The 239,586-nt window shown below is 48.2% G+C and overlaps 1 protein-coding gene and 1 long non-coding RNA gene across 7 annotated transcripts; one reads left to right on the forward strand and one right to left on the reverse strand.

Annotated features, from left to right (window-relative positions):
* Positions 1-18,341: 18,341 nt before the first annotated feature.
* LOC112206532 (uncharacterized) lies at positions 18,342-48,895 on the forward strand. The gene is made up of 3 exons (XR_002940938.2): positions 18,342-18,544; positions 20,485-20,740; positions 48,627-48,895. It is a non-coding gene; the product is annotated as an uncharacterized LOC112206532 (long non-coding RNA).
* Positions 37,971-216,556, reverse strand: NFATC2 (nuclear factor of activated T cells 2). 6 transcript variants are annotated; one of them, XM_063802591.1, is made up of 11 exons: positions 215,679-216,556; positions 176,399-177,428; positions 170,073-170,244; positions 128,153-128,355; positions 126,650-126,822; positions 107,178-107,318; positions 88,305-88,360; positions 87,787-87,913; positions 84,727-85,416; positions 50,474-50,561; positions 37,971-43,339 (listed from the first exon to the last, which is right to left on the reverse strand). In XM_063802591.1, the coding sequence occupies exons 1-10, from the start codon at positions 215,746-215,748 to the stop codon at positions 50,518-50,520; spliced, it is 2,706 nt and encodes a 901-aa protein (XP_063658661.1). In that variant the 5' UTR covers positions 215,749-216,556; the 3' UTR covers positions 37,971-43,339; positions 50,474-50,517. The 6 variants fall into 6 exon arrangements, with proteins under 6 accessions (XP_063658661.1, XP_063658662.1, XP_063658660.1 ...); XM_063802592.1 differs by having other exon boundaries at positions 176,399-176,914; positions 215,679-216,542; XM_063802590.1 differs by lacking the exon at positions 215,679-216,556 and adding an exon at positions 195,661-196,016.
* Between the last annotated feature and the right edge of the window lie 23,030 nt (positions 216,557-239,586).

Raw genomic sequence — 239,586 nt, forward strand, 5'->3', positions numbered from 1 at the left:
CAGCCTTAGGGCCCAGAACCCAGTCAGTGATGGAATTTGAGATGTAATGAGAGAATGGGGACTAGCAGACCATCCCAAAGGTCCCTGCCAAGTTGGAGAATACGAAGCTATCTCCTTAGCCTGACCACTTCTCCCAAAGACAGAAGCCTCTGCCAGGATCAGGAATGGACAAATGTGGCCATTCTTCTATGGCCTCATGAGTAAGCCATGGCCCTGGGGGTGAGGATAACAGTTGGATTCAGAGGTCAGCATGTTGGAAGGTTCATGAGCTGATGAGAGCTGCCCCTTGATAGTTTTGCATCTTGGAGAAGCGGGTACCTATCATCTCACCTCCCCAAATCTGTGTCCTTTCCCATAAATGGTAGCTGTTGCTATTTTGGGAAGGCAAAATAGCATCATTGTGAAGAGTGTTGGTCTCAGATAATCTTGAGTTGAATCTTGCTAACTGTGTGAACTTGGGCAACTTACTTAACCTCTCTGTGCCTGATTTTCTTCATCTGCAGCATGGAGTTACTAATGACTACCTCTCAGGATTAAACTAAACCATGCATGGGAAGTGATCAGCCAAGGATTAGGGAGTAATCAAGAAATAAATATCAATTGTTTTGATATTGTTAATATTAGGCTGAGTGGGGGCCAGGCACAGTGGCTCACGCCTGTTATCCCAGCACTTTGGGAGGCCGAAGTGGGCAGACTGCCTGAGCTCAGGAGTTCAAGACCAACCTGGGCAACATGACAAAACCCTGTTGTCTCTACTAAAATACTGAAAATTAGCTGGGCATAGTGGTGGGCGCCTGTAGTCCCAGCTACTTGGGAGGCTGAGGCAGGAGAATTGCTTGAACCTGGGAGATGGAGGTTGCAGTGAGCCGATATCCCAGCACTGCGTTCCAGCCTTGGCAAGACTCTGTCTCCACCAAAAAAAAAAAAAAAATTAGGCTGAGTAAGGACTGCTGCCTTCATGGGGTGGTGGCTAGTCATGGTGGAAGACGATGGTATTTGTGGTTGCAATTTGAAACGCGCTATCCTTCAAGCTTTGAACCTGGTGAGATATAGACACAAAAAACAGCTGGTGAACAAAAAACCAGCCTCATCCTGATAAAGCAGCCTAGAAGAAAAGCATGTCCCTGCCCACTGCAAGCTATAGTCAGGAAATGGGGAGTGGCCCTTCAAGGCACAGGGAGATGCCAGAATTAGACACATGACCACACCGGACAGCAAGGGTACATGAGAAAAGCATTTAGTATAATAGTTACATGTTTTTATGGGTGCCTTCTTTATTTGAAAAATGGTGCTAATTTATTATTTTTATTTATTTATTTTTAGATGGAGTCTAGCTCTGTCACCCAGGCTGGAGTGCAGTGGCGTGATCTCAGCTCACTGTAAACTCCGCTTCCTAGGTTCAAGCAATTCTTCTGCCTCAGCCTCCCCAAGTAGCGCGGTGACTCATGCCTGTAATCCCAGCACTCTGGGAAGCCGAGGCAGGTGGATTAACTTATTACTGATGGTAATGATTTTTAAGTTTCCTTTAAAGGACGTTTATGTAAGTGAAAAGAAATAAGTCATAGTAAAGCTGATACCCGGATGTAGACTAAACTCTGAAGGCAGCCTGGATGACTTTCATTTGGCAAGCTCCGTAGGCAAGGCTGGGTCCCCAGCACAGCCCTGTAGATCCTGTGGGGAGTACCACCAAATTTTTAAAGTGGATTTGTAAGGAGGAGAAACTGAGGCAGCAGTTGAAGTGGCTTTGCCAGGGCCACTCATTAAAGAGTCTCCGGCCAGCAGGGGATAGATGGAGAAAGAACTCATCAGAGGCCTATAGACTGCGCTGGGGAGAGGGGATCGTGAGTCTTTGGGACCTGGCTGTCTCTGTCCCACCCCAGTGCCTTTGGGCTCTCCCCAGTTCCTTCCCTCTGCTGCCTTTCTGGGGCAGCCTTTAGGAGAACAGCTCTGACCTGTCCTTTGTATCTTAGCAGGAATGAGTTTGATTTGAGAAGCGGATTCCTTCTCCCCGGGAAAGGCACAAAGTTTTCTTTCCAAGTGCAGGTTGAAACTAACTCCTGGTGAAGAAGCTCACGGCACCATCCAGCATGTACGTGAGGAGTTTTGTGTTCGGAATGTTTTTAACCCTCTAAAATTATCCCAGAAGCTCCCAGACAATCCAGCAATGCAACAGTGTCCCTCCCCCACAGCCCAGGATGAATGACAGTGTGGGGAAGTGCACGTTGGATTCTATGCCCTGCTCTGCCACTGGCTGGCTATGTGACCTAGGGCAAATGACTGGATATCTCTGAGCCTCCATTTCCTTGGTGCAAAAGTGCAGCAATAAAGCTAGCCTTTCAAGTGTGAGATGGAGCTGCCACAGCCAACACAATGGCCCTTCCATGAATGTCAGGCTTCCTTGCAGCCTGTCCCCCCATAGCATCTCAACAGGCACCCTAGCACTCATCTTGAAAAATAAGGCAAGACTTCATCTCCCCACCCACCCTGGAAAATGATGGGAGGTCAGTGCTGTGGAGGAATAGCTCAGGCCCCCAAGTAAAAAAAGAAAAAAAAATTGGGTGGGGCCTAAGGAAATGGCCAGTTCCAGAGATGCGTGCATAAGATGTACATTACAGGAGTGCCGTCATCTCTTGGTATCCAAGGCAGATTGGTTCCAGGACTCCCATGGATACCAAATCTGAGGATGCTCAATTTCCTGATATAAAGTTTACATATAACCTATGCACATCCTCCTGAATAGTTTAAATCATCTCTAGATTACTTATAATACCTAATATAATGTAAATGCTATGTACATAGTTATACTGTATTGGTTTTTATTTGTATTATTTTTTATTTCTGTTTTTTTTTTCTATTTTCAAATGTTAGTTGAAACCAACCAAATATTGGTTGGTTGAATCTGTGGTTGTAGAACCTGTGGATACGAAGGGCCAACTGTATTTACAATGGCAAACATTTAGAAGCAATCTAGATGTTAAATCTTATGGGATTTGCTAAGTAAGTCGTAGCACTGCCTTAAAGTGGAGCTGGCTTTATGTTGATTGTACACTTGTGTTTACTGTGACTGTTGGTTGACTGGTCAGCATTCACTCCCTCTTCCTCCTTCCTCAGGACACTCAGTTTTCTTTGGATTTCTGCCCCTTTCTGAGGCAGCCATGAGACTCAAGAGAAGCTGACCCCATCCTTTGCTCTGAGAGTAGGCTCTAGCTAGTCTAAGCAACGAGTCAGCACACTTTTTTTTTTCTTTTTGAGATGGGTGTCTCACTTTGTCGTCCAGGCTGGAGTGATGCAATCTCAGCTCACTGCAACTTCTGCCTCCTGAGTTCAAGTGATCCTTCCACCTCAGCCTCCTGAGGACCACAGGCATGAGCCACCACGCTGGGCTAATTTTTTGTATTTTTGGTATAGATGGGGTTTTTCCCTGTTGCCCAGGCTGGTCTCCAACTCCTGAGCTCAAGCAATCCACGCACCTCGGCCTCCCAAAGTGCTCAGATTACAGGCATGAGCCACCGCACCCAGCCAGCACGCTTCTTATATAAAAGGCCAGATAGTAAATATTTTAGGCTTTGCAGGCCATGCAGTATCTCTCACAATGAATCATCTGCTATTGAGGCAGACAAGCAGCCATTGGTTATATACAAAAATGATTCCAATAAAACTTTACTTACAAAACCAGGCCATGGGCCACATTTGGCCAGCAGGCAGGAGTTTGCCCACTCCATTATAAGCCATTCATGATAGCCCAATCCCCCATCAATAATTGCTTCAGAAACTCAGTCTGAAGCCCACAGGCAGCAGGCACAGCCCTGGGGAGAGTTATTGGTCCCGCAGATGAAGAAGAATAACAGGGAGGCAATGATAGGTCAGAAAAGGCTCCTAGAGTTGGTGACATTTGAGCTGGGGCCTGCAGCTGAAGAGGCAGTTACAGGAAGAGCTTGTGGATGAGGATCCCAGGCATGGGGAACTGCAGATACAAAGACGGAATCAGGAGCCAGATGCAGTGGCTCCCACCTATAATCCCAGCACTTTGGGAGAGAGGCTGGTGGATCACCTGAGGTCAGGAGTTTGAGACAAGCCTGGCCAACACGTTGAAGCCCCATCTCTACTAAAAATACAAAAATTACATGGGCGTGGTGGTGCACCCCTATAATTCCAGCTACTTGGGAGGCTGAGGCAGGAGAATTGCCTGAACCTGGGAGCTGGAGTTTGCAGTGAGCTGAGATCACGCCACTGCACTCCAGCCTGGGCGACAGAATGAGACTATGTCTCAAAAACAAAACAAAACAAAACAAAACAAAACAAAACCAGAGATGGAATCAGGAAAAGCCTGGTGCCTAGGGCAGGGTGAACAAGAGGTGGGGACGGAGGGTGGCATGGATGGGAGGGGGATCACCAGGGCCTGTTCCCCCAGTAAGGAGCGTTTGAAGAAGCCACTGGAGAATTCAATCAAGGATTTTGAGAAGTGATCTTGTGACAGAGGCCTCAAGAACCATCGCAAAAGTTACACAGCCGATGTTTTTCTTTTTTTCTTTACTTTTTTTTTTTTTTTTTGAGACAGAGTCTCACTCTGTCATCTAGGCTGGAGTGCAGTGGCAGGATCTTGGCTCACCACAACCTCTGCCTCCCTGGTTCAAGCCATTCTCATGCCTCAGCCTCCTGAGTAGCTGGGATTACAGGCACCCACCACCACCACGCCTGGCTAATTTTTTGTATTTTTTTGTAGAGATGGGGTTTTGCCATATTGGCCAGGCTGGTTTCGAACTCCTGGGCTCAAGTGATTTACCTGCCTCAGCCTCCCAGAGTGCTGGATTACAGGCATGAGCCACTGCACCCATCCAAGAGCCAATGTTAATGATAGTCATGGCTTGGTGGTAACTGTCACTTTTATGCATCCTAATTTTTCTATAATATACATACATTATTTGAGTAAGAAAAATAAACATGTTTGTATCAGGATCAGATTTACGGGTGTGCAACTTGTGCAATTGCACAGGGCCTCGTGCTCAGAAGGACTTTGAACTTAGCTTCATACCCTGCTTTTGCTATCCTAAAATTCTTAATGATTTTATCTTTGAACTTAGGTTTTATGAGTGGAGTCTGACAGGACAAGGGAGCGTGTGCCTGAGCAGAGAAGACAGGCACAGGACATTGTTTTTTTGTGTGTTTTTTTGTTTTTGTTTTTGTTTTTAATTTTTCTTTTGAGACAGAGTCTCGCTCTGTCTCTAGGCTGGAGGGCAGTGGGTTGATCTCGGCTCACTGCAATCTCCGCCTCCCGGCTTCAAGCAATTCTCCTGCCTCAGCCTCTCAAGTAGCTGGGACTATAGGAACACGCCACCCCGCCCAGATAATTTTTATATTTTTAGTAGAGACAGGGCTTCGCCATGTTGGGCAGGATGGTCTCGATCTCTTGACCTCGTGATTCGCCCACCTCAGCCTCCCAAAGTGCTGGGATTACAGGCATGAGCCACCACGCCCAGCCCAGGACACTGTTTTCACTGTGCCCCATGATTTCAGAGTTCTGTGTGAGTTCAGTGAGACTTAGAGCAAATACAAGGTGAACGTCCCATGTGTGACTGAGTAGGAAGAGACGCTGGCAGCTCTGAAAGCCATGTTCTCTCTCAGAACCATTCACTTGCTGTCAAGGCAGAAAAAAACACGCATGGCCCAGGAACCCTTTCTTACATGTGGGACTTCCCTGTAGTGGTCAACCATTTATTGCTACACACGATGACTTTTCCAGAAGGGGAAAGACAGGGTGACCAGGGTTCCTTCTCCTTTCAACCCTTCGTTATTCATCAGTAAGCCAGAGGCAATGCAGGTATAAATGTGCATGTCTCAAGGAGTGAAATAGAAACAATTGAGAGAGTTTTGTGCAACGTTTCCACTACCCTGGTAAGAACAACATATATACCCATATGCAAGCTCCAAAACACGAATGTTAAAGTTTCAGTGATGCTGCCGATGGGCTCCATGCTCATAGGCTTCTATTTGAAATTGGGATTGCATAATATAAAAATTCATGCTAGTAATTTAAAATATTAAAAAATTTTTTTTTTGCTTCAAACAATAATAAATAGCAAATTTTTAAAAGCACAAAAACACCATCTCAAGAGAGGGCCCACAGAAGAAAGCAAAAAGAAAAATGTTTACGTTAGTATCTTTAGTAACGCTTTTTGTCCTGCTTTGCAAACAGGGGCCCTGCATTTTCCTTTCACAGTGGGCCACGCAAGTTCCGGAGCGAGTCCTGTGTGCTCTACAGAAAGAAACGAGACGCAATGAGCAGGGACACGGAGCTGTGCTTGGTGGGACTCTGAGCCCAGGCCCTGCCTCCCACACCCACATTTGCAGAGAGGAAGGAGCTGTGAGATTTGTTTGCACTCAGTTCAGTGAATCAAGTCGCCAGGCGGGCATCAGCAGTACCTTAGACTCTATCACAATATTTCCTTTGGCTCCCGTCTTCACCTTAAAGGTGAAGTTGACGGGGGTTTGCATGGGGCTGCTCTGAGCTCACTCCCTTGGGTCACTCTGGAGGCGTGCAAGCACGAAGAAAGCTCATTTTTCTGCTCTCAAAAACAATCATGCCCTTTCCTTCTCTCATTTTTTTTTTTATTTTGAGTCCAATTTAGAAAGGGCTGGGGGCCGTGACTCAGTCCTTCCTCATGCTCCTTAAAGAGGCCGAGTTCAGGAGCATGGAGCTCAGCTAATCTCCAGGGGTGACATTTATGAGCCACAGGGGTGGAACGCATGGCTAGTTTTCCTGTTGGAACATTCAGGAGCTGTGGCGTGGGGCACCCTGTACCAGGTGGCCCTGGGGTGATCCACCACCCCCCTGCAGGGACAGCCCCAAAGACTCCTCAGCTGTGGAGCTGGAGATGCAGGGTAGGGAGCTAGGGCAAGGGGTAGCCGGTGGCCTTTCCAGGGCCTGGGTGAGGGCTGGTGCTAACAGAACCTTCTAGCACCTTCTAGTGCCCACGTCTGAGGACAAGGTGGGAGGACCATGCCCTGGAGGGCAGCCTGGTGCCTGGTGGCCTTCAGTGATCAGGAAGGAAATGGGAGAGGTAACCTTGCCACCTCCCTAGACCCATAGTAGGATGATGTCACCCTCTGGTGACAGATGGAGTGGGGCTTGTGGAATTTACTGTCTTTAGTGTGATCATTCAGCAAATGAGCAGGATGTGTTGGGGGAGGAGCTTGGCTTTGGCACCACTTGGATATGAGTTTAAACACCAGCTCTGCCAGTGACCGTGGGTGACACATAGTGCCTCCCAGAGCCTCAGTTTTCTCTCTGTAAAATGGACATAAATACTCTGAACAAGCAAATAGATAGAAGGCGCACACTGGCCACCAGCATGGGAGCTGTGATGGAGGTGGTGATGTTGATGGTGACCCACTTGGGGCCAGGTATGTGCTTAGCATTGGAGATGCAAAAAGAAAGAAGCCTGGTCTGTGTCTTCTTGTTACTCAGGTCTCGTCTTCAAATGTCCCCTCCCCAGAGGGGCTTCCTGGGTGGAACGATCTCGATGAGCCACTGTCTCACCTTACATGTTCCCTTCATAGCCTGCATGGTCTCCATGTGCCCAGTCGTCTTTTTGCCCAGCAGGCCCTCCATGGGGTTAGAAGCTAGGTTCAATTCATTCATCTCCGCATCCACACTGTCTGGCAGAGTTCCTAGGAAAGAGTAGGCATTTGATCAGTATTAAATGTCATTTATTGGTTTACTGATTAGGGGCCATAAAAAGGTCATGGTCCCTGTCCTGGAGGGTTCGCTGTCTTGTGTTCACATCACAGCCTTGTCTGGGGAGCTGCATGTCAGGAAGCTGACACTGACATCCGATTGAGGAAGCCCTCTTCGAAATTAAGGGTCCATCCCAGCCTTTCCCATCAGTGGAAATGTACCGTGTGCTTCCCTCAGCCAAACTTAAGTAGGAAGTAAAATGCATGTGAAATATAAAGCCACAGAGAGCAAATCTTGCACCGGAGTAGATCATGAGCTCTGAGACCCCATGGGGGTGCAAGTGCTGGGGCTGCCACCAGCCAGCTAGGTGATGTTGAGCAAGTTCTTTTAGCCTCTCAGGATCTCAGTTTCCTCATCTGTAAAGTGGGAATGATGGTAGCTCACCTACCTCATGGGCTTGTAGTAAGGATCAAGTGAGATGGCTTGCAGGGGTGAGCACTGTGTTGGATCCAGCCGGTGTTCAATGGTGGGGAGTGATTGGGGGTGATTCCACTTCCGTTGCCTTGGTGAGAGCCTTGGTCACGTAGCTGCCATCCCTGCTTGCAAATCCCACCTTCATCACTTCCACAGCTGGTGTTGGGCATGATACCTCACCAGCTAAACCTCAAGCCTCAGTTTCCCCACCTGTAAAATGGAGATGACACTGGAGCTTTCTGCAAGGTTTGTTGTGAGAATTAAAGGAGATGTTGAGCCTTATCTCTGCCCCCTCCCCACCCCTAGTCCTGAGGGCATCCCTAGTCTCAGTCTTAGAAGGGAAGGGGTGGGAAGCGGGACAGGGACCTTCAGGCGAGGGATGGAATCCCCTTCTGACTTACCTTCCTGGTTGCAAGTGAAAACCACTGTGAGTCCTCTGCTAACATGGTTGAGTCACCTTGGGCACACAGACAGCCTGCGACTGGGTTTGGTTTTGTGGGGGGTTTTTTGGTTTTGGGTTTTTTTTTGAGACAGGGTCTCACTCTCTTGCTCTGTCACGCAGGCTGGTGTGTAGTGGCGTGATCATGGCTCACTGCAACCTCCACCTCCCGAGCTCAAGCAAACCTCCAGCTCAGCCTCCTGAGTAGCTGGGACTACAGGCATGTGCCGCCATGCCTGGCTAATTTTTTTGATTTCTTTAAATAGAGATGAGATCTTGCTATGTTGCCCAGGCTGGTCTTGAACTCCTGAGCTAAAGTGATCCTTCTGCCTCAGCCTCCCAAAGTACTTGGATTCCAGGCATGAGCCATCGTGCCCGGCCTGCAACTGGGCTTGTATTAGAGAATCACAGCTGCCCTGGCAGCCCGCAACGGTGAGTGAGGCTCTTGTTCCCCCATCAGCCAGTGGCATCCCTCCCAGAGCCTGAGCAGCCAGGGAGGAAAACTCCCCATCCAGCTGCCTGGCTTTGCTCGGCAGGGGAAAGGGTGAAAGGTGGGGTGATGGGGACACTGCCTGAGCTCCAAGGGGAGGGTGGCATATTAAAGGGACAGTTGGGATGTCAAAACCCTCCATGGCTCCTTACCAGCTTGGAGAAATACCCAGAAAAATGCCACATGGTCACAAGCCCAGCAGGATCCTGCTCTGTGGCCTGCCTGACCTCATCCCCTCCTGCTCTCTGCCTCCCTCAGCAAACCTCAAGCAAACCTGACACATTCGCACCTGGGTCTTGGTGCTTACTGGTACCTCTGCCCAGAATAGTTATCCTAGGTGTGCACATGGCTCCTTCCTTTCTCTCGTTCAGGGTCTGCTCACTGAGACCCCACTTCACTAACCCCTGCTCTTTCCCTAAAGTGCTTTATCCTTCTTCGCACCCATCATGACCTAACATATTTATTTGTGTCTCCCTCTAGAAAGTCGGCTCCAGCAGATCAGGGATTTTTGTCTGTCTTGTTTGCTGTTGTCTCCCCTGCTCCTAGAATGTTACCTGGCACATAAATATTTACTGAATGGATGGATGGATGGATAGGTAGATGATAGATAGATAGATAGATAGATAGATAGATAGATAGATAGATAATGGGTGGGTGGATAGATGGGTGGATGAACTGGTGGATAAATGGATGGATGGATGGATGGATGGATGGATGGGTGGGTGGGTGGATGAATAGACAGGTGGGTGAATGAGTGATGAGTGGCTGGGTGGGTGGGTAGGTGGGTGGATGGATGGATGAATGGATGGGTGGATGGATGGATGGGTTGATGAGTAGATGGATGGGTGGATGGTGGATGGGTTGATGGGTGGATGAATGGGTGGATGGATGGATGGATGGGTTGATGGGTGGATGGGTAGGTAGATGGATGAATAGGTAGGCAGATGGATGGGTGGGTGGGTGGATGGATGGGTAGACGGGTAGATGGGTGGACAGGTGGAATGGTGGATGGATGGGTGGGTGGGTAGGTGGATGGATGAATAGGTAGGTGGATGGATGGGTGGGTGGGTAGGTGGATGGATGAATAGGTAGGTGGATGGATGGGTGGGTAGATGGATGGGTGGACGGGTGGACAGGTGGACTGGTGGGTGAGTGGATGAATGGGTGAGTGGATGGATAAATAGATGGATGACATGTGATGGGGTGACTAAACAAGTTGAGACCCACTGATAGCAGTTGACATTTGAAAGGAGAATTTCAGCTGGCTCTATGCTCTTTGGAGCAGCTGTGTAACACTGCATGCTGATTACTTGGCCCTAAGAACCTCAGTTTCTTCATCTGTGAAATGGGAATAATGAGCTTGGTAGAGTAGTATGACCATGTGATAGCATTCATTGACTTCTCGGCATAGTTAGTGCCTGGACCTCAGTGACACTCAGGAAATGTTTGTTGCTATGATTTTACTTCTGGAGTGTGTCTAGAAAGGAAGATGTGGAGGAAAGGGCCATGGCAGTTCACATTCAGCTTCTTGGGAAATACAGGAGCCCAACCTGCCAAATATGTAGAATGAGCACAGAGATGAAAAGACAGGCTTTGGAGTCAGGCCTGGGGCAGAACCAACTCTTCCACTTTCTAGCTGTGGTTTGGGGCATGTCGCAGGACTCTGCTAAACCTCTGTTTCCTCATGTGTGGCTGGGGATGATACAGAACTTCCTGCATATGGCTGATTCCAGGATTAAACGAGGAAACTCCATGTGGGCCTGGCACATAGAGGCACTCAGCACTTAGCATCCTCCGTGTGCACCAGGATCCCAACACACACCTAAAATCTCCTGCTTTTTAAATGTCAGTGTGTCAGAGACCACTCTGTCTCCCCCAGATTGATTAGCTCCTTTTTCCTTGGCAATGGTACCTTTGGGTTTGAGCTGGGCTGCAGCCACCCTGAATAAGCTACATCTCCAGCAGCTACATGTGGCCAAGTGATCAGCTTGGGCCAATAAGCTGTGAGCAGATGTGGGCAACAGCCAGGCTGGGCCCTGAGAAGGAGGGTCACACCCTCCCCTCCGCTCTTCCTGCCAGTTGAATCCAGACCTGGCTGACCTGATGGTGAGGCACACTGTGGACCTTCTGGTAGGGAACATTCTGGAAGGAAGAAGAGCAACAAGAGGAAGGGAGCCTGGGTCCCTGCCCACAGAGCCACATATCCACATATCCACCTGCTTATCCTGAAACTGCTCTGGGGGAGAACTACAAACATCTCTTTGCTGTTATTTGGGGTCTCCAGGTCAGCAGCTGAAACTCTACCCTACATACCTGTGGCAACTACTTCAAGTTGTGAAATAATTGTGCAGAATAACACCTTGTAAACACATCCATGGGCTGGGCATGACTTGTGGAACCACTTGTTTGCAATCTCTGCTTAGATTCAGAAACCTGACCCGGGAGGAGAGGGCAGGAAATAAACCTGTTTTGTTAGGAGAGCATCACTCTATAACAGTAATAATAATGAAAAGGGGCTGGGCGCAGTGGCTCCCCACACTCTGGGTGGCTGAGGCGGGCAGATTGCTTGAGCTCAGGAGTTAGAGACCAGCCTGGCCAACATGGCAAAACCCCACCTCTACTAAAATACAAAAAATTAGCTGGGGATGGTGGCGGGCACCTGTAATCCCAGCTACTTGGGAGGCTGAGACACAAGAATCGCTTGAACCCAGGAGGCAGAGGTTGCAGTGAGCCGAGATTACACCACTGCACTCCAGCCTGGGCGAGAGAGTGAGACTCTGTCTCAAAAATTTAAAAATAAAAAATAATAATGAAAAGGCTCAGTAATCTATGGTGAGCTGACTCTATCAAGACTATGCCCTTCCCTTTCCCTGCATTATCTGGTTGAATCCTCAAACCATCCTACACGAGAGGTCCTTTCAGAGGTACAAGGGTTTAAGACATTAAGTACAGACCAAGACAGGCTCCACCCAGGACCAGCAGGTGGTCACAAGAACCTCTGACATGAGATATTCCAATCCCTTCACCCAAGTTATAGATGAGGCTGGGGCCAGAAGAGAGAAGGACAGCTCCTGCCCCTGGACAGCCAGCCAGGTAGTAGCAGCCTGGGGTCTCAGGAGAGGCATCACTGCAGGTAGAGAAGCAGAAAGAACAAATTTGCAAGGGAGCAGGGGATTCCCTGGCTCGTGGGGTGGGGGTCAGAACTTGCTCCAACTCCTTTTAAAGTGGCCTCTAGAAAGCAGATGCCCAAAGGGTCCCCAGCGTGTGATGAGATGGGATGGGGCGCCTTGCAGAGTTGGCTGCAATGCCCGCCCCAGAGGTGTCCTGAGCTTGGCCGCTCTCAGGAATCGCCCTCTCTCCCTCACCCTGCCGTCAGCAGCCCTGACTCAGGCTTCTGTCATCACAGGAAAGCTGTTTTCCCAAAGCAAGGAGGTCTGTGGTGTGCTTATGGGCAGCCACAAATGAGGGGTCACTGAGCTGCCAAACTGCAATAGAGCAAAGGCTATTTTTAACCAAGAGAGGGAGAGTTAGGGGGTTAGAAGGATATCCTGACAAGTCAGAAAAAATAAGGCATCACTTCCCGGGTTGACTCAGAGGGCCAGGCTTGCACCTCTCAGTCTCCTCTTGAACCCCGTACATTTTTTGCAGAAGAGTAATATGTAGGAACATCTCCTGGCTCTGCCACTTACTCGCTGTGTGACCTTGGATGATTTATGTAACCTCTCTGAGCCTCAACTTTCTCATGTGTTAAATGGAAATAATAGGAGTAATGCCCTGGCAGGACTGTAAGGACTGAGATCATAGCAGTCAAGCCCCCAGCGTGAATGGAACGCTCTGTTGATGAGCACGTCTTTAACCAGTGTCTGAGCTTCCTACTGCTGCTGTAATGAATCACCTCAAAATGAATGGCCTAAAACAATGCAGATTCAGGATCTTACAGCTGTAGAGGTCAGAAGTCCTAGAGTCAAGGTGTGGCAGGCCTGATCCTCCTGGAGGCTCCAGGGCACAATCTGTTTCCTGCTTTTCTAGCTTCCAGAGGCTGGCCACATTTCTTGGATCCTAGCCCCTTCCTCCATCTACCAAGCCAGCCAGCAGCACATCATCTTCTAATCTCTCTCTCTCTGTCTCTCTCTGTCTCTCTCTGTCTCTCTCTCTCTCAAACACACACATACACACACAAACACACACGCTAGTCTCTCTGTCTCTCTCTCTTCCACACACACACACACCTCTGTCTCTCTGTCTCTTCCACACACACACTAATCTCTCTGTCTCTCTCCTACACACACACACACACACTTCTGCTTCCATGATCACATCTCCTGTCTCCTTCTCTGACACTGATACTCCTGTCTCCCTCTTCTAAGAACCCTTGTGATTCCATTGAACTCACCCAGATAATCCAGGATAATCTCCCTCTCTCAGAATCCATCACTTAGCCACATCTGCAAAGTCCTTTTGTCCTTTTGTCATATAGAGAACCATATTCACAAGCTCTGGGGATCTGAATATGGACATCTTTGGGAGCCATTATACCACCTTTCCACTGGTGTTGTGGAAGATGGAATAATGATTTTTAAAAATGGGCTGGATGGGTGCAGTGGCTCATGCCTGTAATCCCAGCACTTTGGAAGGCCGAGGTGGGCAGATCACTTGAGGTCAGGGGTTCAAGACCAGCCTGGCCAACATGGTGAAACCCCATCTCTACTAAACATACAAAAATTAGCCAGAAGTGGTGGTGCATGCCTGTAATCCCAGCTACTTGGGAGGCTGAGGCAGGAGAATCACTTGAACCCGGGAGGTGGAGGTTGCAATGAGCTGAGATCGCACCACTGCACTCCAGCCTGGGTGACGGAGTGAGACTCTGTCTGAAAAAAAAAGGGGGGGGGGCCTTAGAAGACATCTTAGGGTGTCTGTTTGGGTCTTCTTTGTTTTAAGATATATGCAACAAAGGCCCAAATAACAGTGGCTAAAACAAGATTCAATCTCAATCTCGATCTCTCTCAATCTCTCTCTCTCTTTCAAGACTGGGCTGAGGTGGCTGCTCTGCTCCACACAGTCTGGAGGCCTGAGGAGGTGTCCATCACGTAGGTTCCTACCCGCTCTACTCTGATGCTCCACCATCCGCAGGGTGTTCAGAGCACGTCCTCCACCTCTGCAGCCTGGCCAAGGGAAAGGTGACAGGCATAGCGCACTCCCTTCCCTCTACAGTCACACCCAAGTGACCTTCACTTCTGCCACCACCACATTGGCCAGAACTTGGTCACATGGGCACAACCCAGAGGCCAGGGAGGCTGGGAAATGTGGCTATTCCAGGTGGCCACATGCCCAGGAGCAATGGGAGTTCTGCTACTGAAAGGGAGGGAGAGAATTTGTGTTGGGGACAAATAGCAATCTCTGCCACAGGGCTGCTAGAAAGAGAACCAAGATCTCCACCATAGACATGGGGCTAGTGGGGGAGAATAAGCAGCTCCTCCCAAGGATGGATATTCCAGGGTAAAAATGCCCATCACACATATAGTTGGTGGCTTACCCAAGATCTATCTTTCTTCTTCCTTTCTAAGAGAAACCCTAGCTTGTTCAAGGTCACAGAACGCTTGGCCAAAAAGCTCCATCTCCCAGTCTCCTATGACATCATGAGATATAAGAAGTCTGCTGGGGGTTTAGCCGTTGAATTCCTGGTGTGTGCCTTCACCCCACCCCATTTGCTTCCTCTCCCCACCAGAAGCTCAGGAGTGAGACCGCAGGGGCAGCAGCCATCTTTCAAGCCCTACCAGGGGGCAACTAGGAAGAGCTCAAGTGCTTAATGCTATCTCTGAGCCACTCTACCATTGGTGATTGTCTACCCTTAGACATCTTTCTACCCAAGAAAAAGTAACCTCTTGTTTGTTTAATCCCCTTTGCTTTGACAATTTGGTGTCTCCCTGGCCTGCCTATATGCTCTCTGCCCTTGTTCCCTATAGCAGCAGTCCCCAGTATTTTTGGCACTAGGGACTGGTTTCATGGAAGACAGCATGTCTATGAACCGGGGTGGAACAGGGATAGTTTCAGGATGAAACTGTTCCACCTCAGATCATCAGGCATTAGATTCTCATAAGGAGCACACAGCCTAGATCCCTCAAATGCACAGTTCACAATAGGGTTTGCTCTCCTATGAGAATCTAATGCAGCTGCTGATCTGACAGGAGGCAGAGCTCAGGTGGTAATGCTTGCTCACCTGCCACACACCTCCTGCTGTGCGGCCTGGTTCCTAACAGGCCACAGACCAGTACCAGTCCATGTCCCAGGGGGTGGGGACCACTGTCCTATAGGGAAACTTGCTAGGCAGTGTTCGTGTCCATGTATACACAGCCCATGGTGTGTCTTGCCATTTCAGGGAGAGTCCCACTGGGGAGCAAGACCATATAGGGTTGTCCAGGAAGCCCATGTCACTTACAGAAACTAACCAACTTGGTCCTTTATTTGTAAATGTGAAACCACATTCAGGGCATCGAAAGACATCTGCAGAAAACAAATGTCACAAAAAGGGAAGAATCAAAGTAAATAAACTGAATACTTCATACTGGAATGATATGAGATATTTCCAGGGAAAGATTTTTTTTAAGTTTTCATTCTAGTTTGTGTCTTGAGGAATATTTGAGAGACTGTCACATCAACAAAACTTGAGTAGATTATTGTGCAAACTGAGCAGTTGGAGAACAAGAAATGTTCTTGACAATGAAAAATATAATTACATTTGAAAATTCCAGTGAATGAAAAATGAAATAGACATGGCTGATGATAAAGTTAGTAATATGGAAGACAGAATTGAAGAAATCTCCTAGAATGTAGGATGACTAGACAAAACTAGAAATTCGAAAAGTTGAGATAGAAGAGGATAAATCTAGGAGGTCCAGCCTCTGTAAATGAGCATTTCAAAAGAAGAGAAAGATTGGAGGAGGAAGAAACAGTAAAAGGAAGGACAACATTTTATTGCACATCTTGACTTGAGTCTTCAGTTTACATAGTTCTATCTGGTGCCAATTGCAATGCATACTTACAAACATCAGAGAGAATTTTGAAACTTTATGAATAAAGACTACAGGCCTTTGGAAATAATAATTTTTAAAGTGGTCAATTACAAAAGATTGAAAATCATATTAACACCAGATTTGTTGTCTATTTGGATGCCAGAAGATGATAAAGATACGTCTTCTATGTTCTGAGGGTAAAGTACTTTCACCTAGGAATATTTATATAGCTAAGCAAAGATGCTCTTAGATATTTAAGATTTTGAAAATTTACAAATAATATACTCTATATGAAAAAATTACCCAAAGATATATGGCCATCTCTCCAAAAGAAATCTAAGAAAGAGGATGGCATAAAGATTTTTTTTTTTTTTGAGGCGGAGTCTTACTGTGTCGCCCAGGCTGGAGTGCCGTGGCGCCATTTCAGCTCACTGCAAGCTCCGCCTCCCAGGTTTATGCCATTCTCCTGCCTCAGCCTCCCCAGTAGCTGGAACCACAGGCACCCGCCACCATGCCCGGCTAATTTTTTGTATTTTTAGTAGAGACGGGGTTTCACCGTGTTAGCCAGGATGGTCTTGATCTCCTGGCCTCATGATCTGCCCGCCTCAGCCTCCCAAAGTGCTAGGATTACAGGCGTGAGCCACTGCGCCCGGCAGCATAAAGATTTTTAAAAGTGGCAGTTGACAATTATACAGAAGAGGCAAAGGCACTTAAAGAGTTATCTATGAAATCTGACACTTGGAAAAATTCTCCTTTGTGCTGTAACGGTTCTGTGACTCCAGATCACCTTTTCTTCTCCATGAGTCTATTCACACTTAGTTCCTTGGTGAATACTGTTCTAAACTTTAGAACAGAATAATGAGAAATAGTAGCTAACAGTTATTGATACCACATATCAGGTACTGTTCCAAGCACTCAACATGAATTAACATTAAATGTTTTAATTCTTCATCTTCATGACAAATTTATGAAGCAGTTAGTATCATTATCCGCATTTTTACTCATGAGAAAATTGGAACACAGAGAGGTTAAGTAACTTGCCCGAAGTTATACAGCCAGTAAGTGGCAGAGGTGGGAATTGAATTCAGACTAACCTCAGGGTCCATGATTTAAAATTTTATAACTAACATGGATGGGAGAGGAGGAAGAACACACAAAGGTCAGAATAATAGCAGTAATTTCCTTATCTTTCAATGCAAAGAATCATTCAATACCATATAAAATTGATAAATCAAGAAGTAGAAGTAGATATATTATTAAAGGTAGACTTTACCATCAGAAAACTAGAATAGCCAAAACCAAGAATTAATACCACTGAAAAATGGGCTTAGGAGTAGTCTGGCAGAAGAAAACTTTGTTATGCTTCTCTTTATTATTGAAAAAAAAGTTTCACCCTGTGTATACATTATTGCTATCACTTTAGAAACCAGTTCAATTTTCAAAAAAGATTTGATCCTGTAAGTTTAGTGAGTCACCTTGACAATCCTGAGTGGAAGGTGAGAACATTGGCGTAAGAGTTGTGGTGAAGTATGGAGCCCACCTACAATTTCCCACTCGGCCTGCCCATCTCTGTCCAGCCAAGTCTCCCTCCATCCCCAGGAAAAGTCTGTCTGGCAAAGAGACTTCCAAGTTCAGAGCCTGGGGAGACACAGCCTTCCAAAATGAAGCCCTAAGATTCCTGGGCCATGACTGTGTCTGCCCTTCTCCTCCCAGAGGGCGAGGATGACAGATTCTGGGGCCCTGGGAATACTGGGAGGAAGGATTCCAGACACTGGAAATAGAGTTGCCAACAGAGGCACTCTGGGCACTAAAAAGCCCAAGTCTAGGCCTGGCAATGTCCCCCAGGTCCCCAGAAGACATCGTGGGGGTCACATTGCTCCAGCTTTGGGGTCTTTTTCAAGCTCACTCATCGACTATTCCCAAGGCCTGCAATCCTTCAGCCTCCTGCCACCCCTCCCCACCCACCAGTGTTGGTTTTCGCCTTGGCTGCAGGTCCCTGGGGTTCCAGGCCCCTGGATTCCATCCCTGTGGTTCTCACCGTGAGTCATGGTGTCTCTGCTGTGCCATCCTCGCTATCTCGGGGAACCGGAGATCCCCCTTAATTCCCTCCAGCTGTGTCTCTACAGGGCTGAGGTCATCCATTCTGGCTCAAGAGGAAAGCAGAGAGTTTGTTGTGTCTTTGTTTCATTCAAATGGTTTGGACGGTGACTCACTCCATTTCTTCTCTCTTTTCTTTTTAAACCAGGGCACCGTCTGGGAGTCGTTTTTGATTAGAAGTTGACCTCAGAAATATGCTCACATCATTTTGAAAGCATCTTCCAGCACCACAGAAATCGACTCAGATGGAGAAAGGACACTGAGTGGACAGGGGCCAGGATGGGGCGTGGACGCTCTGCCTCTGCCGGGGACAAGGCCTTCCCACAGACTCCCTGGGGTGTTGCCAGCCTGAGTCAGAGGTAGGAGGCCAGGCCTGTCGAGCCCCCATACACTTATGTATTGACCTGGGGCCAGCGCTGCGGATGGCAATGACCATCATCATCACCATCGTCATCATCGTCAATGCTAGCTACTATTATCAAGTGCTTATTCCAACCCACGTGGTTTCTAAGGGAGTCACATGAAGTGACCTCACATCATTCTCACAGCATCCTGCCAGGCAGGTACCATTGGCATTTGCCATCTGAGTAGTGTCACCATCTGAGGTCCCACTCAGGAGCTGAGCATGTCGGTGCGTAAGGTCATGCCCTTGACCCACTGGGTGCAGGACCCTCCAGTGGGTGGAATCACGGGTCTCATTATGAATGTGAAGCTCCCAAGGCAAGGTCTGCGTGGCCCTGAGGCAGCAGGTATGACCCTGGTGGGGTGGGAAAGGGAGGTCAGAGGTTGTGAGCTGGACCTGAGTCAGGTCAGAGGCTCAGTGGTATCTGGGAAGTGGCTCCAGGAGGTGGGCTGTTGGCTGCACAAGGATGGAGGGCGGCAGAAAGCTGTGCTTTACCGAGGGTTTTGCTGTCTTTTTTTTTTTTTCTACTGTGTGCCTGGAAGTGTGCAGACAGGCACGGCATGTCCATTTCCCCTGCAGGCTACTGGAAGAGATAAGGCTGGGAGGCAGATCACACTTTCCACCTTGAGATAGACACAGAAACCGAGCAGAAGAATCCAACCGGGGATTAGGGAAAGCTCCCTGGGGGTACTGGCTTTGGAGCTGGGGGAGGTGGGATAGACCTCTACACAGAGAGGACCGGGCACCTGTGTGCAGGGGAAGAAGCTGCTCCACTTGGCAAGTGCGCAGCTGTGGGAAGGGGACTCCAGGAAACAAAATCCAAACTGCAGGCTGAGAAGTCTGTGAAGTTCTAATCACAGGAGTGGCATGGTGAAGAGAGATGTGGTGTCTCATGGCTCTGAATGGGTGTCGGGCAGATGCTCCGCAAGGCAGGAAGAGCCAAGCTGGCTGCTGCTCCAGCAAAAGCAGCTCATCGGCCAGGTGTGGTGGCTCACACCTGTAATTCCAGTGCTTTGGGAGGCTGGGGCAGGTGGATCACTTGAGGTCAGGAGTTCAAGATCAGCCTGGCCAACATGGTGAAACCCTGTCTCTACTGAAAATACAAAAACTAGCTGGGCATGGTTGCACACCCCTGTAGTCCCAGCTATTCAGGTGGCTGGGAGGCAGAGGTTGCAATGAGCCAAGATCACACCACTACACTCCAGCCCGGGCTACAGAGTATGACTCTGTCTCAAAAAAAACGATAGCAGCTCATCGAATGGAGACTTGCAGCCCTGGCATCTTGAAAGCCCCTTTGCAGGTTGCACGAATGTCTAGGCATCTGTGCTTGGTCAATGTATTCATTTTCTGGGGGTGCCATGACAGATTACCACACACCGGATGGCCCAAAACCATCCTTTTGCAGTTCTGGAAGCCAAAAGTCCAAATCCGTGTGTCAGCAGGGCTGTGCTCCCTCTGAAAGCTCCACAGGGGCATCTTGGCCAGCTTCTTCCAGCTTCTGATGGCTCCAGGGATTCTTAGCTTGTGATAGTAGAATTCCAGCCTCTGTCTCCATCTTCTCCTGAACGTCTCCTCCATGTCTGTGATCTCTTTTCTTCTTTAAAGACACTTGTTGTTAGGTTTAGGGCCCACCCAGATCATCCAGGATGATCTCATCTTGAGATCATTAACTTAATTCCATCCACAAAGACCCTTTTTCCAAATAAGGTTACATTCACAGGTTTTTTACTGGATTTGTCTTTTGTGGGGCGGGGGTTGGAGGGAGTCATCACCATTCAACACCCTCTAGTCTATAAGGTCTATTCCCTGCCCTGCTACTAAGTGGGAGTTCCTGGAGAATAGCAATTGTGTGTTCCTTCCTTCCTTCCTTCATTCCTTCATTCTTGTGTCCCACAGATATTGATGTAACGCCTACCGTGTTCCAGACACGCTGCGAGGCCCTGGGGATGCAGCCGCAATCCCAACAGATCTGATGCCTGCTCTCACGGAACTGACTTTGCACTGGGGGGAGGCCAACTCCACGAAAACAGAAACTGGATGATACATTGGAGGGAGAGCTGTAAAGGAGCAAGCAGAGAGCAAGAACAACAGTGTTGCCATGGGGCGGGTGGACCCGCTGTAGCCAGGGAGGGCCTCTCCGAAGTTATAACAGGTAAGCTGAGCCCTGGATGCTGAGAAGGACCAGCCTCAGGAGCAGGGCTCCTCTGCAGCAATGCCTAGTACAGAGGCTTAGAGAAGACATGGGCACGTGTACCAGGTATCCCATGGGCAGGGCTACCTGAGTTCCACGTGTGTGTGGAGAGGTCCTGCAGGGCCTGGGTGCGTGACGAGGATGAATAAAAGTGGGTGGAGGGTAATGCCACAGTGAGGGGCGGACGGTGGCCAGTTGACAACACGTGCCCCCATCAAAGAGGTGGTTGCTACTCAGCTCTGACACATGGTCACCAAAAAGGATGTGGGGTGAGTGTGGCCAGATCATCTAGTTCTTCAAAAGAAAGTAGAAATCTAAACATTTTTTTTTTGGTAAAGACATCTGAATTTCAAGTGCTTTTTTTAAAAGAAGCAAAAAGATGCCGGGCACGGTGGCTCATGTCTGTAATCCCAGCACTTTGAGAGACTGAGATGGGCAGAACACTTGAGGTTGGGAGTTCGAGACCAGCCTGGCCAACATGGAGAAACCCCGTCTCTACTGAAAATACAAAAAAAATTAGCTGGGCATGGTGGCAGGTGCCTGCAATCCCAGCTACTCGGGAGGCTGAGGAGCGAGAATCACTTGAACCCGGGAGGCAGAGGTTGCAGTGAGCTGAGATCACGCTACTGCACTCCAGCCTGGGTGACACAGCAAGACCCTGCCTTAAAAAAAGAAAAGAAAAAAAACACTGGGTGGATGAAACAAAAAACATCCCCAAGCCAGGTCCAGCCTGCAGGTCACCATTTTGCAGCCTTTGGGTAGAAAGCCGGATTGGACTGCAGCAGCCTAGTACTCAAGGAGAGGGCACGGCAGGGAGAGGAGACAGCAGCGGAAAGGCCTGAGCTGGGACAGTTGAAGAGCTGTGAGCGGCTTGCTATGGCTGAAACGTAGTTTGAGTGTGACCACAAAACATGGCAGACTGTGACCACATTGCAAAGATCTCGGAGCCTTGGTAAAAAGGTTCTCTTCCCCAGAGATGTGGCACAGTGTCCGATCCCCGTGCCTTTCCTCATACAGTGCCCTCCCCCTTTTCTCCGCATGTCTACGTTCTGACTCTAGTGCCACTTTTTCCACAGTCTCCCTGGTCTCCCTCCCACCCACCATCAAGATGGGATCTCTCCCTCCTGGGAGCACCTACTGCACTTTGCTTTCATTCATTCATTTTTTAAAATTAATTAATTAATTGGTTTATTTATTTTGAGATGGAGTCTCACTCTGTTGCTCAGGCTGGAGTGCAACGTCACGATCTTGGCTCACTGCAAACTCCGCCTCCCGGGTTCAAGTGATTCTCCTGCCTCAGCCTCCCAAGTACGTGGGATTATAGGCATGTGTCACCACGCCCAGCTCATTTTTGTATTTTTAATAGAGACTGGGTTTTGCCATGTTGGCCAGGCTGGTCTCAAACTCCTGACCTCAGGTGATCTGCCTGCCTCGGCCTCCCAAAGTTCTGGGATGATAGGCGTGAGCCACCATGCCCAGCCTCATTCATTCATTTATGTGTTCATTTACTCAGCAAATATTAGAGTGCCTGCTCTCTGTCATAGGGGTTGGAGGTGGAGGACTGAGGACACAGAAGTCAGCCCAAGGGACACAGTGGGAGCCCACGCAGAGTCCTCATCTTCAGGGGACTCAGAGTCCAGCAGGGGGGAGATGGGTTACATGATCACACACCACATGTTAAGTTACAACTTCAGTGGGTTCTGGAAGGAGAAGTGCTGGGGGGGAGATGAGTAAGGCCAGAAGGGCTTCCCAGAGGAAGGGGCAAGGGCTAAGCTCTGAGGGTGCATCTGAGTTATCCTAAAGGCATTGGAAGCACTGGACAACTCAGCTTTACTCCGGGAAGCAACATGCTAATGTGTGCCCTTGGAAAGCATCACTGTCTCAAAGGGGCTGGAGGGGGCTGTTGTGGCCATCTGGTGAGAGAGGACAGTGTCTGGACCACAGGACGGGATTGGAGTGTGACCCATAGATGTAGAGAGACATGGGGAGAGTCCAGAGACTCAGAGGAGGCATGGAAACCATGGCGTGTCCTTGCTTCAACTCCCCTCTGAGATGAAAGCCCTGGATGCCAGAGATGGTTTCCTTGCTGGGTGACCCAATTCAGCAAAAAAGAAGGGTGACCTAACGGTCAGAATCAGACTGCCCCAAATCGAGCCTCCAAGACTTCACTTCTCAGCTGTGCGATCTGTAAAATGATGACAGCAACAGCAGTACCACTTCATAGGCTTGTCCTGAGGTCTCGGTGAATGATCTCTGAGCTGCAGAGCACATGGTACCCACTCACTAAGCAAGAGCCAAACTTCACGAAAGAGTATTTACATGTTAACAATGTCATTCACATGTCAGCATGTAACCGCCAGTGGGTTCATTTTGCCACTGCCCAGATAGAGCCAATGTATCAAGACGGGAATTGCAATAGAGAAAAGAGTTTAATTCACGCAGAGCCGGCTGAATGGGAGACCGGAGTTTCATTATTACTCAAATCAGTCTCCCTGAAAAATTCAGAGACTGGGGTTTTTAAAGGATAATTTGGTGGGCAGGGGGCCAGGGAGTGGGGAGTGCTGACTGGTTGGGTTGGAGATGAAATCATAGGGGGTCGAAGCTGTCCTTTTGCACTGAGTTGGTTCCTACATGCAGGCCACAGGACCAGATGAGCCAGTTGATCAATCTGGGTGATCCCAGCTGACTGCAGGGTCTGCAAAGTCCCTCAAACAGCAATCTTAGATTTTATAATACCAGTGTTATAGGAGAAATTGGGAAGTTTAGGGATATTTTGGCCTCTGGCTGCATGACTCCTGAGCGGTTAACTTCTGATCTTGTGGCTCACTTGTTAGTTGTACAAAGGCAGTCTGGTCCCCAGGCAAGAAGGAGGTTTGTTTCGGGAATGGGCTGTTATCATCTTTGTTTCAAAGTTAAACTATAAACTAAGTTCCTCCCAAAGTTACCTATGCCCAGGAATGAACAAGGGCAGCTTGGAGGTGAGAAGCAAGATGGAGTCGGTTAGGTCAGATGTCTTTCACTGTCACAATTTCTCATTGTCACAATTTTTGCAAGAGTGATTTCTATCAGAGCAGTGCCCCAAACATTTTTTTGTTAATAATTTGAAGGATGTTTATTTTAGAAAACAAAAAGGACATCAAGGTAGCCATCACGCAAAACTCCGAAGTGTCTTAGACTTCCTTACTCTTACTGCACAGCATTATGTTGGGTTTGAATTAATTAGGGGGCATGGGGCATCCTGATCGCCTCAGGATTTGTGGCTTTAAAAGTCTCCGGAGAGGGCTGGCAGCAGTTCCCAGGGATGTGTGCCATTGTCTGGGACAGAGCAAGCCGAGTTCGTTGAGCTACGGCCTACGGTCCAGGGACCCGACTTGGCTGGAGGCTGGACATGTCCTACTTCTCTTAACTCAGCAAATGGACGGAGGTCAGGGAAAGGTTGACTCGGGTAGGGGCTGGAGGAGGTTGCAGGGAAGCCTGTGGAAGCCACTCTTGCCGCGGGTCCCGGGAGAGCCCCAGGCCCTGGATCTGAGCGTCCTCAGTGGGGCTTGGGGATCCGTACCTCTAGAGGGCAGTGGGGCTCCACCAAGAGTCCCTTCCAGTGTCTTCCCAGTGGCCAGGAAATGCTTCTCACCTTAGAATGGGCCTCCCTACTCAGCCTAAAGGGAAATTTCTACCCACAGGTTGCCTTGGCTGGGTACAGAGGATGGATCTTTCCACATCCAGTTGTTTGTGCGGGGGAAAGCTCATTAGGAAGCAAAGTATTTAGTGTCAGTAGCATGTGAACGTTTCCAAGCACAGAAGCCCGACAGCTGTACCTACTTAGGGGGTACCTGGGGACTCCGGGCCACACAGAGGCCATCTCCCACCAGCCTGGCCAGGGGGAAGTCAGATTTCTGGGGCTCATAATGTTCACATGGAGAAAACGTGCATTTCTACTGGAGTGTTCTTGGCCAGACTCAGACTTTTAGATTCCCCAAAATAAATCTCCTCGACGGTTCGCCCCTGCCTGCTCCTACCCCTCGTTCTTGCTTGGCAAACAGGGAAGTCCCTGGATGCATTTTGGTCCAGAGATCAGAGCCCCCAGGGATCAGAGCCTCATGGGCTGCACCCTCTAAGGGCCACAGAGTCCCTGTCGGGGGCAAGGTTAGGGGGTGCAAGCATATCCACTTTGGGTGCACACAGACCTGGGTTCAAATCGTCACTCTGCCACTGCACAGCTGCAGGGTCACCAGCTTGCGCCCACTCTGAGCCTCCAGCTCATCTGAGAAATGAGGAAAGCCCCACCTTACAGGGTGGCTGCAGGGCTCGGGGACAGAAATCCTGGAACCAGTATATATAGCACAACAGCAGGCACATCACAGCCCCTGCCAGAAGCACCACCAGCCGCACCCTCCCTGCTGCTAATTTTTCCCGCGGCACCCATTGCTGAACTCTTCTGTTCTTATGGTTTATACAGTCTATCCTTCCTGCTGGGACACAAGCTCCACTGCCGTGTCCAAAACACTCTGTTCTAGGCACAAGGTCGGCATCAAAAAATACCTGTTGGGTGCATAAATGAATGCTTTGGAGCTCGTATTACAGTTCTCTGGGCCTCAGTTTCCCCAGCTGTGCAATGCGGATGATGGCATTAGAAGTGTCAAAGGTGGCTTCAGATAGATTGAGCAAATGTGCAAGAGCACCCAGCCCAGGCAGGCAACAGATGCAAATCCACTCTCCCAATCAGATTTCGAGGTTGTCTTGGGCTTTACAATGGAGTCAGGAGAATCGCCACCCTCTGGCCTCCAAGTGCAGCTCAGAGGGATGGGTCACTGGCCAGCCATTGATACAGACTCACCCAACAAGGCCTGCAAGTTCTCTGAACAGGCGCCCTCATGTTGGATCCTCCCAGGGGCCAGGCAGGGAAGACTGAGGCCAGGAAACACCCCAAGGCTCAGAGAGGTGGGGTCACTGGGCGAGGCTGTCTTGGCCGTTTCTCTGCATAAAGCAGCCAGGGGCTGTGAAACTCCAAGGTGAGAGGTGGCCCATGGGTGACAAACGGGAAATGGAAGGCCAAAGAAGTGTGAGTGCACCGGGGAAGCAGGGTGTCTTAGTGGGAGGAATGTGGGCTCTGGGATCAAGGAGACCTGCCTTCCAGCCTGCCTCAGCCACTCACCATGCAACCCCGGGGAAGCCATATCACCTCTCATTTCCTAATCAGTGAAATGGAGATAACAAGAGCCCTTGCTCTGCAGAGTGCTGGGAATGGCTCCTGCAGCGGCTGGCACACACTTGATAAGCAGTTAGGAAAGAGCAGATATTACTCTTTGTATGAGTTCTCTCTTGTTGCCATAACAAATTACCACAAACTTAATGGCTTAAAGCAACACAAATTTAACATCTTACAGTTCCGGAGGGCAGAGGTCCTAAAATCAAAATATTGGCAGGGCTGCCTTCCTTCTGGAGGCTCTAGGGGAGATTCTGTTTCCTGCCTTTTCCAGCTCCTGGGGCCATCCGTCTTCCTTGGATCATATCACTCCGATCTCTCTGTCCATCATTACATCTTCTCTGACCGTCCTGCCTCCATTCCATAGGGATCCTTGTGATTCCACTGGGTCTACCTGGATAATCCAGGATAATCTCCCTGTCTCAGAGTTCTTAACATCATCACGTCTGCAAAATCCCTCTTGCCTTATGAGGTAACATATTCACAGGTTCTGGGGATTAGGACGGGGACCTCTTTGGGGCCATAATTCAGCCGACCACACTGTTCTTATGATGCCTCCCATCCTGGCCCTGCTCCACTGCTCCTCCAGCAGGCACTGTCTATCTCTGTCTCTCTCTTGCTCTAGCCTTGACACCAAAGGAGTTATTTAGTTCTAATTTGGGGTTCTGGTTGGATGAATTGCAGGAGAAAGCTTGTGTCTCCTCAAACATCCCCCCCATTGTCCCCGGACCATACAGGTTGTAGTCAAGGGACTTGTTAGAAGGCAGGCGGCAGCCAAGAATTCCAGAGAAAGCTGCATGGGAAATGTCCCCATTCATTCATCAAATATCAGAGCACCTACCACATGCCTGGCACTTCTGGTCACTGTGGGCACAACTGTGGACTGGGCAGACTTGACTCTGCCCTCGAGGAACTGACCTTCTCGGGGGAAGACAGGTGGGAGAGTGATCCTATCATAGGCACTCAACCCAAACAAGACCCCAGGTATTGCGAGGGAGGGTGGTGGAGCAGATACATTAGCTAGGGTGGCCACAGATGGCCTCTTTGAGGAGGTGGAACATGACCCAAAGAGCCATGCAGGGGATGGGGGAAGTGCGTTCCAGGCAGAGGGCTTGGCAAGTGCAAAGGCCCCGAGGCAGGAATGTGTTTGGCTTCTTCAAGAAACAGCAAGATGGCAGCGTGGCTGGAGGGATGAGGTGGTCTCAGAGTAGCTGGGGGCCAGATCATAGCAGGACCCTGGCTTTTATTCTGAGTGAGGTCAGGGCCTTTGGCAGGCTTTAGCAAAAGGTGCTATCATCTGGCTCATATTGAAAAGGATCTCTCTGGCTTCTGTGAAGGGAACAGACGATAGCAGGCCAGAAACCAGGAACCCAGAAGGAGGCTACACAGGCAAAGGAGTAAATTGAGGAGAGTTTTAATGGATTATTCACAAAGGCACAGGAGAGAGGGGAAACGTAATGCAAGATGAATCCCCCAGAGCTGTCAGCACTGGGGCACCTCTGCCGCCCCAAGGCCCGAAGAGGTTAAGGAGGAGAGCAGTTTCTGGGACCGGGAGGGATGGCACCCCATGGAGAGGGCCACTTGGAGAGACAGTGGCCTTTGTTGAGGGACATATCCAGGCCACGGCATGAACACCCAACCTTCCATCTCTTGCTGGCACCTCCTATTGAAGGAACCCTCTGAAAGCCAGAGGTGCCCCGGAGAGGCTGGTCATATGGTCCGCCTCCCAGGCCCAGAGAGCTGAGGGTGAACCTGAAGGGCAAATGGAAGACACTGGAACAAGCTCCCTGCCCAGCTCCCTGAACGCAGGGCAGCTGACACTGTAGCCTCTGTGCCTGTAGTCACCGTTGCTGTCTAGCTTTAGAACTTGGATCCTTGAAAAAAATATTAGGGCTGCTGCTCCATGGCAGCCCTGTGCAGAACACACCAGGAGGGAGAGGGAGAGACACGGAAGATGTAGCACGCCCCCCGCCTCCTTAGGCTGTTCTCCCATTGCTATAAAGAAATACCTGAACCTGGGTAATTTACAAAGAAAAGAAGTTTAATTGGCTGATAGTTCCACAGGCTGTGCAGGAAGCATAGTGGCTTCTGCTTCTGGGGAGGCCTCAGGAAACTTACAATCGTGGTGGAAGGCTAGGGGGAAGCCAGCACATCACATGGGTGGAGCAGCAGGAGCAAGAGAAGGGTGGGGAAGTGCTACACGCTTTTCCATGACCAGATCTCATGAGAACTCCCTATCACGAGAACAGCACCAGTGGATCCACCCCCATGATCCAATCGCCTCCCACCAGGCCCCACCTCCAACACTGGGGATTACACTTTAACGTGAGATCTGGGCAAGGACATGTATCCAAACCATATTATTCCCCCAGCTCCATCTTTACAGAGGGTAGAGGGGCAGGAGGCATCAGGGGAGGGGCCGGGGAGGGACTGAGAGGGGCAGGAGCGGCACTGAGCGGCTTGCAGCAGATGAGGGGGTCACACCTGTAGTGGCTTTGTTCCGGGTGTAGGTAATGATGTGTTGTTACTTTAAGACTTTTTCTTGGTAGTAGATTGTGTGGTTACAGATTTCAAGCAGTACAAATGGATATGGAGCGAAAAGCCCCTTTCGCCCCCTCCCCCATGCCCCTGGACTCCCAGGACCATTAGTAATTCTGAAATGTCTTTCAGAAAAAGCACGTGTGTGTGTGTGTGTATACAGTGTGCAGGTATGCAGTACGTATGTGTATTCAGATGTGTGTGTATACAGTGTGCATGTATGCAGTATGTATGTGTATACAGGTGTGTGTGTATACAGTGTGCGTGTATGCAGTATGTATGTATATGCAGATGTGTATACAACATGTGTATATGCAGTATATGTGTTTGCATTGTGGATGTGTGTGTTTGTATACAGTGTGTGTATGCAGTATGTGTGTATGCAGTGTGAATTTATGTCATTGTGTGTGTATGAGTTTATGTCATTGTGTGTGTGTGTGTGTGTGTGTGTACGTGTGTGTGGTCATCCCATGAATGAGACGCACAGGTCTGCACTTTGCATTTTCCCTTGCCGGCCACTGTTCCAGGCATTGGGGTGAAACACAGCAGTGAGCAAGACAAACTGTCCTTTTTTGTTTTGTTTTTGTACTTTTTGTAAAGATGAGGTCTCACTATGTTGCCCAGACTGGTCTCAAACTCCTGGGCTCAAGCGATCCACCTGCCTCAGTCTCTCAAAGTGCTGGGATTGCAGGCATGAGCCACAGCGCCCGGCCAAGACAAACCATGTAGATAACAGGTTAGACAGAGGGAAGGCCCATGAGGAAGGATGAGGCCAGGAGACACAACAGAGCAACAAAGGAGCTGACTCTAAACACAACCCGAGGAAACAGGGTGTTTTCCTCACTGTACTGGGTTGAATCGTGGCCCCCTCAAAAGATGTGTTCTTGTGGTGGACGCTGGTACCTGTGAGTGTGGTTCAACTTGGAAGAAAGGCCTCTGCAGATGTCACCACATGAAGGGTCTTGGCATGAAACCATCCTGGATTAACCAGGTGGGTCCTAAATCCAAAACCAAGTATCCTTATAAGAAGAGGAGCCCATGTGAAGATGGAGGCAGAGATTGGAGTGATGCAGCCACAGCCAGGGAACACCAGGAACCCCCAGAAGCTGGGAGGGGCCAGGAAGGGTCCTCCCTACAGCCTTCAGAGGCATCACGGCCCTGCAGCACTTCGTTTCAGAATTCTGGCCTCGAGAATTATGTAAAGATAAATTTCTGTTGTTCAAAGTCTCCCAGTTGATGGCAATTTGTAGGCGGCCCTAGGAAATGAATGCACACACCTATTCTGTTCCAAAGCTGCGTTGGATCCCCCTACGGGCGTCCGCCAGGCGTCAGGTCACCAGGGCTGTGAGGATGGGTGTTCTGATTGTTTATATTTTTCTGCCACTTCAGTAGACCAGCCTGAGTATCTGTGTGTGTCTCTGGGTGCGTCGGGGGTGTTTCTAGAGGAAGACTCGCAGGTGTTCCACTGCTGAATCATAGGGTCATTCATTGTTGATCAGGATCTTGGGTGGAGTCTGGGCGCCGCGATTTTAGCATCGAGGAAGAGGGACCATTGGCTGAAGCCGGGGAAAGTAGGTAGCATGGGTGACCTGAAAACCAAGAGCAAGGGGACAGTTTGAAGAAGTGGAGAGAACACCTCAGAGCCAAACGCCACTGGAAAGTCCAGGAAGAGAAGAAATGAGAAGAGTCCATTTGATTCGCTGACAAGGGAGGGCGCTGGTGGTTTGGCAGTGAGGTGGGTGCAGAAGTCCCAGCACAATGGCTGGGGAGTGAGTGAGCAGGAGCAGGGGATGAGAGGCAGCAGCAACTCCTTCTAGACCCTTGGCTGGGAGGCGTGGGGAAAGCCAGGCTGGTGGCTGGAGGCAGATGCGGGTTCGATGGATGATTTTTTTTTTATTTTTATTTCTGGTTGATTTAGACAAGGGACACCTAGCATGTTTGAACCTTGATGGTTGGGAGCTGGGAGAGAGGGAGGGTGAAGATAAAAGAAAGGGATTAACCAGGGTGTCCACGTGGGCAGGGACGGCTCCTCTTGAATCCTCGGGGGGACGGGGGTGGTGGAGGTGGGATGGAGGGTGGGGCAGCTCTTCCTCACCGGATGAAGGGTCCAGCTGCGGAGACTCTGTGATGTGGAACCCTCTGATGGGGCCTGTGTGCGGCAGATGTGTGAGCACCAGCTCTGGGTGGCCCAGGGGTAGGCCAGGCCAGGTCACTGGTGGCTCTAAAAGCTACATGAAAGGGGTCATTACAGAGCTTTAAACCTAACTGTGATGGCGACCCACTGGAGCCTCAGAACCATCATCTGGCAGCTGCGTGGAGAATGGGCTGGGGAGGTATGGAAACCAGTTAGGGGGCGGACATGCTGGTCCATGTGGCCCAGTGGCTGCCACATGCCTGTTACGTGTGGAGTTTACCAGGCGCCCATCTGCTTTGTGGCGATGCTGGTGGAAATGCCTATTATAACACAGATACAGAAAATTCTGTGGTGTGTTTTGAGATAAAAATCACAAGCAGCCGGGCGCAGTGGCTTACGCCTGTAATTCTAACACTTTGGGAGGCTGAGGTGGGCGGATCGCCTAAGACCAAGAGCTTGAGACCAGCCTGGACAACATAAGACCTCCATCTCTATGAAAAATTAAAAAATTAGCCAGGTGCACTGATGTGTGCCTGTGGTCCCAACTGCTCGGGAGGCTGAGGCAGGAGGATCGCTTGAGCCCAGGAGGTCAAGGCTGTAGTGAGCCTTCATCGTCCCACTGGACTCCAGCCTGGGTGACAGAGTGAGGCCCTGTCTCAAAAAAACTCACAAGCTCTAGGAGACAAATTGGACTTGAATCTTGACCCTCCCCCAACCCCCGACAGACTATGTGGCCTCAGCCTGGTTACATGACCTCTCTGTATATGTTAGTTCTTCATTGCTCTGTAACAAATGACCTCAAAATATAGCAGCTTAAAACAACACATTTTCATTATCTGACAGCTCCCATGGGCCCGGAATCTGGGTTCAGCTTATCTGGGCCCCCAGGCTCAGGGTCTCTCTCAGGCTGCAGTCAGGAGTCAGCGGGGGCCATGGTCATCCCAAGGCTCCGCTGGGGCAGGATCCACTTCCAAGCAAGATCAGCAGTTGTGGGCAGGATTCAGTTCCTCATGGGCTGGGACCAAAGGCCTCAGTTCCCCACTGTCTGTGACCAGGAGCTGCCCTGGGTTCTTTCCACGTAGGCAGTGCCGCTGGCTTCATCAGAGGGAGCAAATGAGAAGACTCAGATAAAGAGAGCGCCAGCAAGATGGAAGTCATTACCTCTTGTAATCTAAGAAGCGAGTCACTAGGTCCAGCCCACAATCAAGGGTAGGGGATCACACAAGGGTGTGGCTACCAGGAGTCCAAGCTACTTGGAAGGCTGAGGTGGGAGGATTGCTTGAGCCCAAAATACAGAGGTCACAGTGAGCTGTCATTGTTCCACTGCCCTCCAGCCTGGAAGACAGAGTGAGACCCTGTCTCAAAAAAAAAAAAAGAAAAAGAAAAAAAGCCAGTACCTAGTGATAATAAAAATCAGAGCAATTGTTGAAATACTGTTTTAAAATTCTCTGTAGATAGTGCAACCCCTGAGTGCCAGCACCAGGTGGATCATTCCTACCACCCCCTCCCCTCATCGGGATGCCACCAAGATGCAGCTGAAGGACTTTTACCAACAGATGCACTCAGGCCTTCAGAGATTGTGTTAGACATCTTAGTCCATTTGTCTTGCTACACAGGAATACTTCAGGCTGGCAATTTAGAAAGAGAAGAGGTTGATTTGGCTCATGGTTCTGATGGTTGGAAAATTCAAGATGGGGCATCTGCCTCTGGTGAGGGCCTCAAGCTGCTTCCGCTCTTGGTGGAAGAGGCAGGGGACCTCATGTGTGCAGGTCACCTGGCGAGAGAGGAAGCGAGAGAGGGGAGGTGCTGGGCTCCTTTTAACAGCCAGCTCTCATGGGAACAAATGAAGTGAAAAATCACTTACCCCCACCCCCCACCAGGGAGGGCATTCACCTACTCATGAGGGATCCACCCCATAACCCAAACGCCTCTGTTAAGCCCCACCTCCAACACTGGGGATGGAATTTCAACATGAGATATGGCGGCGGTTGTGAGGGGAGGGCGATCAGATAAACCAAACTATAGCAGCATCTGTTTGGGTCCAAGTAGCCATGGAGAATACAGTGGGCCTGATTTTAGGATGGGAGCTTAGGCAGTGTCTCTGCTGACATCTGGAGCTATTACGTCTAATGGAAGAGATGCCAGGTGGAAGCAACAGCTGGACAAAGGCCCTGAGATGCAGGCAGTGTGGCATGTTTGAGAGTGAGAGATCAGGGGGCTGGAGCAGAGGGCAAGATGGGAGAGTACTGGGAGGTGAGGTACGAAGGGAGGTGGGCAGTGGAAAGCTTTGGTGGCCATTTAAGGTCTTTGTCTTTCACACTGAGGATCTTGAGCAGAGGAAGGACCTGATCTAAGATTAGCAGGAACACTCTGTGATGAGGACAGGCAGAAGGGGAAAGGCAGGGAGACCAGCTGAGAGATTACCACATCAGTCCTAGCAGGAGGTGGTGCTGAAACAAACACCAGACTCAGAAGAGTGCCAGGCTGAGATGGGGTCAGTTTCGGGATAAAATTGAAAGAGGGAACTGATGGGATTTCCTGACAGATCGGAGATGGGTGTCAGAGAAGGAAGAGGGCCAAGCATGGTGCTGGACTTCTAGCCTGAGTGACCGGGGTGACGGTGTCCCATGAAATGAAATACACGCTGGGGTGGGACGGTGCTAGGAAGGAGAAATGCAAGAGTTCAGGTTGAAACATGATCAGCTCCAGGTCTCTTTGAGGCCTTTCTCCCTCCCTCTACACCCTGCTGGGATGTCCACTTCACGCGGATGGAGACTTTGCTTAGTCTGTGTTCTTCACTGATGTGGTCCGTGAGCCTTGAACAACGTATTCATCCGTTTTCTGTTGCTTATAACAGAATACCTGAAACTGGGCATTTTGAAAGGGAATTTCTTTCTAGTTGTAGAGACTGAGAAGTCCCAGGCCGAGGGCCACATCTGATGAGCGCCTTCTTGCTCACGGGGACTCTGCAGCATCCCCTGGTGGCACAGGACATCGCATGGGGAGGGGCTGAGTGTGCTAATGTGCTGTGCTCAGGTCTTTCTTCCTCTTCTTGTAAAGCCGCCAGTTTCCTTCCCATGATAACCCATTCACCCATTAATCCATGAATGGATTCATCCATTCACGAGGGTAGAGCCCTCAGGATCCAGAGTCACCACTTAAAGGCATCACCTCTGAACACTGCCACATTGGCATGGCAGGCAGGATAAGGGCCCCGTAATGATGTCCATGTTCTAATGCCCATCATCTGTGGATGTGTTACCTTCTACAGCAAAAGGGACTTTGCAGGTGCGATTGCTAATCACCAGTGATTAGAAAGGAAGAGTACCCTGGGTTACCCAGGTTTGCCCCATGTAATCACAGGAGTCTTTAGAGGCAAAAGAAAGAGATGTGAGAGTTTGTTAGAGAAAGAGGCGTGAGGCTGGAAGTGGAATCAGAGTGATGGGATGGCTGGCCCAGCAGATGAGGGCTGAGTGCTAAGGAATGCGGGAAGCGGTGTTTATTTCCAAAGAAGCTGGAAAGGATGAGGAAACCTTCTCCCCCAGAGCCCCCAGAAGGAGCACAGCCCTCCTGACACCAGGATGCTAGCCCCACGGGACCTACTTTGGACCTTGGACCTCCAGCACTGTGAGGTGATGAATTTGTGTTGCTTTATGCCACTAAGTTTGTGCTAATTGTCGCAGAGGCCTGCAAGGAGACAGGGCTCAGGAGCGGTGGGTTTCAGCTAGGATGAAAACACGCAGGCCCTGGGGGGAGGGAAGACTGAGGATGTGGGGGTTTGTTTATGGGGGGCAGTGAGGTGCAGAGGGATGGGCAGCACCATTTCATGGGGCTGTGGGGCAGAAAGTGGGGTCTGAGCCTCATGGGGGTCAGAGTGAGACCCAGGGGATGAGATGAGAGTGACATAAACAGGGATAAATGGCAAAAGAGACTCGTCCCAGAGGGGAGGCCGTGAGCCCTGGGAGATGGAAGTCACGGGACCTGGGACCCCCACTGTCCGACTCTCCGAGGAGCCCTGGACCTACTCTGGGCAGTGCTGGTCTAGGGAACTGGAGGGGGGTGGGGGTGTCCACAGGGCAGATTTTAGGAGAGCCTGCCCTTGCACCTTCAGATCCTGGAGCCCAGCTCAGGGGCCAAGGTCTGTGTCGAAGACCCCAGCAGCACACAGAGGGTGCCCTGGCTTATTTGCACCACGGGGAGGATAAATGAGAACATGGGCTCCTGAACTGCACGGCTGCAGGTGTATCTGGGGAGGACCAGATGGAGAGGCGCCCAGCCGGAGCGCGTTAGCACCATCTAACATAGCAAGCTACAGGCGCTGGCCGCACCTCGCTCCACTGCAAACAATCCGTTATTCACCTTGTCAAACAGACTCCCCCGAGAAGCCGGTTTCAGATTGGGCTTGTAAACGGCAGCTGGCTGGCTGGCCCTTCTCTTACCTGTCCCCAAGGAGCTGTTGAGCTACAGCAGTGAGCATTTTACAAGCAGGAGGGCCACAGGTGACTGCAGGCTGCCAGAAAGCAGATAACTGGCCTGGCAGGCTCCAGGATTCTAGGGAATTATGGTCTTTATGGCTTTCTGTAGCAAAGGGAACTGGCTCTGTCTAGAAGACAGGCTGGAATACACCGCTGTGTAATTAGAGATGAATAAACCGAGGCATGTGGGGCAGGAGGAAAGTCTCCCTTGAGTCAGTTGTTTGGTTTATAAAATGTGTTAAATATTAGGAAATGATTAGTTTTCCATACATGCCAGATGAGCCCATTGTTCTCCATGCACAGGAAAAGGCATGTTTGCTCATTTAACACCCGGTTCCTGGGGGCCTACCATACCGCATGCCAGGGTGGTAGAGAGATGGCATTGAGCAAATCAAGACAATCGTCGCCGCCATGGAATTTACAGGGGCAAGAGACAGGCAGCAAACATGCACACGGCCATCCAAACAGCGTTTTTGACACGCCAGGCTGAGTGCATGTGTGGGCGGGGCATGGGGTAGGTCCCACATGACAGCGGTCACTGAAGTCCTCTGAGGACAAGAATTTGATTGGAAAATTGAAGAATGAGGAAGAGCCAGTCCATGAAACTCGGGGGTCAAAGCGTTTCAAGTTTTAGGAGGAGAGAGAGAGAGAGGTGGGGAATGGTGTGGTCTGGGCAAGGAACAGAAAAGAGACCTGGAGGCTGGAGAACTTGGGGCCGAGGAAGATGGCTGAGCCTCTTGCCTGGAATTCGGATCATCCTGAACGCAAAGGGAAGCCGTGGAGGGCTTTAAACAGGGCTGTGATGGGATCTGAGGCTGCTTTAACCTCGATCTGGCTGCTGTGTGGACGGGGAGGTCGGGAGTACACCAGCGAAGGGCTGTTGTGTCATCCAGGTAGGAGATGAGGGTGTTCTGGTGAGCATGAGGCATAGAGGTGGGATGATTTCAGAAGGGACCCAGCAGGACTTGCTGATGTGTGGGCAGTGGGGACAGTGAAGGATCCGGGGTTATTCCCAGGGTTTTGACTAAGCGACTGTGTAGATGGTGTTGCCATAAACTGATGAGTAAGATGGGCGTGTGTTGGGAGAAGGGAAGAAGAGGAGATTGGGAATCAGGAAATTTAGGGGCATGTTGAACTCAAAATGCCTCCTGGCTACCAAAGAGAAGAAGGCACATAGAGGGGGAGGTCACACAGGAGTCTGGCACGTGTGTATGTGAAGGCATAAATACAACCCTCTCCGTGGTTGTCCTGTGAATGCTTTTTTCTCATGGTATTAAGGACAGAGGGTTCTGAATCAAATATCCTCTGACACTTTGCACAGCAGCAGAAACTGTTGGCAATGTGTTTTCAAGGAGTTTTGTCAGTATTTCATAGAAGGATGAAGTGTCCCCATTTCAACAAAAAATTTAGGGATCACTGATGTAAAAAGTATAGCCCCTGGAAATCAGAGTGAATTGTCACTGTACTTCCTGTCTCGAGTCCAGCGCAGTGTTTCAGAGCTTGAAGTTTTTAGTAAATCAGGGATTCCTAGAGGGCCTGGGACACGGCAGATATACAGCAGGGGGTTTTGTTTCTTTGATAACTCCTCATCGGGCCATTTACAAAGCTCAACTTCTGAATTTTACCAGGAGGGCAGGGCAAGAGGTGGTTTAGAGTGAGAAGCCCTTTTTGGAGAAAGTTTGGTCCGACCTTGTCCATCTTTGTACCACAAAATGTCATGAGGTTTATAGCAAGTGTGTCCCCTATACCCCATCACAGCTACTGGGGATCCACAGACAAAAGAAATGACTTCACTTTCATTTCTTAAAGGTCCTTGTGGTTCTGTGCCTCTGTCCTCAGCGTTATTTTATACTCAACCTGGTCCTACCAGGAACCCAGTTTCCTCCCAATGTATGAACATGAAGAGGCTGAGTAGGAGTCAGCATTTGTTTTCTCCTGTCAATCTTACCACTTCTTAAATTCCAACTTGGCACGAAACCACTGTTCTGTTTCTGCTCCTTTGTACGAAACTACCCCATGCTGTTGGATACAGCAAGGAACAATGTTCAGATTTGCAAACTCCTGGCAAAGTGACCCCAAGATGCTCCAATACGAACTTCCTTGTTATCTCAGGTTTTGAAAATTGGATAAACTCAAGTTTCTGGCTTTAATGATCTATTTAGAAAAATTTAAATCCCATAGTCGGAGCTCTAAATGTTTTCTTCCAGATATTAGTCAAATGAGGTCTCAAGATGAGCTCAAGGCTCCATGATATGCCTTAGGTGAATCTGAAATCTGTTTGTTAAATGACAGGACGGTGGATCGATAGGTAATATTGATTAAGCATGCAGCACCTGTGAGGTGGGGACTAGAGTCCTCATTTTATATCTGGGGAAACTGAGGCACAGGCCAAATTTGTGTTTATTAAGTGTGGCTTAAATATAAATGTAGAACACAGACTTGTTTTTTGTTTTTTTTTTCTTTTTAAAAAATGACTGTATAGTTTTAGCCTTGTCCTCTGCTTAAGTGATTTTGACTTTCGATTCAGGAGAAGTGGTGTAAGGTTTTCAGAAAGTGAGTTAAAGCAAAACAGTTGGCCGCAGCGGCAGCAATCATCTTAGTGGGACACAGTTGCCTCTTAGGTGTAGCCCTGGGCAGATATTTTTTGTGGGGCTCCTGTCTGCATGTGCAATTTGAGCCATTCCTAAATCAGCACCATTCTGGTGATCCAGTCTCACACCATCCCACAAAAATCACAATGAAAATACTGCACCAGCCATCAGGAGCAATCTGCTCACCAGGGTGCTCTTCTGGAAGCTGGCCTGGACCCTGTAGGTGCAGGTTCTAGAGCTCTTTGGGGCATCTGAAGGGGAGAAATGGGAGCCAGCTAGTCCCAGCCACCAGAGGGAGACTAAGGCTATTTCAAGATAGACACTTCCAGCAGCCAGGACCCACGCAGGTCCCTGTCTGAGCTTGGGACCCCTGCCCATTTGGTAGTGCTGGTTACACGCACTGGAATAGGGGGGCTAGAAAATTCCCAGGAAGACATTCCAAGTGCAGGGCTATGGTGGGGTGAAGTGGGTCCCTAAAACACAGGGCCGGGGGCAGGTATCCCATTTCCCTGGGGTTAAAGGGTGGGAGGAGGTTCGAACCATATTAAGACATTAAAAATAGCAGCTACTTCCAAACCTCTTAGGTGCTTTAGCTATAGGAGGGCAAAAGCTGTTTTAAGGAGGAACTTGGCTAGAAGGTTCTAGTACTTATGTTTGTGGGTTTGAAGTTATAAGGTGCATTTTTTTTCTTTAGCCTTGATATTTTGCAAGATGCTCAAATAAAAATGATGGCTTTTGCCTTCCAAGTGGCTGGCTTAGCCCAGTTGACCATGAATGCTTTGGGACCCTTGGAAAGCTGGTCTAAGTTGGGCGTCATAAATCTCTTTTATGAATGCTACCTCAAAAGTAGTCTAAAGGCACAGATTACAGCAGAGCTGTGCTGGAGAGAATCAGACAAATTCAGGTTGACCATGTGGCTTTGTCACCTCCGACAAGTGGCTTCTGAGCCTGAGTCACAAGCACGGTGGGACTGTACCTACCTCCTAGGGCTGAGACGAGGAGTAAATGCACACACTTATGTGCACCCAAAATGTTCCTTGCTGAGGGAGCCCGAAATGTAAAGAGGATATTTGAGTAGCCTCTCTGGAAAAGAAAGATACACCAAAGTAGATGTTGCTTCCAACTGTTTTATTGCTAAACTATCATGATACAAGCCGTATAAAAATACTTTACATATAGGAAAAATAAACTACATTAAACTGGAGATTAAAAACATTTGCATAGGAATGTGATGTATTCAAACGCCTTTAACAGTCAGGATTTTCTAAACCTAAGCCTGCCAGCACCACCATGTTGGAGAGACCTGTTTGTTGGAGAATTGTACTGGTTTTCTCTCCTCTGAGGGCTGTAGAGGCCATAGGGGTGAGTGAGGTTCTTTGACAAGATGTCCAGGATGCTAAGCTTGTCCCAACAGCCATAGCCTCGGTCTGCTCAGGCCAATCAGAATGCTGTGAGCACCTGCTCTAATGGAAACAACATCATTTGCATCCATTCCATTCAAAGCTTGAACTCAGCAGGGAGTTTATTCTGGTCAGCCAACAGCTGCATAAAGGTAGAATGTTGATAACCCTTTCACTTCCAGCTCCCAGGACCCTGATGGCTCAGGGAGCAACTCTCTGTTATCAACCACCAGAAAAGTTTGTTTTTAAACAGACTGAGTTAAACAGTGATGTTGGCTGTAAGTCAAGGCACTCACAAAAGCTGAGGGAAATGGATGTTTATGATCACAATTTTATAGGATGCTGCTCTTTCTTAAGCATTTAATTGGAATGCAGGAAAATACTTGCTATGCAATTGGCTGCTTTGGTTCCATGAAACGTAATGCCCTAGCCTCGAGCCTAGGGGACCCAAGGTTAAGATGCGCTGGGTCACCGAGCACCTTGCCTCCGGGAAACAAGTTCGGGAAAGGTTAGCCCAGCTTGTCAAGAACGTCACAACTCCATCCATGCCTCTTGTAAACTTGAAATGAAAACATTCTTTCAATTCTGAGCAATAGAAAGCACTTGGAAAGGTCTTTTTTTTTTTTTTTTTTTTTGACATGATAAATTCAGCCTCACTGTAGTCCAGAGTGAGAATTAGAACATACATACCAACTTCCAATCTGCCTAAATGTGACAGCCTCTGCCCAAGACTGGCTCACTGAGGCGTCTTGGCTACTGGATGTAAACAAAAAATGCAATATCCGTGCCTCCCAGTTCTTTGAAGGAATCAATTCATCCTTGGTTATATCTATGCTGGAAAACTGTGGGTGTCCTTTGGATAAAGCATACAGGAGTTATCTACCAGGATTTAGATTTGGTCCCTTCTGTAAATATTAGCCTGAACGTTGAGTTCTGTGAACATGAATTCTTTTCGAATTCCATTACAACGCAGGCAGGGTTTTGGTGTCAATTTTTTAAAATCAAAATCACCTACTAAATTAGTTATTTTGGGGGAAGGATCTAGACACTTGATGATTCTCAGTGACCAGATCCAGGCTCAGGGCTGAAGTCAGCATAATTCTTGAGCAAGAAAAAGGTGATTCCTTCTTCCACAAAGCCATTCCTTCTCCTGAGATGCCATCTTCTAGAGAGGTGACTAACAGGCTCTGAGTGGGGGTTTTATTATATGGGTTTTTGTTTCCTGGAATGAGTAACAAATGTTTCAAGAATACATCATTTCTTTTAAGAAAAAAAAAAATCAACCTATGTGTAAAAAGAGACACTTAAAAAGATTTCTGACCATTTATAAATATAAATCTAATTCCAACAGGGGTGTAATATTTTGAGGACAGGTAAAAAGCATAAAAATACAGGTAAGAAAATAAAATTTAATAACATACTAATCTGGATTGCTATACATATTATCAAGCAGCAGCATCTTTGTACAATACAGGAAGACTTGCAAACTTTGGAAATATACTACATTCAGCAACATGGTAGACCTGTCAGAGTGCTACATATTTACATTAACTTAGATGTAGCAGTGCAAACCTTCACTCAACTGAGATCCTTCTAACACACGTGCAACACACCCATCTTTACCATTTAGACACCCCTACTTTCTCATTCTCTTAGAGGATCTTATTGCCTCTTCCCATACTGGAAATATTTCCTGAGCCATCCTTCTTGGCAAAATTTCCTCCTAGCATTTGTAACTGACAAAACTTCCTTGATAGCTGTCAGTTCCTAATACACTTTCTCTTGCCTGTTTATGTCTCAAATCTAATGCTTTTGTTTCTCTTTCCTTTGCGATTTGTTACAGTTGTTTATGAAAGTGCTTCCTATAATATCCAGCTAAGATGTCTTAGAAAAACAGAGGGGTTTATTTGTGTGTGTATCACACACACACACGCGTACAGGAGGTTGAGCTACCAGGAGGCCCTTTTTGCTAACATAGTTAGAAAACTGATGGAAAATGCATTCGTCCTTTTTCACCCTGTGGACAAGGAAGCTGAGCTACTTTGCTACAATAGCAGGAAGGCACTTGGGTAAAACATTCAGATAACTGAGGAAAGCCCAAATTCCCTCATGTACAAAAAACGGCTCCTAGCCAGTCCTAGCCAGGTCGAGTGAGAACAAATCACTCACCACACACTCTTGGCTTTTCCCCAGTGAAGTCAATATTGCTGGAGAGAAAATTCTTTAGGTGAAGCTGCTAGTATAAGGAACTTATAATAAGGAACTTATTTTGTTCATGAGGAAGTATTTAGCATCCCAGAAGTTCCGTGGTAGGGGTCAACCTCTTACTGGCATTCTGTTTGTTTAAAAGAGAATTTTGCTAAACTCGTTGAGCTTAGGGTGGGTGAGGGAAAGGTCGTTCATTGTCAGGGAAAAATAAATGCTAGGTATTGACCGACAGGTTGCATACAAGTGCACAGGCCCGAATCTGAGCATTTTGCCTTCTATCTGGAGTGCCAAACACACCTGGCCCCACTCCCAGGAAGCTTTTACCTCTGGGTAACCTTGACGGGAGAGCCAGGACTTACAAAGCCCACAGTGGGCACTGAGTGGCCATGACTTTCTTCTGAGGCCTTCTGCCTACAGACTGTACAGACTGGACTGAGAAAACACTCTAAGTACAGTCTGAGTGCTAAGAATATTTTCACTTTGCTGCGGATTATTGAGGAAACAACTGAATGGCTGAAAAATGAATCCCCCTGCTTCTCCTGGGGTATCTGCAGTACATGCAAACAGAAACAAACACATCTGCCAAGAACTTCAAGGGTTTTGTTTGTAAAAATCACAAAAATCACACCCACAGAGGAAGACTAGGGGAGACTGTGGGTGCGCTCAGTGGAAACAGTTGGGAGGAAGGAAATCACATATAACATGCAACCGAATAGAGCTCATTCAAAGTAAAGGATGCATTCGAGTAGATTTCTTCATGTTAGAATTCGAGTGCGGATAGGTCTTCAGGGGCAGAAGGGATCTCTAAATAGGTTCAGGTCAAATTAACCAGTGAAGCTGGGAAGCGCATCCTGAGCTCGGCTGTCCCACTTAGAGGGAATTCAGCCCTTTTCCTCTATCTTGGTAGAAACCCACCTCCAGAAGCACTTGGGCTGTTTTACTTAACAAAAATACCCACACTTCTTTTCTTGGTTGCTTTAGCCCTTCTGCTATTCCTCAATTAAATGCACCTGCTTGAGATTCTCCACCGCTTTACGGAAAAGCACTCTGGCTGCTAGGAAGAAAGCAAGCCGGAACCTTGCAAAGCATCCAGGTTGTACAGCTGCAGCAGACAGGTGCTTGCTCTCTGCAGCCTGGGTCAGCCCCCCAAGTCTATGGAAATTGTGTTAGCAGGACTGCGTGCTGCAGGGGTTAAAGAACAGCTCGCCAAGACAGCTCCAGGGCTAGGTGCCCTGGCCAGCCTTTTAAAGCAGAAAAAAAAAATAATAACAAACGCGTATACATGTCATAACTTAACGCCAAGAAGTCTTAACAGGTGATCTTGTCTGGGCAAGACAGTTTGGTTTTGGAATGAGAATTCAAAAATAAAGCTTTAGCTGTGGCCCAGTTGTGGCATGGACTGGGCGAGCTCTAAGGACTGACAGTTCAGTTTCTGTCTCTATCGAGGGTTTTGGGTTTCTTCAGCCTGTAAGCTGGGCTCTTGGGTCACGTTCCTTTGGTTGCTCTGAGAACTCCTTGCCTTCAAAAGGTACAGGAGCTGTATCTGTGACCTGGAAAAACGAACGCAAGGGCTGGGGTTTAATCACAGCGCCCACATCTTCTGTCCCCCGTCCATCCCCCCAAGCTCCAGTCACTCTGTTCTCAGGAGAGTTCCAGTGTCCTGTCTCATGCAGAATGTGCTTTTGGTCAGCAGGTGCTTAATATTTGGACGGAACACCATTAAGATCAACCAGGATGCTCTCTGGGATTTAAAACATAAACCGAAAAGAAGAGTTCTCTCTGGTGTTTAGAGGGAGGTGGCAAGCTCCTTAAGTGAGAGTCTGCTTAGTGCCCATACATTGATCCGCGTGTGGACTCCAGGCTGGGAGATGAACATGAAAGGAGACAGAAGGTGAGGGGCTGTGGAGGGCTCCGAGGGGTCAGATACAGAAGGTGTCTTGCTATAATGGCTTCTTTTACGTCTGATTTCTGGCAGGAGGTCCTGAAAACTCCTTCCTGATAATTTCATTAACTACAAAAGAAAAGAGGAGGGGGGGAGAGAGAGAATGGGGCGAGTGAGAGGGCACCGAAAACATGCATCAGGTTCACTTTCTAGAACCTCTATTGGGCTATTGATTTTTGAGACAAGGTCTTGCTCTGTCACCCAGGCTGGAGTGCAATGGCACGATCATGGCTCCTTGCAGCCTCAGCCTCCCGAGTAGCTGGGACTACAGGTGCACGCCACCACACCTGACTACATTTTAAAATTTTTAGTAGGGACAGGGTCTCACTCTGTTGCCCAGGCTGGTCTCAAACTCCTGAGCTCAGGCGATCCTCCCACCTGAGCCTCCCAAAGTGTTGGGATTACAGGCATGAACCATTCTGCCCATCTCTATTTTTTTTAAATACTTTTTTTGTTGTTGTTCCTTGTGCTTGTATATTTGACAATTTTTAATATAAGGAATGCTTTCCTATATCATATTTTCTTCAGGCAATATTTTGTGCTAAAGATCTGTTAGTGAAAATTGCTCAAATGGTAACTTTTTCAAATCTTTGTGGCAGAAATGGAAATCTTTGTGGGAAAAATGGATTTGAGCCATAGGGCATGTCTGAAGTAACTTTCTCCTCTTCTGCATTTGATGTCATGCTTGAGGCTGTTGTGTACCAAACTACTTCCACTATTTCCACATCTAGAAAATGCCTATTACATGATTAAGTCTGATAAAACATGGTTCTTTCTTGATCCATAAAACTTACGGTTCTCAAAAGAGGAGCCCTTACAAAGAGAGCAAGTGAGGGCCCCCCAAAGACTGACTAGCCATCAACATAAACATAGTTTCCATTTCAGCACAACCAGTTGAAGGATCATGTGCCAGCTCAGGAAAGTTTGGTCACCCCTCTCCCCAGAAGTATGTGTGGAGTTCCTAGCAGGGAACCAAGAGCAGTAACAGTCACTGGCATCAGGAAGCAAGCTACCTTCTCCCACTTTGCCCACTGGGTAAGGTACTAATTACTAGAATTAGGGCACTGAGATCTTAGGATAGTGGATCCTGCAAAAAGGTTCCCCCTAAAACATTCTTGGAAAGAAGAAGGTGCTATTGGTGACAGCCCATCCGTGAGGCATGCTCCCTAAGGTATGTCTACACCTTCAGTTTTACAGGTAGACCATACTGACTAGTCGTGGGGTGGAAGGCATGAGGATGTAGACCCCTTTGGGAGTCCCATCAAAGGTAGGTTCATTTCCCATTTCCTGGTTCTGACACTGAATTCTTCCCACACCACCTCATACTTCCTTTTCTCACCTTAGCCTTAAGTTACATTGGCAGTGAGGGTTAAATGTTCAGAGTTGCCCGAAGTTTCTCCATGGTCAAAGCTGGGCCCTTCTAGGTTCAGGGTGCTTTTCGCTGGAAAACCCCTGCCCAGATGGTTTGCAACCTCCCTAACAGAGTCGGGGAATGCAAAGAGCTGAATGACCGGGTTTGATTCTCAGCTCGTTCTCTGACTGTATGATGTTACCTCTCCATGCCTCAATTTTCTCATCTGTAAAGTGGGAATCATAGCACATACCTTTTCAGGCTGTTGTGAGGATGCTAAGCATTCACATAGGTAACAGTGCCCAGCACAGTGCCTGGTGTTCAATAGCTGGTGGTTATGATGGTTAGTAAAATCCCCATGCTTCATGTTGGACTCTGAATTCCGTGCTTTGCAAACATTGGCTATGTTTTGTGCCAGAACATCAGGCATGCCACAAGCATGTACATGAGAGGTCGGGTTCTGGAGCCAGCCGGGGTTAGATTTCCACCTCTGCCACTTCCTTGCTTGGTGAACCTTGCCTTGGTGACATAACCACTCTGTGCCTCAGTTTCCTCATCTGTAAATTGCATCTAAAAATATTACCTCCCAGGTTGCTGAGGTGCTTGGATGAGATAATGCAAGTAAAGATCACAGTGCCCAGCGTTCAGCCAGTATTGGTTTGTAGACCAGTATATATGTATTAGATATGTATTATATATGTATTAGATATACATACATTATGTATAACTTTTCCAACATGTGGAAACGGATTCATTAATAGGAATGTAGAGGACAAATTCATATATTTAGCTAACCAGCACTAGTTGGGCATCTACTGTGTACTGGGTAACAGCTGACTCCCAGGGGCCCTAAACCAGAAGCTGAATAAGGACTGTCAGCCCAGACCCTCAGTGCTCCCTGCAGGGGTGATAAGCTGACCATGCTGTGTAGGACTTATGTAGCGAAAGCCAAATGCCTGGGGCAGGTGGGGTCGGGGCAGCTTCATGTGAAGCTTTTCAAAGCCCGGATTCCAAAGGGCTTCCTGTTTTCTCAACCTAGGAAGTGAGAGGAGTGGATCCTTAATGAAAACTTTCCACAGCCTCAGCTTTCTAAAATTAGCTGGTAGGCAGAGACGCTGGCACCAAGGCCCTCTCGAAGGGCTGTTTCCCTTCTCAGAACACAGGGCTGGGGCAGGGGATGGGAAGTAGGGAAACTTTTCAAACAGGCAGAAGCATGTTTCCCTCTTCTTGGATGGAAATGGTCCTGCTTTCTGGGAGTTACTTTCAGATAGAAGTGAAGAGTTGCATCTGGAAAATTCAGTGACCCTATGCACTTAGACCTTCTTGCTATTGGGGGTGGTGAAGTGGCCCTGAGTTCAACTCCCGCCCAAACCTCTCTGGGTAGGAACCTCCTCTTTCTGAAATGTCGGCACTTGTTCCCCTGACTGCCAACAAGGAGAAAATTCTAGAACAGAAATGCCTGCTAGGTGGTGGTGACAGAGTAGAGCCACATTGGGCTTTAAGTTCTGAGGGGGGGGCGGTCTCTGCTCAACCACTTCATGCAGGGTCCACAGGTCCCACATTTGCAGACTCGAGTACCAGGGTGCAGGGGAACCCCAGTGCCCTTTCACCATGCCATTTCTCCTGGTCTCTGTCTGTCCCCCCTCAGCACTGTTCCCTCCTCTTGTCTCACCTTCCTCACGCTGCTCCTCTGGGTAGCATCATGTTTTCCCCAGTCTAACAAACACTTTTCCTTTTCGCTCATGTTACCCAAGGCTCAAACAGCCTCCTTGGCAAAGCCCCCCTTGGTGGCCACCCCCAGCCCAGTCGCACTCCTGTCTCCTCACTATCCCCTGCTGCGCTGATGCTCTCCTTCCCCCCATATCCCTTAGATGATGCCTTGGTGCATGGGAAGTTCTCAATAACATTTATTTATGAACAGAACACAGAAGCTTAGAAAGGGATTGGGAAACTTCAGGTCACAGCCAGGATTGTCCTCCCCAAGTCGGCCTCTGAGGTTTGGGTGCTGAACCACTCTCCTGTATTATTGCCATCAACATTTTATTCCTCCAATAATCTACCCTAGGCCAGCAACTGTACCTCTCCTCCTACCTGTTCCTAAATGGGGCCACGTGCAGTGCTCTGCCTCTTCCTGGAAGCCGCCCCACATTCCTGCCATGGTGCCCTCACTCGCTCCAAAAGCAAGTACTGAATTTTCAAGTAGCCCCACTCATGCATGGCACCATGCACACAGCAGGTGCTTAATGCCTGCATTAGCCCACCCCAAAGACCCTGCACCATCAGTCTAGGTCCTCTTGGTTTAAGGAAGCTGATTTTCATGCGATTGGGTTGCTGATCTGTTACTTGTTTGGAGTCTTTCTCTCTATGAAAGAATACGAGCTGTGTGCCGGTTGCTGATCTGTTACTTGTTTGGAGTCTTTCTCTCTATGAAAGAATACGAGCTGTGTGCCAGGCCCTATACAGTGCCAGGGACTATTATTTAATTCTCACACTGCTCCTGAGAGCTGTGTGCCAGGCCCTATACAGTGCCAGGGACTATTATTTAATTCTCACACTGCTCCTAGGTAACATCATCATCCCCATTTTATAGATGGGGAAATAGAGACAGGCAGACCAATACTCTCCCTAGCAGGTGACAGGGGATTGGGATTTGAACTCAGGGCCTATTTAATTAACTTGTACAGTGTTGATCCTCTTTCTTTTGGGGATCCCAGAATCCTCTGTGTCATTTGCGTGAAGTCAGGGGACGGCTATGGCAGACTCTGCTTAGCCAGCAGAGAGAGGCCGTGTGACGAAGGCAAGTGCTCTGCTGGAGAAAGTGTCCCTTTCTCAGAACACAATTGAGGCCAGCAGTTGTGAGTCTGCCATGGTGCTCTTGGCCTGTGCTCATCCTTAGACAGAGGTGCCCTAAAAGACTGATGGAGAATGATCTCAGGGTGACTACTAAGCCTGCAACTGGAAAGGAAAAAGTGAACCGATCTTAAGTATGTAAAAATTACGCACAAAACATGCTGTAACATTTTCAGTATATATGACAAAGTCATTTATATACAAAGAGGTGTTTCAACTCAGTAAGAAGGATATTAGTATTCTAATAAAAATGGCTATAGACACAAAATGATGATACACCAGGGGTCAACAAACTTCTCCTGGAAAGGGCCAGATAATATTTTCAGCTTTGTGGGCTCTTTCTCACTAAGCACTGCCAGTGTAGCATAAAAGCTGCCATAGACAGTACGCAAATGGGCATAGATGTGTTCCAATAAAACTTCATTTGCCAAAACAGGCTGGGGGCCAGGATTGACCCAAGAGCTGTAGTTTGTCAACTCCTAGTATATATATATATATATATATATATAAGCTGATGGCAAAGAAGAAAAAGCAGGGTGTTCTCTTTGCCTACGTTTTGAGGGTGGCAATCTGGGGAAGCCAGTGCCTCTTACTGGATTTCTAAAAGCTAAAACTGACTTCTGTTAGTATCCCATTCTGCACTAGGAATTTTCTGTTTTGCTAAAAGGCCCAGACACAAGGCCCAGACACCTGCTTGTACTTTCTCCTCCTTCCTTTATCAGAGCTCAGAGGTTCCCAAACTTCAGTTTGCAGCAGGATGGCTGCTCAGGATTACATGGGGAAAACAACCCAGATGTATTAATACTTCAGGTGCAATTTAAAGGACTTTCAAGGGTGAATTTCACTCACTCTAGGCCCTTTCCCTTTGACTGCTGACTTTGGAACTGAATCCCCTGAGAAAGCAGCAACAGGAAGGAACGGATAGGCTGGGTCCTGCTTCTCGCTCAAACCTCAAGCATGTTTTCCAAAATCTGGTGAGACCACGTGAGTACCCACGAGAGCCTGGGCCCAGCCATGGCCAGAAAGACACTCCTCAAGCTTGGATGGGAATCAAGAGGGCTGCATTCTCCAGGCCAAATCAAAGAATCTGAGAGCCAAGAGGGGGCCCAAGGCACCACCCCCCAGTCACTACTGACTATTTCCTCTGCCTTGCAGTGCCTTGCTGAATTCACTCCCACGACCCCTACATGCTTGGGTCAGGATGCATGAACCTGAAAGCACATGAAGTCCTCTCTGGGATCTTCTGCCTTTGGTCCTAACTGTTCTCAGGGGGAAGCAACTCTGAAGGCCGAGGTAAGTTTCCTAAGCAACCGGGCCTGCTGGTCTTGAGCCCTCCCCTGTGCCTTTTTTTTGAGTCTCCCTCTGTCACACAGGCTGGAGTGCAGTGGCGCCATCTCGCCTCCAGGTTCAAGCGATTCTCCTGCCTCAACCTCCTAAGTAGCGTAGCTGGGATTACAGGAACCTGCCACCATGCCCGGCTAATTTTTGTATTTTTAGTAGTGACGGGGTTTCACCATGTTGGCCAGGCTGGTCTCGAACTCCTGACCTTGCCTCGGCCTCCCAAAGTGCTGGGATTACAGGCGTGAGCCACCATGCCCAGCCCTTCCCCTCTGACTTCTGTCTCAAAACTGAAAAGGCCTGTTACTTGAAACAGAGCTCTCCCAGACCTCTGCTTTACACTTACTAAGTAACTTCCCAGTGTTCATCTTCTCCAGGGAAACCTGGCCATACTTGAGTGAGGCTCAGTGAAAAGAACATAAAACCCTCAATAGGACTGTAGCCCAAAGCTGTGGGTGGGGTCTGAAGAGTGATGCAACAGCAGTAAATCCCCTCCCAGGCCACGCTGGTCAGAGTCAGCCACAGGCCTGAGCCGCTGGCTTGCCAAAGTCCCCAAGCCCAAGACACACATTAAAAAGGCACCGCCCTTCGACAAGTTCCCTGGGGGGGCTTACAACCTCAGCACTGATATTTTACTTGCATTTTTATCCTCGGATGCAAAGTCCTGAGGACACTCCTGAGGACTCCCCAGGAGCGGATTCCTCAGATGCAAAAAGTCCTGAGGAGGGACAGTGGCAGATGGCTGGAGAATGTGCTCCTCCCCCCAGGGCTTCCTTCTGCCATAGGGAAGTAGGGGTTCATCTCCGCAGGCCCCATCCTCTGGCAATCATGCTTCTCAAGCGTCAGCTCCCCTGGGTGTGCTAATAGAAACTCTAAGATGGGCTGGGCACTGTGTGTGCTGGTTTATTCCAATTAGAATATGGAGAAGATTAAATAACAGCAACAGCATCTAAGAAGCTGAGGCACAGAGAGGTAATGCAACCTTCCTCAATGTCTCATCTGGACTTCACACCCCAGGGCCTCCTGAAACCTGCACGATAAGGTCTTCTTAGCGGCCAGGCTCTTCTGTGGAGGCCCATCGAGGTGGATCTGCTGGGTGAGGGGCTCAGCCGAGCACCCTGGGAAACTCAGTTCAAGGGGCTGATTTCAAATCCAGAAACCAAGTCGCAGAATCCTGCGACTTCAAAAGCCACAACAAGGAAGCCCCCCAGGAGGAGCTGAAACCTTGAGTGGAGGGAATCAGGATTGGAAATGACCTAAGCGCAGGGCGGGGCTTCCTCAGTGGCTTCTTAGGTAGGTTTTCTGACCTCCCTGCCCACTCTGCTGTTCCCCAGTGCCGGACACCCCCAACAAAGTGTGCAAAACCAAAAAGGAGCAGGCTCCAAAGACGTTGCTGCATTTTTCCACGCAGGCCAGCCCTGGAATCGGGGAGCATGCAAGTTAATGGGGCCTCATCCCCCCTTCTCCCGCCCAACCCTGAGATTCTCAGGGAGGTCCCCAGGAGTGTCCACTTCAGGAGTGGAGGGGTCTAGCCCTTAAGAGCAGGAGAATGAGAAGAGAGGGCCTTCAGCCTGTCAAGTTTTCTTATACTTAAAAAAAAAAAAATTCAAGTTAAGGAAACACACAGCTGGAAAACAAAAGGAGAAGCAGAAGATATCGATTACCTTTAACTTTGATTTCTCGGATCAAAGATCACAGTCATTCTGTTTCATAATATGTTTTGTATCCAGCTAAGGTGTGTGTCTATCAGCTCTGAAAAAGATTTGCAAAATCATTTTTGAGAAGAAAAAAAAAAATCACCTTTGATCTCTCTTACGCTTCCAACTCATGCCAATATCATCCAAGCCCAGGAGGGAACTTAACCCTTTGGCTCTAGTTTAAGCCAAAATTCTGCAACATCTTAGCATTTGTGCCAGAATTAACCCAACACTAGGGTAATAATCATGGAGATGAGGGACTCTGTGCAAAGTGCATTCCATTATGTGGGGTGTGGGATCAGGGGAGCGTGTTCAGGGTGGACAAAAGGGCTGCTGTGGGTGGGTATGTGATGGGGTTTCAAATCATGGCCAACTACAAAGAGAAAATTAAGCTGGTTTCTGCTGCAGTCAAAGGAAAATCAGAATTTCATTAAAGATCTACTCAACTGTTATCTTCCTTCAGGCATCTACAGATACTAAACTGGGCCCCAGTTTCCTTCTTACTAGTGATATCACCTCAGTGGTCAGGGAAATTCATAAAACTGCACATTTTCTTCCTGTTTTTTGTCAACAATGGAAAAAAAAGCTCCTGCCCTATCAGAACAACGAAGGCACTTGAATGAGACCTGGGGAGCTTATTGTAAATAATACTCCTCTCTACATCTGTACAATGCCTGTGGCTTTCAAAACACCTGTCTTCCCAATCCCCTTTGGCCGAATTGGAATACCCAAGTCCATTCCAAATGCCTGATTTAGAAATGTTTTCTGAGTCCAATTTCTTACAGGGAATAATGCAGCGTTATTAGAAATGCCAAGTAAACTAGGATGCTTTTTCAAATAGAGGCATAAGCTCCCTGAAATCTCTTCTTCAAGGGAGACAGAATGCTCAATAAATGAGATCCTTTCAGCGCTTATGCAGTTAGAGGCCTGGATTTCCCAATGTTGGGCTCCAACAGGAATTGGCTAGTTGGGGTTGGCTACTGCTGCCCTGGGGCAAAAGAAGCACTTCATTTCTCCTCCTTTTCTGACCATGCATCTCAGGCCATCTCCCAAAGCAAACATTTCCAGGTGGATGTGGCCCTAAGGCAGTTCCCACACTAAACTGCCCAGTCTCCACTTGAAACTGACTTCTTCCAAGTCCAAGAGCAGACAGTACTGTCGGATAATTCACTCAGGGCCTTAAAATACCACCTCTATCCTGACGATGGCCACATTAATGTTTTTAACCCAGACCATCACTCCTGAACTTCAGATTGCAATATCTACCTGCCCAAACTTCACAGGGCCAAAACCAATCTCTGGATCCTCACCCCTCCTCCCCGTGTCTCACCTGTTCCCATGATGGGAAACACACGTTCTCTCTTGCCAGTTGTTCAGGCCAACCTGTGTGTTCCCTGACTCCTTGTTCACAGCCCACATCCCACCCACCCATACATGCTTCTGGATTTACCCCAGGTAGCCAGAAACCAACAATCTCCACTGCTACCCCGGCCCTACAGCAAGGTGATCCTGTTGGAACTGATGTTAGAGCACACCACTCCCTGTTTTGCTCAGCTGACAGCTCTAAAGTTCTGTAATGACCAACACGTTGTCACTTTATCCATATCTACTCATTTAAGGAGCACTTCAGTGGATCTCAGGCATCAGGCACAGGTCTGAAGTCACACCCTTGGAGGAGTCGTTCGAATCTAGTTGGAACCCCAGGGACCAGGCTCTTAAGACCATCCAGCCAGAACACGAGTTCTCTCTCCAAACCACATGGTGCCCAGTGTTAATATGGGGGGTGGGGGGCACAATGGCGCTATCTCAGGGGACTCGAGAAACCAAGCCCTGTTCTGTCACCTTCTCAGAGAAATAGAAAGCATCACATGATGGCTCCGTCTGCAGCATTCGGAGGTGCAGCTTCCTGTTTAGTCATAGAGTTTCACTCTTTGTCAGCTTCTTTGTGGAAGACAGAGACAGGGCCTGTCTTCAGTCAACTGAGGCCTGAAATCAACTCGGGACCAGACCACCGCCAAACACCCTCCTCCGCAGGTGGCTACTCGCTCTGCCTTCCTTCATCCTCACAGACATCTCCGGGGGTGGTGGTGAGAGTTCCATTTCTCAGGTCAAGTTAGTAAGGCAGAGAAAGATGGGGCGACTTGTCCAGGAACAGCCTCCTAGCATTGGGTAGAGACCAGATGTGGCCCCAGCTCTATGGGTACTAGTCCTGGGCTAGGGTTTCCCCAATTTGAAAGATCTTCTGGCTGCCCTGGGGCCTCTGATAAAATGTAGACTCACATCAGAAGCTGTTGGAACATAAGCACTTCAACAGTGCCTCTGCCTCAGTCTCCCTGAGCCTCAGTTTCCTCAGCCACGAGATGGGGATGAGAACACTTCCTTGGCAAAGTCACTGAGGATTAAATGAGATGCTATAGGCCAGGCACGGTGGCTCACGCCTGTAATCCCAGAACTTTGGGAGGCCGAAGTGGGTGGATCACTTGAGGTCAGGAGTTTAAGACCAGCCCGGCCAATATGGTGAAACCCCGTCTCTACTAAAAATACAAAAATTAGCTGGGTGTGACGGCAGGTGCCTGTAACCTCAGCTACCTGGGAGGCGGAGGTTGCAGTGAGCTGAGATGGTGCCACTGTACCCCAACCTAGGCAACAGAGCGAGACTGTCTCAAAAAAATAAAAATAAATGAGATGCTATAGCTGGCTCATTGGCATGTGTTTATTAAGCCCACAATATGGTCCCCTAAAGAAGATGGAAGAGACAAAGACCAGTCTAAAAGAGGCCACTCCAATAACCAAGGATACCATTCTGTTTCCCTACATGTTTAAATGGGAGGTAAGTCCATTGATCCATGTGAATGTGCTGGTCAGTTGTCAGTAATATGGAGATGGGACGTCAAGAGAAAAGGCAGTATTTAGACTTACTACATGGTCCCTAAGTGTCATCTACAAATCCTCCCAAAGACACAGGGGTACCTCAAAAACCACAATTACTTTTGTGCCAACCTAATACAAGGTTACAGCCTAAGACCTATACAGTGGCCTTGCATTTTTACCCCCCAGGCATAAACTGGTGAGTCATCCCACTGGTCCTGTGGACTAGATGATAATTTAGGATGTAAATTAGAAGTGGTTCACTGATGAGCTTAATCAATGGTGATAATTTTCATAAAAACACAAGGTGTCAACAAATAGCCATTACAGACAAAAGTACAGACCCAAGAATCTGTCTCCTTGACAAATATACAACTAGCTTCCCAGACTTCTGAGCTCACAGGCATGCACGTTTGAATGGGATGGAATTTAAGGGAAACCCTGCGTGCATCTCCGTGGTGGAGCCAATGGGAATCAGGCACTGGTCTAAGGGACGTCCAGTTTTGTGTTTCTACAATGCAAGTCAGATGTCCCCTCCTAGCCAGTGTAGAATATGCTACCATCATCTCCATTGTCTGCTTTTTTGCAATGATTGCACATCAACTTACAATCTACGGAGAAACAATTGGTGACTTTCTCAACTAAGCTGCCCGACAAGGAAGGACTAACCAACTGTGTAAACTCAGACCTGAACTGCCCATTTCTATTCTCCAATTCAGCAGAATTTCTTCTGATTACATGCAACTAAGCTGCACCTCTCCTATCAAGCAACCACACGGCTTCTAAAGTAGCAACCACAGGCAGGAAAGCATTCTAAACAAACCACAGTTTACTTCCTTGTCCTTCAGCCAGTTCATCACCACCTCGGCCCCAACCCTCTGCTAAGAAACATCAGCCAACAGCACAAGCCCTGCAAAATAACTTGCTGCCTTTGGGAAAAAAAAAAAAAAAGGCAAAAGAAAAGCACTTGTTACTATATTGAATTGAGACACAGGAAACAAACAGTAATTCAAACCCACAAATCAGCCTGTGATCACAAATGAGATAATAAAATAAATACCCGAGTTTTGGGGAAGACATATACCATAAACCCCCTCTGGGCGTTAGAGGAATTAACCAAACATTTCTTTTAAGACATTTGAGTATATGCCTCTTTGCTTATCCAAGAGAGATGGAATTGTAAGCAGGTCAGACACTCCCAGGTGGATTAGCAGGTGGGAGCAGTAAGAAAGATTTCCACCCTAACTTGCTTTGCTCATGTCACAGAATCATGCAAAACTTCCCCCTCTTCTGGGAGAAGGTGCAAAACCCCTGGCCTGGCTTCATAAAGATATTTCTTCAAATACCAACATGGCCCCTGATTCTTAGAAAGAATTCACTGGATATTTATTGAATTTCCAGTCCAGTCTCCATCTTGCCCTCCCATAAGTTCACCTTCCAGATCATTCTATGTTTACCCACATATGCCAGGACCAGCTCACAGCACAGGCCCAACATGGGACACACCTCCCCCCAACACATCCACATTCTCCCGAAGCCCAACTCAAGCGCACGTCCTGGAAGCAGAGGCATCCCTGGCCATGTCACAGTTTCTTCCACAAACCTTTGGATCTATCTTTTGTATTTTAAGTCTTGGATTTCCCATAAGAGATGTCAACCATACTCCCTCCATACTTTCCAGATTCACAGGCAAGAGAAGCCACTAGGCTGCCTGCAAAGAAATTTCTCAAGATCTGAGTAGGGACCAGGCTCTGTCTTAAATTTCTCCAAGTGAGATCCACATGCGTGGCCCTTGCACATACTGCTATCAACTCAAAGGCCACCTGGAGTGACCAGCAAGGACTGTATTCATGGGTGACACTGCACCAGGTGTTCCTAAAAGACAGTAGTTCCCAGGACAGGCAGACAGAACCTTCACTCCTGATTCACCCCTTGATCAAATCTTTCACCTATACAGTCCCTGCTACACACTAAGTTATGCCCCCACCACACCAGCCAAATTCCTATATTGAAGCCCTAAACCCCTCTGTGATGGTATTTGGAGATGGGGCCTTTGGGAGATAATTAGGACTTGGTGCAGTCATGAAGGTGGGGCCCTCGTGATGGAATTAGTGGCCTAAGAAGAAGGGCCACCAGAGGTCAGTCTCATTGTCTCACAGGAGAACGCAATGGGAGAAAAGGTGACTGTCTGCAAGCCAGGACCTAAGCAGGTCCTCTCCAGAACCTGATCTTGACAGGATTCTCCAGAATCCTGGTCTTGGATTGCTAGCCTCTAGAATTGTGAGAAGATAAATTTCTGTTGTTTAAGCCACTAAGTCTATGGTATTTTGTTATGTGGCCCGAGCTGACTGACACAGTCCCCAAAGTACATTCCTCTCCAAAGTCTCGGTCTATGCTCATGAGGTAGGCATCTGGCCAGTGAAGTCATTGAAGTTCAGGTAAGCAGACATCCCTCTATTTTAGGTCCAGCATCCCATGGCTGGTCCGTGGCAGGGGTTGAACAAGGAGCAGACCCTGATATCCCCACCGCCACACCTTTGTGTCGCTTGGCTGATGCCTAGGAGGCCCTCTTTTTCCTCTGCATCTGAATCCTGCTTGTCTGCCCATGATCAGGCCCAAATCTCTGTTTCTTGCAGCCAACAGCTCCTCCCTTTCTCAGCTGTCCTGGCGAGGGGCTCACACCCTGGGGTCAGAGTCCCAGGGACACACAGACAGCTGGGGTCCAAATCCCAGCTCTGCCACATCCTTTCATAGAACTTGAGGCAAACCCTAACCCTTTCTGTGCCTCCTCTGTTAAAGGTGGGCAAAAACTGTTCCCAGCTTCTAAGGCTTTTAGAGAGAATCTGAGTCAATGCATGCAAAGTTCTTCAAACAAGCAAGGCACATCATAAGAACTCTGCATCACATTACTTGTTTTGGGAATCAGAGCCAATCTTTTAAGTCCTCGAGTCTCAGTTTTTCTCATCTGTAATATGGGAATGCATATACATGGCACTATGCCAAGCTAAGAAATAACCAAAAGTAGCAGCTCTTTCTATTAGCAGCAGCAGTGTGTCTCAGCCCTCACACAGAGGATGCTTGTTAACAGACTGAATTGATGATGGCCAGTCCACCCTCTTCCACCAAAGCACTTTCACCTTTGAAGCTATTTCTGCATTTTCAGAATGGGCAGGGCGGAGATCAGCCATGCTCTCAAAGATGCATTTTCACATCCTGCTGAGAGGGGCCCCTCCCAGGCCTCACTGCGCCCTAGTGTGCGCAGACAGCTTTGGGCCGGCGACCTGCAGAGCAGCGTGAGTCACTGACGCTCTCTGCAAACCAGAGGCCTCCGGAAACCAGCCCAGACAGCAGACTCACAAGCACCCTGCCACCAGCCATTTTATGAGCAAGACCTTGGGGCTTACGAGAAAGATGCCACACCACGTGCCAAACTGTCCCCAGCTCTTGGGATGAGTAGACATGGTGATTCTGAGACTCTGGTTTCTAGTAAAAGGGGCTCACTGGGAGGAGAGCGTGTCACTGGCAGATCAGTTTGTGGCCAGGAAGGCACCAAGCCCCAAGATGGCAAGAGGAGCCACCTGCTTCGAGTTGAGCTCCTGGAAGAGAAAGGCATCAGACGCCAGCCAAGCAACACCAGACAGGACATGCCCCCCAAATTAGCTTCCAGGGACCGTAAGACATCCTCCTTGTCCTCCCCCAACCCACCCTCCACCACTAGACTTCAATGATGCCTTTCAAACCCCAGATCCACATGCAACGCGAGGCCAACAGAGCAGTACCAGAGGCTGCTCTTCGGGACTGGAGACACCACTCAGGAAGATGTGAGGCAGGCAAACACATTCACCTCGAGTTCCCAAGGAACTGTGGGTGTGCAGGCGCCATGACCTCACACGTGTCATCTCACCGTGCCTCACCAGCAGGTCTGTTTGCATGTGCCATGTTCGTAGAAGCTTGGCATCAGATAGGTCACAGCCTCACAGGCAAGCTTTTATAGGCACTGCCTTTCAGCTGTGCATGGCTCCTGTGGCCCTGGTGTTTTGGGAGGGAGTAGCATGAATCAGATCACAGAACCCCGTATCTTGAAACCTGTGACATTTTAACACCAACCCCTCACTGGTTGGTAATACCCTCATTAAGGCACAGACCTCATCTCTCTCATCTACTGCTGTATCCCCAGCACCTAGGACAGAGCCCAGCACATAGTAGGTGCTCAGTAAAAATCTCAAGGAGGAATGATTGGGCGAAAGAATAACTACCACCTCCTAATTGATAGGACTTGCCCAGAATTTTTCCGATCAGGTCTGGCTTTCAACTGTCTCCCAGAGCACAGCAACCTCCGCCTCCTAGGTTCAAGCGATTCTCCTGCCTCAGCCTCCTGAGTAGTTGGGATTACAGGTGTCCGCCACCATGCCCGGCTAAACTTTGTATTTTTAGTAGAGACAGGATTTCACCATGTTGGCCAGGCTGGTCTCAAACTCCTGACCTCAGGTGATCCGCTGGCCTTGGCCTCCCAAAGTGCTGGGATGACAGGTGTGAGCCACCACACCCAGCCTACATATATATGTTGTTAATCCTCATGGTCATCCCATGAAGTAGGTATTGACTGCCCCCATTACACAGCTGAAGAAACCAAGTCTCCGAAAGAGTAACAAACCCAGGCTCTGCAGCTATTACGTAGCAGAGCAGTGTGGCTCAGGCTACTTGTAGACAGAAATTCGTTTTCACTTACCACCTGGCAACAAGAATACGCTTCTCTGAATGCAGCTCAGTACAAACACTGGTCCTTGGGAGACCCTAGCTTTTATCAGGGTTGGGCAGTAGAAATCACCCACATGGTACACAAAGAAAACTGGGGGTGACAGTGTTGGCATCGTTGTTAGCTTTGGGTAACCTGTGGCGGGGAGCAGATACTGAGATTTAAGAAGCAAAGAGCGGCTTGGCCCCCTCGGGACCACTATGCCAAGCCCGGTACACATCTAAAAGGTGAAATGGTGCTGGTGTATTACAAGAGTTAAAGCCAAGGCCTGGGCTGCGCAGAGGAATGACTGGAGGCGCCCCGGCTTGCTTCCATTGGCAATGTTCTCCAGCAGAAGGGGAAAACGGAGGCTCAATTCCCACAAACCCACCAGCAACCGGGGTTTCTAGACCTCACAGAGCCCAGGCCTTCCTGTGGTATCAGTCTGACTCTGGCTTTGGGCCTGGGGGCATCTGCAGCCCACGTAAGCCATCCTCTCTAGAGAGGGTGTGACATCTTAGCTCCATAGCGGCGCCTGTCTGAAAGGGAAATTCAGGTCACCTCCAAGGGTGACAGGAGTCAGTGGCTTCCACAGCAGAAGCCTGGGTGTTATGACCACTTGCTGGCCGCCTCGTCGGAATTCCATCTTGATTGACTCTCCCTAGCTGCCTGCCAGCACCCACCCACTGTCAGGACCCAGGGATCCCACTTGGCCTTTAAGACTGAAGATGATCTGCTTCTCTCCCTCACTCTCCCCTAGTCCACAGTCTTCCTTAGTATACGCTATTCACGTCAAGCCTGCTCACGCCCCAGGGCCTTTGCACCTGCTGTTCGCTCTACCTGGACTCCTGCTCTTGCCTTAGACACCTGCTGTTCTCTCTACTTGGACTGCTGCTCTTGCCTTAGACGTTTGGAGGGCTCTCTTGATAAGACCTCTTCTCAAATGCCACCTCCCCTGAGGTGCTCCCCTTACTGGAACGGCAAGCAGGCCTCCGTGCCACGCCATCATGCCCTGTCCCCCAGCCTGCTTTTCTCTTCCAACAGAACACTTGGCACCCCCAGTTTTATCATTTATATTTTCAAACTGCAAGCTGTAGGAGGGCCGGGACTTTGAGCCTCTTCACTGTGTTAGCCCCAGCAGTGAGCAATAAACGGCTGTTGGATGAATGAATGCCTTAGCGAAAGAATGGACAAATAAATGAACCGACTATGGCTTCCGGGTATTGGCAACCCAGTGCTGACTTCATCTTGCGGACGTCGGGTGCTGTAGTCCTCAGCTCTGTAGAGCAGATTCCAAGGAAACTGGGAATCACGCTTCGTGGTCACAAAGGAGGAGACAGTGCCTCTGAGCTCTTGCTCATGCTGCACTCCTGCCTGGCACCCCATCTCCCCTGCTAACTAGTGAAATCCTGATCCCAAAGTTGCAGAGGCCCACAGCCCCTAGGGCACCCAGCTGCGTGCCTGGCATTTGGAAGGCTTATTCAACTGCTGAGCAGACGGGGTCAGGACGAGAACCGTGGAGTCTGGAACCCTAAGCCTTCACTTTCCACTCGGTCCAACTTAAAGAAGGAGAAATTGTTTCTCCGTTTGTGAATATCTCCATCCTGAGCTTATTTCATACGCCAACTGGGACATGGCTAGAAATTGCCCATGAAAAGACTGTAGCAGGAAGCAGGTTTTAAGAGCAGCAGATCCTCAGGAAACCTGAGCTGTTTAGAGACAGGAGGGCCAGCCTTCCAACCAAAGTCCTCTGTGGCCCAACCCTGGGCATCCATCCGCTCAGGCCACTGAGTGTCCAGGGGAGGGAGAGGTGGACCACAAGGCCAAAGCCAGTTTCTCAAGCATTTCCCACCCATGTGGCAGGGTCGGTGGCTGGGAAGGACAGTGAGCCTCGTGAGAAGTGGCTCTTTATTTCTAGTATGAAAGATAACTTTTAGCAGCCTTTGAAAAAACACCATAAAAATTCAATACTGGCCAGGTGTGGTGGCTCACGCCTGTAATCCCAGTACTTTGGGAGGCTGAGGCGGGCAGATCACTTGAGGTCAGGAGTTCGAGACCAGCCTGGCCAACATAGGGAAACCCCATCTCTACTAAAAATACAAAAATTAGCCGGGTGTGGTAGTGTGTGCCTGTAATCCCAGCTACTCGGGAGGCTAAGGCAGGAGAATCCCATGAACCCAGGAGGCGTAGGTTGCAGTGAGCCAAGATCATGCCATTGCACTTCAGCCCAGGCAACAGTGTAAGACTGTCTCCAGGGGGAAAAAAAAAAATTAGCTGGGCATGGTGGCATGCACCCGTAGTCCTAGCTACTCAGGAGGCTGAGACAGGAGAATCACTTGAACCCAGGAGGTGGAGGTCAAAGTGAGCTGAGATCACGCCACTGCACTCCAGCCTGTGTGACAGAGTGAGACTCCGTCTCATAAAAGTAAAAAAAAAAATCAATACTGTACAATGTCTATTTTCCCCTCATGGAGCTACAGATTCAAGAATATAAAGAAGATTTAAAATTCAACGTGACTCTGTGGCACCCGACAAGCTGGCTCCAACGTGGACATGGAAAACGCAAAGGCCCCAAACAGCCAAGACGCTTCTGAGGGACAACAAGCTGGGACTAGACCTGCCAGAAATTAAGCATTTCTACAGAGCTGTTGCAATAAAGACAGTGTGTATCATACCCCTACAGATATAGCCAATTATTGTCAATTAAAAAAAAAAAGAGCGTGTTATTGGCTAGACACAGACAAAAGCTGACTTACGCAACAAAGCCAGAGTCCAGGCCAGGAGTGGTGGCTCACGCCTGTAATCCCAGCACTTTGGGAGGCCGAGGCTGGTGGATCACGAGGTCAGGAGATCGAGACCATCCTGGCTAACATGGTGAAACCCCATCTCTACTAAAAATACAAAAAAATTTTAGCCGGGCGTGGTAGTGGGCGCCTGTAGTCCCAGCTACACGGGAGGCTGAGGCAGGAGAATGGCGTGAACCTGGGAGGCAGAGCTTGCAGTGAGCCGAGATCGCGCCACTGCACTCCAGCCTGGGGGACTGAGCAAGACTCTTTTTTTAATAAAAAAAAAAAAAAAAAAAAAAAAAAAGCCAGAGCCCAGAAAGAGGCCCACACTTACATGGGAAAGATATTTACAACACCAACAGATTACATCTTCTGAATAGATGGTTGGTGATAACTAGTTATCCATACAAAAAAACAGTGAAGTTAGAACCTTCCCTCATACTGGACATAAAAATCAACTCCAGGTGGATTACAGACCCAAGGGTACAAGGTAAGACTGCAAGAAGTTTGGAAGACACTATAGGAGAATCTCTTTGTGACATCAAGGTAGAGAAAGATTTTCTGACCCACTGCTTTAAACTGGTGGGAACCTCTGAATCAGTTGGAAAGCTTGTAAAAGCACAGACTGTGGGTCTCGCTGGCAGAGTTTCTAATTCAGCAGGACTGGGGTGGAGGTGGGAATTTGCATTTCTAACAAGCTCCTGAGTGACCTGACAACACATCATCCTAAACTACACCCAGAAAACTCACACCTTTCAGAAAAGAAATTTAACTACATGAAAATTTTCTGTTCACCGAAAGACATCATTTTACATGTACCAGCTAAGTGAAAAAATTTAACTGTCTGACAGTATCAAACTTTGTGAGGTTGTAGAGCAATGAATTACATATGTGTTGCTCATGGGAGTGTAAACTGGTATAACTGCTTCAGAAGACAATTTGGTATTGTCTACTAAAGTTGGAAGTGTGTACACCCTGTGACCATGCAACTCTGCTTGTCAGTATAACCCTACAGAAAGTCCTCTGTGTGCAAGCACCAGGAGACAGCGAAAGAACATTCCAGACAGCACTGCCTGTAACCAGAAAGAGGAAAAATCTGGAAACAATCAAATGCCCACCATCAGCAGAATGGATAAATAGGCTTTACAATGGAATATTATGCAGCAGAGAAAAGGAAAGAATTACAGCGAAAGCAAAGACAATGAGTGAAATCTACAAAGAAAATGAAAAGGAAGGGGCAAACACAAAATTCAGGGTAGCAATTATGCTAAGGTGTGAATGAAGAGGATGTGTTTGAAATTGTATCCAGAATCACTGAGCATCATGGCTGTGAACCTCAGAGATGAGCCCACCAGACCCACCTGCCTCCTGATGGAGGAACACGCCACACTGATGGGACAGTCTTGCCAAAAGCATCGAAGCTGAATTGGATCAAGCCTCCAGATCTGACTGACAACTTACAGGAAATACCGAGGACAGAGCCACGTGTCAGACGACAGTATGGGACTGCAACCTGCAAAACCCAGACTACAGAAAATTCTACAGGACGAACTGGTTTCTTCAGTACAAAGATGGCAAAGAGAACAGATGAATGTGGGGTATGAGCAGACAAAAGAAACTGAAAAGACATTTCAAACAAGCACAATATCTGGTCCCTCCTTGAGTCCAGAGTCAAACAAACTTTAACAAAAAGAAATATGGCCGGGCACAGTGGCTCACGCCTGTAATCCCAGCACTTTGGGAAGCTGAGGTGGGCGGATCACGAGGTCAGGAGATCGAGACCATCCTGGCTAACACGGTGAAACCCCGTCTCTACTAAAAATACAAAAAATTAGCCAGGCATGGTGGCGGGCGCCTGTAGTCCCACCTACCTGGGAGGCTGAGGCAGGAGAATGGCGTGAACTCGGGAGGCGGAGCTGGCAGTGAGCCGAGATCATGCCACTGCACTCCAGCCTGGGCGACAGAGCGAGACTCTGTCTCAAAAAAAAAAAAAAAAAAAAAAAAAGCGAAATATTAGGACATTTATGAGACAATTGAGAATTTGAACACTGAGTTTGGTAATATTAAAGAATTCTTCATTTTTAGGTGTGATAACAATATCAGGGGAAAACTGTTTTTTTAAAGTCATCTTTTAGAAAAATGTAACTGAAAGATTTGCCAGAAAACATTTTCTACGCAGAAGAGCTCAGAGGAAATGACTATCCTATTGTTCTTTAAGCTTAGGGGGAGGGGTAAGTACACAGTATGTTTGTGTACTCACATATATTTTAAACATATTTATATGCATTTAATAAAAGCAATTTATTATTTAAAGGAAAGGAAGAGAGGGAGAGAGAGGGAGGGAGAGAGAAGAAAGAAGGTAATGAAGGAGGGAGGAAGAGAGGGAAGGAAGGCGGTGGGGACGGGATTATTTGGAGAGAAGGAAGACAAAAGGAGACAGGTCTCCTTTGCACCCACCATACAAGAGCTGGTATTTTTGCACATCCTGGCACATCTAGAGAGCATTCTAACACACTTAGGGCAGGAGAGTGTCACCTCTGAGAGAGGCCTTCCTTGATGACCCTGTCTAAAGTCTTCTCTCCCCCAGCACCCTGTTTCTTTTCTTCATGGCATGTGTCACCAGCTGAAATCTATTTCTTTCTGGCGTTTTTTTCTTCCTTACTAGACTGTAAGAACCACAGAGCAGGAATCTCACTTCATTGACCCAGCACCTACCAATTTACCTGGCTGGAAGCAGGTGTTGATAGATGACAGTGGTGATGGTGATCATGATAGTGGTGGCAGTGGTGGTATTTGGTATCTACTGGGTATTTACTCTGTGCCAGGCCTTGTTCTAAGCAATCTACATGTACTAACCCACCCAATGTTCACAGTGACCCATGAGGTAAGTGTTATAATGATTACTCCCATTTTGCAGTTCAGTAAATCAAGGCTCAGTGAGGCAAAGGGCCTCGATCAGAGTTACGCAGGTAGCACGTGGCCGAGCAATGATTTGCATCCAGAAGTTCTGGTTCCAGGGCCTACCCTGGATTCCTGCCTTGCTGATAACATTTCATTTAATAGTAAAGACAGAAGCTTTTTTTCAGGCCTAAAGTGACCCTGAGTTAACCACTGAAGTTCAAGGAGGACCTGATTAAACCTAATTATTTCTCCTGCCCATACTAGCCCCAGTGTTCTTTATCCATGCACACACACATACACACACCCATATACACACACACAGTATAACTACACCTGGCCACACTACAAACCATAGTGCAAGGTCCTGAAGCAATGCAATTGTCTTTTTTTTTGTTTTTTTGAGACAGTCTTGCTCTTTCTCCCAGGCTCATGTGCAGTAGCACAGTCTCAGCTCACTGCAACCTCTGCCTCCCAGGTTCATGCGATTCTCCTGCCCCAGCCTCTTGAGTAGCTGGGATTACAGGCGTGTGCCACCACGCACAGCTAGTTTTTGTATTTTTAGTAGAGACAAGGTTTCAACATGTTGGCCAGCCTGGTCTTGCACTCCTGACCTCAAGTGATCCACCTGCCTTGGCCTCCCAAAGTACCGAAATTCCAGGTGTGAGCCACCGCGCCTGGCCTGAAGCAATGCTCTTTGACTTGTTTTCTGCCTGGCACACAGTAGGCACTCTGCAGATGTGTTGAGTAGAACTGACCAAAGTGCAAGAAATTTGGGTCAGGATGCCAAACTTTCCAAAGCAGAAGTCCCAACCTCAGTGAGAAAACATCACTATTAAGAGCCCCATTAGGGTGAGCGAGCCCCTCTTTGAAATTCAAGGCCCCCACAGGAGGGGGCCCTAACCCCATTATCACACCCACCCAGCAGGAATTTACTTGACTGCTTTCCTTCCAGCTCCCCTTCCAGCCTTACAGAGGGGACCCCGAACAGCTAAGAACTCTGATAATAAGAAACCAAGGGCTGTAAGATCTGGAGTTTGAATTTAGGGAATTCTTTCCAGGATAGGCCTGGCCAGAGCCTGTTTTGGGGTGAGCCCCCACGACTGGCACACTCTGGCATCACACAGCTGGGGGTGATTGGACTGGGGAAGGGGTCTGCGACCAAAAGGCGTGGCCCTCTTAGATGGAGCCAAGGCGTCTGCATTCTGAGTCACAAGGCCATCCTGAGAACCTTCTCCCTAATCGGAACAGAACAGGAAACTAGCATGCTGAGAGCTGCTGCCCCCTTCTCCAAACAGGCCAGGGGGTGGGCAGGAGCACGGAGTTCCAGTTCCTGGGCTGAGGCATGAATTTCTCAGAACCCTGGCAGCCTGGAAAACACAGAGCTGGTTTCTGTTTTCCACCCCCAGAAACAGCCTGTAACCACAGCAGGAGGGAGGCCCCGCTGGCCCGGTCGGGAGCACCCTGGCCAGGCCAGGATGCAAACACTGCTGCTGTTTAGAGAGGGAAACCCTGGCCGGCTCACATGCCCGATTCCTGGGCGTCCCCGGCCACCTCATACTCTCTGCCAGCTGGGTCCACGGGGATGCTATCTTCGGGAGGAGCAGGGAGTTGGAACGCAGCCCTCAGAACAGGGGTGCATGCCAGCTGGGCTAGACATTTGGCATGCAAAGGGGGTGCAATCTCATGGGTCTCCCTGCAAAAGGAGTACTTCTGTGTCCAAAACAAGCTGGTGCCAAGCACAACAGAACAACAAGGAGCACAGGAGAAGGAGAAGGAGAAGCACAGGATGAGGCCGCCGACCCCACCCCCGCCCCACCGACCCCGGCCCCCCCATCCCCTCTGGCCGCCCCCCCGCCCCCGCCCCCCGCCCCGCCAAACACATGGAGCCGAGTGCAGTGTCCTGCTCTCCAGGCAGCCAGCTCCCGGGTTTCACAATCCTTTCCATGGCACTCGGGTTTGCTGTCACAACAACTGCAGGATGACCCGGTGCTGGGCAGCACTGCTGGCTGGAGGTGAGAAATCGATTTTCTCACGGGCCCAGTGGCCAGCACATTTTTGAGGTCATGCCCCGGCCTGGCCTGTGGAGTCCCCCAAGCATCTGCCTCTGTCGATCCACTGTGCCCTCTGAGGCTGGACTGCATGGCACTAAGAGGGCCCTGGGTTCCAAAGCCATCCTGCTGAGAAGAGATAACAGCCTGATTCTAGGACCAGGACACAGTCTGTCTCCTCAGGGTTTATTCACTGGCAAATCTTGTTAGCAGATGCTAGAGGTTTTTATTTGCACTCCTGAACTCCCAAAGAAACATATAGCATCTTTTTTCAAAAAAACCTAAAGAGGCGGGGTGTGGCAGCTCATACTGTAATCCTAGCACTTTGGGAGGCTGAGCTGGGAGGACTGCTTCAGGCCAGGAGTTCAAGACCAGCCTGGACAACATAGTGAAACCCTGTCTTTACAAAATTAAGAAAAAACAGCCAGGAGTGGTGGCGCACGCCTATAGTCCAGCTACCCAGGAGGCTGAGGTGGGAGGATCGCTTGAGCCTAGGAGTTCAAGGCTGCAGTGAGCCATGGTGGCACCAGTGCACTCCAGCCTCGGTGACAGAGCAAGACCCTGTCCCCTCCAAAAATATTAAATAAAATTTTTAAAATTAAAAACAAAACTAAAGAACATGTACAAATGTACTCACTTGCTGTGGGACCTTGGACCAGTTACTTAACCTCCCTGGGCTACAGTTTCCTCATCTATAAAATGCCTCTGCGGGCTGCCATGAGGGTTAAATGAGCTAATGCAGCAAAGTCTTAGAAGAATGTCTGGTAAACAGTAAACATCTAAGCATGAGCTGCTATTATCATTATTGTTCTTTTGTGACAAATAGTTTTAAATCATTTTAAACCCAGGCAGTCTCGGTTCTCAGTTTCATGCCTGGTTATTCATTCAATACCACAAATATTGGGTGAGCACCTTTTATGCAGGAAGCTGAGCCAGGTCTTTGAGCAAAGGGTGGACGTCAGCAAATGTTGTCAAGGGCTTCCCATGTGCAAAGCCAGCCCAGGGGCAGTCAGCAGTGCAGACAAGTCACAGCATTTGTCCTCACTACCCAGAGACTCGAGCAAGGGAGAAAAAATAAATAAATAAATGGAAACACCTGAAAGAGACCATGTTCATTTCCAGGACTTCAAGGCAAGAGAGAAACCCTCCAGGTGCAGAGCAGAGACATTGTCAGAGCCTTGGAACGCTGGCCAGATTTCAAAAGTCACAGCAGAGAGCCAGGCATGGTGGCTCACGCCTGTAATCCCAGCACTTTGGGAGGCCGAGGTGGGCGGATCACCTGAGGTCAGGAGTTCGAGACCAGCCTGGCCAACATGGCAAAACTCCATCTCTACTAAAAATACAAAAATTAGCCAGGTGTGGTGGCACACACCTATAATCCCAGCTACTTGGGAGGCTGAGGCAGGAGAATCAATTGAACCCAGGAGGCAGAGGTTGCAGTGAGCAGAGATTGTGCCACTGCACTCCAGCCTGGGCAACAAAACAAGACTCTGTTAAAAAAAGAAAAAAAAAGAAAAAAAAAAAAGTCACAGGAGAGCAGGATTTCCAGGCGGTGGTTAAGGCACGGGCAAAGGTTTGGAGGCAAGAAAGCCTCCACACAGCCGCAGTCAACCTCCCCTCACAGCTGAGGGGTGGGCGAGGCTGATCATGCATACACACAGCCGGAAACACAGCCCCAACCAGAACAGAAAGGTTTCTGTTTCTAAATCCTCATTTTCACTCCAGCCTCTGGGGTCATTTCTAGGACCTGAAATCTGCCCCTTTCTTTTTAAAAATTCTCTCCTAGGGGCTGGGCATGGTTGCTAATGCCTGTAATCCCAGCACTTTGGGAGGCCAAAGTTGGTGGATTCCTTGAGCTCAGGAGTTTTGAGACCAGCCTGGGCAACATAGTGAGACCCCATCTCTACAAAAAATAACTAGCCAGGTGTGGTGGCATATGCTGGTAATCCCAGCTACTTGGGGAGCTGAGGTGGGAGGATCACTTGGGCCTGGGAGTTTGAGGCTGCAGTGAGCCATGATCCTACCATGGCACTCCAGCCTGAGTGACAGAGTAAGACCCTGTATCAAAAAAAAAAAAAAAAAAATCTAAAAACACAATCAGGAGAAAGTCTCCCTTCTACTCTTGCTCAGTATTTCCTTGTGTGTCTGCATCTTATTAACAGACATTTAGCCTGTTTCTAGTCTCCTGCTACTATAGACAAGGCTGGAGTCAACATCCCACACACCACATGCAGCAGGTATCCGGATGGACCCAGCTTCCTGAAGACAGATGAGGCTTATTGTGGTCCCTGAGTAGTTGGCCACCACCTGTCTCTGGGGATCCAGGAAAACCAAGAGCTCCTGAAGTCACCAAGCTTCATGCCAGAGAACACTGTGCAGGGCTAGGGACCAGTGACATGGAATCAACAGCCAGCCTGGCTCACAGCTGGGCCAGCACACCTCTAAAGATACATTTCTAGAAGTGGGATATTCTGGATTAAAAGATGTGTGCATTCTAAATTTGGGTTCATTTCACCAAATTGCCCTTCAAAAGAGGTTCTACCCATGCAGATGCCCACCAATAATGACTGAGAGGACATGTTTCACACCTCTCACCAATACCACACTTTATCAGCCTCCCTTCCTTCCATTCCTCCTCCTTCTTTCCCTTGCTTTCTTGCCAATGTTGTCAGTCTCACAGGAGGAAAAACTGACCCTGGTCTGGAACAATCCTGCACCAAATACAGATAATGATGTTCAGATAATAGGAAGTCCAGGGAAAAAGAAAACAGTAGGAGTTTAAAAATCCCAGAGATAGCTGCCAGGTGTGGTGACTCGTGCCTGTAATCCCAGCACTTTGGGAGGCCGAGGTGGGTGGATCACTTGAGGTCAGGAGTTCAAGACCAGCCTGGCCAACAAAGCGAGACCCCGTCTCTACTAAAAATACAAAAATTATCCGGACATGGTGGCACACTCCTGTAATCCCAGCTACTCTGGAGGCTGAGGCAGGAGAATCACTTGAACCCTGAAGGCAGAGGTTGCAGTGAACCGAGATCACACCACTGCACTCCAGTCTGAGAGAGAGAGAGTGAGACTCTGTCTCAAAATAAAAAAAATCCCAGAGATAGTTGAGGGAATTGGTTCTGAAATGGTCCAGAGAGAAAACAGAGGAACCAGACCAGGACCCTCAGGACTCAGAGGACCTGGGTAGGGCACAGCACCCACCTGGGATTCCCAGGGTGCCAGCTCCTGGCTTCTCACTCTGTCTGGCTGAAGGGGCTGCTCCCTCAAACAGGAAGCCGTGATGAAGGGGTTTCACATCTGTCTGGAATAAAGGGCCCGTTCAAATCTGGGAGAGGCTATGTGGGGGCCAAAAACTGGTGAGAAGATATTAAAGGAGGGTTAGCACATCCCAAGTGCAGAGATGAAGACATTTCTGCAGCCCTGGACAGATAAAGATGAGGCTAAGAAGATGATGAAGCTGATAGCTGCTCTCTATGGAGGGCTGTGTGGCTGACCTGGTTATACTCACTTCCCATACATCATTTCCTTTAAACCTCAAGCACTGCTAATATCCCCATTTTGCAGATGGGGAAATTGAGGTCACAGACATTCAGTAACTCACCTAAGGCCACACCCCCAAGTTCCTTAGGCAACAGATGGGAGCTGAGCATGGGGGCCAGAGGGAAAGTAGGGGCAGTAGCAGGAATTCACTTTAGCGCTGGTTGAATGTGAGGTTCCTGCAGGGAATCCACATGGAGGGCCCAGGAGGAGGTCAGATCAGTGGGTCTGGGGCAAAAGCCAGTTTTCTGGAGTCTCATCAGATGAAGGAGTGAAAAGGCAGGGGGAGCAGCCCAGGATAAATGCCCTATTCTCTTTATAGGTGGACTCAGAATCACTTCTCACACACGTGCCTCTAACCACCCATTGCCTGTGCCTCTGGCTTTGTAACCTCAGACAAATCCCTCCCTTTTCTCAGCCTGCTTTCACGTCTAAGATGCAGAGATGACCGTCCCTGCCTTCCACGGCGCCCGGTAAGGGGGAGGGATCATTAGCATTGTTACAATATTTCCTGTACTTGTCAGTCTGGCAAACACACTCCCTCCAAAACTTCAACCTTCCACCTGCCAGTAGCTTCCCCTTCCTCCCAAAATAAAATCCATAGCTCTCAACCCGCGAGGCCTGTCCCCTCCATGCTCCCTTTCCATGACGGCGCCGTCATTACTCTCAACCACACCAGACCTCTCTCTGTCCTCCACACAAACCACGTTTCCTCCCAGCTCTGCCCTGCGTGCTTGCTCTTCCCTCTGCCTGGAATTCCTTCCCCTCACTCTCTTCCTCCCGGTCTCAAATCCAAAGTCACTTCCTCAAAGAGGTTGGTCCTGACCACCCCGTTTGAAGTTATGCCCGTCCCCATCGTCACTTTATTGAACTCCGCACTTAGTCTCCACCCCCAACATCTGAAATTCTCATCATTTTCTGGTTGACATTTGATGAACAGCCTTCCCCTTGCAGAGCAAGCTCTGCCAGCAGGGAGGCCCCATCCATTTGGTTCACTTCTGTGTCCCAGCACCTAGCACCAAGCCCAGCTCACTTTACATACTCAGTGGATATCTGTTTAAAGAAGGAAAGAACACCAGTTGATAAGAAACAAACCAAAAAAGCAAATGCTCAAGCAACACGCCCCCTGAGCAGTTCCCGAGGCAGCCAGCCCGCCAGCTGAATGCTAAAGGAGGCGGCATCCACATCACAGCATCAGCCCTCCTTGGTACCCGCGGGGCACTGGGCAGTCCGTAAGTCAATTTTCACACATGCCTCGCCCAAGGCCACAAGCAAGGAAGAATGAAGGCTCAGAATCAAGCTTCCTTTGACACTAACTACTCAGCAACATCTTCTGACCCTGGGGCCCCTGGCCTGGGTGCTGTACTAGGGAATAGGCGGTGCCATGGGGAGACACTAGTTCCCGGTGGCTTCCCACACTCAGAGAGTGCTAGGAATGCTCCAGTCCACCAGTAACAATCTTTTTGTAGAGTGGACACTCCTTCCCCGAAACACACATGGTGTGGTCAGCACTCAATATTATAAAGCTGTTACTTCTACCAGAGCTGGACACTAAATCCTTCAGATGGTGGTTCTTAACCAGGGGCAAGTCTGCCCCCCAGGGGATACTTGGCAGTATCTGCAGACATTTCTGATGGCCACATCTGGGGTGCTACTGGCATCCGGTGCATTGAGGCTAGGAACACTGGTACACATCCTTTCATGCACAGGATAGCCCCTCACAACAGAGAATAATCCAGCCCGAAATGTCAGTAGTGCTGAAGCTGAAAGACTTGCTTCAAGAGAAAAGGTAATAAGAAAATGTTTTGAGATTCCTGGACTGACCGTTAGGAGAGGAGTTTCCTGAATTTGGGGAAAATTGGCAATAACTGGACATTTAAGGCCTCACCCTCATTCTGTTTTGGGTTTTCTTTTGTTGTTTGTTTCGGTTTTTTTTTTTTTGAGACAGAGTCTCGCTCTGTCCCCCAGGCTGGAGTGCAGTGGTACGATTGCGGCTCACTGCAACCTCTGCCTCCCAGGTTCAAGGGATTTTCCTGCCTCAGCTTCCCTAGTAGCTGGGATTACAGGCGCATGCCACCACACCCAGCTAATTTTTGTATTTTAAGTACAAATGGGGTTTCACCATGTTGGCCAGACTGGTCTTGCACTACTGACCTTAAGTGATCTGCCTGCCTCGGCTTCCCAAAGTGCTGGGATTATAGGCGTGAGCCACCCCCCCGCCCTAGGTTTTCTTTATAGTACGTATTTACCACCTGACATTATAATATATATTTATTTCACTGTTTGTCTCACCAACTAAGAAGTACGCTCCCTGAAGGCAGAGACTCTGTTTCACATGCTGCTGTGTCCTCACTGGCACACAGTAGGGATTCAATAAATATTTGTGGAATAAAGAAACTCCTAAGAATATCAAGTCATACAAAATATCCAACCTCCTTTTGCAGCTGTTTTCTCATTATGATCATACCTATCCTGCACAAAGACCCCAAATCCATTCTCCTGTCTTCCACAGTAGCAGGTTTCAGCTGTGCACATGACTGGGTAATATAAATATAAAAACTATACTTCCCAGCCTCCTCTGTGGCTCAGTGTGGTTACATGACAAGACTCTGGCCAATACAGTATTAGCTGAAGGGATAAATGTGATTTCTGGGTTACGCCCTTAAAGGAAAGGGCGTGCCCTCCTTCCTCTTTTTTCCCCATCCAGGAGCCATCTTGGATGACGCAGATGAGGGTACCACCCTGAGAATGGAGAGTGATAAGACAGAAAAAGCCTGGCTTCCTGGTACGATGGGGCCAGCATACCAGCCATGGACTGCTTATCCCTGTGCTGTTACAAGAGGAAGAAATCATCTATCTTGTTAAAGTCACTGTTACTTTGGGTTTGGTTACAGCAGCCTCTACATCCTAATCAATACCCTCTAATAATCCTCCCAATAACCTCCCCTGCCTTGCAAGCTCTAACTGCTTTGGAATCACGCTCAAAGACTCCATAACACCGCAAGGAGTATCTCAGCAGCTGGCATTCGAGAGCGATTTCATGATTTCCCCTTCTCACGTGCAGGAGATGTGATCCTCAGTTCACATGTAGGATTATTTCCTCCCTCAGGCTTCAGAATATCTGAGGACATTGCTAAGCCAGAGAAAGAAAGGACAGGAAGTCATATTATTTCAGTCCTTCAAATGATAAGGACAAAAGGAACTACCAAAAAAAAGCCCATTAAAATCTTAAAACACCAATTATGCTTAAATTCATGAGTTCATAATGGTACCAAAAAAAAAAAGCAACTACACACAAACAACCGTAATGGATCATCACTGTAAGATATTAATGAACCAACCCATTATTTTAAAAACTGGTAAATAAAGGGAAAGAATCAAGCATTCATCCTGCTTTTCCTATATGAATTCTATCATTGTTGATGAAGGGAAGTTTCTCTTTATAGAAGTTTTCCAGCTAACAGTAGAGGAAGGGATGGCAGAATTAGAATAGAATATCACCATTTTATAATTCATGCACCACTGAATTAATGGAGCAAGGCACTGACTATCAATCACCAAAAGACAGGCAACCCAACTCCACGTACCTCCTGTCAGAAGGATGTGTCATCACCCATGAAGCAATCTTGCCAAAAACAATTGAATCTGAATGAATGAAGCCTCTCAGTTTTACTGCTAACTTACAGGACATACAGAGGAGACAGGAACACACTAAAAACCTCATCATGGAGATGTAACTGGCAAAAGCCAGACTGAAAAATTTCACAGGATAAACAACCTCATTTTTTCAACAAATAAATTGCAATATAATACTAATGATGAAACCAAAAAAGGATCTTATTATTTAATCTAGAGGAAGAACCTCTAGATTTAATCTAGGGGAAGAACCTCTCCATCAAACCAGACTTCAAACAAAGGCATCTGCTTGCAATGCTTGGTCTGACTCCCGACGCAAATGAACTATAATAAAAACAAAGAAGAAAACACTTTTATGATATTTATATAAGACAACCGGAAGTTTAAACACTAGGTATTTCATGATATTAAGGAAGTATTATTAATTTCCATGTGTGCTAGTGGTCTTGTACTTTCAGAGTCCTTTTTTCAGAGATACATGCTATTTCTACATGAAATTATAGGATGTCTAGGATTTGCTTCAAAATATTGCTGTGTAGCTAGGCACCATGGCAGGCACCTACAGTCCCAGTTATGCTGGAGGCTGAGGCAGGAAGATTGTTTGAGCCCAGGAGATCAACGCTGCAGTGCACCATGATTACACCTGTGAATAGCCACTATGCTCCAGCCTGGGCAACATAGCAAGATCCTATGTCTTTAAAAAAAACAAACAAAAAAAAAAAACTAATAACAACAAACCCCCAAAACAAAATTACCAGGTAATGAATATAACAGGATGAAGGTGTAGAAGAAATCAGATTGGCCATGCATTGATAACAGCTGAAGCTTCATGGTGGGTAGGTAGGGGTACCTTGTACTATGCTATAGTTACATATGTTCAAAATATTTAATTAAAAGTTTTAAAATCTTACCCCCATTTAAAAATCTTCCCCAGCCACAAGGAGGGGAAGGAAGGAAGATAGAGGGAGGGAAGACTTTTGAAGGCCCCGGCCGGACGCAGGTCCTGGATTAGTGAGCCTTGGATATGTGTGGCACTTCCGTAATGGGGGCACAATTCAAACGCCTAATGGGTCCAGATAGGAACCCTGAATGAGTGAAATCGGTGAAGTCTAAGAGGAACAACAAAACAAGTGTGAAGATAAATAACAATGGACAATCCACCTATCGTCGGAAGACAAAAGGGAATGGCGGGGGCTGTGGACAGAGCAAGTGGATGTTCCAACTAAAGGAAGTAGCCTCTGCTCAGGGCCAGCCTTGGTTTTGACTCCCAGTAGCTGCCATGCAGGAGGTGGGGCCCAAGGTGGCTAGATCCTTGGATTTTCTAAGCAAAGTCAGAAATCCCTATTTTTATGTGCAATCCCCGGTTTTTCAACACTGGCATCTAATCAAAATATTTTTTCAAATACCGTGTGGGCCAAACAAAATATCTGCGGGCGAAATGCAGCCCATGGAGCACCAGTTGGCTGCTCCTTTTCCAAGTGCTGAAGCAGACCACAACTCAATCCATCTGTAAGAAGGGGAGAGGGTGCTTTCATCAATTTTGGGTCAATTCTTTTTTGGGCATTTAATAAAGCTGAGAATTCAAAAGACACCATCAACTTCCAGAAATCTATAAGAACCGGCTGCGGAACATTTCAAAGGCGTCCTCCACGTCATCAGCTTATGCAACAGAACCTCTACTTTGCCCAGAGTTTTGGAAATAAACAACCAGGGAGTGTCCTTTCAGCTTTCCTGGGATAGTGGAACTAACAGGCTTCAGATGAAACCTATTTGTTGGTTTGCAGACAGCCTGGGACTTAAGTCCAAACTACTCGCAACAGACAGTCCTGCCATAAAACCAAGTTGGGGTGCTCAAGGCTCATCATAAAATGACCAGAGAATCCACTTCGGCTGCCTTGCCAGAGATCTGATTTTATGACTGTTTAAAGGGATGAGACAGATGTCATCCCCAAACCTGAGAGCAGCAGAATTTGTTGCTGAGGACCAGAACGGACTCCTTCAAATTCAGCCCTCAGTTTGTCTTTGACTTCATCTAGAGAAAGATTCTTGACACCCTGGATGGGCAAAACAGGCCCCAGCCCTGCGTCTATTCACAGGCACAACTTGACCAGATCCCTGGATCCATAAAAAATTAAAGAGGTGTCAAAAATGCAGCAGAGAAGAGCCAAATAAATGGTTTCATCATTCCCCAGGAAGAAAACCCCTCTTTTTTTTTTTTTTTTTTTTTCTGAAAGGGTGGAAAGTAAAAGAAAATTGGTGCTAAAACAAAGTTGAACTGGTTCAGAGCAAAAAGAGAGTCCAGAATGTTACTTGAAGGCAGCACACACCAAAACACACCCAAATCTCAAGTCTAGGAATGACTGGCAACCACAGCTACTTCAGGGCAGGGGGCTTTCGTTTGTTCTTTGTGGGTTTTCCCCTGGGAAAACAAAGCTTTGCCCTTGATCCAAAATGGGTTTATCAAGGGTGGGAAGGGAGGGAGCACAGAGAATAATCTAGTGTATGAAATGAGTTGAGTAACTGCCACCCAATTCATAGACTAAAGTAACCAAATTCTTTTTCAAGTTCTACACTTCTAGAGAGAAACAGACTACAGCTAGCGCTGATATTAGAAAGTTATGTAGATTTTTTAACATTATAATATTCTGGCTGGGCACAGTGGCTCACACTTATAATCCCAGCTTTTTGGGAGGCTGAGGCGAGAGGATCACTTGAGCCCAGGAGTTCGAGACCAGACTGGGCAACATAGCAAGACCCTGTGTCTCTATAAAAAATAAAAAGTTGAGCCAGGCATGGTGGCATGTGCCTATAGTCCCAGCTACTGAGAAGACTGAGGCAGGCAGATTGCTTGAGCCTGGGAGGTTAAGGCTGCAGTGAGCTATGAGGGCACCACTGCACTGCAGCCTGGGTGACAGAGTGGGAGACCCTCTCTCAAAAAAAAAAAAAAAAAAAAAAAAAGGGATTATCTTGGGTTGTGGCTGGAATCAGGGAAAATCCATTGCAGTTTCCAGCCCCACAAGTTATGCTGCTGAAAACCATCACCTGAGTGGCGGCATCATCCTGAAATGAGTGAGGTAGCTGGTATGGTACATCCAGCATAGCACACCCACAGAGCAGGGAAGTGAGTCTTAGCCCTTCTGCCCTGTGTTCTAGTAAGAATGAAACTACAAAGGAGGGCCTTTAAAATTGGTTATGATGCTGACCTACCCATAAATCTTGCTTAAAGGAGCACCTCACTCTTTCACAAGGATATTCACCTGTTACCACAAGAGAATAGCCTCATTTGGAAATTAAATATAGCATAAACAATTCAGAACAATTAAAAGTGCTGGTTCCAGCAGATGACTGGGAGCCCACGAATGACACTGGATGCTGCCTCTCACTTGGTCCTCTTTTTTAGGAGCTGTCTGCTTTTGGTAGGAAAGATGCTGCTCTGGAATGAGGGCTGCGTGGACAGCAAGTCTGGGAAGGGACTTTCTTGTGGTTTGGTGGCTTCTGACCTCCAAATGCAAGTGCACATTCCTTTGGAAACACTTGCTTTGCAGAATTTCAAAAAGATCACTGAGCGTTTCTGGGTCTGGAGTCGGCTGGAACGTAGCTCTCTTACATAAGCCAGAAATACAGAGTCCACATCATTCGAGATGAAAGGACAGCTAAGTGGCACAGCTTGAAATCTGACATTCTTAGAAAGGGAGGGGAAACAAGAGAGGGAAACAAGAGATGCCCCAGGGACAGATACCTGCATACCGTTTAGGCACCCAGGAGAGGGACAGAGAATGGCTACCAGCTCAATTCAATGATCTTCCAACAGCAACTCTTGCAGATTCTGTGGGCTCCTCTGTAGGCAACCACAGTTTTCTGGACTTTGACATTTTCAAGGCTCGAACTATCCTTTGCTGAACCTTTGCTGAATTTACAGAGGTAGCCTGACAACATACTTGAGAATTCAGGCCAAGAGTCAGCCTCCTGGCTCTTCGTCAGAGCCTAGCTCTGCCCCTGCCCCTATAGCTCACAACTGACAAGGAAGAGGAGGAGGAGGAAAATGTCACTGCGGTTAGGGGAAGAAGAGTGATCAGCAACTACTGAACCCTCACCGTGCGCGTCAGGTACTGGGCAAAGAGCTTTACAGGACGCCCCCATTTTCATTCTTACAGTAACCCAGAGAGTCGGGCACCATTATAAGTGACTTGGCCAAAGTTACAAAAGAGGGCAGTGATGAGGCCAGACTGAGAGCCAGGCAGGACAACCACAGCAACTCTTAGCCAGACAAATCCTAGAACTGAGGCTGGGCCTTCAGACCAACCATCCAATTCCTGAGAACGGGTCCCCATTGACCAAATGACAGGTACAGGACAAATCGTCAGCACTGTGGGTAACAGCAAGTGATATGGAAGTTTCCACCCATGGGGGACCTATGTGTACGTTTTACCACCTTTTGTAGAAAAGGGGAAAATAAGAATACATGTGTATTTGCATATGCTCGGGATTACATTAAAAAAAAAAAAAACCCTAAAGCATTCATCCTCAAGGTGGATGACGTTGCTTCCACGGGGGTAAAAATTGGTTCTCTGCGGGAGGGGTGTTGAAAAAAATCTTCCATATGACAATGCTTTGTGGCCCTGCAAAGGGCTATGGTACATGAACAGACACATTGTGTGTCTATAGCACTGACATTTCATGGCATGGAGATTAGGAAAAAAATTGTCTTAAAAGGCTCCTGGCTGGGGGTGGGGGGTTGGTAATAATGAAACAAAGGTTGTGAAATAATGTTCTAGGAGGCTAGAGAAAAACCAGTATTAGAGAGCAGACCAGAAGGGGGAAGACATTTTCTGCTGGATGTCTTTTTTATATATTTTTCCTAAACGTAGGAACATATTGCCTTTATAAAGATACATTTTTAAATGAAGGCAAAAAAAGGACGCTGGCAAAAGCCCTCCCAACGGGGGCCTGGCCTTTTATTGGTGTCGGCTCCAGGTGGCCATGTGAGTTAAACCTGGTGCTGGCGGTTTCTGGTGGTTACTGGTGTACCAGCAAGGCCTACGCTGAGATACTCAGACCGGGCTCTCCAGGTGCCCACAGCCTCTGGGCCACTTGGCTGGGCAACTGCCTGGCCCAGTTCTCATCAGCACAGAGACTCCCTGTGTCTCACCCTCTGTCGGCACCAGGAGGCCCAGCCCTGCCAGGGTCATCGTGGCTGCCGGGCTCACGGCAGGGCTCTGCGGTGACCAGGCTCCGCGTGGGCTTTGCACGCCTCCCCACACAGGAGCCGCTTTGTCCCAGGCTTGCCGTGGGCACTGAGGGGCCCTAGTGAAAGATCCCTGAACTGCGGAACAAAGCAGGCCAGTTACAAAACACTTTTCCATCACTGGGTTCCTTTCCCTGCTTCCTGAGCTTTGGAGGGTGGGTCTCTCTGTTCATTCCTCCCCCGCCTGTTTCTCACGCATTGGTGCACCCAGCTTCTGCGTAGAGCCTTTTCAAAGCACACCCATGGCCCCTCTGCCAGAGGCACAACTGGCAAAACCTGGGCCACTGGTCCACACTCCTCCAGGGAGCCATGGCAGGGGATACACTCACTGGAGTTCTCAGCAGCCCCCGGCGAGGACATCATCTCCCTCATGCAGATACACATCCTGAGGTCCCCTGGAGGAAGCGGGGGGAGGGAGCCTTGGGCGGTGCTCTGGGGCTATGTCCACTCATCTATCCCATGGAAGAAGCAGGGCATGAGGGTGAGGAAGCCCATCTCCAAAGATCAGAGTAGCCCATTTTTTTCTCCTACACAAATAGATTTTTAAAATTTGAACCATGTCCTACAAGAAATCAAGGCAATTAAATTCATAAACAAGGCTGGGCATGGTGGGTCACAGCTGTAATCCCAGCACTTTGGGAGGCCGAGGGGAATGGATCACCTGAGGTCAGGAGTTCAAGACCAGCTGGCCAATATGGCGAAACCATGTCTCTACTGAAAATACAAAAATTAGCCAGGCGTGCTGGCAGGCACCTGTAGTCCCAGCTACTTGGGAGGCTGAGGCAGAAGAATCACTTGAACCCAGGAGGCAGAGGTTGCAGCGAGCCAAGATCATGCCACTGCACTCCAGCCTGGGCAACAGAGCAAGACTTTGTCTCAAAAAAAAAAAAAATCATAAACAAATAAAACAGCAGGTCACATTTATGGAAGATCCCTTTTATTGACATGCACTAACTCATCATCCTCAGCACAGCCTTTGAAGGGAGGAACTGTGACTGTCTCATTCTATAGATGGGGACATGAAGGCACAAGGCAGCAAGTAACTTGCCTGAGGTCAGAGTCAGTGATGGAGCTGACACTCAAGACACAAAAGAGTCATGAAATCTGACTTTTGTTTGTATAAAAAGGCAACATGAATCTCTGGAGTTAGAAGGCAGGATGGTGGTCACTTTTGTAGAAGGGAAAGGGACATCTGGGGGCTTCTGGGGTGCCAACAAGACTGTCATAATCCAGGTGGCAATTCTGTGGGTGGCCCGCTTGTGAAATATACAGAATGCACTACTGATTTCTGAATGTGCACATAATTAAGCACTTTACATGAAGAACAGGGCAGAAGTAGATTTAAGAATAAGCAGACTGATTTGTGCCCTTCCTGCACACATCAATATACTCTCTCTCACACACACAAGCTGCTATCCTCACAAGTCACTGCAGGGGCTGCAGCCATCACCGAGACCACATCCTTTCTTTTCTGGACGTTTCCAGAACGGGGTAAAACATCTCCTTTGAGTCCCAGGCCACACCCCTGCCCCCATGTTCTCTCATCTGTGGCTGAGTCTCTGGGCAGCTGTAGTAAGCTCTCTACTTCAAAACCTGTGGTGGGTTTGGTGGTGAGATGGCCCGATGACCTCTGCACCCCCAGTTCAGCTGTGGAGTCAGCACAGCTCCTAGAATGCACCACAGAGCGCTAGTAAAAGTCACCTCTGAGTCCACTTTCCCCAGCGCCTCTCCCGCTTGCTTGCGTCCTGAGTGGTAAAAAGTGCAGCCACCCCTCATTTTATGCAAGGGAAGCTGAGAATTACCTGTGTATTGATCACATTTGGGCAATTCCAGTTGCATTTTAAGTAACCGCGCTCATGACAGGGCCTGCGGGGCACACCCCCTGTGAAATGCACCGCCTTCCATCACGCTCCTGTCACGGGATTCGTTTTCAATTTCACACATCCCCCTTTTTTCAACCCTTGCCTCCCTATAGTCCATTTTGCAAAGGCAGCCAGAGTGATCTTTTCAAACAGTAAATCAAACCACGCTGCACTGCTGCTGAAAGCCTGCGGGAGCAAGCCCACCTCTCCAAGTTCATGGCCTCCGCCACCTGCGTTCCCTCTCCCTGAAACACTCTTCCCTCAGACCTCCCCAGGTCTGCGTCCATCCCCAAAGGCCGCCTCTTCAGAGTGGCCTTTCTGTACACTCATCTGCAGGGGCCAACCTCACCCCCAAACCAGGCAGCCACCCTCTCGCTCCTAACCCTGTGGAATTTCCCCTGTGGCTTTCATTGCTGTCTGAATTTCGCTTGCTTACTTACTGCCTTCCATGCTAATGTCTATCTCGCTTACCTACCAAACAATCACCGTGAGAGCAAAGATTTCATTTCATTTGTTCACTAGTGGATCCCTAAGTCCCAGAACAGTGTCCAGCACAGAGTAGACAGCCAGAAAATACTAGTGGGTGAGAGGGAAGGAGGGTCAAGGACAGAGAAGTCAAGGGTCAAGGACACAGAGGAAGGGAGAGAGGGAAGAAGGAAGGGTTAAGGACAGGGAGGGTTGGGGAGGAGAGAGGAATAGGGGAGAAAGGTAGGGAAGAATTAGGTCCCAGAAGCAGCTACTGCTAGGCCCCAGGTACAATTTGGGGCCTTAGAACAAGGGACTAGTCACGGAAGGGGGATGACAGCAGAGAGAACGCAAGTGATGGTGTATGAACCATATGTTTCTGAAGAGCTGTAAGAAAGTGCCTGAATTGGGGTGGGTGGAGAAACACGGGGCTCAGGGGAGTGCATGCCTTGGGCCCTGGAATATTACTTATTTTGCTTTTCCAAAGAGACTTCTTGAAAACGTCTCAAGTACTCGGAGTGGAGAAAGCAGAAGGAGCGCCTTGGTGTTCCAAGAACAAACGGGGCCAAGCCAGCCGGCGTCTGTGTGCAGGAATGCAGGCTGGAAGGGCTGAGATAAAGCACAGATGCCCCATGAGGGAGCGGGGTGGAATGCCCAGACGCGACGCTGGGATCACTGGCCAAGGTGCAGGAAACGATAACTCAGAGCTGGGGGCTTCCCTGGACCCCAGGGCAGGGGCGGGATCAGCTTCAAAGATGGTTTGTTTGCACTTGTGCGGGGGAGGGAGGACCTGTGTGTCCACTGGTGACTGCTTCCTTTTCCAGCCACAGAACCTTCCCTCAACCCTCAAAACGCATAAGTCCAGCTCTTACAAAGTTTCCAAGGAAAGCCCACTTTGGCAAAATCCCAAGGGAAATAAATGACAAACCAGAAATGCCCACGCACAGGCAGCACAGCACGCTGGGGTTTAACATGGGCCCCGTGCAGCCAAATATGTGCCGTGTGCGACAGACTCCCTTGAAATCATAAACGAAAGGGACAGAAAAGGACCTAAAGACCAAGGAAGTTGCCCCACCAGACACCAAAGGAATGACCCAGGGGATTTTCCAGTTTACTTGTCAGAAATAACACAACACAGCAAACCAAGACGTCCAAATCTCATATCCATAGAGCTGATGGTGGCATATCTGGAATGTTCCACGGATGCACGGGCTACACAGACTAGCTAGGAGACGGGCTAGGAGAATTTGAAATTGCAGCAGTTCAGAGACAAAACTGCACCCACATCTTGGTGGCTACAGTGGAGATGCAGTCTGGGGCTTGCCACTGGGCATGAGCCACCAGGGGACCTGCCCATTGGAGGGTCCTGGGGTGGGCAGAGCCTTGGAGACAAGGCTGGTGGAGCACTGAACATAACTAGTGGCACTTGCTGCCTTTTGGAGGCCACGTGGGTGGAAACCATTCCACTGCCCCATCCAGCTCTGGCCTCAGGAATGTGCAGCCCCCAAATTGAGAAGCCGGACTATGGCACAGGGGACAGGGCAGTGCTGCGCTTCAGAGCTCTTGAGCTTCCTTTATGTTATTTCTGCCAAGTGTTAGGAAAAGAGCTTCTAGGCCAGCTGTGTAGCATGACTCCCGGGCCTCCATTCTTGCAGAACACAGTACAATCCAGTGTGGACATCACCACCTGGAGTGTGCAATGCGCTCTCCTTTGTGCTACACCCCCGCGTTTTAGAGACTTATAATGTCCGCTAGCATGATAAAGACTCTCAGAAGTCCCGCAACAAATAATTAAACAAAAACAAAAACAAAAAACTTGGTTTAACCTAGTTTTTTCATCTTTTAAAGCCATGGAACCCTCCTTCAGAAAATAGCTCCTAACATCCCATGGGCTGGGGTCATACAGCATGTATCTAAATTTCACCTTGCTCGGTTCTCTGAGACATCCTTAGAGCTGGCTCAGGTTTGGACCTAGCGGGACTCCCCCTCACCACGACTTTGAACCTGCCTGTGTTCAGAAAGGGCCTCAGGAGGCCCAAAAGGGTCTCGGTGCTCAGCTGCTTTCTCTGTAACATAAGCTTCTTTGGAAACGGCAAGGACATCTATGGATCTGGGGCTGCCATAGCCAGTCATGACCACCTCGGGCCACTTGGACACGGGTGCCCCAATATCCAAGGCACTTACCATTTGCCTTTAACAAGGGATGGACAGGGTAGGAGAGGCCAGTGTGTTTCTCGCTCTGGAGACCAGACCAGCCCTAGGTGCAGAGTCAGCTGGGGAAAATTATCCAGCCCTGCACAGACACTCATTTATTTATAAAGCACCTCTTCTCCAATACAATCGATCCCCCAGGGCCTCACGTGGAGAGGGATCTGGTTACGACCATGCTTCATTGATCCACCACGTTCTGCCTTAGTTAATTCTCTACATGATTGCCCCCTTGAAAATAAGCACCAAAACCTTATCTTCACCACTGTGAATGTAAATTGTTCAAGGATGGATTGTATGCAGATGTCCGTTTCAAAACAGAGCACCATGACTTTAACTCAACCTGTGCTTGATTATTCAGGATCAAACGGATCAATTATTAACAGAGCAATACCTAGAGGTCAGCCTTGTAAGGCACGTGGGGGCAGGATGACCCCACAAGAAGTGGCCCCAGAGGTCTTTGCTTGGTGAATTCAGGGGACGTTTTTGATCGACTGTCTCCCTAGGGATTGGGTATGGAGAATACCAGAAGTCACAGAGCCCCCAGATAACCTGGCTTGTCAAGACGTTTTGTAGAGTAAAGGTCAACAGCCTCTGACTATGCAGCAGAGGATATTTCTGGCACTGCGGTATATGAAATTCAGTACCCAGTCTTGATGGTAACTATTGTGGCTGTTTCAAAGCTTTCGCTTTACTTCCTACCCCTTGGCTGGGCTCCTGAGAGTTAATTTTCTGAAATAATTGAGGTTTCAGGGTATATCAGATGCTACTGCCTATAAAATACAGGACTGGAACTGGGAATGACAGCCAGCAATTTAGGTTTTTCCTTCTTCTATTAAGAAAAAACTCCAGTCGCTTAACTGTACATTTTTAAATAACGTAAACAGTGTCATGGGCTTTGCAACTCGATGGATAAACGCTTGAGGGGATGGATACCCCATTCTCTATATGTGCTTATTTCACTTTGCATGCCTGTCTCCAAACATCTCATGTACCCCACAAATATATATACCTGCTCTATATCCACAAAAAATTTTTAAAAGAAAAATGAAGGTAAAGAAAGTCCAACAGCCTATTTTTCTGTCTGGAGCCCCCAAGGCAAGGCTGCTCTGCTCATCCCACCCTCTCCGACCTCCCAATGCACCTTGCGGCTCCCAGGTGAGTCTTAGCAATGCAGTTTGTCCTTCCTCCCTGAGATCCTGGACCAACATCTCATCACAGCTTCTCCACAAGACTACCCTCTGGGCAGACCCCTTGCCCACAAACGGGCACCTACAGACTCACACAAAGCCTCCTCTGCATCTTTTCCTTGGCCCAAACCACCCATCAGCTGGGCTCACCACAGCGGAAGCCCACTGCTTCCTTCCCATCAATGCGCATCTCTGTTCCACGAGCACAGGGTAGAGAAGTGCCCGCAGCCTGCCTGCAAGCTGTTCTGATAAAGCCACTTTTCAATGAGCTTTCTTCTTCCTTTTCCTCCCTCTCCCTCCCTCAAATATACAAAAGAGGGCTATAAAATGGGATTTTTTTTCTGTACAGGAATGAAAGGAGGTTAGCTTTCCTTCCTATTTTCTTGGCCTCAGTCTAAATCTGGCAATTGGAAAGAGTGTGGAAGCAGTTAAATGGACCCAGTTCATGACCCAGGGGATGCCAGGTTGCCCTCATTTGCTTTTTCTATGGGGGCGATTCTGGAGGGGGGCATCTGAAATTGTTACTGCTTCCCCTCTGCAACTACTGCTGGGAGGTAATTCTTGCACAGAGCTAGGGGTGGCTTTCAGGGTCATATTATTCAACCTCCTTAAATTAAAATGGGGACACTGAGGCCCAAAGAGATTACGGAATCCGTAGGCCATGCAGTGAACTTCCTGGTCAGAGATGCTTCAGGGCACCATCCTTACAGGCAGTGACAAAACTCAAGCGTCTTACCATCATCCAAGTAGGTCTGGTCCAAGTTCTGCTCCTGTTTAATGGTCACCCCCGCAGGTAATACTTCCTTTTGGTCACTGACCGGGGGTCCGTTTTTGGCGGCTCTTTGGCTCGTGGCATTCTGCTGCTGAATGACTGTGGGGTAGGAACCCGGGCTCAGCCTCTGACCTTGACTGACCGGGGGCGGGCCAGGCCTGGTGGTGCCTGGTGCGAAATTCTCGCAGTACATGATGTGCTGGAACTCCTGGTGGCTTCCGCAGCGCAGCTGCTGGTTGGTGGGTGAGTAGTGGATCACAGGCGAGGCCTGCTGGTTGGTCGGAGAGGGGTGGAGCAGGGCTGAGCTCTGGCCCTGGGAGCCGGCGTGCACCAGCACAGAGCGGTGAGCGTCCGCAAGGGACAGCGGGGCGGCCATGAGGGCCGGCTGCTGATAGCCCAGCAGGCTGGGGCTCAGGCTCTTGCTCCGCTGGTAGAGTACGGCCGCTGGGTTCTGTTGCTGGTAGCGGGCGTCAGGGGATGAGAGCCCCGTGCGGAACTGCTGGCAGGGAGCCATGGTGGCCACGAGGCAGGAGGGGGACTCGGCCACCATCGGGTGCTGGGGGTAGTAAGACTGGCTCCCCAGGCCTCCATGGGTGGGGCTGCAGATCAGAGTGGGGTCATATTCATCCGTGGGCTCCGTCTTGATGGCTGGGACTGGGAGGAGAAAAGAGCACATAGGGGCACCCATGGCAGTGAGCCACGGATGTGCACGGAGGATTCGTGGACGGTGCTTGGGAACATGGCCTTGGGAGTCCATACGGGTGGGACAAACAGCTGGTCCCTGTCACTTATCAGCCTTGGGCAAAAGGCTCCCCATGCAATTGTCTTAGGTAGGAAATTTTACCCTGGCCATGAACATCTTGAATTATAGATTTTTCCAATATTGGAAAGGTGGCTGGTAGGTCTGACTCAGCCCTGGGATGTTTACAGCCTATCTCTCCAGGTGACAGCTCAGAGGAGAATGCTTGATTTCAGATGATGCCTCCCCCTCTTTCTATCCCAGCAGCTCCTGTCTCCGCTTGCTTTCCCTTCTACTGCTTATCCCCGTCAGAAATGTCATAGATGCTTTACATGCTGATTTATTACCTAAATACGCCCTGCCTCCAAATGTCAGCTCCTCAAAGAGAGGACTTTTGTCTGGTTTTTGATCCTCATGACCCAAAACAGCACCTGGTGCTTAATGGGCACTCAGATATTTTCTAGACAAAGGAATCAGCAAAGTGACTGTTTCCTTCCTCCATTCTGTAGTGCTTTGGGGGAATAAGCACTACTGTCTCAAGCCTCAGTTTCCCCATCTGTTACCTGGCAGGAACAATCATACCTACCCCCACAAGATCACTGGGAGGATTAAATGTGTGTGCAAAGCACTGAGCACAGTGGCTGGCGTACAGTAAGTGCTCAATGCTTGCTGTCGCTGCTATTCTCTTACTATGATCATCCGTCATGACTACCACTTGTGTTGTCGCTGTGGCCATTCCTTTCTCCCTGCCCAGCACCAGTCACTGAAATCACTCCTTCCCCAACATCCATACTAAAGCATTACCAATCCCAGGAGTTGAGGAATCAGTTTTCTTTTTACTGGAGTGAGTCAATGACAGGACTGTGACCAAGTGTGTGTGCATGTGTGTGTGCGCATGCACGTGTGTTCATGCATGCGTGTGTGTGTGTGTGTGTGTGTGTGTGTGTGTGTGTGGTGGGGGACCTCCAAGTATTGGGGTTTGGAGGAGATAAGGAGACTAGGCAAGGCTGTCTCTAACCACAGAAATTGTCCCTCGAGGTGCCATTCAAAGGCCATCACCTCACTCCCTGGCCCAACTGGGAGACTGAGAGCTCACTCCAGCCACGCTCAACCAGACAAGAGCCAAGGCCGGGCCACAAATGAGAAGCAAGAGCACCATGAAACATATCTGAGAGCATGTCTGCTCAAAGGGATTCCTGAGCTGCAGTCTAGAGCCCCCCCAGCAATCTCCCACAGTTTTGGGTCCTGGTGACCTGAACCCTGCCCTGATAGAGTGTCATGTCTGTCCCAAGACAGCAGTGTCCTCACAAGGGTCAACACAAAACTGTGGGCACAAGTCAAGCTCACCAAGGCAAGGCTGCCAGGGCACCCCTCAGTTTAATGCTTCTAGAAGCCCAGAGGCTCCCTGAGAAACTGTCATAGGATGCAAATTATACCCTGGGTGATTGTCTCGAATTATAGGTTTCCAATCTTGGAAGGTAGCTAGCAGGTGTTTCTCAGCCTGGGAAGCCTATAGCCTATTTCCCAAGGGAGAGCTCAGAGAAGCATTTTTAAAATTTAAAATTATGCTTCCCCTGGCTGTTCCTGTCCACCTTTTCTACAGCCCCAATCGTAATCCAACATATCAATAATATCAACATTATCTATGACCTAATCCCCTCTGTTAGAATGGCAGTTCCACATGGACAGGGATTCTTACCCTGTAGTGTTCACAGCTGTGCCCACAAGCCAAGAACAGTGCCTGACACTCAGATATTTTCTGGACAAATGAATGCATGAAAAAATGGTACTCATCACCTTTCTTGGGGCTGTACTTTGTGGGAATGAGACCTCCTGACCCGGTTATCCACCAGTCACTCCATTAGGCCATGGGGTGATGACTCACATGGGGGGGTCACATAAAGATTCTGCACGTTTTAGGGCACAGCCCCTCTATCATGATCAAATCCAAGCCAGGGACAGGAGTCATCCACTTACCACCCTTCTGCTGAACATGCGTACACACACCCTTCTTCTATTCCCCCTTCCCCTAAAGGAAGGTACTAAGGCAATAAGAGCTAATATCACTGACATCAGCTTACTTTGCACTGTGCTAAGGATTTATGTGCATTTAATTTCCAGAACCCTTATAAGGAAGATGCTGTCTCACAGATGATGCAACTGAGGCTCAGAGAGGTTGAGTCATCTGTCCAAAGTTACCTGGCTAGGAGCAGACTTCAGGAGTCCTGAGCCCTGTGCCTGTACTGCCTCTCAATACCAAAGGGGTCGTCAGAGACACTCCTTACCTGGGTGGTAGGTAAAGTGCTGAGGCTGACTTCGTTTTCTCTTCCCATTGATGACGTAGAAGTTCACTTTTACAGGTGTGCGGATATGCTTGTTCCGATATTCAGGGATCTCAACAAAAAGCATGTTCTATAAGGAAGGAGTTGTCATGAACTTAACTGCAATCATGTCTCAGTTCTTACCCAGACCCTAAGCGCATCCAGGCAGCCCAGTGCCTAATGGGTGTTTTGATGTGCCTTTCATCGGTTTACAGGGGAAGTTCAATTTCAGGGGAATTTAACTTGTCAGCGGCAGCAGAAAATAATACTCCATCAAAATATAATAAGGTGTCACAGTTACAAATCAGAGAGTGTGGTGCCCAATAAATGTTGAATTCACTCATTAATATGCACATATTGAGTACCTGTTAGGTCCAAAGCTCTGGGGGACACTGATGAAGGAAGGAGGGAAAGAAGGAAAGAGCATGAAAGAGGGAAACGTGAGGGGGATTGAGAGACACTCGGGTGCGTCACGTGCTTACGGGCTGGCTCTTGTCCTTATCCACCGTGGCTTCCATCTCCCAAATTTGCTGTCCATCTAGAAAAATTCAAAAATGACAGACTTTGAAGGAACTATTAGAAACCAAAGATTTAAGACAAAAACTCACCAACTTCTGTTTATCTTAGCTTGTATATTATGTCATTTCAGTAAGGTGTGTATGTGTCAATATGTGCACGTGTGTGTACACATGTATTTATACATATAAATATTTCCTTTTTCCAAAAGGAAGACATGGTGTCAATAGAAAACAAGGCAACATTGTCCTAAGCAAATTAAGGCAGGAACAGAAAACTCAACACCACATGTTCTCATTTATAAGTGGGAGCTAAGCATGGGGTACACACGGACATGAAGATGGGAACAGCAGATACTGAGGACTAATGGAGGTGGGAGACAGGGACCAGGGATCTACCAATTGGGTACTATGCTCACTGCCTGAGTGACAGGCTCATTCATACCCGAACCTCAGTGTCATGTAATATACCCATGTAACAAACCACATGTACTTCCCAAATCTAAAAGTTGAAGTTATATTTTAAAAAATTAAAAAATAAAATAATGTTGACAGCCAGAAGAAAGAAAACAGGGCAACAACAGAAAATAAGAAAAAAAAATAGAAACTGTCCAGAATCCTACCATCATTTTTTCCCTGTATCTGAATGTCTATCTTTTTTTTTTTTTTTTTTTTTTTTTTAAAAAAAGGCATTATTAAGGGCTGGGCATGGTGGCTTATGCCTGTAATCCAAGCCCTTTGGGAGGCCAAGGCAGATGGATCACTTGAGGCTAGGAGTTCGAGACCAGCCTGGCCAGCATGGTGAAACCCCGTCTCTACTAAAAATAAAAATACAAAAATTAGCCAGGTGTGGTTGCAGGTGCCTGTAATCCCAGCTACTTGGGAGGCTGAGGCATGAGAATTGCCTGAACCCAGGAGGCGGACGTTACAGCAAACCAAGATTACACCACTGCACTCCAGACTGGGCGACAGAGTGAGACTTTGTCTCAAAACAAACAAACAAATAAATAAATAAATAAGTAAATAATTTTAAAAAGCATTGTTATATGTTACACTTTATTCTACGCCAAAGCTGTTAGAGAAGCGCCATGACAGGTCCCTGACTGTCCCAGACATGCCTCCTTGGTGGTCTGAGAACACAGGCTTAAAGATGCGGCCCCAAGTCATGAGGGAAGCCAGTGACTTCAGTGGTGTCCTGGCTCACAAGTCACTGAAGAGCAGAAAGACAGGGGCTCACCCTCCACCTTTCCTCAGCAGACAGCCTGGATCTCATGTCACTCATAACTACTGATGAAGAGGTTTTGCTCAGTAAACTCTCCTGTCCAGAAGCAGAACACTACTCCCCCAGTTTGGGGCCAAGAAGTTGGGCCAAAAAAAAAAAAAAACCCTGCATTTGCAAATAATTGATTTCTCTTGCTGACCACCTATACTGGTCATTGGTAGTTTTCAGCTGAAACAAATAATTTCAACAAGTATTTCCAGGGTGTTTTGTGGAACACTGGTTCTGAAGGATATTAAATAGTTTTATGAGAAGGGGGAAAAAATCTACATGCTAATAAGCATTTGGAAACTGCTGAGTCAAAGTCAAATGGCTTTCTTCACTGCAGGACTTCTCAGAAGCTTTAACATGCTGCTGTGCAGAGTAACTCTGCGAGGTGGGCTGGAGTACATAGCACTTCCCAAGGTTTGACCAATGAACCCCTCCCTACTTTTAAGCACAGCTATTCCCATCTTCTGTGATTGCTTAGGTTTGAACCCATATAGTCTTGGCTCTTAAGATTCACCCAGTGAAATCTGGACTTCAAGCGTTCTTAAACATACTCCCACCCACCTCCCCCATGAAAAATTAATATAAAGTATTGTGATTGCTCTCTAGATGATCTTAACAAGGAACAAGCAATGAACATGCTAGATCCCTTTGTAACAATTAAGTCTGTAAGTCCTGACCTTACAGCGCAATTCCTGAAATGACTCAGCAAGACATGGGCTATGTTAAAAGGGAAAAGAACAGGCAGTTTGTTTACTGACTCTCACTCTAGTGTCCCTTGGTCCCTGCTGAAGGGACCAAGTCATATTTATCACCATCTCCCCAACACGCACAAATGCCTAATCAACATCTCATGACTGGACAGACAGAAGTGTCAGCAGCTCCAAAGGCTGCTGGTGAGGCCAAGAAAAGGCCAAAGGCTAACATCACACATGCCCCCTTGATGAGGGCAGAATACTTCGGCCCCCTGTTTTCTCAGACAACTGAGCAGGCATGTCTGATGCTCAAAAGGAAGCAAGCGAAGATCACTGGATGGACATCGAGGAATTGGAAGTGAAGTCATCAAGACCTGAGTCCTTTGAGTGTGCAAAGTCCTGTACAGAACTAGTCAGGGACAATCCTCATTTCTTTGTCAAAGACAAGTCAAAGACCACCCAACAGAGACACATGTCCCCTTTTCAGGTAGAGGTCACCACCAGGAGCGTGACTGTACAGGCCAAGCTAGGGTCTTCATCAAAAAGTGGATCCTCATCCACACCTGCAAAGTGAGCTTGAAGCCTGAAGACTGAGTAAGAAATGAACAGCGGAAATGGCAACATGTTGATGTTTGGTTTGTCACCCTCCCCCATAGCCTCTCCTTGCCTGAATTGAATTCTTGAATTCTGCTACCAACAGCATCATTTCTTTTTCCACTTATATGAGCTTGCTTTGAAAAAAAAAAAAAAAAAAAAGGATCATTTTCAGAAGTTCATAATAGGGAAGAAAGGGAGAAAATAGTAGCTGGAAATGTGATCAGGAAGTATTAAGTAGGATCCATAAAGCTTCCATTCCCAGTTGTCTTCCAGGCTCACACCAATAAGTGGCAGATGAAACAGAAAATACAAAATGGCGGTCCAACAAAAAGGGTGTCACCAAGAGGAGAGTTCTCATGGACTGTCCTCTCCGGGTCAAGGGACCCAACACGAAGAAGGAGACCTTTTCCCACCTCTGGTGGGTGTGCATGGCAGACAAAACTCTACCCACTGACAGCCATAGAATTCCAGCACACAGGTTCTTGAGAGTACCCTTAGAAACTAGCCAGCCCTGCACTGGCAGACAAGGAAACTGAGGCCCAGAGAAGCAAGGCGGCTGTGCAAAGACCCACAGTAGTTATTAAATCACAGCCTTTAAGCAACAACTGACATAATCTAATAACGAAGGAGATGGCTTCAAAGACAGGTCAAGGTTGTTACACGAGAGAAACTTACCAGATCACTGTGAGGCTAGAAGGTTCCTGGGAGGCTGGAGAAAGATCTCATGTGGGTGGGACCCTTGTAGGGTCACTCACCACAAAGATTCATGCAGATGCAGATTTCAAGCCCTTCCCTGCTTTGCTGTGCCCTCAAGATACCGTGGAAGCTTCACTGTGGCCCTCAAGGCCCTGCACAACCTGGCTCCTACCCTCATTCCTGCCTCTCCAGGCACTGTTCTTACCCCTGAGTCTTATGAGCGCTCACTACATGCCTGGCATCACTCTAAGCACCTCGTATACATGGGCTTGCCTCATCTGTACAGCACCCATAGGAGGCAGGTCTCCTCACCCCATCCTACAGGGGAGGACACCAGGCACAGAGAGGCAAGAGCACAGGCCAAGGTCACACAGCCAGACCCTGTGGGGAAGCCGGATTGGAACCCAGGCAGCCTGGCCTCAGCATCAGCACTCCTTACGCAGTTTCAGATCCCTGTGCCTTGCAGCTCCTCCATCTAGTTCCTCTCCTCTGAGTTCCAGCCACAGCAACCAGCCCTTCCTCGGGACGCCCCAAAGTGAGGCGGTGGGCCGCCACATCCCACAGCCTCCCCAGAGCCCGGTAAGTGTGGGTCACAGGGAAAGACGCCCATGGGGGGCAGGGGGAAAGTCCTGCCCTCTCCAGTGTTCTCTGCCAGGCCTTCCACAACACGCTGACTGGAACCCTGAGCCTTCCTGGCCATGTCCTGCGGCCACAACCAACTTCTGTCACCCCAGTGCTCTGCCATTTTACTCCCATGTACCCCAAATTTCGGAGCAGACACACCCAGCTTCAAATCCCTGACTACCCCCAATGATTTGTGAGACCTTAGATATGGCACGATCTCTCTCCCTGCCTCTTATCCAACATATGGAGATAATCATAGTACCCACACCTTATGGGGTCGTTCTGAAGATTAAATATGGTAACAGACCCGAGCAGGGTATTATATAAATGTTCAGGGCCGGGTGCGGTGGCTCATGCCTGTGATCCCAGCACTTTGGGAGGCCAAGGCGGGCAGATCACCTGAGGTCAAGAGTTTGGGACTAGCCAGGCCAACATGGTAAAACCCCGTCTCTACTAAAAATACAAAAAATTAGTCAGCATGGTGGCATGCACCTGTAATCCCAGCTACTTGGGGAGCTGAGGCAGGAGGATCTCTTGAACCCAGAGATGGAGGTTGCAGTGAGCTGAGAGCATGCCATTGCACTCCAGCCTGGGCAACAAGAGCAAAACTCCATCTCAAAAAAAAAAAAAAAAAAAGTTCAACAGATACCTGTTACGATTATGGCTAGTGGCAACAGATTATTTCAACACTGTCTTCTTTATCATTTGTTGCATATATTCCACAATGTGTCAATACTGAGAAAAACACAAGCATTTTAAAATCAGAAAATAATAAACATTTTCCAAGTGCATTTTATGATTGCAATACTTCTGCCTACAGGTTTGGGCTGGAGGGAATTTATGAAGTGGCAAAGTCTGTTATGGGAGACTGCAGCATGGTGCCTGATTTTCCTTTGCTTTCCAAAGTGGGTCTTTTCACCATTAACCTTAAAAACACACACAGAGAAAAAGACCTCAGAGGAATAAGAAATCAAAACTTAAACTATGAGCCAAGGGTCCATCTTCTTTCTTTTGCACCCTTTTGGTACCAGAAGCTCCAAGGGCAGCCAAGGAATCTGGCCTGACCTGTACTTTCTCATGGAAGGTCTGCACTCGGTCCTGGACAAACAAGTCCCCAACAGGAAGTGAAAGCCCACATCCGTTGTCTTTCTTGATTTTATGCAGCACGTGCAAGACACACTCCAGGAGGCTGGTCTCTAAGGGAAGTGTGCGGTTTGCAAGGTACCTTGGGGTCATTTTCCCAGGCTCCTCCTCCCCACTCCACCCCGCATCCACGGGTGCACAAGTCCTGGGCTTTCGCCTGGAGAACCCAATAATCCCAACCTCTGAATTGCACTCCCATGGGGCAGTAGAATTCAAAACAAATGCTGATGGGGCCAGGTGTGGTGGTTCACACCTGTAATCCCAGCACTTTGGGAGGCCGAGGCTAGTGGATCACTTGAGGTCAGGAGTTCAAGACCAGCCTGGCCAACATGGCGAAACCCCATCTCTACTACAAATACAAAAATTAGCGAGGCATGGTGGCGGGCACTTGCAATCCCAGCTACTCGGGAGGCTGAGGCAGGAGAATCGCTTGAACCTGGGAGGTGGAGGTTGCAGTGAGCCGAGATCGCACCACTGCACTCCAGCCTGGGTGACAGAGCAAGACTTCATCTCAAAAATAAAAAATAAATGCTGATGGAGTTTTCTCAGCCTGATGTCACTCTGCCCAGGTTCAAGTTCTGTCCCCAAAGTTTACTCGCTGTGTGGCCTTCGAGTGGCAGCTCTCTGTGCCTCAGTTTCCTCATAAGCAAAAATGATAAAGTTTGGCCAGGTTCGGTGGCTCATGCCTGTAATCCCAGCACTTTGGGAGGCCGAGGTAGGTGGACCACCTGAGGTCAGGAGTTCGAGACCCACCTGACCAACATGGTGAAACCCTGTCTCTACTAAAAATACAAAAAATTAGCTGGGCGTCGTAGTGGGCGCCTGTAATCCCAGCTACTTGGGAGGCTGAGGCAGGAGAATCGCTTGAACCCAGGAGGCGGAGGTTGCAGTGAACCGAGATCACACCACTGCACTCCAGCCTGGACAACAAGAGCAAAACTCCATCTCAAAAAAAAAAAAAAAAAAAGATAAAGTTAATATTACTGAACTTAAGAAGATGTGGCGAGAATTAAAATAGACAGTGTATGTGAAATGCTTAGTAAAATTCCCAGCGCATAGTTAATGCTGCTGTCATTACTATGATTTTAGAATTTGGAGTCTTGCATTGTTCTGATTCCAGTAAAAAAGAATTGAAGGGCCATCCTGACCCAAGTGCTTTGGTGGGTATTGAAGTTTTTTGCTTCATTTCATTGCACTGAATTCCTCATTGCAAATAAATAAAATGGTCATAAAAAGTATTTATTGGTAGGGGACTGGTTGAATTAATTATGGGCCACCTGTAATTAGTATGGAAAATCAGTAGAAGAGCACTGGGCAGCCCTTAGGTAGATTTGTGTTTTCTAACCTGAAAACATGACCCTGTTATATTAAAAAGCAGATTTTGCTGGGCACGGTGGCTCACGCCTGTAATCCCAGCACTTTGGGAAGCTGAGGTGGGTGGATCACTTGAGGTCCGGAGTTTGAGACCAGCCTGGTCAACATGCTGAAATCCCGTCTCTACTAAAAATACAAAAATTAGCTGGGTGTGGTGGCACGTGCCTGTAATCCCAGCTACTCAGGAGGCTGAGGCATGAGAATCACTTGAATCCGGGAGGTAGAGGTTGCAGTAAGCTGAGATCGCACCACTGCAGTCCAGCCTGGGCGACAAAGTGAGCCTCTGCCTCAAAAAAATAAAGTAAAATAAAATAAAATAAAATAAAAAGCAGATTTTAAAAAAATGCTGCAGACCAGTATGTACCGCATGATGCCGCTTTGTAAGTCTATTCTTAAGTCTGCTTAAACTTAGAAAGCCTGTGCCCCAAGCTACTCATATAGTTGTACCTCCAGGGCTGGGCCTGAATGCGTGAGGTGAGACCTTCATGCCTTTCTTCACTGATTCAAGAAACATGTAACATCACAGTGACTTTAATTTGTTTATATTTTTATTATTTTTAAATAAAGTTTTTTTTTTTTCTTAAGAAAAAGGCACATTGCAACTGCCTGTTGACTTTCCTGTCTCTTGGGAGCCCTCCGGGGCCACAGCCTGAGAGGGAGGCTGGGCATGGACCATCAGCTCTGACTCAGCTCCGGCACAGCTGTACCCCAGGCCGAGAGATGGACCACGTATGCCTTCCAGCCCTCCGGGGCCCCCAGACAGGGAGGCAGGGCCGAACATTCCACCCAGGCTCAAGAGAGACATGGACTCAGGGTTGCTTATGTCTACTGAGGTGGGGACCCAGCCTCTCTACCCAGCTTTCCTCCCCTGATTCCATTAGACACACTGGCCTTCTCTCTCCCTCCAACAGCCACACCTGCCTATCTCCAGGCCTTGGAACTTGCTGTTGCCACCTCTCAAGATGCTTTTCTTCAGCTCTTCTGTGACCATCCCCTTCCCATCCTTCAGGTGCAGCTCAAGGAGACCCCCCCTTCATCCCACACCATCGCCTTATAACTTTCTACTCCTCCCTTCCAGCCTGAAATCATTTTAGCTACCTATTGGTTTGCTATCTCCACCCAGCCTCAGGCTGTGAGTTACCCCAGAGCAGGGCTATAGCTATCTCATTCTCTGCTTTATCCTTAGCTCTACAGCATCTGGCACATAATAGTTGCTCAATTAATACTGGCTGACTAAACAAACAAATTGACCTCAGGATCCTCCAGTGTGCACCCTACAGCCAGGGTCCAGGAAACGTCTGACCACTGACCTCTCCAGCCGCAGGACCCTGCAAGGAGGAATCACCAAGCCCTTATTACGGGATCCTTTGTGGGAATCAGCTGATGAGGAAGGAGCTGGGAATATGGGTGCAGACAAGGAATCAAACACAATCAGAGCAACACAGCCCAGACAGCATTCCCAGTGCCATTGACCAGAAGTTCCGTATAATCCACCTCCCAACCCACACCTTGGGTCTGGGACTCTGGGCAGACCTACCCCCATGGAACAGGACTGAGAAGACCAAGTATGCGTCTACCGCTCTGGGCTGAGATGAAATAAAGGACTTCGGTCTCTTGAGCAGATGTTCAGGCAAAATTACCCCATCCAAAATTAACAAGGACTGGCAGCCGGTGTGAAAACAGCCCTTCCAAGTCTTAGTCAGAGGGGAAGAGAAAGGAGCCAACCACTTTGGGCAAAAGGGTTAGGTCTAGAGAAGACTTAGCACGACTCTGCAAGTTAAAAAAAAAAAAACAAAAAAAATAGGGTGGGGGGATGGCTAAAGTAACATCATAGCCTTTGTTTTGTGTTTGTTTGTTTTTGAAACAGGGTCTCACTTCATTGCCCAGGCAGGAGTCCATGGCGCGATCTCAGCTCACTGCAACCTCCACCTCCCAGGTTCAAGAGATTCTCCTGCCTCAGCCTCCCAAGTAGCTGGGATTACAGGCACATGCCACCACGGCCGGCTAATTTTTGCATTTCAAGTAGAGATGGAGTTTCACCATGTTGGCCAGGCTGGTCTTGAACTCCTGACCTCAGGTGATCCGCCCGCCTTGGCCTCCCAAAGTGCTGGGATTACAGGCATGAGCCACCACGCCCACCTGACATTATAGCCTCTGCTTTATCTTCACTGCAGAGTCAACTCCAGAAGAAAACCCCTACTAGATGCAAGAAGAATGGGCATCGCTAACCAGCCCATTTGCTGATGTATGGCCCCTATACTTTCGTTGGTTTCCTGGTTTCTCTTTGCAGGCAATTATTTAACCCTGTGATGGAACAAAGCAGCCAGGAAGCAGTAGGGTTGGCCGTGGGTTGGGGCTGGAGTCTTAGCAGTCAGCCTGGAGGAGCTGCGGGCTCATGTCAGCACTCCGGGAGAAATGAGCAAGCTTTTGGGAGGAGGAAGGCAAATCCGTCCTCACCCGGGCTGTGAGCATGCCACTGGGCTCGAGGCGAATGGGGAGGAAATCAAAGTGTCAGCTCGTGTTAGGAAACCGCACGTGATGCTTCCCAGTCCTGGCCGTGCTTTTAAAAATTAGCCAAATAAAAATGGTTGAAGTCATTTCAGTCTGCTCTTTATGACTGCTAACTAGCAGAAAAACATGTCCTCCCTGGAAGCATGGGCTTAATGAGCCCAGCAGACAGGGGTGGGGTGGGGGAGATTCAGGAATGGCCCCGCCAGCTTAGGATTTCAGCCGCCCGACAGGGTAACACTGCTCAAATGGATTTACTGAGATCTAGAAAGGAAGTCCCTTGATTCCCGAGTCTCCTGCCCCACTACTTCCTTGGTGGGCTTGCCCCAACCATCCCCCACCGGGACAACTGGTCCAGCTGCTCACTCACCTCCCAGCTTCTCCGAGTGCTGCCCCCCACCAAGTCCACTGTTCATACAGGTGGCCAGAGCACTCTTAAACATCAACCAGACCATGCCACTCCCCTGCTCAAAAACCTCCAACAACTACCTGTTGCTTTGGGAATTCAATCCAAACTCCTTGCCATGTCTGCAGGGCCCAGCTGGGCCTGCCCCCCGCAGCACCTCTCCAGGCTGGGCTCTCACTCTCACGACGCACCAGCCGCCCGGGCCTGCTTCCCATTCCTCAAATGCCCTAAGCTCATCTCCACGCTGGGGCCTTGGCACTGGGCAGCTCCTTTTGCCTGGGACACTCTCCCAGCAGTCCTTGTGGCTCTCTCTTTCCCACCTTCAGGGGTCTGCTCAAAGCCATCTCCTCCAGCAAGACCTCCCTGACTCCTCCATCCAGAGTTACCAGATTTAACCAATAAAAATACAGGATGTTCAGTTAAACTTGGACTGCAGAAAACAACGAATACCTTTTTACTGCAAGTATGTCCCAAACTCCTTGCCATTGTATAGAACATACTTTTACTAAAGAAATTCACTGTTTGGGATTCAAATTTAACTGCACATCCTATATTTTCCCCCCTAACTCCACGCCCTTTTCTCTCTTGGGCCTGTGACCTGGCTTCCCTGGCTTCATAGCATTTTCCCCATCTGAAAGTGTCCTGCTTATAAACAAGTTTCAGACCGTCCACTCCCAAGGGCAGGGACCTCACCTGCCATGTGTCCCCTGTGCCTGGCATGGCACTGCACATAGTAGGTGCTCAATAAACACCCGGGAAATGAACATGGAAGCACCGGGGGCTGAGTGAGTGGAGCAAGCCTGAAAGGGCACGCTTGGATGCTCAGTCAAGGTCAATCTTACACAGAGGCCGGATTTCAGCTCCTCCCCTGTCCCACCCTAGATGTGACTCTTCTCGGCCCTAAGCGGTCATCTGTGGATGATCCCCACACATTTCAGACAGCCAGCTACTCTGGGAACCAGGAAGTTGGGGTTTCAGGCCCAGCCCTCCACTGATGAACTCTGTCACCTCAAAGAAGTCTAGTGACCACACTGTGTGACTCGACTTCCCCATCCGTAAAATGGGAAGGGGAGGAAGCAGACCATGAGTTACCCTCCCTCCAGCTGCCAGGCTATGACTCCAGGAGTCTGATGGGTCTAGGGTAAGGACAGGAGAGGAATTCACCTCGCCAAGAAGGACTCTTCTCCCAGACAAGAAACCAACATGGCTCTGCCCTCTGAACCCTGTGTGAAGTCAACCAGGCTCCCAGAGTGCAGGTAGAAGGGCAGCTGATGTTTTCTGAGCACCTACTATGTGCCTGATACTTCCAGTTCCTTGATCTCCTTCTATTGCTAATACACCACCAACCCCATCTCAGAGATGGGAAAACTGAGTCCCAAGGTACATAGTGTGAGGCCAATCCAGGCTTCAGGCCAAGTCTGCTGGGTGATTCAAAATCCAGCCTTTGAAGTGGGAATTACACAAAGGCCTTTGGTACCAGGAACAATTTCTGATGGTGGAAGTGCTTAGACACAACGAGTGTTCTAACTAAAAACTCATTTCTCTGTGGCCTCCTTCAAATGGATGCAAACGGAATGAACTGCAGGATTCTTGGACTTAAAAGCCTGTTCTTCAATGCAGGGGACCAAGTTTAGGCAAATATTTAGATCCCTGAAAACGAGACCATTTTCTCTATCTCCACGGCAGCTTCGGAGTTGCAATCTGGATCGCATCTTTGGAGAGCAGCTTCGTGTCCCAGCAAAGCTGTGGGTAAGTGATGGGCTCCAGCCCGGGGGGCCACTGACACCAGGGACATGAGTCACAGAGGGCAAAGGTCCGGAGAGCCTTAGTCATGCCCCAGCCCTGTCTGGAGTCTGACATTTCCCAGAGGGAAGCCCCATCTAGAGACTCCCATACCAGGTCTATTGTTTCAGAGAACATCACGCCGGGTACAACCAAACCCAGGGAGAGAAACAGGTGGGAAGAGCAGGTGTCTGCTCTAAGATGGTTCCGATTGTTCCAGGGCACAAATTCATGGAAAAATACTTAATTTAGCAAAAAAAAAAAAATTATTTTAAGCACATGCATTTATATTTATTAAACAAAGCTCAAAATACAACCTTTGGGGACCTCCAAGTAATAAAATGACTCATGTCAGGATATGATGACTCAGTGGGAAAGAGGGAATTCCACCACCCACGCGTCCTTTCTAAAAAATCAATTTGTCCTCTGGACAGGTGATGGGAGCCTCTGCCATCAGACCGTTCCAAGAAAATCGTCCAGCAAAACAAAACAAAAAATTCTCTTCAAACAATTTAAGTTTCAAAGCTGAGTAATCTGATGCAGGCCAGTTTCCAACCTACGCCCCCGCGGGACACACAGAGCCAGGGAGCTAGTTGGCCAAGCCTGGGGGCCTGAATTAAGAAGGATTTACCAGCCGAAAAATTCCAAAACTCTGTGTCATGTGAAGGAACCTTCCAAAACATTGGATCCCACCCAGGCGCAGCGAGTCGCTCAAAGCCATGGCAACCCCTTTCCCGCTGCCACATCACTTTTATTTTTGTGTCCTTAGATTTTTTCCTGTTTTGCAATGTTTTGCTGGGACCCCCGACTCCGCCTGAGGCCCTGTGGCCAAGGGCCAGGGTTCCCACTGAAGTCAGGAACAGCCTGGACTTCCCAGCGTGAACTTTGCCTGAAGGGTTACACATTTTTTAAATTTCAGAGAACATCCAAATGGCTTTTCAGCAATTACTGAGAATGATAAATAGGAAAGACCCTGATTGTTCTGTTTGGTTTCTCTGTCCTCTCTGACATGACTAGAAAAAATTACTCGAGTTGATGACAAATGCTGCCTTGGGATTCCACCTCTGTCACCAGTTGTGGGCTGACTTGGGGTGCATGACTTGACATCTGTGAGCCTCAGTTACCTCATCTGTAAAATGGGGATAATGCTGCCCGCTTCTCAGGGCTGGAGTGACAACTAAAAGAGATGCATTCATTCAACAACACAAATGAGCACCTGCTATGTGCCGGGGACCACTCTGGATGCTGAGGATACAGCAGCAAACGCTGAGACTCTGCTGTCAAGGAACTAAGAGTCCAGCATGAGAGACCAGGTGATAAATGAACAGACAGACAAGGTGATTTCAACAGCGCTAAGTGCCCCCAAGAAAACAGAGCCGGGCAGTGGCACAGAAGGTGACAAGGTGTCTGGGAAGCGGGACAACTTCAGAATGACGGTCAAGGAGGACCCCGTGGAGGAAGTGACCTTTGAGCTGAGACTGGGAGGAATAGGAGGCGGCAGGCTTGAAAAGAAATGGTGGAGGAGGCCAGACGCAGTGGCTCGCGCCTGTAATCCCAACACTTTGGGAGGCCGAGGCAGGCAGATTATGAGGTCAGGAGATTGAGACCATCCTGGCTAACATGGTGAAACCCCGTCTCTACTAAACAAACTACAAAAAATTAGCCAGGCGTCGTGGCAGGTGCCTATAGTCCCAGCTACTCAGGAGGCTGGGGCAGGAGAATGGCGTGAACCTGGGAGGCGGAGCTTGCAGTGAGCCGAGATCGCGCACTCGCGCCACGCCACTCCAGCCTGGGCGACAGAGCAAAACTCCGTCTCAAAAAAAAAGAAAAGAAAAGAAAAGAAAAGAAAAGAAAAGAAATGGTGGAGGAACATTCTAAGAGCAAACGGAGAAAGCCAAGGTCCTGAGACAGAAATGGGCTTGGGGTGTTTGAGGACAGAGTGAAGCCAGGTGTTGCTATGGCCAAGTGGCAGGGAGAGAGTCAAAAAAGCTGAGGTCAGAGAAATGGGCAGAGCCAGATCACACAGGCTCTTGAAAGTCACAAAAATAATCAAAAATAGTAATACAAATAATATAATAATCATTATTATTATTGCTGCTATAAATAAGATGCCATTTTCCAAAACACCAAGCTTTTCTAACTTAAGAAACACCACGCTGCCCCTCTCCTACTGTTTTTCCACTGCTCTCCAATTTGTCATCTTGCTGGAGTGGAAACTGCCAATTCCATTTTAGTCGACAGCTATAAAAAGAACATTGGAGCTGGTGGTGCCGATGACCAAACTCGGGGCTAAGATTAGCCCAGGAGGCTGTCACCTTTCCTTAATGTGAGAAACAGCTGGGATTCCCCTTCCTTGGAAAACTTCAACTGTTCCGCCCCGCCCCGCAGAGCCCTTGCTGGCCAAATGTCCATGGAGATGGGAACGGGGATGAGTTTTGGAAAAAAGAAGTTGAGCAACAGGGATTCCCCCTGCAGAAGGCGTCCCGGGCTGGGAGGTGAGCTCTTGGGGTCAAAAGAGCAGGACCAGCAAATGCAAGGCGAGCCCCCTCTCTGCAGAGCCCTCAGAGCCAGACATCCCCTGCAGAGAAGCCCTCCGTGTCCCTAACACCCCCGATTGTCTCTTGTCGTTAATCCAGGAACTACATTCACCTGGGATTCTTCGGTTAGGCATGGAAGGGTCAGAAATGTATCCTCTTGATGCCAGAAACACACTAGAGAATTCAAACTGCTGCTCAGAGCGGTGAAGTGGTTAATTCAAGGATCTCTATCACCACAAAATGGGTAAGCCTGTGGCTCAGAGCAGCTGAAGGGTCTTCATGCAAAATTAACCTGGTTCTAAGCTTTTTAAGCATAGAACAGCAGAGTCCAAGGTGTGGGGTCTAGAGCCAGGCTGCCTGAGGTCATCCCACCACTGCCCTTTATCAGCTGTGTGATCTTCACTAAGTTACTTAACTTCTCTGTGCTCAGTTTCTCACCAGTAAAATTGAGAAAACAGTAGTCTATCTTGTAGGGCTCTTATGAGGGATCAGATTAGTTAGCACATACAAAGTGCTTAGAATAAGGCCTGGCACGTAGTTCATTATTAATGAACTACTAATTACTAATTACTAAATTACTAATAACGTTCATTATTAGTACTTACTACTGTTTTTTAATGTCTCTTGGTTCCATGAGATAAAGTCTTACTTGTCTTTGTTTTTCTACAGCCAAAATATAATGATGATAATAAAAAAGCTAACATCTAATGAGCATGTTCAATGTTCTGAGCCCTATGCAAAGCACCCAACCTGTATAATCGCATTTAATCTTGCCTCCCAAGAGAAGTAAATCATCATCTGTATCTTACAAAAGAGGAAATGTCAGCCCAGATAGGTGAAGTAACTTACTCAGAACGACACAGCTACTAAATGCAGATCAGGGATTTGAACCCAGGCCATCTGACCTCAGAGCTGTGCTGGTGACCGCTGTGGGTTACAGCCCCCCAAATCTCTCCCAGCCTAGGCCAGCACCTGGGGCAGCATGTATCAACTGAATGATGACTATGTCCTGAGTAATGAATATCACAAGACCATAAAAATAATAACAAAAGCACACGCCTGTAATCCCAAATAGGAGGCTGAGGCAGGAAGGTCACTGGAGTTCACTATGTTGAACTCACTATGTTGCCCAAGAGTTCAAGGCCAGCCTGGGCAACATAGTTAGACCCCACTTCAAAAAATAACGATGAACATCCCATGAGCACTAAGTGCATGCTGCTTATTTACATATTTAACTCCAGGAAAGAAAGACTGTCACTATCTCATTTTACAGACAGGGAAGCTGAGGCCCAAAGAGGTTGAATGACAGGTCAATGCTGAATATCACCTGTGGACGAGTCCCCTGGATTCTCCAAGCTAAACTGTCTGCCTCCCATGGGTGCCAGCTTAGATGAGACCACACACGGAAAGTGGCAGGCACAGGGCTGCCTGCAGACAGTGGCCAATAATAGGAGCTGTGATTATTACTCTTGTTCTTAACAGCCAACTTTTCACAGCTGAAACAGGCTCTGTGTTTTCCTGCCTTCAAGAGGTAAATATGAAATTTCTTCTGAAACCAAGAGAATAGAAGCTAGAGAATAAATGCCATTCACTCATTCCACAAATGCTTAATTGATGCCCTTGGATAGCTTCAGAATAATTAAACTCCCAGAGTGCTTAAAAGCTGGCTGGCTCCTAACTCCGTAAGGAACTTGGTAGGATCCAGCCTCCAACTCTTTCCTGCACAGTTCCATCAGCAACAAAAAGGTTTCAGTGTAAATAGAAACCACTCAGCCAACAGAGCCCTGTGTGGCTGGATCAGCCCCTCAAGGCAAAGCAGGCAGAGGCCAGGCCTCCTCCCTGCACCCCACTTTGCAGGACAGCTCGGGGGAGCTGTGCAGGCATTCCGCCAAGCAGATGCTGGGCCTGAACTGCTGAGACGCACAGGGGAAGGCTTAAGGTGACCCTGATTCTGATTTTTCCTCATGCTCTTTTCCTTTCCTTGTCTTTCCTGAAAATTTCTAAGCTGTAGACCAGCAGTTGTTGACCAGTGGCAATATTGCCCCCCAGGGCAAATTTGGCAAGGTCTGGAGACATTTTTGGTTGTCACAACTTGGGCCGCACTACTGGTGTCACGTGGGTGGAGGTCAGGGATGCTGTTGAACATCCTGCAGTGCCCAGGACAGCGCCCCTGCCAAGTCATTATCTGGGCCAAACTGTCAATAATGCTGAGGCTAAAAATGTGGTATAGACCAGGGGTGTTCAATCCCGGACCACAGACCGGTACTAGGCGCACAGCAGTAAGTGGGTGGCGGGCGAGAGAGCAAAGCTTCCTCTGTATTGACAGCCACTCCCCATCACTTGCATTACCGCCTGAGCGCTGCCTCCTGTCAGATGAGCCTGCCATTACATTCTCACAGGAGCATGAACCCTACTGTAAACTGCGCTTGCGAGGGATCTAGGTTGTGCCCGCCTTAGGAGAGTCTAATGCCTGATCATCCGTTACTGTCTCCTGTCACCCCCAGATGGGACTAACTAGTTGCAGGAAAACAAGCTCAGGCCTCCCAGTGATTCTACATGATGGTGAGTTGTATAATTATTTTATTGTATATTACAATGTAATAATCATAAAAATAAGGTACACAATAAATGTAATGTGCTTGAATCATCCTGAAACCATCAGCCCATCTCCCCAACCCTTGAAAAGAACTGTCTTCCATGCAACTGGTCCCTGGTGCCAAAAAGGTTGGGGACTGCTGGTGCAGAGTCTTCTTGCCTGGAGCAGACTTTACCTTCATCATCTCCGATCCCTCAAGCAACGCTACTCCTCAGCTCACTCCTCAACTCACCGCCACCTGGGTGCGTGTGATTCAAATCACCAGAGGCCCCCCATTCACTGGACTCTCAGGCTGACCTCGGGCTCTGTGACCTTCATAGCACTGCCTCTGCTGACCCTTCCCAAGTCTCCTTCCCTTGGTCTCCAGGGCACCAGACTCCCCTGGTTCTCCTCCTCCTGCTGTGACAGCTCCTCCTCTGCCACATTTAAAGGATGTGGCTCTCAGTTCTCTAAGCCTCCCCTTCTCCCACTGGAGGCCATCCTGGGAGGTCAGAGCCAATTCCCAGGACTTCACCTCAGATCTCATTGCTGACAGCTCCCATGACAACATCTGCAGCCAGGATCTGGTTTCTTAGTCTAGACCACGCGGCCACGTACCCACCAATCTCTTGCCTTTCCGCAGAGGTGAGATCATGGTTCATCCAAGAAGGCCCATGGGTACATGAGACTCAACGCTTCCACTTCCAAAATGAAACCTGTCCTCCCTGCCCAACCTCATCCCCACACAGACCTCCTCTCCTGTGTGCTAAATCTCAGCTGGCCAAGTGCACCACGTGAACAAAACAATCTCGACACTCAACCTCTTCCCCTTCCCCATCCACAGCAGCTCCAGAAAAACAGCAGCAGCCCCTGCCCCTTACCGAGCACTTCCGGTGCTAAGCCCACTTGCTCTAATTCATTCAGACCTTACCTTTGTGGGTAGGCACTGTCACTGTCCCTGCTTTTCAGGGGATAGATGATGGAGAGTTTCCGCAGGTGACACTGCCGGTAAGCAGCAGAGCTGCCCGGGTGGCAAGCAGCCCTCCTGGTGGCTGGCCCTGCCACCTGCGTTCTTAATGCCTCTCTACACCACTACGTCCCATCAAACCTCAGTGACATCTGCCTTCTAAACCACTCCCGACCCATCCCTGCATCTCCCTTCCCCACTGCCACAGCCTTACTTAATACCTTTTTTGTTATTTTTCGCAAAGGCGTCATCAAACCCTTTTAAAATAAATTCTGCCTCTTGTTATGCTTCCAACTGTGAGAATGCAGTTGTCACACCCCGGTCACATGTCCAGCCCATCCCAGAAGGATGATTTGTGCGAGACTGGAAGAAGCACTCTTTGCCTAAGACAGTCTGCTTCCCCCTGCCAGAAGCTGTCTTACTAATGTGTAAACTGGTGATGTACCCAATTTGAATGGCAGCCCTCAGAGGAGGTGCCCTTGTACAGTGCACAACCCCTCCAACTGGACAACTCACCTGTTATATTCTCAGATTGTTCTAAGGACAATAAACAAATAGACAAACATCAACACCCCTTTGAAGTAACCTACTGAAATCATGTCTGTTAAGGAAAAAGAAAATTGGTTCTAGTATCCAAAATAAGTGTCCCAAGTTATTTGAGCTAATTCCCTTCTAACAACACATTTGTTTCATTAATTATTGCTTAATCTGATATTTTCCTACTTCAGATCAGCATCTTTTCTACCACATACCCACTGAAAATGACACCGATAGTACACCAAAGGAAGAATACACGTGGTGAATAAACAAAACATTATGCCTCTCAGAGCAAGGAAATGCAAAGTAGAAAGAAGTACCAATTCCACAATGATTCCTTTTTAATTAAAAAAAATGGCATTTCTGGGATGGGGGTGAAACTATGACTGACATGATGGCAACTTCAATTTGTAGATTTCTGGAAGGTAATTTAGCAATATGTATTTAAAGTCCTCAGAATGACTATCCAAAATTCCACTGCTGGGAATAAACCCTAAATAAACTAAAAAGATATACGTATAGATTCATGTACAAGATTAATTAATCCTAGAAGTATAAGCTGATTCACTGCAGAACTACTTATAATAAAAATACAAGTAGCCAATATTAATTGGCTTATGCTGTACTTGGCGCTATTACAATTACGTGACATGTATTAGCTCATTTAACCTCCATGACAACTTTATGGGGTAAGAAATTTTAAAGGTTAGGTAATATGCCTCGGATCACCAAGCAAGCAGATAACAAACCCAGAATTTGAACCCAAGATATCCAGGGCCAGAGTATGCATGCTTTATCACTGTGCTGTTTGGCCTCCCTTCTTGATAACAGCAAAAAGTTTTAAAAATTTCCTTCCTTATGTAAAAAAGTAATTTTAAAAAAAGGATTGAGGGTGGGAGATAATCTCATTTTCCATCAAAATGACCTAGAAGAGTTAAAATGTAGAATGGCACATTCATGCAATGGTGAATGGTATGGCCATCACAATCCCTGAAGACACGCTGAGTAAAAAGAGCAGGGTATAAAACTGCACGGTGGGATCTACCCCCAAAACCAAAGTTGTATATAATAAAGAGATGGTCAGTTTTGCATGATTCTGGGGGACAGAGAAAGAGCTCAAAAATCCACTGACCTGTGGTCTTCTCAGTAAACACAACTTTGGACTCGGATGTAAAGTTCTGCCCCGTGAGGATCATTTGCTGGCCGCCATAGACCAGGCAGCTGTCTGTGTCTTGTCTTTCAACCATGGGCAGCTCGTGAGCAGATCGCTGGGCTGCAGGCAAAAGAGAGAGAAGTCACTGTGATGAGGGGAGATGTCTGCTCAAAAGAGGAGGTCTGATTTCATGGTACTGAGATATGACATGCTCTGCCCACCTGTGTCACCTGTTGTTATCTAAAATGTGGAACCATCACCCCTGACAATCAATGACTGTACAAATGTTATGCCTTGTGAAAGTGCTCTAAGTCATTTGAGCTAATTTCCCTCTAACAACACATTTCGTTTTCATGAATCAAGGGACAGAGGCCTGTTCTCCTTACAGGAAGCCAGAGGCTGCCTGTTGTCCTTATAAGGAGAACAGGTACATGAGAATTGGTTTTCTGTATCCTTTTATAAAGGGATGGGCAAATAAACTTCTTTATAAGAGGTTTCCTTTGTTAAAGTATATCCTTTCTTTGTACATTTGATGTCAGCCAAAACATGAAGGCATCATGTATGCTAAGCTTAGGATATAGTACCTGAAGGGTTTAGACATATTGACTTTGGAATTCATTTATGATCTTTAACATAGTCTTTAAGACATCCATGATCTACCCATGGGGTCCTTTTCTAGAACTCTCCTTCATTCACTCTGTTCCAGCCACACTTCTAGAACATTCTGTCTCTCAGATATACTCAGCACACTCCTACCTTTGAGCATCTGCACTTCCTAGTGTCTGTCCTCCCCAGTTACCTGCATGTCTCCCTTCTCCACTTCTTGCAGGTCTCTACTCAGCTGTCACGTCCTCTGGGAGGCTTCTTTAACCCACCCCATCCCCTCCCGAGAGTTAAAACAGCAGTACCCAGCCCGGTCCCTCTCTCTCATTCTCTGTCACCTTTGCTTTCTCTGTCCTACTTTGCTTTTCTCCATAGAGCTTTTCACTTTCAGATACACTATATGTAGCTTGTATTGGTTTATCTTCTTTCATCTTTAACCTACTAGCATATAAGCCCAGGAAGGAGGGGCTTCGCTTTGTGTACTGCTGTAAGCCTAGACCAGGAATAGTGCCAAGAACCTAGGAGGAGAACGTACTAGTTGGTGGGTGGGTGGGTGGGTGGGTGGGTGGATGGGTGGGTGGGTGGGTGGATGGATGGATAGATGGGTGGATGGATGGATGGATGGATGAGTGGATGGGTGGGTGGGTGGATGGATGAATGGATGGGTGGGTGGGTAGATAGATGGGTGGATGGATGGATGAGTGGATGGGTCGGTGGGTGGATGGATGGGTGGGTGGGTGGATGGGTGGGTGGGTAGATGGATGGATGAGTGGATGGGTGGGTGGGTAGATGGATGAATGGATGGGTGGATGGGTGGATGGGTGGATGGATGGGTGGGTGGGTGGATGGATGGGTGGAAGGGTGGGTGTGTGGATGGGTGGGTGGGTGGACAGATGGGTGGGTGAGTGGGTGGATGGGTGGGTGGATGAATGGATATGAATATGTCTGTATCTCCCAGTATGTATTCTCAATACATCTGTTTACATCTATGTCCTCATCTATATTTTAATAAATGAAAAATGGAGGAACAGGACAGGCCTGTGCTGAGCACTAAACCAGAATGCTATAGTTGAATGCTCATAGCAACCCTCTGAGGAAGGAAGTATTAAAATGATTCGCATTTGACTGGGGAGAAAACCAAAGCTAAGAGGAGTAAAGTCACCGCTTGGCCAAGGATCCATGGTGAAGCTTAGATTTGAACCCTCAAAAGCAGGTTTCTCCAGCTCCAGAGCCCAATCTCTTAGGTTAACTAGCCAGCCACCTATTCCAGAAGCCAGGCTGCAGAAAAGAATGAAAACCTGCTCCAGCCACCTTCCCAGGGCAGGCAAGAAACAGATCCCAGCCACAGCCAGGGCCCCACCTCCTCAGGCCTCTCTCCTTCCAGCGTGGGCCAAGAGGCCAGGCCCGCCCCCTGGGGTGAGTCACTCTGAGCTCTTGGCATTCCTCCCCAAGCCCAGAGAACTGGGCAGAGGGCCAGCCCCTTCCATGGCAGGAGCCTGCGGACCTCCCCATCCGCGAGCCTGGGCAGCAACCGCGTGAGGCCCACGGCCCAATTCTAACCCTTCCCTCCTGCCTTGCCTGGGCCTCCGGGCCACTGGCATCCCCCTGCATCTGCTGGGGCCACTCAATGGAGCAACGATGCACCTGGCAACATTTCAGGAGTCGCCGTGCACCAGCCAGAGGCTTCCAGACACTCCACCTTGAGAGTGCCACCCAGCAGTGACTCAAACCAATCCCCTGATGGCTTTTCTCAACCCCAGCTCAGCCCAGGCACCCTCTGTTCCCAGAGACCCGCCTGCCAGCGCTGCCCCAGGGGCTGCCGGCTACAAGGATAGATTACAAAGACCTCTCCGCAGAAGCTGCTAATCTCTCCCACATGGGCTGGGTTATTAATCCTTTCTTTCAATATCAAAGTTTTGTGATGACTTCCTAATTGAGCTGCCACAAATGAGATTTATTAGCAGCAAGAACAGCAGCTGCAGGTTCAGGCTTTGAAGATCTGCCTTTGATGAAACTGGGGAGCAGCTGGGGGCTTTTGGCCCCGGGGATGGGTGGTGCAGTGGCGAGAGCATCCCACCCATTTTACAGGTGGAAAGCCTGAGTCATCGCTACTGGGCAAGCCAGCCCAAGGCTTGCAGCCAGGAGGCCTGGGGACTGGAAGGGGCTGCAAGCTCTCAGTGCTGGGCGGGAGGCTGGCGCGGACAGTTGGGCTGTGAATCACTGCACGCTGCTGTGAACACAGCTCCTCTCTTTCCTGCGGCAGCCTCGTTGCTTCCCCCTTCAAAGCCTCATAGTCTCAGCAACCAACAGATTCAACCTTTGCCAAGTCTGCATTTCCTACCTCCCTACCTGAAGGAAAACTTTTTCTTTTAATGAAAATTTAAAGAGACAGAAAAAAGAGAAAACAGTGAGAGTCCAGTCCAGCTGCCTGGACGCCTTTAGCTATATTCTAGTACTACTACAACTCCAAGTGCGGGCCAGGGGCGTTGGCATCACTGGAGAGCTTGTTAGACATGCAGTACACCTCAGGCCCCACCCCAGACCTGCCCAGCCCAGATCTGCAGTTTTACAAGGAGTCCATGTGATTCTTGTGCACTATCAAGTTTGAGAAGCTCTGTTTAGCCCTGGCCAATTAGAATGGGAATGGGAGGTTAAAAATACTGACACCCAGGCCCTCCTCGTCCTTTTTTTTTTTGAGACATGGTCTCGCTCTGTCACCCAGGCAGGAGTACAGTGGTGGCATCATGGCTCACTGCAGCCTCTGCCTCCTGGGCTCAAGTGATCCTCCCACCTCAGCCTCCCGAGTAGCTGGCATTACAGGTGTGTGCCACCACATCGTGCTTATTTTTGTAGAGGCAGGGTTTTGCCATGTTACTCAGGCTTGTCTTGAACTCCTGGGCTCAAGCGATCTGCCTGCCTCGGCCTCCCGAAGTGTTGGGATTATAGGCATTAGCCACTGTGTCTAGCCCAGGGCCCAATTCTAAAGCAAGGTTTCTCAACCTTGACACTATTGCCATTTGGAGCTGGATAATTCCTTGTTGTCAGCAGGCAGGGGGTGTCCTGGGCATTGTACAATGTTTAGCAGCATCCCTGGGTTCTACCTATCAGATGCCAGGAGCACCCTACCCCCCAGTTGTGACAACCAAGATTGTCTCCAGACAAGGCTGGATATCCCCTGGGGAAGAGGGGTGCAAAATCATCCCTGGTTGAGAACAGCTGTTCTAGAGATTCTGACTTAAATGGTCTGAGGGTCAGGACCCCAGCATTGTTTTTATCTTAAAAAAAAAAAATCTTCAAGCCAGGTGCGGTGGCTCACGCCTGTAATCCTAGCACTTTGGGAGGCCGAGGCAGGTGGATCACAAGGTCAGGAAATCAAGATCATCCTGGCCAACATGGTGAAACCCCGTCTCTACTAAAACTCCAAAAAAAAAAAAAAAAAAAAAGAAATTATCTGGGCGTGGTGGTGGCATGTGTCTGTAGTCCCAGCTACTCGGGAGGCTGAGGCAGGAGAATTGCTTGAACCGGGGAGGCGGAGGTTACAGTGAGCAGAGATCACGCCACTGCACTCCAGCCTGGCGACAGAGCGAGACTCCTCTCAAAAACAAAAAAAAAATCTTCAAATGATTCCAAGAGGCCACAGCCAGGTTTTATCTGTGGTACCATCACTGCAGGGTAATACAGGGCCCTGGGAGCTGCAAGAGAATACATCATTAACTGCTGCTTGGGCTCCGGGGTCAGAAAGCCATGGTTTTGAGTCCTGCATCTGCCATCCCTGCTCTGTGACCCTGGGCAAGTCACTTCACCTAAGTCACAGATGCCTCCTCTGTAAGGTCATAACAGTACCTGCCCTCATGGGTCTGCTTCAAGCAGTACAAGACCCTGCATATGACTATATGGACGCAGTCAGTACATAGATGGTAAAATATCAAATATCAACCCAAATGGTCATGCATGGATACACAGATAAACGAAGCGTGGTCTATCCATGCAGAATATTACTCAGTCATGAAAAGGAATGAAGTGCTGGTGCCACGCCATGACATGGGTGGACCTTGAAACCATTAAGTGAAGTGAAAGGAGCCAGACACAAAAGGACAAATGGCACAGGATCCCGTTTATGTCAATCGGCCAGAACAGGCAAACGCAGAGAGACGGAGAGCAGATCAGGGCTCACTGGGGGTGGAAATTGGGCAGTGGCTGCTAATATGTGAGGCGTTTCTTTTTCTGGTGATAAAAAAATGTTCTGCAGGCCAGATGGGGTTTTCTCAGCCTGATGTCACTCTGTCCAGGTTCAAGTTCTGTCTTCATAGTTTACTAGCTGTGTGACCTTCGAGTGGCAGCTCTCTGTGCCTCAGTTTCCTCAGCAAAAATGATAAAGTTTGGCTGGGTGCAGTGGCTCAGGCCTGTAATCCCAGCACTTTGGGAGGCCGAGGCAGGTGGATCACCTGAGGTCAGAAGTTCGAGACCAGCCTGACCAATATGGTTAAACCCCATCTCTACTAAAAAATACAAAAATTGGCTGGGCCTGGTAGCATGTACCTGTAATCCCGGCTACTTGGGTGGCTGAGGTGGGAGAATCGCTTGAACCCAGGAGGCAGAGGTTGCAGTGAGCCGAGATCACGCTACTACACTCCAGGCTGGGCAACAAAGCAAGACTTCATCTCAAAAAAACAAACAAAAAAAACAAAACAAACAAAAAAAAGTTCTGCAACTACAGAGTAGTGGTAGTTGCACAATATTGTGAATGTACTTCATGCGCTGAATTGTATACTTTAAAATAGCTAAAATGGTAAATTTTATGTGTATTTTACCACAATAGGAGAAAATATCCTATATAAGACAAAACAGCCCATGCTTAGCACACAGTAACAACTCAAGACATGATGGTCTTTGCGATCGTTGACTTTCAAAAATGCCCCTCTTTTTCTTGCTAAGTTATTTTCAAAACACTTTATTTGTTTAAACCCTTAAATCGTAGCCCTACAGCAAGGAAGACACTATTAATCCCATCTAGAGAGGAGAGGACAGATGCTCAGAGCTCAGCTTCAGTGAAGGGCAGCACGTAGTCTTGGTTAAGGCTATAGTGTTGGACACCCCCTTGGGTGATCCTTGTAGGGGTTTTCACAGCTCTGAGCCTCAGTCTCCCCATCTGTAAAATGGGGCTGTTAACAGTCCCACTTCACAGGTCATTACAAGGATTAAACAAGTTCATCAAAAGCGTGTCTGGCTTAATAAACATGGGTCAGCAAGGTTAGCAACACTAAAAGCTGTAGCTTCTGAGAGGCTGTATGTGCCAGCCATAGACATTGTTGTCTTATATATTTTAGCATATATGTACCAAACATATGCATGTGTGTACACAGGTCACCTCTGTGGTCACTGCTGTTCTCGGTGAATCCTGAGCCATAACCCAGGTTTCTTCTTTTTTTTTTTTTTTTAATAGAGACTGGATGTTGCCATGTTGCCTAGGCTGATCTCAAACACCTGAGCTCAGGCGATCCACACGCCTCACCCTCCCAAAGTGCTTGGATCATAGGCATGAGCCACTACGCCTGGCCCAGGTTTCTTGACCCCAGTTGCCAGTGTTTCTCAAAGTGTGGCTCTCAGGTCACCTGTAGCAGAATCTTCCCCCAGCAGGGTCAGAAGGTGCTAGATAAAAATGCAGATACCCAGGCCATATCCCTCACCCTCTGTGCCCCAACCTCTCGGGCAGAGGCCAGACATTTGCATTTTAACAATCTTTCCGGGTGACTTGTCACGCACGTTTGCTTAAGAGCCAAGTTCCACACTTAAGAGGCCACCTGAGGACGGGGAACTCCTCCAGGGCAGGCCCCAGTCCTCAGAGAACCCAGAGGCAAAGCAATTAGCTTTTGAAAGAGGAACTGAAGCCAGCGCACAGCAGCCCAAATTACCCTCCTGAGCTCTACTTCTCTATTGCTCTCTGATGCAACCTCCATCACCTATGGCTGCTAATTGGGGTGACAGGTCCAGGGTGGGTGGGAGGCTCTAAGGAAGCCCAGTGGGCCTCCCAGGCTTGCACCCACCCTCCTCATCAGCCCCCCTTTCTCCCATTCATTTCTGAGACTGCAGACAATCCAAACCGCACAGCCTGCAGTTTTCCAACCAAACCAGGCACCTTGCTTTTAAAGTCATCTTTGAGGGCCTGGCTCAGGCCTGCGGGTGAAGTCTTGACCTCTGCTCCCGCTTAAGCTTCAAGGTGGCCCCTGCAAAGTGACTTCCCCAGGCTTCCCTCCTGCCCCTGGATTCTGGCACGTCATAAAGTGGCTTGGGGGGGCTCTTGTATTTTACGAGCTCTGAATCAACAGGACGCTGTTGGTTTAACCAGTTTGGGTGTTGACTTTGTCTTGCAACTGTGCCCACCTGCAGCACAGCAGCAGCCACCGCAAAGGTTCAGCGAAGAAAACTGACACCGGCACAGGGTTCCCCCACATCACCCAAGTAGGCCTGGAAATGGGAAGTTATTGCCTGACTATGTGAAATTCGCCGTCAAGCCGGGTGGCCAAGAATTACGATCTATCCAAGAACCTCAGGAGAGACTGGTTAGAGAAATTCACTCCTACAGAGAGGGCAGTTTCTGTTAATAACAGCAGACAGACTGGGTGTGGTGGCTCACCCCTGTAATCCCAGCACTTTGGGAGGCCAAGGTGGGCAGATCACTTGAGGTCAGAAGTTCGAGACCAGCCTGGCCAACGTGGTGAAACCCCATCTCCACTAAAACTACAAAAAAAGTTAGCTGGGCGTGGTGGTGCGTGCCTGGAATCCCAGCTACTTGGGAGGCTGAGGCAAGAGAATTGCTTGACCTGGGAGGTGGCGGTTGCAGTGAGTTGAGATTGCACCACTGCCCTCAAGCCTGGGTGACACAGCAAGACTCTGTTTCAACAATAAAAATAAATTTAAATTTAAAAAATAACAGGCCGGGCAGGGTGACTTATGCCTGTAATCCCAGCACTTTGGGAGGCTGAGGCTGGCAGATCACCTGAGGTCAGGAGTTTGAGACCAGCCTGGCCAACATGATGAAACCCCATCTCTGCTAATAATACAAAAAAAAAAAAAAAAAATAGCTGGGCATGATGGCACGCACCTGTAATCCCAGCTACTCAGGAGGCTGAGGCAGGAGAACTGCTTGAACCCAGGAGGCAGAGGTTGCAGTGAGTCAAGATCACGCCACTGCACTCCAGCGTGGATGACAGAGCGAGACTCTGTCTCAAAAAACTAAAAATAAATAGCAGACAATTACAAATGCTATAAAGACTACAGATTGCAGGCACAACATATACACATTTTTAAAAACATTATAAAACACCCACACCAAGAAGCAATTTAGGGTTCACACGTAAAAGTAACATTCTAATTTTGGGACTTTGAGCAAGACACTTAATTTCTTTGCCTCTGTTTTTCAACTATAAAATGGGAATATCACAGCACTAACCTCACTGGGCTGCCTGCAGATTAAATGAGCTAATCCACGGGCCTGCGTGGCATCTCATCAGGACTCAGTGAATGTTAGTTGTGTTTATTTTTATTGCTAAACTTCATGAGACCACAAAGCAGGAATCACTCCCGTTTTAGAGTAGAAGACATTGATCCTCCCAGAGGAGAAGGAATAAGCTTGGGAGCTCACAGCGAATGGACAGGCAGAATTTGGACCTACACTGTGGGATTCCACTACCCCATGGGACCCTCTGCAGTGAAACGGAGGACTTCGTGGGAAAGACACCGGCCAGCCCAGGCAAGAAGGTTCCTCCCATTGGTCATCGTTCTGGCCCGAGCACTGAGCAACCCTGGCCTCGGCGCTCCAGCTGCTGTCAGCCCTTCTTGTCTCTGTATCAGGCCCCATCCTTGGCCGTGAGCCTGGTCTGGCTGGGCCTGGCTTGGCCCAGAATGTGCTGCCGACTCAGGCATCTCCCGGGAGAGGCTGTGAGCAGGGCCAGCAGACAGGCCCCTCAGCCTCCACTCTGGCTGTTCCCTGGGTCTTCCCTGGGAAGTGGGAGAGTGGAGGGGAACCAAAATCTCCCTTAGTGTGGGGCTCACCTCTTTGAGGGAGCCACTAAGGTCCACAGCAAGGGAGTAGGGTATGATGTGTGCAAATGCATGAGACACACAGTCAGTGACAAAGTTCTAGCTGTGGGCCTCAGTGCGGGGGGGCCTCAGCTTCAGCTTTCTCATATGGAGAAATGCAGCAGCACGGCCCCTCCTGTGAGACTTTCCTATCTCATCCACTCCACAGGACATCAGGGAGAGTAGGAGCTGCTGTCTCTCCTCCCATCAGATCATTACTCTACCATTCCAATGTACTAACAGGCACCCTCTTCAGAATATTCCCAGATCCAGTGGGAATATTCTCAGTGATCCAGAGCTCATCAGTCCAAAACCTGATGAGCTCTGGATCACTGAGGAACCCAGGCAGCCTGGACAGAGAAAAGAAGATGGCTTTAATCCCAGCTCTGCCCCTGCCTTGCCAGCCGTGGGACTGCAGCAAGTCACTCATCCTTCGGAGCCTCAGCCTGCAGGCGCCCACACCCTGCAAGGGTGCTTTTCTGTGCCTCCATCACTGGCATATTATCAAATGCTTCGAACAAATGAACTGAGCAAACGTTTAAGATGGGCCTTCTGAGGTTATGATGAGGATGGAAATGAGTTAACCTCAGTGCATCTGTGGGTACATCGTAGGTGTTCAGAAGGGCACTCTGCCTTCCCAGCTCCCTCATAACTAGCCCAGTAAAGGGCCGGGTAGGTAACTATTTCAATCAGCACAGAAGCCACCCCAATCCTGGGCTCTCCAAAAAAAACAACTTTCCTCCACTCACTCATCAGCTGGCCCACCCCACTGGGCCAGATAACTATTGGGGTTCCTTCCCAGCAGCAGGGTATGTTGCAGGCTGTCTGCTCGACTCTCACACCGGCCTACTGCTGCCTGCGTTTCAGACTCCTGCAGTGACAGGGTGGCAGCCAGAGGTATGTAAAGCCTGCTTTACAGAACTACGGGAGGGCTGCAGGCAAGACAATGAGATCCGTCCACACTGGGCCACCACAAAGGAGGCACTTGAGTTACCCTGTGGGATCACATCTGGCACTTACTGTGTGAGACACACACGCATTTAACCGCCACCCTGAGGGAGGTACTATTATTCTCCCCATTTTACAGATAGGGAAAGCGAGGCACAGAGTGTTTAAGTAATCTCCCCAGGACTAAGCAGCCAGTAAGTGGCAGAGGCAGGATTTGAACCCAAGCTACCTGCTCCAAAGCCCACATTCCTAACCGCCACTCTAAACTGCTTCTCCCCATCATGCAGCTTTCTGGCACTTCTGAAATAGGGCTTCTTGGTCACTTGCCTTCGAGAGCAGAGGCTGACAAAGGCCTGGCCAACCTGCTCTCTGCCCAGTGCTCCGGTTTCATCCAAGATTTACCACTACAGGATCTTGAAGGTGACAATCTAGTGCCGGGGGGTGGGGGGATGAGGAGTGGGGTGGACAGGTGCCCACAGCCCCCTGGAGGCCCTTGAGCTGGTCTCTGATTTATAATGAGATGATGCCACCCTTTGTGTTTCTGGCCCAAATTAATCTATCACTCAATATGTAGTTAAGCCTTGATGCCCCGAGGCTCAGTGGGATGCAATGTTACCACTGGCTTGCCCCTCACTAGCTGGATGGCCGCAGGCAAGCTCACTTCTCCATGCTACAGTTTTTCCAGCCTCTTCGCATACTGATTCAGTCACAATACAGAACGTACTTGACACACAGCAGGTGATTAATAACTTCATTTCTCTACACCTCTTCCCTGTCCTGTCCCTCTCATCTTCTTTCTTCCTTCATTCTGCCTTAAAGTATTGATTAGCACCTACTATGTGCTAGGCTGTGTGCTAAATGAATATTAAAATAGAAATCACAGCTGGGCGTGGTGGCTCAGGCCTGTAATCCCAGCACTTTGGGAGGCCAAGGCAGGTGGATCACCTGAGGTCAGGAGTTTGAGACCAGCCTGGCCAACATGGTGAAACCCCGTCTCTACTAAAAATAAAAAAAATTAGCCAGGCTTGGTGGTGGCCTCCTGTAGTCCCAGCTACTCAGGAGGTTGAGGAACGAGAATCACTTGAACCTGGGAGACAGAGGCTGCAGCGAGCCAAGATTGCACCACTGCACTCCAGCCTGGGTGACAGAGTGAGAATCCATCTCAAAAAACTATATATATAGAAATCACATCATGTCAACCTCCTACTTGGAACCCATGGCTTCCCATCCTAATTAGAATAAAATCCGAATCCCCCAGCTTGGGCTCAGACCTCACCTCCGACCCCTCACCCCACCTATAACACTCCACACAGTCTCCCTGGGTACCTTTCTCCTCCCTGGAGACCCTGAGCTTATCCCTGCCTCAGGGCCTTTGTACTGGCTATAATTCCCCATGGACCAATCACTCAGGTCCTGGTGAATAAGCTCCATCCTCACAGGGGCCTTCCCTGATCGGCATGACAGACACATATTTAACCAGCCTAGCCAAGATGGTGATGTTGCTGTTCCCGCACTCCCAAGCCACCAACCCGTGGTCCTTGTTATTTTCATCATGACATTTGGCTCTCAAATGCTGTCTTTGCTTGTTTACTGTCTGTCTTCCCCACTAGAATGTAACCTTTGTGAGGGCAGGGACTTTGTTTTGTTCAGTGTTGTATCCCTAGTGCCCAGAACAGTATATATCACATGCCAAATGTATTTTAAGTTGAAAGAATAAATATTGGGAAGCCCACGATAATGATGTGAGTCATTTCAGCTTCCGGCAGGAGCAGCTGAACAAGATGAGCATTTCTGATTCACAAAGCGAAGCACAGTCAACATGCCATTCAGGCCTCCCTAATTCTTTTGTTTGTTTTGAGATGGAGTCTCACTCTGTCGCCCAGGCTGAAGTGCAGTGGTGCGATCTCGGCTCACTGCAACCTCCGCCTCCCGGGTTCAAGTGATTCTCCTGCCTCAGCCTCCAGAGTAGCTGGGGTTACAGGTGTGCACCACCACACCTGGCTAACTTTTGTATTTTTAGTAGAGACGGGGTTTCGCCATGTTGGCCAGGCTGGTCTCGAACTCCTGACCTCAAGTGATCCGCCCACTTCAGCCTCCCAAGGTGCTGAGATTCCAGGCATGAGCCACCACACCTGGCCCGGGCCTCCCTCCCTAATTCTAAGGGTTTCCTGAAGCAATGCTGCATTAGCACCCAACCGCCAGCTAGACCCAGGAGAGTAAAGTGAGGGATAAAACGGAAGGTGTGCAAGAAGCATCGGGGTCGTAGGTTGTCTAATCTTTTGCTTTCAGAAAAAAAAAGGCATCAGAAATAGCTGAATTTCCATAGGGAAAACAATGGAGCTGGACCCTACCCCACACGATACACAAAAACCAACCTGCACGGATCAGAGCCCCAAACATGAAACCAGAACCGAAAAGCTTCCAGAAGAAAATGTGACAGAATGTCTTTGCTACCTTCAGATAGGCAGAGATTTCCTGGAGGAATGCAAAAAGCACTAATCCCAGAAGAAAAGAAAATGACAAATTTGGCTTCATCAAAATAAAATATGAATGTTCATAAAAAGACACTCCCTGGGCTGGGCGCAGTGGCTCACGTCTGTAATCCCAGCAGTTTGGGAGACCGAGGCGGGCGGATCGCCTGAGGTCAGGAGTTCAAGACCAGCCTGGTCAACATGGTGAAACCCCATCTCTACTAAAAATACAAGAATTAGCTGGGCATGGTGGCAGTCGCCTGTAATCCCAGCTACTCGGGAGGCTCAGGCAGGAGAATCGCTTCAACCCGGGAGGCAGAGGTCACAGTGAGCCAAGATTGCACCATTGCACTCCAGCCTGAGCAACAAGAGCGAGACTTAGTCTCAAAAAAAAAAAAAAGACACAAGACATTACCTGAAAATAAACAGGTAAGCCACAGATAGGGAAAAATATACACAAATCTGACAAAGGACTTATGTCCAGAATATATAAAGAACTGATGCATATTAACAATAAAAATATGAATAACCCAGTTAAAAATGGGCAAATATTTGAACAGACAATTGACCAAAGAAGATACATAGGCCAGACACGGTGGCTCACGCCTGTAATCCCAACAGTTTGGGAGGTGGAGGCAGGTGGATCACCTGAGGTCAGGAGTTCGACACCAGCCTGGCCAACATGGTGAAACCCCGTCTCAAATAAAAATACAAAGATTAGCCGGGCATGGTGGTGGGTGCCTGTAATCCCAGCTACTCCAGAGGCTGAGGCAGGAGAATCACTTGAAGCTGGGAGGCAGAGGTTGCAGTGAGCCAAGATCATGCCATTGCACTCCAGCCTGGGGGACAAGAGTGAGACTCCGTCTCAAAAAAATAAAAAAATAGAAGATACATAGATAGCCAACAAGCACCTGAATCATTAGTCATTAGGGAAATGCACATTAAAACCACAATGAGATCCCATTTTACTCTCATTAGAAGGGTTAAAATTTAAAAGACTGACAATACCAAATATTGGTGAGGATGTAGAGTAACTGGAACTCTCATACATCCTTGTTCAGAGTGGAATATGATGTTGAAAATACATAAATAAAAACATACACAACCAAGTCCCTTCCTAGGTCATTTACCCAAGAGAAATGAAAGCATTTGCTCACAGAAGGACTTGAGTAGGAATGTTCATAGCAGCCTTATCCATAAACCTAAGCCCCGGGAACAGACCAAATTTCTATCAATGGTAAATAAACAATTGTTATATTCACGCAATTGAATAGTAGTGCTCAGCAATAATTAGGAATGCATTACTGAATAACACCATAGCAGTGACAGATCTCAAAAATAACATGCTGAGCAAAAACAGCCAGACCCAGAAGGGTACACACTGTATTAATTCCATTCTATAAAGTTCTAGAACAGGGAAGATTAATCAACCGTGATAGAAATCAGAACAGCGCTGCCTCCGTGTGTGGGCTTGAGGAGGCGGCCTTGGCTGAAGGGACATGGGGAACGTTCAAGAGTGAAGAAAGTGCTCTGTCTTGAGTGGTGGTTACGTGGGTATATGCGATTGTCAAAAATCACTGAACACCTACAATCTATGCAATCTACTTTATCTTAATTATACCTCCATAAAAATATATATATATGTCACAAAGAGAGGCAGAGAGGGAAAAGAGCATGTGAGAAAATCCACTTTCTAACCCACACCCCATACCCACTCCCAAGCCCTGCAAAATGAGCAAAGCAAATTTACATTCTGTGCCCTGAGCTGGCAGGGCTTTGTGTGAAATTGCTTTACGTGTTTTCTGAAATACACGGAGCAGAGAGGCCCATCTGCTGGGCAGGGAGAAAGCCACGGTGGCTTGGGCAGAGCTGCCTGGCGACATGGCTGGAGAGGTTCTGTTAAGTTCTCACAGGACCAGGTGTGTGCCTGTGGACATCTCCCGTCTCATTGCAGCCTTTTTCTCCCCACTGGGCAGTGTGGAAATACAGCCTGGAGATCGTCACCATGTGCTGAGCCCCGGCAAACACTGCCTGGTTCCGTCTTTATAGGACAGAGACTGACAAGTAAACTGGGCTGTCAGAGCACAAAGGGGGGCACCCCGTACCGTGTGGGGTCAGGGAATGCTTCCTCCTTGAGGAGCCATCTAAACAGGGGCCTTGGATGAGGAGGGGTTAGCCAAGCCACTGAAGGATGGGGAGGGGTGGGCTCCAGATATGCACCTCTCAAAGTCCGCCCCATATCAGAATCACTGGGAGACCTCGGAAAGCCTCCATGCCCAGGCCACATCCTGACAACCAAATCAGAGTCTCCAGGGTGGGACCAGGACATCAGTATTTTTTTTTTTTCTGAAACGGCATCTAACTTTGTCACCCAAGCTGGAGTGCAGTGGTGCAATCTCGGCTCACTGCAGCCTCAACCTCCTGGGTCCAAGCAATCTGCCCACCTCAGGCCCCCAAGTAGCTGAGACTACAGGCATGCACCAGCATGCCTGACTAATTGTTTTTGTAGAGATGGGTTTTCACCATGTTGGTCAGGCTGGTCTCCAACTCCTGAGCTCAAGTGATCGTCCGGCCTCAGCCTCTCAAAGCACTGAGATTATAGACGTAAGCCACCGAGCTTGGCCGGGCATCAGTATTTTTTAATACAACTCCCAGGTAATTCTGACATACGGTCAAGTCTGAGATGCTCTGGGCAGAGGTGACAGTGTGCAAAAGCCAAAATGTCAGAGAAAGATCCCAATGCATTTGGGAAACGAGGAGCAGACAGGAAGGGAAGCCAACAAATGCAGTTGAGGAAGTGTAGTGGGTTACACATAGTACCCCCTACCCGACTCCTCCTCCCTGCAAACTTCACATCCACCCACAACCTCAGAACGTACCTTATTTGGAACCAGGGTCTTCACATATATAATTAAGGTAAGAATGGAGATGAGATCACCCTGGATTAGGTCTAAACCCAATAAGTGCATCCTCGTAAGCAACAGAAAAAGATACACACAGAGACCCAGAGAAGGCCATGTGCAGACAGAGGCAGAGACTGGAGCAATGCAGCCACAAGCCAAGGAAGGCCAGGGAGACCAGCAGGCACCAAAAGCTGGCGGGGATGGCACCGGCGGTTTCTCCCCTGAGTCTCCAGCAGGAACCAACCCTGCTGACACCTTGATTTCAGACTTCTAGCCTCCAGAACAGTGAGAGAACACATTTCTGTTGTTTCAAGCCACCTGGTTTGCAGTAATTGATTATGACAGCCTAGGAAACTAACATAAGAGGGAAGCAGGCGCCAGCTCTACCCCTGCAGGGAAAGTGGAGTTGAAGCTGACAACACCGAGGAGGCTGGGCTCAGGCGGGAATGAGGCTGAGCAGGAGGAGAGGGGAACTGCTCCGTGCCAAGTGGAGAAGGGAGGGCAGGCCCTTGCAGCTGCTGTCTATCATGGGTAGGCTTGTTGTTGGGGAAGACGGGGGTGATCCCTCTGACCTCTTCATACTCCAGAGAAGTGGGAGGTGGGGTTATCTACATGGAGTGGGAAGGGGTGGGGGCAGCATTCAGAGGCTGGGAGACTGGAGAAGGGTCAGGTCAGTCTTCCTGAGAATAAGGAAAGGGGCAGTGGGGGAAGCTGGAAGGATCTCCTCGGCAATGCTGAAGCCCTAGTGGAAACAGAAGACTGGAAACACAAGAGTGCCAGTCTGTGCAAAAGTGAGATTGCAGCTCTGACCAGCTGGCATGCAAATAAACATAAGGCACCTGCACTCCTAGCAAATCACTCCACCTTCCAAAGAGCTGCCTCTGGTAGTTTGTTCATGTTGTTTCTGCTAGCATCGGAGAACTTACCCTTGATCCCTAAGACAGTACATAAAAGACATCTCCAAAGTAAATAAATTAGCCTTGCAAATAAGTACCAGCCCACGAAGTGTTTTTCTCACCAACTCACTCTCCCTGTCATTGGAGACTCTGGCTTAGTCAGTATACACTGTCTAAGGGTATACTGTCATTAGTAACAATGTATTTTACAATACTCTGCCAGCGCATGTTACGGACTAATTGCTAACATGTATTTACTGACTACCTCCCTGTGGATTATACAGTAAGTAGTCAATAAATATTTATGGACCTACTAGGCACTGGTCTAGGGAAACAGAACAAAGAAGTAAATAAAAATGACAGAAAATTATTAGTGAGAACTAGAGTGGCCAACTGGTAGCTCAGCTTGGTATTGCAAGAGAGGGTGGGTTATGGGAACCAAAAGAAGAAAGGATTTCATAGAACCAGAAAGTTGAAGACTGGCTTTCCTACCTACCAAGTAAAAACAGGTGAATCACCTTACCAAGAAGTCTCAGTTTCCTTCTCTGTCAAAAGAAGGCAGGTGAATCAGGCAAATGCCTTTTTAAAAAGAAAAGAAAACAATTTTCAATGTTCAAACAGCTTTCTAACACCCTGAAGATCTTGCTGGAGGTACATGTGGTTAAGTGATAATCCTCAAAGTCTTAGATTGACATAAGATAAGTTGCCTTGAGAAACCCAAAGAGAGGGAGGATCAGGGGTTCCTGTCCCCACCTTGCTACAAACCCCAGTCCCATCCTGGAACATGAGTCATTTGCCAGAAAGGGGAGACCTTATCTGCTCACAATCCCCCAAATCGCTGCAAGTTTCCTTCCAAAAACATCTTGAGAGGTTCAAAACCAAGACTTTGGTGGGGCAGCCACCACGACCAGCATTTGATGGACAGGAGTAGGGTCTACTGAGCTGAGCAGGAGAATTCCAGTATTTCTAGTAATGGGGTTTTCAACATGTTTTCCCTTGGTATCTACTATTGGGTCTTTCTCTTCTAAGATCAGAATACAAGCTCACCACCAATTCAGACTGATCCATGTCTTGACTCAAAAGGCTGAAAGAAATTAGAGTAACTCTTCATTCATTTCCAAAGACCAACCAAGACCAAGTTCTGGCTGCTCTCCCAAAGAAAGGACCATCCTCTCTCCTTCCTGACTTTTCACCATGAAGGCTAGGCTTTCCCAACCTCTTCTGCAGAAAATACGCTTTCCCTTTGCATGTTAGTCTTAAGACTATCTCTGATTAACAGAAGGTATCTGCAGATATTTTCTGACTGCAGAGCATTTTGATTTTTCTACTATCTTTTTAAATCAGGATATTTTTTGGTTTATTTTTAAAAACCAGAAGATTTCCAGCGCCAGCTGATGGTTGCAGCAAAGCACCATGGCACATGTTTACCTGTGTAACAAACCTGCACGTCCTACACATCTAACCTGGAACTTAAAATAGGCCAGGTGTGGTGGCTCACGCCTACGATCCCAGCACTTTGGGCGGCTGAGGTGGGTGGATCATCTGAGGTCAGGAGTTCGAGACCAGCCTGGCCAACATGGCGAAACCCTGTCTCTACTAAAAAATACAAACAATTAGCCGGGCATGGTAGTGGGTGCCTGTAATCCCAGTTACTTGGAGGGCTGAGGCAGGAGAATCACTTGAACCTGGGAGGTAGAAGGTGCAGTGAGCCAAGATCGCGCCACGGCACTCCGGCTTGGATCAGAGAGTGAGATTCCTTCTTAATAAAATAAAATAAAATAACCAAAATATTTGATCACATTGAGTCTATATCCCCACGTGGAAATACTGGCTGCAGTTGGGTAGCAGCAGCGCATTTAGATAGTGAATGTCCCCAATCTCCACTATTCCCTGACGTCTACCACCCAACCTACCCCATTTATTTTCACAACCTCCCTGGCCTCTGTAGGAAGTTGATATTGTGACACCTAGTTATGGTAAAATGTCCAGCAAAAAGGAAAAAAAATCCTGAACCATAATTTAATATGGAACATGATTAGAACAGCATGAAACCAAATATTCTTAGAAGAAAGAGACTTTAAAACAATAGAAACAGTTTTTGTTTCTGGAACAAGGCTTATTTTCTTCTTCTTCATTCTTTTTTTTTTTTTTTTTTTTTTTGAGACAGGGTCTCACTCTGTTGCCCAGGCTGGAGTGCAGTGGTGCAATCTCAGCTCACCACAACCTCCACCTCCCGGATTCAAGTGATTCTCCTGCCTCAGCCTCCCAAGTAGTTGGAATTACAGGCGCGTACCACCACGCCCAGCTAATTTTGTATTTTTAGTAGAGATGGGGTTTCACCATGTTGGCCAGGCTGGTCTTGAACTCCTGACCTCAAGAGATCCACCAAAGTGCTGGGATTACAGGTGTGAGCCACTGCGCCTTGCCTCTTCTTTATGCTTTCTAAAATAACTTCTAAACTTTCAAACACTGAGCAGATAATAAGTGTTGTCACATCTAATTGCAGAGATTAACTACAAAACTGTGTTAACGTATAGGTAGACTTTAAACTTAGGTATAAAGTACGTAAGAATGAGCTCAAAGCTACTTCTTGTTTTGAAACCTGGTAGAAATGTGCCAGGTTTCTGCTCAGTGTCCTTCCAAATGGCAGATCTGGTCACTTCGTATCAGACTCCGAAAATCTTCTGCAATGATACAACCATCTGTCTGACTGTCCTTATCCTCTCCAGACCGTAAGCTCATTAAGGCCAGAGAAAGTATCCTGCTCATCTATGGATCCCCAACCCCTGGCATAGTGCAGGATACAAAACAGACCTCAGTCAACATGCAGAGATGGGTGCGGACACAGGGTGGGGGACAGGGCATGGGTGGGGGACAGGGCATGGCTCCCACGTGCAAAAGCCCCAGTTCCAATCCCAACCCTGCCACTCTTTGGTTGTGTGCACAATTTACCCCCTTGTGACTCCACCTTCTTATCTGTGAAATGGGCACACTGACACCAGCTAGTGCCCGGGATTGCTGTGAATATTCATGCTGAGCACTTAACACTGTGGGCACACTGACACCAGCTAGTGCCCGGGACTGCTGTGAATACTCATGCTGAGCACTTAACACTGTGACCAGCAGAGTCAAAGCTCAATGAGTGAGAGCTGCTGTGGTTTGTTATTGTTATTGAAAGGATAAAGAAGGAAAAGAAAAAAGGGCACCATGTACAGCAAACTCACTCCAAATGCATCTATCCTTTAAGACCAGAATGATATTTACACATTTCAAGTCTTCTGAATGAAGCTTTAGGCTACTTATTGGCCCTATTATTTTTAAATTTCCTATGAGGCCACAAAACCCTCCAGAAGTCAATAGAAGCAGCAAGAGAACACTGCAATGTGCTCTGTCTCTGTCCCCTCTGGTCATCTTGGGCCAGTGTAACCCTGTGGGTCCCACACATTCCCGCAGGCCACCCCGGGTACCTCGCCCATAATACACTGCTCCCGGGGGAAGCCCACGTGCCCTACGCTTTCTGAAGAAAGACCGGGCCCCAGGGCCCAACTTACAGCACTCGATGGGGTTAGATGCAGTCTGTAAAGAGACGATTCTGCCACTGGACTCTGGGATGTGAACTCGGAAAACCAGCCTCACCCGCGTGTTCTTTCTTCCAATGTCCGTCTCGCCTTTCCGCAGCTCAATGTCGGCGTTTCTAAGCTTCAAGATCCCCGCACAGTCGATGCTGCCAGGATGTTAAGAACCCCATTGTCACCAACTACCTTCAGGAGCAGGAAAGATCACCCCCAAAGCTGCCTTAGGCAGCCAAAATAATTCTACAGCCAGTCACTGGGGGAAACTGCAATACACTCACATAAGCATTTCAGCCAGGAATGTACACCAAGATGGGGGTAAAAAATACTTAACAAAAGCAATTAGAGAAATTCCCCAGTGAAAATTACTTGTCTAGGGAGATTTTTCATGCAAACTCTTCTACTCTCAAAAACATCTGAAAAACTCTATGTAACTGGGGACTATTGATTGTGGACTATTCAATAGATAAGAGTAGTGAATCAACGTGAAATCTCTTGAATTGAATAAATGTACTGTGATTGTGTATGAGAGCATCCTTGCTCTTAGGAAATGCATCCTGAAGTATTTAAAAGTAAAAGGGCATAAAGTCTGCAACTACCTCTCAAACAGTTCAGGAAAAAATGGAGAAGTGGGAAAGAAAGTGCTGGAGCACAGGTGAAGCATGTTAACGCCTGGGAAAGCCGAGGGGGCAGGATTCAGGAGTTCTTTGTACACTTCTGGCAGTATTTCTGTAAGTTTGAATTTATTTTCCCATCCAAAGGTTTTTTTTAACCCCAAAACGTGTGCAGTGGTTCCCAGATTTTAGCCATAGGCATATTAGCTTTGTGAATTTGGGCCTCTCTGCATCATTACTTAATGATCTCTCTAGGTCAAATTAATTTTTTAAATATAAGTAAATTTAACCTGATCCCATGCAACATAACACAAAGATTCACGAGTTCTTCCTCCTGAGGCACATGAAAATACTGACATATTATACTTTATTTATTTATTTATTTATTTATTTTTTTGAGACAGAGTCTCACTCTGTCACCCAGGCTGGAGTGCAGTAGTGCGATCTCGGCTCACAGCAACCTGCCCGCATCAAGTTCAAGCAATTCTCCTGCCTCAGCCTCCAGAGTATCTGGGATTACAGGCGCCCGCCACCATACCCAGCTAATTTTTGTACGTTTAATAGAGATGGGGTTTCACCATGCTGACCAGGCTGGTCTTGAATTCCTGATCTCAAGTGATCCACCCGCCTCAGCCTTCCAAAGCGCTAGGATTACAGGCGCGAGCCACCACGCCTGGCCTACATATTATGCTTTTAAAATGGAAACATTTAAAACAGAAATCACAACGGGTCGATGGATCATGGACTGAGAACTGCCATCAACAGCTGCTTCCATCAGTTCCGTAGAGTCCCCTCTCCCAAATCCCTGCCACCTGCCCCCTGCTCGCTTCTCCATGAAGACCCGCCGCCCTCAGCTCCCAGCCCTTACGTTGCCCTCATGTTGTTTTTGGGCTCCAAGGGGATCTCCAGGACTTTGGTGTTGCCCACTATCTTCTCATAGCTGGTGGTGGTGACAGTTTTCCCTGTGATTCGGTGCACCTGGTAGAAGGCGTGCGGCTTAAGGATCCGCTCATCAGCTGTCCCAATGAAGATCTGAAGTCCCAGAGGCTTGTTTTCCATGTAGCCATGGAGCTGGTGGGGGAGAAAACAAAATCATTAAGATGCGGGGTGTGGTGGCTCTAATCCAATAAACAAAAAAAGACCAGAGAGCTCATGGGCAGCAGAGAGAGTATGGGATTTCTGCAGCATCTGGAAGAATGGAGAACTGGAAACAACCTTGATGTCCAGCCAGAGGGTAACGCTTGGATAAATTACAGGGATCCCCTCTAACACTGAATATTAGGCAGCCACTAGAAAGAATACAGTAAGTCAGAACTGCATTTATGGAGAAACAGCCAGAAACTGTGCTTAATTGATGACTGAGGGTGGAAGGAGTGTTGCATAGTAGTGAGGATAACTGAAATTAACTGCAAATAAACTGAAAGGACAAACATAGAGCTCTTGATAGTGATTGCCTGAGAAGATCAGAAGAAAGAACTGTCACTTCTTTTTTTTTTAATATACTTTAAGTTTTAGGGTACATGTGCACAACGTGCAGGTTAGTTACATATGTATACATGTGCCATGTTGGTGTGCTGCACCCATTAACTCGTCATTTAACATTAGGTATATCTCCTAATGCTATCCCTCCCCCCTCCCCCCACCCCACAACAGGCCCCAGTGTGTGATGTTCCCCTTCCTGTGTCCATGTAGAACTGTCACTTCTTATATGACTATATTCCAATGAACAAAGTTTGATTGTGTAACTTTAAAAAAGAGTGTGACAAAAATGCCATAGTCTAAGTCAAAAGATAAAGACTGAAAGAAAATATGTGCAACATATAACAGATAAAAGATTAGCACATAGAATATATGAAGAATGCCTATAGTGAGTAAGTAAAAGATTCCCTGGCCATCTATTTAGAATTGAATCCTAATCCCAATGGCTTTCCCTATCTCTCTCTCCTACTTTTTATCCAGTCCAACACACTATACATTTTCTTGATTCCTTTTGCCTAAGTCTTTCTCCCAGAACTAAACTGTCACCTCTCTGAGAGCAGAGATGTTTGTCTAGTTAATTTGCCACAAAATCTCTAGCACCTAGAGTAATGCTTGGCACATAGTAGGCATTCTAGTACATATTTGATGAGTGAATTAATAAGGCTATCCAACAGAAAAAAAGTGAGTAAGATATTTGAACAGGAAATTCAGAGAAAACAAATGACCAGTTTGACTTCTAAACAAACATGCAAATTAGACAGCCATGAGATACCACTTTTCACCTGTTAGATTGGCACACATGTAGATATTTGATAATATCAAGTATTTTGGAGATTGTGGGGGGGACAGGCAATTTTATGCAGGTAAGAGCAATATAGACTGGTATAATTATTTTAAAGAGTATCAGAGCAACAGCTTTAGTAAAACTACATAAATAAACACTCTTTGACCCAGTAATTCCACCTCTCCATACGCAGCCTGGAGAAACACTGTATATGCAGGAGACACGTACAAAAATGTTTACAAAAACAAACAGAATAATGAACAATGAGTTACATCAATAGCCTGACTACTAATAGGACATGCCTAGGCTATGATACACTAAGAAGCACTTTAAAAAATAGTAAGGTAGAAGTCTATGAACTGACCCAGAAAGATCTAGGACACACTGTTGAAAAACAAAAGCAATGTGTAGAAAAATACATACAGCATGATACAACTTAAAAAAATGCAGAATGTTTTCCATCCATCCAGTTATAATAGAAAAAGGTGTGAAAGGATGTGCTCCAAACTGACCACATCATCACCTCTGTGAATGGAGAAGAAGCTCAAGATTGAGAAGGTGATCAAAGAGGACTTTGACTTTATATGCCATGTTATAGGAAGGATAGATTCTTAGAAACCTGTGAAATATTTAAAAAATATATATATACACATATATATATACATATGTGTGTGTGTGTATATATATATAAAATAACAAGAGACAAAAGGACATTGATCTAGAGTTTGATGATGTGTTCCTGTCTTGTCATTGAGTGGAGAAACACTAGACAAATCATTTAATCTTTCTGTGCCTCTATCCCTTTCTCCACTAATTGAGTGGGACTACAAGTGACAACTCACGAAGACCCCACTCTTCTCTGCAGATCCTTTGGTAGGATCTCCAGTCACCTGCCAAAAGGCAAAGTTGCAGGGTGATGAATGATTACATATGGTCTAGAATTGTGCAATCTAATGCAAGAGCCACTAACCACATGTATATATTAATTAAAATTAAGTAAAATTGAAAATTCAGTTTTTCAGGTACACTAGCCACATTTCAGTGCTCAGAAGCCACATGTGGCTAGTGGCAGCCACAATGAACAAACAGCACAGACACAGAACGTTTCCATCATCACAGAAAGTCCTATTGAACAATGCCGGTCTAGAAAGATGGCATGCTCATGTCCCCTTCTAAAAGCCATACAAAGAGAGAGGCTGGGAGTGGAACTGTGCTAGATGATCACCTTTTTTCATAACCTGCCAGACACTTACATAAGTGTCTGACACACACCTGAGAGGCGGCCTTGGGCCAAGATGGAAATCCAAGTCAGAAGCCTCTTATCTGAAGAACAGCTACTGTACTCAGTGACGAAAATCAAAAGAAGGGCAGCATTGAGAAGAGATTTTGTTTTTGTTGTTTTTGCTTTGCATTTGAGCCCAAGACAAATATATTTCCTCATCTCCTCTCCTGGATTTATCAAGAGTTGGTATCAAGAAGAAAGGTAGGATGGAGAGTGAGCCCTGATGATGTGGAGCTGTTTCCTCCTCAATGAAAGAAGAGCAGAAATCGCCTGCTGGGTGTACTCAAGGTAAACAGGCAGGGAACACCTGGAAATAAAATCTATCGTGTCCCTACAGCTCCACGTGAATCCAGCCATTTCCATCCCCTCTCTTTTTGGCACACCTGCCCAAGCCACCATCAACCCTCATTAGAGTGACCAGCACTGATTGCCCAACTTACCTCTGGCTGGTCTTTCACAGAACAGCTCGATGATCTTTTAAAAATGCAAATCAGATCCAGATACTCCCCTGCCTACAACCCTTCAAAGACTTCCTGTGGACTTAGATTAAAATCCAAACTCCATGTGATAGTCTAAGAAACTTCCCACAGCCCAGCCTCTGCCTTCTCCTCCACCACCCCACTAGGCTCCTGCCAACACCAGCCATCCTCCTGTTCCCTGAACACACCAAGGTCTTTCTGACCTCAGGGCCTTTGCACAAGCCATTTTCTCCACCTAGAATACTCTTCCACTAGCACATTTGGGTTTCAGATCTTCAGGTTTTTCCTGAACCAGATTAGATGCATTCAGTGCTAAAGCCAGCTCTTTAGGCATTACAAGAACCAATCGTTAAACCTATAGGAATTTTAAGAGCCAGTTGACACCACTTTGGTATGTACGTTTCCAGCCGTAGTGGGAATATTTACACCACAAAAATTGACAAATGCTATAAATCAGGGCTTTTTTTTTCCCCCTGGAAAATTGGATGTTAAGCGTTTACTAGCACATCACTGGAATATTTACTTCATTAACATCTGAAATTTCCTTGTTTAGTTAGTTATTTGCTGAACACCTCTCCTGCCTGAACGTGAGTTTCACAGCAGTAGGGACCTTGCTATTTTGTTAGCATGGTCAATGAACATTTGTTGAACAATCTGTCACCATCAACAGTAATGCAGCGCCGGGCATGGTGGCTCACGCCTGTAATCCCAGCATATTGGGAGGCCAAGGTGGGTGGATCTCTCGAGCCCAGAAGCTCAAGACAAGCGTGGACAACATGGCCTGACCCGTCTCCACCAAAAAAATGCAAAAATTAGCCAGGCATAGTGTCACACGTCCGTAGTCTCAGCTGCTTTGTGGGGCTGAAGCGAGAGGATCAGTTGAGCCCAGGAGGTTGAGGCTACAGTGAGCCACAATCGTGCCACTGCACTCCAGCCTGGGTAGCAGAGCGTGACCCTGTCTCAAACAAATAAACCAACAAAAAACAGTAATGCAGCAGTGAAAGCATCTGCTTCCCTCATGCCACACACCACACTTGACGTTTTACACATCTCACAACAATTCCATGTAAGATGGGCTCACTGCTACCCACATTTTACAGGTGAGGAAACTGAGGCTGCTAAGGTCTGGCAACTTGTCCCAGTCAACACAGTGAGCATAGGGCAGAGCCAGGCTCCAAACTCCAGCCTCTCAGGCTCCGAACCCACCCGCTTCCCTGCCACCCTCTCTCTGTCTTCAGCGCTTGGTGGATTCCACTCTGCTCTCTGACTACAGGTCAGAAAGGGCAGGTCCTCAAAGGGAAAATAAGCAAGTGCTAAGGTGCAACATCAAGAATGTGCTTCCTGGGGCCAGGCGCGGTGGCTCGTGCCTGTAATCCCAGCACTTTGGGAAGCTGAGGCGGGCAGATCACTTGACGTCAGGAGTTCAAGACCAGCCTGGGCAACATGGTGAAACCCCGTCTCTGTGAAAAATACAAAAATTAGCCAGGTGTGGTGGCACGCGCCTGTAATCCCAGCTACTCAGGAGACCAAGGCAGGAGAATCACTTGAACCTGGGGGTTGGAGGTGGCAGTGAGCCGATATTGCACCACTGCACTCCAGCCTGGGTCACAAAGCAAGACTCAGTCTCAAAAAAAATAAAATAAAAAATAGAATGTGCTTCCTGCCGCACAGGAGAGAGAGTGGGGCAGGAAGGAGGGAGAAAAGAAGGGGCACAGAGGGAGACGGAGGGAGAGAAACAAACAGCAACCTAAACAAACAAAAACGGTAGTTCCTTGAGAGAAAAACCTCTTTAGGAAAGCCAAGAATGGCCTCTCTGAGTTGAAGAGCAGCCTCTGGGTTGAGCTGGGCTGGCTCATACAATGTGAGCAGATAGAATCCACCTGGCACTGGTGAGGGTCCCTTCCCTGCCTCCCCGGGTAACACCAGAAAGCAGTGTGGTATAGCTGAAAGCACGAAGTTTTTCACTTTGGGTCAGACATATCTGAATTTCGATGCCAGCTCTGCTTCTTGATGGCTGTGTGACTGTGAGCAATCGCTCCACCCCTGAGTTTCCATATGCTCAGATAAAAGGGGGACATCACCCCCCACCCTACAGGCCTCTTCTGAAAGGCGAAATAAGGTGACCTTTGTTGGGCACCAAAGCACAGCACACGGTAGGTACCCATGAAACGAGAACTTTCCTTGTCATCAGAGGATGACGCAAATCGAAACAGGGAGGTGATATTACAGAACTGAATGGAAGGGTGAAGAATGAATGTGAACAAAGTGAGAACCAACGTGAAGGCCTCCCATATGGGAAAGCCCAGGCACTAATTCCAGTCTTCTCAGTGGGCTGGCTCAACAGTTGCCGGCTTGGAGTGTCAGAGGAAAGAGGGGCCAGGTGAAGAGCCCTCACCATCTTTCATGAAAGGAATGCCTCCCGTCCACCCTCCATCCTCCCCTCCTACAAAAGGTACAGAATGTGCCCAGAATCCCAACTGCTCAGCTGCCTCACTCTGGAAGAGCCTTCCTCGCCAGGTCCCTGGAGGTTTGATGAGAAGAACAGATAGCCATTTATTTGCTTCTCCAAAAACTCAGTGATTTGGGTTTTGCAAATAGAACTTGATGTTTTGAGATGACATGATCTACCCTTCGGGTTCCAAACTCCCCACCATCCCCATTTTCGGGAGACCTCGGTCAGGAGGCTTTGGGGCGGCCTTTTCAGGCTTCTCCAAAGGTGAGGTCTTCTCGGTGGCCTGGACCAGCCGGATCACACTCCAGGCACAGCAGACACATTCTGCAATACAGGAGCTCCACGTCACTGGCCTCCCGAGCAAAGGAAACGCCACTTCCTGCAGCCAAGGTGAGAGCGAAAGTTTTCTGCTTCTTGTAATTTCCCAGGCAGTTGAAAAGGTTCCAGGAAGAAGCAGTGCTTCTAGTGCACACCATGAAGGGCTGAATGCACGGGAGGGGAGTGTCTGTGGCGTCTGCGGGGGTGGGGGCCCAGGCTGCAGCTTGGTGCGACTTCCATCCACCAACCTTCCCATCAAAGGGACCCAAGAAGCCAACTGCAGGCTTGGGGGCATCATTCTATTAATAATCCACTCTGTCCCCTTGTCAGCTCAGCTACTTGAAAAACCGGATCTGAGGAATGATGCGTGATTTAGACATCCCGCCACGGTTAGCTATATAAATGACGCTATCCAACCTCATCACAAGGAAAACTTTGCACCCTCCATAGGTGACGACCTTTCTATACAGTGTATTGGGATCGCTTGCAAACATAGCTAATGTAATCTCCATAACAATGCTCAGAGAAGAGCAGTGTTATCCCATTTTTAGATGAGAACGGTGAGGCTCAACCAGGTTAACTAACTTGCTCACTATCCTACAGGTCATAAGTGATCAGGTGGCAACAGCCTCCATTGGCCCTGTTTGTTTCTTCTGTTGTATGGCTGATTCCTGATTCAGAAAAAGGCAAAATCCCCCCACCCCCAGCCCCCCAAGTCTGGCCTATGCATTTTAAGACAGGCAAATCCACCCCACCAGCTCAGCAATAAGAACCCAGAGACACACAAACATGGCCTCCACATGTCAAAGACCCTCAGCGTCAAAGAGAAAGCTATTCAGACTCACCCCTGCCTGCCACCAAATTCAAGATCTGCCTATTTTTAGTGGCAACTTAACTGTCCTGATACAAAGATAAAAAGGCATCAATATCTGTTGATTCTTGCTGTTCCTTTTTTTTTTTTTTTGGTATAAAGTACTAAGAGTTCACTCATTGCAGGAAAAAATAGACAAGATAAATTACAAAAAGAATACCCCTTGAAAATAAGTAAGCATTTGAGTGTACATCCTTCCAAACTTTTCTTTCATTCCAAACTGTTTTATTATTCATTTTATTTTTCCTCTTAATTGACAAATAACAATTTTATACATTTATGGGGTACAATGTGTGATGCTTTAATATGTGTTTACATTGTGGAATGATTAAATCAAGCTAATTAACACATCCATCACCTCACATACTTATTGTTCGGTGGTAAAAACATTTCAGATCTACTCTTAACACTTTTGAAATATAGACAATGATTATTTACTATAGTCACCATTCTGTACAAGAGATCACTAAAGCTTATCCCCCTAACTGAAGTTATCTATGCGTTCAGACTTTTCTTCCAGGCACACAGATCAACATATTGGCATTCGAGTTTATGTACTGTCTTCATTGACTAAGATGGTCATGTCCTCTTGTCATTGAATATTGCTTTATGAGAATCTCAAAGAACTACATGGCATATCCCAGGGTTCAGACTAGCCCAAGGCCAGTGAGGTCCCCAGGACACACGATCTGAGGGGGCATTCACTCTAAAAGTCCAGCAAATGCAAGGTGGGCTCCTGAGAGTGAGCCCCACTCTACATTTGGCCCCCTGGTGCCTCTCTTCCCGCACCCCAGCCCCAGCCCTTGCGTGCCCGTTCTGCCTGTGGATCCCTGCAGCCAGGTGCGCATTTAGATGGTTCCCAACTTTCCCCCATTACAAACACTGCAATAAGAACCCTTGCAAGTGGCACGTCTCTGAAAACGACTCTGCTATCAACTCTGCTCAGGGCTTTTTAAATACTCTCAGTTGGACGATTCCAATCCAAAATGTGAGACTGATTTTCAAAATGGCAACGGGCCAAACAAACTGTTTTGAATTTTACTAAAATAAAACATTAACGATGTTAAGTAGCATTTTTGTTGAATTTGAAATATTAGGAAATTGCTTTCATCCTCAAAGATTTCACTCTGAAAGAAAGAAAAAGCCCAGGGTGGGGGAGAAGGCCGAGCGGGAGGGTGCCGGGGAAGAGGACTGCAATTCCCCATGGCCATGCAGCACGTGGGGAGAAAATTTTTACAAACACACATGGATCCCAATTCAGTATCTATTTTGGGGTGCAAAAGTTGCAGCACGTACCTGCCATCCTAACCCCACCTTCCACCCCCCCCCCACCACACACACACACACACACAGACACACACACAAGCAGACCAGGCACACTTCGCCCATGACTTGACTCTCACCCATTCCAACAAGCCATGACTGTGTGTTAATCACTTCAATAACAACCCTAATTCTTGGTAACTCTCTCTGCCTCCATCCCATATTAGATCCATCTCAAAGCCCTGTCAATTCCATTCCTTAAATCCCACTCAAATTTGCCACCTGTGACTCTCCATCACTTCCACTCTAGTGCCCTGATCAAAGAGGGGCCCAGTCTCCTTACCCACCCCTCTCCCTCCACCTACACACAGTCTTCTTCACATAGCAGTCCAGCTAGAAAGATCCTTAAAATGGTAAGTTAGAGCTTTTGCCACCTCTGCTAAAATCGCCCCAACAGCAAACATCTTCCTTGCATCAAAAAGCCCGAGTCCTTACCATGACTCAGAAGATCCCATATGATCTGGCCCTGCTTCTCCATCTCCCACCCACCCTTCTTCCCTCCCTGCTGCCCCCCATGACAGCCACACTGGCCTTGTCACCCTCAAGAGAGCCAGACACCCACCAGGCAAGTGCCCGTCCCTGCATCCCAACACTTATCATGCCCTCAGCTTGAAATGCTCTCCCTCCATGACCTGCAGGGCTCACCCCACTCTTCATTGGAACCTGTCCTCAGGTGATCTCTCATCAGAGAAGCCTTCCCAGACAGCCACACCCCAATGTGACACCCCACGCCCTTCCCACTGTCCCTCCACACACCCTGCCTTAAGTTGCATCATCCACCTGATGCTTCCCTCCACCTGACCCCACATGTGATAGTTATTTGCTCTTTGCTGCCTCCCCACTAGAATGTCAGTCCCGTGGGGGCAGCACCCCATCTTTCCTGTTCATGGTGCAGCCTCAATGCCTAGAGCACCACACAGGTGTCCAACGAGCGAGCAAGGCTAGAAGGAAGAGTCCGTGACATCATGGGAGGGGCCGGAGCAGCTGCAGTCTCTCCAGACCTACGCCTCTCCCATGACAAAGAGCTGTTATACGCCCACACCGGCTTCTCTCCAGCTTGGGCAATTCTCCTCCCGGCCCACAGCGACCATTGTGTCACAGAGCCTTGTCCTGCTCGGTGTGGGCACGACTCAGCTGGTTGGACAACTGGTACCTGGGCTGCCCTGTTCCGAACAGAGGTGACAGCATCTCCAGGTATGATGAAGAAGGAGCCCTGCGCCTGCTTTCTGACCCAGCTGGGATCCCACTGGCTGGATGTGTCTTCAGTCCTGCAGGAGGCCACTGTGATCAGCCGCCCTGCTGATAGTGGCACATTTTGAAATTACACAGGGAACCATAAAAAGAATTAGACATTCTGGACAGGCTTGAAAACCAAACAAGTCAGGCTCTCTCAGTGTTCTAAATTAAGAATCAAGTCATTCTATATTTCTCACATCACTGAAAATTAAAAACAGACATATCTACCGCATAGCAAGCACGCTCACTCAAGAGAGACTTGATGGCCCGAAACATGCTAGATTTGTTTCCAATTACCATGTCCACATTTGAAACACTGAGGAAGCCCTAGAAACCAGTGTGGAGAGATCAGAGACAAGGCACATTAGCCTAACAGGACTCAGGACCAAACACTGCACCCCAGCCCCCTCTACTCACGGTCCCCCATGGGATCTTTAAATAAAAAACCTGGATCATTTTGTCCCTTCCTTTGGGGGCTGGAGGCATGAACCTTCCCTTCTCTGCTCTCAGCTGCCCCTCTCCACTCTCAGCTTCCAGCTTCTGGTCCCCTGGACAGAGATGTCAACCCAGCCACGGGCTCCCTACCAACATTCCCGTCCCCACCATCATGTAGGAGCTGGGTCTGGAAGTATGGGATTAAAATATGCAAGCCTTCTTCGAGTTGATCTTTGAAGTTGGGCTTTTTCTTGTTGATTATTTTTTTTAAGAAGCCATACAAGTGCTTTTCACGTCTTCTGTCTATATTCCTCTTGCGTAGAACCAGTGTAACACTGAGATCAAGAGTCTGAGCCCTGGAGTCCAACCATCTAGGTTTACATCCTGGCATTGGCACTTAATGTGTCATGGCAGGAAAGTTACTTTATATCTCCAGGCCTCAGTTTCATCATCTGTAAATGGGGCTCCTGACCCTGCACACCTCACTAGGCTGTTGGCAGGAACAAGCGGGCTGTGTATAAAGCATGTCACAAGCAATCAATATTAACTTTCATTCATATTTTTTCATCTATGGCTGGGTGACTTGTGGCAATTAAGGGCCTCTTTTCTGGTCTCAGTTCTTGGAAGAAATCATCTTGAAGGTTGTCTTTCAGTGCTAACATGTAATGATCTTCAGGTACATTTAGAATAAGATCCAGGCCAAGGAGGGTGGATTCTTTGAGGCCAGGAGCTCAAGACCAGCCTGGCCAACACGGTGAAACCCCGTCTCTACTACAAATACAAAAATGACCCGAGCGTGGTGGCGTGCACCTGTAGTCCCAGCTACTCAGGAGACTGAGACATGAGAATCGCTTGAACCCAGGAGGCAGAGATTGCAGTGAGCCAAGATCGTGCCACTGCACTCCAGCCTGGGTGACAGAGCGAGACACTGCCTCAAAAAAAAAAAAAAAAAGAAGAAGAAGAAGAAGAAGAAGAAGAAGAAGAAGATCCAAACTGCCCATCGCAGCCGACAAAACTCTGCATGATCAGACCCCCGCCCACATCACCAGCTTCATCTCCCCAACTCCGGTCCAGCCACAGGGGCCTCCTTGCTACTTCTGGAACAGGCCACGTTTCTGCCACAGGGCCTTTGCATATGCTATGCCCTTGGCCTAGAACATTCTTCCCCTGGGTCTTCCCACAGCTGGTTCCTCCTGATCCTTCGGGTCTCAGCCTAAATGCAGGGCCCTCCCTGGGTAGCCTGGCAGAAAGAGAGCTCCTCTAGCATCACTCCACCACATCTTCCTGTTTATTTCCTTCCTGACTGTGCTAAGTGTTACTTTATGTGTTTGCTTATTGCCTGTTCCCACCCCCCGCCCCACTAGAATGTAAGCCTGTCCATCACCATGCCTCAGCACCTCCAACAGTATTTGGCATACAGTAGATGTTCAATAAATATTTGCTGAATAAATAAATGAATAGATTGATTCTCAGGTTCCTATGTGGATCCACATATTGCCGAGTGATTCATTCTCCAGCGACTCTGAGAAAGGAGGCTCATTCATGTCTGGAACAGAATCCCTACGTTTGGAGTCTGCCTAAGCTCACTATCATTTGAGCCAGTCTGCAGGAATGTGTCTCACCATGAAAGAGACATATTATACCAGGCCAATTACACTGAAAGTCAGAAGAGCAGACTAACTTGGGCTGGAAAAATGAAGTTTACAATCCTGAGATTGAATTGAAAGCACAGCAGCCTGGCAGCTCATGGAGATGGCGAGGGAAAAGTGAGGCATGCGCAGTGCTCCCTGCTGCCAAGTGTTTACCCGAAGACCAGAACACAAGGGGAAAGCATCCTTCAGAAACATTTCTCCCGGAGTTTCTCACTCAGGACACTGACCTGATATTAGGAAACAAGGTATCTACTATCTGCAGAGGCCTGCGCTCTGGGAGAAGCAGGGGATCCCCAAGAGACGGCAACTGGGGAATGCAGCTTGCAGAAACTCCGTGCAAGCATCTGGCCCTGACCGTGCCCAGCATGGCAGTGTGTGAATGCCCCAGGGATGCTGGGATGGCAGCCGCTTCAGAACACATTGATAAGACATTCCTCTGCGGGAGCCAGGGCAGAGAGACTATCTGGATAAACAGCTAATGCATGCAGGGTTTAATACCTAGGTGATGGGTTGATAGGTGCAGCAAACCACCATGGCACATGTTTACCTATGGAACAAACCTCTGCATCCGGCACATGTATCCCGGAACTTAAAATAAAATTAAATTAAAAAACAAAAACATTCCCAGGAAACTGCAGTTCAGCTTTAAAAAAATGTTCCACCAGAGACATCTGGATGAGCCATAAGCTCTGGCCTCTCCTCTTTCACTACAGCCACAGCTGAAAAAGAACCCCAAGATGGTGAAGAGGCAAAAGCTAGGGCTGAGGAAATGCAGGACAGCCGGCCGAGCCAGCCATGGCATCAAAAAGGTGAGTTATTCCCAATCGAATGACACCTCCGCCCCCACACCAAAGACTGTGCAGGTCTCTCTGGATTCAGACCAAAAATTCTGAGTCACTTTTGCCACAAGGGGGAAAAAAAAAAAAGGAGAAGGCAGACGTGATGTGTACCTTTCCACACTCTATTTTGGGATTTTAAGATCCAGTTTCTTTCATTTCAAAGGGTGGGTTTTTGGAGGGCTCTCTGCATAACTCTTAGACTCAGCACGGCGAGACGGCGCTGAGACGGGCTCTGTCGGTGACCTGGGGAGAGGCGGGACCCACTGGCAGATCAACAAAACGCATCATTCAGGAACAAGGGGCCCGTTCTTATGTGGAGCGTATGGGGCCTGGCTTCCATAAACATGATGGAAGCCTGTGGGCTGAGCCAGTCTGACTCACCTCTTCATCGGGGCCGTTCCCAAGTTCATTCACTCCTCCGTTTAGTCATTCACGCAGCAAAGTGCCTCTCAGGGAAGAAGATTAAGCTGAAGGCTGTCCTTCAGGATTATTAATACACATGCCTTTGGTGAAGAATCGGGTGCTTCTCTGGATGGATGGTAACATGTGGGATTATCATAATCCCACAATTTAAGACATGGGAGTAAGAAACTAGTAAATCAGGATTTCTCAACCTTCGCACTATTGGCCAGTGTGGACTATTGATTTGGGGGCCAAATAAGTCTTTCTTGTCGGGGGCTGCCCCAGGCATTGTAGGGTGTTTGTCAGCATCACTGGACTCTACCCAGTAGGTACCAGCAGCCACCCTTTTCCCAACTGTGATGCACAAAAAAGTCTCTGGACATTGCTAAATGTCCCCTGGGACACGAAATCACTCCTATTGAGAAACATTCTTAAATTAAGCTAACATTTATGAGGAGGGGAAACAGAAAATCTGCACTGAAACCCTATCCCTTGTCCATCAGAAAGTGTTGTTCAACGGGACCTTCAAGAAACACCCCAGATCCTTCCACTTTTCACGTTCTCATCAACCTCCCTGGGTCCCAGCACTGCCATCTCTCACCTGGACCCCTGCATCCAGCCTCTCGCTAATTTCTGCCTTGTCCCTTGTCCCCATCCTGAATAGAATCTCCACAAGCAGCCAGAGGGATCTTTTAAAAGCAAATGAGATCCTATCACTTCCCTACTTAAAATCCCCCCATGGCTTCCCAGTGCATAAAGAATTACATTCAAGCTGGGCGCAGTGGCTCATGCCTGTAATCCCAGCACTTTGGGAGGCCAAGGCAGGCGGATCACTTGAGGTCAGGAGTTCAAGACCAGACTGGCCAACATGGCGAAACCCCCGTCTCTACTAAACATACAAAAATTAGCCAGGCATGGTGGTGGGCACCTGCAATCCCAGCTACTCAGGAGGCTGAGGCAGAAGAATCGCTTGAACCCAGGAGGCAGAGGTTGCAGTGAGCCAAGATCGTGCTACTGCACTGTAGCCTGGGCAACAGAGTGAGACTGTCTCAAAAAAAAGAAGTGTGCAGATGACTTGCAGAAGAGTTCCTGGGAGGAAGCTCACCAAGATGGTGAGGGGGCCCCTTTGGCCCTGTCTCCCTCCTTCCTTGGAATTCCAGTGCTTGGAGTATAGAGGTGGTAGCTGCAGCCCCAGCAATCATTTTGAACCCTGAGGTGACCTGGAGTTGAACAGGAGGTAAGAAGGAACCCGGATTCCTAATGACTTCATAGCACTTTGGACTACCCATCTCTAGATTCTCTACATTCTTAGATGAGAAGCAACTGTTATTTGGGGTTTTCTGTTAGAGGTAATTAAACCTAAGTCTAATTGAAGGACTCATCAGCCCATCAGCATCACATCAAGTCCCCCACTCCTTCATTCAACTTCTTCTCAACTGCATTGCAAAGACAGTAAGACAACCATGTCTAGGCGGCTTCTCATTAAACAAACTCAAGGTACAAACGGCACATGGATACGTGCACCGGCCTGCTTTACCAAAGGCTTCAAAAACAATGATTTCTCTGAAAAGCCAGTGCCAAAAGAGAATCTGAAAGAAACTGCCATGTACAAAGAGTCAGATGATTCAACTGCTCAGAAACATACCAAGTAATGACACCCAAGTCAGTCTGCAAATGTTCTCCTCCTCTTACTCACAATCCAAAAGAACGTCTAGAAAGGTATTCCCAAGAGGAGAGGTGAAGTGGGGAAAGACGACTGTCTGACACACGCAGGAATGACGATGGTCCTCGCTAGAAATAAAATTGCTGCTTACTTTCTGTCTGGTTTCCGAATTGCTTTTTCCTGGTTAAAAGGTGCCAGGCCTGGCAGCTTTCTAAACATTTAAAATTCAATTCAAGTCAACAAATATTTGTTAAGTTCTGCCTATTCACAAAAAGGGCCATGCTGGGGAAAACTGGATAATAGGGAGATGCTATAATTAATCATAATAACAACAACAATGACAGCTAATAATGTATTGCGTGCTTGCTAAATACGGGGCATTGTGATGTATGATATCTATCAATCTTCACTATGATATCTATCAATCTTCACTGCAACGCTATGAGAGAGGTATTATAATTTTAAACAAGAGGGAACTGAGGCTCAGAGAAATTAGTTTGTTCAAGGTCATGCAGCTAAGAAGAGAGAAGCCAGGATTCCAACACGGCAGGTCTACCTCCAAGACCCATTCTCTTGACAACTATATGATCTTCTGTTCCTGTAGTCTCTAAAGAGGGAAGAATACACAGCCACAAGTGGCCACACCACTGTTCCCCAACCTCAGTCATTTTCCAGCCTTATTCCTGATCTTCTACTGGACTGTTGGTTACTGAATCTCTCCACAATATAAATTCATATCTTTACTTACAGAAATTTATCTTGAAAGAAACTTTATGTTGCTGCCATAAATAGGAAACCAGGATCACCAGCAGGAAATCAAATGTGTGCATAAATATACAATGAAATAAAGGTGCCATTAAAACAATTATAGCAGCTACACACGGTGGCACATGCCTGTAGTCCCAGCTACTTGGGAGAGTGAGACAGGAAGGTTATTTGAGCCCGGGAGTTTGAGACCAGCTTGGGTAACAAAAAAAAATTTTTTTTAAATAAAATAATTATAAATGTTAAAAATGCTGACTAAGTAACACAACATTAATCAACATGCTCCTTTCCCAGGGAACCATGGTTTGCAGAGCACAGGACTGGCATTCAAAGTACAGCAGAGGAGGTGCTGAAGCACTGGGTTTGGGGAGCCCCAAGGTGGGAAGCCACCATCTCCAAAGCCAGTAGATCATCAAGGGATGATTAAGAAAACCACCCAGGTCAGTGCCCAGACACAAGAGGTGCTCAGCAAACCTCTGCAAAAGGACCCAAGGAGGTCTGCTAAGGACTCTTTACCAGGAGAGAAGAAGTACCACTGCCTGCCCACAAGCTAGGAGAATGTCCTGTATTCAGAGAGAGGACTAGAAAAAGAAAATCATCTCCTGGCTCCAGGGCACAAATGTTTAACCTTTTTTTGCACCAATGACCCCTTCTGCAGCTTGGTGAAGCCATGGCCCTATCTCTGAGTGATTCTTCCACATGCATAAAATGGACAAGGTTAAAAAAAAAAAAAGAAGAGGGAAATCAACCAATGTATAAAAATGTAATGTATTTTCCCAAAACTAAAAAGTGGCATTCGTTCAGGTAGCCCGTCTGTCTGTCTTCCTTGCTCTGGGTTTGCATGCGCTGTGCCTGTGAGGTATGCAATGGTAGACCAGGAAATATTCAACGACCAGTTCTCCAAGACAGAAAGCTTGCTTTGCAGTGTTTGCCCATTTCCACGGTGTCAACACTCCCACAGTGGCTGATTTCCAGCTCCCGGTGTGACGATACTGTATATGGAGCTGGGAGGAGAAGTGCAGCGGCACCATTACATGCTATCTCCGCCATGTGGATACACGGATGCCTGTGACCTCAGGCACATAGGTCAGAACAACATGTAACAGAGTTCCTGGAACTTTAAAAATCAGCTCTCACAAGGCCACGAAAACGGGCTCCAGGACACTCCTGGGCACCCATAGGTCTCTGTGTGCATCTGTTTAGGTGCATAACCACTCAGATTGCAGTCTGCCCATCTCTTACTCTCTTCTCCCATTGATTTTCACATCTGCTCGTTGAGAACAGCCCCACCCCCACCAACACACACACACACACACACACACACACACACACACACACACCCCTTGCCCCAGCCCTACTCCCTGTGAAAGCTTATGAGGACCCTGCTATGGTCTGACCTGCACGCACATACACCCCCAGCCCCGCGCCCCCGGAGTGCCATGAACACCCCTTGTTCACCGGCCCGGGCTCCCCTTAGATCTGGAGAAAGCCGCATCCCTGCACATCCCAGAAATGCGCAAATCCTACAAACCAAATCATCTCGGCCCCAAGGCTCCTAGAGCCTTCTCGCCCCAGCAGGAGGGAGAGCCTCATCTTTGAATCCCATCACACACATCTTCCTGTCTAGACGAGGTCCCCGGCTGCCAGGGCCTCAGAGTGAATGGATTCACAGCCTCCGCCCGCTGGCACCACCGAGCCCCGCCGCTATTCTCAGGACGACCTGGGCAGCCCCCCGGCTTCTAGAAAAGACACAGAGGAGACTGCGCAATCAACAGGCAGGAGTGTGCCTGAGTGCGGCATGACATGGGCATGCCACCCCAGAGAAGTGGGCGCCTGCCGCGCTAAGCGTCATCCATCATCCTTTCGCTGAAAAGTTGGAAAACAAACAACAAAAACCCCGCCCAGCCTCATTTAATGCGAACCAAACACAAAAGCCACAGGGGAAAGCTTTTCCTCTCTGTGCTTCCCTTTTCCGGCCGAGGAACACCACCAGCCAAGATAAGGGACTGTGCCGGGCCCTCTGCGCGGCTTCAAAGGGCTGGCACCCGCCCGGGCCCGCTCCCACTCCCACTGGCTAATGGGCTCCCCGCTCCAGCCCTTGGGGAGCAGGAGGCGGCCGGGGCTCCATGCCAGGCGACTTGGAAGAGGTTTAAGGCTCACGCCACACAAGGGAGGAAGCTCGGCCTGTCAAGAGGCGTGATAAAGCAGCCCCTTATCGCAGTTTTCCTTTCAACTGCCTCCAAGTGAGCGCCGGCCGGGGCTGGGCCTGTCAAGGCCAAGCGTGTTCCTTTCATGTCGCCCTGGGTTCCTCGGTCAGCGACGTATCCACGGGCTCATGGAACTGTAGTGTCAGCATTGGAGTTTGCAGCTTGGGGCCAGAGGCTCCAGGAGGATGCGATCGTGTGCCTCCCAGCCTGGGCCTCTGGTGAACCATGTGGCATCTGCAAATCCACTAGAACCATCTGGGTCCCAGTTTTGCCATCAGGAAACCAGGAGAAGAAGATTCCAGAGCAGTAGGGTCCAACAGTTTAGACTGGGGGCTAGGGAGTCGGCAGACCCAAGCTCAAGTCCCAACTGCTGAACTCGCTGGCTGTGGACCTTGGGCAGGTCACTCTGACTCTTTGACACATGTGTCACATAGAAAAAAGCGCTTGTACATTTCATAGAGTTGCCAGGACCCAATGAATTGGTACAAGCACAGCTCTTAGAATCAGTGCCGACACATAGTAAGCGCTCTGTAAACGTTGGCCTTCATCTTGTTGTAATTCTTGTTGTTTTCTCATGGGGCTGTTATGGGCATAGAATGGGGATTGGCGACGTCACATTGCAACTGAGTGATGTGAAATTGACAACATGCTAGAGAAATGATTTTGATCTTCTAGGCACCTCCCATTTACAGAGGGAATGTCCCAGACTGACACAGTGAATCTACTATAAAAGAAAGCCTCTCATTACTTGAGCACCTTTCCACCCCGACTATGAGTCTCACTCACCGGGGCCCTGGATTCAGATAGCAGCTCCATCTGAGGCCCCTCGAATGCAGCAGACACTGGTTCAACGTCACCGCAGGGAAACCCCACTGGGCCTATTCCCTGAGAGGCGGGGCATGCTGAGGGACAGGAACAGAGTCGATCACATTGAGAGCAGCTCGGTCCCTGTCCAATCCTCTCATCAGTGGCAACCTCAGCACCATGTCCCCAGAGAGCTGCTCCCCACTGTGATAGGCATCAAACGCTTAGCAAAGAGCCAGCCCGGAACGTGACACCCTTGACCATCAGCCTGCTCAGACCCAACCAAGTCTCAGATCCGAGACTGGTTGGGGCTGCGGAAAGCTGGCCACACCTCTGAGCCCTCACCTCTGCAAAGGGGAAAATAACAGATGCCCATCCCATGCCCCATGAGCTGTGGCAAAGATTAGACGATATAATGGGGACAGTGCCTGGCAAAGAGTGGGTGCTCAGTGAGCGTCAACAGTTACCATCATCGCCACCATCGTCACCCATTTCAGACCTTCCTCCAAGCCATCTCAGGCAGCTCGGTCACCGTTACTTTGTTTGGTTATGAGTCCTCTTTTGAATGTGGACATGAGGAAGGACAGGACCCCAATGCTCCCCTCCTTCTCCACGCGGAGCGGGCGCCAGGCACTGAATTTCCATGGGTTTGCTCAGAGAGGCTAAGTCAGCTGCCTAAGGTGTCCGGCACAGGGCGGGTGCCACTGGAAATCAAAAGCAAATCTGGCGGCTTCCCTGGCTGGTGGCTTTTCTGCTACACCTGCTCCTCCTATTTCCTCTTTGTTTAAACATTTTTATTTTACTTTCAAGTGGAAATGCGGCACACGTCAGTAATTCCCTCACACTTCGCTCTTGAGGGGCTCCCCCCTCCTCACCTTTATTTAAGGCCCCAAGGCCCTTTTCTTCTGCTACTACTACGTTCAGGTCTTTGTGCACAGAGTCAGCATCCTACCCTTGCCCAGAGCTGAACACGGCTCCAACCTGAATCCTAGGGCTGAGAACCCACGCGCCTTGAGGGACTGGCACTTGGCTTCCATAAACAAGGCCGCGGCTCAGTCATCTCACAGCATGGGAGAGGTTCTCACCTCCCGTGGCAGAGAGGTGACAGGCTGAGAAGCCACAGTTTGCCAGGAAGAACTTTTTGATGAAACAGGAAATGAAGTTTGTCATAAGAGGGGAAAGCTCAACTCTGACTTCTTAAGGATTATTGAATCCCTGGTAAAACCCTGGGCTCAAGCTCTGAGGTCCTCTGTCCACTGAGAAAAGCCACTACCAAGATGATGGTCACACACTGTCCTGAACGTGACTGCCAGCCGGTGTGTCCCCCTCCTGCTAGTCATCCACACTTGGAAAGGAGGTCAGCACAGCCCCCAAGTGGACACCCAATCCCAACATGGGCATTGTGCTACAGCAATTGCCTCCAGGTGGGGGCAAAGTAAGAACCAACCCAGCTCAGCAGAGCCAGAATCCCAGCTAGACCCTAAACCTCATTTTATTTTTTTTTTAGACAGCTTCCCACTCATCACCCAGGCTGGAGTGCAGTGGCACCATCTCAGCTCACTGCAACCTCCGCCTCCTGTTCTCAAGCAATTCTCCCCCCTCAGCCTCTGGAGTAGCTGGGACAACAGGCACGTGCCACCACACCCAGCTAATTTTTGGGTTTTATTTTGTAGAGACGGGATTTCACCATGTTGCCCAGGCTGGTCTTGAACTCCTGGGCTCAAGTGATCCACCCACCTCAGCCTCCCAAAGTGCTGGGATTATAGACATGAGCCAGCGCACATGGCTGGAAAGCCTCCTTTCTTAAAAAGACTTGTGTGACCGCATATTCACCTCAAAGAGGACACAGCTTCTCCATAATTTAAAGGGGTGAGGGGGACACATTCCATCGTAAATGGCCAAGAGAGAACTTGTTGATGTGTGAGTACAGACAGATCATCTGTCCTCTCTGGGGAACTGTCTTATCCAGTTCTGAACCCGGGTTTTCTTTGATGACAGAAGGCAAATCAATTCTACAGCACTCATTTTTAGCAAGCATGGAGTTTGCCGGGACCAAGGAAAATTGACTCACTCCCTCTTACAAATTCGTGGAGTTCAATTTTGTCACTTTCTGTGTTTGAAGCCAATAGTAAACACCCACATGCACACCCCCATGTGTAAGAGAGCTCACGTCCCATGCACTGGCTGGGTCTACACGCCACCATGCCATCTGAAGGGGACTCTAACTCACACCTCAATCATCCCTCCTCTGTCCCTGTGGGAAATCTGTGGATCAGAGCGGACTCCCATTTTTCCTAGAAGGAGGATGCTAAGGTAGGAAGGTAAGGCCAGCTTTACAGTCGGGAGCATCTTTTTTATATTAAAAAGAGGCCTTGAGCAAACACTTGGACGTGAAGGTCAGCAAGATCTGGGTTTATTTTTCTAAGCATTTCCAAAGCAGGTTCCAAACCCCCACCCAGGGTCACCAACGAGATGCCCAGAGGAGCCAGGTGAGGAATGTGGGTGTGTGAACTGGGCCTAGTGGTGCTGAGACCCCATGGGGGAGGCAGATCCAGTCCAAAGGGAGGATCGAAGCGCAGCTGTTCACAACTTGCCATGCAGGAAGCCAGCCATTGTTGCCAGATCTTCTGATTGTTAGAAATCCAACTTGGTATGAGAAATTTCCTAATTTGCAAATGTTGGTTAACTAGTGTCAGCTGCTGCTTAAAGCCCTGAGCGTGTCAAATGCCATCTGTGGACAGGCTCAGGTCTTGAGCAATCAGAAACAGGGTTCCCTCACCTCTGCACACTCCTGAAGCCTGGACCATTCTTCCCTTACATCCTGCAACCACCCCCCGCCCCCAACTCAAATGTCACCTCCTCAGGAAGCTGCCCCAGATTCCCTGAGGCAAAGTGAACCTTGTGACCCAGAGCCTCACTACCTTCTCCTTCTTTTATAGTCCTTATCTCTCTATTATAGGTCTTATCTCTATAAACAAAGAATCACTAACATTAATTGGACACATACTGTCAGGCCCTCTGCTTCAGTATTTATGGTAACCTCTTTTTGGGGTACTATTATCATCCCACTTTACAGGCACAGAGAAGTAACTTGCCCAGGGTCACAAAGCCAATAAGTGGCATAACCAGGATTCAAACCCAGGTCATCCGGCTCCATCTTTCCTGCTATTCTTTGTTCAACCAATCCCCTTGTGACCTCAATTATTTTCCCGTCTGTCTCTCCCAGCAGACTGGGCACTCCCTGAAAGCAAGAATTGATCTCATTTCTCCCTCTATCCAGAGTACACAGCTCACACTCAGCGTCTGTTGACTGAATGGGCATTGCTGCCTATCCTGACTGCTGCGACAGCCCTGGAAGGCCCCAGGCAGGGTGGCAGGGGCTAGAATCCACTCCATTCTCCGCAGCTTAATGGGGTTCTGCAGAGGGCTTCAAGTGATGCTGCAAAGCCCCACACTGAGAAATGTCACTCCCATCCTGGCCCTGAGAGGGGACAGGGGCTTGGTTACAAGCTGGGACTAGCACCCAGGTTACTAACAAGTCCCAACAAGCTTCCCAAAGTCTAACTTCTACCAAACCAGGCACCCTCCGAGGCTCTGTCTCTGCCCAAGGCAAGCGCAGCAATGTGTCTGCCTCACGACTTCAACAACTTCGGGTCCAAAGTCAAGGTGCACTTGGGCCAATCATTCTTCTCCCTCCCGCAGCAAGAAAAATAACAATCCACCAAAAGATAAATGCAAAAAGAAGATGCACGTGAGAACGAGTCCACGTGGATGTGTAAGAACTCGCTCTAGAGACACAGTCACGGGGTTGCTTTAGGGCCGGTGCATGAACTTAATATGATCCCATTTTTGCACAAGACTTTTCTGCATTTTTCACCCCAATATTACTTGGCTGAAACCCCTGGTCCAGCCCCAGACCACCCTTGTTCAATCCCTGCAAACAAGGCCACATTTGGGTACTCATAGCTTATTCCACGCCTCCCCCCATGATAGACGTTCGCCTGAGCCCAGCCTCTGCAGCCACCGCCTTCCACCAAAGCAGATCCTTCCCCCTCCTTTGCTCACGGAGGAGTGAGGGGGAACTGCTGAGAGGAGGGGCAGATTGGCCAGGGAGGGGGCGATTGAGAACAGGAAGAAGATGGGGTGAGATCTGAGAGGCACGCTTTGGACACAATAAACAAGCCTGCTGCCTTGTTCAGAAAGGGACCCGGGACCCCCAATCCCACCAGAGCCCTAAAAGCATTAGTTCAAAGTTAAAGTTAGATACACGCAAAGCTGCAGCCCCCGGGGGAACTCAGAGCTCAAAAACAATACTCTCTTTGACTCAAAAACCACAAGGGAACACCCACGGCATACTTCTTGATTAAAAAAGGAAAGTGAAAAATAAGGTTTTCTTTTTTTCCTTCTTAATCATCATAAAACTAACTTGTGCCTATTCCATCAAGTCACGACTTCTGTTGGCCTCAAGCGAGCCCAATTCATGTTGGCCACAGACACGAGCGGCCGGGAAGCTTGGGCATGTCCTAGTGAACTGAACCGGTCCTTCTGAATGGTTGTCATTTCCTTCCTCTGCTTCCTTCAGCGCAGGAAAGCCACCAAGGAGCCGCCTACGCCAGCACATCCATCACCCAGACTCCCAGGGCACTGTTCATCTGAGAGGCCAGACACAGCGGGGCTCACCAAAGCCTCAAAGCAGCAGCAACAAGCTCTCAACCGCTGTTCTTGAGATAGATGAAGTACCTACTATGTGACAGGCACTGTGCTTGGGACTGGGGATGAAGCAACGATGAAGGAAATGAAGGATGAATGTGTGGCAGGGGGGTGCATGAGTAGGTGGGTGAAGGGGTTGGAAGGGAGGAGGAAAGGAAGAGAGAACATATATCAGGCTATGGAAAAAAGAAAAAAACAGAGGCCAGGCATGGTGGCTCACGCCTGTAATCCCAGCACTTTGGGAGGCCGAGGCAGGCAGATCACTTGAGGCCAGATCACTGGCCAACATGGCGAAACCCCATCCTTACTAAAAATACAAAAATTAGCCAGGCATGGTGGCATGCACCTGTAGTCCCAGCTGCTCAGGAGGCTGAGGCATGAGAATTGTTTGAACCCAGGGGGTGGAGCTTGCAGTGAGCCAAGATTGAGCCACTGCATTCCAGCCTAGGCAACAGAGTGAGACTTCATCTCAAAACAAACACCTAAGTAGAAAGACAGATGATGGCAGGAGAGAAAGGGGATCTATTTTGGTAGGAGAATCAGGGGAAGCTGCTTTGAGGAGGTGACAATTGAGCTGACAGCTGAATGAAGCAGAGAAAGTAGCCATGTGGATAGCTGGGAGGAGTGAAAGGCACGTGCAAAGGCCCTGAGGCAGGAGCCTACCTGGAGTGCTTGAGGAATAGCACAGAGGCCATTAGCAGGTGGGAATGGAGTGAGGGAGTGAGTGAGTGAGGAAGAGAGGCAGGCAGGGACCGGGTGACACGGCCTGGTCCACGGTGAGGAGCACAAGGCTACTCTGCATCTATACTCCGGGAGGGGAGACACAGGAGGGCTCAGAATGGGGGTGGTGTAGACCAAGGTACACTCTGAACAGATCCTCTGGCAGCTGTGTGGGGAGCAGATGAATGAAGGGTGCAAGTGGAGGCAGGGAAACCAGTTAGGAGGCTGTCACCCAGACAAGAGATGATGCTAGCTTGGCCCCAGGTGACAGAGGGGAGGAGGTAAGAAATGGTTGAGCACCCTACCCCGAGCCCAGCTCCCACACAGATGCACAGAACTGTGAGGAAGGCCAACAGGCCAACTGGATTCCCATAAAAGATCGCAAGGCAAAGAGAAGCAGATGAGAAAGAGAAAGAGATTCAAAATCTAAAACACGGCCAGGCACGGTGGCTCATGCCTATAATCCCAGCATTTTCGGAAGCCAAGGTGGGTGGATCACTTGAGGCCAGGAGTTCAAGATCAGCCTGACCAACATGATGAAACCCGTCTCTATCAAAAATACAAAAATTAGCCAGGCGTGGTGGCTAATACCAGCTGCTTTGGAGGCTGAGGCAGGAGAATCGCTTGAACCTGGAGGCAGATGTTGCAGTGAGCCGAGATCGCACCACTGCACTCCAGCCTGGATGACAGAGCAAGACTCCATCTTAAAAAAAAAAAAGAAAGAAAGAAAGAAAAAGAAATCTAAAACACTTCTGCTTCCTACCTGTAAAAGCCTTACCTCAGGCAAGTCACATTTCTCTGGGGCTCAGTTTTTTCATTTGTAAGACAGTAGAACCCAATTCATGGGGTTACAATGGTTAATGCAAGTCTTCTCTTAATGTCTGGCCTATTGTACATGCTCAATAAGTAATACTTTTCTAACCTCTGCCTTTAATGATCTGAGTCGTGGCTCTGCCAATTTAGTTGCTGTATTATCTTTATATTAAAATTTCATATAATCTCTCTGAACCTCTATTTGGCCACTTGAAAACTGATCATGACAGTACCTACCCTCAAGTACTCAGTATGAGATTGAATGAGACAACTTTAGTTTAGCAAAAGGTCTGGCACGTAGGAATCCCTCAATAAAATGATAACCAGAGCCCTCAGTAAAATGGTAGCTGAAACCCTCAGTAAAATGATACATGAATCAGACACACCAGTCATCCAACTAGATGATTTCTAAGTCTCCTTCTAGCTCAATTATCCCCAAACTCTTTTAAAAAAATTTTTAATAAAAAAAATGACAGCTTAACAGCTTCAAGTCCCTGAATGAATCAACCCTGGAGTTGCAAGTTAAGGCAACCCAAGTTGAAGAGAAGTTGGAACTCCCACCTCAAAGTGAACAAAACTAAACATAGGCACTTCTACTTGGGTGATACCTATTACTCTGAGTCATAGAATTAAGTAAGTTTAGAGGTAGGAGGGAACTTACAGAGCCCTACCCACTCGTTTTAGAGCAGAGGCTCCTACAGCTCAGTGAGAAGTATGTGGGCTGAGGTTGCACAGCGAGGCTCAGGCAGAAGAGGAAGCCAAGAATGCTCCCACCCCTCCACCCTCACCGTCACCACCCCCCCTCCACCCCCACCCTCACCACCACCCCACTCCCACCTCCACACTCACCATCCCGCACCCCCACCCCCACCCTCACCCCCACCCCACCCTCACCCCCACCCCCACCCCACCCTCACCCCCACCCCCACCCCACCCTCACCCCCACCCTCACCCCCACTACCCCCACCCTCACCCCTACCCCACCCCCACCCTCACCCCCACTACCCCCACCCTCACCCCCACCCCACCCTCACCCTCACCCCACCCTCACCCTCACCCCCACCCCACCCCCACCCTCACCCTCACCCCCACTACCCCCACCCTCACCCCCACCCCACCCTCACCCTCACCCCCACCCCACCCTCACCCTCACCCCCACCCCACCCCCACCCTCACCCCCACCCCCACCCTCACCCCCACCCCACCCCACCCTCACCCTCACCCCCACCCCCACCCCCACCCTCACCCTCCCAGGCAGTCTGGTCAGTCAGAGGGTGAGAAGGAGGAACCAACAAAAGCTCCATCCAAAAGAAAGGAAAAGAATGGAGTGGGAAGTGTTTTAGACTAGCAGAAACACCTTTCTTGCTATCAGAGTTCAACACAAACACCTTAAGGGGCCAGGCAAGTAATGAAAATGAGCTGGCAACCAGTGCAAAGACTGAGGAACCAAGTTCCCAACCTAAAGACACTCAAACACAGATGGTTTTTCTCTCTTAAACCATTATACCACCAGGGCCACTCACTGCTAGCTTGTCTGGCACTTTCATGCAGCTTCACAGCAGACAACGCTTCCTCTATACCTTTGGCAGGTATGTGTCAGAACACTGTCTTAATAAACCTGCAAATGTGAATGGCACCCTCATGATACACACAGCTGTTGTGCCATGCACAGCCTGTGCAACTGTATCCAGTGACACACAGAAGATTTCCCTGGGTTATGAGTTGGGGACCTCTATCTACATTCCATGGTCTTATAAAAGGCACTGAAATGCCACAGCGAAGCTGACATGGAAACCAAAAACCTCATTCACCATCAACGCTTAACTCCTGAATCAGACTCAGCTGGCTCCAACCTCTGTACTGATGCTCAAGGTGGACACCATGCAAGCTTCTGCCTCAGGGCTTCAGCACTGGCTGCTCCCTTTCCTACCACGCTGGCTCCCAAGATAGCAACACAGCTTATTCCCTCGCTGCACTCAAAATTCCATTCAAACGGCACCCCTTCAGGAAGTTCTTCCCTAAATAGCATCCTCACCACTTCCCAGTCACTTTCCATCCCCCATTCCTGCCTTATTTTTCTTCTTACAGCTTTTTTACAACCTGACAGATTGTGGAATTACTGATTTGTTGTAGGTCTCCCTCCACCAGAAGCCCACCTCCACGAGAGCTCGGGATTTTATCTATTCTGTTCATTACTCTATCTCCATCTCCAGTCAGCAAACTTTTTCTGTAAAGGACAAGATAGGAAACATTTTAGGCTCTGCAGGCCACACATACAGTCTCTGTTGCAAGTACTCACCTCTGCTGCAGTGGTACAAAAGCAACCAGAGACAATATGCAAATACGTAGGTGTGGCTGTGTATCAATAAAACTTTATTTCAAAAAGCAGGTGATGCACCGAATTTGGCTGGCATAGTTTGACGACTCTTTTTCTGGAATAATGTGTCTCAAACTCGAATGTGCACACAGATTAAGTTGCAGCAGGGCCTGAGATTCTACATTCTTCACGAGCTCCCAGAGGATACCCAGGCCACCAATCCATGGACCAAACTGAGCAGGCAGCATCTAACACAATGCCTGGTATGTGGTAGAAGCCCGATGTTTGCTGAATAAATACAAGATAAGAGGAAAACCACTCATAATCCCACTCAACACTTTTATTGCTGCATTTTGACCATGGCACCATGCCCTTGCTAAACTATCTACTAATCAGGTTTTATCTTTACTGTTTGGGGTTTGTTTTGAGACAGGATCTCACTCTGTTGCCCAGGCTGGAGTGTGGTAGCATGATCACAGCTCACTGCAGCCTCCATCTCCAGGTTCAAGGAATCCTTCTATTGTAACCTCCCAACTAGCCGAGACTATAGGCATGTTCCACCGCGCCCAGCTAATTTTTTGTTTTTTTTGTGTTTTTTTGGTAGAGACAAGGGTCTCGTCATGTTGCCCAAGCTTGTCTCAAACTCCTGGCCTCAAGTGATCTTTGTGCCTCAGCCTCCCAAAGTACTAGGATTACAGGCATGAGCCACCATGCCTGGCCCTGCTGTATCATTTTCTGATGGATAGAGGAAGGAGAGACGGATAGATACATGACAAGGCAAGTGTGTCCTGAGGGTTTATTTTATGTCACTAAGCCAGGGTTCAAGCAAAGGCAAGGTTTAATCAATATTCACCTGATACAGGTTCCAAAAACTATTCCTAGCACAGCATTTACAGTTTTACAATAAATGTCAAATAGGAACATGGGATTCACTTAGCAGAAACCTCAGTTTCATGGGAAGAGCCTACTTGGTTAAGTAAATGATGTCAAGAAGATCAATTCAGCTTCACTTCTTATTCAGAAAAATGAAAATGCAATGGCTTCCTAAGTTGAGCAGTAATAACTGCCTTGATCATTTATTAGGAATGTAAAATGTACTGAGCAGTATGCCAAATCCTTCAGACATTATAATTCTGATAATGACGGCAACAAAGACCATGAATACAACCTCAAGCACAAACACAGATTATCTCTGGCGGGATGTTCAGAGAACCAATGGCACTGGGGCTTAGGAAGACGAGGTGGCCACCTAGGTATGAGGGAAGACCTTGCCCTGTACACAGCTTGTATTAATACCTTTCAAATTGTGCACCATGTGAATGCATTTCCCCAAAATCAATTTATGAAAGAAACTAGAGCAGTTTGCACTTGGCACTGTGCTAAGTGGTGTTTTACACACGCTCTCATTGACTCCTGTAAAAATCCTAAAAGACAAGTAACATTCTCTCCAATTTGCTTCTTGGGCAAATTGAAGCCCCAGAAGGTCAAATTATACTTGCTCACAGTCATGCCACTAGTATGGTGAGAACAACTCAGGCTGGAGGGCATGGGTCAGGTAGGTCCCATGACCATCTCAATGTACCACCATTTGCACTGGGAGCTCATCCTCCTGGAGGAGGCAGGCATCGGAGGGCCCAGGCTCAGGCCACTAGGCTCCCCAGGTTCTACTCTCAGATGCTTCTGGGCCCGGCTGCCCTGGGTCAGGCCACTCACAGGAGGACATGCTTGGGGGTGTCAACAGCAGCCCACAGCGAGGCTGCGCCTGCCCCACAAGCCACTGTTGTTCTACCTCTGCCTGGGAGGGGCCTTCAGGCTGCTGTAGCCAAACACAGGGAGAGGAGGCTGGGGCAGGGTAGATACCAATGGATGACAAAAGCCTGAACAACCTGATGAAGAAACAATCTCACTTGATGCTTGACCAGCCTGGATTTATTTCCCGAATGTTTGAGACAGAGTCTTGCTCTGTCACCCAGGCTGGAGTGCAGTGGTGCAATCTTGGCTCACTGCAGCCTCTGCCTCTCGGGTCCAAGCAATTCTCCTGCCTCAGCCTGCTGAGTAGCTGGGATTACAAGCATGCACCACCACATCCAGCTAATTTTTGGGGTTTTTTTGTTTACTTGTTTTGAGATGGAGTCTTGCTCCTGTTGCCCAGGCTGGAGTGCAATGGCGCAATATTGGCTCACTGCAACCTCCGCCTCCCGGGTTCAAGCAATTCTCCTGCCTCAGCCTCCTGAGTAGCTAGGATTACAGGCATGCACCACCACACCCAGCTAATTTTGTATTTTTAGTAGAGATGGGGTTTCTCCATGTTGGTCAGGCTGGTCTCGAACTCCTGACCTCAGGTGATCTGCCCGCCTCAGCCTCCCAAAGTGCTGGGATTACAGGAATTTTTGTATTTTCAGAAGAGCCGGGGTTTCATCATGTTGGCCAGGCCAGTCTTGAACTCCCGGCCTCAAGTGATCCACCAGCCTCGGCCTCCCAAAGTGCTGGGATCATAGGCATGACTCAAAGTACCTGGCCTGTTTCCTGAATTTTTCAAAATGCTAGAGCAACAATGAGAGCCCCCAGGAGCAACCTGGAAAATTATCTCAAGGTCGTTAAAGATTTCCATTTCTTCACCACTAAGGAACTTATTCATGCAACCAAACACCACCTGTTCCTCAAAAACCTATTGAAATAGACAAAAACAAACAAACAAAATGATTTCCATTTCTTCTTTGTGGCCTAAGCAGTTAAGAGCGTGGGCTTTTGAGCTGGACTACCTAGGTTTAGTTCGTGGTTCCCCCAATTCCTGTGTAACCTTAGACAAGTTACACAGCCTCTCTGTGTCTCAAGTACTGCCTAGAAATATTAGGAGCATTACATCCATTTATGCATGGAATGCACTTAAACTTACTCAGTAAATGCTGTCTCCTCCCCTGCAGTCTTCAAAATAAGCTGATATAGACTCAAATATGTGAGAACAGCAGGAGCTGAGTTTTGTGAGCTCAAGTGTGCAGGCGCAGGGGAAAAAAAAAGACTAAAAAGAAATACGCCAGCAATAAGAGTAGTTCACTCCAGGTCATGAAGAGTGCTATCTAGTTCCTTTTTTTTTTTTTTTTTTTTTTTTTTTGAGACGGAGTCTCGCTCTGTCACCCAGGCTGGAGTGCAGTGGTGCGGTCTCAGCTCACTGCAAGCTCCACCTCCCGGGTTCACACCATTCTCCTGCCTCAGCCTCCCGAGTAGCTGGGACTACATGCGCCCGCCACCATGCCTGGCTAACTTTTTTGTATTTTTTTAGTAGAGACAGGGTTTCACTGTGTTAGCCAGGAAGGTCTCGCTCGATCTCTTGACCTTGTGATCTGCCCACCTTGGCCTCCCAAAGTGCTGGGATTACAGGCGTGAGGTACCGCGCCCAGCCTGTCTAGTTTCTTAATAATTTCCTGGGTTTTTTGTTTTGTTTTGTTTGTTTGTTTTTGGGTTTTTTGGGGGTTTTTTTGTTTGTTTGCTTGTTTTTTGTTTTTGAGACAGTCTCACTCTGTCACCCAGGCTGAAGTGCAGCAGCACAATCTCAGCTCACTGCAACCTCTGCCTTCCAGGTTCAAGCAATTCTCATGCCTCAGCCTTCCGAGTAGCTGGGATTACAGGTACCCACCATCACGCCCGGCTAATTTTTGTATTTCTAGTAGAGACGGGGTTTCACCATGTAGGCCAGGCTGGTCTCGAACTCCTGACCTCAGGTGATCTGCCCACCTCAGCCTCCCAAAGTGCTGGGATTACAGGCGTGAGCCACCACGTCTGGCCATTTCCTGTACTTTTAAAAAAATGAATACACATTAAAGAGCTAAAAATAAAGTAAAATAATTGAATAAAAATACAGGGGCACAGACACACAAACACATATCGATGTACATACACATTGTATATATACGTGTAGGTGTATATATATATATGAATATATATAATTTATATGTGTATTTGTATGTGTCTCTGTGTATACATATACACATGCATACGAATGAAATTTTTCGAACCTGTGCCAGTATTCAGAATAGGCCCCTGCTAAGCTGTGGACTTGAGAACCACACCGCGCAATGGAAATGGCTTGGCCAAAGTGCCCAACAAAATGCTTTTACGTTCAGCTCTCCCACATCCCAGATGCTTGGCCTTGAGGAAGTCCTTTGACCTCAAGAGTATCAGTTTCCCAGGCTGCAGGCTGGGTGTCGTTGTGGTGGCATCGTTTGAGGACAAGAGCTGCGCACAGAACACAAAAGAAATGGTGAGAGGGAACGCCCTCCACACCGTCTGCCCCTAAGTCACACCCATGCCAGCTCAGAGGTCGCGGCATGAAACTGAAGCCTCCACGTGAGAACAAATGCTCCTTTTTAAAATCCTAACACAATGGTTCAGAGGACAAATTAATAAGAAAAACAATGAGCATCTCTTGAGCTCTCATCGCAGGCAGGGCCCTGTTTTAGCACCTCACCAATTTAATACCCATTTAACCTTTGCAGTGACCCTGAGAGGCAGGCATTCGTCTCAGCCTCCTGAAGAGCAATGCAACCTTGAAAAAGCCACTCAGCTTCTCCGAGCCTCAGTTTCCTCAGCTGTAAATGGGGTTAATGGCAGCGCCACTATCTCTCCAAGCAGGCACACAGGAAAAGCTCGGCCAGGGTCAGCCTGCTCATCACTGGCGATGAGGTGCTCGTTGGGGAAGGTGAGGCTCAATGCCTCTGAGCCTTGGTTTCCTCATTCACAGAGCAGAGGCTGCATGCCTGCCCAAGCCATTGAGCCATTCCACACCATGTGCTTGTCAGATAGTAAGTGCTCAATAAACATGCATGACTATTGCTAGAGTCGGCCCATAGTCTTCTAGGAGGTTCAGAATGAATGACTTTGACATTCGCAATGTCTCCCAGGATCCAGAGGAAACAGAGCCCCGTGAGAAGCCATCACCTCCCCGTGTTCCTCCCCACCCACCCAGCCCCACCTCCCCACATGCTCCAGTTCATGACTTTATTGTCAACGGAGCTAGTGCCTTCCGAGGCCGTTAGGAGTCTCATTCATGAGACTAAATTAGAAAATGCTCAATGTTCAATAAAGAGGTCTTGGCCTCCACACGCACTAAACCCACAGGGTACCAGAAGGGCGGCAGGGCCAGCTGGTGACACGGACACTCCTATGAACATCAGCCTCGGCCTGCGGACGGGTTGCAGCGAGATGGCTCGGGGCCTGCGAAGTGGTCCCAGGTGTGGTCATGGTCCCCTCTTGTGGCATGTTGCAGCTGACAGGTGCTTAGAAACCCACCTAAAGCAGATGCCTCGTTTCCCATATAATCAGAGAAAATCAGCTTCGCCTAAGGTCCCTCAGTGGCGAGGGCGGAGGCAAGGGCAGAACCTGAATGCCTGACCCTAGGTCCAGGACTCAGGTCACATGGCCAGCCAGGCACTGCGCTGAGCTGCCGCAGAGGACCCTTTCTAAAGCCTGTCCCATCTCACTCTCACATCCAGCCCCAGCTGGAGCGCTCCACAGGCGTCTGGGCTCAGCCCATGTGCTCATTGTACCCCATGCCTGGGGCGTGATGCTGCTGCCAGCAGGTGGATGAATGAGTGAGCGGGTGAGTGAAAGATAAGAACCCAGAAGTTCAAAGCCAAGGCCAGGGCTTCATTGCTGACCAGCTGCCTGACTTTAGGTACGTGAGCTTCACTTCCCTGTGCCTCTCACCCCTCGTCGAACGGGAATAATAGCAGCCCCGACTCACCATGTGGTTGCAAGGATGAGCTAAGGTCATGTCTGTAACAAACAGCGTGTAAATAAACAACTCTCAGAACTCTCAGAGCCCCCTCCGTATCATAGCCTGGTCTCAGACGTGGTTAATTCAACCAGAAAAAGCTGGAACAGGCTCAGGAATCTAAGGCTCGTAGAGCTCAAAAGTGATCTATGTCCAGATGGCCTTCTCTCTCAACAAAAGAACAACAGATGAAATGCCTTCTCTGTGCCAAAGATCACACTGGAACTTTTGTTTAGCATCCTAACTATGCTCAACAAACACAAAACAAATAGCCTGACAGACGTAAGTCTACATCACTTTATCATTGAAGAAACTACTGCCCAGTGAGTCTCCCAGAGTCCCAAAGCTACCAAACCCTAGAGCTGCCTCACTTCGAACCACCCGCTTCGTCTACTTCCAAGAGGCAGCATGGGCCAGTGGTCAACAATGTGGGCTGTGGCCGCAGACGTCCTATGCCCCAATCAAGCAGCACCGCGCGCCGGCTGGGGGTGACCCCTGGCAAGCTGCTTACCCGAACTGTGTCCCAGTTTCCTTGCCTGTAAAATGAGCATAGTAATCCTACCACCTACACTCCATGGCATCGCTGCAAAGACTAACTAGGTCACTCTAAAGAAAGCACATGGTGAAGTGTAGCTCCAGCCATTACGCCACCCTGCCCAGCACACACGAGGGCCCCAACATTTATTTGTGACACAAATAAAGTTTCTTCTATATTGTTCCTCTTGGTTGCCAGAAATACTGCAAGTTTCAGACTTAATCTCCCTTTTGGCAACAGCTATTTCTCCAAGATTCTGGAAGCCTTCTGTTTTCTGCCTATGTCTGGGGACAACGCTTTACTGAGGCTCATTCCTGACAATCTCCCTTCTACTGTGGGCTGAAAGCACCCCTCAGTGAACCTCCGTGTCTTCAGTTAGAAGATGAGTTAGCAGGTGGGCCGGTCTCACCACGCCACCTCTCTGCCTGCGCCAGCCCCGACCCTGGCGCACCCTCCCCCTCTCTCCACCTCTCACCTCGGAGGCCAGGGTGCAGGTCTCAATCCTTTCACAAGTCCATCCTCGACCACTGCGGGCATCCCTCAGCCGGGGACACATGCGGCGGGGCAGAGAGCAGTGCCACAACTGGCCCATGGGTGTACCTGGTTTGGACTGTAGTCTTTTTCAAATTTTAATGAAATCACCAGTCTCATCAAAAGACTGGTATAGACAAGGAGGAGGTGGTGAGGATGGCTCCTCAAAAGTCGGCCTCAGAACCCCCACATCACACACCCCGCTCTGCTACTCCCCACCCCATCCCCGCCTCCATCTTGAAGTGAAAAGGCTACATCAAGTCACCTCTAAAAGATGCTTTCCCTCCAAAAATAGCAGGAGTCTCGGCAGGGATGAACAGGGTCCCTAGAGACGCTGGCCTTTCCCAAGGCTACAGCCCCAGACAGACAGATGCCACCCCTCTTGCAGCCAGTCTCAAAAAAATCCAGTTAGCCTGACTTTCAAAACATGCTCTGAATCTAACCCCTTCTCCTGCTCCCCCATGCCCCCACCCTGGTCCAGCCACCATCCCCTCTGGCCTGGGCCTCTGCAGCAGCTTCTCCCTGTCCACACCCCAGCAGAGGGATCCTGCTGACACCTAGGTCAAGCCAGGCCCTCCCAGCTCCCGCCTCGCTCAGAGTCCAAGTCCTCTAACTAAACATGTGCGAGGCCCACGATCCGCAACCCCATCCTTCCCCTTCCCCTGCCCTTCCCACACGGGCGTCCTCTCTGTTCAAGATGTCACCCAACTCAGCCCTGCTGTCTCCTCAGCCTGGAGAGGTCCCTGCAGCTTCCACGTGGGCACCTCCTTCTTTGCCCAAATGTGGCTTTCCCAGGGAGGTCCATCAAACCACTCCCAATTCTCCTTGGCCTGATAGTTTTCCCCATAGTACTTATCACCTCCCAACATACTATTTCATTTTCCTATTTAACATACTATTTAATTTTCCTATTTATAAGCTATATTGCTATCTCCCCCTAGCCAGCACATCAGTTCCACAGGGCCAGGGATTTTTGCCTGCGGTTCACTGCCATATTCCCAGTGCCAAGCACACAGTAGGTGCTTGGTAAGTATTTTTAATAAATGAGCAAATAAACCCCAGTGATCTCAGAACACTCTCCTCCTCCAATTTTTTGGAAGCCTGAGCGACCTGGCCACCACCTCTTTCCCTTCCCCTCCCCAGGAGGTCCAATGGAACCTTCTGTAGATGCCAACACAGCAGCCCTGATCAAGACAAATTAGCATCAGCAAGAACTACTTCCTGTCTCACGTCCCCAAACACAAAATTTTATTAGACAAATAGAAGCTAACACACCCAGCCAACTGCTAAAGGAGCACTGCTTACTGTCACGAGTGCAGCTTTCACCTGGAAAGGAAAAAATCCCATCTGGCTTGCTTCTTCCCTTCCTTAGATATCATTTCAAGTAAGTTGCAGTCAGCATAAAAGCTGAAATCCAACAGAGTGAGCATCCACGTCCCATAATCCATTTTATGAGGTTTTGAAAGACTGGAGACTTTACCAGCTCCTCCAGCCCAGGAGGCAGTAGCCTGGACAGGTGGGCCTCAGGCCCTCACTCACCTCCCTGCAAAGCTCATTACTGTTACCGGGAATGAAATGGCCATCGGGTTTCCGCATCTGCAAGGAATTCCTTGTAACAGAGCTACCCATGTTTTTTCCACATGTCTGAACATCTGCTTGAAAGAACCAAGAGGACTCTTTGGAGGTGAGTGCGACGCTTCCACGTTCTCATATTTTGATCACTCCCTAAAAGGATGGTGTTCTGATTATTCTTTCCATTAAACATGCATCCCAGAGAGTTGTAAGAATAACATTTTTTGAAAGCCCCAGCACAAGGATGGATAAGGAATATAACAAAGTATCCCCTCCAGGGAATTTCTGTGCAGAATATGGTTAAAGGGTTTGGAAGCCGCCAGGAAAGGATTAAATGACAATGGCGTTATACAGGCCACTCTCAACTGGGATATTATTAGACCTCATAAGCTGAAGAACTATGGAAACACTTAAAGCCCAACCTTGCAAAACCGCTCTGAATGGATGTTTTGTCCACCGGAGGACCCCTGCATCCTGTCCTGAAACAGGGCGAGGAATGATGGCAGGGCTCCACCAAAAAGCGTGTGGCTCTTTTGAGATGAATCAAGTGGTTCCCCTTTTCATCTGATACTTGCAGACCAAAGTCAGGCTTGTGCATTAAGATTCCTTGGTTCCTCTGAAAGAACCCTAGACTTGTTCTACTTCAATAAGATTTAGAACTTTTTTATTTATTTGTTTGTTTTTTTAGAGACATGGTCTCACTCTGTCACCGAGGCTGGAGTGCAGTGGCACGATCACAGCGGACTGCCGCCCTGAACTCCTGAGCTCAAGCGATCCTCTTGCCTCAGCCTCCCAAGTAGCTGGGATTACAGGTGTGAGCCACCACACTCACCTGAGATTTACGGTTTTATAAGAGAAACTACCTCGATCCGGCTGTTAACAGGGTTCGTTCCGTAACTAGACAATTCTTAGAAATCATATAAATATAACCTCTCTCTTATCTCCCTTCCTATTTGATAAACCTTGAAGTAGCACCATTCTTATTTATTCCAGATGATGTGAACTGAAGCATATTTGCCATGAGCCAAATTCAACCCAAAGTTTGATTTAGTGGCCAAAACTGAAAAATCAGAAATTTCACATAAAAATTCCAACTCCTAGCTCTTGGGAAAGAAGGAAAAAAAACCTATAAAACCTGGCAACATTCCACCCACATTCCCACATGTCACAACCTACAGGGACTGAACAGCAACTGCCTCCTGAGGCAAGACTCACATGCCGCTCTGCCCTACTCCCCACCACCCCCTGTTGCTCCCTGACTTTTGGTCAGTTCAGTCATTTCCTTTCATTGCCTGGCCCTCCTGGGCTTGTCTGTCTGTGATCTTGTTTATACAATCTCTTCTTTGCTTCTTCCTTAGTCCACTGCTTCTAGAGAGAGGCGCATTGTTACTGAGGGTGTGGACAGTCAGTCCTTGCAAGTGGGTGCTTGCTGGGGCCTCTGGTGATGCAGCGTGTGGCCCCGAGGCATCCCACAGGCCTGAGAGCAAGTTGAGGACTTTGCTTCTGAGCTCCAAGCTCATATATCCAACTGTCTACTTGACATCTTTGCTCGTGTGCCTTGGAAGCCCTTTGTACCTTCTATGCCCCAAAGAGAACTTGCAATCTTCCCCCAAGAAAACACTTTCTTTCCCAAGTCCTTCTCCGCCATCCATCCAACCGAACCATCCACTCAAGTTGCTCCTTTACCTCCCATACCTAAGTCCTGAAGATCACATCATAGAGTCCGTAGCTTCCGCTCCCACTGCCACCTTCTAGTCCTTACCACCTTGATCTTTCCCCTGGCACTGCCACAGGCTAACAATCTCATCTCCCTGCTTCTTCCATAACTTCTTCTAATTTAGTCCCCTGAGTGATCTATAAAATGTTAAATCAGAATCAAGTTCCTCCTCTACTCAAAACGTATCATGTCTTCCCCTTGCCCTGGAATAAGCAAAATTTCTTCTCCTCACCTTGGCTTTTAAGCCCTGCACAGTTTGGGCCTGCCAACCATCACCCTGCAAGCTAAACTTGAATGACACTGGCCCTCCTTCAGCTCTTCAGCCACACACAGTCCTTCCCTGCCTCAGGGCCTTTGCATGTGCTGTGCTCTGTGTGTAGAACACTCTCCCCCGACCACCAAGAGAGACAGAGAGCACGGAGGAGGAGGAGGACATCATTTGTCTCTTTGCTGGTTCTATGACCTGTTCCAGGTCCCAGCTGGCAAGTCACCTCCTCAACGAGACCCTCTTTCTAAAGTAGGTCTTCCAAGTACCATCTCTTGTCATGGTTTGTTCTGCAGAAGCAGTTCCTCCCAAGCGGTGAATCCAATGGACAAGCTTCTAATCAGCCATCACGTCCCACCCTGAGTCCAGGCATCAGCCCACAGATCCCCTCCAAGTGGCCGCCATCTGGCCTCTCAGGCCTCCCTGACCAACTCAAACCATCCTAGTCCACTTTCCCGCAGCCCCTGAGCTCCCTCAGGGCACGAGCTGTGCTGATCTCACCAACGTTGTATCACCTGCGACTAGCACAGTGCCTGGCACGCGGCAGGTCCCCAGTGAGACATTCCCCATACAAATGAGTCATGAGATCTGACGAGCACTTAAGGTTTGGGAACAAACTTTCTCCCAAGACCAAGTACCATTCAAAAAAAGCAATGAAGAGAACAGCTGAGCATGGCATACGTTTAAGATTTTTAATTGTATACTTAAGGATAAAAAATGAAATGGTCTTATATTCATTTTCTTTTTATATAAAGAGGAGCTTAAAACCACTAGGCATGAAAAAAGAATGAAGTTCTATAGTGAGGCAAATAAAAGAGAGAAGGGTGGAGACTGAGTAACTGAGAGGGGAGAAGAGGCTGTGGTTCAGAAATAGAAACAGATACAGAGATAAAGAGTGAGACAGAAATCAACAGAGAAGCCGGCGGAAGCATTCAGGCAAGGTACAAAGCAGGCTACACTGCTCTTCTGGATATGAAAGGGGCAGTGCTGCAGATTCCAGAAGGAGTTTTCACACTCCCTTGAAGGGTAAGAGCAGCAATCCTCTTAAAGTCCACTCTTTTCTCAATTTTTCCAAGAAGTTTTTTTTTTTTAAACTGACTTCCCATGCTAAAAATCAGTAATTAGCATGACTTATTTTGAAAAAACATAATCTATTCAAATGACTTTTTAAAAAGACTCCACTTTTTGTCTTTTAAAGAGACTTGTCTACAAGTTTTTAAATCATATATTGGATCTTCAAAGTTACAGGCACTTGGGCCAGTTGTGGTGGCTCACACTGTAATCCTAACACTTTGGGAGGATGAAGTGGTAGGATCACTTGAGCCCAGGAGTTCAAGACCAGCCTAAGCAACGCAGGGAGACCATGTCTCTACAAAAAAGGAAAAAATTAGCTGGGCATGGTGGTACACGCCTGTAGTCTCAACTACTCAGGAGGCTGAGGTGGGAGGATCACTTGAGCTCAGAAATTCAAGGCAGCAGTAAGCAGTGATCATGCCACTGCACTCCAGCCTGGGTGACAGAGCAAGACCCTATCTCTAAAATAAGCAAACAAATAAACAAACAAACAAACAAAGTCACATGCATGAAGAGGGAAGAGTCCTTGGGAGCTATCAGAGGGAGAGGCACAAACTTCAAGGACAGCCTAGCAGGTGTCTCCTGGACTGTACACTCAGCCCATTCCCTTCTCTGGAAATTTCCAGGGCCCCAGCCCCTGACGAATGGGTGAGCTGAGCCTCACTCCTCATGCAGCCCAACCTCCAGGCCACAGCCTACTGGACCAATGGGCGGCACCCTCCCAAGACAGGGCCAATCAGCATCTCCCTGAGAATCAGGATTTAGCTCCCAGGAGGTGATGACAAGGCTCATACTGGAACAGCACGCAAAACTAGGGGGAAGGGAGTGGCCCGCAGGAGGCGTGGGCATTTCCCCTTCAGGCTTTTTCTGCACAAGTGAGAAGGCAGGAAGAGCTGGTCTGTAAAGAGACGTGGATGATCAGATCTGCTGTGCTGCAAATAGAGCTTGCGGTATCCAAATCCCAGCTCCACCATTTAATAGCCATAACCTTGAACAAGTCCTTGACAGCTACTTGACCTGTTACCTGCATCATAAGGCTCTTTTGAGGATTAAATAAGTTAACACATATACAGCACTTGGAACAGGATCTCACAGGCAGCAAATGTTTTCTAAATGTTTATTATTACTATCATCTTGCCAAAATGTAAGCTCATGATGGTGAGAATTTCCAGCTGTTTTGTTCATATCATAACCCAGAATCAAGCACCATACCTGGTACATAGTAGGTGCTCAATAAACATCTTTCAAATAATCAGTGAATGAAGATACCACACAGCCAGAAATGGATACAGATTCTCTCTCCTTAAGACTTAAAATTGTTTGGCCAATGCATTTAATGAGCAGATTCATTCTCCAAGTATTTGTTGAGTGCCTGCTATGTTTGTGGCGGCAAACTGTGCTTGATGGTGATATACAGTGAAGAATAAGAAGGAAGTTGTGGTCTCTTTTAAACAAAGCTCATGGTCTAAGAGAGAGAGACGTTGACGAAATAATTATGGAAATGTTAGAATTACAAGTAGCGGCAGGTAGCATGAAGGAAAGGTGCATGGAGCTGTGGACACATAAAACAGAGCACTTGGCCAGGCACGGTGGCTCACGCCTATAATCCCAGTACTTTGGGAGGCCGAGGCGGGTGGATCACTTGAAATCAAGAGTTCAAGACCAGCCAGACCAATACAGTGAAACCCTGTCTCTACTAAAAATACAAAAATTAGCCAGGCATGGTGGCGCACACCTGTAATCCCAGCTACTCAGGAGGCTGAGGCAGAGGAATCACCCGAACCCAGGAGGCAGAGGTTGCAGTGAGCCAAGATTGCACCACTGCACTCCAGCCTGTGTGACAGAGTGATAGACTCTTGTCAAAAAATACATATATATATTACATAAGGCAATTGCTTTCAGGATTGGACGGCAGGAATCAGAAGACTGCGGTCCCCGAGGGAGAGGAAGTGCACAGGTGAGCCCACTTTCATTTCAGCTCTCTGCCTGGGGACAGCTCCCCTGCCATGTGCAGGAAGTAGCATATGAGCAGAGCACAGTGGTCCCGCTGTGCTGAGGATTCCTGAAATAATCCTGGATTCCTGGCACCGCTCAGAGTGCCAGGCTGTGGAAACTGCTGGAATCGGTGGCATCAGAGAGGAGGAAGCTGCTGGGGGAACCCTCAAGTCTTTGGCCAAGGGCTGGGCTGTGTAAGCACAGGGAGAGATGGTGCGAGGTTTACCAGAGAGGGGCTGCTATGGGGTGGAGAGAACAGAGAGACTAAGAGTGCAGTGGAGCTGGCATATGGGAATTCCAGCCCACCAGATTAAAGAGACCTCCCCACCAAGCATCCAAAAAGGCCATGCCTTCAGAACAGGCACATGCCTCAGAGGAAGGGCTACTCCAGGCCTGCCCTAATGGGGCCTAAAACCAATCCTCAAATAAAATACAGAGAAGACAGTTTAAAAGCTAAGCCCCATCAAGTTAGATACACCTTGTGCTTTCCACAGATCCACCTGATGAAGCATGAAAGAAAGTTCAGAAGGTCTACCACATCCAGTATATATCATCACGATGTCAGAATGCAGTAGACAACTACTAGACAGGCAACACAACAGGAAAATGGGACTCATGGTCAAGAACCAAAACTCAATGAATAGAAACAGATTCCAAGATGGCTATGGTGTCTGATTTAAAAAAAAAAAAAAAAAGCAATTGTCAGGACTTACAAGTTCTTAATATTATCATAGATGTCCTTAATCAGAGGTACACACCCAAAGCACCTGTGGAGATTTGGGGAGTTTGCTGTTTTTCATTTGTTTGTTTGTTTACCTGGGCTTTACTCATGTTATATAGTTTCTAATTTAGTTTCAGAATGCCCAACAATCTGAATTTTTAAGAACCACCCTAGAGGTTCTGATGCACACTATAGATTAAGAACCAGGTTTTATGATATTAATAGGATACTTCTACCTTAAGGCAAATACCAAAAAAAGTTATATTAATTTAAATGTATTAAAGGTTCTAGTTAATTGACTTGTTAGTGGGCACCAGTCAGTTGTTCCTGGTTAACCAGATTATACAATTAAGAATATTTCAACTCCAATTATTTTGGGGAAAAATAGGCACACTTCTCTACTTATTTTGAAAAAAAATCTGAGGTTAAATCAAAAGCCACAGACACACAAAAAAGCTACTGATTAAGAAAAAAACAAAAGGAAATGCTCATGGCAAAATGTAAACTTAAAAAATCAGAGTACAATCTACATGTTCACTATAGAATTAAGAAGAGAAATATATGGTAACAGAGGCTGGCATGTTTGTGAATAGAAAAAAGAAAGGCAATATATCAAAATACTAATATAGCTATTTTAGGTAGTTTGATAATGTATAGTTTTAATTTTTCTTACTTTTCTATATTTTACAAAAATTACCATTTTTTCTTAATGAACTCTTCATCTGAAACTTAAGATGATGGTTTCAGAAACCTTCTGTCAACACACAAACCTCTGCAAAACTCTAGCAGTTTCTCCATCAGAAAGAGAAGGGAAGAAGCATCCGGGCACATGAATATCATTTCTATCCTTATCCTGCTCAAGAAGACTTTCTCTTCTGGCTTATGAGTAGCTGGATTAGCTTCTAATGCTAATTTAATCTCATATTTCTCATTCCTCAAAGGAGTAAGAGGCTGAGACACATACCTCACCTTAACAAGCAACAAACAGTGGGTCAGCAGAAGTGAATCTCTTAGTGACAAACACCACACACAAAAGGAAGAGCATTCAAGTCCATACCTGAACCACAGGGTGGCCTCCAGTTGGAGCTTTGACAGCCCCTCGGCTGCCTTCTGTCTCATAGTGGGCCCGGTGATGTGGCTTGGGCTGCACCTCGATCCGCAGCTCATAAGAGCCTGACTGACTGGACAGCGGCCACTCAAGTGGAGGGAGGGATGCAGTCACTGGGATGCTAAAGGAGAAAATAAAATCAGCCATGTGTGCAATAAACCAGAATTAGTCAACTTGTACAATAATTGTAAACGGCCCCTTTTCTGAAAATCATGGATACGGTCATGTATTGCTCAACAATGAGGATACGTTCCGGGAAATGCACCATTATGTGAACATCAGAGTGCACTTACACAAACTAAGATGGCACAGCTTACTACATACCTACACTATATGGTATAGTGGCTCCTAGGCTACAAACCTGTACAGCATGTGACTGTACTGAATACTGTAGGCAATGGTAACACAATGGGAATTATTTGTGTATCTAAACTTATCTAAACACAGAAAAGGTACACTAAAAATACAGTATCATGGCTGGGTGTGGTGGCTCATGACTTAATCCCAGCACTTTGGGAAGACAACATGGGTGGATCACTTAAGCCCAAGAATTTGAGGACAGTCTGGGCAACACGGAGAGACCCTGTCTCTACTAAAAATACCAAAAAAATCAGCCAAGCAATGTGGTGCATGCCTATAGTCCCAGCTACCTGGGACGCTGAGGTGGGAAGATCATCTGAGCCCAGGAGGTCAAGGTTGCAATGAGCTGTGATTGCACCACTGCACTCCAGACTGAGGGACCAGAGTGAGACCCTGTCTCAAAAAAAAAGAAAGAAAACAAAACCAAAAAACAACACAAGGCTGGGTGCAGTGGCTCATGCTTGCAATCCCAACACTATGGGAGGCTGAGGTGGGTAGATCACTGGAGGCCAGGAATTTGAGACCAGCCTGGCCAACATGGCAAAACCCTGTCTCTACTAAAAATACAAAAATTAGCTGGGCTTGGTGGCGCATGCGTGTAATTCTAGCTACTCAGGAGGCTGAGGCACGAGAATCACTTGAACTTGGGAGGTGGAGGTTGCAGTCAGCTGAAATTGCGCCACTGCACTTTAGCCTGGGTAACAGAGAGACTCTGTCTCGAAAAAAAAAAAAAAACCATAAACAAAACAGTATTATAATCTTACGGGACCACCCCCACATATGGGGTCCATCACTAACCAAAATGTGATCATGGGGGGCATGATTGTATGTGAACAAAATGCTGAGGCAGCACATATTTCTTAGACATGACAGGTAGAACTGTTCACAGGGTAGAGATCTTCCTCTTTGCTTTCTCTTCCACCTTGATAAAGACAGTGTGAGCAACTTCTCAATTAACGAAGCTTATGTTAGTTCTAGCATATTTCTAACTGCTGTCCCTTCTTTTCCCCTGGGAATTTTGAAAAGCATCACTATGGATTTATGTCACCATGTCCTGAGTTTTCACATATGGCAGAAATCATTCATCAGAGTATTTTTTCCCGGTTAGCTCAGGGCTGCTAGGAGCTGACACTATCAGCTGGGCTTGGTTAAGCACTTGCAATAAAGCCAATTCTATGTCTTCTCTATCACAGCAGTACCAAGGGGAGCCCAGGGGGTAGCACCTCCATAAACTTCATCGGTGCCAGAGTCCAACTTAAACATTTCATCCAACTTATAATCATATCCTCCCTGTGCAAGCAAATCTCCTCCCCTTCTTTCCAACCACATTGCCTCCTGAAATCCCTCTTACCCTGCAGTCTTTTTTTTTTTGAAGTTTCATATTCCTTAATTGTGAAATATCTAAAACGGATTCAAATGGACTAACATTATCAAATAATCACTCACATCTAACCATATGATTTCCGTATCGTTTGATACAATGATAAAAAGAAAACAAAAATTACAATGAAATAGAGTTGACTTTAAAGAATATTTAACTACTCATTCATTTATTGACTACTGCAAATTTTTCACTCTCTAGGGCTATGACATGAACCATGAAGCATATTTTTAATTTTTTCTTTTTTTAAAATATGGGCTCTTGCTGTTATCCAGTCTGGAGTACAGTGGTGCAATCACAGCTCACTGTAGCCTCAAACTCCTGGGCTCAAACTATCCTCCTGCTTCAGCCTCCTGAGTAGCTGGGAACACAGGTGTATGCAACCAGGCCTAGCTAAGTTTAAACATTTTGTGGGGGGGCCAGCTGGGATTACAGGTGTGAGCCACTGCGCCTGACCACTCTGCAGTCTTAGGGTATCCAAAGTGCCTTTATTTTACCTTAGTTACAGTGCCAACATGCTTTCAAGCTTCTGCCTGCAACCAACGAGCCACACGTGTCAAACACTTTTACCCATATCATGTACACAAGTGAAAAGTTTTTAAAGGTTTACAAACTATGACTCCTTAAAAAACCACTTTAGCCCTGTATTAATATGCTTTAAAGCACCAAAAATTTTGTGAGAAGAAAATTCAGCGGCATATCCCCAGGTTTCAATTTATACTTTTGTTTGGTTCCGAAGTAGGTATTTGATGCTGAAATACAATCTGAAGAAGTAGAGCATGCCTGTAATCCCAGCACTTATGGGAGGCTGAAGCGGGTGGATCATGAAGTCAGGAGATCAAGACCAGCCTGGCCAACATGGTGAAACCCCGCCTCTACTAAAAATACAAAAAAAAAAAAAAATTAGCCAGGCATAGTGGTGTGTGCCTGTAGTCCCAGCTACTCGGGAGGCTGAGGCAGGAGAATCACTTGAACCCAGGAGGCGGAGGTTGCAGTGAGCCGAGATCACGCTACTGTACTCCAGCCTCGGCGACAGAGCGAGACTCCATCTCAAAACAAAAAAGACCGGGCGCGGTGGCTCACACCTGTAATCCTAGCACGTTGGGAGGCCAATGCAGGCAGATGACGAGGTCAGGAGTATGAGACCAGCCTGACCAACATGGTGAAACCCCATCTCTACTAAAAAAAAAAAAAAAAAAAAAAAAAAAGCCGGGTGTGGTGGCAGGTGCCTGTAATCCCAGCTACTCAGGAGGCTGAAGCAGGAGAATCACTTGAACCCAGGAGGCAGAGGTTGCAGTGAGCTGAGATCGCACCACTGTATTCCAGCCTGGGCGACAGAACGAGACTCCATCTAAAAAAAAAAAAAAAAAAAAAGAACAAAAAAGAAGTAGAGCATCAGAGCCAGCGTGAAATTCTGATTTGAATTCCAGCCCTCTGCTGAGTTGCCTGTATAACCTGAGATCAATGTTATCAAGAGACTTCCCTGATGCCCCATCCTCTCAACTTTATAGAAGATTCTTGCAAAGACCACATCGGCTGGCACAGATTGGTACTTGTGAGGAACTAAAGGACTCTGACACTCAAAACCTCTCTGATCAACCTGCCTAATGGAGAGGAAAGGATTTTGTAAACAAAGTGTCCAATAAATGTATCATAATCATATTTTATAGCAGTGTCCCTCCCTATTCTCAACCACTAAATAAAATCATGGTTTGGAGACTGACCTGCCTACGTAGCACAAAGAACAAGGAGTTAAGAATCCCAGATTCTAATTTTCAATGTAGTCATTAACTAGCTGGTGATCATGGGGCTTGTCACTTCACCTCTCTGAGCCCAAATTTCTCAATCTGTACCAGGAGTTAGTCTTGATCAGGATTTTCTTTTTTTTTTTTTTACAGTCCATTTCCGTGTGGTATGGGCGTGTGTGTCTAGTTTGCACCTGTCTCCCCAGTGACTAGCATAGTGCGTGGCTGCATTTCATGAAAGAATGAAGGAAAAGTGAATGAAGGGTAAAAAGAGAAGGAAAGCAGGAAGGAAAGAAAAAGGGAAAAAGAAGAAAAGGATGTTTCCTTTTTATTTATTTATATTTATTATTATTATTTATTTTTATTAATTTTTTTTTGAGACAGTTTTACTCTTGTTGCCCAGACTGGAGTGCAATGGCACCATCTCAGCTCACTGCAACCTCCGCCTCCTGGGTTCAAGTGATTCTCCTGCCTCAGCCTCCCGAGTAGCTGGGATTACAGGCATGCAACACCACACCCGGTTAATTTTGTATTTTTAGTAGAGACAGGGTTTCTCCATGTTGGTCAGGCTGGTCTCAAACTCCCGACCTCAGGCGATCCGCCCGCCTCTGCCTCCCAAAGTGCTGGGATTACAGGCATGAGCCACTGTGCCTGGCAGCATTTTCTAAGATAGCCCTGTGAAACTTCAGTCACCAAACTCAGAACTCTGTAGCCAAATGGCCTTTGAAATCACCGCATATTCTGTCCACATTGAAGTCTCTGAGAAGGCCTGCACACAGGCACCTACTTAACTCTGTTAAACCCAGAAACTCCTTTTTTTAAAGATACAACAACTGACATACTGTAGCCCTGGTGTTATCAGAACCTGCTGTGGAGGAAATGCCAGGCTGGATGCTCCCTGCAGTCCATTTTCATCTGGTATGGGGGTGAACAAGGCCCAGCGGGCAGGGCCCGAGGCTACCCTCAACCCACACCAATCAAAAGAGCTCTACCTTTGTCTATTTAGGTACTCAATTTTTTATTTTTTTTATTTTATTTATTTTTTTTTTTTTTGAGGTGGAGTCTCACTCTGTCACGAAGGCTAGAGTGCAGTGGCATGATCTTGGCTCACTGCAACCTCTGCCTCCCAGGTTCAAGTAATTCTCCCACCTCAGCCTCCCGAGTAGCTAGGATTACAGGCATGCACCACCACACCCAGCTATTTTTTGTATTTTTAATAGAGATGGGGTTTCGCCATGTTGGCAAGGCTGGTCTTGAATTTGCTACCTCAGGTGATTCGCCCACCTCGGCCTCCCAAAGTGCTGGGATTACAGGCGTGAGCCACCGCACCCGGCCTATTTGGGGACTCAATTTAATATTGGGGATAAAAGGCTTCCATTTGCTAAAATAAAAAATAACCTGAAAACCACAGGGATCGTGGTAATAGCATGAGTCTTCCAATTCCTCATGTAGGAGAACAGATATGATAATCTCTGGCCTTAGCCCTCATGTACCTCCTTTGTCATTTCATCAAAATGAAGATAAAAAATAATACAAACCAAGTTTCTGTGAGAATCAAATGAAATAACATACATAGAGAGTGCAATTCATCCTCTGTATCCATGGGTTCTGTGTCCTCAGATTGAAAACATTCAGAAAAAAAAATTCCATAAAGTTCCAAAAAGCAAAATTTGAATTTTCCATGCTGCAGTTTCTACTTTGAGTCCATGTGGTGTGCAGGCATTGTATTAGGTATTCTAAGGTATGATCATCTAGAGATGATGTAATGTATATGGGAGGATGTGCATAGGTTATATGCAAATACTATACCATTTTACATAAGGGACCTGAGCATCCTCAGATTTTGGTATCCCAGGACATCACTGCGCAGACTCTATACTAAGAGATTGACATATATCATCTCATCTAATCCATTTTTTAAAAAACACAAGGTAGGTTCTATTATTTTCTCACAGGGAATAAACCAAGACCAGAAAGGTGCTCAGTACAAATGCGGGGCGGGGGGCTCGGGGAGGGGGAAGCTCTTGATTGATTAGTGATGTCTGCGCTAGGCACGGCTTCATAAAGGTGCCCAATGAGAAAGAGGGTGCTCACTGATTAGCAATGTCTTTCACAAGCACAGCAGCAGAAAGGCAGCAGCAGAGATGCCCGTGTTCACTCAGGTAGTGAGTGGCGGAGGCAGGACTCAAAGTGAGCCTTAAGAGACTCCAAAGCCTACGTGCTATTCTGCTATCTACATACATCTCTTCAGCTTCCCAAGACTTTAAGCTCCTTGGCTCACACATTTTTTTTTTTTAGGGCCTACATATAGCTGGGGCACACAGCAGATGCTAACAAACATCAGTTCCTCTTATAATGAGATAGATTTTACATATTAAGGCTTGCTTTGTGCCTACTAGAATGTCAGCTCCATGAAGGCAGAAATTTTTGCCTGTTTAGTTCACCACTGTCTCTCCATTACTTATGTAACAGAATCTGCCACCTAGATGTTTGAAAAACACTTTCTGAATAAACCAGGTGCCATATGAGCAATTACATTTATCATGACTGCATCCTCATAGCCACCTGGTGAGTCAGGTACACGAATTATACCCATTTTACAGATGAGAAAAACCTGGCCCGAGAATTGAACTTCCGTCTCAGGGTCTCGCAACCAGCAAGGGGCCAAGCCAAGATTTAAATCCATTTAAAGTCAGTCTTAAACCTGACTCTGAATCCCATGCTCATAACCAGAAAACCATCTCTTAAAACTAAACCACAGAATCAATCATTTTCAAAGCCCTGCTCACCTGCAGATGGGAATGGCAGGCACCAGCGGCTTGGGCCAAGTGGGCGGAACCAGCAGGATGGATTCTGGAGCCGAGTTTCTCCTCTCCCCCTGCTCGCAGGGCCCCAGGAACTCCACGGCCGGGTAGATGTGGCGAGGCAGGCCGGCCTTGGATGGGGCGGCAGACACCGGCGAGGGGTCAGGGCTGGTCTTCCACATCTTGGGGGGGATCCCACAAGGCGAGTCCGTGGCGAGGCTGTTCAGGGCATCCATGATCACGGCAGAGCCAGCCACAGGGGGGTACCCAGCCGGGGCGCCGTGGTCCTGGGGTGCCACGTGAGATGAGGGCTGCGGCGAGGGGCTCCGGGAGCGCTGGGGTGAGGCTCCGGGCGGCAGGGCAACCAAGGCCTCGGCGCACGAATGCCTCCGCTTGGCACCAGGCGATGAGGAGCGGGAGGCCGGACGGGGCACGGGCGAGTGGCGGCCCAGGCAGCTGTCCTCGGCGAGGCTGGTTCGAGGTGACATTATTGGCGAGGTTCTGGGGGAATAATGAGCAGGGATGTTTTGAAACTGCGGACACAGGTCGTCGGGCCCGCCGTTATTGGGCGAGACGCAGGGCGAGGTGTAGGGGGAGAAGGTGTCAGAAATGAAGCTGGCAGAGGAGCCGCTGCTAGCGGGGCTCAAGCAAAGCGGCTCGCGGTAGCCCTCGAAGCCGGGCACGGGCAGGGTGAACCTCGGGCTGGCGGCCACCCCGGCCAGGGGCGGCTGCTCCACCAGGAGGCCCGCGTCTCTCATGCGGAGGGGCCCCACTGCCTGGATCAGTTCGTGGGACGGAGTGATCTCGATCCGAGGGCTCAGGCCCGAGGCCCCTGCTGGCTTGGCCGCGCTCGGAAACTTCTGCGGCCCTACCCTATCCGGCTCTCCGAATCGACCGGGGGGCTCGCCAGAGAGACTAGCAAGGGGGCTGTATGGCTTGAGGCCATAGTCCAGGACATCATCGGGGTATGCGGGTCCGGAGGGTGGGCTGGCGACCTTATGTGCATTCGGCTCTTCTGGAAAGAGAAGGGGGAAGGGGGGGTCTTTTTAAGCCTCAAAAACAGAACTCCCGGTGCAGAGCAATCACAGGCTGGATTTTGTCTCACGTCGTTTATTTTTTTCAAATTCTCACCATGCCAAACCCCAAGCTAGAAGCTCCGTCCCTCACCAGAAGAAAACTGAGGCCACTTTGTCCCAGGTCCCTGGAGAAGACAGGTCGAAGCAGAATGAGTTATGGAAGACCCCTGGGCTAAGGGCCTCCAAACCTGGCTTTAAATGAAACCCTTCGGAGAAGCGCACTTTATCTCACAACCCCATTCACACCACCATATACACCCACAACTGAAACAAAAGCCTCCCGAGTCAATACTTACCCCTGCTACATGACACCCTCAGACCCTCCCTCCTGCCTGAGTGATTTTGCTTCAAGACCCATTAGACGGATCCCCTAACCCACGGGCACAGTGGGTCATGACCCCTAGTTTGAAAAGCACCGATCTAGGGCCTATGGCAGCACTCTACACACGTGACGTGGACGCAGGACACAGAGGGAGGCTGCGCAGACTCTGCAGCCCACAGTGCCCTGGGCTTGAATCCCAGATTTCACACCAAGTACAAGAAGTGGCTTCATTCAGATCCAGGGCTCCTGACTCATGTCTCATCTGTGTCATTTTACAAATGAGGAAACTGAGGCCCAGAGTAGGGAAAAGGCCCACCGAAAGATACGGAATTAGCAGGCATAAAAATACCACAGGCAAGCCACTTGCCCCCCAACAGGCAGGGTCACTGCTACAGAGGTTACCTGACACCCAAACTATTAAACCCAATGGATGCAGGCCAGGAGTGGTGGCTCACACCTGGAATCCCTGCACTTCGGGAGGCTGAGGCGGGCAGATCACTTGGGGCGAGGAGTTTGAGACCAGCCTGGCCAACATGGTGAAACCCCATCTCTACTAAAAATACAAAAATTAGCCAGGCATGGTGGCACAGGCCTGTAATCCCAGCTACTCAGGAGGCTGAGGCACAAGAATCGCTTGAAACCAGGAGGCGGAGGTTTCAATGAGCCAAGACTGTGCCACTGCATGCCGGCCTGGGTGATAGAGTGAGACTCTGTCTCAAAAATAAAATAAAATACACTAAAATAAAGATAAAACCAATGACTGCAAAATGACCTAACTTCCTTTATTAGCAGCTGCCTAGCCCAGGCTCCTGCTGCCACCTCAAAAGGCCCTACCGCTGCAGAATGCTGTTCAAGTAGAATATTCTATGTCAGCCACCCAAGGACACTGCCACCCATCACCTCACACTGTCATTTAATTCTCAGCCTGACCCTCTTCTAGCAGACACCCTGCCTCACTGCATCCTGTACAGGTCCAGGCACATGGGGCTGCTTGGGAAATTCCCATGGAGTTAGTGCCATCCACCCACCCCTCACTGCAACTCTACCTCCAAGGCCCCCCACCTCATCAGAGGCTCCTCCAACCTCCCCGCCAGCTCATGGGGCGGCCTGGACTCCTTACTGATGCCTCACATCTGATCCATCATCAGCCCTGACTGCTCCACTGTCAGGACAGAAACTAGATTCCCAGGTCTCCCCACTCCATCGCATCCACCCTGGTCCAAGCCGCCGTCCTCTCCCATGGGGACTACTGCAGTCATCTCCTCCCTGGCCTCCCCACTACCTCTGTGGCTCTGTCAGTCTGTTTGTCACGCAGCAGCCTTTAAAATGTCCATTCTCAAAACCTACTATAAAGGCTTCTGGACACTTTAGATGGAACCTAAAGTCACTAACGCAGCATGTGCCCCGGCCTGCCACCCACCCCCACCACTCCCCACTTCTCCCCAAGCTGAGTCAGCAACAACCCCTCCAACATCTTCGTCATACTTAAGCAGCTCCTGCCTCAGACGCCTTGGGTTCCCTCTGCCTGGAAACCCTCCCAGCGAGATCCTCCCACTTCCCCTGGTTCCTTCCTGCATCTGCTCAGCCAGCACCTCCTGAGATAGGCCCATCAAAAAGATCGCCTCCACCCCTTTTCCCTGCCATCTTTTCTCCACTGACACCTGCTAACAGCTCCCATCGCACCAGGTATCTGTTTAGGGAATCTCATTCTGCCAAACCAGGTGCAGGCAAACCACAGCCCATGGGCCAAATGCAGCCCATGGGTTGTGTTTGTAAATAGTTTTATGACAACACAGCCAGCCTATTTATTGACACAGGGTGAACAAAGCAAGCTACAGCTTGCTCCTATACTACAACAGCGGAGTTGGTAGTTTGGGAACCGGATGGCCCCCAAAGCCTGAAATATTTACTCCTTGGCCCTTTAGGGAATTTTACAACCCCACACTCAACCCAGAGTTCCGTCAGTGTTGGGCCCATGTCACTGTGGCCCAGCATTGTCTGCCAAGCACCTACCACAGGGCCTGGCACTTGCAAGCCCCCATAAACATTTGCCGAGTGGCTGAGAGAATAAGTAAATATAAGAACCATGTCCAGGGGCCTGCCAGCCAGAAACAAGACCTCTTCCTGCTTTGGGGGACCCCAGGTGGCCACCCCAGTGAGCCTCAGCCTCCTTGTTCCCTCTCTGGGCTATCCTAGAGGAAATACTGTCCAGTTTAGCCGAGCTGATCTCTTAGGGTCCATATGGTACCCCTACTTCCAAAATGGCTCCCCACAGCTCTTAGGTAAAAATAAATGACCCCTGCCAGGCAGCCTGGCTGGGCCCTGCCTGCCCATCTACCCTCGCCTGCATTCACTCTCTCCCCTCCCTCTCTCTGAACTCCAGCCAAAGGGGAGTGTGGTGATTTTTGTTTTGTTTTTGAGGTCTTACTCAGCTGCCCAGGTTGGAGTGCTGTGGCACAATAACAGCTCATTGTAGCCTCCACCTCCCAGGCTCAAGCGATCCTCCCACCTCAGCCTCCCAAGTAGGTGGGACTACCAGTGCACACCACCGGGCTCAGCTAATTTTTTTTTATTTTTAGTAGAGATGAGGTCTCACTATGTTGCCCAGGCTGGTCTCAAACTCCTGAGCTCAAGTGATCCTCCCACCTCAGCCTTGCAAATTGTTGTGATTACAGATGAGAGCCACCATGCCTGGCAAAGGGGAGTTTTAAAAAGCATCAAGCTCCTTCCTGCCCCAGGACCTTGGTACTTGCTGCTCCCCCTGCCTCAACAGCTCCTCCCCTACCCAATGCCTGGCCCCCTTCTCCACAGGACTAAAGCCTACTCATGCCCATGAGCTTGGCTTAAGTACTGCATGCTTCTAGAAGGACCCCTGATCACTTGACTAGCTCAGGCCCCACTCACAGGCCCCTGCTGTGTTCTGTGCACATCTCACCATAATGACTGAGGAACTGTGGAGTGCTCCGTTTCCCTCAACCTCCAGTCTGCCCCTCCCTCGACCTCAAGATCCACCCCCACCAATCAGCAAATGCCATGAGGACTCTTGCTCCGCCATGCCCCTAAGCACTTGGAATGGTCCTGCCACTAAACAGGCCCTCAGAAAGGATGTGTTGGCTGAATGAATGAGGCAAGCTCAGAAAAGTCTACCTGGAATAAACTATTACTCAAAGATGCTAATATCCAAACCAAAAGATAGAAGGCTATAACTCTAGAGAGGGTCATTTTGTAATATCCATGAAAATTCCAAACACACGTGCCCCTGGAACCACATGTGCCCTCGGAACCAAGCAATGCTACTTTTAGAAATTCATCCTGGGCCAGTCATGGTGGCTCACGCCTGGAATCCCAACCGTTTGGGAGACAGAGGCACGAAGATTGCTTGAGGTCAGGAGTTTAAGACCAGCCTGGGCAACGTAGAGACCCTATCTCTAAAACAAAAAAATTTTTTTTCATCAGCTGGGCATGGTGGCACCTACCTGTAGTCCCAGCTACTGGAGAAGCTGACGTGGGAGGATCAAGGCTGTAGTGAGCCATGGTCGCACCACCACCTCCCAGCTTGGGTGACAGGATGAGAACCTGTCCCAAAAAAAAAAAAAAAACTTCCTGCAGATATACTCTCACCTGTGCAAAATGACCTGTGTATGCTTAAGATTCATTACTACAACCCTGACTGTAATCCCAAAAGACTGGAAGCAACCCAAAGCCCATCTATTGGGGATGAATTAATTCTGGCTCATTCATATGATGGGATACAGTATAGCTACAAAAAGGCCTGAAGAAGTTCTTTATGCATTGACATGGAATGACCACTGAGATTTAGCATTAGAGAAAAGCAAGCTGTATAGTGTGCACAGCATAAAAAGTGAGAGGATGTACACACAGAGAGATGTACACACAATGTACACAGACAGATGTACACACAGAGGTATACAGATTACACATACACATATATACACAGATGTACACGCACAGAGGTACACACACATATGTACACACACAGACAGATGTACACGCACAGCTGAAGGATGCACAGGCTTTCTCTGGAAGTCACAAGTAACAGTGACATCCTCCAGGGAGGGGAACTAAGGAATGGGAGGACAGTGGCATGGCAGAAAGGAGACTTCCTTTGATTGGTGTAAGTGTGTAAGAAAATAAATGTAACTCCCAAAAGAAACATTTTTAATTTTATTTCATAGGTGGTAGGTGACATAGCATGATATACAGTAATGAAACCCGGTTTTACGAAGCAGGAAATGAAGAGTGCAGTCCTGCTCTGCCACTAAGTAGCAGCGTGACTTTGGAAAAGTCCCCCACCCACTGGAGGCCTCAACACCTTCTCATTTATAACTGAACAGCATTAAACTGAATCAGTTTCCTTGGTGGCTTCTGGCTCGGAAATCCTTTGATTTTTCTAGCTAGCATCTGTAAGGCCTGGAGTTCTTGTGAGGCTGTAGTTTAATGTAAATGTGTATTTGAATTCGCACATACACACACACACGCCTTCCTAGAAGGTAACAGAGCACAGAGTTTTAATCTAGGAAAAGAGGAATGTCAAACCCATGGCCGACAACATTCTGAGAATTCACTGCCCTTCGAACCAGAAAAACAAAACACAAAAAGTTTCTTAGCAAAAATTCCGGCCGTATCAGAAAAACTGCACTGTATCTTATCAGAAACACACCCTTGGGGCTGATGTGCACAGTCCACAGAAACACAGTCCTGAAAACACACATCACTCACACTCCCTAGGAGCTCTGAAAAACAGAAAGCTCCAGTGTGCTGAGCAAAAGTATTTAAAGCATTTACATTGGTTTTCATTAATCCAAGCGGCAGGTTTTTTTTTTTTCCTCTTGACAAGACTTTAAATGTTTACCAGCAAGCAGGGAATATGAAGATAATTAATAATCATTTAATTCTCAGTCCCCTGGGTATTTGACAGTAAATTTCACAAATAGCACATCATTAAAATATTTCTCTAAGTCAGTGGCTGAGATTCATCACTATTTCTCCTTAAACAACTGCCACGCTCGCAGGCGGCTTTCTTACAGTCATCACGATGCCCGCACGGCACTGGGTGAAGTTAGTTTCATCTCAGAACCACCAAATGTTCTCAGGAGGATTTCCAAAAAGCTTGCTTTTTTTTAACCACTTGCACGATCTTTGCTCTATCCATGTGCCACCAAAAAGTATTTACTTAATATTTCTAGTATTTAAATTCACTCACTTATTTTTTTTTATTTTAAAAGGAAACTTTATACCACTACTGCAGATGGAAAATCAATGTCACCTCCATAAATAGAAGGTAGGGTAAAAATACAATAAAAATAAAACTTACTAAATTCAAGCAAGACACAGTGGCTGGGCAAAGGCTCTGAGTCTGAGGCTTTATACACCCCCGCCCCCGCCAATGCTTCTGCGGTATAACTCATATACACAGATGTCAGTGTTTTGAGTATAGAGTTTGATGAGTTTTGCCAAATGTCATACATTCTTGCTACCACCAACATAATCAAAATATGGAACATTTCCAAGACCCCAGAAAGTCAAGACCTAGGAACAGGGAAAGGGAGGAGCCAGTGTTAGAAAGAAAGGTGTCAACGGTACAGCAGTACCTCACTGAAGCGCTACTCCTTTTTGTTTGTTTTCTGTTTTTTGAGACAGAGTCTTGCTCTGTTGCCAGGCTGGAGTACAGTGGTGCGATCTCGACTCACTGCAACCTCCGCCTCCCGGGTTCAAGCGATTCTCCTGCCTCAGCCTCCTGAGTAGCTGGGATTACAGGTGACCACTACCATGCCCGGCTAATTTTTTTGTATTTTCAGTAGAGACAGGGTTTCACCATGTTGGTCAGGCTAGTCTCGAACTCCTGACCTCAAGTGATCTGCCCACCTTGGCCTGCCAAAGTGCTGGGATTACAGGCATTAGCCACCATGCCTGGCCTGAAACTCCACTCCTTCTGACTAGTTCAAAGAGAAAATAGCGCTGAAAAATAGTTCTTAGCACATACAACGTCCTCACTGGTGGACCACCTAAAATCCATTTCACCTACCATGGGAGGTACCTGGCCTGCATACGAAGCATCAGTACCAAAGGGAGGAAGAAGATAGAAGCAGGGATGGGGGATTCAGAGGTTGCTGCTCAAGGGCCTCTGTACCTCCATGTCACGCACATGCTGTTCCCCTTACCCAGAACTCCCTTCCATACCTCCCGACCTTACATCTCCTAACAAGCCACTATTTATCCATCATGACTTGACCTGAGCCACCCCCTCCTGGAGGCCCTCCCTGTTTCCCTAGGCTGGATCAGGCAGCTCTTCTACACTCCCAGGTCCCACAGAGTCCCACACTGAAGTCTATCTATGGATTCACTCGTCTGTCTACCCTCTAGACTCTGAGGTTCTTAGAGGCAGATAGGAGTCTTACATCAATAATTATTATGAAGATGATTATAATGCAGAAAAAGCAGCTAAAATATATTGAGAACTTACATGCTAGGCATTGTTATAAGCACATTACATGTAGTAAATTACTTGATCCTCACAGCCACCTACCCACTGGATGCCAATAGCAGCTGCCCTGTCCCTCTCCCCGTTGTGGCAACCAAAAATGTCTCCAGGCATCGCCAAACATCTCCTGCCAGGCAGGCTCGCCCCCAGCTGAGAACCACGGCTCCTGGCTTTACAGCCCCAGCATGGCACAGGAGGCCTGTGCACAGCAGAGGCCCAAAGACTGCTGGAAGCATCAACTCATGACTCACGCCCTCAACCTGAACTGATTCAGAAATGAGACATCTTCTCACTCTCAGCCCTGGCAGGTGACGCTCATCTCTGTGGCAGACACCTGAAAGTTCTCATTCTTATCACCCCTCCTTTCATCAAGTTCCTGGGTGCTTACCCAATAGGTAGGCCCTGTGAATATGTGGAGAAATCTCTGGCCACTCCCAAAAACTACAGGACAAGATTGCTGGGGAGGCCAGTTCAGCCCTCCTCTTTGCCCCACCAAGCAAGAGCTCTATGCTGAGATCCAGGTCCCAGTCAACAGAGGGTAGCACGGGGTTAGGGGACTCCAGATCCACTCCCACCCCCGGCTGTGAGACTTGGGGAAACTCCATGTCCTCATGTGTGACATGGGGTGATGACACTGGTGATGATACAAGCCTGTCGGTTTCCCTAACCTATGCAAAGCCCAAGACACACAGAATCAATACCCAGTAAATGGGGCCTACTGGATTATTATTGAAAGAACAATCTTTTCGGTGACAATTCTGCCCTTTCCCTGCTATAGTTACTCTATTTTACAACAACTTGAACGCACTAGTCCCCAACCCCTTCGAAAGCATTACGAAAAAAAGGAAGACATTTTTATAAAAATAAAATGGGTTGGTCAGCACTTTAGGAATTCTCTTTTTACCTCAGATTCTGCTGACCTTCAGAAAATGTGTGGAGGAGGTAAAACGTGCTTCCAACACCCTCTCCATTCCACACTTTGTACTTTTCCTCCCAGGCTACCTGGGAGTGGATCAACTAAATCTTACTAAAGTGTTAGTGGGTCAGTGAGCTGCTTGTCATAATCAAAATACTAGCACGTCTATACCACTTACTTTATATCGAGAACTGTACGCATCTAGTATATGTTCATATTTGTCTCACAAGAACCCTATGAAGCAGCTGATATCGTTTCCCCATTTTATATAGGGGGGAAATGAGGCTCAGAGAGGGTGAGTAATTTGCCCAAGGTCACACAGCTTCTAAGTAGCAGAGCCAAGATTCATTCTCAGGCAACCTGGCTCCTCCACCCCCCTAACCACTACTTTATCCTGCATCTCAGGAAAGACGTGATTTCCTGGATGGCGACACCCTGACCCTGACACAGGGAAGCAAGGATCCCCCCCGGAAAAGAAATCACTCTGGGGGCCTCATCATTTCACTCGGGAGGTAGGCTGCCCCTGACAACTGAAGACACAGATTCCTTTCTTCGGGAATGTTCACAGTCTCTCCTTTTGCCCCAGGATTGAGTCAAAGATTATTTTAAAAATCCACTCAGGCCACACAGTGGTCCCCGCCAGCGCCTCTCCCCCTGGAAGCTCTGTGGGCCTGTTGCTCACCCTCGCAGACGGACACACAGCCAAGTCTGAGGTGGCCGCTCGCTCAGCGCCAACCCGCCAGCCAACAGATCACTTTTGAAAAAAGGAACAGCAAGAGAACATCTTCTCTGCCTAGAACTGCAGGCGGGTGGAATTTTCGGGAAGCAGAATAGTATGACCAAAATAGAAACCCAGCTAGGGAACCTCTGAGAGGCAGCCGTCCTTGGGGGGCACAGGGAGGGGCAGAGGCAAATGGAGCTTTCAGGCTTGAGTGGCTGGGAAGAGAGAAGCAGGGCCTGGCCTGGGGGCTGGATGCCCCTCCGATGGGCAGCAGGGCCACAGGGCTCCACTGATTCCTGGCCAAGCTGATCCGACCCATGGCTTGATGAGCTCACCCCGATGCCGAGGTGGTGTGAGTCCCAGGGCCTGGGTTTGGGACATCACAGTCTGTCGCCAAGGCAGCACTTAGGATGCCACAGCTGGCACCGCAGATCTGTAGCGGGAGGAAAGGGGAGCAGACAGAGAGGCAAACCTCGCCTCCTGCCACTCGCCCCGACAACTCTCATAACTTCCTGCCCATCAGGGGCTGCAAAGAATCCCAAAACAGAGCAGGAAGGTGGACAGATTTTTCATCTGGCAGGTGTACACAACCTAGAGAAAGAACCCCTTTGAAAAGCAATGGGTTGCCTCCAAATAACAAATCTGACACTCAGCAAACTTTCTGACAAGCCCCCCTAGACCACTGCTGCCCACGCCCCACCCAGTCACACACATACACCACCTAACAGTAAGTAGATTCTCAATCAATGAATCATGTATATTAATGACCAGAGTCAGATTGTCACACCCTTCATTCAGAGGTGACACATACAGACACAGGCCTGAAAGTCGAGAAATTCCATCTGGATAAATCAGGTCCAGAAATGCCAAAAAGGAAAGGGAGGACATTTGCCATCCTGTCTCGTCCATGGAACCACTGGAAAAAGTCATCCTGAACGCGATGTCTTTGCTGACCTAGCCCCAGCTAAGACAGCTGTCTGCCTTCCCCAGACGGGGCCGAAAGAAGGACTCAGTGGTGTTTCCCAGGCAGGCTGCCGCAAGGCCAGGCGCCCAAGACACAGGACTGAGGTGATCCACAAGCAATGAGGCTTGCAGACTGGCTCTGGCATGACCGCTTGCAAAAACACATGCGCCCACACGCTGACACGTATTGCTTTTGGATAGGGGTGGAGAAATGTATGGAATCTGCAACCCGCAGGCCTCAAGGTCACCTTTTAGATGGGGGCAGCAGGGCCCAGGCATGTGGCACACACAAGGACTCATCTCCATCTTCAAATCTGGATGGGAAGAAGTGTCTCTTGCTGGTTTCAAGCCATTTCCTGGGGCCCTCCTGCCTTGGAGAATTCCAGAGATATTCCTATTTTTAGTCATTCTAATAGCTTATGTCCACTGTGCTGCAAGCTTTCACGTGTACGCTCCCCTGTTCTCTCTGCAGTTTACATCAACCCCTGGAGATAGCTACTCTGAACACCTCTGTGTTAGAGATGGGGAAATTGAGGCTTGGGGTGCAGGGAAATTCCCAAGACCACAAAAAGTCAGGGCAAAGCTTGCATTCAATTTCAGGGTGGGGGCTGCAGCGGGGGACAGGGGGAGGGGCAGTGCACAGGGGGAGGGGCTGTACATGTGTAGCATGTACTTGTGTGTATACAGGATCTGCAGATTTCATCAGTTTTGTTTGTTTTTGAGACAGAGTCTCACTCTTGTAGCACAGGCTACAGTGCAGTGGTGCAATCTCAGCTCACTGCAACCTCTGCCTCCAGGGTTCAAGCAATTCTCCTGTCTCAGCCTCCCTAGTAGCTGGAATTACAGGTGCCTGCCACCATGCCCAGCTAATTTTTGTATTTTTAGTAGAGACAGGATTTCACCATGTTGCCCAGGCTGGTCTCGAACTCCTGACCTTAGGTGATCCACCCACCTCGGCCTCCCAGTGCTGGGATTAGAGGCGTGAGCCACTGAGCCCAGCCTTCATCAATTTTTAAAATATGCATCACTTACATGAAGTAAAATGCACAAATATTTCACATACATCTTGTGCCTTTGCACATATATACACACACTCGAACATTTCAAGTCCCCCAGAGGGTTCTCTGTGGCCCCCCTGAAGCCAGACACCCTCGCCCAGGAAGAACCACTCCCTGACTTTTCTCACCATATGCTGGGTTTGACTGTTCTCGAATGTCCCATAAATAAAATCATACAGGATGTATATGTCTCACTTATTTTGCTCAACAGAATGTCTGAGCTTCACCCATATTGTGTGCAGTAGTCCTTTCATTTTTATTGCTGTGTACTATTTCATTGTCAAATCCACCACAATTTATCCAATCACCTTGCTGAACTCCCTCCGTTTTTAAAGCATTTGAGATTAAACTCGTGATTTAGCAAGGTCTGCGTCTAACAGAAGAGAGTTCAATGCATGACAGAGAACAGACCTCAGAGTGGCTTCCTCACCAAAAGGAGAAGGAAAGATTTGGTCAGAAGAGTTCCCCAGAAATAGACTTTAGATAATCCTCCTGCAACAGGACTCGCCAGGGCTAAACCCACCCACTCTGTCAAAGGCCTGCAGAAGATGACATGAGCAGGGGAACATCCCTTCTTTCCATCCTCTGCCCAACTTAGCAAACAGTCCCTCTCTCCGACCAGCCACCTCTGCGAGTTTGGTCTCTTATTGATCCCCACATCCCCTCGCACAGCCTGAAAGGCTGATTTCCATTTTTCTTTCAGCCAACTTAAAATCCAAGTGGAAACTTCCCCCTTGAAGACAGTGGGGCCTGTGTAACCCTTGGCCGGGGTCAGAGATTTAAAATTAATGCCTTCTTGACTGACAGCTTCTTTATTTATACTTTTCCCCAGGAGCTTTCATTTCAGTGCCATGTTCCCGGGGGTGGGCACACTTCATCAGTGGCCCCTGCCAACCCCCTGGTTATTAAGACATTCCTCCCTACTCCATGGCAACAGAGGTGATGTCACCCATTGCGGATTTTAGACCTGCAGCGCACCTTCTTAGGATTATACAGGTAAACAGCCCCTTTCCATAACCTTTAAAATAACTTTAGCAGGCATTTCAGACTTGGGGTTTTTTTTCCCCCTCATTTAACATTCTCACTTTTGCAGGCATGCCCAAGCAGGTCTGTTTTGATAAGGACCTTCATAAATCCTGAGCTTTGCTGGCCACTTTCTTCCCTTCAGACCCAGCTGAAGAAATGCTCTTTTTCCAAAACCTCAGATTACAAGGTCGGGAGGGTCCCAAATACCAACCCAGGAAAAGCAATCTCCCCACTCTGCATGTGGCTTACAGTCTGCCTTTGGTATATTTCTTCCACAGAGGGAAAAAGCATTAAAGATTCAAGTGCAGGGCTTTAGATCCAAATGCCCAGGAGGCAGGCAGGACCATCCACCGGGATGGAGAAAGAAACAGAAAAATAGCAGAGCTCCCTGGCATTTCTCATTTCTACCTTAGCCAGGAGTTTTCCAATGAGTATAATCCCATTAGGACAGTAGCAAGATACAATTTCTAATTATATAAATATCAACTGTAAGAGGTGAACGTGCACACATCCCACCGTACGAGACACATCAGACAAAGTTAGAGACAGCAGCTCCATACGGTGTCCTGCTGCCCTCCAGGGCCACATCCTGGCTGTGAGATATAGTGCTGATGGCAGGGACCCAGAATGCTCAGTGCCCAAGTTCAAGGCCTGCCCTGCCACTTGCCAATGCAAACTCTCAGCAAAGTTACCTTACCCCCAAGAACCTGATCTCACTGGTCCAGGATGCAGCCTGAGAACTTCTAATGCAGCCAGGACTGAGAGCCCCTTGCCACCTATTCTACATTTTTCAAATGTATTTAACCTGCCACCTGATATGGCTGGAGAGCCTTGAGAACCAACCTGAATAACACTGCTTTAAAGTTTTAGGAGCCTCTACTCCTGATCAAAATCTATGCCACCAAAAGAACACAGGGGCTTGAATTTAGAAGCCAAGATGCCATGTGTTTCACAGGGAAGAGTGAGTGAGGCAACTTCATTTCCTCTGCCTCCCTGCAAGGCCGATGCTCAGTTCTAGCCCTCATTTCACCTTTCCAGCTGCACCTGGAGACGTTATTTGTCCAAAGCAGGCTTATTAAGGCCTGTCCTTAACTCAACACAGAAGGCAATGTCTCTGAATGTCACGTGTGTTTAGTGAACCTGCTTGCTTAGTGTAGAACACTATTTTTAGCAAGCACCAAATACACACACACACACACACACACACACACACACACACAGATACTGTATCACAGCACCTCATTTGTCCCTATTTCTTTACCAGACTGTGACCCATATTGGCCTGGGGGCCAGGGGAGGCCAGACACCATATCTAATTTGTCCCTATGCCGCTACAGGGCCTGGCACAAAACCAGTATTCAGTGTGTTTGCTGAAAGAATGGGGTTTTAATTGTGCCCTGTGAATGGGTCGAGAGCAGGTGTTCCTACACTGAAGTGCCAGTAAAATTAGGGAATGGGACACAGAAGGGTCTGTGAGTGCTGAGAAATGACATCAAAAGCACGTAGGGGGATATGAGAGGGAGTGGAGAGGGGAGGTGGGGATGTGTGGGTGGGGGGTGCAGGGGGTATGTGGTGAGGGGGCAGTGCCCAGGGGAAAGGGCTGCCCATGTGGAGCATGCACTCGCATCGTGTGTGTGTCTATAGAATCTGCAGATTTCATCAGCTTTTTAAAGGGCTGTGACCTCAAAAGTGTAAGGATCACAGGAATAGACTATAAAACAACAAGCAGTGATCAGAAGGAACCAGTTTTCCTTTCTGAAAGGCCGAAGTTGGTATTAAATGCTTTAGCTTAGCAGAAATTGAAGGAGGGCTGCACCAGACTGTTAAGGCAAAGCAGATGTGAGCACTCCCCACATATCTGTCCCCAACACAGTAACTGGAGATCCGGCATCTCTGGAGGTGACCAGGGATTCCCAGTACCCACCTGTCTCTCTCAGTGTATTACAAGTTGGGAGAAATAAGAGTCCATTGTATTCACAAGCATGCATAAGGGAATTCAGCTTCTGAACTGTCTGCTGACAGCCAGCACATCTTCCCCTTCCAGGGTGGGATCAGTGGCCCCATCAGGACTCCCACATCCTTGCCCCCCGGGTCTTTCTGTCACTGTGTACTTGGTTGTCTCCTCCACTAGAAAGAAAATTAAGAGTCTTCTTTGCACATCTCTAGTGAATACATTTGAAACCTAGACAGATAAAATGGATAATTTCCCAGAAAGATAGAGTTTACAAAAATTGACTCTAGTAGAAATAGAAAGTGTAAAGAGACCAATTCCCACAGTATAGAGAAAGCCATCAAGAAACAACTCCACAAAGAAGCACCAGGTCCAGGCGGCTTCACAGAGGAATTCTATCACAGCTTTAGAGACCAGGGAGTCCCAGGGAGACAGAAATTATTCCTGAGCTTAGAAAAGGAAAGAAACCTGAACCTGATAGCACAAAAAATAGGCCAATATGAATATCACTCATGAATACTGAAAAATGCTTAAATATTATCTGATGCCACAACCACCTTAAGAAAATAATACACCAAGTGGAGTCCATACCAAGGATGTCTTCATATAAAGAAATCTAATAATGTATGCCAACATATTAATAGGTCTACGAAGAATAAGATCATATTTTTCCATAGATGCTAAAAAAGCCTTTGATATAATTCAACTCCCATTTGTAATAAAAACTCTCAGGGGAAAAAAGAAAGAACTAATACTTCCTTTACATAATTCATACACCTCAATTTTAAAGCCAACACTGGAGTCCTCCTCCAAGGCAAGGATGCCCACTGTCTTCACTATCATGTAACACTCTACTGGAGGTATTAGTTAATGCAATTAGACAAGAGAAAACAACAGAGGCACAATTAGAGGCCGTAGCTCAGAGAGGGCAGGATCTGGGTCTCATTCCCCGTTGTGACCCTAGGATCTAACACAGAGGGTGCTCAATAGCTGAATGAGTAAATAAACAATGGCTCATATTAATTGAACACCTCCATTAACAAAGGCAAGGGTTTACTAAACCACTAGTAACAGATCACATGCTGTGTTGATTTAAATGGGTTAACCTATTCAAGGCAGGTAACGGTCCTATGAGGCAAGTGGTATTATTTCAGCCATTTTACAGATAAGCAGACAGAGGTCCAGAGAGGCTAGATGACTTGCTCAAGATCACCTTGTTGGTAAACAAGGTTTTCAATTCCAGCCCTGCCATGGTCCCAGACACCTTGCTAACTGGTTTGCACGTGTCTCTCACCAAATGAGAGAATGAGGACCCTAACACAATAGTTCAGAACACATGGTATGGAGCAACACTGCCTATTTTGGGAAAATTACTTTACCTCTCTGTGCCTTAGCTTCCTCCTCCATAAAACAGGGGTGATAATAGTGCCTGCCTGCTAAGGTTGGAGTGGAATCACATGGGCTAATGAACGTCCGCTACATGCTAAACTCCATAAAATGAGCATCCGACCTCTCCAAAATTCCCTAATTTACCTTCACCAATTCTATCAACAATGTCTGCCCCATTAGCAGTACCTTTCCTTCCTTGGTTTTTGCCAAGCTCGTGCCCAGAGTTAAGGGTAGAACTTTACATGCGTCACCAATATGTTGCCATCTGGGACAAAACCTAATAAAAAGATTAAGGCTAGTGTTCACCCCTGAGGAGTCCCACCATACAGAAGCAAAGAGAGGTGACTGCTATTAACATCTGGGTGACCCAGAGCCAGATGCACATCTGGGGCAGTTCACATTAGCCTCTCAAAGCTTACCATGTCCCTTCTCTTTTTTTGTCTGATTTGTTGGTTTGACACAGGGTTTCGCACTGTCCCATGAGCTGGAGTGCAGTGGCACGATCACGGCTCAGGGCAGCCTCGAACTCCTGGGGTTAAGAGATTCTCCTACCTAAGCCTCCCGAGTAGCTGGGAAGCTGGGTCTACAGGCATGCGCAACTAGGCTAGGCTAATTGTTTTATTTTTTTATTTTTATTAGAGATGAGGTCTTGCTATGTTGCCCCGGCTGGTCTTGAAGCCCTGGACTCAAGCAATCTTCCCACCTCAACTTCCCAAATTGATGGGATTGCAGGCATGAGTCACCACTCCCGGCCACAGCATCCCTTCTCTTTCTGGGTGCTAACTCTTCTGTGCTGCCTACTTCTCAGCAAAGAGTAAGTGCTTTCCAGATTCTGGAGTATTACCCTGTACTCCTTAAGTGTGGGCTTCATGTAGTAACGCCTTCCAAAGAGTTTGAAGAAACTGAGAAAAGCTACCTCTACTGGGTAATCAAGGTTAGCATTAATGATAAATGACATGGATAGTATACTTTTTTTTGTTGTTTTTTGAGACACGGTCTCACTCTTGTCGCCCAGGCTGGAGTGCAATGGTGCCACCTGCCTCACTGCAACCTCCGCCTACTGGGTTCAAGCAATTCTCCTGCGTCATCCTCCTGAGTTTCTGGAATTACAGTGCCTTCCACCATGCCTGGCTAATTTGTGTATTTTTAGTAGAGTTGGGGTTTCACCATGTTGGCCAGGCTGGTCTCAAACTCCTGACCTCAGGTGATTCGCCTGCCTCAGCCTCCCAAAGTGTTGGGATTACAGGCGTGAGCCACCACGCCTGGCTGGATAGTACATACTCTTGATACGATGTGATGAGAAGGGAGCTTTATCTTTGTGGGCTTCCTCCCGAAAACCTAGAGCCCTAGTCTAATGAAGGGATAGTCTACAATACAACCAACACTCCTCAAAACAGCGAAGGTCACATAAAACATTCCCAATCTGAATAAGGCATAAACCTCAGTTAATAATGTGTCAATATTGGTTTGTTGGTTACAATAAATGCACCATACTAATGTAAAACATTAATAACACGGGGAAACAGGGTATTGGGTGTATGGGAACTCTCTGTGCTATCTTTGCAACTTTTCTGTAAATCTGAAACTGTTCCAAAAACTGAAGTTTTTTTTTTTTTTTCGAAAAAACAGATTCCAGGGCTTTCATTGTGGTCATTTAGATACCCATCTGGTGGCCACCAAGCAGCACTTGCCAAGAAAAACCATAAAAAGTACCTCCCTTCAGATTTGGCTTGGAAACTATTTCCCCGGAAATCCCCCCACCCCACCCGACAAGGAAAATAAAAGCTGATTACCAATCTGGGAGGGGTGTGAGTATTCGTTCCCTGAAAAACATGACTTTAATCTTAATGAACAGAAAGACCACGGATATTAGTGCGGATCGTTTGCAGATTCTTAATTGTATCTTTTCAAAGCAAAAGATGTCCTCCAGATTGCAACTCTAGAAGACTGGTCTCTTCTGTTGGCTAATTGTTTCCATCTCCAGCCAAGACACAAAATTATTACTAATGACCATCTCTGGGTATCCAAGGGGAGAGGATACCCAAAGCTAAAGCAAACCCCTCACCTAACGTGGCCAGAGAGGACACCGATGGAAGCGAAAACTTCATTATCTGCCTAACACAGTGCTTTTGGGAAACATCAGGCCACCAAGCCTCCTTGACAGGCTTCCTCCACGAGCCAGTCAGCACAAGCCCTTCCTACACACTAGATGTAGGCAAGCCCAGAGTGCGTCTGGAAGCTACCAACAGGCCTGCCCCTGAGCCTTCAACAAGCATTGGCTGGGCTGGGCTGGGCTGTCAAAATCAGGAAGCCTGGTTGGGTTTTTTGTTTTTTCCAAGACAACCTGCTAACCAGAAATACACAGTGAGGTTGGGCGTGTGGCCGCTTCCCCCTCCTCCTCCTCCTCCCTCTAACGAACGCTCCTGTTAAACACGTGAAGTGACAGATAAGCATTGGGCCCAGCCCGGGGAAGTCCCCAGCCCCCAGCAACTGAGGGCAGTTGGAGGCACAGAGTGACAAAGTTCAGGCAGAAAGGGCCTGTGTCCTTCTGAATCCATGCTGCAGCTGCCCCTCACCCCACCCCATCCCACCACATCCATTAGGACTAAGCATAGAAGATCACTTAATATAGCTCAGACCAATCCTCTTGTGGGTGATAAGTGATGGGTTCAGCAGCAGAACCCAGGGAGGAAATGGGCCGGCCTTATAATACCAAAGGTTTTAACCCTCTCCAGCATCAGACAGACAACCTCTTCCTCAGTTTCAACACAAAGTCCCGGTCAACCACTGCTCACAGGAGGTGATGGGAGCTGCGTGGCCTCACTTCAGTGCCTGGAGGGAAGGAGCCGCCTCCTACCCTTGATAACTGGGTTCAGCTGCAACCCCCTTCCTTTTTTTTTTTTTTTTTGCAACCCCTCCCCGCTAACTCCATTCTTCGCTTCCTCACCTCCTCCCTCCAAAGGCACAGAAATCATGTCCCTTGCCCTTTGACAGCCCAGTCCCAGGCAAGAGGCCAGCAGACAGCACCCGCCCCCCAGCCTTGGGACCTGCCTGCCACCTTTTGTTTTGCTGAGAGTGACCCTCAGGGAGCAGTCATGAGCAACCAGAAACTGGTGCCCCTAAGGGGCAAGAGGGAGCCGACCGCCCCCTAAGGGTGGCAGTGGCCACTGACGCCTCCCCTCCCTGGCACCTGGGTAAGGGCACCCTCCCTCCAGGCCCCTTAGGAAGGGGGACGGCTGGAGCCAAGAGGACTCCTGTGCCCAGTCCCCAGGCCTGAGCCCCTGGCGGGCTCAGGGGCCAGGCCAGGGGTAGCCTCCACCGACCTTCGTTCGGATTCAAATACTCATAGTCGAAGAGGATGGAGAAGTCAAGCTCGTCTTGGGGGCTGCCCCCAGGCTCGTGGCCTGGGGCGTCCCCGCCGTCGGGTTGGGGCTGCTGCTCGGGGGCGTTCATGGCGCGCAGGGCAGGAGGGCTGCGGGGCCGGGGGCGAGGGCGGGCGCGGCTGGCTCTGGGACCCCTCGCAGTGGGGCTGGCGGAGGCGGCTCGAGCGGCGGGGTCCCTTTCCTCGTAGGGACGCACGCCGGGTCCGGGGACGGCGCGCCTGGCGCAGCGGGTCCTGGACGCGCCCGGGGAAGCTGAGCGGCGGCGGCGGCGGCGACGGCGGCGCGAGCTTCCTGCTCCGGAGGCACCTGTTGCAGCCCGGGGAGTGGGGGGGGGGGCGTGGAGGCGGGGACAGGGCGGCCAGGCCGGCGGGGGCGGGGCCGCCACCAGGGGACCGGAGGGGAGGGGCGCGCGGCCTGGGCTGGCCGGTGCCGGGAGGAAGGAGGCTGCCCGCGGACCTGACCACACTGTCCCGGGCCACCGCTGGGCGCAGGGGCGGCCGCTGTCTCCCACCCTCCACGGGTGAGTGCGACACGCCCTGCGCGAACCAGGGTCTAGACAAGAAAGCTGCCGCCACTAGGACTTTTGCCCTAAGGGACCCACTGGCCCCACACTTTTTCCTGCTTTTCTTCTCCATGGGGTGGAAGGGGGTATCCACCCCCTTCTATTGCAGACCCGTGTCTCCAGGCGTCTCCGTGTGCCCACGGGGGCGGCATGATTTTCACAATACTTCAGACACCTGCATGGCCCTGAACTCAACTCCCCAGCGCCTAGGAAGGAATCAGACTGACAGCACTAGTCCCCCCCGTTACAGCTATGCCTCCTGGCCACCTACCACGTGCCAGGTGCTGGGCACCCAGCAGGAGCCAGACACTGTTGCCCTCGGAAGCTCAGGCTTTGGTAGTGGGAGAGGCCTGAAGGAGAGAAACAGGACAAAAAGCATCTCCTTATGGGGCCAGGAGAGAACTCACCAGGGTATGGGATAAAGGTTGGGGTGGCTTTAGTCCCTTGGGTGGTCAAGGAGGACCTCTCTGAGGAGGTGACATTTGAAGAAACCTGATTGATGAGGCGATCTTGGGGAAGTGTGTTCTGGCAGTGAGAACCAAAACACAGAGCCAGAGCTCGAAGGGGCTGGGTGTGCTGGAGGGAGAACGAGGAGTACAGTTCTGATGGGGCGGTTGGCAAGTGACAAACACGCCTGGCTGCTTGTTTAAAGCATGATTCCCAGGCCCCTCCCTGGAGCTTCTGATTCCATAAGTCTGAATACAGACTCGTGAATGTGTATTTTTAATTAAGCACCCAAACGTGAGCATTAATGAACAGGTACATTTGGCAAACACTGCATAAGGACCCAGTAACTAAAGAACACCCTCCAATAAAACTCTGCCAGGGGGCTCCACCAACTTAGCTGAAGTTGGAAACAGACTCACAGAGGTAGAAAAGATCAAAACAGCGGTCTTCAACCCTTCCCACATATTAGAATCACCTGGGACACCTTTTTAAACTCCCGTGCCGGGCTGCAATCCAAACCCACTGAAGCAGAATTCCTAATTTTTATTTTTTTTATTTTTTTATTTTTTGGAGACGGAGTCTCGCTCTGTCGCCCAGGCTGGAGTGCAGTGGCGTGATCTTGGCTCACTGCAAGCTCTGCCTTCTGGGTTCACGCCATTCTCCTGCCTCAGCCTCCCAAGTAGCTGGGACTACAGGTGCCAGCCACCACGTCCGGCTACTTTTTTGTATTTTTAGTAGAGATGGGGTTTCACTGTGTTAGCCAGGAAGGTCTCGATCTCCTGACCTCGTGATCCACCCGCCTCGGCCTCCCCAAGTGCTGGGATTACAGGTGTGAGCCACTACGCCCGGCCTGAAAATTTTTTTAAACTTCAGATGAATCTAAGGTGCAGCCAGTGTTGAGGATGAGAAGATTAGACAGGAGAGGTCTTAAGATCCTCGTGAGAACCACAGCTTGACCTCAAGTGATTCGAATCCTTCCCCATGTGCCAGGAGGAATTGAGGACACGCATTCTTCAGGGGAGCCATCTCAGCTCCATTAAGGGGATTTGTGCCAAGCCATCCATCATTCCACAAATATTTATTGAGCACCTGCCTGGCACTGCCACAAGACATTGGGGATGCAACCATCAACAAGCCACAGCCTCTCCCTTCATCATGCTTATGCCCTGAAAGCAAAGTAGCACAGTTATGAACGGGGTTTTCAAAATTAGACTCAGACCAGTGGTTCTTAACCCAGACTACACATTAGAATCACCTGGAGAGCTGTTAAAATTTGTATTCAACTACCTGAGCACCACCAGACATCGATTTGATCAGAATGTTTGGGGTTGGGACTTAGGCATCAGTATTTTGTAAAAGCTCACCAGATGCTTCCAATGTGTGGCCAGAGATGAGAACCACTTTGGTTTAGACTCAAACTCTACTGCAGGGGCCTGGGGGCTGGCTCAGGAATCATTTCAGAGTCTTGGGCAGCACCTCCTGGTTGTCAGAGCATAAAGAAATTCCAGCCTTTGTTTCCTAACTATAAGCACTTCTATGCCATGTGTATCCAACAAGCATCTTGGGGGCAGCTGATGCATTTAGGTGGAGGAAGGAAGAGTGAAGACCCCAGCTAGGATACTTATAGACAGGTATCTAGAAAGAGACGGATTCTTCTGGGTCCTTATGACAGGGACCCAAGGTCCAGATGATGAAATTTTGGCCAATAAACAAGAAAACCAGGCTTCCCCTGTGATTTAGAAAAGGAGAAAAGCTAGGAATGCCTCCCCACATCCTTTCTCATCCCTCCATCCCATAATTATTAAGTTCCACTAAATCTAGTGGACATTTGTTGATTGTGCCTACCCAGAATAATTCCTCCCTTCTTCTCATAACAGCACCCCAGTGTGTTCCTTGGGGAAACTACTCTAAACATAATCTTGGTAGAGCTATCAACCCAGCTGCCCCACCTTCCCCAAGCAAAGAAGTGGATGAATGACCCAGACTGCGCCAATCAGAGAATTTTATCTCCACTAACTAGCCTGAGATCCACTAAGGCAGGGGCTATGACCACCTCATTCGCAGCTTTATGTGCAATGGATGTGTGGATAAATGGAGGATGGATAAGTAGATGGATTGATGGATGGGTGAATGGAAGATGGATGCATGGATGGAAGATGGATGGATGGATGAATAGATGGGTGGATGGATGGATAGGGGATGGATGGAAGAATGGATGGATGATGGAGGAGTGGATGGAGGGTGGATGGATGGATGGATGGATGGAGGATAAATGGATAAATGGATGAATGAAAGATACATGGATGGATTGATGGAGGATAGATGGATGAATGGATGGATGAAAGAGTGAATGTGTTGCACGGATGAGTGGATCCATTAATCAATGGAAGAGTAGATGTTTGCCTGGATGAATGTAGAGTTTGAGTCTCCTTAAAATCCTTAGAGTTTTCTTTAAGGGTCCTCCACCATGAGGCTTACCCTGGCCACCCAAATGCTACGGCAAGAACCTAAATTCTTACCCCAATTCCACTTCCTCTTCAGATACCCAATGATAAAATGAGATATTAAAGGGAAGATCACTTTGCAACTGATCAAGTGCTACAAAAATTTCAGCCTGAGGCAGGACAGTTCAGGACAGTCTAACTGCCTTTGTTGTCCCTCTGAACAGTGGATATATTTTCAAAGCTTCTAGGATTTGGAGTCGGACTATTGTAGTCAGAGTTCTTTAAAAGGAAGTGCTTCAGACTAGGTGCCAACCCATAAAAGAGTTTCTGCTGGACAGTGGGGAGTAAAAGGGTCCTCTTCCCTAAGGGTTACCTTGAAGGGTGGGAGTTTGGGCTGGGGGAAAGGCATATTTTCAATTCAAAAATAAATAATCTGTGCTCTTAGGAACAAGGTCCAGGAGCAGAATGCATGACCTTTATGCATCGAGAGTGACTCTGGGAGGTGGAGGGATGGAGGTGGGATGGTGATCTTCACAGGGCATCGCTGTCAACTTTCTCTCTATCCTGTGTCTGACCTCGTTTGGACACCCTGGCCTCTGAGTTTTTCCCCAGCCTCTCCAACCGAAGTGCAACAGAAAGCTAGTGAAGCCACTGAGACTTTGAAACTTCTAGCACACATTGGTACTATTTGACCCTGGCCCAGGAACTCAGCTCCCTTCAACATGCACTTAACCCACAGTCTAATTACAGACTGAGATATGTGCCGTGAAAGGCAAGGAGAATGTGTTACAGAGCTTATGTCAAGGAAAACTGACGTAGACAGGGAATTCAGATAAGGCTGCCCTAGGGAGGCGATGTTTAAGCTGGGACTGGAAGGTTGGTAGAAGTTAGTTAGGGAATGATGAGGGGAGGTACTAACAGAGCGATGAGGGAGTATGTGTAAAGGCTCTGAGGCAGGAGGAAAGTATGAAACGATGGAGGACCCGAAAGAAGACAGGAGTGGCAGGTGCTCAGGGAAGGATGAGAAGATGGTGTAAGATCAGGCTGGGAGGTAAGTGGGGCCCAGGAGACCATGTTGAGAGTTTGGGACCTGAAAGCAATTGGGAACAACTGGAGAGTGTTAGGCAGCACATGACAGAATCATAGATGAGTTTTTAGATGATGGCTCTGGGTTCTCTGAGGATGAGAAATTGCAGGGGCAAGGGTTGAAGCCGGAGGACCAAGTAGATGGTTCTTATAGCCGTCCAGGCAAGAGATAATGGGGGTGTGGACTACAGAGACAAGTGGTAGCCATAGAGATAAGAAAATGTGGAAGGATTCACAAGACTCATAGACTGTCATCCTTTGGTCCATCTGTGAATTACCTCTCTTCCTCTTCTAGGCTTCCTTAAAATGGAGCATAATTTGGGTCCACCTGGATAGAAACAGTCAAGAAGCACTGACTCCTGAAACGTCTTCAAGAAGCTCCTCCTGCCACCCAAGGTGGCTCTGCGTCCCCAGGCTGCTTCAAGACTGGCCCTGGAGTTACCCACCACCTACAGCTCTGCCTTCCTTTCCACCTTCTGGTAGAAAGCTCGTTTTTATCTACAACCTGGGCCTCTCCACAGAAATCCAGGCTTGTATATCCAATGACGACCCAACATCTCCACTGGAGCATCTAACAGGCACCTCAGTGTGAATGTGTCCGAAACCAAACCCTACGTCTCCAGCTGTTCCTGCCTCACTGTGCCTCAACTCAAGTATTGCTCTGCCTGTAATCCAGTTCTCCAATCAAACACCAAAGAGTGGTTCTTGAGTCCTCGCCTTTTCTCATGCCCACGTGCAAACCCTCAGCAAATGCAGGCAGTTGCACCAAATGTAACCCAAAGCCACCCGTTTCTCACTAACTTCACTGTTCTTCCTCCCACCTCCCAAGAATTCAGGTCTTCATTATTTCTTACTTAGACAACTGCAGAAGCCTCCTCCCTGGACTTGCTACTTCCACTTTTGCCCCTATGTGGAGCAGCCAGAGGGAGCCTTTAAAAAATATACATCTGATAAACCCTCCAGTGGCTTCCCATTAAATTAAAATTAAATACAAAGCCCTTGGTCTGCAAGGCCCTACGTAAGCTACGTCCCACCTGACTCTCCTTGGGTATCATCTCCTGCCATTCTCCCCTTCTCTTACTCCCTCTGCCACCCTGATCGTCCGCCTGTTCCTTGATAACGCCCACATGACCCCACCCCAGGGCCTTTGTACTTACTGTTCCCTCAGATGTTGCCTGGCCACTACCTTACTTTGTTCATTTCACAGCTCAAAAGTCACCTCTTAGAGACCTTCCCTGCCTGTCCTAATAAAAATCGCATCTCCCAGCATTCTCTGTCTCCTCACCCTGCTTCATGTTCCTCATTGCCCTTTCCACTATGGTGTATTTTATTCATATGTATATTTCTTTTATTGCCTGTTCCTTCCACTTGAATGCAGTCCCCACAAGGGCAGGGATATTTGTCTGTTTTCTTCCCTGGGATATCTAGGGTTGCCAAGTTTAGCAAATACAAATACAGGATACCCAGTTAAATTTGAATTTTAGACAATGAATGCTTTTCTTAGTAGAAGTATGTCCAAAATAGTATGTGGGACACACATAAACTAAGAAGTTATTCATTGTTTACCTGAAATTCAAATTTAAGTGGACATCCTGTATTTTTATCTGGCAACCCCAGCTGTATCCCCAGATCCTAGACTGGTACCCAGTACATGGTAGCTTCTCACTAAAAAGCAGCTGAAGGAAAGAATGGAAGAATGGCGCCCAACAGAGCTTCTACCTGAGATCAATCAGTGAATAAAACTGCACCACTAGGAGAACCCAAAGTCCCTTCTTTGCTCAGCTTTATGGGACTCAACAGGGATGTCCTGAAATTTAGCATGTTTTGTAGCCTTGGCAGCCCAGCCTCTAGCCTGGTTCCAATACCTGTAATTATTTGTAGAGAAATAACATGTCATCTGACCCAGTGGCTTCAGGGAAATTCTACCTGCACATGTTGCTTAAAAAGAAAAAGAGCCTGGTACAGTGGTGCACACCTGTAGTTCCAGCTACCTGGAGACTGAGATGGAAGGATCGCTCAAGCCCAGGAGTCTGAGATGGCAATGTGTGACAATTTCACCTGTGAAAACCACAGCACTTCAGCCTAGGCAACACAGCAAGACCCCGTCTCCAAAACAAGGAGTGAGAGAAAAAAAAAAGACTATTATAAAAGACAATGTTCTGTTATAGAAAATATGTAAATAGCTTCTTGAGGTTTTTTGGGTTTTTTTGTTTGTTTGTTTGTTTGTTTGTTTGAGATGGAGTTTCGCTCTTGTTGCCCAGGCTGGAGTGCAACAGTGCAATCTCAGCTCACCGCAACTTCTGCCTCCCAGGTGCAAGCGGTTCTCCTGCCTCAGCCTCCCGAATAGCTGGGATTATAGGCATGTGCCACCACACCCAGCTAATTTGAGTTCTTTATAACAAGACTGGTACATTCGAACCCCTTCCACCCCTTCCAGGCTGACTTTCCTGCTGAAGGTCAATGGCATGAAGACATAAATGTCTGACCAAGCCTGGAGTGATCTTGTGATACATTAAAGAACAACCCAGAGCTGGGAGGCCCAGGATCCAAACTGAGTTCTTCCTCTCACTCTGTGACCTTTAAGCAAGACAGCTTCAGTGCCTCAGTTTCTCTGTCTGTAAAATGGGAAGAGATGAATTAGATAATACCTGAGTTACCATTTCAGCTCTAAAATTCAAGGATTGTTTAACAAGGAAAACCAAGCTAATCTGAGTAGCAGCCGGGGCTCGCTTCATGGGATGTGACATGCAGAGTCACACGGCATTCCGCACCTGGAACAACCTGTGCTTAGAAGGAGCCTGCACTTGTTTGAATGCTCTGCTGTTGACATTTTTTAAATTCTGAATACTTTTTGAACAAGAGGCGATGCATTTTCATTTCGCACAATGCCCTGAAAATTATGTAGCCGGCTCTGATAGTGTACAAGTGCTCCTCACCTTATGGTGGGTGATATCCCGATATACCCACGATACACTGAACATATTGTTGGGTTGAAAATGCATTTAGGCAGGGCATGGTGGCTCACGTCTATAATCCCAGCACTTTGGGAGGCTGAGGCAGGAGGATGGCCTGAGGCCAGGAGTTTGAGACCAGCCTAGGCAACATAGTAAGATCCTGTCTCTATGAAAAATAAAAATACATTAGCCAGGCTCCCATTTGAGCCCAGGAGCTTGAGGCTGCAGTGAGCCATGATCGCACCACTGCATTCCAAAAGAGTAAGACCCCATGTCTAAAAAATAATAATAATGATAGGCCAAGCACGGTGGCTCATGCAAGCCTGTAATCCCAGCACTTTGGGAAGCCAAGGTGGGTGGATCACCTAAGGTCAGGAGTTCGAGACCAGCCTGGCCAATGTGGTGAAACCCCATCTCTACTAAAAATACAAAAAATAGCCAGGCATGGTGGTGGGCGCCTGTAATTCCAGCTACTCGGGTGGCTGAGGCAGGAGAATCGCTTGAACCTGGGAGGTGGAGGTTGCAGTGAGCCGAGATTGCGCCGTTGTACTCCAGCCTGGGTGACAAGAGCGAAACTCCATCTCAAAAAATAATAATAATAATAATAATAAATACAAAGAAAATGCCTTTAATATGCTTAACCCACTGAACACCATAGCTTAGTCTAGCCTACCTTAAATATGCCCAGAACATTTACAGTCACCTACACAATTGATTTTGGGCAAAATAACCCAACACAAAGACTACTTTATAATGAGGTGTTGAATATCTTCTGTAATTTATTGAATACTATGCCAAAAGAGAAAAACAGAATGGTTTATGGCTACCCAAAGTACAGTTTCTACTGAACTCATATCGCTTTCACACCATCGTAAAGAAAGCCTAAGTCAAACATCATAAGTCAGGGACCATCTGTATAACACATAAGTCACAAATTTTCATCATGAACTCCATGTCCTAACAACCTCCCATTATAATAAAACACTGCTTATAAAAGGCAGGCATTGAAACGTTTTAAGTCGGATTCAAAAAGTGGGAACATTCTTTACCAGACTCCAGAAACCATCTCCCTTCAACGGAAGCATTCCCTGGGACTCATGATCACTCTAGGTGTTAATATATAACTTATACACAGATGCATTTGACTCCAGCAAGGCTGGCACTAAGGTGAGGCAAGAGAGGTAAAATGAAAGAGGGCACCAAAAACTCAGTAATTAGATAAATTATATCTTCCCTCCATGTTTTAAAACATCAAAATGAATGCAAAAAAAAATCCTCGCTGAACAAGCTATTATAATTTTAATAAAGACAGGGTCAGTAACAGTCCATGTGAGCCACACTGCACCCTAAGGCCAAAGGGAAAATGAGTAATGTTGATCTTGTCTTTATTTAACATTTTTATTTATTTATTTTTTTGAGACAGGGTCCCACTCAGTCACCCAGGATGGAGTGCAGTGGCGAGAGCATGGCTCACTGCAGCTTCAACCTCCCCAGCTCAGATGATCTGCTCACCTCAGCCTCCTAGTAGTTGGGGCTACAGGCTCCTGCCACCTGCCCTGCTATTTTTTTTTTTTTTTTTTTTTTTTTTTCTGGAGAGACAAGGTCTCACTATGTTGCCTAGGTGGGTCTTGAACTGGGCTCAAGCTACCGCATCTGGCCTTTTTAAAAAAAGCTTATCATGGAGTTTTGGCATTAATTTTGTTTTTAAAATATTATATTAGGTCGGGCGCAGTGGCTCATGCCTGTAATCCCAGCACGTTGGGAGGCCAAGGTGGGCAGATCATGAGGTCAGTAGATCAAGACCATCCTGGCTAACATGGTGAAACCCAATCTCTACTAAAAATACAAAAAGTTAGCCGGGTGTGGTGGCGGGTGCCTGTAGTCCCAGCTACTCGGGAGGCTGAGGGAGGAGAATGGCATGAACCTGGGAGGCGGAGCTTGCAGTGAGCGGAGATCACGCCACTGCACTCCAGCCTGGGCGACAGAGCGAGGCTCCATCTCAAAAAAAAAAAAAAATGTGTATTAAAATATGGTTCATCCTGGGCTCACGCCTGTAATCCCAGCATTTTGGGAGGCCAAGGTGGGAGGATTGCTTGAGCCCAGGAGTTCAAGACCAGCCTGGGCAATATAGTGACACCCCATCTTTATGAAGCTGAAACAGGAGGATGGCTTGAGCCCAGGAGGCTGACGCTGCAGTGAGCCGTGTTTGTGCCACTGCACTCCAGCCCAGGTGACAGAGCAAGTACCTGTCTCAAATATATATACATTTCATATATGTATGTGTGTCTGTGTGTGTATATATATATACATATAGTTCATCCTGATTACTGAATTTCTTGCATTTTGCTCCCCCAAATGCCTCATTGGCTTCCTCATGCTCTTGCAAAGCCATTTTTAGGGATGAGCTCCTTATAGATTGAGAAAACAAGACAGTTTCAAACCTGACTTGCACTCCAATCTATCATCTCCTACAGAGTCTTTTAAAGCCCGAAGAGGACTTATCTGTTGTGAGAAAACTATTTTCCAAGAGGGGATTGCAGCAAAAGGCCGTTAGTTGAATATGCCACCCTCCCACTGGGCAGGCACTGATGGCCATCAGTACCTCGTAAGACAGCAGGGTTCTACTAAAAGCCAACACCCAAATCAACGTGTGGACTGTAGGGAGATGCCCCATTTGACAGCAGTAGAAGTCACAGGTCTGCAGGAGCTCCGCCAAGTCCATCCTGCAGGCATATTATGTTTGGCCTGCCCAGTAATTTATTTTTAATCTGAACTAACATTTTTATTTTTTTTAATTTTATATTAAGTTCTGGGATACATGTGCAGGACGTGCAGGTTTGTTACATCAGTAAACATGTGTCATGGTGGTTTGCTGCACCCATCAACCCATCACCTAGGTACTAAGCCCCACATGCATTAGCTATTTATCCTGATGCTCTCCCTCCCGCACCTTCCTGGCAAGGCCCCAGTGCTTGTTGTTTCCCTCCCTGTGTCCATGACGAGCTAACATTTTTAAATTGGGAGATTTCACATAAAAGTCCAAATTTCCAACTTCTTAAAAAAAAAAGGCAGGCAGATCCCGCCACTCCAGGCCTACATTCCCATATGGACCAATCGGCTGGAGATGAGTAGAGGCTGTTCCCTGGGGATGCCCTCCTCAGTTTGCCCCAGCCCCCACCTGTCTTCCTCATTCATTTGTTCCACCTGCCGGGAGCCTGTGAGCTTGAGCGCCCGGGCTGCAGATTCTTGATTCCTTCCACCTGGTCCCCGCACAACTACTTTGCCCTGGTTTCGTTTCTCCTCTTTGTTCCTTGCTTTCTAGCATGTTCCCCTCTGTCTTGGGTAAAAACGTTTAGAAGGAGGGCAGGCATGCTGGGCGCGGTGGCTCATGCCTGTAATCCCAGCACTTTGGGAGGCCGAGGTGGGTGGATCACGAGGTCAAGAGATCGAGACCATCCTGGCTAACACGGTGAAACCCCGTCTCTACTAAAAATACAAAAAATTAGCCGGGCATGGTGGCAGGTGCCTGTAGTTCCAGCTACTCGGGAGGCTGAGGCAGGAGAATGGCATGAACCCGGAAAGCAGGAGCTTGCAGTGAGCCGAGATCATGCCACTGCACTCCAGCCTGGGCGACAGAGCAAGACTCCATCTCAAAAAAAAAAAAAAAAAAAAAAAAAGAGGGAGGGCAGGCTCAGTAAACCTGCCTCCCCCTTAAACGACGGTCCTTGATCTTAACTGAACAGGAGATGCCGCCATCCCTCTGCCAGGGAGGCTCCATCTTCTACCAAGGTAGAACCTCAAGGGGCAGGGTGGGTAGGGCTGGTTCGTTAGGGGATAGAGTATTGGTTAATATCTGCCCATCCCCACAATCATTTCTCACTCAATGTACCTGTCACCGTCGGCCCACTGTCCCCCCTCAGTCACCCAAGCTGTCTTCCCCTGTATGCCCCAAGATCATTTCTCTCTCCATTCTCTTCCCTGCCATATTCTTTGCAGACTCAAACATCTGTGCCGATTTCCTAATCTTTGAAGTCAGGGAGTGATGAGGACAAGCTGGCTGACTCAGAGGAACCCATCATCAGCTCCCATCCGCACAACTAAACCCTGGAGCACACATCCCCACCGCCTCCAAAAAAGCACAGGACATCGGCTGTTCTCTCCCTCTTTTGCTTCTCCATCAACACAATCACTAGACCTCACCTAAGCTCATAGTCACTTAGCTTATAAATGACTTCCTATGTCTCCCCCAACTTCACAAAAACATCTCTATCTGACTTTCAAATGCAAACGGGCATGTCTCATAGATGTTGGATTTTTCTCCCCACCACCTCGCCAGGAGCTCTGCATCTGTTAGACTCTCCACAAGCACCTCTGGACTCAGTGGCTCAGTGATTGAAGTGGGTCATCAGGACCCTACAGAAAAGACCCCAGAGGCTTGGTAGAAAGTGGATTTGTCCCTACAGGAACTCCTGAAAGTTACTGAGCTGGAGGAAAGAAAGAAATTGAATTTAAAACAATAGTAAAAATGGAAGCTAACAGGAACTGACCACTTTGTCTTTGCTGAGAGCTTCACAGACACGATTTCCTTTCAACCTTAAAGTACCCCCATGTGTAAGAATTACTAATAGCCCACTTTTCAGTTAAGGAAATGAGGGCGTGCAGCAGGTTGTGGTGTGACTTGCAAAGTCACACGTGCACCATGAAAATGGTTTTGTCTCGCACAAGTCTGATACTCATTACTGAGTCATGCTATTCCTGGGTGATTAGCTAAGGGTGGATTTGCCGAGGGACATTTCTGGATCAAGATGAAACCCCGAAAAGTCTTCATGACTGCCAGTGATAGCGGAGGGTGGAGGAGGAGCTGACGAGGGGAATCCAGGCGGGGCTGACAAGAAAGCACATCTGAAGTGGTTCGAATATTCATAGGATTGATGGCATCTACCCCTAGGTACCAAAGCCAGGGACCATCCCTGTGGAACCCTGGGGCTCGAGGGAACACAGTTTGAGAACCCTAAAGAAGAAAGCTCTATGGACTGGGAGGCACTGCTTCTGAGCACCTCTCCTGCCCCACACTGGCCCCAGCCATCTTCATCTCCTGCCTGGACCACTGCAGCAGCCTCCTGTTTGCCTGCCTAGCATTCACTCTTACCTGGCTAGAGGCTGCTCTCCCCTTAATGGGCAGCATGACCATTTGAAAAGATTCATTAGACCACATACCACTGCTGCTGAACATTCCCCCAGGGGCTCCTGATTACCCCAGGAATGAACTTCAGACTCCTTACAAGATCCTATGTGGGCCGGGTGCGGTGGCTCATGCCTGTAATCCCAGCACTTTGGGAGGCCGAGTCAGGTGGATCATGAGGTCAGGAGATCGAGACCATCCTGGCTAACACAGTGAAACCCCGTCTCTACTAAAAATACAAAAAATTAGCTGGGTGTGGTGGCGGGCGCCTGTAGTCCCAGCTACTCGGGAGGCTGAAGCAGGAAAATGGCATGAATCCGGGAGGCAGAGCTTACAGTAAGCTGAGATTGCCGCCATTGCACTCCAGCCTGGGCGACAGAGTGAGACTCCATCTCAAAAAAAAAAAAAGATCCTATGTGATCCTGTCCCACGATCTTGTCTCCATCATGCTCCCCCCTGCCCCTTCTGATCCAGCCCCACTGGGCTCCTTGCTGTTCACTGAGCATCCCGAGCACATGCCTCTCCTCAGGGCCTTTGCACACATCTCTCATTCTGCCTGGAATGCTCTTCCTCCAGACATCTTTCAGGCGGATTCCTCACCATTCAGGGGTCAACCAAAAAAAAGATATTGCCTTAGAGAGGAAGGGCTATCCAGCCCGAATGAGGAATCCTACTCTTGTAGATTGAATCGTCCCTCCTGACCCTACCAAAAAAATATATTCAAGTCCTAACTCTAGATCCTATGAATGGGACCTTATTTGGAAATAGTGTCTTTGCAGATGTAATCAAGTTCAGATGAAGTCATACTAGACTTAAAGGGGTCCAGGCTAATGACAGCTGTCCCCGTGAGAAGAGGAATCAACGCACATGCACTCGGGAAGAAGGTCACATGAAGACAGAGGCAGAGATGGGAGTGACACAGCCACAGGCCACAGAGGGCCAAGGGTCTCCAGGAGCCACTGGAAGCTGGGAGAGACAAAGAAGGGTTTCCTCCTAGAGGCTTCAGGGAGAGCATGGCCCTGTGACACCTTGATTCAAACTTCCAGCCTCTAGAACTGTGAGAGAATAAATATGTATTGTTTAAAGCCATTCAATTTGTGGTCATTTGTTATAGCAGCCACTGGAAACTACTACACCCACCCACTCACCAGACACACACACACCCCAAGTCGTTCGCAACTCCATTCTCCTTTTAACCGTAACAGTGGCCTTTAGACTTCCTTTGGTCCCTGGTCCTTGACGGCATCTGAAGTCATCCTGGCTATTTCCTGGCAAGCCTCATGAGGCCATGCTCTGTATCTGCCTCGTTCACCGCTGAATCCCCAGCATCTTGGAAAGTACCCGGCACGTGATAGATCCCCAAACATCTTGGTGAAAACACATTAAATGGTCAAGGGGGCATCTAAGAGGAGATGGAAACTGGGCTGGGCCTTCAAGAAAGATGTGAAGGAAAGGAGAGAAACCCAGATAGGAAGCCTCACTCAAGCACAGGCAAAGAGAGGGACCAACAGTGCCCGTGAGGAGGAGCGATAGCACAGGCAAAGGCCAGCATGGAAGCAGCAATTTTGCTGGAGCCCGGAGCCCCGGAGTGTCAGGGGAAAGAAACACCCAGCTGGGCTTCAGCCACCCAGAGAAGCTCTGAGGAAAGGAGCCCTGGATAGGTCCATTGTGATAGAGAGCCAGAGGGAGGGGATGGGGGCTGCTAGGAGTCATTGCGTGGTGCAGAAAGTCAAGCAGGAAGGGAAGAGATTCCCCTGACTCCAGACTTCGTGGCGGGCTGGCTCCTTTAGGGGGCTGGGGCCTTCCTCTTCAGCTCATCTTGGCTGAATAGTCCTGCTGCAGGAAGCAGTAAAGACTGGACCACGGAGCCCTTAAAAACCAAGCTTTTGGCATCAGCTGGGCCTAGGGCTGCCCCATAAAATGCCTTGACCACTCCCCGTGTTCTCTAAAACGAGGGTCCTACTCTATACCAAGCTCTCAGGGTTTTTTGGGTGTGTGTGAGAATCCAATGAGATAATATCTGTAAAGTGGCTGGCCTTAGGGTACGCATCCAGTAGGGAAAAGATGATCGCCCTATTATTATTATTCAGCATTACAGTCAGGGAGCAACAGGGGTGTGGGTTTGAATCCAAGCTCCACCACTCGCTAGGGCTGCGACTCTGGTGAGTGACTCTATCTCCCTGTACAAAATGGGGAGGACAGGAGAGAGGATGCTTGAGGTGGTACATGAAAGGCCTTGGCATGGTGCCTGACACACGGTTGACACTCAGTGAGTGGTGGCTGCTGTCACTGTCATTGTCATTTGTGGCTTGTTGCTGTTATTGGGGGCTTATTTATTCCAGAAAACAAGAGACATGTGAGTATCTGTTGGATGGCCCAGGAGAAATCCTACTGAGGTCACCAGCTCTGGCTGGGACAATGTGGAAGTCAAAAGGTCACTATCATTGTTAAAAGGAAGCAGAAGAGAGTGAGACACAATGAGAGTGCAGTCCTTCAGCTTGTCCGAATGCTGTGGTCCTAACAAGCCACAGAACTTCTCCTGCGCTGCACTCATTCCTAACTCATTCATTCATCCATCCATTTAACCAAAAGAATTACTGAACACCTACTAAGTGCCAGGCACTCTCCTAGCACTGAAGATACAGTGGTGACCAAGACAGGTGTGGTTTCTGGTTCCTGGAGTTCAAATCTGTTGGAGGACATGGACAAATAGTCAGATAATTACCATCAGTGTGATTAGTACCAGGATGCAAGCAGCACAGGACAGAGGCCAGCAGAGCCCAGAGGAGGCCTCCCATCCAGGCTGGGCAGTCAGAGATTCTCAAATTCCTGTTCTAGCAAAGGAACAAAAATAGGAACCTGGCCGGCCATGGTGGCTCATGCCTGTAAACTCAGCACTTTGGGAGGCCAAGATGGGAGTATTACTTGAGCCCAGGAATTCAAGACCAGCCTGGGAATCATAGCAAGACCCCATCTCTACAAACAATTTAAAAAGTTAGCCAGGTATGGTGGTGCACCCCTCCAGTCCCAGCTACCCAGCAGGCTGAGGTGGGAAGATTGCTTGAGCCCAGGAGGTCAAGGCTACAGTGAGCCATGATCGCACCACTGCACTCCATGCTGGGCAACAGAGTGAGACCCTGTCTCAAAAATAAAAAAATAGAAACTTGACTGGCTTCTTCCAGTCAGGAAGTATAAATAATCAGTCATTTACATATTAAGTGTGAGTTATCCAATGAGAAAACGCATGAGAAAGTATTTAGTAATTGGATTTAGGCATTGGTTTTTTTTTTGGGGGGGGGGCGAGGTAAATGTTGAAATAATAAATTATACAATAGTAATGACCGCAATTATTTTTTGAATGGGTACCTTCTGGATTATATTGTTTATTAAAGGATTGAGAACTTCCATAGATTATTTGCTGTTTCCCCTGCTTCCTACCACCCTCCAAAGACTTCTACTGCCTGGGACCCTCCCCACAATTCAGCAAATAAATAGTTAAAGCCTGGCCCAGCAGAGAAGTGTCTAGGGGCCCTGCTCCTACGGTTCTGATTGGTTTGTATCTGGTTGTTACATTTACTAAATATTATTCTGGGTAATATTAATATCACTCATAACATGGGGAAATTGAGGCACAAGTGAAGTAACTCATACAAGTGGCCAAGATTTGAACCTCTGATTCAGACCTCAAGCTGTTAACCTCTTGGATAGTAGCAATGTTACCTGGGACCCAGTGGAGACTCACAGAAATAGGAGACCCGATCCCTGGCCTCAGGGGGCTTGTAATCTAGCCAAAGAAAGTTCTTAATAAAGTTAGTCAGGGGAGTGTCTGGTGAAAGTGTGATTTTCTCTGGAGTCTGAGAAGAGAGGCTTGCAAGCTGGAGGGGCTTCCTGGACGAAGGGCCATCTGGGTAGCAAGGGAAAGACTAGCCAGGAGGAGGGGTCCCTGGGAGGGGCTCTCAGTACAGAAAGCAGCATGGGCTTTGGAGCTGCCACACTGGCTGGCTGAGGACTTTCTTCTTCTACTAAGAGTGGAAGCCTTATGCTTTCATTTCCCTGAGGGAAATCAAAGCAAGAAGCCCTCGCTAAAGCACAAATCAGCTGCTGCCTCAGTTTCACCACCTCTAGCAATAAGACTTATACCCTCCACATCCTCCCATATGTCTCTTTCCCTTCCAGCATATGTCAGGGAACAACGTGGTATTGGGGAAAGATCCCAGAACCAGGCTCTGGTCCCACCTCGGTCACCTCATCTGTCAAATGGTATAAAAAATTATGATGATGTTATTGAGTTTCAGAGACAGCAGAGCATATGGTGAAGAGTTCAAATTAAGGCTCTACCACTTTCTTCCTGGATAACACTTGGCCCATTGCCACACATCTCTGTGCCCAACCCCTCCTCCAGGAAGGAGACCATGATTGCAGTACTTACCATCTACAGTGTTATAACAATTAAAAGACTTAATGCTTGCAGAACACTTAGCCCCTTGTCCTACTCCAGTCAATGATAAATTTATGCTTGCCGTCACCATCTAGGGCAGGAATTGAGCACTCACTGTGTGCCAGTCACCGTGCTCCTTATCTGCTATGTGACCTTGGGCAAAGCCGGGTCTCACTATCCTCAACTGTCAGACAATACTATTTGGTGTGTGTTTACTGCATGTTAAGCACAGAACTGAGCATTTTACATGCATCATTTCATACGATGCTCTTGACAATCCGATGAAGTTGATACTATCATTATTCCTTTTTGCAAATGAGAAAATTGAGGCTTCACAAGCCAAGATCTTAACCCTATCTGTGTCATTATAAAGTTCCAGTAAGTTTAAAAGTACTTTGGAAAGTAGAAAGTACTGCATCTCTTCAAAGAATGTTTACTGTCAAATCCAGTTTCTCCACAGCCTCAGTTTATTGTTTTGCATCTTTAATATAACAGGATTTGCAGCTAATATTTATGGAGCATTGACTATGAGCAAGACACCATTTTCGGTGCCTTATCTGTTTTACCTCATTGAATCTCATAACAACCCTGGAAGAGAGACATAATTATTGGCTCCATTTTACAGATGAGAAAAGTGTGGCACAGAGAAGTTAAGTCACTTGCCCAAGATCACACAGTTGTGATGTGGCCAAGCAGAAATTCTAATGGAAGCAGAAGGCAGGGAGTCTGGGTTTGGGAGAGAACAAAGCTCACCCTGGGTTTGTTTATTCCTGAAATACTTTCCATCATCTCACTTCAGATAAAACTGAACACACCTCTTTCAGATCTTCAGTTTTTCGCAGGGCCAATGCCGCTTTCTGTGCAGAAAGTTTGGAATTTTTTTAAATGCAAATATTTCTCTTCTCTATTTAATGACCCCACCCATTGGATGGGATATTGGGCTTTCCCTCAAGAGACCACCGTGCAGGGCATAGTGGGAGCATTTGGATCAGCCTGTGTCAAGCCAGCTGTCTCCGATGCCTGGAACTGCATTCTATGTGCCCAGTTGCCTTGGCAGACCAAGTGTGGTTCGCCTGGAACAATCTGGTGCCCTTGTCTCCCACATGTACACACACGCACACACACTGGTGTGCATACACCCACAATCCCTGCACGCATGAGCATGGGCTGGGGAGGGTAGCTATTGAACATGCGCACACAACATACCCACATTTTGAAACCTTCGCAGAACTAGTTCATACACCTGGGGCACAGAGTTAGCAGCCTCAATAAAATTCGAGGCTTGTGTTAGATCACACAGTAAAACAGAAGCCCAGTTTCTCATCCAAGTTCTTTCTCTCTCTCTTTCCAAATGAAGCTAAATTTGGCATTAGGCTGACCTCCACCCCCACCACGAGAACATCAAACACCCGGTTTCAGTATTTATGACAGTAAAAACCCTTTCTCGCCCTTAATATATCTGTCATCTGTCTGAGAGCATTGCTTTTACAGATGATACGATATCAGTAAATTTTTTTTGCCATTATGTCATAGGCTTGACCACTAGCAGAGGACAGGATAAACTGGTACCCGTTAAAACGTTCGAAGTCCTGGCAGGGTCTTGCTTTCAAAAGCGCAGCTCAGCTAAAACTATGTGTCATTGAGGTCTGCCGTGGCAAAGCACACCGTTTACCTAACCCAAGGCATTTGGCTTCAATCTAGTTAAAAAAAAAAAAGAAAGAAAGAAAGAAAGAGAGAGAAAGAAAAGAAAGAAAGAAAGAGAGAAGAAAGAAAGAAAGAGAAAGAGAGAAAGAAAAAAGAAAGAAAGAAAGAAAGAAAGAGCCTCTCAGGTTTATTTACTGAAATTGTCATTTCTTCCCCCCCACCCCCACACCCCGAACTTTAATCAGCCACGCAAAGCACAAAACCTACATTCAACTCTGATTTTATGACAGGAGGCTAACTCCTCCTCCGCGAATTTATTTCACTTAACTCTCGAAGCCCCTCCCACTTGGCAGCCAGGCCCCGCAGCCCCCAACGCAGTGCTCCCCTCTGAAAAACACAACGCTTTGCCCATTTCCACTTTTAAAGACCGATTCGTTATTGTGGAGCCAAAGCCCCTCCGCAATCCCGACCAGATGGGACATTTTCATATCTTATGCTCCTTATAGTTAACCCCCTCCCATAAGATCCAAGTGGTGTGATACCAGGACTAAATCCAAGAGAAGGGGGAAAGAAGCAGAAACAGGGAAAGTACAGTGTAATCAGATCCCCAAACAAACTGATGGTACATTGCACTTTAAAGGGGTAGCTGGAGGACTCTATCCAGCAGGCACATCAAAAAGGGGGAAGAAAATAGTTTAAATGTCCCAGAGCATCCGCTGCTGCTGTAACTGTTAGAAAGCAAAGTCTTCCTTACTATACTTGCTGTATAGTAAAATGCCAAGCCTGTTCTCTTAAAAGAAAAAAAAGTAATAATAATAATACTGCAGCGTTATGGCATTTGCTGTCAAAAGCCGAGTGCTGAAACGGTTAAACAGCCAGCGGTTAGTAGCGAGAATCCCTCCCGGTGTCCCGTGGAGAGGAAAATCCTCCCGACAGACTGGCCTAGGGAATCCCGGCCCGGGACACTTCCCTGCCCCCGCGCAAAGTTGTCCAAAGTCGCCTTCCCAAGTGTCCCTTCCCTGGCCGGGGCGCGGGCGCCCCTCCGCGGGCCACGCTACCTGTGCGCCCAGGGCGAGCGGGGTCCCCAGGCCTCCCGCACCGACCTCTGCCGGGAGCTGAAAGTGCTGCCCGGGACGGGAGCAGCAGGAAAGGGCCGGGAGGAGCGAGCGGAAAAGGCTGGAAGGGATCGAGAGTCAGTTACCTTGGTCCACAGACCCCATGATGCGGAGGGGATGGCAGTGCCCCAGTCTGAACGCAGCCTCTCTCTGCATCTGGAGGGCACGGGGGCTTGGCGCGTGTTTGGAAAGGGGGATCTGTTTGTATCGACCAGCAGCCGAGGGGACGCCGTCTTCTCTACCGCGTGCCCGCGGGGCTGCCCTGGCCGAGGAGCCTCGGAGCGACCCGGGAGCTGCGCGCCTCCCGGCTCCCGGCTCGGCGGAGTCGGCGCGGCTCCGCGATCCGGCTTACTCCAGAGGCAACGCGACTTCCTTCCCCGCGCTCCGTGTTTATAGGCTTTCAATGCAGTAAAATAACGGGATTCCCTCACTGTTTCCTCCTGTTTATCCAGCGCCATGGAAACCACTGGATCCCGTCCATCTCCAAAACTAAGGGCTTTCCTGCAAACTTCACACTCAGGAATCCATGACGTCGCCTCCTCCGCGGCCAGCCAGCTCCGTGGCTCCTTCGGCCGCCAGCACAAGTCCCTGATTGTTCGGGAGAAAAGTCTGGGAGAGGGAGCGAAGCGGGCGACGGCGAGAAGAAGGGGGTGGGGGCGTGCGAGTGTCCAAGTCAGCCCTGCAGGAGCTCCAGGCGGCTGTTTGCAAGGAGTGCCCAGCCACCGCCTTCCCTGGCCCGTGGCAGCTTTTCATAAATCAAGCCCGAGACTCCCAAGCCCCCCATTTGCCAAGCGGGCGCCTCTTGGAGAAAGCTGCCCAGGGTTCAAATCAACACCCCAGGTTGTCCAAGCTCCTGGACGTTTGCCCAGGGGCCCTTCCCAGTCCCTCACGGCCTCTGGCTGCCCAGATTTTTGTGTGTTCAAGGATGGTGGGGAGAAGGAAGAGGAGAAGGGGGAGGAAGGAAAAGAAAGAAATAACGGTGCCTTGTGTCAACTCTCCAACTTCGAGAAGTTTTTTTCAAAGAGTTTATTTTTAGATTCATTTAGAAAATCCAAGGTTTCCAGTGATGCTCAGAGGCTCCAGAAATAATGAAATGGCCAAAGAGAAGCTGAAACCAGGCAACCCGTGTGTTTACACATGCTCCGAATAAACAGGAAAATAAAGAGAAAGGATATCATGAACTTTGCACAGTGTCCAGAAGAAAGTCCTTGCGATGCCACGCATGGTTCACAGCAATAGGCCACGAGACCCCCAGAAGGTCCGTGGGGAGGGGGAGAGGGAGAGGTGCAGCGGTCAAGATGCCTTTTCTGGACTTGGACTAGGTCTGCCTCTTCACCTGCCTGCAGGGTGGGAAATTCTGAGCCCAAAGATAAAGCTGGCTTTGAAAATGGACTTCAGATACTGTTGTGAGCTCTGATAAAAGTGTGGATAGCAACCAAGGCTGGTGACTCATCACATACACACCCCCCCTCCCCCCGCACGCTCTTACAGAGAGACTTGAACTTAAAGAGGCATTGAGAGGCAGCTGGCTCCATCCGTGGGACCACTCTGTTTTCCAGTACTGGCCCACAATAGCCTCACTGGGCAGCTCGCAGACATAACCACTCCTGCTGGAGATAGATGCTGGCCCACAGAGACCAACTGGAACTGCGCCTGAGAAAGCCCCACCTCCAGCCCCGCCCAGGGGACTCTCTTCAAGCCTGCCTCAACCAGGGTGGCCTCCAGCAGGACAGCCTAAGTAATGCTGTTCCCCCCAGAGAGCAGCCATTATCTGTCCACCTACTGTGTGCCAAGGAATTCAAGGTAAGGAAGTCTCATTGACTCTCGAGTAACTCAAAAATCGTGGCGCCACCAAATTTCTTGCAACCACCCTGCAAGGAGGGGATCCTCTCTCCCACTTTCCAAAAGGGAAACTGAGGCACATAGAAGGCAGGTGGCTTGCCTGTTGATTTACTTGGCAAATTCTGGGGTGCAGCCTTTAAGGGCGTAGAGAGGATTCTTTTCAGTGGAGCCTATTGAGGAAGACTCATTCCCTGAGGCCTCTTTCACCAACCATCTGAAGCAAGAACAGGGTGACCAACCTTCCTGGTTTGCCTGGGATTGAGGGGGCTCCTAGAATGTAAGACTTTCAGTTTTAAAGCTGAGAAGGTGGAACTTGGGACAGGTTGGTCATCCCAGGCATGAATGAAACTCAACTTCCTTTTGCCAGTATCCAGACACCAAGGAAGCCTGCTAACCATTATCTTCTGCAGACAGTTACTACACTTAGTAACACTATGAACAGCAACCCCTCACTCAGTACCTACTAGGTGCCAGGCCCTGAGCTAGAGTCATCTATAAATTCCCACTCACAATCCCACTGCAAAGTAATAGACTAAAGCTGAAAGGGGTTAGCCCTGTGCCATCCGATATGGCAGCCACTAGCCACATGTGGCTATTAAAATATTAAATAATTAACAAATAAAATGTAGGTGTCAGTTCTTCAGTTGCACAAGCCATATGTCAAGTGCTCAAAAGCCCACATGTGGCTGGTGGCTACCAAATTGGACAGCACAGAACAGAATGTTTCCATCACCGTAGAATGTCCTCTTGGGCAGTAGTGGGTTAGACAACCTGAGAGGCCATTTAGAGCTCAGGCTCTACAGTCAGGTGGTTGGCTTTGCCATGGCATCACTCACCCCACTCTGTAAAATGGGGACACTAGGAATACCCTCCTTAAAGACTTGCTATAAGGATTCAATGAGTTTCTTTAATTGAAGTGCTAAGAACAGTAAAGCATATAACAAATCCTAAAAAAAAAAAATTTTTTTTTGAAGAAAACCTTCCCACAGTCAAGAAATGAGTAGTGATTAAGCCAGGAGTAGGATTATTAGACTCGGCATTCATGCCCTTCCTCTCCAGGGCTCCCTACAGCTGCCATGTCCAGAGCATCAGACAGGCTTGGCAAGGTCTGTTTCCTTTCACCCTCCCATTGAGCTTGATGCTGTGAGCCCCATTTACAGATGAGCAAACTGAGGCTCTACGAGTTGATGTGCACACAGCCAGTAAATGGACGGCCCAGAGTTGAACCCAGCTCTGTTTGGCAACAAAGCCTGTGTTCTTGGCACCATATCCCCTGCCTCCCAGAATCCTCCCTTGGTACCGAGGTTTTAGAGGCCAGAAGCGAGAAAGGAAACAAGCTTGCTGGGCCCTCCTCTGGCGGACTCATTATCGGGGATAAATTTAGACTCAGTCCCACCCAACTCAGGCCTCTGAGGCGATTCCCCAACTCCACAGGTGCCCAGAGCTGCTGAGCAGGGGATGTCTTTTGGAACTCGATAGAATCAGCATTAGCCACATTTTTATAGAGCCCACTCTTTGTCACGGTTAAGCGTTTTTCCCTTTTAAAGCACATTAATACTACAAGGGCTGGAGCCGGGGCAGTTGCAGCTGAGTCACCTAATTTGCCCTTCTGGGCTGCAGCTTTCGGCTTCTTAGTTTAGCCGTCCTTTGGTTCCTCAGACAATTTCTTTCCTCTCCCAGTGCCAGGGCAAGAAATATTTTGTCCTTTTGAACTGAACCACCCACTGTTTTTCACTTCTCTCGAGCACTCTCCCTTTTTTAAGGGATGCTCCAAGGGGGGTGGGTGGGGAGCTTCCGCCCACTAAATTATCCACGAAAACTCCCAAAAATAGAGGCTCTCAGCTGGGGTGGGAATGCACCAGCAAGTAAGGAAAAAGCAAAAGAGAAACCGAATCAAAGCAAATAGAAGGCGTCCAGGTGGCCGTAGGGGGAATGGTCCAGGGAGGCTGCAGAGACATCTGGGTTGGAGGAGACCTTGAATCACCGGGGAAGCCTTTTATTAGATTCTCTTCCCTCCGACATCCTCATAAATCAGAAACACAGGTATTTCTGCTGAGACACCACTAAAGTGATGTTGCCCCAAACAACTGATTCAACACCAGGGTTATTTAAAAGGACTAGGGCAGCTTAGGTGAGGGCCCTTCTTTGCATCGCTCAAGTGTTATCTCTGTGCCAATAGGTCCCCTTGACTGTCAACCCCTTCCTGGCTGAAATGTAGATGGCAGTTGAGAATTGTTCTAGATTTCTACATGTCTCATACATAGAAAGTAGGACCAACACAGGTGTCTGAAGGGTTTATTGACCTACCTAGAATAACAATGAACATTTATAGAGCAATTGCTATATGGTAGGCATTAACTCATTAAATCCTGATGACAACTTTATGATGATCATTTTCCGGAGGAGAAAACTGCAGCACAGAGAGGTTGTGCAGCTTTCCCAAGGTTGCACAGCCAGTAAGTGGCAGAGGTGGGATTGGAACCCCAGCCACCTGGCTCTCGGGTGTTTTCTGAATTGCTCCGAGACGCTCCCTATCAAATATCTGTTTGCCAGGCTTATTCCATGGGGATGGCTCAGGCTAAGTGGTGGGGATGGGGTGAGGACACAATTAGAAGTCATAGTCCTTGCCTTCTACTTGGTTGACAAGGACACCACAAGGCCGAACGAGCAGGAGTGATCAACAGCAGCAACAGGAACGTGGGCTGGAAATGCTGGAGGTATTCACGGAAGTTGGTCAGTGCATCCTGGTGAGCTCTGACCAGGGGTCTCCACCCTCCCAGCTGGAACCTGGTGGTTGCCATTCCTGAACATCCTCCCCTTCCATTGCCACATCTTACAGATAGATCTCCCAGCTCTGAACATCTTCCCTCGGAAAAATCTCTCAAATTCACTCGTGGCCATTAAAATTTTAAATAATTGCAGGGCGTGATGACTCATGCCTGTAATCCCAGCACTTTGGGAGGCTGAGCCGGGAGGATCACTTGAGTTCAGGAGTTCGAGACCAGCCTGGCCAACATGGTGAAATCCCGTCACTACTAAAATTACAATTAGCTGGGCATGGTGGCGGGCACCTGTAATCCCAGCTACTTGGATGGCTGAGGCAGGAGAATCACTTGAACCCGGGACGCGGAGGTTGCAGTGAGCTGAGATTGCGTCACTGCACTCCAACATGAGTGACAGAGCGAGAGTCTGTCTCAAAAAAATTTAAAAATAAAAATAACTAAAATAAAATGTTAAATAATTAACAATTAAATAAAATGTAGGTGTCAATTCTTCAGTTGCACAAGCCATATGTCAAGTGCTCAAAAGCACACGTGGCTGGTGGCTACCAAATTGGACAGCACAGAACAGAACATTTCCATCACTGTGGAAAGTTCTCTTGGGCAGCCCTGGGTTAGACAACTTGAGAGGCCAGTTTCTCAGAGCGATTGAGAAAACACTTGAGAGCCAGGTGGCTGGGGTTCCAATCTCTGCCACTTACTGGCTGTGCAACCTTGGGAAAGCTGCACAACCTCTCTGTGCTGCAGTTTCCTCCTCTGTAAAATGATCATCCTAAGATTGTCGGGAGGATTTAATGAGTTAATGCCTACCACATAGCAATTGCTCTATAAATGTTCATTGTTATTCTAGGTAGGTCACTTCTCTTCCTCTCCACAATACCAGCCTTGCCAGGACCCCCATCAACATCTCTCTCCTGGTGACTCTTCGGCCTCTTCGCCTCCTCTTCTCTCCTGTTCCTTCCCTGAGGTCTATTCTTTCCTGCACAACCAATGTGATATTTTCTCAGCTTTAGAATCTAAAGGGGACATGTGACCATGTCATCCTCCACTGAATCACAATTACCTTGCGGGTAAAGTTCAAAATCCCATATGTGACCAATGACCTATAAAATCTAACCCACCTTCTCTAGTCTCACCACCACTTACCTCTTACACCCTTCAACTCCACACCCCTGCCTACTGAAATACTCAGCACCCCACCCCCTGCCAATTCTCCCTGTTATTCCTCACTTCCAGGATTTCCACTAGGCTGTTCTCTCTCTCCTCCCACCCTCAAGCTCCTCTCTGTGCTTGGGTAATTCTAGTGGCCTCCCAGTCTTGCCTTGGATAACATTTCTTAGGGAGAAGTCTCAGCTTCCTCATCTATAAAATGGAGCTACATCTACTTCTTAGAGTGATATGGTTTGGCTGTGTCCCCATCCAAATCTCATCTTGAATTCCCACGTGTTGTGGGAGAGACCTGGTGGGAGATAATTGAATCAAGGGGGCAGGTCTTTCCCATGCTGTTCTCATGATAGTGAATAAATCTCACGAGATCTGATGGTATTATAAGGGGGAGTTTTCCAGCCCAATCTCTCTCTTTGCCTGCTGCCATCCATGTAAGATGTGACTTGCTCCTTCTTGCCTTCCACCATGATTATGAGGCTTCCCCAGCCACGTGGAACTGTAAGTCCAATTAAACCTCTTTCTTTTGTAAATTGCCGAGTCTTGGGTATGTCTTTATCAGCAGCATGAAAATGGACTAATACAGGGAGATATGAGCATCTGAGAGGCCAATGTATCTGATGAAGCACTAAGCACAGTGCCCAGTACACAGTAGGTGCTCAATAATGGTAGCTACAGTTACTATCATCTTGCCACTACAAACACCTGTCATGCTTTATCACCCAGCTCAACCAAATATACCATTTCAGAAGTGCTCCATCCCTCTTAGAATAAAATTCAATTCCTCACCAAGGCTGATGTAGCCAGCCTCTAGAGGGTCCTAGTGGCTCCCACCTTGGTGTTCCTGCTCCTGGGCCACGCCCTCCTAAATGGGCAACACAAGGCTACTGCAGAAATGAGATGTATGACTTCCAAGTCTAGGTCATAAAAGATGTGTGGCTTCTGCACTGCTGTCTTGGATCACCCACCTTGGGGGAAGCTGGCTGCCGTGTTGTGAAGACACACAGGCAGCCTTTTGGAGAGGCCCATGTAGTAAGAAACTGAGGCCTCCTGCCCACAGCCCGCATTTCAGTCAACCCTTCAGATGACTGCAGCCACAGCCAATGGCTTGACTCAGGAAAAACCCTGAACCACCCAACTAATCTGTTCCTGAGCCACAGAAACTATGAGACGATAAATACTTGCTCCTTTAAGCTACAATGTCCAGGGGGAAGCAACAGAAAACGAATGCAACAGCCTCTGAGGTCCGGCCCTACCCACCTATCTGGTCTCCCATCTACTCCCCATGAGCCAGACACCTCCTGGCTTTTGTGCTTCCTTCCCTTTGGCCTGGGACCCTTTGTCCCTACATGTCTATGGCTGGCTTCTTCCATCTTCTCAGCCTCAGTTTAAATGCCATCCTGTGAATGCATTCTTCCATGACCCTCACCTCTGAAATAGGTTCCTCTGCCCTGAAGCTCAACCCCACCCCACAAATCTCAGTCCCAACGCCCTGTCATATTTCTTTATAGCATTTATCACTTACCACAAATAAATTACATATTCATTTGTGTATTCTATGTCTCCTTTGCCTCCCAACTAAAATATCAACTCTACGAAGGCAGGAACTTTGTTTTATTCCCTGCTGTGTCCTCAGCACCTAGAATGATGCCTGGCATACGGTCGGACCTCAAAAATGTTTGTTGAGTGAATAACACAATATGAAATTGTCTCATCTGTTTGTTTACTTGGTTATGACTCATCTCCCCGCTAGACTAGGAAAATAGGGCCATGTCTGTCTTACTCGGGACTTGGCATGGTGTCTGGAACGGGTGGTACTCAGTCAATTATCCTATCTAGCATCTGTGACGGACACAGGGACTAACTCATTTGGGTCTCACAACAATTCTCTAAGATGAAGGCCACTATTATCCCCATTTTGCAGGAGGGGCGGGAGAAACTGAGGCACAGAGGCCCAAGGTCAGCAAATAGTAAGCAACAGAGTATGAATGTGGAGAGTGGCAGCCTGGCTCCAGAGCCAGACTCCCAGGTCCCGTCTATGTTTGATGAATGAATGAACGACAGGCACAACCATGATGGTCTGGCCACCTGCTCAGCCCGCTGGAGAGAACCCTCGCTCCGTCACATGGCCGAGGAGGTGGGTGAGGTGCTCAGCTGGGGTTGGCAGAGGAGAAGGAACGGGGCGGTGGCTGGCAGCTGGGGAGGCCTTCCCCATCTCCTAGCGATGGAAAGGTTCACCTCATCCGGAAAGAACTCCCAGTTCCATGGTTGTGGCAGAGAGTGAGGTGTCTCCCCAGCCGGGTTCATTTCAAAATACATTGTCTTGCTTTTAATAGCCTCCCTGATCAGCTCTTGGAGGTTCTCATGACGGACTGTTCCCAAAATAATACCCGGCGCCGCTTTTTTCCAACTCAGAAGTGCTGAATCTTGCTACCTCCCAATCAGCCGCTGGCTGCTGCAAAGAACTGTGGTAATCCCAGGGTCCCCCAAGACAGAATGTAACCCAACAGGGAGGTTTCTGAGGCATTTGGAGAGAACCCCGATGTTCCTCGGCAGCTCACAGGGCTGCTGACAGCAAGTTTCCGGTGACAGCCTGCCCATCCACGGGGCTCCCTCGCTGCTCCCAGCTGCTGAACTGAGATGTGACAGTGGCCAGCGGCAGCCCTAGGAACGCCCCGGCCCTCAGAGATGGAGAAGATTTTCCTAGAAGCTGGAGAGCTGACGTGGAGTGAGAGGGAATTGGCTTTTGGCCCTAGAGGCTGCGATCAGCTTGGCTTGTCTTTCTCCCTCTGTGGGTAGAAGAAGCGGGGCGGTATCTCGTTTGCGGTTTTTTGAGAGTGAACCTTGAAACATCAAGCATCTCTCCTGTGAAAGGAAAGACTGAAGTACCTATAGCTAGACTATTTTTTCTTATATTTTAAAAATCAGACAGGCTATCTTCTTCCTTTGTGTATTCATTCAATAGACATTGTCATGTACCTAAAATATTCCAAGCACTTGGGATGCAGCTGCGAGCAAAACAGATGCAGGTGCTGCCCTACAAGGCTTTCAGTCTAGCGGGGAGACTGAGAGGAAACACACAAATATAGACAACACAGTTGAGTGGTGACGTGTGCCAAGAAAAACACATAAAGGAGAGCAGGAAGATATGGAAGACTGGGGAAAGGAGCGTTTTTTAGTCAGGGTGGTCTGGAAGACTTCACAGAAGAGGTGACACTGAGGAGAACTGAATGGCTTAAGGGAGCTGGCCATGCAGACAGCTAAGAAAATGCATTGCAAGCTGCGAGAACAAGACGTGCAAAGGCCCTGAGGCAGTATCCTGTAAAATAGGGAGCCTGCCATCACCAGAAATATTCATTTTTTTCATGCATTTGACAAGTTTTCTGGGCACCTGCCATGTGGCCCTGAACTTGATGCTGAAGATACAGACAGAAAACAAGACAGAAATTAATCTCTTCAGGGAGTTCATACAGTCGGGGCGAGAGAGGTCAACTGACAGTACAAAACAGTGGGCAAGTGCAAGGATGGAGGAGGCTTGGGAGCTGAGAAATATGTAGGAGGGCACAAAACCTGGTCACGTTGGGGTGCTGGGGTAGGCCTTCAAGAGCAGTGACATCTAAACAGAGTCAATCCATAATCATAGTCGCTAAAATTTATTGAGTATTCACGTTGCACTTTGTCCTATTCCAAGTGCTTGACATGTGTATTAGTCTGTTTTCATTAGACATACCCAAGACTGGGTAATTTATAAAGGAAAGAGATTTAATTGACCTCACAGTTTCACATGGCTGGGAGGCCTCAGGAAACTTACAATCATGGCAGAAGGGGAAGCAAACGTGTCCTTCTTCATATGGCAGCAGCAAGGAGAAGTGCCGAGCAAAAGGGAGAAAAACCCCTTATAAAACCATCAGATCTCGTGAGAACTCACTCACTATCACAAGAACAGCATGAGGGTAACCAATTCCATGATTCAATTACCTCCCACTGGATCCCTCCCATGACGTGGGGATTATGGAAACTACAATTCAAGGTGAGATTTGGGTGGGGACACAACCAAACCATATCAACATGTATTAACTTGTCTAATCCTCCTAGCCTTTGAAAATTCAAATATTTCCCCTTTTCACAGATGACAAGAGAGGCCAAATGACTTGCCCTAGGCCACATAGTGGAAGAGCTGGAAATCAAAACTTTAAAGAGGTGGAACATATTCTCCACTTTCCCTTCTCTCCTTCCTGCTAAAATATGGATTTGATGGTAAGAGCTTGAGCAGCCATCATGGGCCATGAGGTAGAAACTGTGTTAAGGAAGACAGAGCTGACAGATAGAAGGAGTTCAGGTCCCTAATGACCAGGGAGCCACCACAGCAACCCTAGATCTCCACCCACATTCTTCTTGAGAGAGAAATAAATATCTAACTTACTTAAGTCATTGCTGTCTAGGGGTCTTTAGTACGACAGCTAAACCTGTGCCCTAACCAATATGGATTCTAAGAGTAATGAAGAACCATCGAGTATGGGGACTCTGAGTGACACGAACAGATATGCACTTTAGAAAGATGGCCATAGCTGAAGTTAAGAGTCAGGCTCGGCCGGGCACAGTGGCTCACGCCTGTAATCCCAGCACTTTGGGAGGCTGAGGCGGGCAGATCACAAGGTCAGGGGTTTGAGACCAGCCTGGCCAACATGGTGAAACCCCATCTCTACTAAAAATACAAAAATTAGCCCGGTGTGGTGGCGGGCACCTGTAATCCCAGCTACTCGGGAGGCTGAGGCAGGAGAATCGCTTGAACCCAGGAGGCAGAGGTTGCGGTGAGCCTAGACTGTGCCATTGCACTCCAGCCTGGGGGACAGAGCAAGACTCCATCTTAAAAAAAGGGTCATAGCTTTAGGTGATATACCTAATGCTAAATGACAAGTTAATGGGTGCAGCACACCAGCATGGCACATGTAAACATATGTAACTAACCTGCACATTGTGCACATGTACCCTAAAACTTAAAGTATAATAATAATAAAATAAAATAAAATAAAATAAAATAAAATAGTCAGGCTCCAGGGCCAGCTGGTCTCTGTTCAGATCCCAGCTCTGCTTCTCCCTAGCTGGGTGGCCTTTGGCAGGTTACTTAACTTCTCTGTGCCTGGGTTTCCTCGTGTACAAAATGAAAGTAATATTACCCATTGGAGAGCTGTTGTGAGGATGAAATGAGTTAGCACATGGAATGGTGCTTAAAATAGCACCTGGCACATACTAAGAACCTTAGGCTCTGTGGGTGCCTGGGACCAAGGCAAGCCCAGAAAGATGTCTAAGGAGCTCCAAGCCTTCATTAGCACTCAGAGGAAACAGGCCATGAGGGAGAACACGTGGATGGAGCAGTGACCCAGGAATAAAGCCAATGGGCCCTGGGGAGCTGTATCCAGAGTGGGGCATAAGCTGGTAATGGGCCATGTTGCAGAAAGCCACCTCAGCACAGTCCAGCCCAGGAAGCCGTGCCTGGGAGCCCCACATGGAAACGGGGTGGTTGCTCTGCCAGGAGAAGCATGCTGCACTTTTCCCCCCGTGGGCTCCCTGGAAGATAAGAAACCCAAGCTTCCTGAGGATATGCTCTGAACCCTCCTGCTGGCTCCTCTGGGCTTGTCAAAATATTTCTTTGTGGAGCCATCCCTGTTTTTCCATTAATAAAAGTATTTTTGGGCTCCCAGCAACAATGAGTGAGTGTTACAAAAGAGGTTGGGCCTTCCAAGGTAAACAGAGCTCATCCCCAACCTCAGGCGGTGGCTCTGGGCCACTGAGCAGGGGCGTGGTTGTTCTTATTCTGGAGCTCTCTGTGCTCTGAGCCCTGATTTGGCACAGGGAGAGCAGGTTCTAGGATGGGCTGCCCTATCCACAGAGAGGGCCCTGCCAGTGCTCTTCAGGGTCCCCCGGGCTTGCATTGCCAGGGCATGCTGCATCCATCTTCCCTCCAGTTGATCAGTCAATCAGTCAACACACGTCTGTTGAGGTCCTGCTCTGGGCCCAGCAACACACAGAAAAGATACAGTCTTCTACCCTATTGCAGGGCAACAGATGTGGGAGCAGGTGAACCCACAGGTGCCATGGTAGATATCTCCCTGGAGACAAGCCAGGGCAGAGGGGAGAGAAGCACCTAGTGCAGCAGTGATCACTATGGGCTCTGTGTTCAAACTGGGATCTACTGCCCACGGGCCATGGGACTGTAGGCAAGTGACTCAACCTTTCAGGGAGCAAGTCTCCTCATCTGCAAAGTGGCAATACTAAGTAAGTTAATATAAGAAACATGCTTAGAATAAAACTGTACACAATGCAGAAGTGTTCGCTATTAAATCATTGTCAAGAAATCAATATTTGTTGAATGAATGAATGAATGCATGAATGAGGAAGTAGGTGGATGGATGGATGAATGGATGGAGTCAATGTGTCAGTAACTGTATTAGTAATCTCTTGCGGCATAATACATCAGTCCAAAACTTAGTGTCTTGATGCAATCATAAATATGTATCATCTCTCATTATTTCAGTGAGTCAGAAATTCAAGAGCTGCTTAGTTGGGCTCTGGCTTCTTCATTGTGTTGAAATCAAGATGTCAACCAGGGCTGCAGTCATCTGAAGGTTGGACTGGGGCTGAAGAATCCACTTCCTAAGTGGCTCCCTTTCATGGCTGTCAAGTTAGTGCTGGCTATAGGCAGGAGGCTTCAGTTCCTCCCCATGTGGGCCTCTCCTCAGGACCGCTTGAGTGTGCTAACAACATGGCAGCTGGCTTCTCCCAGAGTGAGTGACTGAGGAGAAAGGGAAGCAGCAAAACCAGAAGCTGTGACCAGCGGTCAGTTTTACCACATCCTATTCCTTAGACGCAAGTCATTAAGTCCAGCCCACATTCAAAGGCAAAGGAATTGGCCTTTACCTTTGCCCTTTGAAGAGTGGCATGTCAAAAAAAACTTACAAGTATAGTTTAATCATGACAGTGACCAAATAGATCCCCCAAACAGATCACAAAGGCCTCAAATACTAGCTTCCCCAGACCAAAGGAGTATGCACTGTAGGAATCCATTCATTCAAAACTTTGGAACAGTCCAAATCAATTTGCAAGATAGCAGTCAAGTCAATAGTTGGTTAGGTGGGGGAAGGAGGGATCAACTGCAAAAGGCAATGGAGATGTTCTGTATTTTGACTGGGACGATGGTCAAAACTGATTGAACTGTACCTTTAAAATATGCATTTCATTGTATGTGAACTGTAATTTATTAAAGTTTATTTTTAAAAATACCAGCTTCCTGACTTTGAGTAAACTATTCCTATAATTTCTTTGGTCTAGGTCAGAGATCGACAAATTTTTTACCAGCTCTGGTCCATTGCCTGTTTCTGTAAATAAAGTTTTATTGAAACGCAACCACTCACATTTATTTACAGATTGTCTATGGCTGTTTTCACACTATAATGGCAGAGTGACATAATTGAGTAGAGCATATGGCCCGCAAAGCTGAAAATATTTACTATCTGGGTCTTTTGCAAAAAAAAGTTTGCTGGCCGGGGGCTGTGGCTCATACCTGTAATCCCAGCACTTTGGGAGGCCGAGGTGGGTGGATCACGAGGTCAGGAGATAGAGACCATCATGGCCAACATGGTGAAATCCCGTCTCTACTAAAAATACAAAAATTAGCTGGGCACGGTGGCATGCGCCTGTAGTCCCAGCTACCTGGGAGGCTAAGGCAGGAGAATTGCTTGAACCCGGGAGGCGGAGGTTGCAGTGAGCCAAGATCATGCCACTGCACTCCAGCCTCGACGACAGAGCGAGACTCCGTCTAAAAAAAAAAAAAACAATTTTGCTGACCCCAACTCTAGAGGGAAAACTAGGAGGATAGTTTAATGCTACTTTAGATGCATCCATTTTCAGGGCCAAATGTATGCCAATTTGTCAATCTTTTTACCCTAAAACTGTAGCAGCCCTCAGCTCATGTGTGTGCACAGCAACTTCTCCCAGTAGCAGACAGATGTGGGAAGATCCAAGTTCTCCCGGAAGATCCCACGACTTGTCTGCATTTGGGAACTGTTCGACATTTCCTTAGAAGTGCTTTCTACAGCCCACTTTTTAGTGTCTGGGACCCCTGCCTGAGCTGGTGAATCAAGAACTCGGCCCACAGAGCAGGAGACACGGGCAGCACTTTTGGGGGATTGTCTACATTTCATTATTATGTTTATCTACATTCAATTTCTTTTCCTTCTTCCCTTTCTTCCTTCCTTCTTTTTTTCTTTCCTTCTCCAAAGACACATCGGTCCACCAGGTTGGCTGTGTGGGTCAGATTCTCTCAAAGTGATTCTGTTTCATGGTGTTGACTCAACTTGTAGTCAGGCTGGCAGTATAAAATTGCATCTCAATCAGCTTTAAGAAGAAAACTTAAAAACCAAAATGGGAATTACAAATGAAAGGCCGCAGGGAGGGCAACTGTCTGCCACTAGCCTCTCCCCTTAAAGCTAAAAAGTCAGAGCATGAAACAGCAGGAGAAAGACCGTCTCAGGGTTTCAGTCCCAGAAGACCCTAAACCCAGACTGGGGAGGAGGGGCCTGGGGGTGAGCCTGCTAGGGGGATCCACCCTGCAGGAAGGCCCCTGTCCATAGTCATTGTCTTTGCCCCACCCCTTCCCCTTCTTCTGGAAATAGTGCCCCAATTTTTACTTTGAGGTCAGACCTTTCTGACTCTCAGCTTGTGCAGTTGGAGAGGGGCTGACTCTCTCAGCGCTTGGGATGGGCACGTGACCCAAGTCCTCCTCAGCAGCATCAGGGTGATGGTCTCAGGTCAATGAGAATCCACCCCAGGACTGTAGTTTGAACTGCCGGGAAAGCAAATGTCTCTCACACAGACGTTCTCTCTATTTCCTGCTGAGATGTGAGGATGAAGATCTGCAACTGCTCTCCACCAGCTTGGTGCACTGCACTCTATACCGCAAGATGTCACAGGAGAAGACGGAGCCAGGAGATGGAAAGAGATTAGGTGCTGCTGACGACATTTGAGCCCCTGAATCCAGCCATCCCCGAAGCTACAGGAAACTCCATATAGCTTCTCACATATATAAGAACATTTCTTCCTCACTTAAGCCATTTTGAATTGGATATTCTGTCACTTGCAACATCTCCTATTTCATCCACAGGAGTTTGAGATCTGGAGACCTGGAGAACCGGAGCCCCAGCTGCTGGTTGTTGGCAGTAGCCACTTTACTGCCATGAAGAAAGCCAGACAGAGGGCAAGGCTAACGCAGAGGGGAGCAAACCAAAGGAAATGCAGAGAAATAGAACCAGAGCCTTGATCATGCAATTCCTGAAGCCCATTTCCCCCTAAAGTTCCCGAGAGTGAGGAGATACAGTTCCCTAAGGTTAAAGCCAGTTCGAGTCAGGTTTTGCATTACTTGTGGCCAAAAGAGTCTCAAGTGACACATTCGGTCTTCTTCCATGTAACACAGAGATAATCACATTTATCTCAAATAGTGGCTCTGAGGAATAGAGACCAGATGTGCAAATGCTCCTGCCCAGAGCCTAACAGACAGAGCAGGGGCTCCACAGATGCGTTCCCACTGCTTCTCTGACTTATTTTCTCCCCATTCCTCGCTGCTGGTCCCGTGCAGGGCAGGCTGAGGGCCATGTCATTGCTGATTCAGGCCGGGTAGGACAAGGCCTCAAGGTACAGTGGTCACTGGTCCCACAGATGGAATCAAGTGTGACACCTCCTTTCTGCAAAGACAGGGCAGTCCAGGGGCAACCAGAGCTGGGGCTTCACCCAGTCCTCCCAGTAATGCATGTCAGTTGACTCCCCTTCTGGTAATACAGTGCCCCCATTTCTCTCTGGCAGTCCACTCCTTCCTACCTCTGTACTCTTGGAAGGGGCTCTGTACTCTTGGAAGGGGCTTCAACCCCAGTTTAAAGTTGAGTCATGTGACGAAGGTGTAAGCCAATCAGCCTATCACATTTCCCCTGACCACTGGTGATTGGTTCAGGGAGGAGCATGTGACCCAGGCAGAGCCAGTGTTACCCAGGAGCCTCTGCTGGGCTCTAGATAGCAGCTCAGTCTTTCCTGCTGGAAATGCAAGGGGAAGAAGAATGTGGCTGTCATGGAAGGAGGAGAGGACAGGTAAGGGAGAGTCAGGACAGCAGAGTTGAAACCAAACCCTATCCACGTTGTCCGAACTCCTGAATCCAACCAAGCCTGGGGTCCACCCTGGAACTTTTCAATAAGAAATTCTTTTTCATTACTTCGACCAGTTGGTGAGGTTGCTAAGTTTAGCAAATAAAAATCCAGGCTTCGGATTAAATTTGAATTTCAGATGAACAACAATATTTTAGTATATGTGTGTCCCATGCAACATTTGGTACCTACTTACGCTAAAAAAAAATTATTCATCGTTTAGCTGAAATTCAAATTTAACTGGGTATCCTGTGTTATATGCAGCGACCCTACTAGTTCGGGCCAGGTTTCTGATTCTTTGAACGCAAGAGAGTCTGAACTGAGGCCCAGTCCCATCCCCTTCAACAAGGGCACAGGGGTGCTACTCCTCCTGCCGCACTTCACAGAACATGACCCCCCACTGCCCAACCACAGGGGTTAGCCTCGGCCACTCCATCAGCCTCCTTTGTACCTCATTTCTCCTGCTAGCAAGGGTGCTACCCACGGCAGTAAAGAACCGTGGCCACAGCTCCTACTGGGGATGCCTACTGTGTGTGAAGGGCTAACCTGTACCCTTTCACCTCCTCCCCACAGCACGATCCTAAGAAGTAGGCAAACTACAGTCCTCATCTATTAGATGAGTAAAGCAGCTCAGAGGCTCTGTGACCCACCCAGGGTCCCACAGCTAGTAAGAGGTAGGGCTATGTTTCATACCAAGCGCAGGTTCTAGGAATGACACTTCCAAGCCGGAGGGGATAGGGAAGGAGCTGCCTCTCCACGGAAGGAGGATCCTTCTGAGGAAGCCCTGTGGCCGCCCTCTGGATAGAGGCAGGAGGCCTGGGGAGGTCTGAGTCACTGTGTGGCTAGAGAGCAGGGGTGCTGGGATCAGCAGAAAACCTAGCGGACTCTCTCCCTTAGGGATTTAAAATGACTGGGCCCAGGGAAAGGGGAAGGACATTGGCCAAGCCATCCTCAGACAGCCTGGGGAGCAGAGGAAGCCGGCCTGGCGGGTCACCTGGGGGCAGGTGCCCCACCTCCTGCTTCTCACCTCCTTGGCCTTTCCCAGGCCCCTCTCCTGAAGGCCTGCTCACTCTCAACCTCTGTTTTGCTATTTTGCTTTTTTTTTTTTTAAAGTTCCTTTGTTGTTACCACTTAAAACAATAAATAAATAAGGCAAACCAACAAAGCAGACATCTGGAAAGCTTTGTGGAAAATGGCATCTTGTTCAGAGGACCCGCCCTCCCCGGAGTCAGAACACAAGTGCCCACGGGACTCTCAACTGGCCCCCGAATGCTCTCAGAGGAGAGGTGAGACCCCCTCACTGTTCTCCTACCAAATCCCTGTCTTCCCTGGGGGTCATGTCCCTCCCAAAACACCACCACCTCCATCGGCATGGCTCTCAGCTCCCATTCTGCACCCTGACCAGGCTGCTGAGCCTCCCTGACTTACGCCCAGCACATCCCCGACCCTACTCCATCATTTTCCCTCCCACTTAGGTCTTTTTCATTCTGGCAGCCATGCCCCATCTCGGACTTGTCTCATTTCTGACCCATCACAAAAGCCTCTGTTCCCCTCACTTCACCTCTTCTCCTTCCACTCCACCTGACCCTTCACCCCACCTCTGCTAAAGTATCTTCTCAGAGTACACCTCAGATCATAATACCACTTTCCCCTGCTCAACAACCTTCTAGGCCAATGAAGTGGCTCACGCCTATAATCCGAGCACTTTGGGAGGCCGAGGCAAGTGGGTCACTTGAGGTCAGGAGTTCAAAACCAGCCTGACCAACATGGTGAAACCTCAGCTCTACTAAAAATATAAAAATTAGCTGAAGCGTGGTGGCGCACACCTGTGGTCCTGATTACTCAGGAGGCTGAGGCAGGAGAATCAATTGAACCTGGGAGGTGGAGGTTCCAGTGAGCCGAGATCACGCCACTGCACTCCAGCCTTGGCAACAGAGTGAGACTCGGTCTCAAAAACCAAACCAAAACAAAACAAAACCTATGGCTTCCTAGTGTCTCCTGAAATAAATACCAGCAGCTCCTCACTGTGATGTTAAACCTTCCTGCAATGCATGTCTTTTGTTTTTATTTTTCCAGTGTTCCTTTTTCCTTCTTTTGGTAACTCCACCCTTGGTGGTTTTCTTGAGGGTCAGGGAATCGCACCTCCCTAACTTTGAGTCCAACTGTTTTAGGGTCTACCCATAATGCCAGGTCCAGGAGGAGGTTGTGTGACCCAGGCTGGGCCATTGAGTGTGCAGCATTCCCCTGAACAAGGAGTTGGTTCAGGGTTGGCCACATGACCCAGGTCAGGCCAGTCACAGCCAACCCTAGGTCCTTGGCTGGAATGGAGAAAGAGGGGCTCTCTCTGTTGGTGTCACCAGGCTGAGAAGATACAGGTCAGGAGCTGATGAGGGCCATCAAGCCACCACAAGGGGAGAGTCGAGGGGAAGCAAAGCTGTAAGATCAAGAAAGAGCTGGTATTTAAAACATCTTTAAGTTCCTGCATACAGCTGTGCCTGAAGCCAGTTGACCCACACTATTTTTTTAGGTTTAAACTAGTTTGAGATGAGTTTCTGTCACTGGCAGCCAAAGGCATTGTAATGAATATAGTCTCCAATCATGGGTTCCGACTTCCTCTTCTAGCTTTACTCTATTTTCCTACGTGCGTCAGTGCTTCTGAGAAAATGGTCTCTTGAACAGCCAGTGAAACATATCCCATATCTCAGCCTCTGTGCCTTTGGTCCTGCTGCTTCCTTGACCTGAAATACCCTCTTCTTTGTAAATACTGCTTTACAAAGCTCTAATCCTCCTTTAAGGCCTTTCTCAAGCTGGTCTCTTCCATGAGAATGTCATCGCTGTCATTTTCTTACTTTCTGTCCCCATAATGCTCTCCAAGAACTTATTGCCCTTCCTTGAATCCTGGTCATTTGTATATCTCCTTTCCCTTCTCAGAGTTAGGGACTCAGATGACAAGGAGACATTATTGTTCAGCTCTTCCTAAGCACAACGCATGCATGGAACAGAAACTCAGGAAAAGCATCTTTGTGCTCATGGCCAGCCTGGTGAAGCCTCCCAGGACTCACTCACCTGAGACCTTAATTTTGGGACAGATGTTCTGCCTGCCTGTTTCACATTCATTATCCCATCTTTTCATACCAGTACCCCAATTTTCCTTTGAAGGACCACTCCATCTCCATCCTCATTTTTTTTCCATCTCCCTTTCCTGGTATCCATCCTCATTCTTAAGACTTAGGTAGAGCCCTTCCCTCCCTCTCTCTGACTCCACAGATGCCATGTGACTCAGACCTGGCCAACCAGGGCACTGCACACTCCTAACCCCAGTGATTGTCTCAGGTTTGGACATGTGATCAAGGCCAGAGATTCAAACATAGAACTTTTGCTGGAACCATTGAGAAGGGGACGCTCTGTTGAATGGGATCAGAAAACTAGGGGGATGTGAGCCTGGGCTGCTGGAGCCACCAGGAAAAGAAGCTCTGCCTGAGGGAAAAAAAAAAAAAAGCAAACATAAAGCAAAACAGAGCCAGGACCTAGAGGCAGATGCTTCATATCATTTGCATCCTAGATCCAACCATGTCTGAAGCCAGTCCTACTCTGTACTTTTAGATACATGAGTGAATAATTCCTAACGGATTGGGCTTCTGTCACCTGCAACCATGAGTCTCAACCTATACAAGGTCCAAGCCTTTCTCCCCATCCTTATTCCTAATCCAGAGCACATCAGGTGGTCTTTAGTTAGTGATCAGCTGACTAAGGGCAGGACTTATTCTCTGCCTTGTCACTGATCCTTTTCCCTCCACTGCACACCCCAACTCTTACTCTAGCTAAGACCTACCCATCCTTCCAGTCTCAGCTTAACTGTTACTCCCGGAAAGACCTTTCCTGACACTCCCAGAAAAAAATTGGTCTCCCCCTAACACCTGAGCCTCAAAACACCCCAGGTTTTCTTTCTCACAGTTGATGATTCCATAATTGTTGGAGAAATTAAGTTTTCTATATCTGCCTCTCCCAAACCTGCAAACTTCACCAGCCATACATAGTCTCATTTGCTTCCACATTTTCAGGGCCCAGCGCAGAGCCTGACATAGTAGGTGCTCGGTAAATGGCTACTGAATTAATAAATGTACTGACACAACTCAGGAATCAAAGAATATGTCTCTCAGGTTTCTCAACTTGAATAAAGATGGTGGAACCATGTCTCTTACTACTACCTGGTCCATTGATGGAGGGTTCCAGGAGAACCAGCCGTGGGAGGGCTTGAAGAGAAATTGCCTCTTTGTGCCACTCCACAGAGGTATTAGCATATTGAACTTGATCAGAAAGTCCAACACAACTTGCGATTCATTACTGGAGACCTTAGCCACGCCCTGAAGCAAATGTCAAATTTCACACATTTAATGAACTCCATACTTGAAATATGTGGCCTGTAAAATCTGATTTACACTGCTGTTAAAATCCTCAGTGCCTAAAAAGGAATGTGAAAAGTATGTATTTGTGCTAAGAGAAGGGGCTTTTTTTTCCCAAGACATTAATTCACTCCAAGGCATATAAACGTTCCCTAAAGCATCATTTCAATTGCAATATTTCTTTCAGCACCTCAAATTTAGTTACCAACTTTTAAGAAGAGGGGCTGTGTTAGGTTACACACGAATGGAAAAGTGCCACCATGTAATTGTCAATTCTCTGGAAGGTAAGCTGAGTTGACAGCTGAGCGGGGGACAGCCCCGAAGCAGGCAGAGCACAGCTTACCTGGCACTATAATTAAGACCTGCCTTAAGTCAACACCGACGCGGCCACGGTGCCTGGCAAGATGAATTTCTTTTTTCAATTCAGCCACAACCTTATTTATTTATTGGATGCTAACACCTGGTATTTCTTTCGTCTGGAAGTTCGCGGCTTGCTTTGGCACGTTTTAGGTTCAGTACCGCGGGGTGGCTGAGCTTCCTGACGGGGTGACAGGAGGCCTCCCTCTGAGGTGATCCATGGAGCAGAGGCAGCACAAACCAACTTCCAAGGACATAGTCTAGACCGAAAAGGACACCCTGACCCTCGTTTTCAAGCTCTACTGGCTAGGAGAATTCCGTCCACAGAAGCTGCTATCCTTGAGAGCGCAAAGCATAGCCGATCGTGAGTGCTCGGCACACGGTCATCCCATCCCGGCTTGCTTCCGGAAAACTAGGGCTTGACTCTGATTGGCCTGTATCCATTTCCTTCTCACCAGTGATTGATCTAGGGGTGGGCGTGTATCCAGTGCTGACCAATGAGATGTGAGAGAATTTCCAGGAAACTCTTTCAAAGCTGATCAAAAGAGACGGCCTAGAAGAGAGCGTCCTCGTTTTTCTAAAGTTCCACTGGAGATGCTGAGAGTTACCCTGGTGTGGAACTCACTGCCTTCATTGGACAAAGTAAAACCTGAAGCTTATAGAGAAGTGATAGTCTTGACCACAGCGAGTCCAGTGGCAACGCCAACATTATTACTGTAGCGGACATGCGTTACTCTTTGACAACCAAGCATCTAAGTCACCCTTTCTCCTGGGGAAAACAAAAACAATCTCTCTGGGGAATTACTTCCTCCCCATGGCAGGCAGTCTTGGAGGAACTGTCAATCAAAATACCCTGCCATGTAACCCAAACTTGGCCCATCAGATTCTCACACGAGGATGTTGACCCTTGAGTGATGCAAGATGGGAGTGATGTGGTGGGGGTGGCGGGATAAGAAACCTGCAGGTGATAAAACAGGCTGAGGGAGCTGGTTGCACGGCATATTAGCTCCTGCTACCTCCCACCTCCGGCCTGCCCTCATTCTTGTTCATAGCCAAAGCTCCAGTCTGTGAGCCACTCCACATCCTGGCAATAAATTTCCCCTCCCTGTTTCTTGGCTGAACTTTGCCAGTTCTAATTTTTGTTGTGTGCAACCACAGAACTGTAACCGATACGGAACAATAAGTTGATTGTGACCATGCCGGGCGTATCACATACATCACATTTATTTTTCTTTCACAATATCAATTATGGAGTGGGCACACATGCACACAATATCAATTATGGAGTGGGCACACATGCACACAATACCAATTATGGAGTGGGCACACATGCACACAATATCAATTATGGAGTGGGCACACATGCACACAATATCAATTATGGAGTGGGCACACATGCACACAGACATGTACCCATTTTACAGATGAAAAATCTCAGGGTCAGACTGCAACATTTGCCCAGCATTTCATAGTTAATAAACTGCCAACCCTGGAATTTAACTGTACCTTGTTTTGCTTATCTGTGAGATGAGTTTAACTCCACTTAGCCTGCAAGGTTAGAGTGAGGATACAAGAAAATACAGGTCCAAGTGCCTGGTACACACATTTGGAACTTCCATGGCTCTCAGAAGTGTCTTTTTTGAGAGGCTTTTCCTAGGCCCATGGGAGATTCTTTCAGGAGTTCAAAGAGCTTTCTCATGGATTGACTCACCAAAAGCCCCATCCCTGAACTTGGAGAAAGAAACCAGTCGTACTTGGGGTAACAATGTGGTCTGGAGTATGAACCATATCCTTGATGTCTCTGGCTATGGGAATCCATGATCCCGGGATCTGGAGTCTCTCAACATGACATATAGTAGGCCCGCTCTGCACACTTATCTCCAAAGGTCAGAGGGTAGCTTGCTGCCTGGCATGGTGGGGACAGACTCAGGGTACATAGAAGCCTTCCTACTAGGCAACAATACCCATTTCCTGCCACTCTTCAGCACTGGCTGCCATTGCTTTTCTTCCTGTTCCTGAAAACTCTGAACGCTTCCTGCCACAGGGCAATTTGCACATGATATTTTCTCTGCCTGGAACACTGCTGCTTGCATCTATGAATCCTGGATCCTCTCATCTTTCAGATTTCAGCTCAAAAGCCAACTCCTCAAGGAGGCCCTCCCTGACCACCAAGTCTAAAAATAGCCTCACATACCCTCCCCACTCCCAACCCCCAACCTCTATCCCGATTGGTCTCCCGGATGGCATCCTGACTTAACTTTATGATAATATTCATCACTGTGCAATGAATTACCATATTTGTTTATTCATTTATTCATTTCACGTCTATTGAACACTCACCATAGGCCATCTTTTTCTAGGCATTCAGAATAGCAAATGAGTCAAAGTCCCTGTCCTCACAGAACTCACATTTTAGTGACCAAGACTGAGGCTAAGCACCTGAGGACAAGTAGAGCAAGCAAGGGGCTAGGAAGTGACAGGGCTACACGTCCAATGGGAGGAGGTCAAGGAAACCTTTTTTTTTTTTTTTTTTTTTGAGACAGGGTCTCGCTGTGTGCCCCAGGCTGGAGTGCAGTGGAGCGATCTTGGCTCACTGCAAGCTCCACATTCTCCTGCCTCAGCCTCCCGAGTAGCTGGAACTACAGTTGCCCGCCACCACGCCTGGCTAGTTTTTTGTATTTTTTAGTAGAGATGGGGTTTCACCGTGTTAGCCAGGATTGTCTCAATCTCCTGACCTCATGATCCGCCCACCTCGGCCTCCCAAAGTGGAAAACCTCTTTAAGAAGGGACAACTAAACGACGACCTGAAGGAGTCCTGTTTATTTCTCCACTGCCTAATATAGACACTCCACTCAGTAAGAAAGCAGGACCCATGAACATCTAGATCATCACATCCCCAGTGCCTGGAAGCTGCCTAGCATCCAGTGGGTGCTCAATAAATATGCATGCAATGGCTGTCTACTGGTGCTTCCAGACAGTGCTGGGCTCCTCCCGTCCCCCGGCGTGACGACATCTCCACAGTGACTCATGGTTCGAGGCCTCTACCCCATTCTGAGGTTGGCTCTGCTCTTAATTAGAAGGTGGGAACAGCCACAATGACAGCAGCTAGGGAATGTGGCAATTCCCTGGGAAGTGCTATGTCAGGGATGGAGGTGAGGATGGCCCTTGGGAATGATGGGATTCAGATAAATGGAGCATTAATTTGTCATCTGCCTTGGCATTTCTCAACCTCCTGTGACATGCCATAAAAGAATGCAGCT

Source organism: Pan troglodytes, chromosome 21 (genome assembly GCF_028858775.2).
Source record: "Pan troglodytes isolate AG18354 chromosome 21, NHGRI_mPanTro3-v2.0_pri, whole genome shotgun sequence".
Classification (NCBI taxonomy): Eukaryota; Metazoa; Chordata; class Mammalia; order Primates; family Hominidae; genus Pan; species Pan troglodytes.

Excerpts from the sequence above, each read along its gene's own strand:
- NFATC2 (XM_525356.8), bottom strand. The coding sequence starts at position 195,790 with ATGAACGCCCCCGAGCAGCAGCCCCAACCCGACGGCGGGGACGCCCCA. Across the intron at positions 128,356-170,072 it reads GAGGCCACCCTGTGGTTCAG|CTCCATGGCTACATGGAAAA; the intron begins GTATGGACTTGA and ends CTCCCCCACCAG. Across the intron at positions 88,361-107,177 it reads GTTTACTGAGAAGACCACAG|ATGGACAGCAAATTTGGGAG; the intron begins GTCAGTGGATTT and ends GAATTTTTCTAG.